We start from the raw sequence: 288,358 nt of genomic DNA, 5'->3' as shown, positions 1-288,358 counted from the left end.
GATAAGAACAGATTTTCCATACATACTAATGACAGTAAAAAAATAATAATTCGACTGGCTGTTGGTTGGTTGTTGAACGGCTTTATGTCTGCAAGGCTGATTAACAGTGGTTCATGGTTCATCTTTCTGTCTTCAGCACCATTTCATATGGATATAGTGACACCTAGTGGGAAAAGACAAAAAGTACAATTAATAAGCCATTATGCCGTACAGTCACAGACACACACTTCTACACTCACACGTCAAAAAGATGCGGCTTTCTTATAAATTGGTTGTAACTGTAATTTATGTTATGTAACTGCTATTATACTACTACTGTAATAACCCTTTAATGCCTGCAATATTAAAGCAAAGGCAGCTAGTCAAACAAATGGTAGATGTCATTTTCGGACAAACTGGGTTACACTGATAAGATCCTGTCCTGTTTGAACTGAGGAGGTCATGTGAAGGAGCATTTAATTGCTTGTAAATTCAGATTTTGTTTGCCAGAGAGTTTGTTGTTTCTTCTTTGAAAACTTCAGTAGTGTGTCTTTAAAATGACACATATTAACCTGTTGAAATGTTGTTTAAGGTTGAAATTAGTGCTACATATGCTACAGCACCAGCAATGGCACTCACTTTTGTGCAGCTTTAGATAGTTGCATGCATGTCTGACACCTAATGTTTTAAATGTATAATGCATGATGCTAATTATTTCATTGTGAGCTTGCACATAATTAATTCATTACATGCATCATCATATTTTACATGTATGCCACTCTGTATTCTTTTATGCTTCCATTTTACAAACCTGTTTTCAAACAAACAGTCAATCTGAAAAAATTCTTTCAGTTATCGGTAAATATTTAAATCAAGGGCGTCTCATACACAGCCTAATTGTTGATATGACTGGATATAAAAAGAGAACTAGAGTGTGTAAAAGATTCTGTAAAACAATATGTGAGAAAATTTTCTATCAATAGCAAGATATTAACATAATATATAATAATAACAACAAGAGCCCTCAGAAAGTACAACTCCTCCACGAAGGGCAATTGCTATACTAAAGTTGTATGATGTTTTTATTACAATATGATGACATCCGTCTCTTATAGCATCATTGTGTCGTGATAGGGCATCATGGTGAAAAATAAAAAGTGTGTTGTACAACTCTCTTTTTGCCCTTTTATATGATATGTTACTCAATATGTTTTCTCAAATGTTTTTTCAAGGACAACATTGACCTCAGGTGCTAAAAATGATGGTCAAGGTAAAATGCTTAGCCAACCTAGGTACTCATTTCTCCTAGTATATTCCTGTGAAATTTGAAGACAATCCATAGATATTTTTTATTTTTTTTATTTTTTTTGCTAATATGAAGTTTTCAATGGTTTTCACATTTGCTGTGCCCATGACCAACTTGATCCAAATTTTATTAAAATTAAATCAGCTTGAGATGTCATTTAAATCCACCATCACACAAAATTTGAAAATTATATCTTGAAAACTGTGGTCAATAGACTGCCAACAAACAGACAGACAGACAAACCAACAGAACCAATAATATGCTCCCTTCCTTCCAGGGAGAAATTTTAACAAAAAAAAAAAGAGAGAGAGAGAGAGAGAAAATAAAGCAATCTCTGAATGCTAGTGGCAAAGACCATGACTAAATGGCTGTGATGTTCAGGCCTTCAGGTGCCACTTCATCCATAATACACAATATTGAGGTGGAAATCACTGCAAGGGTTTAGGAGCACTTCTGAAAACTGTTATTACTAAATCAAACTAAATTTTAAAGCAGAAAACCATGAAAAAAATCTTTTTTTAATTAAAAATGGATAGAAGTGAAGTCTTTCACTGTCTTGTGAGCAGAACAAGGAACGAGGTTCATATTCAGATAGGAAAAGGAAAAGTTTGGAAAATTATTTGCTTTTAGAAATGGCTGTCAGTGAGTTTTAGGATTACCTGAAATGCCAAAACTTGCCAGCTATGCATATTTTTCACTGCTTGGGTCAAATAGCCCTTGGACATCTGTTGGAGGAGTTTGTTAACTTTTGGAGGAAAGATCCACTCACAGGTTAGAACTCTACTCTGAAAGGCACTGGGACAACTGGGACAACAAGGGCTCAAACATTTATTGTGAACATGATACAACACCAGGTAAATGTCTGGGCACTGTGTGACAATGCACAGGCTTTGCTGAGGTCTAGCTTTCTATACCAGTTGTATTCTCAGCTGGATGATTAGAAGAATCCAAGTGTAATGCACTTCTGCATTGGCTTTCCCTCTAAGTTATATCTTTTACAATCTATCTCAACCTGAGTCTGAGTCTATAGATGGTGACAAAAGGTAAAAGGCTGTTGCTAAAGATGTGATTTATTTCTCTACAGGACAGGTTGTTCGCTACTGCAGGAACATCAGGAAGGCTCAGTGTTTCTATCACAGAGGAAGTGGAACTTCTTTTTCGAATGCTTTGGTTACGCCGGCCTTCTAAAACAAACATGGCAGGGACCTGAATACTTTCTAAAGTGACTTTGTGCCACAATGGTAATACACAGCACAGTGCAAAAGTCTTAAACCACCCATCATTTCTCTATATTTTGCTGGGAAAATGGGTGATGAGTGCACTGATTTATTGAAACATGCAAACTTGAATAGAAATATGGTATAAGTACTGTATAAGGTGATAAGTATTGTAGCAACTTCCACAGTTGCTAGAGGCCGGGGATGGAGCTTGCCTATTTGCCTGATGCGCTGTCAACTTTACGCAATAATGCGAGAGGTGGAATTGTTTGCTTGTTTATTAAAGTATTTACAGAGTAATGTCATCTCGCGATTTGGACTCTTACAACGCCACAGGCCTTGTTACTAATGTAACAAGGCGAAACATGTTGTGCAGCGGTCAACAAAAACTACGGCTACCCAGCCCTCCTCTCTGTCAAAATCAAAACCAGTGAATGGCAGACTGACAACGCCCTCTTAATGTCACCGCTAGCACCCACGTGACTCCCATTACACATCACCATAGCAACCAAACAAATGAAAACCCAGTGATCATCAAAAAATTCAATACATTTAATTATGGCTCCTACAAGTATAACTCAAAAACAGAGTGGTTATTCTTCAGCACAGCCTGAACTCTCTTGTAATTTCTTCAAGTAGTCTTCAGGAATAGGTCTCCAGGCTTCTTGGTTGACTTTCATATTCTCATGTTTCCTGCCTTTTGTTCCATTTTCTGGCAAGATGATCCCACACTGCTTTGATTTGAGGTCCAGGTTGGGCAGGTCAGTATGCCATTATGCGTTTTTCTATCCAGGTATCCTTTTATTGCATTTGTAGCATGGAGGGGATCATTATCATGCTGAAAAATGAAGCTGCTGCTAATTAGACATTTTTCAGATAACAATTTGTAAGACCTACAGCGACTGATTTTCAGTACATTTTTCCTCAGTGTCACACATTTCTACCTGTTTCCTTTCATGTTTCCTCATGGCCACTGGCAGCTTATTGGCCTTACTAGCATGTGACCCACATATGCAAGTCTAATGCAGTGGCCTGATTTAAATGTGCCCAAAGGTTATTCACTGTGTCCTCTCCATCTTATTCCCAGCTTTCCTGTCTTTGCCTGTCACAGTCTGGCGAGGGCAGACTGTATGAATTGACGAGAAGGACCCAAAACGCAGACGCCAAGGAACAGGGAATAAAACTTGAATGTTAATAAAAAGCGAGCCGTTTAATGAGGCTGGTAAAAGGTACAAATAAAAGGCTCCTCGGGCCCCCCAGCTGACGAGGCATGAGGCTGGTCGGGCTCCTCGGGCCTCCCAGCTGACGAGGCATGAGGCTGGACGGGCTCCTCGGGCCCCCCAGCTGAAGAGACAGGCACAGAGCCAGCGGGTACAGATCCAATTCTCCTGAGCTTCCTAAACATAAGGAAAAAGGCTGGACGGGCTCATTAGAGCCTCCAGCGGAAACAGGAAAGGGTGCAGGCACCTGCTGGACACTAGTTGATCCCACCCGGAGAGTAGGTACGGGTGCAGAGACGGGCTGTATCCTGGCTGACCTCACCCTGGGGACCGGCATGGGTGCAGGGGTGGACTGGTTCACAGCCCCCCTCACCCTGGAAGCCGGGACAGGCACCGGCAACGGCTGGGCAGCTGCCATTCTCACCTGAGAAGCTGATACGGGTGCAGGGGCTAGCACAACCTCAGCTGGCCTGGGAGCAGGGACAGGAGTCATGGATGCAGGCTCAGATAAAACAGTCTTTTGAGGTGTCACATAAACAGTTTCAGTGGATATAGACAAAAAATCATGGTGAGCTGATTCAAACATGAATGGCTGTGGAACACAAAACTTAACTTGATCCATTAGCTCTGGCAGTAAGTCCAAGTAGTTTAGCCAGTTTAAATATGGTGGATGGCACCTTGTTATCTGTAACGTTCTCACCAGTCACATCATACACATCCTTAGATAGTTCACTAGGGACAGATACAGAAACTAGGGAGTCCCTTAAAACATTGTCCTGTTCTGAGTCGATGGTGTCACTTGTGCTCACCTCCGGGGCTTTCTCAATTGTGGTCAAAGCAAAGTTCTTAGAGTCTACCAGCAAGTAGTCCATAAATCCTGGGTTGGCCATTGCTAACCGAGCTAGTGGGGCCCGAATGGAGTCCTTCTCTTCCTCCTGCTTCCCTGCGCAGGAAATAATCCAGAGTCCTCGAAGTTGCGTGACACAAATTTTAAATTCAACAAAGTCACTGAAGTAAATGTCTGCTGGGTCCAACATGGTCAGGTTGTTCTGTCACAGTCTGGCGAGGGCAGACTGTATGAATTGACGAGAAGGACCCAAAATGCAGACTCCAAGGAACAGGGGACAAAACTTGAATGTTAACAAAAAGCGAGACGTTTAATAAGGCTGGTAAAAGGTACAAACAAAAGGCAAGGCAAACTGAAGCAAAAATAACACAAACCTAAACTGGGGAATTTAAACCAACAATATGAAAAAACCTGGACATGAAACCTAGAAACCTGGTGTAAAGAACATGGCGTGAACAACAGACGACCTGACAAGGAATGACTGAAGACACACGGACTAAATACACGGGAGGATAATGAGGGAAACGGAAACACATGGGGAAACAGCTGACACACATGAACATAACAACGTCACAAGGGGAGAGTAAAACTAAAAACATTGAACATAGGAACACAGGACCCCCTTTAAAAATATATATCAAGAAATAGAATGGCATCTTCACAGTCACCTTCGCACTGAGGCCCATTCTGATGAGGATTCAGCAAACAGTAGATTAATCAACTGAAGGACAAGATGCATCTCACAGATTCTGTATCAGGTCTTTTGCAGTATTTTCTACATTTTTAAAAAAAAGACATGACTTCACATACTGTTCATCTGCTAAGGTAGTTTTAAAGCCATTCTTGTTTTGTTCTCCACATCTCAAGTTTTCTCCAGTTTTTAAAGGTCACACTGCACACCATGCAACAATATACCACCAGCTAACACATCTTCAGGAATGACCTAAAAATACTATTTTGGGGGGGTCAAACTTGCCTTTTGTCATAGATTAATCTAAAGAACACTGAAAAAATGATGTGCTTTTGTACCAGGCTGCTAATAACAAAATACCTAAAGATACAATTTAGTTTAAAATTGGTTCTCCTCATTGCTAAGTAGTCTGTTATGAATAGACCCAACGTTGGTTCATCCCTTGAGTTAGGTGCCTTTTTATGCTTAAATAATTCATCGGTCAGTGTTATGGGGTCAAATAAACAAAACAACATAAAAGCTTTCCTCTGAAAATGGACAGGGACTGGACTGAGATGAGCGAATCAACAACTAATTGTCAAAGAAGAAATTTCGAATGACCTTCAGAAAGCTTGGAAAACAACTGTTCAAAACCACTTATCCAAAATTACAAGAAAATCTGTCTCCTTGGAAGCAAATTCGAAAGAAATGAAGGGGGGGGGGGGGGGGGGGGGGGGCTTAAGACTTTTGCACAGTACTGTATGTAGTTTTCCATTAACAAATAACAACCTTGAATGACCAATTATTCAAAGCTTTACATCCAGACTTTTCTACATAGACCTTGTTTACAGATTTACAGAGCGGTATTTGTACTCTGAGAACACCAATGACATGTCGGCTTACGCTTTTAATGTGTGCCTGGTGGAATGTGGAAAACCACTACTAGATAGGTAAGAGAGATTGTGTGTAGGCAATGTGTGTCTATTAAATGTGGTTGCGTCAGTAGGTGGTGGGTAATGTTTGCCTCTCTGTTTTCTAACACTGTAATGGATAATGGGAGATTTGCCAGACTTGGTTCAGTGCCACTTGCTTATCACGTTAGATAAAGATGCTGAGACTCTGGGCCAATGGCTTCAAATCAAGATAGGAAGAAAGAAAATTACACGACATAATGAAAAGAAATGTTTTAATTAAATTTGGTTCCACAGAAACCAGCACCAAATCTGTAATCTTTGAACTCTTCTAATCTGCACATTTCTATGACTTACTTAGCACTGAGCTACATCCAGAGCAGGCCTTGAGTGCCGGTGTCCTGCAGGTTTTAGAGGTCCTTGATCCAACACAGCTGATTTAAATGGCTAAATTACCTCCTCGACATGTCTTGAAGTTCTCCAGAGGCCTGGTAATGAACTTATCATTTGATTCAGGTGTCTTGACCCAGGGTGAGATCTAAAACCTGCAGGATACCGGCACTCGAGGCCTGGAGTTGCCTACCCCTGATCCAGAGCAAACACCGATAACAGAGCCACTAAATGCATGAGCCTTTATGTCTCACAGAACAACAGACAGACCCCAAATTTCACCTGTTTACATCATCAAAATGTGCCACTCACTTTGTCTCTCATGCACATTTTCTTGCAGAGAGCTACAAATAGATTTGGCTTGCTTTCAACACAGGCCTTACAGTCATTTTTTTTAAACAATGGCAACTTTATCACAACCTTGGGCATACCATACAGAAAATGTATATATACGCTATGTATGCGTGTGCTATTCTTACTTACTCTGAGCTCAGTGCATTAGTTCAACTTCCCATGTCACAGTGCATGTGTGAGAACTTAACTATGCTTGCTTCCTGTGTTTATCTTTGCATAAACATTTATGTTTAAATTTTAAAAAATTATGTTATTATACAGCCTTGACCAGTCACTTATAGTAAACACATAATTTATTTAGCACAAGATGCAAAAGACCCACGTACATTTGTCTTTCATCGGTATTAAGTCACCAATAGTCTGTGTAAAAAAATCAAGTCAGTCAATGTCATTCACCTTAATGCTGGGAAACAAAATGTGATGATGTGTAAAAATGCAAAAAAAAAAAAAGATTTAAAAAAAAAAATCCCTCATTTAGACACTTTATTACTGACCATCTGTTTTCTTTCACAAACCACTCATTAGTTGTCCCTAATGGAAAGCAATGGTGAGTGCTACTGCAGCTGTAAGCACTGACACACTAACATGACTCAAAACATATGTCTTGGTAATGGATTTTGAGGACCGTAATGGATTGTAATGACTGCTGAGAATTTTGTTCTCCACGGGATATAAAAGGCTGCACTATCCTCAGAGGTTTCTTGCAAAACAACAGTTTAAAAAAAATGTTTTCAGGTGTTGAGGAAAAGGGCCGCATGGGTTTGTGGATATGTAAACAACACTTTAAGAGTTCATCCTGTGTTTAATAAGGTGACGCCTAGTATTTTGAGGACTTAAGAGAGATGAAATATAAAGTGATTAACTGTTAATTGCAGCAATATTTTCCTGTCTTTGTCTTCTCAGTGTAGGGAGATATAAATGAGCTGAAGAGGCTTCATCCTGTCTAACCCAGATCTTTCTTTACTCAGCAAGCGGTCTTGTGAAAAGAGTCCAATTTGGGTATAAGGATGAAAGGCAGGCAGAAAAGTACTTAGAACAGTGGCTCTTTACCAGACATGGTCTAAGCTCTGGGATGAGTAATGGAGTTATTTATCTCTCAGCTGGGACTCTCTGCCTAAATTGTGATATTCTCCAAATACCAAGTGTTCATCCTCTGACCTCTTTTTTTTTTTTTTTTTTTGCTCACCAGATGCGTCTTTTTAGAAATAAACCAATAATAAACGGATGCTCCTCATCATCCCAATAGGTAATCAAAGTAATCACATCTATTGTGATAAATGCAATGTAATGTCTTTTGAATATGTTTAGATTAATCTACCCTCTCAACTGACTCCAAAAGGTAATTTCACCCCCTGCTGAATTGCAAGGGGTGAGATTGCCTTTTCAGACTGCTTGCTACCGACTAGTCATGGATCCAAGGAATAACTCTAGCTATACATTCATTTATGTTTCAGGAAGTATGGCAATGGCCTGAGATTGTGCGCTGAATCAAATCTCTTGTTTTGCCGTGAATTCATGCATTTTTGTGTAACATATTTATTTGATTATGATTGGACAGCAGCTAAGTGGTTAAATTATTCAATGGCAAAAAGAAGATTAGACTGTACGGCAGCTGGTGCGATTCTGAAAACGTCTTTTTTTTTTCAACTATCATCAGATCAATAAACATTTGTCTAGTGCTAAAGAGGACTACTGATGTTGAAAGTAACTCGTGGATCATGTGCATATATTGTCCATTACAGAAACATAATACAATCAGGAATACAAATCTTTAATTCGTCTTAATACAGTTTAATTGGGTATCAAGTACTTGGCTCACTGACTTCCTCTGTTTTTGCAAAGCAATCTGTGGCTGTCTGTTTTGTTGTGAATGTGCGTGCATGTTTGTCTGTGTGTATGTGTTCACATTTGTCTTCCTGCTTGCCTTTGTTTCTGTCCTTTGGTCTGGGGTGCTTGGTAGGCTAGCTGTTGTGTATTCTAACCAGTGAAGGAAAGCTGTGGAATCCTGATGAAGCATGGAAATGAAACACACTGCGACAGACACGAGTGCAGACACAGGGGGATCAGACGCATAAAATATGCATAGACACTAACAGCATGCTTTGCTGTGGTACACGCGCGCACACACACACACACAAACACACAAATGCAAGTTTGGGTCACATGGGGGTGATTGATTGCACTCATTATGTCATATGTCATGCTTGACCTTACCAGATCACATGTTATCATTGCAGCCATATAGAGTCCTTTACAGAAGTAATGCTGTGTAATGTGGGCTAGACACACACAGACCAAATCTGCACACAACTGTTATCAGCTGGGATACAGCTGATACAGTTCATACAGTTACCAGCAGCACATTTGAAAGGGGACTTCTGAACTACTGAACAGCAAATAAGATGCGGTGACCATGTCATGACACTAAACCACATCCTCTTGCTATTCTTGTAACCGTTTCTCATTCTTTGCTCACTTAGGTGTAACATCCAGTTTGAGCTATGTATGTGGCGACCTTTATTTGAATAACTGCACATTTCAATTTTATATAGGCCAGCTTATGTCAGAGTTTGTATATCTTGCTTTAAATGTATGATATTGCATGTTTCTCAAAGAAACAGCAATGGTGTTTTAAAACAAAGTGGGTATCATTAGATGTGACTGCACAATGGCTGAAAGAGCATAGCTGGTCCTTCCTTAACTCCATAAAAATCAATGAAACCAGTGCAACAGTTAAAAGCCAGATTGTCTCAGTAATCTCTTATATACAAAGTGATTTACAACAAAATAATATTATTAGATATAGACAATATTAAATGCCTATAAATACCAAATGTAACCTTCTGGAAATCACTAATTTGAAAAAATAGAATCAGGAATTTAATTAATCTGATTTTAATTAGATTTTATTTCCCAATACTCCCACAGTTTAAGGGATAAAATTCTTATATTTTGTTTATCAGCAACTCCAGGAAGACTTTATGGATAATAGGACAATAGGACAATGCATAGTAATGTACATGCTAACAAGTACATGCTAATATGTAACGCAGACATATTTGTTATGTCTTGTTGTAATTTAAGTAGCCAAAAAAAGTCATAGCTACTCTGCCACCCTCTGTGCTGATCTACTTGCCTTTTTAGCCCTGCCTTTAAGGTTTTATAATAGAAATTCACACTGTTTTTATATATAAAATGGGAAGGGTAAAGTTAAAACACAGACCTTCAGTGTAAAAGAGAAATGATCACACAAAGAATAATCTCACTTCCTCATATTCAGAACTGATTACATGACCTCTTTGTATATTTGTCTTTGTGCCTAGTTCACATGTTCACATCAGGCTCAGAAGTGGCCCAGCTGAATTCTACACAGCAGCAAACCTCTGACATCTGACAATTTCTATTCATGACCACGTCACTGCCCTCATACGTACTGCTTCTATACATTTTTTTCTCCTCATCTTTGCATTTAAATGCAATAAACTATAAAGAAAATCTGATATCAGAACATAAAATGAGACTTAAATTGAATTTGTACTGACTGTGCTGTCAATTAAATACGGTTTCATCACCTATTTGACCAATCTTAAATGAATTTAACTTTTTTGTTTTTATTAATCAGCATTCTTGCTTGGCTGCTGAAAAGCACTCAAATAACACAGTGCAGATCAAATATTAACTCAAGCTTGATTATGCTGCCTGACTACAGCATTTGCCGTGTTTTCACACCTAGCTCATTTAAATTTGAAGACATATTAAACAGCAAGTATAAATTAGGAAACTATCACTCACCTCAGCGCTTCTTCTCTTCGTCTGTGATGACTGCCTTCGTTACACTGCTCTGCTCCCAGAGCGAACCACAGTCTTGCTCATGAAGTGTGTGCATTTCTGTGTGTAACGAGTGTGTAAGTGTGTGTGGGAAAGAGAAGAGAGAAAGAGGAAGGGAGTAGCAAGTCCTCGCACAGCTCCATTCCTCTCTCTCTCTCTTTTCCCCTTGCTCTCTGTGCGTCTCCTATTGTTGTCGGCTCATACTAATTCCATTAAGGCTGAATACAACAGGTTGCCTAATTTATTCAGGTAATATCGGCCAGTCTGTATCAAAGTGTTGAGGAGAATCTTCTTTGTTCTGGCATATGGCACATACAATTTATAAGATGTGACAAGAGAATGGCAGTGTCCATAAAATAATTTCAAAAGCAAATTACTCTTTTGTGCTTTCTCTTCTTGTTAGAGAGGCTCCCTCTGCCAGCTGCTTCTTTTTATTCCTTCAGCTGTACATCAGTTAATTTCTGTTGCGTCTCTTTTTTATTCCATGCTGTGCACCTTTAAGCCCTACCTTATTTTCCTCCTCCTTGAGTTCCAGTTTATTTCCACTACAAAACTATGAGATAAGACATATTTTGTCATCCATTGTCTCTCGCTCCTTCTCACTTCGTATATCTATTTTTCTCTCATTGCCCTTTTTTGTGTACACAAATGTTGTCAGTCATTTCTAGGTCCCAATTCCTAATATTTCACCTTTCTTTCAGTGTTATATCGATAGAATGTCTCAGTCTCACACCATGTTTCCATAACAACAAGATTTCTAGAGGACCTTCTATGTCAGTGCCTGACTGGCATTCCTAACTTGGAGTCAGTTCTGAGTTAGGACTGCCAATGGTTCTGTTTGTGATGCATATTAAAAATAAGACTGTGGATGGATGCCTCTTATTGGGCCTTTTAGCTCCAGTGCTTTTACAGCAAGTTAGAGAAATAAAATAAGAAAATAAACTATTTAAGCTTGCAGAAAGTATGCGAAAGGTAGTTGGCAGTGAAACCCCATACTCTCATTGGCTACTTTATTTGGTGCACCTGTGCAATTCCTCGCTGTCGCAAATATCTAATCATGTAGCAGCAATTTTAGGGATTTAGACATGGTCAGGATGACCCACTGAAGTTCAGAGCACGAGAATGAGAAAGAAAAGTGATTAAAGTGACACTGAACTTCGGATGGCTGCTGGTTTCTGAAATATCAGACTATCCAGATGAGGTGAAACAACAGATCTGCAGATGTACTAGGAATTTACCACACAACCAACACTATGATTTATAGGGTTTACAGATAATGACCCAAAATAGAGAAAATATCCAGTGAGCTGCAGTTTTCTGGATTTAAATGCCATGTTGACATCGGACAAGAATGGCCGGACTACTCAAGCTGATTTGGTGTAGCAGTGGAACGGGGAGAACATAATTACTTAATAAGTTACAGTTAGTTTCATGAAACTGTGATAAGATGACCCTGCAAGTACTGAAGCAGAAGCAAGAAGAGCCTTGATGTCCTCAAAGGCTTTTTGACAGTGATCTGACCACTAGAACTTAACTTTGGGAGTTACATTAGTTAGAGGAACCACAGAAGAGAAATTTTTAAAAACTCATGGTAAAACTCCATTCCAAGAAATCACTGACATTGTCTCTTAGTAGCGGTAGGAAGGAACTCAAGAGCCTCCACTTTGGCTCTGAAGGGATGTGCATTCTCTTGTTCAACCACCTTAACCAAATAGGTGGCCTTAGAAAACTCACATTTGGCAAGACTCATTCTAACATTTGCCTTAACTAGATGATCGAACAAAGCCTGGATGCACCTAAGATGATCTTGACAGGTGTTGCTATATAAAACTACATCATATCAATACAGCACACCCTTCCAAACCAGAAACGATGCAGTTCGTCTGGCACTGTAATGTGGCAGGAGCATTTCTCAACCCAAATGGCATAACTGTAACTGAAAATAACTCAGCTGGTGTGATAAAGGATGCAATTTCTCTAGCATGTGGTGTCAAAGTGGGTGGGGACATCGAACAACAATGCAGTGTAATAATTGAGCATAGCCCATCCTTTCTAGATTATTCTAGAAAGGAAGGGCTATGCTATTCTATATGTCCTAACATTAAAATCAAGATTATTCAAAGACACTTAAGACAACCCTGTTCGAAACCTTTAGAATTCTCTAAGACCTCTCCAACTACTCCCAACTGGATCTAAGCAGTTCCCTGGAGTAGAAATGATGTAGTTCAGTTCTACAAACTGGTGAAAATAGTAGGAGTACACATAGATATTTACAAAATATTTTACCTGGTTAATGTGTGTGGCGGGGCCTGTAGCGCCGCTGCAGGGGAGGCGGACGCACCTGAGCGGCACTCGCAATCACGCCTCGCCGCCTTGATGTCTGTGCTATCTATGCTGTTGTGTTGGTGTGTGTCGGGCTGTGAGCTTTAACACCGGCTGTATACGTACAGCAACCGTGTGTGAAACGTGCTCCAATAGGCGCTCCCTATTAGGGCTTTGGAGCGTGATGTCACGGGGTTGGGCGTGGAAAGGATTTTGGCCTGATCCGCCATTTTCGGGGTCAAAACAAAGCGCAAACGAAAAGGGAGCGAAGGCACACACAACAGCCACGGTTCATATTTGCTGTGTGGTCGGCTGCAATATTCGATCGCACGACCGACCGGTAAGAGAATAAGTTTGAAAATGAGATGATGAGATGAGATGATGAGATAGCCTTTATTTGTCAGTTGCAGGTCTTTTGCCCACAACTGAGATGACAGACCTTGCCGACCGTACATACAATACACAAACATCACATTGGGGAGACAGGTCAGGCTAGGTAGTGAGGAAAAAAAACATCGAAATGTGTAACACAAAAGGATTATACAGGAATGCACAGATATCAACACACCATAGCACAATAAACACAGACAAGCAACATGGGAAAGAGTTCCAGTGTGTACATCTGATCTGGGACCGCTGCAATCTTCGACTGCGCCTCCAGCTGACCCGATGTCCACATCAGAGGGGAGGTAAGCATTGGAGGTGGCGTTGGATCCGGGGTAGGGAGGATGATGCATCAGTGAGTGCTTATCAGTATCAGTATATGTATGTGTGTGCGTGTCCATAGTTCAGCTGAGACAGTGTCCTTCGTTTTCGCCCTAAGTAAACATTCTTTCAGCCAACCCAAGTGGCCTTGCATGTATTGGGAAGGAAGAGACTCAGTCACAACACAGTCGTTATCAGGGAGTTTTTGTTTGGCTCCAGCCTTGAGCCCACAGCTGGCACCGAAGAGCTAGCCAGATTATGATGGTAATTTTTCTTTTGCAACAACTCATGAGAATTTCAAAGCTGTTCTTTAACACTCCGACACTGGTCTCTCAATCTCCCGTTGGAGAACCGCGAGCTTCCCCATGATGGTATCAAACTTCCGTTCCGTGGTGTTGTCAGTCTTTTGCTCAGAGAGCCGATTCTGAGAACTCACAACTGCAGTGAGCTGTTCTACGATGTAATCCAACTTTCGCTCAAAGGTGTTATTTTGAGCAGGCCTCTCCTTGATGTAACCCAATATACGTTCAGAGGTGTTATTCTGAGTATCCACGGCAGCTGTAAGCGTCTCCAAGGTCTTAACCATGCTGCTTTCAATGAGCCCGTTCTGAGAAGTCGCGCCTCGTCCCATCGTTTCAATCCCAGCGGTCAGCCTTGGGGGGGTTTGAACAGCTGGTTCTGCTCTCTTAATTCTCCGATAAGTCAGGGCCAAGCCAGCTCCGATCAGCAAGAACCCTGTTATCATGGTTCCAAATAGGTAGATATCTTCAACGTCCTCGATCAACAGTCCCGCCAGGCACACGACCCTCCATTCTTGCCACCCGTCCATCGTGTATCCGGCAGGGAAAGTCCCTCCAGGGCACTCGGGCTCTCCCGAGCCCAGACTTCTCGTTGAGAAAAGGGTGTCAATAGCATTCAGAGACCAGTTGATCAAATCCATAATTCTCTTTAGGTTTTAGAAACAGACTGTGAGAGAGTGTTCCAGGGAAAGTAATACAAAAAACACGAGACTAGACAAGGAAATAAGCAGGGAAGATAAGGGGGAGGAGAGGAGAAAAAGTGCGTCTGCCTCCTCCGAGAGCCAAAAGAGAAAAATGGTTTATCTTTTCATTCTTTCCCAACCTGGAAGCAACATGAGGCAGCTCGTGTATCGGATGTTACCAAACGAAGGCGTCTAGCCTGGATAGCAGCTGTGAGACGAGCTGATATCCAGTTCTCTTCCATCTCCAAATATCTGTTGGTGCTCCAGACATTTTCATTCCGGTAAGTTCTAAATATGTTCATATCACTCTTTATAGCCTATTAGTTTTATTTTCGATGCACTCTGAGCTCATAACAAATTAGAACAAACATCCTACTGAGTGATTTTGCAGAACTACCTTCTATTTATAGAGTTGCTAATTATTTGGCATTATTGCAGGCAAACCAGCCAATAAAATGGATGAAACACATCGTGACTGGGTCCCAGCACTACACAAGGGACCTGCTTCAAACATACCACCATGCCAATCAGATTACTTCTTCCATGTGAGGGTGACGAGGTGACCCTTCTGGATAAGATGGTGAAGGTTTGCTGTGTTTGGTGAACAGTGTGGTAGTAAAACCAGGGAAAATGAAACTTGCTCCTGTTAAATATTCTTAAGTCTTGTGCTGTATAAATAGCGGTCTTTTTTCAAAAGATACAGTAAATAAAGTAATGTTAGAAGTGGGTGATATCATGTAAACACTGTCATGATTTTGTGTAAACATTTTGTCATTTGTAAACTATAAATGTTATGGATTCTACACTGTAACTGATGTGATGTTCTATAAATTGGTTTTAATTTAAAAAAAAAAAAGAGGCAAAAATTTGTTTGTTTCTTTATTTAACTTTTGAACAGTGGTACTCAGTCAGTACATATTCAGTAAATGGAAATTATTTACATAGCAGTGCACTACAGGCATAAATCTAGACCCCTAGATAAAACATTATGGGTCATCCCGCAACCCACAGCTTTACTGTGTTCCAGCAAAGTATCCAATAGCAGTGACAACTCCTCCACATTAGCAGGTGGAATTTTTCTTTTTTGAGGACGGCTCCTTTTACCATTCTTTTATGACTGGTCTGTGTTTCTGCTTCAGACTGAAGGTCAGACGTATCAGACGTCACAGTGTTCATGTAGATATCTCTGGAGACTGCGTTCTGCTTCGTGAAATGTGTCCGGAAGTACAAACACAATGTATGGCCAGACAGAAATTAGGACACGAAAAACTTGTTATTGTTACATTTATACAACACCAATGGCTTATGAGAAGCCGGACTGGCGCATAGGTGAGCCATGTTGCACCAGGATGAACTCTCCTCTTTACTGCGGCATTGATCCTGAATGTGTCTCGCGGAGGATATGGAGGCCATGACAATTTCTCCCCATTTATCCATGAACTAGGGACTATTTCTGTACCACCAGTGCTGAACTGCACAATGCACCTCTTTCATTTTTATCTTTTTTTTAAAATTTGCCCTGTCTAGGATAAATATATCCTACCTTGCAAACGCAAGGTAGGTGAGCGTGCAACGTAAAGTTTGAATTGAGTGCGAATTGAAGCGGGTGCGCTCCAATCATTAAAAGTAACAAAGTCATTGAACACATTTATACAGTTACCTTTACATTTATCAATCATATATCACAGATTTACAATTTTTTGTAGTACTAGGCTAAAAAGCAAGTACAGAGCGAAAGTCTGGGTCAAGCGCCGAGGCGACGGCAAGAACAAAGGAACCCTCAAAGCGTTAAAGCTAGCTTTAACGGAAAAGTATGAAACGAAAATGTTTTCTTTGTTGATAGACTTTGTTCGCAGTGCAATTTATTTGTTGCCGGATTGTAAGATGAAAGTAGACACAATTTTGGGCTCCCATTATGTCCGAAGCTGTACATTAACGAGTTTTTTACTGTTATTCAAATGCAACAGTGGAAATAACGAATAGAAGAAAATTCATTCATTCTTACCTTATACTAATCGTGGTGCAGGCCAGTGCAGTGCCACTTTTACGCCAAATTTACCATTACTCCACTAACAGACCCAGGCCAAATAGAAACACCTCCAAAAGCAACCACCAACAGGTGGTGATCTCCCTCCAAACCTGCCTGCAACTTAGTCCTTAGTAGTTGGTATTTGCACCCACTTTGTTATAAGGGACTCTAGCGTGCGACAAAAGAGGGATTCTATACAAGTAGGATATGCATTACCTATTGTATTTACAGGAGATGGAAACAAAAAGAGGAGTAAATTAGTGCTGCAATATATGCTTTGCTGGGTGACTATAGGAGCTGAAGTGCGTAAGTCAGAGAGCCTCCTTACCATGTGAGGACAGAGAAAGAAACAAGGTTGGCTCTTCATATACGCTGAGTCACAAACAGCCCCTGATGACAGCCAGCTGGCAAGAATTCATATTTTCCACCCACGAGTCACATGACCCAACAAATCAGACTAAGGGTCATGTGCTGTAAATGGCACTTGCTGAGCACTGCTTACCTTTGAAAATAGTCTCTCATCTTCCTCTTCTGTACTCATTCTTTCTCCATCTCTCAGGCTTGCACATTGTTTGTTTGCTGACCCAAGGAAATACCTTTAGCTAGCTGACACACTTTATGTCAAACTACACAGAAACGTTTGTGTGCATTTGATTTGGATTTGTTGAGCTACTTGGAAAGAATTTGAAATCGCATTTGAAACCTCCTACTTTAAAAACAATTACTTTTTATCACATGTGCACCTTGAACGCATCACAGGGATGAGAAGAAAATAGGCATGTTTTGAGAGTGAATAACAACCTGTGGGATGTCTTTATTTTCCTACTACTGAGCAAGTATCTGCATGCCATCATATATTAACTAAGAGTAATATTAACAAAGAGTTCACTGTACTCAAATGGCCTCCATAGTCATTAGATCAGTCCAATAGGGCAGCTTTGAGATTTGCATCATGTAGATTTTCCTCATGCAAAAAGGTCTGCAGTAACTGTGTGATGCTATCGTGTCAATATGGATCAAAACTTCCAGCACATTGTTGAATCTATAGAGCCATGACAAAGCCAAAACTACTAGCAAGGTATAACTAATAAAGCGACCAGCGTGTGTAGTGTCTAGTCTATGTCAACACTATGTTCAGAAAACAATATATACTGATCAGCCAATCAATCAGCCAAATCTTTATTTCGAACATGTAAGTAACAAGTGTTAATACATACAAAAACAAATAAACACAAAATAGCTGGAAGCCTTTCTACTCACAAGGAAAACCAAAAAGCTGACCATTTCCCGTTCAAAAAGGAGCAAGAGGAAGCAAATACTTCTTACTGATAAGATATAAGGAAATATTTGAAAAAACCAAACAAACAAACCATTTAAGAGCTCTAGCCCCCTCTTCTGGATTTTCTTTTTGACCCATCCATACAGTTTTTTTTTTTCATGTTATTTCTTTCTATCGCTTTTATTCTTATAAATAACAGTTTTTGATATACTGCAAATGTTAACTTAGCTGGCTACTCCAATGCACCCAATTTATCTATATGTTTAACAGCTGAGGAGCTGTGGTAAATATGCATGAACGCCTTGCTGTGAAACTCTGTCATGTTATTATGATGAACCGCTACCAGGAATTTAGATTTACTTGTGATTGTGTTTTGTAATGATGTCCTGATTTGCAACTTCAAATGATGTTACTTGAGAGTCACAAGGAGTGGTACAAATGATCTCACCTACATTATAACACAGACTATATAAAATGTATACTTCAGGTCCTGAGAAGTGAAGCAAATGCAGAAGTGCCTCAAACCCGCATTGTTTTCTAAGGTTACCAGCAGGTGACTCTTATGACTTAAGGTTAGGTGACGTGGTCTATAAACCTCTGTGAACACTTTTACAGAGGTATACGGTGACTTAAATGACCATGATTTGAAATGTAAAAATCAAAAACTTAAAAAAATGGGTGGCCTATAAAGGGACATGTGATAAATATGTTAAAGTCACACTGCAAAAAACATTAATTTGGTAAATCCTGGTCCCCACTAGAGTCAAACAGGATGATATATTGACAAGCAGCCTATGAGTACCGGGTGATTTCTTGGTTAGTTCAATTCTTGCCACATTCAGTTTCATTAAGTTTCAAATTACCAAGTTGGTAAGGGCAAAAACTTTACACTTTGAAGCTTCTCAACACAACGCCCCAATGGAAAAAACAAGAGTAACTCTACCTTTCATTTACAGTATGGATTATACACATTTGCTATCACTTGTGAAGTACCCAAAATCCCTTTATGTCCTCACTTTAGTAAAGAATACTATTTCATTTTCAAGGATCATTTCAGACATGGCTAATTTTAAATGTGCGGCATGAGTAAGCCTCTAAAATCACCATCATAACAAAAGTAAAACACATCAAACAATAACAGTGATATGCTGATGATAGATCAGTTTTTGATGTGTCTGTAAGGTTTTGACAGCATCATTGGTTGAGGCTGTCAAAACCTGACAGCCATAGCCTTATTGGTTGAGACGCAACCTGCCAATCTGTCTTTTATATTGTGAGCTCTACATTGGCTGTCCAAAAAGTAATACTCACATAGAGTATTTTGATTGGTCCTTTGTCTTGTGAAGATGTCCAGATGAAACTAATCCCTGAGTCATCCATATTTCCCCTAATAGGGACTATAACAGAAGAAAAGCTGGAAGGATAATCATCAACCAGTTGAAAATGGTTTGAAGTTTTGAGTTTATATTTACAGGGTACTTTAAAAAAAAAAAAGGGGGGGGGGGGTTGATTGCTTTGGGAGTGTCATACTGGTGATGAAGTTCATAAAGACTGGAGGATGATTATTGGTTTATAAATGGATCATTTGGATATTAATTACTTCCCACTGGTTTCTGAAAAGTTACTATTTACTATTCTAAGAGTGTAGGTTATAATTAATGTCAAGAGAGCGATCAATAATATTAAAAAAGGTCTCATCAATTATGGATGCTTGTTGCCAATTGCTGTGTAAAGGATGCTGTCAGGAATGGAAAGCTAATGGTTACCAAGGCAACATAATCTGTGGGAGGTACAGGGTAAATACAGTTTATTTAAGGAGTGTTTTTTTCAGTCCACAACTGGAATATTAATTTTATATAAGATTCTTAAAACAAGCAATTCAGGACCCAGTTAACATCTGCGTCACTTCACATCTCTCGCTGAGGTAATAGTGCAGTTTCAGTTTAGAAAGTATATAGAGCTGCAGGAATGTTCCCGATTAAAGAGACAAAATTGCTGCGGTTGCTGTACATGCAGTCTTTTATGTGTCTTTCAGCTAACATTGCAAACATTACAAAGTTTTTTAGTGACTGCCAAAGTCAGTATAATTTTTGCTTCATGCTGCTGGAATGTGATCATTAGCTCCTTTTCACTGTATCCACATGCATATTAAATTAACCATTAATGAGGTATGGAGAGCTAGCCAGACAGGGCTTGATGACGTGGCCTCTGGGTTATTACAGACATTTTTTAGTCTTTTCAGATCAATTTTAATGAGCAGCAAAACTCATATAAAAAAACAAAGTGTGGTTTGATGTCTCATGCAAGAAAAAACCCAGGAAGCTTTTAACACATCGTCCCTATGCAACATAAAATTGTTAAAGATTAGCATTAGTATTGTAGTGCTTGCCTAGCCATTCGGATTGTTATAGCATTTGCTCCACTTTTACCTTTCTGGTTGTAGATCGAGGAGGAGGGGGGCATCAAGCATCAAGCCATATTCTCTGATGCTTTGCCTTCTACAACATTTGATTTCACAAGCTCAAATGGTGATCCACAAAGGGAAAAGTCAGAGTATGTTATGTGCAAGATGGCTGAATAATGGTTTAAGTCATCAACGGTTCAACAGCTAGATGCTACTGTGAGAAAGCAGACAACCTGCGTTTTTCAGATATGAAAACATGAAAAGATCTTAAAAAAAATAGCAACAAAAATTGTGCACGTATAGGCCCAGTTGGACACTCAGACATCCTCTCAACTCTAACACTTCTGTAACTGTCATCATGTGTAACTGACGCTTTACTTTGAATAATGACGGCACGCCGAGTCTAAATGAGGAAAATAAGAGACATCGCACGCTGCAAAAGCCTGCGGGTGCTGTAGGACTCCACCTTGTTGTACTCACCCACTTCCTCTTAACCGCCTGAAGGCAGGAAGAGAGAAGAGACAGAAGGGGAAGAGAGGCAAAGGGGGATGGGCTTATTGCTTTCATTTAACATTAACAAAATGCAGAAATGAGAAGTTAAGGTGGACGGACAAACTAGGAGATTTCTAAAGACAAAAGTATAAAGTAGGTAAAGGATTACACACAATCATGGCTCCTTGGATGAAAACCACAAGAGAGCGGTATGGTGTAGGTAAGTCAACATGTGCTTGTTTGTATGTATCTTTGTGTGAGTATGTGCAGGCACATCCAGTTTTTATAGTGCCTTTCTGTTATGGTATGATGCTAGCCTATACAGTGAATGAATAGAAATGAGAAAAATAGATTCCCATCACTTCCTGCTTGGCGGATGTAGGCAGGTGCCAAAGGCCTCAAAGAGCTTTAGGAGGTAGACATCAGCTTTAATCCCTCCAAAGAACTGAGATCCTGAAATCTTATTCATCATTTAACTTCAGTGCAACTACGCTAATTATAGTTTATTTGCACTGAAGTGGTTCTGCAGTGGTTTGTGAGGGATAAAATCATAAGCAAAAATGGAGAAATAAGCAGCTGCAAGTAGGCAATCTCTACAAATTGCATAGCATGCAGCACATAAATACGGAAGCTAAAAGATAAACAATCCTTAAAAATTTTCATTTTTGAAAGTGAAAGCCTGGTTTTGGCTAGGAGCAAATCCTAGAATGGGCAAGTGCAGTGTGCAGTTTATCTGTTATGTATGTGGGTTTAATATGGCGGAGCTAATCAGTGTGTGTTGCCATTAGATATGCAGTGCAGTCACACACTTGGAAAAGACACAGATTTCTGCCTCCTAATACAGACTTTATTAACTGAGGTTCACTGGTCTGTTGCAGCCACTGCATTGATTTATCATTTAACCTACTTGCAAAAAGATAGACCATGTAGGGTTCTTTCACCTGAGTAGTTCATCTACTTATAGCACGAGACTGATGCTGATGGTGGGTGTGGGTTAAAAAGTCATTTTAAAGCACTTTCTAATATACTTACTCAAAGAAAATATTGTTTATTGTATCTAGTATAAATATCTTCCTGGTCTGTGTAAGACTACAACACAGGAAGTGGGGGAAGAAGGAAGTCTCAAGTTTGAATACAGTAGAAAAGTCTGATGCAAAAAAAAAAAAATGTTGACAATTTAGTCTCACGAAGTGCGCACAAATAAGCTTCATTTTCCTTTTCTATCAGTTTAAGTATCGGTCTAGAAATAGTCTGACTTTTTTTGCTTGTTTTTTGCACAGTCAGAATTTCATTAGCAGGCATTTTGTAGCAGCAGTTCTTCTTGAGGGCAAACCATCTTTAAGCTCAAATGGAGGAGAGCAAACCTCTGAACTGTTGCACAAAGAGGAATGATAGACTCTGTAGCTGTCGGTGCTCTGCACACTTTTCCTCTGCCGTGCAACTGGTCTTTGGCTGCAACCCATGTCGCTACTCACAACTGCTTTCACTGTTTCCTAAATCCGATCATTTTGACTGATACAGTCATTAAAGAAAAGACAGAAAGCAGAAAAAAAGAGCCTACTAAGGTCTTTAAATTGCTCCAGATCTCCGGATTATCAACAGCCCAAAACCTAAAGAAATGCTGTTTACTGTCGCATAAACCCAACCTGAGGCCCACTGAAGAAAGGCGTTGCTCCTTAACCTGTTCCGTTGCCTGCCTACTCGTGTGTGCCACCGTTTGCAGCTGGCCAGCATTTGGATACACCAACTTATTTGGACTACCTATGTATATTTACCTTAAGCTACTTAGTCGTCATCTACTATTGTGTTTTACTGCTACTTGTTTTTGTTTTACTGGTTAGCCTTTTTTTTAAACCTTATAACGTGTGACGTCACGAATCAAGCTAGCTTACCGTGTGTACTAAAATCTTCCTGTAACCGAGGCTTGCCATTGCATACCTAGCATTTGTTTTCAAGTTTATTTTTCCATTGTAACAATAACCTTATTTATATATTCAATATATTTATGTATATATTTATTTTATTCACTTATTTTTTTTCTTCTTTTTTAGTAAAGTGGAACTTTGTTGGCCAAAATGAGAAGCACCTTTCCCTGGAAGTGGGCGAAACTGTCCACATCCAAGAGGTTTGCGAAGGTAAAATGTTGTTAAATAAGCCGGTTATCCGGTTTGTCAGTGTGGTTCAGATACTTTATACAAAGATGTGTAAACCTTTGAAATTATTTGTTATTGGAAAAACTGCATGTTAGTAAGCATATTTTGTTCGTGTTTTTGTAAATGTTACATTTTTGACAGTTGGACGTTTATCTGTATCTCATGTTTTATGGAGTATAAACATGATAAATACATTTAAAATACAATTATATGTACGCTCAACTGATACTTTTTAGGTACACCTTTGTACTGGGTTTAAGCCCCGTTTAGCCTTCAGCATTGCCTTAATTCTTCCTGGCAGAGATGCAACAAGGTGCTGGAAACATTCGTCAGAAAGTTTAGTCCATGTTCACATGATAGCATAACACAGTTGGTGCAGAGTGAATCTTCTTGATGCAAATCTCAAAGGCTGGATGGAGATTTGGTGTCTATGGAATTAGCCAGATGATTTGGGCTTTGTCACACAGACACAGCCATTAGAGGCCATCAGAAGATGGGTACACTCTGGCTATAAAAGGATGAGCATGGTCGGGAGCAATATTCAGATAAAAAATGCTAAACTGGTACTTAGGAGTCCAAACTGTGCCAACACGATACCGCCAACACCATTACACCACCACCTGTCTGAACTGTTTATACAAGGCCGGATGGTTCCATGCTTACATGTTGTTTACACCAAAGTCAGACCCTACTATTTGAATATTGCAGCAGAAATCAAGACTAATCAGACTGGGCAATGTTTTTTCCAGTTTTCTACCATCCAATTTTGGCGTGCTCAACCACATTATAGCCTTAGTTCTTAGCTGGCAGACCAGCGAGCCTGGCTGTAACAACAGTGCCTCATTCAGAGTCCCTTCAGTCGCCTTTCCTCGCCCAGTCTGAAACTCTGTTTGAACTTCTTAAGGTTGTCTTGAACATGTAAAGGCACTGAGTTGCTGATATGTGATTGGCTGATTAAATATTTGCGGTAACAAGCAATTGAACTGGTGTACTTAACAAAGTGACCAGTGACTATAACTATTACATTGCTGTAACTTCCAGAATCCGAGTACTTTATTCATCCTTTGGGAAATTATGTGGTTACAGTTGATCCAAGACAATAACAGTAAGAGACTAAATTAAGAACTAAATTAAATAATACAATATATCACAAATTTTACTCCAATATGTACAAATAGCTCAATTATAAATATCCAGAATATTGCAGAGGTGAAATATATATGATTAACATTTTACTCTAAACTGCAAAACTTGTTATTTGTTATTTTCACTGTAGAGCATGTACAAAACGGTGTAATTATTGCACTGTGTACTGTGCATTAGATGGAGGACTTGTACAGGGAGATGGCCACGGGTAGGAATGATTTCCTGTGTCGTTCCGTGGTGCATGTGGGAAATCTCAGTCTCTCACAGAACATCCTCTTGTGACTGGCCAGCACGTCATGGAGTGGGTCCTCTCTGATACTATTTTACGGGAGTCCAGCTCCATCGCCACAAAATTATGGAGCTGGACTCCCTTAAGGTGGTGATGTTGTTCCAACTAGAGAGTCTACGCTATCCTGATTTCCTGTCTTGATAGTAAGATGCCACTTTGTCTTTCAGGTTGGTACAGAGGCTTCTTGTCTAGGAACAAAGCGCAACAGGTAAGAGCCTACACAAGCATAATATCAGTGAAAATTTACATTAACAGAAATCTTTAAAGCACATTTAAGCGGTCAGCCAGATTTATTCATGTGAGAGTTTTACTTTTCTTATTCTTTCTTGTGGAAAAGAATATTCCAAGCTATCATCACTTATCGTTTCCTCATTCATCTCCTCTACATGTATTCCAGGGAATGTTTCCAGTCAGTTTTGTTCAAGTTAAGGAAGTCATAATTGAAAAACGAGGGTATGTAAAAAAAAAAAAAAATAATAACAGTACCAAAAATAAGGCATCTTTAACTGTCTGTAAAAGTTTTTTTTTAATTTGTTCTGTTTTCCATTACTTATGCTATGACAGAGATGAGGAAGTGGTGTTGTCTGCAGAGATGCCCTTGGTGAAGGAGGTGACCACTACGTTGAGGGAGTGGGGAAGCATATGGAAGCAGCTATTTGTGGTATGAATTAAACAGTGAGCCACTTTTTGTATTTGTGTGTGTGTGTGTGTGTTTGTGCGCCTGAATCTAACATCATTTATTTACTTCTCCAGGCCAATAAAGAGGCACGTGTCAAACAGGTCCAGAGGCTGATGTGGGAACTGATGGAGTGGCGTTCTCAGCTCCTGTCTGGCACCCTGCCTAGTGATGAATTCAAGGAGCTAAAGCAGAAAGTTACTTCCAAGATTGACTATGGCAACAAGTATGCCTGCATTAATATTTAAACATGTTTATACTTTCTCATTGTTTAAAGCTTAATCAACCAACCAGATTTTTGTCAGACTGACTGTATAATTCATGTTAGTTTGATCTCCTTTGAACATCTTTCTGTTCTTTTCCTGATAACTTTGTCTTACGATCTCTATTCCTTTGCCTCCCAGTCCATACCCCTTGCTGTGTTCCTGTGTTGCTCTTCCCTCATCCTTGTTCCCCTTGTATCAATCTTCCCTCTATTACTCTCCACACCAGGATCCTTGAATTGGACCAGGTTGTTCGAGATGACGACGGGAACATCTTGGACCCGGAGCGAGCCAATGTCATCAGTCTATTTCGGGCCCATGAGGAGGCCACAGCCAAGATCAATGAACGCATCAAAGAGGAGCAGGTATATAACAAACTGTAGGAAGGAGAGGGCCATATAGAAAATGTTTTCCAAGGGTGAATGTGATGTCACAGTCACAACAGGAAGCAACAACCAGGGAGTTTTTTTTCTGGAGTAACTTCTACCCCATTATTGGGGTAATACAAGTACACGTAAAAGTTACCCTGAACTACACACGAGTAGAAAAACGACTTTATTACTAAAAAAAAAAAAAATAGTAAAATAAAACTTAACCCTTATGAAAAAGTCCTTAAAGAATACATTTTACTTCCCAGTCATGTGTGCTAGCTTGGACTAATTAAGAATTCACTTCCTTACAAATTGGCTTAACTTGACTTCAACTCCATCCAGCCAATTTTTCATTTCAGCCTCGACTCAGTTCATTGACAGAATGGATTTCTGATGATTTTCTTACTCAGTGATTTCCATTTCCCGCACAAACCCACAATCTGCAGCTGCAGCTGGTGCATTTTAGAATAAGTAACCACTAATTATAAAACATTAGAACAGCCAAACACATTTATCAGACCCTTGCCAAAATGAACACTTTTGTTTGGAATTTTATCCTGTTAAATCATCATCAGTAGTTATCTCCTAAAATTAATTTCCTCTCACGCAGTCCAACATCCAGACAGACCACAGCGGGATCTCAGCACGGATCCAGTCCTCCCCCACCCACAGCCTCTACGTCTTTGTGAGGAACTTTGTCTGTCGCATTGGAGAGGACTCGGAGCTCTTCATGTCCCTCTATGATCCCAATAAGCAAACCATCATCAGGTGTCACTTCTCTTTCCTTACCCTATTCCCCTAAGGTGTTTCAGACATCTGTTCCTGTCAGGTGGATTAGACGCTCAGGAAGTTTTGGCTTCACATTGTGAAGGAAAGTTATTGCGGGTTATATATTTTTCAGTGTCACTGAAAGGAAGTGACTTTTTATTTTGTGTTAAATCACAAACATACAGACTGAAAGATAAGGCGATTTTTTTTCTTATGTAATTGATTCTTCTTTGGAAATTAACATCATAGTTCCAGCTAAAAAATTACATCCCTTGTTTGTTTAGATGTCGTTGTTGTTGTTGTTTTTTAACCTTACCTCAATCGCTCTGCTGTATAAAACATATATGCAAAACCTTTTTTCTATTTCTTCTTGTGTCTGTATACCTCTCCATTGTTTCTCTTCTATTGCTAAGCCCTGTTAAATGTGAACAACAGCATGCCAAAAATAAATATACAGAAAGTACAAATTATAGGGCCGCACATACTGAGTGGCAGCACTGTGTGGTGCCTGACAGGGCTGACGTTAAGCCCTGTCACTCACTGTCATACTGGCTATATCTATGTCTCAGCCACAGAAGCTGAAAGTATTAAGATAGACCCAAGTCTCTCATCTTATTCTTATAACATATATTATCCACAGCTACTCTTTTGTATTTTCTTGCATTGGCTGTGATCTCTGATTCACTTCTGTCTCATCTGTGCTTATGTGCTTAAATAATTTACTATTTTCTTTGATAACCTTTTTTTTTTCGCAGAGGTATGTTTATCCACATCTCCCTGAAAAAAAGTGAAGAACAGTAGGGTTCAAAATTTTAGAAAGATATGAGGTTTTTCTATTTTTTTTTTTAACATTACTGCACCCACAGGTTTTCTTGGGGTCCGCTTTTCTATTCTTCTCCCTTAAAGTGTCTCTTACATGTTTATGTAGCTACACAGGGTAGATTTAGTAGTTACAGCTGTTTGCAAGGGGATCAAAGGTTTGAGCTTAAGTTTCACTGAAACTGTTTTCATTGTGAATCATGTGCATCCGTCAGGCACAGTTTCATTTTGGCTAGTAGAGTATGTCTGAAAATTTAATTATGAATGATCAGGTAATCTTTATGTGGTTGCTTGCTAAAATGTAAAATTAATTTAAAAATGTTTATTTATTTGTGTATTTATTTGTAACTCTTTACCCTTCTTTGTACAGTGAGAACTACTTAGTACGCTGGGGCAGCAAAGGTTTTCCTAAAGAGATTGACATGCTCAACAACCTGAAGGTTGTCTTTACAGTAAGTGACCACACGAGGGCAATGGCACACTGTTCTTAGCTGTGGAGAGATGAAATAGGTGACCTATTTCTTTTCAGAAGATTACATAGCATTTTTTTGTTTGTTTGTTTGTTTATTCCTGATTTCTGAATTTATTTCATACACAATTTTTTTTGTCTTTGTTCAACAGGACTTGGGAAACAAAGACCTGAGCAGAGAGAAGATTTATTTGATCTGTCAGATTGTAAGAGTAGGCAGGATGGACCTGAAAGAAGCAAACAACAAGAAGTTTACTCAGGGCCTGAGGAGGCCTTTTGGGGTTGCAGGTAAGTCATGAAGAGACAATGCAGAGGTATTTTTTTCCAATGTGCTACTAAATTTTTAGCCCTAGTGATCAAGGAGTGGAAAAAGTACATTGGCAATCTTCATTGTCAGTGTTTGCTAGTTCAGCGATAAGCAATGTTTATTTTACAGTTTTGTTACATATATGTGACTTCAAATTATGACACACTTTTGCACTAATGAACAGATATATTGAACACTAATCATCGGATATAGTGAACAGGAAACACACTATTGCATAATTTGAAGGCAGTGAAGAAGACTGCAAGTCTGTGAATTTAAAAAGTGCAGGGTTAAAACCCTTTTTAAAAAAAAAAAAAAAAAAAGTAGCTTTGTAAATGCTTTGTGAGCATACTGGTGACCTCGAGGTAACTGAACGTGTCTTTTTGATTAATGTTGAGGGTCAACAGAAGCTTTCATCCGATTCACAGGAGAAAAGGCTAACACGTCTCATTTCAGTACCAAATTCCACCAGTTTTACCATCAATAATGACTTTTGTTAGGTGCTTCAATCATCTAAAGCAGATGTCCCCAACCTTTTTTGCGCCACGGACCGGTTTATGCCCGACAATATTTTCACGGACCGGCCTTTAAGGTGTCGTGGATAAATACAACAAAATAAAACTAGTTAGTTAGTTAACGATAAAAACGATAACAAAATAACGCTGAAAACTGATAAAAACCCTGAAAACTATAAATTTCAGACCTGAGCCTCAACTCTCACGGACCGGTACTAAACGACTCACGGACCGGTACCGGTCCGAGGCCCGGGGGTTGGGGACCGCTGCTCTAAAGGTCAACATTGTTTTGCTTTACCTCTCAGCTTCTGCTTGTGCTGTTGCAGGTATTATTGAACATATTTACACCTGGGAGCTATCCTTTGTACAAAGCTAAAATGTTGATGGTGCCTGTAAATATATCCTCATGTAACTTCACAACGAGCAATGAGGAGGCCAGTCTTTCTAATGTGGTGTTTTGCTAATGTGAAACCTCAGTACGGATTACAACCTAGTACTTGTTTGATTCTGTGATCACAGACACATTTGTTTTCTCTTCTTGGCAGTGATGGACATCAGTGATATCATCAAAGGGAAGATTGAATGCGATGAAGAGAAGCAGTATTTCATCCCCTTTTTCCCGTATGTCCTGTTTCTTGTTTCTTTTTTTTTTCCACTCCACCTCTCTCTGACCTTTTCTTAGCAATTAAAAACTTGAAAATCTATTACCTATAAAATTAAGAAAACAGTACTGTTATTTTCTGCATATGAATGTTTTCTTTGTGTTTGTATGTTTGACTCCAGGGTAGTTGCAGAAAATGACTTTCTCCACACCTTACTGAACAAAGTGACAACATCACGAGGAGACAGTGGTGGCCAAGGTACAGTTTTGCAATCCCAGGCTTTGTTCTTTGTTCCTAGTTATGTGGCAGCTCTTGCAAAAGTCCTGCACGCACTGAAGGTTCCCACTGGACTGTATATGCTCCAGTCATTTGTGGTTAGATAAAATGGCAGTTCTTCATTGCATCCTCGCCTCTTTTCTCTGCACTAGGGTGGAGAATGAAGGACATTATCCTGATGTATGGCACCCACCCTTGAGCTGGTGTTTTCATATTACTTAACCTCCATTTCTCCCTGACCAGACTCCAGTCTTGCTGCTCACTACCTCATGTTTATGGCTGACTTTGACAACCCCTATGGGTGACACTGTCTTGTTCCACATAGAGTAACCCCGCATATCCGACTGCACTATCATATCGCTCAGCTTTTATCCTCCTCTCGCTCCTGAAGGCCCTGGGCATAACCTGGAAAATGAAAGAAGCACTTGAACAAGCAGATATGGAAGGAACACTTGAGGCCACCAGATGCCTGCTCTTAACATTACTCACCCCTAATCTCTCCTTCCTCTCTTTTAGGTGCTTTTGCTGCTGTCCAGACACACACACACACACACAAAACACATTGAGTGTTTTCCCTGTAGGTCTGTGGTTAGCCTTGAAAATGTAGGTTTGTAACACCGTCTAGTCTAACCACCTATGTATTTCCCTAAAATAGCTCACCTCTTTTTTTTCCCTTTTGATTCCCAATTCCTTTTCTTTGCTTTTTCACCTAATTTCTCTGAAACCCTCTGAGAGAAGTAAATTCTGTCGATAATAATAATACCTCCATCTTTTCTTTTCCTCCTTTGCTCCCATTTCCTAAATGGGACACAGCAATTTTCCAGCATCTATTGCAGTCTTGTCTGCAATGCCAGCACATCCTCAGTTCATTTTAATATTATGTTTCCCATAAATAAACAGTAACCTTTTACATAAAATAAAGCATCCATTAAGTTCAGCCCTCAGGCCTCATGTTTCAGGGTTTCTGTTGGTCCTGAAAACATCTTAAAGTTTTTTTTAAATTCAGTTTTAATACTACAGGTCCTTGAAGTTATTTTCATTTATTTGGCTTCCATTTGAATTTACATTCCCACAGAGAAATAAATGAACACTCGTTTTGCCATCCCTCGTTTAAAGAAGACTTGAGTGGTGCCTGTATTTACATGTAAACACTCTTAAATTTGCTAAGGTTTGGTCTTGCAAAGTTCTTTAAAATATTCAGTTTATGCTCGTGCCCATTAAAATACACTGTTTTTACACAGGTTGTTTTATATGATAGAGGGTCCTGCAGGTCAAATCTTATCTGTGCATCTTTCTCTTTCTGGTCTGTTGCATTTTACAGAAACGCATGCATGCTTGAAGAATAAGCATAAAAAGTTTTATGATACCATAAACTGACTGGTATATAGTGCGTACCCTTACTCTAACTGTGTGCTCAAACCACTTTTTGCTACAGTGCTCATTCACATACATTTATAGAACTTTTTTCCTATACCACTTTCACACAAACTCACACTCTGATGCATCAGAGGCAACTCTGGGTTCAGTGTCTTGATCAAACATACTTCAGCATGCAGACTGGAGAAGCTGGCGAATCCACTGATCTTCTAGCCACAGCTGCCACAAAGTTGGGCTTGGAGCTGGGTTTGGGTTTGAGCCTGGGCCCGGTCTTGCAGTAGAGAATGGAGCCAGCGAAAGAAGTGAGGCAACTGAGGACGGGGCTGGTCACCTGAGACCTGCTCAGATTTACCGGCGTTAAGATTTCCAAAGCCAGAATAGGAAGATTTCATATGTGCTTCAGGGTTCCCAACAAAGCATACCCATGGCAGCTCTACACAAAATATAAATCTCATGGCTTTAATTAGAAATGTGACCAGATATAAGCTTGAAAAGCCTCTTCCTAGCTTCTTTTAACCAACACAGCCACAACTCTGCATCACGCTTTATGTAGTGCAGAAGAATAATATGTATAAGGAAAAAACATATATAAAGTCTGTATTGCATCTTTTTTTTTCAGTAGTACATTCTTTTTCTCCATCTCTAATACATTCTTCTTCATTCTCTTATCCATAGGGCTGTGGGTCACCATGAAGGCTCTGGTGGGGGACATTGTGCAGATTCGGAAGGAATACCCTCACCTCGTGGACCGCAGCACCGTGGTAGCCCGGAAGCTTGGCTTCCCAGAGATCATTATGCCTGGAGATGTTCGCAATGACATCTACCTCACCTTACAGGGTGGAGACTTCGACAAGTACAACAAGACAACCCAGAAAAACGTGGAGGTCATCATGTGGGTCTGTGATGAGGAGGGCAAAGTCATACAGGTGAGGAAATGTGAAATAACAGGGACAGAGCATATCAATGGGTTCAAAGAGGAGAGGGATTTCTATGAACTGTGGTTGGTTTGTGTGTGTCTAGGGTATAGATAAAGTGTGCGGGTGCAAAAGTATATGTTGTGTATTAAGTGATTGAGGTGGTGTAGGTCATTGAGCAAGCACAGCACTGATGAAACACTTACTCACCCTCTCATAGTCAGGGCAAATGGATACGGATTTATCCCAGAAGGCAAATCCATCTTAGGCATACATGGATGCACACACAAACATAAATTCTTCACAGTCACTGTGAGGCGTATTTTTCTTTACCTCTCTTTTTCCTAGAACTCCATCTGTCTGGGAGCAGGGGATAAGGCAGTCAGTGAGTACAGATCTGTCATCTACTACCAAGTCAAACAGCCCCGCTGGATGGAGACGTTTAAGGTGTGTGTGTGTTTTATTTCCTTATCTACTAGTCTCTTCGTTCCGTTGTCTTGATAGAATGCATTTGCATTCGTGATTTCTAATGTTCAAGGCAAGAAATCACATCATACTGTCAGTATGTCTTTAGGATATCAGTTTTATTATATTCTACAATAACGTGAGATATCCTCCAGGTGGCAGTCCCCCTGGAAGAAATGCACAGAATTCATTTACGCTTTATGTTCAGACATCGCTCTTCCCAGGAGTGTAAGTATCACCCTCTGTCTCTCTCTACTTGTCTGCATTCTTCATTAGATCATCACTCTTAACTCCTCCTCTCTGATCCCCTGAGTATAATGTGACACTGAAAGGACAGAATGAGTCTAACCTATTTGGAAAATGAGCCAAGGCATCATTACACATACTTGATTAAACAAATGAGCACTTTTTCTTTCTTCTGCGTGTGCATTTGTGTGGCGTGTGAACTCCTTCCGCCCCTTCTCTATTTCCCTGATGTGTTTTTCCCCTGGCCATTTCTAGTTTTGTTTACTTATCGTTCTCCTTCATTTGCAGCCAAGGATAAGAGTGAGAAGAACTTCGCTATGGCTTTTGTGCGTCTAATGAAGGATGATGGGACTGTTCTGCAGGATGGACTGCATGAACTTGTGGTCTTCAAGGTCAGAACCAGCGGCAGAACTTTTGGATAAAGAAAGACGAACTAATAAATGGACTCAGTATCCTCTCAAAAGGAAATACCATCATCCTCGTTTTCCAGTTTAGAGAATAGCGCATATAGACCTACGAACACATAATAACAAACAAAGAATGATCTTTTCATGATTAATTTATGCTTACAATATGAAGGTCAAACGAAAGTGGTGAAAATGTGCACAGCTACTTGTCGAAAATACTGTATGGTAGATAATCTACAAATAAGTTTGAAAGATGATTGCACCGGGGAAAACGTCTAACAATGTATGTTTAAATGCAACAATCATCAAAACTGACCTAAACATGTAGCGAGTATAGATAAGAGGTTATGGCCACCCAGACAGGTTGAGTGAAGCCAAATAGATTTCCTGCCAAATGAGCCCAAGCTAAGATTGAATCCCCATATTGATTAAATGCCAAACCCAATGAAGATTAATTACTCGTGATTCACTCAAAGGCCAAATGGATGGTCCCTCTGTGCCCTCTTTCTCGATTATCTCTCGTTATCCCTGCATTCCTCTCGATCTCTGCGCCGCTCATGGCTTCACTCTCTTACTTTCCAATTTTTCCAGCCACTCACTCATTATTTACTGATGTGGCATTAATGAGGACAGAGTTGAGGGTGCTGAGTTGAAAATATGACATTCACTGATGCCCTCACTTCTGCCGTGCCAGAGCTGTCCCACTGCTACCACTACCTACTACCTGCCACCCTGAAGCAATCAACCTAGAAGAACCGTTGATGTTGATGTGACAAATTAACGGTGTTTCTGTTTTTGTCAAAGCTTCTATCTTTCTAACTTGTCTGACACAGCTGTATCCAAAACTATGAGTTCACAAAAATTAAGGCAGAAGTAAATAAGGCTTAGGCATAACATAGGATTACTCTTTACAAATCTTACAAATGTATCAAATCGATCAGTTGTTCATTTACATCACGACGTCTTGTAAGCTGAGACAATTTCTATACATCTATGCCATCTTTAACAATTTTGTCGCACTAATGGTATCCACAGCATTTTGTTAAAAATGACTTTGTGCTTTTAGGGTGACAGCAAGCGCATGGAAGACGTGAACTCCTACTTGCCTTTGCCCTCAACCCGCAACCATCACAGTGACCCCCACAAGATGTCCACACTGAGCCGCAGCTCAAGCAGCGTGTCTGGGGGAGGAGGAGGCCTGTCTGTGAGCTCTAGAGACAGCTTCACCATCTCCACCCTGGTCTGCTCCACTAAACTCACCCAAAACGGTACGTGCAAGCCTGATATTGTGGCGACGTTAGCACGCTAGAGGCTTGGCAGGGCAAACGATTTTTACACAGAAACGGTCATGAAACACAATAGATGACAAAAGGTCAAAAGCAGACCTTTATGTGGAGGAGGGTGCTTGAAATCAAGCCTGACACATCCCCCGAAAAAACTCCATTAATTAACAACTTCTTTCAACAGATTAATAAGGCCAGGCAAAGACAATGAATCATCGGTTGGCTGTGAAATTAGTAGAGGACAAATCCACTCCTTACAAGTCTGTAGGAAATACTGGTCGGATGTGGCCTCATGTATTGAGCTGGATTCAAATGTTTCCCTAGAAAACAACAAACTTGTGGTGAAATGCAATCAACATTTTACTAACGTGCTAAGACTGTGTTATTTTTAGGTTTAGGGTTAAAAGTTGAGGTGAGGTCAAATTAGAGGAAAGACAACCTCTAACCAATTAATGGTGAGTCAACAGAATCTTAATTAGACTATATGTTTTGTGGTCATGGAATAATAAGCAAGGGATGGAGGGCAGGCTGTGTATATACATGGATTTTATTAGCAGGGAATGTCATCATTTTGTCCTACACACTCAGGCAGCCCCACAGGCCAGACACACACACACACACACACACACACACACAGTGAAATGCACATCTACATCTAATGCAAAAAGCACGTACACCCCAGACAGTAAGGTGCATCAGAGACAGGTGGAGTTCAACAGCTGTTACTGAGGAAGCCAGTCCATCACTATAATGAACATTATCCTGCTGTATTAATCACCTGTACCACGTGCACACAGACACACACATGCACACACTTACACACACAAAGGCTTTTAAGCTTGCATGCACACAATGTTGTTCAGGGCCACCCACCAGATGTGCGGCTTGGCCCGGTGAGTCAGAAATTACCGGACAGGGAAAGCAGTGAGCCTTACGTGGGCAGCACTACAGAGACATGGAAATCTGCCCCGTTTCAAACTGAAGCAGAATTAATGACACAGACTGTGGATTTGAAAGTCCCAGAGGGGTGGACACTGTCCATATAACAATCATTACTTGACAAATCTCCACTTTATTGGCAGATGGAGATGAACTTGAGACTCTAGAATTAAATGTATATTGCCCAGGAAGCATAAACTTTATATTTATTAATGTATATTTAAAACCCAGTTGATTTACATTTACAGTGGTTTAAAACAGGGAAAACAGCAAATTGCTGAACTTCAATGCTGTCAGTTAATTAGTGTAACTAATTAAATCACAGTGCAGAAAAAATCAGCTTACTATATTTCACATGAAATTAAAACTGAATTCTGCGCAATACCAAGGAGAATCTCTCTCCTTTTTAATTATGCTGTTCATTGAGATGGCATTTACATTATAGTTGAGTAACCTCAACTTGCACCTGAACATCAAAAATCCTTTGTTTTCTCGTCTGTGTAGTGGGGCTTTTGGGTCTGCTCAAGTGGAGGACTCGACCTGAGCTCCTCAAAGAAAACTTGGAGAAGCTAAAAATCATTGATGGAGAGGAGGTGGTCAAGGTCAGTGGTGTGAATACAAGTGTCCCATTTAATAAGTGTGTAGACTAGCGTGTGTGTACTTTAACTGCTTCTCTCTTTTTTTTCCTGTACATGCGTATGTAGTTTCTGCAGGACACTCTGGATGCCTTGTTCAACATTATGATGGAACACTCTCAGACTGATGACTATGACATTCTTGTGTTTGATGCCTTGGTGAGTGTGTGGTTTTTGCATGCTTGCGTTGTCAACACATGTAGCAGATATCTTGACAGGCTATCTCTGCGTTCAACGGGTCTTGACATCTTTGTATCTACCCGTTCATCTTTTCCCCAATAAACACGACTGTCAGATGATCATACAAAAATTCTCATCTGCCTTTTAAATGTTTTACTGCTATGTAAGCGTTTAACAAACTCTCATAGTCTCTCTTCTCTTACCATGTCTGGCAGATACACATCATCGGGCTCATCGCTGACAGAAAATTCCAGCACTTCAACACAGTGCTGGAGGCCTATATCAAGCAACATTTCAGTGCTACGCTGGCTTACAAGTAGGTTATTTCCATTATCTTTCCATTATTTCCTCTTACTGTCATGTCACACCAGAAAGAGTAAGATACACCTTTTAACAGCACATCCCATTTACTGGAGCAGCAAAGGAAGTTGCTGAATGATTCGGTGAATTGATTCTAAACCGCATGGTGCAGTGATTAATAACTTCACTCTTGGTTAGTCAGATCCCTGGTCTCAACAGCTCACAGTGACACATGACAACAAGAGCTCAGTAAATAGAGACGGGCTTCTCCAGGAAATGTGAGCTTTTGTCTGAACGGTGCTGAGTGACAGGATGCAGCCAGAGGCCGATGGTGTGGGTTTTTGTTTACTTGTATAATGACAATAGAAATAAATGTGGTGATGAAAACCCCTTATGTAATCACATTAATCTGAGGTAAATGAGTTTATATTTCACATAATCACTGTAAAATGTCACGCATTTAAGAATAAAATAGGAAATGCCACTCTTATTGAAAAGATGCTGTAAATGAGGCAGCGACATGTAGGACTGATGAGAATATCACATTGCAGCATGTCCCGCATGGCCGGCAAAATATCACGTTATAATGAAGTGGTCTTATACATGGTGTATTCATTGAGTTTATTTTGCAGTACACAAACACAAAAACTGTACACTCATAATAGATGAAAATAGACTAATTATCAGCATTATCAGCAGACAAAGAAAACGTCCTTAGTGTTTCTGGGCAGAGGCCCTGGCAATCCCTCTGATCGTCCAATCCCTGCTTGACAAATCTGGCTATAGGGTCATGGAACATCACCTGTATGGAGGGGAAGGAGCCCATATTAGTCTGTGAGGTCGAGAAACAGGGTCCCCTAGCTGAGGCTCTGAAATCAGTTTCCCCTTGATAAGGGATGGAAGACTGATTTCCACTCTGGATTTCTGAGGCAGTAGACAGGGATGCTATACTTGTATTTCCCTGGTGCCTGTACACTGGGTTCACCTTGGTGGACAAGATGGTTATTTCCCTCACCTCTAATTTCATCGTTTCATATGTGCTCTATCATAACTCCATCCCTCTCCCGTTAGTATGTTGGTATTCACCCTCTAAGAGGGTCACTGCAGCTTATTGCCTGTCAGCCCAGAGGCTATTATGTAAAACTGTCTAACTTGCTCTCACCATATTTTAAACTGCTCTCAGATGGAATAAATCCTCCTGTACTTGCCTTTAAGCTACTGTACCAAAACAAAACTAGGGATCACTGACTAGTAATTACATTGGAAATATTTTCAAGTCCACTCTAATGGCAGTGAGGCCAGATTGGAGTCAAGTTTTAAAAGGACTTTTATTGTTTAAGAGGATTGTGTAGTTTTAAAGTGATCGTTCTTAGCGAGCGATCCCCTGTTGCTACTTCATGGAAATTGAGCTATCACAAAACCAAAAGGCTATATAGCTACTGTACAAATCTTCTAGTGTTGTATAATATTGCGACACAGGAAGGTTAAAGAGGAAGATTCTGGTAGGTTGTAAACTTAGACTGAACTTTGTGCTACCCAAACCTCTCTCCAACTGCGTTGGCACAGCAGAATATTTATGTGTGTGTCTAAAGACGCCTGCAGGGTGTGCATGTGTTGGAGAAGGATTTCTTCACCATGCATCTGAGGGCAAATAAAAATGTCTGTGAGCTGTGTGAAAGGTACATCTGTTCAGGTGTGAAATACTATTTTGCTATTTTTCCACAGCCACCTCTCTGACAGTTTTTCTCTCTGGTTCTTTTGCTCTCACTCTATTGCACTCTGTCTTTCTGCTCTATGGAAGTGAAAAATGGAGTTGGTGATTAACTTTCCAACCTGTGCAACATCAGAAAGGGAATGACAATTTTGTCTGAATGATTTTGATTGTCTCCTTTCTCCCCATCCTGCACCTCCTTCCTGATTCCTCCCCGTATCTTTCTTCCCCAGAAAGCTGATGTCGGTGTTGAAGAGGTATCTAGATGTGTCCAGTCGAGGAGAACAGTGTGAGCCCATACTCCGAACCCTCAAAGCCCTCGAGTATATCTTCAAGTTTATTGTTCGTTCACGCATGCTCTACTCGCAGTGAGTACTTTTTTTTCTGTTTTGTTTTTGGATCCTCGACAATGCAAATAGAGATTCTTGAACACACACAGAACCCAGTGACTCTGCATTGCCAAAGTAATTGTTTTTGACAGCTCTGTGAGAAACGCCTGCTGATTACAGCACTAAAGGTGCTAATAAGCATTGATGATGAAGTGCAGCAACCAAATGATCTAGCTAATGTCAGGGCAGGACTGCTGAATGGGCAGCCAACATGGCCAGAAAAGTTCCAGCAAGAGAGACACCCACTGTGCTGAGCCCAGGGCTGCACCATATGACGAGTGTAAACACCATTTATAACTAGTGAAAAAGTTGTTGCTGAGAGATCAGACAGATGATCCAGAAACATGATGTTCCCTGCCTGTGGGTGACTTGAATGACTGTTGATGTGTTGATGCCATTAGATGTAGGTACATAGGACACAACCCTGTAGAATTCTGTATGAATGTTTATAGAAATTAGTTTTGAGGGGATGTGTGGTGTGTGTGTGTGCGCGCGTGTGCCACCTGGTCAGTGACAGTCTGTCTTTTTAATCTTCTAAAGGGCATCAGGGGCTTTTGATTGTTATTTGATGAGAAACTGGAAATGGGAAGAGATATATAAATTTGGGTAATAAATTGATTATACTGAGTTTACTCTGCCAGTTGGGGACAAGGGCAACTCCATCAAACTTTTAAGGTCAGATTTTGTTTGTTCCAGCATTCTCATGAAATTATATTGGTATTATTGGTATACCCTGCCCATTCTGATCTGGATGCCCATGTTTTTAGAAGATGGAAATCTAAGTTTGTGAATGTGAGAGCTTGAGAATGAGGCAACAATGAGACCTTAAAATGAAGTGGAACTAGTAAATCTTGGATAAGTTTGAATCTTAGTAACCACAACTTTAAGGTCAGAGGTCACTGAGAGTCACAACAATGTCACAACAATGACATTGACCTCAAAGTCAAGGTCAGAGGTCAGGTTTTCTGAAAATCTTGTGAACGTGATAACTTGAAAACGAGGCGACATAGGATTTTGGATACCATTGGTGTGTGTACTAGGAAGCTGACGGTCAGCACTGGCGGTCACGAGTATTTTTAGAACCTGAAACTATGCCCATTTTAATATACAGTCTACAAATAAAAATGGAGATACATATGCCTATTTAGCAAGGTGTTACAAAATGCTATTATAACAAATGGCACGATCCACTGTCTCAGAATGATAGAATTAGAAAATGGCAGGTTTCTCTGTCAGTGAGTTCAGATTTTTCTGCAGGTTTGTCTTTTTGTGCTTTTCTTTGTGTTTATGTATGTGCATGTGTGTTCACACAGACATTTTAAGCAGACATTTAAGCATTCTTCTAAGTAGATGCTTTTGTGTGTGCATGACATTATCTCATCACTGGTCCTAGACTGACTGAGCTTCAGTCACCAGCATCCCCTGGGTGTTTCTAAAGCGATAAGTCTCACTCTTCTTCTCGGCTTCTCTTTCTCCTTTTTTGTCTCTTTGTCTCCCAACTACCTGCTGCTGACAGTTTCAGCTTCCTCTGCATCTAAAGTTTTCACATCAGATTTCTCCTCTACTCTAAGGCCTTGTCACGCAGAGAGAAAATCACATATTCAGGGGAGCCACTGTGCTGTAGATGCATCTGTAGGGCTTCATCACCGTCACCATGAAGACTAGCAGTCATTAATAGTTAAATAGGTGGCATTGAAGATTTATTAGATTGTCAAACCAGCTTCGTGTTCAAAATCTATTATGAATGTGTAATGTGTACTTCAGAAATATGTAAGGCAAGCAATTCTAAATTTTGCTTCTTTTTGTCCTTCAAGCTTCAAGCTTTTAATTTCTCTGGTGTCTAGTTAATCGCGCTCACAGTCCTCTTTAATATGTTCACCTCAAGTACACTGCATGTAATTATATCACATGAAAAATGTTTTCTAATATGAAGACTTATTCTTATTAATGTGATAAAAAAAATTATTAGATAATCATTTTATTATGAGCTCAGTGTTTTCTAGTTATGACAATAGATTTGTTTCACAGCAGCCATTTTTATATTACAAAGAAGGTAAACACAGGTGTTACTAATCACATTAATCCTCTGCATCCAAATTAAATAGAACTTTAATGTCATTAGTAACACCTGTGTTTACTTAGCAGTTCACCTGAAAATGGATGCTGTGAAACAAGTCTGTGTCTGAGCTTTTGAATTTTGTTATCTTATTGTTAACACATCTTATTATTTAATATAAAAGCAGACGAAAAGGGATAGTACTTTGACAGTAAAAGACTAATTACAGAAAAAATAGTTCCCAACTAAAATTCAGGGTCACATTGATGCGTACCTTGGGACCTTGTTTCATCGATCAGAATTTCAAGCGTTACAGACCAAACAATAATCCGAGGATTTTTCACAGTTACGCTCACTGATGATGCATCTTAGAGGTTTTGGTTATTCTCATTTCAGTCAAAATATTGCAGCATTGAGCACTTCGACTCCAGGGAAGCCGATTAAAATTATGAATCAGAACAGGGAGATATTTATGACTACAAATTCATATGTCATGTTTACTGGTGCCTTGAAGACATTATTTTTACAACTACAGTATCTGCAGCTGAGTTGCTCTTCAGCCCCTCTTTTAATCAGACTTTAATCTCTGCCGCTCACTCCTTTTTTAAGTTTACATAATTTTGTGTTAGTGTACGCTTCGTGAGCAAATAAAATTTAGGTTAAGAGTAAAGTGATCATCTATTGTGTAAAATGCAGGAGAAGTGCATATTTGTGGTATGAGTGCACAATCCAGTCTTGGCATAGCAGCACTAATACATCAACTGTAGATAACACCCACGCAGGTGTGCACAGACACACACAGAAACACTCACGCACAGACAGGGCTGGTGGATTAGCAGGACAATGCGTGTGTAATCATAACTGTACTCTGCAAAGAGCCCAGTGATAATACCTCTGTGTGTTACTGCCTAATCCATCCCTCCACATGCTAAATTTGCTGTGTGCCACATGCTAATCCTTCCCCCCAGCGCTCATAACTTCCATTGTAATTAAAAACTGCACAGTGCAATTGAATCGCTCAAACACAGTGAGGAGAAGGAGGAAGGAAATGGGTGGAGAGATGGATGGCAATAAAGTTTGCTAATGCGCAAGGCTGTAGACCTGAGGGGATGTTAGAAGCAACACAGTCAGCCAGCCTTTTCTTGTGACAGGATGCTGTAGTTACAACAGTCAGTGCTTATCAGTGTTCAGTTGCAAAAACTGGCTTCATTTTGTTAGTGTAATGCTGCATTGTTTTTTCTCCATTGCTATAATTGAATATAGGACATTAAATCAAAGATATTGCTTTGCTGTGTAATTACCTAGGCAGTTTTCCGTGGGTTTTACAGCTTCGTATGCTAAAGAAAACATTGACTTAGGGTTTAAAGTGCACTCCTGTTACAGAAAGAAGATACGAGGAACTGTAGCCAGTTTAGTTGATACCCCATTTCTGGAAAATCACAAAAATTCAGATGCAGTGTCACTCTGTGCTAAGTGACTTTGATTTCATATAAAGAATGGCAGCACGGAAAAGATGAAGATAACTTAACAAACATTTCATTACAAGCCTGGAATCAGTTTAAACTGTGAAGAGAAACACTGGTTGTTTTTAGGAAAGCCAGTAAAACTTATCAGCGGTATAAAATTGGCTACTTAAGGACTAAGGTTGTTGTGGAGCTGCAATAACAGTAGATTTAGGATTTGAGGAGATGTGGACTTTTTTAACCCACTTAATTAATTTGGGCTGATTTTTTAGTTTGGCTTTGGCTCAGGAGGTAAAGCGGGTTGTCTACTGTTTAGAAGGTTGAAGGTCTGATTCCCAGTTCTTCCATTTTGCTTCTGGCCATCATACTGACCCCTGACTTTCCCTTATGCATTTACTGAAGAGTGTGTGTGAAGAGTGTGTGTGAATGTTGGATAAGGGGATTAGGTTTAGATAGTGTATGTGTGTGTGACTGGGTGAACAGGGCTCGCAAAATCGCTAGCCCGACGTCCCGGGGCTAGCGATTTTTCCAGTCGGGCTACCAAAATCTAACTCAGCCCTGCCCGTCGGGCTATCATATGAAGGAAAATATATGTCTATGCTTTTGCATTCTTTCGCCAATGTAGCTGAGTAATTATGTCATTGGCATCGGTGAGCCACTGTCAATATGTGACATATTGAAATCGCGTTTGAATTTGCGCTTGCTTTTTGCTTTCACTTTCATTTTGCGATCGCGCGAACGGTGTGTAGAGAGCAGCAGCACTGTGACATCGTCTTATCATTCATTAGCTTACTATTCAAACGCGACAAGTGAAATCTCTCGCAGCAAGCTTAAACATGTGAGAGGTTGAGTGCGCAAAGAATCGCTGACCGTTATGTAAGTACGTGTGTAAAAGCAGCAGGATTTACGCAGGTATTTTAGTTCTGCTCAGCCAAATAAGACAGGTCAGGGTGAAGAAGGGGCAGCCAAAGAAAAGCTTACCACAAAACGGAAAAGTTATGACAAATCAGGCTATGAGGCAAAAAGAAAGTGCAGCTTTATGGTTTCATGGACAAAATAATTTCTGTGGCTGGAATACGACGAGCTATATAACATGATGTTCTGCCAGGTGTGTTGTGAGTTTCATTTGATTTCTGAGTTGACAAGCGCCTTTGTTACTGGGACCAGTCATTTTAAGAAAGGCCCCCATTAGAACCCATGAGAAATGCAAGAAATGCATTATTGCCCAGTCTGCAGTATCTTTCCCAGAACAAACAGCAATTGCAAAAAACATACTAAAAATAAACCAAGCACAACAAGAACTCCTGAAAAAGCTGTTTAGAACAGCATGCTATAAGAGTGAACTATATTGGCAAAATTTAGCAGTCTTTGCAAACTTCAAAAAGCAAATGGCCTAGATCTTGGTTCCACTTACTTCTTACCCGTGACTTCAGTGGAAATTTCAGATTCAGGATCTGACACAGACTGATTCATGTCCTACACAGTTCTTACAAGTTCATAGAAATTTCTGTTCAATTTGAACCAAGTATTTGAGTTGATGTTTGTAATTTTTATACAGTTGCTGTGATTTGTATTTTAACAAATTTTTTTGATTAATTTTGGAGGTGAGAGATTAATTTTGTTTCTCTTGTAACAATATTTCGTCACAATATTATACTTTAATGTATAATATTGCAACGGAAACAAAACATAAAAAAAATGCTTTATTTTTTATTCGGGCTACTTAAATTTATTTTGGGCTACCAAAAATGGAAGAATGCCTGCCCGAAGGGCTACCAGAGATTTTAAAATTTTGCGAGCCCTGGTGAATGAGGCTTTGAGTGCTCATTCAGAGTAGAAAAGTACTCCAGTCCATTTACAGAAAAATCATTCAAGTACAGCAGGCATTATTTAGTAGAGGACAACATTCCTCTTTGAAGTGTCTGACTATGGCACGCATCCTTATGAATGACCTATGAATGAGCTACACATGACCTGACCTCTTGTGATCATATTACTTCTAGAAGTGCGTGTCTCAGCTGCTTATGCAAGGGGATCTATTGGTTTGCAAAGAGAAAGAAAATAGAATAACATAAAATATTGTGAATAAAACCTTGAAATAATTATCCATCAGTCTCTGTTTGTCGAATTAATCATTTATAGTACAAACTGATATATATGTATCAGTATTCATATGTATCAATTATAGATGAGACTCATTGCGTCTTTTTTTGCCCTTTTTGCCCTTTCTCACTCTCATTGATTACTTACTACACTTGTTTATTTTCTGCTGTTTTAATCCATATTGTTTCTTTTATAGCCTGTTCACTATTAATATTCCTCTGTAATTACTGACACTGTCTCCCGTCTTCTCTTTTCACATTTTTCTGCGCTTCTAGGCTGTACGAGGGGAAGGAGCAGGAAGAGTTCGAGGAGTCACTGAGGAGGCTTTTTGAGTCAATCAACAATCTGATGAGAACAGACTACACCACCACACTGTTGCTCAGGGTAATCACATACACTCACCCTGCAGCCACGCTTCACAACCTAGTGCACCTCATTACATTGTTTTTATATACTTTTCATCTTTACCCGAACCCTTTTTCCGCTTCTTCTGTTTTGCTAGATGTCCTGTCTCACTATGTCTCACCTTCGCCTCATGCTCCCACTTCTCAAAGTCTGTTTTTGACTGCATCAGTATTCTGCTGCTTAGTGTTTTCCTCTTATTCTCTGTGCCTACACGTACACAGACATACAAACAGAAAACATCAGTAAAAGTTAGATAGAAAGACAAGAGCCCAGTGAAAAATGAAACACCCCCTTTAAATACATGTGGAGAATGCCTGTTTGATGGCAAAGTCACCTTGCACAGGGTTTCAAGACAGTAATTTAACACTATTTACTTGTTGCGTGTTGTGTGTGTGTATGTGTGTGTTGTTAGGTTGCTGCTCTGAAGTACCTGCCAACAGTCCTGCAAGATGTGGAGAAAGTATTTGATGCCAAGCTTCTCAGGTAAGCTTATCCTTAAACTCACAAACAGAGAGACATGCACACACTAGCACTTTATCTTTGGTCTTATTCGTTCACACCTACAGAGAGAATATATGAGCGTTTTCACCTCAAGTTTTCCACTTGGCTTTATTCAGTGACCCTTATTCTTCTATTTCCTCCCATATTCCATCGTGGTTAAACCTTACCTCCTTTATCAGGTGATAAAAATCCCATCAAACTGACGTGGACACAAGGACAAACACTCCAACACACTCTGCTTCTCCTCTATGTGCCCCTGTGTGAAATGACAATTTTACCAGAACCATCAAACAAAAGCCATTTGAACCCCTTCTCTTTTATTCTCAGAGTCCTGAAGAACAAAATGACTTAGAAAGACTGGCATAACCTTTCCTTGACCCAACTGAAACATACATTCAGTGTGCATACTTCACCAGTTAGTATGTTTTCTTGTCTTGCCACATTCCGTTTTTAAACCTTCCCATCCTCATATATTGTCTTTTCACCTTTCTGTTACCTGTGGGGTTTTGTGTGTCCGTGTCTGAGCTCGTGGACTGTCTGCATTTGCCAGTTCAGTCCCTCTAGTGGCTCGATGTCAACACAGTGTCACAGAGGTGCTACCTTAAACACCTGCCTCACACACAAAGAGTGTTGAGGCAGAGTTAAAAGTCAGGGCATATATTATCATATTCTGACTTTTGTCATTCGTTTCCTTTTTTTATCTCCCAATCCCAAACCTCTTCACTCACCCTTTATATTCTGTCTTGTGCACTTCTTTACACACATATCCACAAATATATCGCAGCCATCTGAACTTGAAAGTAAAGTCCCCTTTGCATTCTTGATCAGGATCGCCTCGAGCAGAGTTTCCACAAGCAGGCCATGTGAATTACAATTACGCTGCTCGAGGTGGACATCAAAGCTTTGTATCGTGTCCTGTATAGTTACATTTCTACACCTTGTAAACTCACCTGTAGTGTGATCTGTGCAGTGATACTAGTGAAGACATTGTCTGCTAAGGATGTGTTTGGTCACTCAGGGTATCTGCAGCATGTCCACAGAGTATGTAGTGACATTTTGGATTTTAATTAGATTCAGCCCAGATGATTAGTGGACTTCAATGATCCTATGTACTCGAGCCTGCTCCTGTGCCAGCTTGGGGGACATCAAAAGTCACACGGACCTTTGTGTTATGTTTAGTTTGGGAGCAGAAGGTTTGCATTTTCTTCTTTTATGCCATTATTGAAAGTGCTGCAGCAGCCTGTGTGGCATAATTCAAGGAGACAGAGACAAAGTGAGATACAGACAAAAAATTGAGACCGAGGGTTTGCCATGTTCTGAGCGTTCAATCTTTCTAAGTGGCGTCAGGGCTTGCAACCAGCCCATTTAATTATTCCAAAATTGAATTTGGGGCAGAGGATAAGTCAAACCCATGTCTTCATTAAGATGTGTGCAGACTTTAGCTCATTTGTTTTCCACGCGGCATACACTGCTCTTCCCTGTGATACAACTGCTGCTTCTAGTGGTTGCATATTTTATATGTTAAAGGTGATGTGTCTAAACCAGGGATAGTTTTGCTTTTGATCTTTGAAGCAGTTACATTGTGTGAATTAGTAATGCTTGGTGAGATGTATAAAATGTGGAAAAATATAATTTCTGAATATTTCGTGTGTCCAGTTGCTGTTCCCCATGTGATAATCTTTTATGATTATTCATTTTCCTCTGTGTCATTTTCTCTCCGCAGTCAGTTGCTGCATGACTTTTACTCCTGCATTCCTCCTGAGAAACTCCAGAAACAGAAGGTGGCCTCTATGACTGAAATTGTCAGCAGCCAGCTCTTCCAGAGACAAGGTGCATCATTTTTTCCATTAACAGTTTTCAGCACTGAGTTACAAACAAACAGCAGATTTCATGCTGTGTAAAGAGCGAATCCCAAATACACATATACATTCTGAGTGAAATCCTTCAAAATCCTATAAAGCATTCGTTGCTTCTTACTTAACAGTAGTGATCAAGTTAAAAGGTCTATTATACAGTAAGTAAATCTAGCTCAGCAACTGTACTGGACTGCTTCTACTGTACTTTATGGACAGTGAGGGTGCTCTTTGCACTAAAGGTTTGAGCACAGTAATACAGAAAGGGTAATGTTCCATCTCCTCTGGGACAATCCAGTAAAGCACTTAGATTAAAAGCATTAGCCAAACGGTAAAGGACATAATGGGTTTGTGAGCATTTATTCGGTTTACTGCAATAAAGACACATGTTCTGATGAAGCCATCTTTTAGTTACATCAAACTGACAGTTTAATGAATTTTTCATAGTTGCCCGATTCTCTTGTGAATTTCTTTGTCAATAGATTTCAAAATGAAAGAATAAGCCTAACTTAAAATTGTCAGCTGCCTTAGTTAGGGATTTATTTTTGTGTTTAGCTTGTCAGGTAGTCTTCTCTGTGGGGCCTATTTTCTGTTGAGATCAAAGAAACGACGTAGCTGTTTGATGCTGATATTATAACATATGATTTTAGTCCTGCTAAGCTCACCTACACTAACATTGCAATCAGTGCAATGGACACGAGTCAGATACCATCTTATTACAATCAGCACAAGTGGCACCGATTTTTGTATTTATACACTGATGGTAAAGGTCACTTCAAGTCAGTCTCACAGAGATTAAAATGTCTTGAGGCTGGTGTGCGATGTGAGGAGATTTTGGTTTTGACATTCCAATGAACATCCCCTGTCCAAAAGCTATAGTGCAAACTGAAATGAGTTGACTGTTCACAGCTCACTAGGTGTTGGTGCTGAATAGAGAGAAAGATGAGTCCTAGACATATTAATGTCACGGACGATGTCAGCTGTCTGCTAAAGGAAAAGTGATATTGTATGTTTGTAGCTGATAAAACTGGAAGCCCTTGCAGAACTCTGCAGTGTCACTGTCATTAATGTGTCACTTTTTACCCAAGTCCTTCTCTATTCGTAAATGATTTTCACCAGATTTTAAATGCCTACCGGGGACACATCATTTTATCAGTATTGTTCCTTTAAAGTGCACCACACATCGATGATCGCATACTGTGCACCAGCCTCATTCAACCCCCTGCCTCTGCTCAGCCCTATTATGTCTGTCTAATTCGCTTGTAGTGGGCTGATAAGTGGTAAATTCCCCTACAGAGGTCTGCTCGATGATGGATAGAGTGATCCTATGTTGTGCTGCCGTATAATATAGACTCAGTAAATGGGTCCATAATCAAACCTCTGCAGTAAAAACTGATTAATTGGAGGCAGACAGTGAGTGAGTGAGTTTGAAACTGATATCAGTCTTAGTGACACTGAGAAAAGCTAGATGACATGCTGGGAAAGACGTATTTGAATCACGAACATTGCTCCCTGTGTGCTATGAAGCATTCTCATACACAACCTGCAAATATATTTGTATGCATTGGTTTCAGAGTAGCTGAGACTGAGTGTGAGTGTGTTTGCGAATCTGTGTTTGTGCAGTGGTGTATGCTAAGTGGTTGTGTGGACTGCTTTGAATGTTGTTTTTGAATAGTCCGTTGCTGTCAGCTGAGTCGGTATTCAGTTGAGGATATGGTTCTTTGGTATTGATCCTGGGTTAGATGATTGATTCCACAGGGGATGATGTGACAGGTTTGGCCCTCTGGCTTGCTGTCAACATGCTCAGAGTCACACAAGCGATCAAAGTGAAAGCAAAGGCAGTGTAGGGGCATGATGGGGAGGAAAACAGAAAGTGTGATACAGAGAAAAAGAGCTAAGTTTTTGAGGGACAAAATACTGTCAATTGTGCCATACAAAGTTCTGTAATTACTGCCGTGTTTTCTAAACTGCAAATGTCTGTTTAGCTGGACGACGTTGAATTGGACTTAGGCAGAGGTAGTGGAGAGGCTAGTTAAAAGGAAAGGTCGAGGAAGAGATTTTTCAAGGAGCAGGGCTGAAAGAGGAGCATTTAACAAGCTGACTAGAAAGAAAGGATAGAGGGTGACATGATTATTGCTAAAGGATGGTCAGGCAGAGAAGGATAGCTAAAGAATGGTAAAGATGGATGACAGAGGAATAGGGAGGAGATATAGCTTGTTGAAAAAAAAGAGTTAAGCGCACCGTTGAATGGTAGTGTCAAGAGGAGAAAAAAATGGGTTTAGGAGAGTATAAAAATGAAAAAAGAGTTAGTGAGACCAGTAACTTCACTTGCGTTGCTATTAAACAGTCCAGAAATGATTAAAGTTTAAGCCCAGCTCGCAATCAATCTATCAGCAAATCTGCAAACTGTTGGTCACTTTTTCCTCTGCTGCTTTCTTTTCCTCCATATTTTGGCACAACGCTTTCATTTATTCTGTCATTTATACACTGGCCCTTTCCATCTCGATCCCTGCCTCACCAAATGAGACCTGACACTCAGTCTAATTGAGATGCATTTTAGCATTGGGATGCTAATAAGGAGGCTTGTATGCTAGTGTTCCATTTATCCAGGACGCTGAAATATGTAGCTGAGCTGAATTATATATTTATAATACCTAATGGCCTGTGGTGTCCTATCACTGTGCTGCAATACATATTTAATAATCCCAACTGTCTGAGCAAACCTACCTACCTCACTCTCCAGGGAAAAATGTCACACTGCTGACACCACTTCAGTGTAAGAGTGGTCAGATGATGGGAAAGGATGGTGGGTGTGTGAGTGTATGAATGTGACAGGAGATCAGTTCTTGTTCATGTTTGACAGGTTTATTTTTTTATTATTATTATTATTATTTTTTTACTTAGTCCTTATTTGACTATAAAACATCAAATCTGGAATGCAAGTATTCTTTAAATTTAGCACAAAAAGAAAGGAAATTTGTTTTTGGTCAATGATTTATTTGCTAATGTTTCTTGGTAATAAGTCTTATACTGTTGTTTATTTTCCCTTAAATGGTCCCACCCTGGTAAGAAAAATGCATTTGTGGGTTGAGCAGCAGACCCACCAGACAGGAGGTGGTGGTGTTGTTTATTCAGTCGGATGATTGAAGTCTGAAGAAACAATATTGAAAATGTAACAGTTTATTAATTTAACAAACGGGGGCTCCCAATAGCCCTTGGAAGAAGCATAGATGGTAACAACAGCCTGGCACTTCTCCATCATGCTGGTCACCAGTGCACACTGCAGTGGGATGGTATCCCATTCTTCATCTGTCGCAAGTCAGCCAATGCGCTTGTGCTGGTCACAGAATAAGCTGTTTGGCATTGGCAAGGAAGATTTGGCAAGTTTATCATGGGCACAACCCACATTCTCTACTCTGCTGTTCAACCCACAAATGGATTCTTCTTACAAACGTGGGAGCACTTCATGGAAAAAACACAAGCTTTACACAAGTAGAAGATTTATTATGAAGAATCATTGTTATAACAGAGAAACAATTGATCTGCACTATTTGTATTCTGCACTTATTCTGCTAAATGCAGAAATAAAGCATCCAGCAGAGTGCATTATTTATGATGAAGACCAGTCAGATGGTCACATGTATTAATTTTTCTCCAGTCCTGGTTGTAAATGACCACGCATACTTGTGTGTAGATCTAGTTGTGCGATTGTGTTCAACTTGCTGATGTTGTCTGTCCATGTGTGCTTAACTCTTTGAATCTATGGGCAGTGTTTGAAGGGATCGGGATTTTTTTTCTCCCACTCAGAAATACTCCTCTGATTTATTCAGCATACGCTCCTGGGATTAAGGGTCTTGGCAAGCACATAGTGTATCCACACACAAACATGCACAATGCGCACATACCCGTGCTGGCAGACGCGCATAGATAGACATGTGCATCCTGTCATATGGGTTAATCTGGTTTTGAGACAAAATTAAATTTACAAGGCGCATTATGGCTCAATTTAGTCAAATTATTATGCCATGAGGCAATCGCTGTGACAGATTGAGAGCATCAGCACTGATAAAGGAAAAAAAAAAACAATGAGAGATCAGGGAGAGCAAAGAGCAGAGGGACAGGGGGATGAGTCTGTCATTTTGTTTGCCCACTCATTTCCCAAAGCTGGTCAAAGTCCTTTATTCCGTCCACTAACCTTCATGTTTTTTCTCAGCCAAACCTTCATTTCCATCTTCTGTCTGCACAGCTTGAAACAAGTTATGTCATTCATATTGTAGTATATATTAAACAGATTAAATTAAGCCCATATATTTGAATGTAATGGCTATCTGCGAAGAACAGTTACAGCTGGGTGTAAAAATAACCCATAGTGCAAAAAATCAGAAAGCTGTCTGTGCTATGGTGCCTAAAATGATACATTCTTTAATTTTAATGTAGCAATCTCTACAAATGGCAGGGATCTCATTACATAAATTGCTTGTATTATACTGCCATGCATTATACAGTATTGTTGGCAATGTTCACACCCGTGTCTATATTTCTCCCGCTGTGATTACTTAACGGATGCATGTCAGAGCTTGATGAATATGGAAGACTGATGTACTGTACAGTTATTATCGTCAGGGTTTAATCAGTGCTGAGTGATCTCACTTGTTCCTACACTCTCTGTCAATCAGCATTAAGGACAGGTCACATTAGGCCTCAGTTATAACTGAATGTGGTTTCATACTTCTGGTTTCTAAGAGAGGTTTGAGTGACAAAGTTGTCAGGGGACCAAGAAGGATCTGGCTACAACTCTGTCTTATTTAAAAGCAGTAGTGAAAAGATTATATAAGATATACGTAACAGGATTAACCTGCGAGTGAGCCGGTGTTTGAATGCACCAGAAAAAGCTGTGTTTCTTTCATTATCAAAACAGCTGTTTGAGCTTAAATGTTTAAATTTCACAGGCTTACAGCAGCTTAAGGTGTGTGAGTACACTGATTTTTTTTTTAAACCGTTTGCTTGGTGGTCCAGTAATCCCCAATGATTCCATATGCTTTATCTGTAGTTACATAGATATATTAAGACATGCCAACATTAAAAAAACATAATAGTCATATTGCCGTCCCCTCAGGCTGTCTCTAAGCACTGTTCTCAGTTCTGCTTCTTATGAGATGAAGTGTTTGTTTGCAGCATTTCTCTTCTCTTCTCTTCTCTTCTCTTCTCTTCTCTTCTCTTCTCTTCTCCTGTATCATGCTCTAACGCATTATTTTATGCTGCGTTACGTTAAATTAGCTTTTGCTACATCACATTAAGTCTCGTGTCACGGCTTACTTTAAATGCAATGCGATAATGCCCGCAACCAAGCAGCGAAGACTGACGGTCAAGCCTGTAGAGAATTAGCAATGTAAACTGGATTTGTAAACTGAAGGAGTGGCCTGCGTGTGGATAAATATGTGTGTTGGGCTTTTTGAGAGCAGGAGCCATCTGCCAAGCCATTTTTGACTGTTGTTATACACGCTGACCCAGAATAGCTGTGGTCATTGTAGAGCCTTGGGTCGATGGTTCAAAAGGTTAATGACAGGGAAAGAGGTAGCTGCTGTCGGTTGGTAATTTGTGAATGAGACGCATGGAAAAAAGGGATGGATGACATTTAATGGAGCAAAATGAAAGGAGTTCAATCATTTTGGGAAATGCCTCTGTCTCAAGGGCTCCCTCTGCCTCATTTATATTCTGATGCTTATGTCTGTGGGATAATCTCAGTGGAAACTGAATGCATACAAGGGCAGGAGAGGGACACACTCTGTGAACACTAATAATTCATTGTGTGAGCATGCGTTACTGTTAACTACAGATGAGAACCTGACAGAGCAGTATTGTATTGTAAATCATTGGGTTTCCACTTTACTGCTAACCTTCCAAATTTCAAAGGTTTCGGGGAGTATTTAAGACTGAATGATCCCTATTGAAGTTGTGGGCTATTGTATAGCATATAGTGATAACTGCAGAAGTGGATGCCATTGAAGATACTATGACAAAGAATTGCAACGTTAGAGTAAATTGGATAAACTATAATATAATCTGAACAAATACAAAGCAGGATTTAAAAACCAAGATCAGATATAGGCTTAGCTCGAGCCAGCAGCTTTGTGATGTATTACTCTCTGATTAGAGGGCACTGGGAATAAATCTGCCCATCAGTCAAAGCAGTGAGGTGGTTGACCACAAGGCATTCATCTACATTGAGCTGTTTTGGTTAAATTGATCAAAATGGTGTAGCAACTAATGCTACCAAGAGAGTAATTGGTCAGTCAATTTTGTAGTCACATCGAACATGGAACAGAGGAGGAAGGCAGAGTTGAGTGGTGGCAATTAGTCTGTGACTCATAGAGGGTGACTAAGACAGGTGGAAAGAACAAGAAAAATAACAGACTGTGTGAAATAGAGGGATAAATAAATAAAAGCAGCAACCCAAAACAGCACGCAAAGCATTAATTGATAATATCTAGTATATGGTATCCTTGTACTTGGTGCCAGTTTTTGTTTTTCAGGTAAACATGATAAAAATGGCCATTTCTTTTTGGACAAATCAGCAAATACCAACATATACTTGGTGTAATAAGGCTTTTTTGCTATAGTGGGATATCTTTATGTGTATATGTTCTGTATAATTGGAGAAAACCCTGAAGAATAGTCATTATATTCCAGAAAACCCCTTTTACTGAGAGATTGTGCACTTTGGTTTTTCTGACAGCATTTTTTCTGGGGCGATTTATATCAACCTCATAGCACAAATCACAGTAAAAAATTGTAGTTGCAGGCATGTTCACCACTGTGTATCACCATCACTCACTAGTGTGCTTCATCATCTGTAACTTATTGGCCTGTAATTTTGGGAGAGCAGTCATTCACACAGTCAAGGCAATCTTAAGCACCTCTTTTTTTTAATTCTGTCCTACTAAACCATTTTGAGATAGATTTTTTTAAATCATGCACGTCAAATATATTTTACTAACGCAGTGTATTGAAGCAGTAATTAAAAACAGGGAAGTGTGGACAGACAGGCACAGCGTAAATACGCTCAACGAAAATGTACAGCTGTAAATTCAAAATGGGGTTTAAAGACGGAGTAGAAGAAAAGTGATGAAGGGGGGTGGAATACAAATGAAGGATGGAGGGAGAGTGGATGAGAGGAAACACCCATAGTGACACGAGAGAGACATTTAGTCATCACCAAGCGAGAACACAGTTGGCCGCGTCCCAGCCCCCTATCAGCTCGCAAGATTTACTTGTCGTTGGGCCCCCAAACCTCATTATCGTCTTTTCTATCGCTCTGTCTTCCTGCAAGCACAGTACAACAACCAGAGGAGGAAAGAAAAAGAGGATCGAGAGTAGGAGAAGGGAAATTCTGATTTACATGCCTCTTGGAAACTTATACGGCATCTCATTATCATGTGCGATAGTTTATTGTGTTTGACTGTCAAATGAGAAAAATGGAAAAGAGAAAGGATGAGCTGGCTGCTGAGCCATCAAAGCTGCTTTCCGTGTGGTGGCATGCCAGCACTGGTGCTTGTATGCTCTCACGAACTTGGTAATGCGAACACATAACCACCCTTTCACACAGGCACAAAGACATTCAAGCGCTTACACATCAAATAGTGGTGAAGGACCAAACCATACATACAAAGGACAATTCACACTTGGGCACACAGGCATCCATTGGTATTAAATAATCAAAGCCTGAGATTACAGCTAGAATAAATAGAAATATTGAATTGAATATAGATGAGTACTTGAAGCTGTGCTGGTGTGTGCTTGGAATATGTTGCGTGTCGTGCTGCAGCACCTGTGTGTATGGGTTTGTGTGATGGCTAAAAAAAGGTTAAAATTCATGTCAATGTTTGCTGCAAGACCTTGATTTCCATTTGTTTGTCAGTGTCTGCTGGCGAGACTCTCGTCCACAGCATGGTGGAACTGATTTATTGCATTGTTGCACTGTAGGCTACAACTTACAACATGCAGGAAATCATACAGGAAACAGGAATGAATAAGCTAGAAAAAGGTTAAAATTCATCTCCGTGTTTGCCGCAAGACCCTGATTTCCATTTGTTTGTCAGTGCCTGTTGGCAAAGTTCTCTTTCACAGCATGGCTGAATTGATTTATTGCGTTGTTGGACTGTAGGCTACAACATGCGACTAAATCATACAGGACACTTGAATGTAAAATAACAGGTGTGTTTTTAAAGTGCAAGCATTGTTGCATTTACCAATGTTAGTTTTAGTCATTGTAGTCTCGCTGATTCAGTACGAAATCAACATTTTTTTCTCTCTTTCTCTTTTGCCTTTTCTTCCTCATTCCTAACATATTTTTTTATTTACTTCCACCAGCTTTCCCAAGTTGGACACAGTTTTTTAGGTAGCAAGTAGTTTGTTTCAAGAAAACCCACCGCTGTTGGTCTGTGGGTTTGAGTTGTCTTATATGCTTTTGTATTGCGTAATCCAAGACTGACTACATGTTGCTGAGATGAGGCATAGCATCTGTTACGGAACTCATTGTCCTTCTTGTGTGTTTGAGGACAGTTCCCATCAGCTTCGGCAATATGTTTAGAGTTGTTGTCATGCAGCAAAATGGATTTGGGAGTAGTTAAACGCATTGTGATAGCTACAAAGATGTAACGATGTACTTACAGTCCCTAAAGGCTCAGAATTGCACAGTACTGTATTTCTATTGATTAAATGAAATACAGAGCTGGCAACGAGACAGGCTGGATGATTGGTTTATAATTAATTGATTACAGTAGTGACAGAGCTACAGTTTGAAGTGGAATAAACTGAATTAAGACACTTTGCATTAGAAACTGTATTATGGTAGAAAAGTACTCTAAGACCAATGATAATAGAAGACAAATGACAAAAAAGGAAAAGTCATAGTCATAGACTCTTGAGGCCTTTGGGGTTTTTTTTCCAAGAAACTTTATCCACTAAAAATATCGGTTAGCTTAAATAAAACTTAGAAGAAAGACAGGAATGTTCCATGATGTTTGATTGTACCACCAATCTGAGCCTCATTAGCATAAAAGGAAGGTTTTGTAGGTATGAAGACAAACGTTTTCCTTCAGGGTCAGAGTGTAAGGTCAGAAACCTAGACAAAGTGTCTTTTTTTAACAGTAAATAGCCATTATTTTAAATGCCCTGTTAAAGAATGGCCTAGACCTGGAGCTGCACCCCATGGTCACTGATGTTCTTACAAGACTGGAGGCCCCGAGGACCAAAATGTAGTTCAAAGAAGTCTCTGAGAGAGCTGCCGTTCAGATAGAGGCAGCAGATATTAACATTCCTGATGTTATTCCAGGCCAAGCAAGGTAAAAAAGAAATACCTGCAAAGTTAAAGGCACTGCTCTGCATCGCTGATTGAAGACCATCAGGCACACAGTCTGAAGGACCATAACTAAGGCAGCGTGTACTTCATTTATATGCTTGCATTAAAAAGTTCTATACGTGATTTGAAAAGAAAGTAAAATAAAAACAGACAATTGTAACTCACAGATCTATCAAAGGATGCCACAGAAGAGCAAGCTATTATGGTACTCTTATTTATCACCTTTATGAATTTTAAGATGGGACATAGCTGCTGACTGAAATGGCTCTACATACACGAGCTCAGCATAGGTTTTGCAGATTTTGTTCAGGGTTCAAATAAGATGGTTCAAAAGAACCATCTTATTTCACAAGGCTATATTTCTTTTCAGCTTGGGGTAAATTTTAAAATACTTGGCTGAATATAAAGTGTTATATACAGAACTTAAGATGTTCACAAGTGCTTAGTAGTAGTAGTAGTTATAGACTGAACTGAACTTAAGAATAGTGATTTTCAGTCTAACTTTTTCAAATTTGTGAAGCGTTTCAGCCTGACTCTGTCTTTTACTCCTTTTTTTTCCTTCTCCTTTTTTCCAGCTTTTGTATTTGCTTTAAACTACACTGAAAATGGACTGTGCAGTGCTTTTATGTTCTTATTGGCCACTCAGTTCAATTCAATACAATTTAATTTTATTTATATAGCGCCAAAACACAACAACAGTCGTCTCTAGGTACTTTATATTGTACAGTATATCCTATAATAATAGATACAATCCAAGCACTCTACACTAAAAACAACACTTACCACTTTATCTACATCACATCACATCCAAGACTGTTAACTTGGAATCAACAGTTAACCGAGCTTGCATTGCATGTCTTTGGACTCTGAGAGGAAACCAGACCACCCAGACAAACCACAGGGAGAGCATGCAAACTCCAAGATTTGAACCCAGAACCTTTTTCCTGGGTGACAGTATTAATCACTGCACCATCTTTTTTTTTGGCTGCAAGTATGTTGTTTAAACAGAGATAGACTTTATTAGTTACGCACTGCTCAAATTCTGGGTAAATTACTGCAGCACAAGGTCCAGGTTAATTAATTATTTAGAACAGAATAAATTACAGATATATTAGAATAATAAAAATAGAAAAATATATAATGTACAAATAAAAAGCCAGCATACTATACAAAACTACTCAGTGTGCACTAAATCGAGTTAGTCACTTCCTTTGTCCTTCACAGCACTGGGTCAGGGTTGGCTTACGCCTCAAAACTTGCTGTGTTGGTTGTGTTTCCATAATGGGACATGTCAAAGTAAAACAAAAAGAAAATGATGTAATGCAACACAGGTTACTCTATGAACGCCTCCCACCTCATCTTCTCGCCATTTCACGTTCTCTCCTGAGAACATGTTTCACCCAAAATATCAACTTGGTTCATTTGTTAGATCAATAAAGCAGCAGGTGGCTTTGGGGTTATTTCACCAGGGAGTAAAGTGCACAGGTCCACTGGTTTAATGTTAGATCCAAGCCAGAAGGCAGATGGATTAATTCCCAAGCCAGATCACACAACCTTTCTGCTATAAAACACAACTCATTGTTTTCGCTGTCTGAAAGGACAAAGATGATGAGTTTCTGCTTTGATGGATTAAACAGATTTAGCAGGGTTGCTAAAATGCAATGCTCACAGAATCTAAACCACCATCCTCCACCTTTCTAAAAGCCAACACAAGCCGTTAGGCCATCCTGTTTCATTTTTTGTGACACAAGCTTTTTCTGAACTCTTTTAGCCACAAACAGACTGATTTGTAACTGCAAAACTCTGCTCTGCATCTCCAAACCTATATGCAGATTGTCTTAATACACTCACACACTGGAAATTATTTGTGCAAATGTTATTCATTTATTCATTAAATGCTTTACACAGCTGCAGATCTCCTTTCAGATTCAAAAATTAAATCTATTTGTTCAGATATTTTTACATATTCACTGATTTAAATATTAAATGTTTGGCACATTTGAATATAGGGATGCACAGCAACAATGCTCTTGGCTGGAGTCTCCTCCCTCCATCTTTGAGTCATTGAGGGCATTCAGTGATGCATGCATTTTCCCTTTTTGATTCCCCTTCCTCTCTTCATGTTTGTGTGATAAAGTGAGTGTTGGGATGAGGATCCACTCAGCAGGCCTATAAGGCTTAGCTCAGTTATTAATGGAACTAACGAGCATCAGCCCAAATGAGCTTTTAATGGGCTCTGTCTACCTGCAGCTACAAAGAGAGGGATGGAGTGGAGGTGGTGGGGGGCAAAGAGATGGATGCAGAAAAGACAAGAAAGGGTGAGGTCAAAGTATTTAAGCAGAAAAATAGATAGGATCAGTTAATGTTAGATTCCTGTAGGGTGGCAGTTTTCTTAAATACCGGCAATTGATGGTTAAACATTTATTTAACTCTGACTACAAGGTGGTTTGCCTAACTTTTACTGGCTTCAAAAAGTATTAGAGGTGAATTCCTGAAGGATGCCCTCCTTAGAGGAACCTTTCCAGTCATTTCTGCTGATGACCTATGTGGGTCCAGCTTCTATTATGGACAGGCATTTCATTATCACCTTAACTCTTGCTTTTTGCCCTTTGTCAGCTGAGATAGGATCAGCCCCCCTCGTGACCCTATGCAGAATAAGCAGGTAATAAAATGGATGGATTTCATTATTAATGGAAATGGTTCTTTTTTCATACCTGTGAAGGGATCATTGGTTTCAGTTCACTTTGGTACACTATCATATTCAACTTAGGAACTTGAGACTCATTACTTCCTCCTCATAGCTTTTGCATAATTGGGTTGGGTTGTTTTTTTTTTTTTTTTGCTTTTTCAAATTACTTCAGGTAAACTTGCCTCATGACCTCTAAATAATTTTAGGTCTGTCATTCATATGGTGAAGTAAAGCTCAGGCTACAGAACTTCTTCATTTAGGTACTAAATGCCAAGGGTCAGCAACATTGTCTCACAGTGAGAAAATCCCAAATTAAGTTCATTTTCCTGTTGCTTCACCCTTGACAATACAAAGGCTTAATGCTACAGTTGGTCTCTAGGCACTCCACAATAGCAGCTCTGGGAGCTTAAAAGAAGTTGAATGTAGACCATATATTTCCATACAAGGTTCTTATCTGCATACCTGTGTGTAGTAAAAGCAAGATTTCCAAGGAATAGCAATGAATTTAAGGTGAATCACCTTACTATTTAATTCAGTAAAATCTTTGCAAATTCATTGAAAAGCAGGAATTACATTTTAAAGTCTGTCTTCTATTAGTCTAAAAGAGGCTGTGCAGTCTGTAAAGAACATGGTCCAAATCCACACCAGAATTTCATGTCTTCTCACTTTGGCCTTTCTTCTTTCTTTCTGTCAGGTTTCAAAAAAGTTGGTCTTTTAGTTTCTGTGTAATCCTGATAGAAAAATGTGGCTGGTTGCTCATGGGAAATAACTGATTTGATCCTTTAATAGTCAGTACTTGTATTTATCTGGTACAGCATTCTTGGTCCTGCCATTGGCCTCACCATTAAAACATCAAAAGGCAGAAAATTTTCTAGCAGGACAAAAACCCACCAAGTTTACTGAAAAATTGTATCCTTGAATAATCTTAGACGAATAGATTTCAAGAAAATGTGTTGTTTACTGCTTTTTTAAGTGTAGTAAAAGCTTGTTTTATTTATTCACATTTCTTTTTGCTTCACTTTCCACTGCAATGCATTGCTACTTTCGTAGTTCCCTATAAATCCCAAAATGACTTTGGACAACTGCCAGAGAAGAGCTGCGAGAGATGTATGATTAGGCACAGATGTGAGTGCATACTGTTATAAGACTAGTGACTGTTTTAACGCTCTTGCTGCTCAAATGTTGGTAAATTTAATGTGTTTAATTCATTCCATTGTATTTGGAATCAAAGATTTGGATTCGTCAGAAAAATGGGAAAGAGAAAATAATAGTTCGGTGATTGATGTGTTGACTGTGTATCCAACAAAGCAGTGCATTGAACTGTAAATCGACACTTGATTGATATCACTCCACTGTTCAGTCTGGTGTGAGGTTTGAATTTCTTCTCCACGGTCCAGTGGCATCATTACTCATTGCTGTGTGGCTGCAGCAGTCTCCACAGGTGTTTGATTGGTTTTTCAGAGAGGAAAAACACTGAAGTAAATTTTTATGGTCTGTCTTTTGATATATATATATAAATGTAAACAGTTTAAAACCCCAAAGGACTAAATTTTAAACAATCTTCCTGCCATATCCTGCATTATGCTGATTTTCCTTAATGTTTTCTGTTGCTTTAAACTATCTGTCTTTGGCCACTGTGTTTAGTGTTGTGCTCTTACTTATAAAACGTATCCTCTTTGCCTTTTGTTCCTACAGAATGCCGTGATGTGTTGTTACCCCTGATGTTGCGGGAGCTGAGTGGGGCACTGATCACAATGGCTGACGGCCCACACGATGAGAGGAAAAACAGTTTGGAGCTCCTCAACAACATCCTCGAGGTCCTCAGCAGAAACAATGTGGTGAGACACAACGCAACCATTTATATAAAACGCTGATCTCATCTCTCACTTGTGGAGAGGATTATGGGTACAGTTCATGTAATCTTTATGCAGCTGGTCTTTTCCCACACTTGTTGTTCTGTGTGACTTCGTATACAGCCAAGTTCCACAGCCTCAAGCCATTACAGAGCTTTTTCTGTCCAATCTCTCTACGTTGCCACTCGCTTCCCTGTTTTCTTGTTTCTTTCATTTTGATGATTTCTGTGTAATTGTAGCAAATATGCTGTAGCAATAATTACCCTTCATAACAGCAGTCCCAGTTTCCCACAGATACAATCAAATGTCAGTGGGAAACAAAAATCAGATCCTCATTTCACTCAAGTGACTTGACCTAATCTTTGGAACCATCAATAACGCCAGAGTTTATGTAGAGACAATAAACATATATCGAAAGGTGAAAGGTCAGGTAGAAATGTGCAATCTTCATTTATAGTAAAGATTGTTTTAGGCCGAGCAGACCGTTCAGCAGAATCTGATGAGACACTGAACCTACGGGGTATCATTTTGTCGGAAAATTCGTCTATCTTACCTCCATCATCTTTGCAGAAATGTGAGTGTAAAAATGATCCAGTCCACAAATTAGACAAAATTTCCTTTGTCTCTTTTTACTGGATCTAATTGGATGAATTGAAACTAGCCCGGAGCTCTGTTTCATCCCAGTTGAATCTACAGAAAAACCGTAAGCTGTTTTGTCTCCAGTCATCCTCTCATGCAATGAAGCTAGCCTTGACTAGGGCTGGGCTATATCATACCGTTCACGGTAATACCGGTGTAATTTTGGGCAACGATAGGAAAATGACATATCGCGATAGAATATGGGTAAAACGCGCATGTGCAGTGCCTATGTTTACATACGCACATGGCAGCGACGCAGAATGAGAAGAGCGAAAGCGTATTGTTAAATGAAACGGATGAACCAGAATTGGTTTGTAAAAATGCTGCAACTTCAGTGGTGTGGAACTGGTTTGGCTTTCGTCCGTCAGATACACAACAAAGCACTATTTTTGGTAGAGCATGCTAGCGGGTCGTCGTTATTACCGTGTTGTTTGGAAAATACAGCATACTTAAAATCTATCCTTTGATTTTTCTGAAAATCGACAGTGCCCCTTATAATCCCGTGTGCCTTATGTATGAATTCTGGTTGTGTTTACTGACCTCAAAACGATTTTATGTGTTACACGGTGCTCGAAAATCTGTCAAATGTTTTAGTACGACTTTGCTAAGCTACGAAGCCGCACCGCTTGATGGATTGTCGGAGCATTACGGCTATCGTAGGCAGGCGCCTCGCGGAGTGATACGTACTGCGCTTCAACATAATATTACCGTATTGTGTGTGTATAACCTCTTTTTAAGTTTTGTGGATATTATACATGGTTATGCTGAGGTTATGTCGGCCAATTTCCACTGGAAATGCCTTTTGGTTAAACTGTCAGCAAGGAATTTGCACTGTTACGTTTTTATATAGCTTTAATGCACATAAAACAGCTGTTTGTTTAAGTGAAAATACATTGATGGGGTTTTTTGCACTAATAAAGTTGTGGAGTTGTAAAGTATTTTGTCTAGTGTCAATTATATCGTCAGTTATATCGTTATCGCAAATTTTCAAATGTATATCGTGATAAATATTTTTGGTCATATCGCCCTGCCCTAGCCTTGACCAATTAGAATTTATTTGATTTTGGTTCGCACATGTTGCTGCATGTTTGTATGTTGAAACAAAATGCAGTTAGCTCTTTAGTTCAACACCTAATACTGTATAAACACGCAGACGCACACACACATACACATACATAAATGTAAAACAAATAGATCACCAGCATCTAGCTCAAGGCCTTTTAATTGCTTCTGCAAGTTGCTGACAGCATGCTGAGTCTTTGAAGTGAAGGTATGCCTTTTTTGGCTCCATTTATTTGGATGCGCTAATGAAGCATGTGCCAGTGGAAGACAGATAGTGAGAGAAGAGAGCGAGTTAATGAATGAAGTGGAGTGGAGTGAATTTGATGAGATGAATTTGCGGTGGTTGAGATATGAAAACAAATGCAGGTGGTGACAGAGTGTTGAAAGGACATGACAAGTTGAAATTCGGTCTTGTCTGGATCACAAAGCCAGTGACGCACAGCCTCATAGCGTTTTTTCCATCAAACTACACAAGGACAAAAAAGTTTTCTATAGAATGACGTAATTGTTTGAGGCTGAGCACTGTTTATGGGCATGCTGAGAGGCTGAACAAACAATATGAAAACAGAGGATTAACAACTAAACACACAGTGATTTCATAGATAATGTGGCAACCGTGTTTTACAATGAAAAAATAGTCATAGGAGACAGAAAACAGGTGCAAGATATAAGACAAACAACAGAAGTAGAGGAGGAAGAGGTGATAGGAGATGGGTTTTGCCTCCTTCTCTCTACTTTTCTGCTCCTTGTCTCCTTTGTTTTTCACCCTTCTGTCTTCCTCGCTCTGGGTGGTACCTGATTAAATTGTCACACAACAGATGTCTTCGAACCAAAGAGAGGGGGAGAAATACAGGTTGAGGAGTGGAGCTAGAAGAGAAGATGTCACGATAGACATATGCTCATATCTCTGGAAGAGTTTGCATGGAATGTATTCACAAGTAACTTTTGTATATGATAATGTTGCTTTTTTTCTGTTCTATAACGGCAAATCAGTGTTTTCAGTTTATATCTAGTTGCTCGGGGAGAAGATAAACCAGCTGGCTACAGTTGGAGATAAACAGAAATGAAACTTTAGAAGAAGAAAGGAGCATTTGTGACTCTCATCTGTCAGCTTCCTGTTCTGAGAAACCCTTTCCAGGGGACCAAAATACCTACAGTGAGCTAAAAAGATTTAAGCTTATTTAGGATCCACAGCTGCGCCTCAGCTTTACTATATGAGTGTGTGTGAGGTAGATGGAAATAGTATGCAAGATGACATGCACACATTTAGACAGTTGTTTATTTTGTCTATGTCCTCTGGCTGTGAGTCAACGCATTTCATGTGATACAATCATATCTACCTGATTCTCATCAGACCCTGCTGCCATCAGGCCATTGCACATGCACACAGCTGCACTGATAAAACTTTGAACCTGACTTATTTAATTTTTTTACCTTCCTCTGTTATTTTTGTACCCTCCCTCTTCTTTTCATGCTTTGCTGAACGCCTCATACAGGAATATACACAAAATAAACACACACACACACATACACAAACAAACTGACACACACACACACACTGGGACTAACAAGGGCTCAAAAACACACACACACAGATGCACCCTGCAGTATTAGTACTAAAGTGTGTCTGAATGTAGCCGATGGTTCATTGGTGAGTTACTACCCCCAGGCAAGTCTGAGTCAGCGTCCATTGACCGCCTTTACTGTGGCAGAGTGTGCTTGTTTGTGTCCCTGTTTTTCTTTTTTCCCTGTGCACATGCACTGGATCCATAATGAGATTAGATATTTTACATATAAATATATGCTTTCAAGAGATGCCCTTTTTCCTGTTTGGATTGCATTTCTCTTAACTTGCAGTCTGAAGGTTTTTTCTGTACACAGTAATAGATGGGCATTGTTTATGCTTATGGGAGAATCTGGAAAGCACAGCAAGCTATACACGCATACACACACACACACACACACACACACACACACACACACACACACACACACACACACGTGAACTAGTGAATGAGACTTAGCAAATGCCATTCGACTCCATCTGCATGTGTCAGGAACGTCTGTCAATCAACACAACCGCGCCCCTAACTCAATTATCCAGCCAGGTGGATGAGTTTTTAAAAAATGACCCCACTCGGAGTTGGTGTGAAGGAGGAAATATCCACAGAGGCCGAAACGGATTTTTTTATGTTTTTTTCAGGCTGTAAATATTCTTTTTAATGCTGCAAAGTTTGACTGGGAGTCTATGGGGATTGACTCCCTTTTGGAGAAAGCCTCGAGTTGCACTGCAGTTTTTGCTACTTCATTTTTTTTTTTTAGCTGTAGCGGTTGCACTCATCATTAAAAATCACCCTCCAGAATGTATATATTTCATGAAGTGTATATAAAGTAAAATGTACACTGAGAGTTGAATAATTTGTGCTATCTGAAGTGCTTTTATGATAATATGTATAGATGGAAATCTTTCACTGTAAGGCTGTGTTTAAGTTAAGTAATATTATTTTTCAAGCTCAGAAATGACTCTGCAAGTCCAGCTGCAGTTAGTCCACTGAATAAAGTAGGAACAAGACCAATTAACGGAGAGCTGGCATTACTTTGACACTTTTAATCGAGTCAGTTTATTATTTAGGCTTTGAGCTTTTTGTTCTTTAAACCTGCAGACTTTCTCTAAGGTTTAAATAGTCATCTGACCTGAACAGGTCTCTGCACAGAGATCGACTCTTAAAAACATTTTATCCCCTTTGTTTAATTCTGGAAGGATAAAAGAAAAAGAAACATGGCAGGGGAGTGGCTTCAAAGGGAATGGAAATATAGGAATAGGAAAGTAGGTCTGCACTGAAAAACTCTACATTCATGTGTCAAAAATCCTTTTGCAGTTCATTCATCTACACTGAGGATGATTAAGTAAATGTCCTGGTGAGGCATTTCAGAAAAGTTAAAAGACTTTAAACTTTTATATTCAGAAAACTTATTTTCTCTTTCTTCAAGTGTTTGGTCCGCCGTGCATTCAGAACCATAGCCATGATTTGTACTCTGCAATTCTAGCTGTTTTCACGCTGAGCATAGTTAATTCAAGGGCAGAACACCTACACAGATAAAATGCTCAAGTAATCTTAAGTTTTGTAGAGAAGAAGTTCTGGGGTATCCCCACAAGTAGTACTAAAGTTATGCCTGAGTGAATAATGTTTGAAAAGGGCAGGAGCTGCTCTGCATCTGTCTGTGTATCTCTTTTTTTTTTTCTTTTTTGTTTTGATCTGAGAAAATCTAACAATCTCCTGTGTATCTCTGTGTTTTTCTCCATATCCCTCTCTCTGTGCTTCTCTTTCCCCTCCACCATACACCTATACTCTGACTTTCTATCAGGGGGACACCTTCCAACATATCCAAGACATTGTGGTATCTCTGCTACGGGTCATCAACCAGACAGTCATCACCATGGGTCGAGAGCACGCTCTGATTGTAAGTACTTTACAAGTAGGACATATGGTGGACTCTTTAAAACCTTCTGTCTTGCATCCTTCTCATATTTTCCCTGCTGATACCATGTTTATCAAAAAGGATTTGCAAGAAAGCACCTTAATTTACTCCGCTATGGTATTCAGTTTGTTTTTGAAACACAAAATATGTTGACAGCAGAGTATTTTGTTTAAAATACACAATTTTATTGCACATACAAGAGGGATCGTGAGGGCTCACACACTGTCATGGGAAAGCTTAAGAAAATGCAGGGACACGGCATTTTGCGCATAAACTGGTTAATTACTAAGTGTAGTATCATCCAGGATTGTATTTGGTGGCAACTGTACAGCCATAAGCAGTTGAAGGACGCCCTTGTGAGATCAGTTGTTAAGCTCTAAACTGCTGTGAACAAAGCAGTGTGTGAATGCTCTCTGTGTGTCTGTGTGTACAAAATTAATGTCCAGATGAATGCTGTTTGCAAAAATTTCTGTTTATCTACCAGTTGTGCTATGCTTTTACAAATATATTGTTTCCCTTTGGGAAAAAAAATCTTCAAAAATTCTTCACCCTTAGTGACTCATTTTGTATATTTTGTTAACCTAAAATTAAAGTTTTTAGCACTAATATTTGTTGATTAGGAGGGCAAGTGTGGCCTGAATGCTACAGAACACCTATATAGATATTGAAATGATTGTCTGATATATTTTACATAACTAAGTTGAAGTGTGCTGTTGGTATTAAGAAAGAGATTGAGCCTTTTCAGTTTTTTTTATAAATTTTTCTGGTTATCTTCCTGTTCTCACTCTAAAGCTTCACATGGTGTTGTACCAACACAGCACTCACCTGCACAATTTGTGCAATGGTAAATTTTGAAAAACAACAATTCATTGGTGCCTACTGTATACATTGTATATTGATACTCAACATTTAAACAGGCCAGTCATTAAAATGGATTGACAGGTCTGTTCTTAGTTTGCACTGGTTCACAAATGTATTGAGTGTTTACTGTGTGAGAGAGGAATCAGTTGTTTGTATTTCAGTGAGTATGCTGTATGTGTAAACTGATGCCCGCTTGTCAATGCCACTAAGTGCATGCATTCGAATGCACACGTGTGTAAAGATCCTTGAAACACAATTGAGACTGCAGCAACACACTTCCATTTTGGATGATAATAAAGGAGAGAATCGGTTACTCTGTCACTCAGGGTTGACAGAAATTTTAATTATCTGACAAAGGCTGTCAGTCTTCAATCAGCTGTGTATCACATTGTCTCTTAATGTATTCTTAATACAATCTGTACTTTCTCTGCGAAATCCTGATGACTCAGTGAGCAAGCTGTGTGTCCAGACAGTTCATCAGCTTGTTTTCCCATGATATCCTTCAAGTGCTTCAGTTGTTGCTACATTCAAATTATGTCTGTCCAGCCATCCAAAAACATAGCATTCAAATGAATTTTTATATTCCTTTGTTTTTCACATTCATTTCCATTCCCCTGCTTATTGCTGTAATTTATCCAAAACTGTTATAACGATTCATTCCCAGCTCGTACATCTGTCCATCTGTTGAAATAGCCACTCAGCCAAGTGACAAACTGTATGCTGTCTGTTATCCAGAGTGACAATGCTTCATCTGTCTGCAGCAGATTTGTTATTGAAAAACACTGTCCTCGCTGTCAGGCGAAACGTAATCTCAAATTAGCCAGCAAATACTGGTTTCTGCAAATTTCACCTTCTTCCTCCCAAGCAGTCAAGAAAGTTTAACAGCCTCTTTTGTCCTCTTCTCCCTCTTTATCACATTTCCCTTTTTTTTTCTACCTTGTCACCGGTGTACAGGGCTCAGGATTGGTTACTGTGGAAAATGTGCCATTCACAGGCCATGTTTTCTGCTCAGAAATGATCACCTTCGGAATTTAAACTTAAGCTCAGTGCACACCCACATGCTTTACTCCGCAACATCTTGGATCCCCTGAAATATAATCCGCTCCTGCACCTGCTGCCCAGAAGGCCAGTTGTGGCTTTTCCAACTCTTAGAGCTTAGAGCCACCAGAAACACTTCTTGCGTAGTTTCTTGACCCGTGCCTTGGTACTGGGGCGACTGGAGGATGTCGGGGCTGGCGTTGGCTTGGTCAGAGTTGGTGCAGGCACATCATATTCCCCCTCTAGGGCCTCTATAACCCCCTGGAAACGTCCCTCCTGCTGTCTAAAATCATGCTCCACACTGGAGGAGAGAGAGAAATAGAGAAGGCAGTTGAAGAGGAAGGAGACAAAGATGAGAGAGAAACATTATAAGCATGATTTAGAGACTGAGCTAATGTGAACCAAGCCAGGTGTTTTTTGTTTTTTTGTTTTTTTTTAATTCAGTTTCTTTCTCACAAAAAGAGACTACCGTAAATGTAGGGGTTAAAGGGAGATGGTGAACAGCTGTGTAAAACAAGAGGAAGTCTACTGGGCAGAAAGAGAGATTAGAAAGAGAGGGGTTTAGAGACAGCTAAGCTAAGGTGACCTAGTGACATCAAGAAATGCTGACAACACCTTAAATACTGTCCATAATGCAGTTTTTATGGAGGTTTAAACTCATATGCTCTTAATTTTGGGGTACGCACCGTCAGCCCACACACTCTTTCACACGGGTCTCAGCTCAGTACTCTTTTCACATCTATAGTATTCTTTTGCACTCATGCACCAGTAGATCACAGGCTGGTGAGATGAGAGGAGTGGGAGGAGAACGAAAAAGAGAGTAGGAAAGAAGAAGAGCATTTGCACAATGGAGGAGCTAAAAGAAGGAGCAATGGAGGAACTTTTTTACTCTTCTATGTTCAAAGCAGACCCTCGTGGCTTACTTTTTCTATGCTCCCATTCCCCCTCCACCCCTCATCTCGCTCGTGCTCTTTTTCCCTCACCATCTCTCTGAAGTGCCCATCGCTGCAGGTCATAGTGTAGCAGACTCTGAGTTTCTCCCTCCATTTGGTAACTGTGTGTGTGTGTGTGTGCGTGTGCATGTGTGTGTGTGCTGAGCTGGATTATATGGGTGGAGCTACATAGGGTCTGGCATCTGGAGTTAATGAGGCACATGATGAGGCAGGCAGATCGGAGACAACTACCAGTCCTTCCCTCTTTTTGTATGCCAGCAAACAGACACGCACACATGCGCGCGCGCGCACACACACACACACACACTCTCAAAAACATATAATATATAAACACAGACGTGCTCCCCTGCCATCTCCATACATCTTCCTCAAAAGCCCACGGCTGAGTGAGAGTAAAAGAGAAACATGCAGAGACTTATGAAAGAAGAAAGGAAAGAGACAGAATCTTCGGGGAGATCGAAGGATGGCTAAATGAAAGAAAGGCGACCTTTAATAAAACAGGGCAGAGAGGTCACTGCATAGTTAAAAAAAGGAAACAAAAAAAGACAGGGAAGTAAAGAAGGACAAGATGAGTGCCACTAGAGATATGAAGAGGGGAGGGCAGCAAGGTCTCGGCTATCCGAGAAAGTGCGCAGTGATGGAGGGAGAGATGGAATGAGTGAATATAGGAGAAAGTAAAAGCTTGGGTGGGCACAGAGGAATGGAGATGGCCGCATGAATAATTGATAAAGAAGATCTACCGAGACACATATACACAAACAAAGCCACACATCATACATATAAAGAAAAATAAAGGATGGCACCTGCCCCACATCCACTTACTGTACAGTCTGTCTTGTTTTAGAAACTAAAGCTTTTTCAATGTCAGGTCTCTCTATACGTCCCCTTGTCTCAAAACCTCAGTATAGCTCTCTACCTCTCTCTACCCATACCTACTTCACTCCCTCACTATTTTTCGTGGGATTACTGCACAGCTGGGAAAGCGGCTATTCTGAATTCGTTGTGTAAGCTGTCACCTTCAGCATCTTTTTACGTGCATGTATGACTGTGTGCTACGGCGTCTTTCATCCCTGGAGGCACAGCTAAACCCAAAACCTTTATTATGTTTTTAAAATGAGGTGTAACATGTGGAAATCAGGGCTAAAGTTTGGGGGTTTTTTGCTTAATACATCAGTTTAAATTTGAGACTTGTGTGTATATTAGAATACTTTTAGTTTCTAGGTGCGCATATGTGTTTTGCTCTGCTTGTTTCAGCTGTTTAAGCTTTGGGAGGAAAAACAGAGGAGCTGTCAGAAGTTCCTCTCCCTCTTGTCTCTCATTGTAAAGATTAATTAAAACAGACGATGGCAAAACATCTTCAGGCAATCAGCCCACGTCAAAAGCTCTTTTTTTCACCACAGATCATTAGGATGAATGTTTTAGTCCCACACGTAATTCATCCTCTGCCTGGGTGTCTCTTATGCCATCTCCACTCCTCTTTACCCAGAGTCCTCTGGGGTTTTGATAAGGCCATTATTGTCCAATCAAACAAACAGAGCTCGTGTAGTTGTGACTTCTCTGTGTGTATGGCACAATAAAGATGCTGATTTTCTTTTTTTCCACCCCTGTTTTTGAAACAAACTCATACTGACACGAGAAGAAATATGACTAGGCTGGAGAATCTGCCTTTCAGTCCAAGTCATTAACATATTTCAAAGCGCATGAAATATATTCTTTTTTCTTTTTTTTTTTGAAATGTGTACGCACATGAATCAAATAAAAGCTGATTTCCCTTTGTGCTGGATTAATTATCCTGTTTGTATTTGCATGTGTGCAATTAAGACAATAAGAAAGTAGAGCAGGAGAGAAAATCTTAGAAGCTGAGAAGAGAGAAAGGTGGACTATAATGATGTGAGAAGTGCATACACCAGAGACCAGGATTGTTCCAGGTCATGTCAAGTATCTCCCCAAAATATTATAATAAGCCTCACATTTTGAAGACTTCCATGTCCGGCTAATGTTAGACATTGTATGACTATGTAATGACACGTTTCTTTGTGCAATGTATGCTACTAGACTACTGAGGGGGTTTATTTGTAGTACAAGAAGATAATAGTACGTTTTGTTCTGTAAACACTAATTTTCTGCTAATTTCATAAACCGCTAATATCTAGGTTTAGCACGTTCAGTTGTTCTGCTTGTCTTCCATCAAGTTTTCACAGTCTGCGTGGAAATGCTTCTGTAAGTGCTTATTTAGTCAAACAGTTCAAAATCATTTTTGGAAGTGTTTATGTTTTTCTGCTTAAGTGAATTGTTGCATAATGCAGGTTGTCTTGTCATTAAAGCGTTTGCAGTAGTTAACCAGGCTGTTGTATAATTACTGTCAGTGTTTTGCAAGGCTAAAGTCAAATGCCTTGTTTTCTCTTAAAAGCAGTCCCCATTTAAGATATTCCACAACGTGGAAGATGATTCTTTACTGTGTGAACAAAGAAGCTTGCATATAAGTGCATTTGTCTCACTATGTAAAGTAGTGGTGGAAATCTATGTGTATATATGTGTGGATATGGATGAGCATGTTGCCATGTGGCAGCTTTCTCCCTTGCTGCTCATTGCTACTTACTGGGATAAGGATTTTGCTGTGTTAATTAGGATCAAGGGAACAAAAAATGAGATGAGGGGAAACAGAAAACTGGATGCAAAGAAGAGATTAACTGACAGAGAAATGGAAAGTTAAAACAAGAGCGAGATGCAGAGGTGGGGCTGCTTTGAGGCAAGTAGCTTTGAGAGTTAAAGAGAACTGAAGAGGTAAAGACCCCGCAAAACTTGTCTTTATCCCCTCGAGGCCTGCGAGGGAGATTTGTATGTGATTGTAAACAAGCAGAATTAACTTCAAGCCTAGCTTTGGTCTGTAAATACTTCTTTTCTTTTAGTTTTATCCATGAAGCTACATGCAACCTACATTTCCAGCTTATGTGAGCAGTGCAGAGAAAGAGTAGAGGGTGAAAGTGGGGCACACTGAGGTGATTAGAGCTTTGGCGATTGACAGACAGAATGAGGCACAGATGTAGACAGGAGTTTGTTTAAAAAAAGGAGGAATGACAGAGATTTTAGTGGCATGTAATGGAAATGTTTATGTGAACATTTGTGTGAGAGAGAAGGAATATGTGGAGCTAACAGGAGGATTAAACTACAGTATGTAATACGAGGCAGTGCAGTTCTGTAAGTTGCTGAGGATCTAAGAATGCAGTTAGTTATTTAGGTCAGTCAAGCATGAGATAACTGGACTGATCATTTAGATGTTGAATTAATATCCTTGTTTGCACAGAACACTCTTTTATGTGTAAATATCCTCCCTTGGTAGAGCATCTTTTACTAATCTGCAAAGTACAACAAGTATTCATTTTAATATTTATAAGCGCAATCACTCTTAGTCTCTTTTTCCTTATAATAGTGTATTGTATGAGTGGTACAATAATCAGAGTGGAAGAAAAGGGCAGCGACAGCAGGGTGTCAGGAAGAAAGGGTAATGAAACAAAAAAAGCTGAATAAGAGATAAAAACCTGGAAAGGCTGAAGAAATAACAATGGGAAATTGCATCCTTTGAGAGGCATGCAGTTTTACAGAAGTTTCATGGCTATTTCTAAAACTCCAGGTAAGAATTAGTTGTCATTGGTGTGTTATATAATACAGTAAGCTCATTATCTTTATTAGGTTACCTGTAGATGATGCAGGCTGTCTTTTGGCAGGTGGGGCAGTTGTTTATGTCCTGACCAGTTCTGTATGAGCTGCGACTGCAGAAACAACAAATGTAAGACATTTACACACATGAAAGCAGTTTGACTGAACAGAGCCGTGAATGCTGATGGCAGTTACACGTCTGGTTTTTAATTTTTGCTGTAGTGTTTTGATAGGTAATGATCTAAACAAAATTCTATGTAGGCATACAGTGCATGCGTTGTTTGTTATAATCCGCTTAAGAAAACCACTCTGATATATTTACGATTGCTTTAATCATTAGCATATGTGATTTTTAGATACGCTACTTCAACAAAAAAAGGAAAGAAATCCTGCCAAGCTTCAACAATATTCATTTTTGTAATAGTGAAAGAATATTTTGCACAAACAGCAGGCTGGGCTTTTCGTGGCGGTGTCAGAATTGTTATTTCCCTCTCCATGGACACGTACCCAGTGCAGCAACAACAGACATGCTGTCAACGTGTTGTCTAAGGGCACAAAATAGTTGTGATGTTTAGTGCATACAATGTGCCCCAGTAACACTATTCAGGACATTACCAGGATTGCCCCAATGGTTGAGTACCTGCCTGTTTACTATTCTATGCAGGAAGAAAAAAATTGCAGTAACTGTCTTGGTACATCAGGTTTTGAGCCACACGTCACATGGCACAGATATTATTACCTTAAATTAGAGGCATAGTGAAAGTGAGCTTATTGTCTTTAATTTTAGACGGCTAGTTAGAACAGCAGAGCGCACATGCCAACTGCATCAAGGCTGAACAAGACTAAAGAGACTACAGAGCCAAGGACACTGCTTACATGTTAGAAAATACACTGGAATTTAAAAATATCTGTTAGGCTTGTACTGCCTGCCTCCTAATTAAAACACTTTATTTTGCCAAGGTATTTTGGCTGGCCTTCAGTTGAACCATTTAGAGAAAAGAGTAACTGATTTATGTCAATAAAATTGACATTTTAATTACATGGAGTGAGACTGTGTAACTGGCATCATTTTTCTCCCCCACCGGTCTTTATCAAAGACGACAACAACAGCATGAGAAGACAAGTTTTTGCTTCAGGAGAGAAACGAGACAAGGAGCTGAGCACAGCGACAACCTTTTAGCTCAGCCGACACTTTTATCACAGCAGCCCACTTAGAGTTCTTTCATTTCTGGCACAGCACCAGATTCATGCAGTCCCTCTATTACTTGCTGCTTCTCTTAATGTTCATTCTTTTAATGTCTTCCTATCTTTCAATAGCTATCTTTCACCCTCTCTTCTGTCTGACTTTCAGTCTATCTGTTTTTCTTTCACTCTTAGCATGATACATGGGCATCCTCCCGAAAAAGCCTTTACACACAACAGAAGCATGAATGCATATTATACAGCAACAAAGATGGGGTAAGACAGCTGGAATACTGATTTTATGTGTCTTATTGTGCAGCTTAAAGATTAATTGCAAGGTAATCTGATAGGGATTAGACTGCAGCCAGAGACCTCTGTTAACGCTGGACAAAAATAAGGAGGGATGGGAGAGAATAAACCATGTACACAGGGAGTTTAGGTGATGATGGAGAATCATCAGTTTTAGGATAGTTGAGAGGTAATGGTTATGGGTGGGAAAAAAAGGTGCAGACTTTAACTTAATGGTGAGATGGAAGAGGGTGGTGAAGAGGTGAAGAATAGGAAGCAAAACAAAACAGTGTGACAGCAAAGATCTGACAGCAGGGAAGAGTGATGGACAGGTTGTTGGGAGAGGAGAAGGGGGGAGGATGAGAAGGCACAGGAGTGATTCACAGTTGTTAGTTAAAGATATGATTCATACTTTACGGTGAAGTGTGTAGCGAAAGATACGGAGTGGGAAGGTATTAATTAAAAATGCACCAAAGAAAGGTGTGAGGCTGAGGGTGAAGAGAGGGATAAATTACTAAAAGCGGGTTAGGAAGCAACGGAGAAGAGGGGGATTTTTGAAAGACCAGCTGTTATATGTAGAGGGAAGAGGAAGAACATGTGGCCAGGGAGGAGAAAATTAAGAATCAAAGATTTAGCAGGGGAGAGAAAGAGTAACTGATTAGTTCTGTTTGCTTAGAAGTAGTGTCTGTTTGGGGCTACATGCTCTCAAACTCAAAGAAAATGCAAGAAAGCCAACGCTGACCTCCTGCTGGTAGGTATCAACTCTCTCCAAACATGTGTACACACATTAGATCTCCACACCGGTGGCATTTAAAAATCTAATGTACTGTCTTGAAAGCCTGCCAGCTGTAAAAACTTAAAAATACTCTGTTATTAATCTCTTTCACTCATAGTACACCCTCTCTTCTACCCCTCTTTCTCATCTTTATCACCTGCCTCTTGCTTAAACATTTACTCACGCAGTGAATACCTCTACCACTCCTTTTACGTGTGTTATCTCTTTTTATCACTCCCTTTTTCATTCCGTCTTGACATCTGTTTCTTCTTTTCACACTTTATTCTCAGATTATCCTCTTCTTTTCCTTCTTACCTTCTTCCATTCCCCTATTTCCCCTTCTCTCTTCAAGTTATTTTCCTTCCTAAGTCCCTTCTCTCACCCTTCAGTGAAGGCTTTGCTCTTCTCCAAGTCTTGAATCACGTTGAGAAGCACCTTTATCTTCTCCTGATTGGACAGCAGGTTCTCCTCCACACTCTGCAGCTGCTTCTCCAATCCACGTGGTGCTTGTACTGCATGTCCGTCCAGAAGTCCTCCCGGTGCCCCATTGCATTGTGCTTTCATATGAGTCTTACAAGGCAGAGTGTGGTCATCAAATGATTTGCTCTTCTGATTTGTGTAGTCCTTGAGTTTGATCCGTTCTAAGGATCGTTTCGGTACATTTGTGGTCTCCTGGGTTTCGTTTTGCGCTACAGATGTGGCTGGTTTGGACTGAGTGGATAGAGGACAATTTTTTGGTGGAAGAGGTGGGGTGGTGCTAGATTTTGAGTTACTGTGACAGGAAGGAGCTGGAGACTTCAAAGCAATACGGGCTACTGTGTTCGGATGTGACTCTTCATCAGTGCGTTGGCCTTGAGCCACAACTTGACTGCGTTCGTCATTTGAGTGTGACTTTATCACCTCTAAAGTTGGCGTGTGTGTTTGTTGTGTATGCATGTCAGCTGTGGTCCTATCTGTGTTACTTTGTGTATCTGTTGTCTGCGTGGAGGAGTCCTTGTAAGAGGTAAATTCTGCAGAGTGCGGCCTCATGTGCTGCTGTGAATCTTTGGCTTTGTTCTGAGTGTGTGTTGCGTGGTTTGAGTGTGACCTGTGCGCTTTTGGTATAGTGTGCGACAGCTGTGATAGTTGAGTAGTCTTTACTGATGTGTGTTGCTGCGTGTTGGCTGTGTCTGTTTTTTTGGTGCAAGACTGGGAGTTCATAGCAGCAGAGTCTTTTCTTGACTGATTGGGAGCCACAGGCGGTTTCCGTGGCGGATTAGGTAAAGTCTGGCTAGCTGTTATTTGATTAACTGCCCTCCTGCGACATGCACCGGTGCACGGCGAAATCTGAGATCGTCTCCTCCCACATGTCCCACAAAGGCGAGGCGGAGAAGTCGTCATTAATCTGCAGGGCCGAGGTGGGGTGGCGTGCACAGTTGTACAAACGCTTACTGTCTTTAACACCGTGCGGTGACCCTCCCCTCGTAGAGACTGCACCCTTCTCCTCTCTTGGGCAGGCTCCTTACCTTCTGTGGCTTCACTGCAAACCCCTCCCACCACATCAGAGGCTACCACACTGCCATTTGTGTACCGAGCTGTCCTTTTACCTCTCGTGTCCTTTGGGTTTGTCCGTATGTTTTTGATCTGGCAGTAAACTCCACTGCCTGATCCCTGTGACCCCATGTCGTCCTGTGTCAGGCTGTTGATCTCGTTTTGAGATGTCTCTTTTGACACCGGCAGACTGTTGCTGTCACTTCTGATAACTCCCCCTGCCTCTGCTGTTGTTGTTGTTTTGTCTGTTGCCATGGTGAGGAGCCGAGGCGTGTTGGTTGGTTGGCTGCTGTGGCGTTTGATGGAGGGGAGAGTCCGAAGTCTGGGAGATGTCTGCACCCCGACACTGCAAAGTGGGCCCCATCGCCCCCCCGCCAGGGGAACTCCCAGTGCAGGGACTGGATTTGTTGGGTCAGCCACCCTCCTGCCCATACTCCTCTGGAGGCTTGCTCAGCCCCCTGAGGAGCTGAAAGGGATGGAGGCAAGCAGCCACATCAGCCGCCAGCAAGATTAGATCTAAGCGCAATCCAAGATGTTTCCAGCTCTTGTTTACCCAAATTAATTTATGTGAAAGAGTTTTTAGGGAGCTGGAGACAGGAATTCAATATCCAATAAAGCTGTAGACTCTTAACTTTCTTCCATTAATGATCTTATTACTTGAGCTACTTCCGATTGGATGAAACTGTCAAAGCTTTTCTCAGTTTCCAACCAGAGGCCCGCAGATGATGAGTTGGATTGCTTTTCTGGGCATTGCTGGTTTGTTCTGGAGAGAGAAAAGAAATAAAGGCAATGAATGATAGAAACAAAAGTAGAAACAAGAGAAACTGGCAAGAAATAGTCACACTGGCAAGAAGACATAGACATTAGGCACGTAAAGCACCGTGTAAAAGCTTCGACCTCGACTGAGAGCACACACTGACCAGATCAATATAGGTCTATCAAGTTCTTATTACCCTAGCAGGTGGGTGAGAGTAACAGTGGCAAAACGTTAAATCCCATCAAGGAGAATGAAAAGACTATAGAATATTTTCAGGGTAGGTTATGGGCAATTGCATGTTTCTCTATAGAGTTGGGAGTTGCATACAAATCACAGGAGCTATAGATCCTGTCAATTTAAAAATGCTGCTTAATTCTTTTATTAAATGATCTAAGGCGCTTGGATCACTTTTAAAATTAGTTTTTCTTTCTTTACATTCCATAATAGTTTGTAGACTTATAACTAATCATTTGATATCATTTGTCGTAAAAGGAGTTTGGAAATGTTTCAAATGAGTTAAGATAATTTAATAATTTTGTGATCAACTTTATAGCATTGTTCCATGTTTAACCTCTTAAGCCCCAAGCCTACCTGATCTCCTGCTTTTTGCCCCCGTATCAGGGGGCGTTGGGGCTTAAGAGGTTAATGTTTCTTTTGTGTCTAGTAATCTATACAGGCATTGTGCCCTTCGGTCTATTTTAAATGGGTTTTTTTACTTGATTTTTTTAAAGGCAGGAAATTTAATGTTAATCCATGACTAAATTATGTTAAGGTCTTATCTTTGTTTTGTCTTATTTTGCTTAGTCTAAAATTTTTGCATTGATTGGGTGAGAAGCAAAATTGGCCATTTAGCCTTAATCATTTCAGATCACTGACTCGGTGTAATTCAGTGGTGCACTGTGTCACTGCGATTAGCTGATGAAACTGGGCCAGAATTCTATTATATTTACTGTTTTTTTTCCATATCGGAATTTTGGGCTATTGCAGAAAATATGGGCAGGGTACATCAAAAAGAAAAAGACAGATAAGGAAGAAAAAAGAGCGCTATTTAAATAACTTACCCAACTGGTACTATATTTGAGAGCATGGAAAAGTGGATGCAGTCACATTTGTCTGGTATATTTCGTTTTAGCTAATGGAGCTATGCTAATTTGAGCTAATGTAATTACACACAGTTTGGCTCTTGAGGATAACTGGCAGTGCAGTGCATTTGCTGTCTGCACAGAACTCAAGCAACAATACATTTTAAACTTGTTGCAGATCCAGCTCATATATTGTAGAAAATTTCTTTTTGCCCGCCTGTGTTTAAAAAGTCAGTCACCGTCCACCTTTGATCCCTCACTGCTGCACACAAAGCTGGTCTGCAGCTGGTGCGAGGTAATTTGTCCATGAAATTAGGCTTGTGTGTGTATCTAGGCTGAAATCTTTGTGTCTTCGTTTTTTCTTCTATCTTCTATCTTCACAAACAACGTTGTCACTCTATTCAGCCAGTGTGGGGTGCAAAAGCTGGCTGCATACACACACACAGACACACACACATAATCAAACACACACAGGGAAGATGAATGGCTTAGTTTACACCAGCTGGTGCAACATGTCACACAGATGCTTGCTGTATACGGTCAAGTGTGGAAAAAACTAAAAGATATATAGAGAGAGAGAGAAAGAGGGAGAGAGAAATAAATCAGCTATAGCCATGTTCACCTAATAGTGTAAGAACCCATGAGATTACAAACAAAAAAATCTTCTATTGTTTCATTATTGTTCTTTCTCAGGGTTTTGAGAAGTTTTAAAACAGCTTGTCGGCTCTGGCACTGTAGCAAATAAAATTATGTGCTCACCAGTGGATAGGTAACACATCCTAACTGCGGTGAGCCTGACTGCTACTCTAATATTTCATATGTATTCAGAATGAGAGGCTTGTACCCATTCACTCATAGCAATGCCCTGTCATGACCTAAGCCTAATACCCCATGCTGTTTTGACTGCACAAGGAGAATAAAAATTGACATCTTAGCCTTTTCCCCCCTTTTTCCCTGACAGCAAGTGTAATTAAGGTTGTCAGACTCTTTTCAGTTTTCATTTAAAAAAAATTAAATATTTATACTGATGCTGGTGGGCTTGCCCATGAGCTGAAGTGCTGAACAAGGAACAGTTTAAATTTAGACTGTTCAGCCTGCATCCTGCGTCTGAAACTTTCTAGACATAGAAAACAATAAGTGTCACACAGTGCACTGCATTGCTTGAGAGCTTCAGCGACAGTGGTGCTTTGAAATGTAAAGTTTCTGCATAAGGCATTAAAGATCAAAGGATTTCTGTTTCAGTGACATATTGCTCCTACTTATATAAATATCTTGACAGTGTGTTTCGCTTGTGGAGTGTGACATTGCCAGGGAGGGGTCTCGCATTATTGACAGCCCAGACTGCTTATTATTGTTTACTGTGCTAACTGTGGTAATCACTGTCCTGGAGTGGACGACTGAAGCTTTAACTTCTATTTCATGCGTCCCTTTTTATACACAATGCAGGGCCCAGCGACTGGGTGAATGAGAAAAGGACTGAGATTCGTTGTTTGCACAAACAAATTGCAGATGACGATGGCATTTCTGTGGTGAGAAACAGATGGAGAGGGAAAGCAAGAAGGAGAGAGCTAGCCGGTGTTTGTGTGTGCAAAAAAAAGAGAGAAAGGATGCATATGTGCGTGCATATGTCCCCATTTGTGTTTGATTGTGTATAAGAGCTGTCAAGCAGCTTGTGTTGGGATTCAGACTGAGTGAACTAAAGGTAATTCCACTGCAGCTGACTTGCCTTTTCTATCAGCAGCCTCATCAGACAGCAGAGCACCTGCTGCAAGTTTTTTCTTTCTTTCTTACTTTCATCATTTTGTGTGTGTTCCTTTTTGAAGTCTGACTCTTCACCCCTGACCTGCATGATGTCAGGCAGAAAGTGACACCATATCCTCAGAAATCCAGCTCACACTCTGTCTGTCTATCTCAGACTCTCTACCCTTCTCTTTTTCTCAATCACTTCCCCCTCTTCTAAATCTTAAAGGATAGCACTAACCTCGCATCCCTCTTTCATCACTTGCTGTGTTTGTTGTCACACTTTCCCACTCAGCACCCTCCCTTCCATCTCTGTCATGCAACCTTTGATTTTCTCTGTGCTTCTCTCACCTCCTCCTTGTTCTTTATATATAAACGTAGTCTCTCACCAACATTTCACCTCTGGCTGTGCAAAATAAACGGGGAGGAGAAAGGGAGGAAACATTGTCAGCTGCAGGATAAAGGGGAGGCAACTGAAGAGGATAACAGGGTAGAAGCCGGCACAGGCAGGGCTGACAGGTGGCCAGGGGATGACAGCGAGAGAACAGATGTATTAGCAGAACTGTGGACAAGATGAAGGACTCGCGTGAGCATTTGTATGTGTGGGTCAGCGGAAGAGATGTGAAGGCCTAATTTTCTATAGTCGCTTTAAATCTCCAATCAGTTTCTCCTTTCATAATCTAAATGACTTTTTTAAAAGATCAAAGTAAAAACAGAAGACTGGGGGATAAGGAGGAGGATGTGTGAAGAGACAAACATTAAAGGAAAGGAAGAAAAAAGATCTGGGATGCCACACACATTGCTTGCCAGTAATCAATGAACACCGCAAGTGTGCTTGAGCATCTGTCATCACACACACAGACCATACAAGCCTTTCAACACCACAGGGAGTTTCTTGACAGGGTGCAGCCTTTTATGAAATCTGTTTATACATGCAATGAGTTTAATTTGCCAGTCGGTGGGTTTGAGCTTTTAAAGAATTGTCTACGACACAGGCAGACTCAGCGATGCCCTGCATGTTTTTTTACATGTGTCTGGGAATGAGTGCGCACCCACGCCTTTGCAGTGGTAACAGAGCGCTGAATGCTCCAGCGAATCGAGTCCCCTGTCGTTTCAAGGTGAGTCTCATTTTTCAACTGCCGATTGACGGGCCCTGTGTGTGTGTGTGTGTGTGTGTGTGTGTGTGTGTGTGTGTGAGTGTGTGTGCAAGCGTTTTTAGGGAGACTGAGAGTTGCTTTACTGCTCTGTAATCACACCACCCCTTTCAGTTACTATCTCTCACCCACTCACCACCAGAACAGAACAAACGCAGCACTTTATTGGCCCTTTGAGACGGGGCACACAGTGCATTTTGTGCAGTTCATTAGGCTTTTTTCCCTCCAGCCACCGTTGTTTGGGTTCAAGGCAACAAAAACATTTCTCTGTTATATATTGCCAAACCTTTCTAATCTTACACCTCTGATTTAACATGTCTTTGAAACTTAAATGGTAGGAAATGTGTTTTTGGTGCCACTGGAAGAAAAATCTATAATAACCTTTCAGCATATTGTAATTCAAAGTGTCTGAGAGGAAATGGACTCCTTCACTTTCTGTTAGCTTTGTTTTCAGGATTTTAACAAGTCTACTCCTCAGAGAGAGACTTTGGTTGATCACAGATCTGTTCAGACAAGAACCGGCGTAGGATAAAGTCGATTGTAAGATGTAGCTCCGCAGTGGGTTAAGCGCAAAACTTTCAGCTGGAAGAGTGGGTTCTAAATGTCACATGAAGCTTAAAAGTCAGCATTATCCTATTTCTATTCCATGTGAAATACCTGCTATTTAGTGTGGACGCCCTATGTCTGGTGGGAGGGACTTAGAACAGTGAGGTGAGAGCTGCATCTTCTTTCTTCTTCTTTTTCTGCCTCCTGCAAGTTTTATTCTATCTGAGACCTTTATGAGAAATAATTTCTGTCTATTTCTTACAACTGTTATATTGGATAGGAAGATATTTTTTAGACATGTATAAATCAAATAAAACACTGTGCGGAGGAATTTTTTATGGGATAACTGCGGGAGATTGCCACACCTGCCATTTAAATATTTGAGCACCTTGTAAGACCATCTCTCTGACTCTTTGCTACAATAAGCGGACAAGATACTAAGCTCCCCTCAAAGAATTGTAATATAAAAATATAAGTTTGTTCAGTATCTTGCATGGCTTTTATTACTTTGCCACAATATTCTTTTTTTTTCTGTTAACTTTCTTCAAAATGCAGGAGATGGGGAAAAAAACAATCAATATTTAGTATGAGCGCCCTTGTCTCTGAAACCACACCAGTTCTCATTGGTTCACATTTTTCAAAGCAGTTAGCGTGTTCCAAGCATCCTAGAGAATTTGCCACAGTTCATCTGTGGATTTGGGCTGTCTTACTGTGTTCTGTCTCCTCGTTTAATCCCAGGCTGACTCCATGATGCTGAGATCAGTGCTCTGTGGGGGGTGTCTGTTGCAGGACTTTGTGACAATACCGTTTGATGCACAGTACCCTATATGTACCCTATATATTTTCTGTTTATATATGCGTGTAATTCTATGTTGTTTGTCTGTAGTTTTCAAAATGTGAAGTCAGCCTCAAATTCAATATGCTAATATACATACTGTGTCTCTTTGTGTTCGTTTGCATTTTTAATTAGTGATTTTACCTTTGTTAAGTGTCCCAGTATAACACTTCTTCCGGTAACTCGTAGAAAAATTAATCCGGTATTAATCATCAAAATAAAAAAGGACATATACACAGCTGGTTCTGCAGCCGTTGTCATTCTGCATTTTTATTGAGAGCAGCTGTATTTTTTAGGAACAGTGCCCATAAATTAGCATCTCAACTGGAAAGAGGGAAGTCACAAAAGGCTAATGTTCATACACAAAAAGCCAAACATTTCACTAAGCCAGCAAGTAAGGGTCTAAGTGAAGAATTGTTTTGGGAAGATTGTGCGTAATATTAATGAGAGAGTAACTGAGATACTCAGGTTCCTCTTAAAGGTATGCAGTGCAAACTGTGGTCACTGTTGCTCTCCAAGCAACACAAAAAAGATGCAACAGAGGACTTAATTGGGGTTTTTATAGACACACTCAAATCCCAACCATTTCACAAACAACAGGAAAATGGAAAACGCTCTGCGGCGCCCTGTGTACTGAATGTTCATGAAAAATTTACGTCGGACAAACTCTGTGTATATGTACTTTGCGTTTGTGTGTGTGTTTTTGTTTCTGCATGTTTGGAATCAGAGATGCATAAATTAAGCAGAAGCAGAAAATAAATTAAACAGAGAACTGAGAGGCAGACTTCTCCATACGTCTGTCTAAGAAGAAACTCAGATAAGGCAAACAATGTCACTAATTGAAAGTAAATCTGAAGGGTTTTAGTCTGTTCAGTGCATGAACACTGTAAACAGACACTGTAAGTCAGTACAGTCTTTTTTTTTTCCTTCTCAGGGACTCCCTCCAGTAGAGGAAAGAAAGGGTTCGTATCGATGTTTAAACATGTCTACCTTCGGTCGTGGTGCAACCTCAATCAAAAGGCATGGCACGACGACACAAAGTGGGAAAAACAAAACTGATCTCATAACAATGGATTTTATTAAAAACTTGTAGCCCTTTCAGCCCCTACTCCTCGTGTATGTGGCAACAAATAGGAAATAATTCAAAGCAATGTTCTTCTCCAGTCAGAAAGACCCCAGAGGAAAAAAAAGTCAATTCGGTTTTAATGCTGTAAGCGTATTTATAACCTGTTAGGAACCTATAATAAGAAAAGGGCTGCAATACATTACAGGCCAAGAGCACATTATTGACAAATCCATCTGGCGATTTAATTCATTTGTTTTGTTGTTTGCTGGAGTAATGTTTGCTGGTTGAGCAGCGGGGCAGAGAAACCAAAGGAAAACGGCATATTTATGACATATTTAGCACCAAATACTTAATAATAGGAGATAAACACGATAGAGTGGAAAACTAGACTGAGTCAGCTAAGAGGGGAAAACAAAGTGTTTGAGTTAGAGGAGACGCCACAGATGCACTACTACATAAAAATCTTATCAGTGTAGCTAATAGGGTGTGATATCGTCAGAGGTTTACATTTTTGCTTTTACTGTGTACTCTCCTCTCTCTCTGAGCATTTTTTTCTCCAGTCACCTTTCTTTTCCCCTTGGTCACCTGTCGTCATCCTGATTACCACCTTTTGTCTTTGTACTCTTTTTATCATCTCATTGTTCTCTTCTCTTCGATATCACTCATCCTGCCTGCACATCCCATCCAATATCTCCATCATTAACCCCTAATCTATTCCTCCTCCTCTCATCTCTTCATCTTGTTGCCCCTGCTGCCCTCGCTCCCTTTCACACATCCATCTTCCCACCATTCTGACTTTTGTGTCCTTTTGTCTTTCACCGCATCTCATCTGTTTCTCATCACTTGTTCACATCGTGTCTGGTTAGCAGAGCGGCTAAAGTGTCACTGACATGCACGTGTGGATGCACTGACAGATGCACAGACACACACACATATAACTTCATGCATGCATGCCAGTACATACTTCTTTGGATTCCTCTTCCTGTCGACTGACTGAACCTTTATTTCTTTATTTCGTTCTTTTTATTTCTTCCTCCTTTTTTTATTTCTCATTTCTTTCTCTCCATTATTTGTGAGCCTGCAGACACTGAATGTGATAAAAGTCAATGTAGTTTAAAGCTACCTACTGATTAAGTTTTCCCAGTGTATAATTTTAGATGTAATTCCTGTACTAAAGTTGTTTCCAATATGTGAACCTGTATTTGTGCATTTACTACTAGACACATAAATTACTTTCTGTATAAGTCTACACAAGTTAGAAGTTATTACCAAATAAATGAAGTCCAACTCAGGAGTGTTACAAACAAATCAGGCCTAGACATATGCAAAGAAAACATGTTTATATGTAAATAAAGAATATGAATTCATAAAGCACATTGTTGAAAATATTCAAGAATCTTTGAGAAAGATTTCATTAGTCCTGAATCAAATTCCTGCCTTCACACATCAGCTATTCATTATTATTTTTCCCAGAACAAGAGCAGAGAAAAGCCTTAGCAACATTCTGGTGCATTCCTAATAACCACGACAGGCTCTTTGTAAAGTGGCATGCTAAAATTTGGACACTCCTGAAAATATTGCATATTATGTTAAAGTGAGAAGAACTGAGTGCAACCACTGCAGAAAACAGAGATAAAAATTGGGTTTTCTTCAAATAGGGATGTGGTTTTCAGGGGGTTTTATCTGCTTATTAACTTTAAACGAACTGATAAGATGCTGCTCTGTCATGTGTGCTTGGTCATCTTTGTGCTTTTAAGGTTTCATAGCATCAGCGGTTCATTAGACTTTAATTGACTCAATAGAAAGAATCATCATTGGGAGTTCAGAGCTTGATTCATTCTTGATTCATTGATCCTCTATTTCAGATTTCATGGTAACAGTGGGCTTGTTTAAGAAACTGACTGGTGATCTGAAAAATTACATTTTACTTTTACTTATGAGTTTGAATGCTGTTTAGAAACCCAATGCACCCCTTTCCTTTAAGCGGTGGCTTTTGGCCCTTCATAAAAGACCCAAAAGAGTCCCAGCTTGTCTTTGATATATTTATTATTTCATTTAGGTGAATAGGGCCTTTTTTTAGGATACGTTTTACTTAAGGTGTTTAACTTAGGTTAAACAAGTGCTTTCCAATGTCAGTGAGTAATGATGTTAGAATAGTAATACTTGTCCGAATATTGACAAAAACTCTTTTCTAAAAAAACAAAAAACAAGCTACCAGCTTGAAAATTCCACTTTCTGCAATAGTGGTAATGAAAATGCAAAATTTGTAAAAATCAAGAAAACTTTTTTATTTTATAAATCTGTACATGCTGGACAAAAAGGAAAAGCAAAACCAACACATAGCAACAAAAGGCCTACAGGAAGGTGCCGCAGTAGAAATGCACTGTTTCAATGTGCAGTAATGATGCACAAACAATATCCATGTAGAGAAGGCAAAACAGGAAAAACGTCCTTCAATCTCACCACAAATTCAGCATCGTAAGTGTGCAAAATAACATCTGAACAAGTCAGTCTCAATTTGGAAGGAAGTACCGAAGACAGATGAAGTTTAAATTGAGCTGTTTGGCTGCAGTTATCGAAGGCATGTGTGGAGAAAGAAAGGAGCACCATTTGATGAACAGAACACCTTGTTAGCTGCAATGACTCTTGTTCAGGGTCGTGCAGTAGCTTATGGCAGAGGAAACACAGCATACATAGAGGGAGGAGGAGTTCAAATATTGCGCAAGCAGTCAAGAAAGTCAAACTGAAAACAGATTCCCTTCTACAGCAACAATAATGACTCACAACAGAGTACAATTAACTGTTTTTGGCTAAACATCCCACACAGCAGTAAAAGCGAGTAATATAAATTTAATAAATTTATTCAACAAGTGCGGTTATTTTGCTGTAGCCCTGTAGACATGTCGCTGTAGGACTAGAAACAACATTATTTTCTTTTCATTTTTCAACTTGTTGATGCGTTTGTGCAAGTGAAAGACTGGACTGTGTGATAGTGTAACACATACACACACGCACAGACACACAGATAAGCACAGATTGTGATCCTGATTTATGTTCTAACTTATGAGGTTATATAAATTTTGCACACAGGTCACATAAATCCCCACTGTCTCAGTTTGAGATGTCTGTATACACATTTGATCGTTTTAATACAAACGCGCACATACACACAAACACAGATGCATGAGGTCAGCATTAGTGTATAAAGAGAAGGGTTATTGCTTTATAATCCCACATTAAAGCTACACTAGCTGTCCTGATGATTGGTTCAGAGGCTTTTAATATTAGTCGGGCAGCAAAGACACACGTATTCCCATAAACACACAGGAATGTTCGGAATCGTTGTTAAAGGAAAACTTGTAATTAATATTGCATTATGAAACACACTCACTTAAGCACACACAGACGTATTCATGTGAATCAAATCCTACTGTGACAGATGGATGGGATTACTCACCTGCCACACACACACACACACACACACACACAGCGTATCTGCTTTCGTTACTAATGCAGTGATCATACTACTTTTTTCTTCCTTTTTTGCGAAAATACACTTATAAGGTTTCCATAAAACAGATAGACCGTCTGATATATAAATACACTTTTAGCAGAGGACTGACTCTGTAAGGAATGAGACATCCACCAAGCCAAAATTTGTGTTTTTGGATTGTTTGTTTGTATGTTTATCTATGTAGCCCAGAGGTTTAACCTATGGATTTTTTTCCTGCACTCCAGTTAGCTCTCTGGTGCCTCCTTCCATTAAACCAGTTACCTTCATTCAAGACCTTTAAGTCTTAAATCTTGAATGAGCATCTTTGAAAAATAAAGTATTTGCCTTGGGCTATCAGACCAGAAACATTCCTCAGATGGCCATAACAGCGCGAGAAGAAAACATGTTAGGCTTTTATGCTATCACTCCCCTATACACACGCACACACACACACACTTAACTACATATACACTCAGTGTTATTTTTTAACAAATATCTTTGCTCTTGCTTTCTTATTCACTTACCTTTTCTTATCATCCCCTTTGGTCCGCATGCTTCTGTCCTGCCCTTGTTCTGTGTGTGTATCACTCGTGTGTGGTAGTCCTTTAGTGCTCAGTAGAGCTCTCCTCCGATTCTTTACCACTCTATCTCTCTCTCCGTCTCATTCTGTTGCTGCTGATCCTCGTATGCTCGCGGAGCCCAGTGATCCTCCCTCCCTCTCTCTCTCTCTCTTGCTCTCTCTCCCTCTCTTTTTCACACACACACACACACACACATACACTCCTCTCTCTCCCTCTTTCCCTGATCAATATTTCTACCTGCTTCTCTTTAGCTCTCATGTGCTTCTCAAATATTCTCACTCATTTATTAAGTCATCCAGACTCGCTTTTTTTTATATATTGGTGACAAATCTGATGCCATGCCCTGAATTTTGTGTCTATGTTTGTCTATGTGCCTACATTGACCCTGGCACAGTAGTAGACCCAGTGAAACTTTGGCAGTGTGCTCCCAGGAGTTGAGCCAGGACACAAACAAACACACATGCGTGAACACACAGAAGCACACACCCGTGCTTCTACCACTCACTTTATTTATATCTTTGCTTTTCTGTGAGAATAAAGTCTAGCATTGCCTTGCTAACTCGCTTTCTCTTTCTCTCTGTTTTGATTATCTTTCGTTTTCTCCTTGTAGTTTAACCTCACTCTTCTATTTAAGCTACAGTGTTTGGTCACTGTCCTCTCTCTTCTTTGCCCCACTTTCTCCTCTTCATGCCATTCTTTAGTGTTCTTTCATCCTCATTTTTCATACTCCCCTCATGCTCTGTATTTGGCTGTCCCACCACTCATCCTCCTTTAAGCTTATTGTCTTTCTTCCCGTGCTCCCATTCATATGAGCTGAGAATGACACTGCTTTCTTTCTTGTGGCAAATAAGGCAATTAGATAAAATGAAAAGAAAGTGAGATTAAACACCATATGACATCGGGTTTAAATTATGCTTAATGATGAATGCTTTGTCTTTTGAGCCTTCCAGGAATTGTGCGTGTGCGCGTGTGTGCATGTGTGTGTGTATAAATTAATTTCTTCTTTTGTCGTGCATCAAGGAAGACAAGAATGTTTTACCATTTTTCACATCTTTTACTGGCAGCTTTCAGATTTAGAATTCAGGTTTAGGGATTGATCTTGTACGGTTTCATTAGGATAAACATTTGTTAGGCTGTTAGCAGTTAAGAAATAAAGCTGCAGGGAATTTACAAATGTAATGCTTGTACAATAACACAATGCAATGTCGAGCTTGATTCTCCATTCTAAGCAGTGATTGTCAGTGAAATGTTTTGAATATTTCTTTAAAACGCTGCGAGTTTGTGTGTTCCCCGAGCGTCTGTTTGATGCAGTGTCCATATAAATGTCCCTCCTGACCCCTCCCCCATCTGAAAATAACTGGCGATGTATGCACCACTGCAAAGTGGTTGACTCACCTTGTGTTGTGTTTCAATTGACCTCTGGTGTGATGAGGTAAATGGTGTGTGTATGTGAGTGTGACAAATATAAATGTAATTATGCACATTGCATAAGCAGCAGTCACCGCAGTTCAACATATGAAGGCTTTTAAAAAATATTACACGTGTGCACGGAAACACGCGAGGGCCATAAATCATGAGATAGTTGTGCCAGAGCTTAGAGGTCGTGGTAATTTAATTTGGGAGAGGAAGATGAGAAGGGGTATGAGAGTGTATGGTGTGTGAGCTTGAGAAAACAAAAACCTGTCCTCTTTTTAAGCCTGTAAATGTTTTAGTTCACTGCATTTTTTTTCTGCTCTTCATTCATTTTCCCTTGACCTCCCCTCCTCTCACTCTTCCCTACTTGCGTTAACTGATTCTGTCTCTTTTTACATGAGTAGGAAATGGGCTGAGGACACATTGATCTGTTTTCTGAACAGTCAACAGGCGTGCAGGTTTGCATACGCTGTGTAATGCACACAGACAGACACCCATGCTACCTCTCTCTGTTGCTCTGAGTCAGACAAACATGCAACCAATCCATCCTTAAACACAACAGCTCTAATTACTGCTGCACACAATCCATCTCTTTTGTCACACACACCCTCCCCCCCTCCCTCTTCCCCAACCACCTCTAACAGTCTCCCCACCCACCACCTCTCTACATTTCACCTCAACCCACAGGTGTTGGAAAAAGTGTGTCTGCATGTATTTGTGTGTAACAAGGAGGTCAGTGTTGAGCATGTCGCTGTGAGGGAGTACAGTAAGGAGTGCTGCAATCGTCCAGTGAGAATGTGTTTTTTTAGATGTTCTATTTAACAAAAAAGGATGATGAAAAATCACACTTGAGAGCAACATAATGACTTCCCATTTAGGGGGATGTCACAAAAGGAACCACAGAGGAGGGTAAAGGGGGAGACTGGTGAGGAGAGCACAAACGGGATATAGACTGCTGTGCAAGGCATCATTGGACCTGATGTGGAGTCATTTGAATGGATTGTTCTTATCGTGTGCCCTGTTTTTTAAATTGAAACTTCAGATGACTTCCAGTGGATAGTCATCCACTAGTCTAGGCTAGTGTCTATATGTATATATCTTGGTTATTTGCACTGAAAACATGGACGTAGATCAGTGTGTACTTAGTGCACTACTTGATTCCCTGTTCCACACTATTGATTGGCAGTTCTGTCAATGTCAGAAACAGCTACTCGTGTAAAGATTAAACTCTAAAACCTTAAGCATTTAAATTGGGACTGTCACAGTTAATGCTTTAATTCTCTGTCTTAATTTAAAATTAATGATATGTTAATTATATTTAATTGCATCCATCGTCGTTCCACTGTTTATCCCGCTGGGCATCTCGTGGGCATAATGAACTTTAAACAAAATTCAAACTCACTGTCATAGAGTCAATGTAACATTTATAAGACAGAAAAGCCCAGGCTCAAAAAAATATGAGCAATTAATTTGGGATTGCCAACTTACAGCTACCACTATCATTGAGAATATTGAAAGGGGCAGATGGCAGGGGTTACTAATATAATAATATAGTTACTAGATAGTGCTGATCTAAAGATATAGATACAACAGTGTGCTCACTAGGGTGGCTGTGATGAAGGCTTAATTGAGTCAGTTTACAATTTCATGGTTATTTCCATACTTTTTTAGTTATAGTTTCCTGTGTTCCTATTTTCATTATTCTGTTTGATTCTAAGGCTTTAGGTAAGGTAAAGCAGTCCAACAGAAACTGGAAGAATATTTTAACTTTTTTTTTTTCTTCAAAATAAAGTTTGCTGCTAAATGCATTGCCTCAGTCTATTGAACAATCTGTCTTTCTTTTTGCCAGCTGTCTTCTGAGAGAGGACAGCTGGCCTTAGATTACTAGTTTATGATTTTGTCATCTGCCATCTACCACATAAAATATAACTTTAAGGACATTCAAATGTCATGCTAATGCATTTTGAGATTTTGCAATTATGGTGTTTTGTAGGCAATAACGTCAAATTAGCAACAGCACCAAATGATAACACTTTGGCAGCTGTGTCTTACTCGGTCTTCTTGCCTTAATCACAGGGTTGACGCTACAATCTGAGATGCTAGCTTCTCTATATGGCAAATGTCCAACACAAGTGCCAGTCTACCAGCTGAAGGGTAGAAAAGTATACTGTGTAGTTTTCCTTCCAGTGTAACAGTTCTGTCTCCATGTCAGAGGTAATTTGTCATTTGTAGTGATAAAGTTATGGTATGTCCATAAATGCACATATCTCTCCTGCTTTGGGGGCACTCATATGGATCTTGCTGATCTGTAAAATGAAAGTAGCAGGAATTTAGGCTCAGAGAAGAGACTTGTACAAATAGACCTAAGATACAAGCCTGGATTACATTTGTAAATGTGAATGTTGTGGCGAAATCCTGATATTCAAAATTTTTTGCTATGTTTAAGAAAAAATTGTCTCAGAAAAAAAGTTCCCTCTTTTTTGGTGTATTAGATTAGTTTGGTTAGCAATCATGGACGCGAAACAGACATCTCCATACATCTCTGCAAGCATAAATTAGTTACAAATAATAATAACATAAAACATATATCCATTAAATCCTACTTGTATTCTGTTTATATTTTGGCTTTACAATGGACCAACCAGGAATTCTGTCATTTGGTGGCTGGAATTTCATACGAAAATTTCATGTTTCACACTTTTTTCTGCTAATTATGGCTCAAGAAACAATAGAATTTCAGTTTGAATTTTAGTAACTATAAGCTGTAAGCAGGTGTAACATCTGGGTTCAATTACTATTTCAAACTAGTCATTTGAGAGTGTAAATCTTATCTTCTTGTTTTAGACGGCCTAATATCATCTGTTGTTGAGTGGATGAATGCTGACTGAGATCTATCGCTGCTATCACTATCAGTAAAAACATTTCGTTTGACGCTGTCACCACAGTAATGACAGCAACACATTATCAGCCAGCAGATGATATGCAGTGAAAGTTATCAGGATACAAACTGCTTTGTCAGGTAACTGTCATTTGGAAGCAACTCGGAAATTACAGCTGTGAATTTGTTACCAACAGCAGTGGCCAGAATGAGAGAATGGATAGACATATTATAGGAAAGCAAAGGATGGAGGAGGAAGGGAGTGAAATCTCAGACCTTGGCAAAGTCTGTGCCATGTTTTGCCAGTAATCTTTTAGCTGTTGTGTAAGGCCTTTGCCTCAACAAGCCCTGAGCTCTCTCTCTGTCATACACAGTGTGATTGTCTGCAGTTTTATTATTATACACAACAAAAATATACCTTCCGTGCGTCTTTGCATGCAACAATGTGTTGATGAAACACATTCATGCGTGAGGACGCAGGAGCATTTGATGGCTAGATATTTGGCCCTTTGAGCATTTGTGTCGTGTTTAGATGGCGTTAAAGGAGATTGAGAGCACTGCCCCTCAGAGAACACCAATTAGAGTGAAGTAGGGCAATATGACACGTGACCTACACTTCAAAACAGTAACATCCACATATACACCAGCACAGTGAACACTAAACCAAAAATGTATGAGCTGTTGAGTACTTTTCCTGAGTAAGTGTGTGTGTGTGTGTGTGTTCCTAATCCTATTACTGATCAGGCAGTGCACTCTAAGGAGGCAAAAAAGGAAGAGCGAGGGGTGAAAAAAAAATAGAGTTAATTGTGCTTCTTGATCCTGTCTGTTGGTTTTTACCACCATTGGGGAGAGTTTCCTGCTAAATTACATATATTAGTATATATGCATAATTTAAAGACTTGCCACTGCTGTCAATAACAGTGTTTTCTCATACTAAGGTTTACTTTCAATGACAGGAGTTAATTTTAGTGACAGATAAGTTGTTATTTAAGCACAAACTAATCATCGTTCCCTCATTTAAGTGTTTCTTCCAGCACTTACTCTGTACTTAAGTGTCACACTAAACTGATCTCCCAGCACTTTTAAGAGGGAGACATAAGAGGAAAGAGAAATGTGAAAGAAGGGAAGCGAGATTAGAGAAGGAAGTATGGTGATGGGGTCTCTGGTGTCACTATAGTGCAGACGGTTGGGTGGAGGATGGGGGTAGTTATACCCTGAGCACGAACACACAAAACCACACACACAGACACACACACACACACATTCAAGAACATACATTCTCAGTAAGATATTTATTAGCGACTAAGCTCTGTAGGCACCCATTATATGTATGCTTTTTATTTCATCATTCATTCCTTTCTTCTTCTTCTCCTCCTGCCTTTAGAGTATGCTGGCAACCCCAAGGACTGCATGTTAAAAGTTTAGAAATGTGGCACAGCGTTCAGGGACAGTCCCTGGATTCCGAGGGTGCTTTTAATTATGCTAACTTATGCATCCTCAAGTCCTCTCCCCTCCCAAGACCCTAAATTGTTTCTCCTTTGTCACAATGAACGATCTTTCAAGTCCTTAATTGCATCTTGAGGAGAGAGAGAGCTTTTAAAAGGGCTGAGAGTCAGGAAACACATGTGTAACCCGCAGAAGCCTTTTATCAAGAGCTGTGATGAATAAATGCTGCACCTCCTTATGGGACCACAAACTATGTGTACTGCTTTTTTACTCACACGACTTTGTGTCGTCATGTATAAGCATTAACAGATAATATAAAGGATGATATTGATTTACTGTAATCAAGTTGTGTATAAAAATCAATCCTATATATTCAAGAATAATTCACTTGCAAAGTGTTGTAGGATCACACAAAGCTGCAGATTTTTATTCATTTATTTTTTGTTTCTCTACTTTGATATTGAAATGTACGTGTTCTAGCACAGCTGTGTTGTATTTTACTGTTTAAGGAACAATGTTGCAAGTAAATAAAAAGGAGTACTGCATCATCTGAAATAGCATAAGATTATCATGTAGTCGGTTTGACAGGTGATCCAGTTTTGCAGCACATAACAGACTAACACAATTGAAGAATGGTTTGATCATTTGGCAGCTTCGGCGTCTCTGTCCTTGCATTTCTTACACATCTGTCACCAGCAATGCTGCTATCAGGAGCTGAAAAACAACCAGCTTAATAAAAAAAACATCCCTCGCGTTGTGTTTGAGGCTTGACCACGCCTGCACCGCCACTGGTTTAAAGTTGCAAAGTTTAAAACATGTGGATGACTTTTTAACAAATGAAGTACTGTTGAACTTTGTGGCTTGTGTTGAGACGTTTTGATTTTTATAAAAATGTTTTTGACGTTTTCCACAAAGTTGTCACTGATAAGCCCTAAACCCATGATAACCGAAGTTGACATATGTCTTGATGCATTCTCAATCATCCAGGAAGATAAATCTCCAAAAGTTGATTCTGTTCATCTGGACGTAGCGTTTTCTGGGAGAAACGTTTTGTCACTCATCCAAGTGACTTCTTCAGTCTCAGCTGACTGCAGGTTTCCCCAATCTTATAAACAGTACATTTGCATAATGACTGAAACCAGCCCACTGAAGGAACAATGGGCTGTGAGGTCAGTTCCATAATCATAATTATGCAAATTCTCATGACCATTGATCAACAACCACTGACCAAAATCAAGTGATCAGTGGGTTTTGGTCAGTGGTTGTGAATACGCTATGTCCAGATAAACAGAATCAACTTTTGGAGACAAAGTTGACATGTTTTTTTGATTTTTTTGATTATTATTTAAAGGCAATAATCGGTCACAGTCAACTGAAATCGGCAGCAAGCTTACAAATGTGGTAGTGAGGTCATATCTCAGCAATGCTCAGAGCTATTACATCCAAACATAATGCACAGACTCGGGACCCCATTGTGAAGACTGTCTGTTTCCTATGAGTGCTTGAAGTCACGTTTCTAACACGATCACATTAAGTTGCCATGGTGACTGTGCCCTGCTGAACCGCTTGCCCCCTTCGTTGCCGCTCGCAGCTATGTTTTAATGAAGTTTTAATGAAGTTTTAAGTTTTGTTTGCATACATGACTAAAAAAGTATCGTTGCTTATTAGAATGCAGGCAAGCACAAACACAAACCCTGCCACTTTTGATCAAATTAAAGTTGTCATCGCATTAGATGGCATTCATCTTTCATCTTCAATTACTCATCCATCATCCTTAATCTCTGTCTCGTCTCTCCTTTTCTGCCACCAACTCCGAAGGATAATTTCTCACAAATCCCGGTGGCAGAAATACCTGTTCTGAATGTTTACTGAACTCAGTGTAGCAGCAGAAGAATAGAGGATCATAACAAAAACTATATGTAGTGTAACAAACCAAGGGCATATAAGGTAAAACATATTAGTGTTTACCAGTGTTCTGGCCCTTTTGAGGCTCAGGGGTGTGATGATTATGTGGAGTGAGGATTTATTTACAGACAACTTGAAGAAGTAAAATTGAACCTGGCAAAAAGAGTCGATGAAATTAAGAACAAAAATGATTGAAAATGCAACAGTAGTCCAGCTGGTGGAGAACATGAAGGAGGAAGAGTGTAGATTGACAAAATTTGACTTAATCAGCAAAGATTTCAACACTTTTTAGGAACATATATAATATGCACAGACCTTAAAATAAATTCACATTTTCTTTCATGCCAGTAATTATTCATGTTTTCTTCAAGTTGATGCAGATCAGTTTCTGTATTTTTTTTTCTCTGTTTTCTCCACCTTCATTGACCATTACCATTCTCAGTGCCTTCCCCCTCTCAGCCTCTGGATGTGGAAAGATCTGCTCTAAATTTTCCATGAATTTTCTGCTCTAATCCAGCTCGAGAGAGTTTTTCCTCAGTACTTTTCACACAGATTTAAAGCTAACTTGGGTAAAACTTTTTTTCCTTTTTCATGCCTTGCCTCATCTTTCATGTCTGTCTTTCTCACAGAAGTCGCAGCTCCTTCTTCCACCTGCTCTGTCTCAGGACTCTTTCTATCTTCTATCGCTGACGCTTGCTAATACTAAACTCAGCGTGTGTCTATGTGTACTCAGCTTGGGCCATATTTCAAGTTAAGTGCATGAACTGATGAGTTTATTTAAAAAAACCCTCACAAACATGAAACATTCAAACTCTATTTCGTTTTTGCTTAACGATTTTTAGACAACATCACATGTTATCACACTATAAAGCACCTTTGTGGTGATATTAAGATTGACCACATCACTGAACTTTTGTCTGAACTGCTTTTTTTTTTCTTCTTGCATTTGTTGATGTTTGAAAGGTTTTTGTCTCTTTATCTTTTCAACAAGTAAATCAGATGAACTATGTCAAAATGAATTTTTTACTGAAGTTCATTGCATTTTTTCTCATTTGTTGTTATCAGAAAGTCTGAGCGGTTTAGTTCTGTATTTGTTATTTGGAGTGATCGAGTCATTCGGAAGGTATTTCTTTTTAATCTCACCTTGTGGCAGGGTGCCACGGCGTAAACTATAGAATGTAATTTAAAAACTACAGACACTGCCAGCCTTCCTGGCAACGATTGGGTTTGGTTATAGTGATTATGATAATCTGAAAATTCCATGGTAATAACGAGCTGTTGATGCACACAGTTTAATTTCTGTTTAGCTATGCCTCAGTCTTGGTGCAGTATGGATAACCTTAAGTGACTCAGAAGCACCCTGCAATAGATTGCTGACCTGTTCTGGGTGTACAATAACACACCCCTCACCTTATGAAACTGGAATAGTCTCCAGCCCCCAAGCAAAAGCTGAAATGGATAAGTGGTTTAGAAAATAGATGGATGTATGGATGGGTGATTCAGTTTTCGGCTTAAGATGTGTAGCTCTCAAGCTAAGAGTAATGGGTTATCTCTTTCTTTCTTTTTCTTTTTACACACTTTACCTCTGTAGTCGAGGGTTGTTGCCTGCATGACAGCTATTCTAAGTCAGATGGATGATCGACACTATTCTACATACATCGAAACCTTCAGTGGAACTACTGATCTAGTGGTAAGTGCCTCACACACATATCCGCAGATGGCAGAAAACTGAATTTTTTTAAAACTGGAGTGTTTATTGAACCTTCTGACAAATAATAAAAAAATAAATTAAGTACCTGTTTGGACATATAAGTTTTAATTTGTATCATTTTTGCTATATCTGTCATTTTTGTGCAGCAAAATGTCTCATTTTCCTATCAAAGTATAAATGAAGGGTGGCTCAAGACTTTGCATATTGCTGTTAGTACAGTTCTATATTCTCATTTGTTTCTTGTTCTTCTTGTCTTCTTCTACTGCAGGACTTCCTAATGGAGTCCTTCCTCCTTTTCAAGGACTTGATTGGGAAACATGTGTATCCGTCTGACTGGATGGCCATGATCATGGTACAGAACAGGTAACATATTGCAGATATGTACACACACATGCACAGAACCAGTTTGAAAGTCTTCTCTTGCATGGTTCTACATGTGTTTGCCCATGAGCTACGGCTTATGCATTTAAAAAGTCGACATCAACAGTCGACTGGTTCATCCACGTGAACCCACACAGGGATAAGTTAGCGATAGGAAAGCTGGGATCAAGGCTGCGATGATGAAAACGGCTGATGTGGCAAATATGACTGTGTGTGAGCCGATGGAGTGAAAGCTATCAGTGGTTTTTGTGATGTAAGCTAAAGGGAGGCTAAGGCTGTGTCAGACGAAAAGGCAAATAGGAAAAATTGAAAATGAGGTACAGGAAAAGGCAGTTTGATAAGGAGTCTGCAGACCGGGGTTAGAATGAAGATGTGCAGATATAGAAAGAAAAGCCTACTTAAAAGAAGATGAAAGAAGGAGGGGGAATGAGAAGGAATGGCATTTGGCTCTGTATAATGGTGATAGATAGACAGTGTTGAAGCAGAGGGAGCCTGAGAGTAGTTTTGCTACTTAACTTTAGAAAGCCATAAGGCCATATCGCGCCAATACACCTGCACACTTTGTTAACTTGCGATCATGATCTATCACTGTGACAGAAGATTTGAATTGAATGCGATATTGCATTTTTTTTGTCTGGAATAACAGTTTAAAGCTGTGGCTTTAAGCTCTAGAGCTGAATTCTTTGATAAACAAAAAAATAAGCTGCATTGTGGTTTTTTTAAAGAATCCCATCCTTTTATTCTTCTTTTACTCGTATTCTCCTTTTTTAACATTCAGCTTGATCAAACACAGCCACAGCAAATTTTACTTCATTGACATGTCTTTTTTATTTATTCATTTATATCTGTTCATTAGGGTGTTCCTAAGAGCCATCAATACATATGCTGACACTATGAAAGAAAAGTTCCTTAATAACGATGACTTTGAAGTCCAGGTAACGGTATTTTTATGTGCAATATATCCGAGCTTTGTCTCATATTGATGCCATCCTTCTTATTGTGTCTGAATCCCCTTTAACGCTATCTTTCTCTGCATCCCCTCCCTTCCTCACTCTTCCTCACTGACTAGTTGTGGAATAACTACTTCCACTTGGCAGTTGCGTTTATTACCCAGGAGTCCCTGCAGCTTCAGCATTTCTCACCAACCAAGAGGAACAAGATTCTGGCCAAGTGAGAGAAGAGCTATTTAATTTCCCAATTTACTACACCTACTCTCCCCACTGATTTGTGGTCTATTTAGGATTCTTCGTTTGCTGTATATACTTCAATACCTATTAAAAGTGTGTGTTACCTGTAGATAGGCATTTAATTTAGATCAAGTTGAGTAAGAGTAGGTGAGCATTATCTTTTCCACTCAGTAATAACAGTATTGATTTGGACACTGCTTCCAAACTAACACTCTAATGTCTTCTTTTTTCTCTTTCTGTGTATTTTTCCTTCCTTATTGTCCCACACTCTGAATTCCAGATATGGAGATATGAGAAGGCTTATTGGCTTTGCTATCCGTGACATCTGGTATAAACTAGGTAAGAACTGTACTGTAATGTGTAGTTTTTCTTCTTCATAAACTGTGGATAGAAAGGTTCATGAGTCAGCAGTGTTTCACACTGACAGACACCAATCTGAATATATCAGTGCACTAAAAATATCACAGTTTTCTGTGGTGTGTACAGAAGAGTAGGGTTATATCCTGCACAGAGCTAAAGCTCTTACTGTAGAAGAAAAATACTTTTATGTATTTGCCAGACAGAGACCTGTAGTGTTACCTGAGGGTGAGTAAAAAATGCTGTGTCTGCATATACGAGCAATTACGTGTGTTTATTTCTATGTGTGTGTTTTTTCAGGCAGTCATAAAATCTGTTTCATCCCCGGCATGGTGGGTCCCATCCTGGAGATGACTTTGATCCCTGAGGAAGAGCTGAGAAGGGCCACTATTCCCATCTTCTTTGACATGATCACCTGTGAACATGCACGTTTTGGAAACTTCAGCAAGGTACACACATATAGGAACACAAGCAATTAGTATTGCTGGGTGTACAATAACACACCCCTCACCTTATGAAACTGGTGAGGGGTGTGTACAAAACAGGACATGTAACATTTGATATTAATTGCAACCCATTCAAACTTCATTTTAATCAATTTGTAATATAAAACCAGAAGACTCAGGTCTCAAGCGAGCTGGTTTTATTTGGAGCTGAACTAAACTTAAGACAATCGAGCCATTTAAAAAGTAATCGTGATACAAAAAATACTTAAATAAATCTTATATATTGCAGACTTTGATGCATTTGTATCTGTGAATACATGCTAAAATTAAAAGAAGAGACAAGGAAAACAAATCAAATAGAAAATCTATAACTGTGGCACATACACATTGTGCTCCCGCATTGATTTCCTGTAATGCAGCAGATAAAAGTAAAAGAGACACCTTAATTATGCTTGCATGCATAATTGATTTCCACTTCTGTTGCTCCCGTCTTTTGCTTCTTCATCTACCTTTTGTCCCACGCTTTGCTTTCCCCATTTTCAGTGCTGTTCTTTATGCTATTAATAAAGCTCTGAGTGATAAATGTCCTTTTGTTCTGATACCGAAAATATTTTGCCCTGTTACTTGGACTGTATGCACATAGCACTATTGTGAGGTGTTACCCAAGCAAACACTTATTCTTTGTTTTAAATACAAAAGGACAAACAAAGATCACTCATTAGGTAGGCGGGGAGAGGGAATCTGATGACTCAGTAGATAGTGATGCAAAGTTGTTTGATGTTTACTCTGAAAGAGAAAGCCTGAAAAACAATTGATAAAAAGAATAAAAGATGTGACATGAGCATACGATGACGCTCCAGAGCTTTGTAATTTGTTATCTGTCTGTCTATAATAGTTACTTTAAAAAAATAATAATAAAATCTTCGGCAGTTTGAGAATGAGATCATTCTGAAGTTGGACCATGAGGTGGAGGGTGGTGGAGGAGATGAACGCTACATGCAGCTACTGGAGAGCATGTAAGTATTGTACCTTTTTTTCACTATACACAATCGATTTCCTGCTAACTCTCATGAGCAGCATTTCACACTTGGCTCTGTTCTTCTGCCAGTACATTAATAGACAAACTGAATAACCCTGAATAACAAGGTAAAACCCTCTCAGAGGTCTCTGATGATTAACTTGTGGAAGCATGTCTGCCAGATTGCTGGACTGTGCTGCTGAGAAACCCACGCTGAGGCCACAGGTGCAGCACTTTGTCTCCTTGGTGAAGGGGCTCCTCATTCGTCTCCTTGACTACCGCACTGTGATGAGCGATGACAGCCGCAACAACCGCATGAGCTGCACAGTCAATCTTCTGGTAAGAACCACCTTTGAAATCAGCTGGCAAAGTTGCCAGCGCTTGAAAGTCTTGTTAGCATCATCATCATTAGCTTTCTAGTGTCTAAGTGTGATATGTTTGTGTCATCATGGATTAGCATTTATTGCTACTTACCTTGTGATTCTTGTAATATACAGTGCCTTGTTGGTGTAGTGTCTCATAGCAAAGAGTTGCTGATCTTAGATGTACGCACATCAACACCAATAAATCCATTAGTAATTGAAAGACTAATATAATGTGAAACTTTGGCTGCTTTGGATTCTATATAAAACAATCTCATGAAGAGTTTATTATGAAACACAGATTTTATTTCTTGTCTTATGTGCCAAGGCCTTTCTTTTTCTTTTTCCCCATTTAATTTGGGTGCTGATTGATCTAAAGGCGAAGATTCATCTCCTTGTCTGGTCTCCTACATTTTGCATTGGGTTGCATCAGCTCCTGTCTGTTCCACGTCCTTTCTCTTATGTGATCTCCTAATCAGATTCTCCCCCACGGTATTCTTAGGTTTAGTAATGGATGCCATCTACCCACCATATGATCTTCTCCACGCCAGATTAAATCATATGATACCTCAGCAAAACTCTTTCTTTTCCTTTCATTTCCAAGATGCAAACATTTAAAAGATCATAATTCGACAGATGGATGCGTCTGTGTTTGAATAATAACGTATAATAACGCTTTATCCCCCATCCCCAAGGTGGAGGCTGCTGGTACATGGCAGGAGTGTTTAGTTTGTAGCCTGTGGCAGTTGCCCATTAGCTATTCTGTTTCATTCATGTGGCCAACTGAAAAAAATCCCCTCTGCCCACAAGCAGGCACTAGTGCACTCCCCTATCCGTACCCCCCAGGCTAACTTTACTAAGGAATTATACACACAGGCACAGTCACACACATATTTATTCTGCTCCTTCATGTAGATGAACTATCAAAACAAAACAAACTTATTTAAACATAATAAGAAGTACTCTCAAAAGGTTTGCACTATATCATTTTGGTTTCATTTTTCTTTTTCGTTGTTACAGATATTAACTCAGTACACATACTGTGCACTATATCTACAATATGCTAGGCATACATATGTGTAGTTTTTGTTTTTTAAACAACTCTCAGTTCCTGTATTGTTCTTTATAAAAGATAGAAAGTGATGCTGTAGTTCTACTGAAAGTTGTGTTGCTATAGATTTAAAAGACAGGTGGACTGCTGCAAATCTTTACTTGTCTTCTTGATGGGCACCCTATATAAACATGTTAGCTCCCTAAATTTAAAATTCATTGTCCAATAAATAATAAATCTTACCCTTGACAATATAAAATGGTTTGATGGTATACTGTGGAAAGATTGACTATAATTTGTCACATTTGTGATTCTGTGTATGTGTCTGTCGGTGCTGTTGTGTGTATTGGCCTGTGCTAGTGATGGGAGGTGAGGTTACATCAGTTCGTTCCACTCCTCTGTTCACTGTAGATATCATTAAACTTAATTAAACTGGGAGTTTGTGCAGTTTATCTAGCACACTTGAAAACACACGCGCTCCCACATTAAAGCACAAGCAATCAGTATTATAGTATAGTACTGTAGTGTAGTATAAAATAGGAGTGTAATGTGGTATGATGTGGTATAGTGTTGTGTTGTAGTGTAGTGTACAGTATAGTATACATATTATTGGATAGTATAGTGTGATACAGCATGTTATGGTGTATAATATAGTATAATATAAACGTAGAATTAATTAATAACATAGAGTTTCAAAACCTCTATCAGTTATATATGCATATGCATGCGAACACAGGCATACATACACACAGAAACGACACTAACCAACCCCTCCTTCTGTCTTTGCAGAACTTTTACAAGGACATCAATCGTGAAGCGATGTATATCAGGTATTTACTTGCTGGATTTGACTTAAATGGTGCATGTCTGTGTTGTACGCATGCTGTGCATGTCTGTGCATGCGTTTGTGTGTGTGTGTGTGGGGGGGGGCTCTATAATCTGACAAGGGATTATATGAGTTCCACTGAATTAATGTCAAAATCCACAGGATCAGCTCGGCCTGACTGGAGGGAGAGAGAGACATGATGAGTGTGAGGGAGGGAGAGGTGGAGAGACAGGGAGAGAGAGAACCATTTGTAAGAGAGCGAGAGAATGAGCGGGACAGACAGGAAAGAGAGGAGGAGAGGAAGTAGTCAGGTCCCGCAGTGCACTTCTGAGTATGGCTTTTAGACAAATTAGTTATCTGTATGTGTGAATGTGAGTGAAAGTCAGTGGTTGATCAACTGCCTTGTCAGCTCTGTGGATAATACAGTAACATTTAGCTGGCTGGTTTATTGGTGTCAGCCAACAAATGTATTTTAATGCAAACAGACAATTTATTTAGTGTGTCTTATATAATTAGTCACAATGTAATGGTGCGCTTACATAACGATGGATAATGAAACCCAAAACTAATTAAAATTCCCTTTGTGCTGCTGCGTACAACCCAAATCAGCTACAACGATGAAGCACATGATCAAGCTTCAGATTTAAACTCTGTCATCATTTCAGAATCCTATGAAAGAAAATATGAAAAATAAACTGCACTGGACTCACCTCGCTGTTTTGGTTTGCATCCCTGGTGCATATGATAATGTCTTTTTCTCTAAATGCAGTACGTTGAAAACTGAATCTGCTTCCTTCGCCAGGTTTCATTCTGCTATACATACACGTAGTGCTATTCGCCATATGTGCTACATACTAGTCACTGAAGCTTGTAGCTTTCTATAATTTCTTTTTCTTTGTGTAGCTGTCTCATAATAATGTGAGACAGCTAGACAATTCTACCACAGCATGAAGATACTGTTATACACTCATAACCTTCCATAACCTGTATTATGGAAATAGGACACTTCCTATATTGTTCTATTCCAGGTGCAAACAACAAAATGAAACTTACTTATTTGTATCAAACAAAACCGAGTATAGAAGAATAAACAAGATGCCTCCTGCTAAATTTGGCTCATCAAAACCCTTTCAGTTTTGAAACGTGCAGGTACAGTGAAGCTAGAGAAAGTGAAAAACAGGATGCCAGAGAACAAATGAGATGAACACACGACTCTAAAATAATAGTCAAACAGATTGAGTAATTAATGTAAGTTGCAAATGACTTGGGACTGAAACTTTTCTGTTTTTTTGTTCCCTTTTCTGTTTGATTTCACATCCAATGACTGGACTGTCATAAACAACTTACAGCCAGATACATTTCCAACCAGAAAATTGTTATATCTGAAAGTGTGAGGAAGGAAATAGCAGGTGTGACATAAAAAAAGAATAAAAAAAACAAGGAAAGTGAGACTGTCAACATTTAGGCAGACAAAATAAGCAGTTGTCCTGTGAGCCAACACCTTACTTTGCAAGCAGATATGGGACTGTTCATTTAAAAGCATTCAGAAAACATTTCTTTTCCTGCTTTGTCATCAGTGCTTTAGCAGCAAAGTCCAGCCTCTGGCCATGTGGAGAAGGTTTGTCTTGACAGATGAAAGATATAGATACAACAAAACAGATCAAAACTAAAAGCAGTAGCAGTAAAAGCCGGTCCTCCAGGTGACAAGAAGTAATCCCATTTTTCTCCTTGTCAGGCCTATAACACGTTATAGGCCTACAAGCATCTGTCAGACCATTATAAGACATATGGTAAATTGTGCTCTTTTGTGTGTGTGTGTGTGTGTGTGTGTGTGCGAGTGTTAAATGACCTTTTGCTAAGCTTAGTACATATTTCAGGGTATCTACCAGTGTGTTTGTGGGTGAGAGAGTGAGAGAAAAGAGAGAGAAAGAGGGGCTAATGCTTCCTTTGCAGGTCTTCAGGTTGCCCAACAGTGGCATCTAGTGGAATAAGGTTTAATTATCTTGTTTAAAGAGTGTGCCTTCTTTTTTTTCCTTTTTCTTGTACTTGTGTGTGCTCAGGTACCTTTACAAGTTGAGGGACCTTCACCTGGAGTGTGAAAACTACACAGAGGCGGCGTACACACTGCTGCTCCACTCTCGTCTGCTCAAGGTGGGGCAAACAGTCACATGCACGCATATGAAGACACATATTGTTGCTTAATGCTGGCCCCTGGTGTCTTGTTCTTCTTAATCACTTGCCACAACTGAGACAGTTTTGCAGTAGCTGATAAACAGTTGCTACGTCGCTGGCCTCCAAATGATGAAGCGCCGAGTTTAGTTTATGGCATTGCGTCGTCTACTGCAGCTACATCGCTATGGTGATTGATGCCGTGCACTTGCCCAGTGTGTGTGTGTGTGTGTGAGGATGTGCATGTATGAGTCTGAGTCTGTTTGACCTCTTATGTCGCTTCAACTCTTTTATAAGGCACATGAATTTGAGCATCTCCTGCTCGTCATCTCCTCTGTGCGTCTCATTACATCAAAGCAGTTGAACTCTATTTAACAATTTTTCTAATCTCCATTTATCTGCAGCGTCAGTCCTGTCATTCCGGTCACACTACTGGAAACAACAGGCTGGAACACACAGCATGCTATAATCTTTGCTATCCTAAGCAGATTAGACAGTTTTAAAATTCATGATGTACTGTTTTTTTTTTTTCTAAATTTAATTCTGTGTAATTTATGTAATAGAAGATAAACAGTTGTCTCATTTATATAATAAATGGGCACTCTGCTGCTGTTTTTGCACATGCTCCGCTTAGGACTAATATTGATTTATTACAACAATGAAACTGTAAGCTTTAAGTACTTTTTCTCCCTTTGTTCCTCTGTGATAAATGGCACAGCAGAAATTAGAGTAGTCCTGAAGGCAAAGTTTTTCTTTTGTTTCAGCAATATCAAGTTGGGCCTCCCTTCGGAAATATCTCATTTTGTTTTTATCTTTGTCTTTTCTTCCATATCTCTTTACTTCCTCTCTGTCTCTGTTGCAGTGGTCAGATGACATGTGCAGTCAGTTTGAGTTTCACGGCTCCCAAACACAGCGACAGCTCAAAGAAACTCTCTACGACACAATCATTGACTACTTTGACAAGGGCAAGGTCTGTATTGTTTCAGACGATGTCAAAATTTGCTTAGCTGTGCCGCTATTGAGTGATTAATTGAGCGCTAATTAGCGCTCAGTTGCATTAATGAAAATCCGTGTGTTGTTGTTCCGTTTTTGTCTTCTTTTTCTTATTTGCTTCACTCGAGGATATCGGAGATATCAAAACAGATATCCTTCAACCACACATGATCACTGTGCTGTGTGTTAGTGTCACATTCATTTTGTATTCTCCCCAAGTGTCTCATGTTCTCTGAAGCTGAGATAGAGACTTCCTTCCACTCCGCAGAGACTTGGACACAGACATTTTCATGATATGAATTCCCACCACGACAGCTGTGCCCGATTTATTAGCAGATGGTGTAATGAAGGACACTTCTGTTTCTTTCCTTTGTGTGCTTAGATGTGGGAAGAGGCCATCACTCTGTGTAAGGAGCTTGCAGAGCAGTATGAAAATGAGATCTTTGACTACGAGCTGCTCAGCAAGAGACTGGTAATACATTACAATCACAGGGGTTCATGTCTTCTGTGTAGCATTCACGATTGCATGTTTTTCCCCCTTTCCCTTTTAAAGATGTTTTAGATGTTTGGGGGGTTTAAGGTGGTGTTTGAAAAAAAGAAAGAGAATTCAGGCTATTTATCACGTCTTTGATTAAGGGAGTGCCATCCTATAATATCATAAATATGTACTGTCATCCAGTAATCAAAAATAGAGAGGGCATAGCCGAACATATGAAACAGGAAAATACCGCAGTGTAATCCCTTTATTTCAACAAAGTAACTGTATTCTAAATACCTTTTTAAACGGTAACTGTAACGGAATACAGTAACTCATATTTTGTGTTTTAAATACGTAACGGCGCGACATGTATTCCGTTACTCCCCAACACTGCCTCTGAATATATTGTTACATCATCTGCACCCTCAAACATTAACAGCATGTCAAATACTCCTTTAAATCAAGCTTTTTTTGAGCTTATGGCATGTCATAAATATATGACCCCAAAATTATGATTCTTCATTAGCAGTCTTCAGCTACTTCAAAGTCCTCCTGGCCCTCACTTTGTCATCTCAATCACACTTCCGCTTCTTTCATCTCTTGCCTCTGCACGACAGAAGAAGTGATTCTCCCATATACTAACTTTTGGTTTAGCACCACCTTCTCCTCTATCTCCCCTTCACTCAAATAACTCCTTCCACTCCTCGAAGAGAATCACAGATTTCCCAACAATGGAAAAATCTCTCCCTCTCTTTATATGACTGCAGCAGAAGCTCTCTCAGCTAATGCTGAATTTATGTGGTTATATAAATGACAGACATTGCCCTTGGGTGGGGTGTGCTTTTTTTTCACTACATCTATCACCCTCGCAGGCCCGGCATTCTGCTGAGCGTAGCTTTGTCATTGGCATGAGCTGATTAAACTGCCCAAAGTGCACATCTGAAAGTCTCCCTTGGACACATCCTCTGTTTCCTTCTGTCTCTCTACAGGAAAAACAAGCCAAGTTCTATGAAAATATTATGAAGATCTTGAGGCCTAAACCAGACTACTTTGCAGTGGGCTACTATGGACAGGGCTACCCTCCATTCCTCAGGGTTTGTATTTTGCTGTGTCACAGTTCAGTTAGAGAATACTTCAAATTGTTACCAGAAACATAAAGTAGATATTAAGGAATTCACACCATTTACAAAATCCTAACTGTCTTCCATTAAAAAACGTTATTGGCAGTTAAGCTTAGCTGTTTACAGTTTGTTTTTTAAACACACCAGCAGGTATCTAGCAGAGTGGGACATACGATACCCTCCGGAAACATTTTGGATGTGTTGATTGCAACAAGCTGCAGAAATATAATTTTGCAATGATTATTGCTTCTGCTATGATTATGTGTGTTAATCTGCTGTGGTAACGAGCAAGGCAAAGTCAGTATTCAGCTTATAAGAGGGCAGTCAAAGGTGATCAGGTACAACTTTTGAGTCTTTGAGAGAATTTCAGTGTCTGCCATTCCTAGGTGGACTCTGCCCTATTTAAAGAAGTTTAAATAGGCAAAGAACTTTCCTGTGAAGATAAGCTGGGTCTTAATCTTTATTATCAGTATTAACACTGGTTTATTCCCCCTGGCTTCAGAACAAGGTGTTTATCCACCGTGGTAAGGAGTATGAGCGCAGAGAGGACTTCCAGAACCAGCTGATGAGCCAGTTCCCCAGCGCTGTGCGTCTCAACACAACCACCATGCCAGGGGACGATATCAAGAACTCTCCACTTCAGTGTATCCTTCAAGCAGCATTACACACTTATTCATTTACAGTCATATGTAGATGCATATTGAACGAAGGAAATTTTAATATTCTGCATGGTCTACGGGGTTCACCAGCACACTAGCATAGAAGTCATAAAATATTCACATGCAGCACCTTCGGGATTATTAAGTATTTGGGTCAGTGAACACATTTGAAAGTACTAAATATCCAGGGACCTTTTAACCCAGAACCACTGTACATCTTAACCAACCATCAGATCTCTGTGTATTAAACTAAAATTTCATTTTAGTTTACTTGTCCTGTTCCTTTTGATGCACTTCTGTATGAACACATCCCTCCACTATGAGTTTGTACACTCACAGAGATACTGAGAATCTATCTCTTATGTTTATTTCTGAGCAGTCTAAAACAGATATCCAGTGTTTCACAGTGCAGCCAGTCCTCGAAATCCCTCCTCGCTTGAAGAACAAACCCGTTCCTGACCAGATCATCAAGTTAGTGCCATTCAAGCTAGTGCTTAAAAATGAACTGGAGGTTTTAAATATGTACACCTAATGTATATTGTGCCTCATTTTGCATGATTTTGTCTGTTGTCTTTGTTTGACTCATTTCTTTCCTCTTCAGCTTCTATAAGTCCAACTATGTGCAGCGCTTTCACTATTCCAGACCTGTGAGGAAAGGACCCGTGGACCCAAACAATGAGTTTGCTGTGAGTTATGTCTTTAAAATGAAATGTGTGACCACAGGGACCATGAAAGCATTTCAAGGACTTTTGTACTAGAACTGTTATCAGTCTGAAACTGTGAGTTACTAATATATAAAATAATAGGATTTTATTCAAAGGCAGGATTTTTCATATGCTGAGGCTTGTGTTTAAAGGTTTCAGATGAGCTCTTGAAATGCAGCATCAGATTCTGGTATTACTGTGGTGTATGATTAGATTAGAATAAATGAGATTGTGCAGCAAGCGTCTGTTAAGATTTCAGGCTTCAATGCAAGATATGATATCAGAGTATTCACAAGTGGTACAGATTTATCTGACAGCTTCTCTGTTTTTATACTTTTTTTTTTTGTTTTTTTTTAGTCCATGTGGATTGAGCGCACAACCTTTACCACTGTCTATAAGCTGCCTGGGATCCTGCGCTGGTTTGAGGCAACTGACATGAAGCATGTAAGTCTACAGGGCCATGTTTGTTCTCCATGTTTGACTTGTGTGTTTGCTGTAAGTTATTATCTCCAGTGCAATGCGTTTCACACTTCAACACCACTGGTTACAGGGTTTTTTTGTGTTTAATTTTTAAAAGTTTTATTATACGTCTCCCACATCTGATCTGAAAACTCTCCATCCATCCATCCACCTTCATTCCTTTTTCTTCTACTCTTTCTGTGTGTCTGCCTCCCTTTCCAGACTACCTTGTCTCCTTTGGAGAATGCCATAGAGACCATGGAGTCAACAAATGAGAAGATTTTAACGATGATTAACCAATACCAGTCTGACTGGAGCCTTCCTATCAACCCTCTCTCCATGCTGCTCAACGGCATCGTTGACCCAGCTGTCATGGGTGGCTTTGCAAAATATGAAAAGGTAAATTCTCAAAGATCATCACTAATATTACAAACCCAGTTCCAAAAAGGTTGGGATGCTGTATAACATAAAAAACAACAAATTGTGTGTAGTGGTTAACACCTTCACCTTACACACAGAAGATCCCAGCCTCAGGAGGTCACAAGCTAGTGTGGTCTTAGACCTAATTCCAACCCTGGCTACATTGGAAGGTTTCATCAGGAAGGACATCCAGCATAAAAACATGTGCCAAACATACAGATCCATCTGCTGTGGTAACCTTTTGGGGAAACAAAGTACTTTAGCTTAAACCGGGATTTCTAAAATGAGAAACTAGTACCTGCAGGAAACCTTGGAAAACTGGATGAGGTGCATGTGTTTGTTTAAAAAAAAAAAGAGAGAGAATCATTCCTGCATAATTATTATTATTATTTTAATACAAAATTTAAGTTCAGTAAATACTTTTGTGTTCAATATTTTGAAGTCACAATTAGCTATCATCAAAAGCCAACTGAAAGTAATAAGCACAGTCACATTTACTGTGAGCACGAAGCCAGATTGTGATATTTTGTGGCAGACTAAAGGAAATGGATATGTGTTCAAAGTGTAACAAAAGCGAACCACATGTTTGTTTGAGTCTTCTTTTTCTTTCATGACTCTGAAACAAAGCAGTCTTTAAAGACTTCGCCTGGAAAAGAGTTTGATCTCTACAGATGTTTCTTATTAAAAATTAAGTAAAGTTTTTTTATTGCTTTTAGTTCTTTTAGAAAACCTCGCTGTAATGCAACTTCAATGCTTAGCTTAGGATGTCGAAAAAAAAATAGGTTTTCTGTGAATTTTGTGATGTCTTTAAATATTTGAAATGTAGCAATTAAGTGCTTTTAGATACACATTGTTTTTCATTAAATCAGATTGAGAGAGAAAAAGTTTGAGAACCACTGCATGAAGCTGTTATATTGAATTTCTATTGCCATCTATTGTAACACATACCATATACAGCCAAATAAGGGTTGCAGAAAAGGACGGAGATTCACCGTAACAAAGTAAGTCCTTTAACAGATATCAGAGCTTAAGAGAGTGCTCTCATGCAAGACTCGTCTCTCATGATGAACTTAAATCCATTAAGAAGAAACTCTTTATCACCTCCTGAGGCTCACTGAATATAATCAAAGTCAGTTTCTGCCGTCCAAATGACATTAAATGAAATGTACTTATCTGACTATCATTTAAGTGCCTCCACACACACCATTCAGTATTATAATATTCCACATAGGATGGTAGTAAATTACCATTTTTGCTAGCTGGTGAAATAGTAATCGATTTTTATCATTTTTTAAATGAGTGTTATATAATATTTCCTCTGTATCAGGCCTTCTTTACTGAAGAGTACACCCAGCAGCACCAGGAGGACAGAGAGAAGCTGGTTCGCCTCAAGGACCTCATCGCATGGCAGGTACTTAATACATATTCTCAAATACATGTACACAACATATATAGTCATTATTTTTATATGTGTGTGTTTTTCTGCTGACACCATGACATTTTTATTTCCAGATCCCATTATTAGGTGGAGGAATCTCCCTCCATGGGAAGAGAGTGACAGAGGACTTGCGTCCTTTCCATGAGCGCATGGAGGAGTGTTTCAAACAGCTGAAAAAGAAAGTGGAGAAGGAGTACGGAGTGAGAGAGTTGGTAAGCTGAAAGAAAAATGTAGGAAAATCCTAACTTTTCTACTAAAATATGATGCTTCCGTAATCCAGAATATCTTTTTTTCTGCAAAGCTGGACATGGAGCTGCTGTGGTAGAGCAGTGTAGAGCTAATTAAGCTGCAAATTAGCTGACCCAAGCGAATTTAAAGATCAAAGTACTCAGAAAACGCTGTGAGAAGAGTGTTGATGTGGGATTTGTACCTTTTAAATTTCTCTGCAACCAGAACAGGGTTTGGATGGTTTTAACGGGGGCAAACGTGGTCATTAACTTGTAATTGGCACTGCCTTTCAGGAGAAATTAAACAAAACTGGAGTAGAGTGATTATACACCGTTTTAAAAGTGATTAGACTCAGTTTTACTTCTTTCTTGTTCTTCTTGTTTTTAGAGATGTCACTTTTTCTACGATATCTTTTTCGGCTAATCTACATATTGTTCACATTTGTTTTTCTCTCTTTCCAGCCGGACTTGGATGAGAGAAAGTCTACTCGTCCACGCTCCATGCTGCGATCATTTCGTCAGTCCGTCATCTCGATTTCGTCACTGCAGGGATCCGAGTGTGGGACGCCAACCAAGACACATGCAGACAGGTAACATGCACATTTTCGAACCCCTACTGTGTCACGAGAACCCCACGATAACACTCATTTTAAACTGTATACATGAACTCTTACGGAAAAAGCGTCACACAAATATGATAACAAGCTTGGATTTCCTTTGAATGTCTAATGTAAATCTTCCTGCCTCCTCCCAGGGACAATCCTCCTGAGTCTCCAATCTCCTGGAGCTCTGCCACCCTACCACGCTCCAGTGGCAGTGTTAGTATAGGTGAGGAGGGGAGTGTGATGACAGTGGGTGATGCAGAGGTCAAAATGAGGAAGAGTAAGAAGAAAAAGAAAAGGAGCAGCATGATCTTCATCACAGAGGAAAGAGAACGGACCAGTACACTGGAATGCAAACGGGTGAGAATTAGTGATGATGGATAGCAATGTGGGGAAAATGTGAGAAAAAGGTGCAAAGACAGAAAAATGGGGAAGGTTGCATGTAAAGACATGATTAAGTAATAAAACGCTCTGTTTCTGTGAAGTGTAGTCTGAGTTTTCTGTGATCTTTGTCTCCCTCTAGCTGTCCAAGAAACAGGAGTTCCGCAGTGACACCAACTTGTCTGAGCCAAATGAAGTAAATGTGGCGCTGACCAATGCCAACTCAAGATCGCTGCCTGCCATCACAGGTGACACACAAACCCACCTGGTGTTATGGAATTACTGTGACTGAGGGGCACAAAGCCCACAAAGTCAAAAAATCATGACCTAAGAGGAAGTGCTGCATTTTTCCTGCTCTGGAAAGCTGACTCAAAGAAAAAAGAGCACAAGCAAGGTCATGATAGGAGAAATACCTTGGCATGCTATGGTGTGCAATAGAAAAAGTGAATGCTGGGGAATGCACAGTAACAACTTGCCCTAAGACACACTCTGATATAAGGCAGCAAATCAGTTTGAATGTTTTCGCAGAAGTGTAATAGTTGCATCTGGTTTATATCTGATTGTTGTATTTACACATCCTTGCACTATGGTGAATCAGGCCACAATTTACTGATGCTTCGCTGGCCTCCTGCCTTCACTGAATCAGCTGAGACAGCACTCACTGCAGTGTTAATACACAACTACAAGCTGCACTGCCTCACTGAAGATACAGCACTCACAGGCCACCAGTGTTGCTAGGGCACACAGGTCATCGGCAGAACAGCTGCGGGAGCCCAATTAGTCACAAAGAATCACCTGGCTACAGTGCAAGATCTGCTGTAAAACTGTAATCACAAGGACACAAACACTACATTCGTTTTTTTCCCTCTCCCTCTTTCTCTCTAGGCCTGTCCTTGTCAGTGGCAGGAGGGGCTGAGGAGGTGGAGTCCTCCAGAGGCAAGAGGGACAGTAAGACCATGTCGGTGTGTGCAACCTCTGACCGAACAGCAGACAGACGCTCAAAGGGTGTCATCAACCTGTTATTCAAGTCCAAGGTAGAGTAATAGCCCAACCTGTTTAAGTTAACTGGGTTTAGATTCAAGAATAAGTGCTTCAGTTAAAAAGAACAGAAATACACCTATTTACTTATCTGTGTCAAGCTTTTGCCCAGGTTTGTCAAGGTAGGTTCACTGGCTGCTGTTTGGCTTCATGTTTAATGTCCAGGCATGAGTGATGTCAGCTGTATACTACCTCTTAGTAGGAATTCATGAATATATTTTTCAGAAGATCTCAGATCTTTTCTTTAACAGAAGTAGCACTGAAAATTTATCTCCAGCATGAGTCTCTTGAATTATTCCAAGCAGGAGCTCAAAACCCGCTGATATGTTTTATTTGAGCACATTTCAGGTCATTTTTACCATTAACAAAAATCCCTGTATTTACATTATGTGTGTTTGTTTCGGCAGAGCTCCAGAGCAGAGGAAGTGAAGCCCAGTGATGCACCCAAAGAAAGAAACAGCCATTTTTGAAATGTATTATTTTCATTTCTTGTCTTCTTTACTTATTTGTACTATGCTTTTTTTTAAAACCAAAGACCTGTAGCTAAATCCACAATTATACACTGACTCACACAGTCTACTTGTCTGTCTCAATGTTGCCTTAATATAATTGATTTTACCTATCAGTAAAGGCTATTTTTGTTGTGTGACCTTTTTCCTGGCAATTTAGGTGATTCCCAGTGAAGCTAAATGCCATCTTACAGCTTTTCAATCAATTCTGCTTCTACAAGAATGAGCAAACACAAACCATCCCTCCGACACACCTGATTAAAAGCTTCTCATTATACGGCTTTCAGCATTGTTGACACTGAAGTTAATGAGAAAATAATAATTCTATAAAGCACAAAGGTTACTGTGTCCTCCCAAAGGACTTTAAACTGGAACTTGTTGCCACGAAGCTTTGGCACTGATACAACAAATAGGAAAGTCTAATAAACTCAAATAGAGTCAACAAACTGTGAAACTCGTTGTACAACATCAAAGCTGTGTGTACCCCAATGTTGAGTTTGTGTTTCTGTATGAATTCTGTTGGGAGTTACTTTCTGCATGATTTGGTCACAATTTTTTATACCTTTCTTTAAAATATAAAAATAAATGTTTAAGTGTATTTCCAGTTTGGAATTTGCTTTGGGTTTTTTGCATCACCGGTTTTCACGGATCTACCTAAGGAATACTTTAGGTGCAGGCTAAATACCAAGTTTTATAAATGTTAGAGCCGCTTCTACTCTTTATGGTAAAAAGAGTTCATCTTGGCTTTAGCTTCATGAATGAACAGCTTTTTAATTTAAGAGAGATTTGACTGTAAAACAAATGAAGCCAATGCTTGAGTGCCAACAACTGTAGTTCTTTAAATGACCACTTGGGGCAGGCTGCAAAATTCAGTACCCATAGACTCTCATGCTAAAATGGTCATATTTCAGATTGGAAATAAACATGATTATAGCGTCTTATGAAAGACTGTTTTAGACCCTGTCCACACCTGCAAGAGTATTTTGGCAAATGCAGCCTTTTCCATGCATTTTGGTTTTTTGTAGATATGTAAACAGGATTTTAAGTTGGTCATTGTTTATGCAAATATAGGAAGGTTTTTGGTTTCAGGATTGTTTCCTTGTACCGCTTCCTCAGTTAGGTTACTGTTTGTAGATTTCTGATTTACGTCTAGTTTACTTGATGTTCTGTGTATACCAGTATTTATTCTAGTATTATCAGTTTCTTGATATTTTAGATTCTAGTTTTAGTCAGTATATTTACAGTTATTGTTATTGGATTCTTTATATTTTGATTTATTAGTCTTGCCTTCCCTTTGTCATCCTCTTTCTTGTCAAGTCTTATTCTGATTCCCTGTTTAGTGGTGTCCTGTTTTATTTTGATTGTCATTTATTTCTAGTGTCTTGTTTTTTGCAGTTTTTATTAGATGTGATTAGCCTACAAGTCTACAGTGAAGGAGACCGTTGATTGGTCAAAAGTCTAGCCATCATTGTATCGTTGTGTATATATAGGCCTGCCACCGCCCTTTGTCAGACTATTTGTGTATCTTTTATCTTGTGTTCCTCATGTTTTCCTACTACTTTTGCATTTCTGAAAATCTTGCGAATATGAAAACTCAAGAAGGAAGGCAGCTAGAATTTTTTAAAGTTATACCATAAGTGCATGTACTAAAAATCTGAGGTGAGTTCAAATTCTGTTGACCTTGACACCAAGGTCAGAGGTCAAGTTTTCTTAAAATTTTGTGAATGCAACAACTAGAGAACGAGGCGACCTAGGATTTTAAAATTCACACCATAGGTGTAACATCTAGGAGGCTGGGGGATAACACTGGTGGCTGCCAGTTTTTTTTAGAGTCTGCATTTTGGGTTGTAATTCAGAATACATGACAAGGTCATTGAGAATATCCTCCTGGGTAGATGTTTGCAGAGACTCGGTTTCTGTGTTTACATGTGGAAAATGGAGAGGTTGTCTTGTATCATCAAAGATTCACTGTATTGCATAAATCAATGCAATAATATTATGTTGGCAACATCCATCTTTAATGTACTATAAGCAGCAGGGGACCTAAGAGATGCAAACTTTGCTGGAAGGCACTTTTCAAAGTTAACGTTGAGTAATTTGTAGTCCGTATTGATATTCCAAGACACCAATCCAGGTGTTCCCCAAAGAATTTGTTCTCTGAGCTAGAGAGAGCATGGGTAATGAATGAACAGCCCCAGATCATCCATTCAGCTGGGACAGTGCGTGTACAGCATCCAGGTTCTGAAGAACTGTACTGGCCCAGAGGAAGAAAACAAAACAACATGCACCTAGGGTGGTGAGCAGATTTCCTCTGTTCTCCTACAGCAGAGAAAAACAAAACACGACAGCCTTCAGGCCTGTTGTAGCTCCGCTTTTTAATTTCTTTAACCCCTGGGATCTGCTTAACGTACTCTGAAACAACACAACTAAACCCTTCAAAATCCTGACAGATTATGAGTAAGTGAAGTCAGGAGGGAGCGCAAGTCTTCCTTTCTTCATTGACTGTAGTGACATTTTAATGAAAACATTAAGATTAATTGTTAAAAGGTGCAGACAGGGCAGCTGCATTTAATACAATACAATACATTACAATTTTATTTATATAGCACATTTAAAAACCCGAAGGCACACCAAAGTGCTTCACAGTAATATGGAGAGTCAACATAAGTTAATAACAGGGTACAAATCGGGCACAAGCACAGACAGGATAGAGGCACTAACAGACCAGGAGAGTTAGATAAATACAAAATAGCAGTAAAATTAATAAAAAATAATAAATTTGATAAAAATCTAATAAAAGATTTAAAAGTTTAAAAATTAAAAGATTTAAAAGGGTATTAAGTGGTCGGGAAAGCCAAGTCAAATAGATATGCTTTTAATCTTGATTTAAAGGACTGGATAGAGTCCAAGGCTCGAATAGAAGCTGGGAGGCTATTCCAAAGGTTGGGTGCAGCTGAAGGCACGATCGCCTCTGGTCTTCAGTCTAAACTTAGGTTGGGCCAGGAGTAATTGACCTGATGATCTTAATGCACGACAAGGAGTGTACAAATTGAGGAGGTCAGTGAGGTAGCTGGGCGCAATGTTATTCAGGATTTTAAAAGTGAGTAGCAAGATTTTAAACTCAATGTGATATTTGATTGGTAATCAGTGTAGATCAACAAGAGCCGGAGTAATAGGGTCAAATTTTCTAGTGCCAGTAAGAAGGCGAGCCGCAGCATTCTGAACGAGTTGCAGCCTTCGAAGAGAGAAGGCTTGGAGACCATAGCAGAGAGAATTACAATAATCTAACCTGGAGTTCACAAAAGCGTGGATAAGTTTTTCCTGGTCCCTTTGTGGTATATAATGCTTAGCTTTAGAAAGCTGGCGCAGTTGAAAAAAAACAGATTTAACTACAGATGATACTTGCTTATCGAGCTTAAAGGAGCTATCCAAATAGACACCCAGGTTACGCATAGAATCAGAGAGAGAGTTAGCTAGGGGCCCCAGCAGGGCAACAAGCTGGTCTCGAGGAATATGGCTGTCGAACGGATAGAATGAATAGAAATTAGTGGCAATTGTAGTCCTAAATAAACAGAAGGGCCTTATGTTAGAAAATATCATTTATAATTTGTTTTTTGTTTTTTTCCATTATTGGCAGATGTGGATGAATATCTCATATTGTATTTCCTCTTGGTTCTCTTTGAGCCCTATCTGCGGGAGTGCAGACTGTCAGTAGGTTGTAAAGCACAATGGAGATATTGCTCCTCTTCCTTATTAATACTGCCATTATCTGGTGACATACTGACCACCAGGTTTCTCTATGGCCAATTTAAAGTTGCAGAATAACCTTTTAAACTCAGTCCTGTACTCCTATACTTCAGTCTGGAGTGTGAATTTTCAGACAGAACCATAGCCCCGTGACCACAGAGTGATTTCAAACCGGAGTCATGTATCTCATTTATGCAAAAAAGGATGGATTGGGTTAGTGGTGAGGGTAAATGATATGCTGCGAATTCTCATAGGAACTAATAGGACAGCACTGCTTGACTGATTAACAGACTGCTTCACAGTGAAAAATGCTAAGACTTTTCTGGAACGTGTGTAAAGTTGCCAAATTACACGTTGGTAAAGTCAGGTGCACAAATGGAGAAGTGTTGCAAACATTGCATTTTGAAATAGAGAAGCCTCAGCAACCTGTTTGGAAATATGACTCATTAGTTACGCCCGTGGCAGCAAGAAACATGTCAAATTTATGATCCTCCACTGTGGCTCCTTTAGGTCTCCTGATGGACAAACCAATCAAAAGCACAAACACACAACTCCTGTTATAATAAGTGTTGCCTCTAAAGACACTTTAAGGGTGAAGGTTTTATTAGAGGTGTCGCAGTGGTTGGTACTATAACTTGGATGTCATATTAACTTATGTGCTTAGGAGACATATTTACATATTTATCTTGAACACTTGACATCAAAGCTTCAAGGCTGCATTTCCTTAGATGATACTTTGAATAACACACACTAACTATTGCAAAAGTCACAAAGTCTAAACACACATTTTCTAAAAGACATAAACAAACCGTAGCTCTTTAAATATTCCCCACAGAGCTAAATCCATCAAGGATAAGTATGGCTGAATTATTTTAAAGTGATTAGTTTCAGGGACAGCACAGTTGGACATAAAAGACTCTTTAGTTTATTTAGGATGGCGTAAAATAGGCGGTAAATTACAAATGCACTGTGGGCTTTTCAGTATCTCTCCACACTGGCTGCTGGTGTAGACAGCATCACTGGGCCTGAGATTGAGGGGCTGTTCAATGCTGTTGAAGCTCAGCTCTGTATCAGTCTGACTGCAGGATGATGGACATGGCTGAGCAGTTCAACCCTGTCAGAATACATAATGAATGAGCAGTTGATGGCAAAGTAATGAAGGTGATAATTGAAAAGTAGTAATTCTGACATCTATGGCAGTCTTGGCAAGCTCATTTGCAACTAATTTCAAGCAAATTAGAGATCAGACAATTCCTTCTTGAGCACTGTCATCGCTGTTGAAATTATGGCAGTGCAAAGATATACTAGCTACTGTGCTTATTGTCACTAGCAGAGGCTGACGGGCTGATGTGAGCGTCAAATGCGGTTATAATCCTAACCCACTAGGGGGCAGTAAAACATTGTTTTAAGGTGTAAACGGTTCAAGTCATATTAATCACTAACCACTAGCGTGGTTTTTGTTAATCCTTTGGGCATGTAAGACCAAACAAATTTTTAACTCTTAGAAATTTTTAGTTACAAAAGAAGAAGAAGAAGAAAGTCTTCTTCTGATATGGTGCAAGACTAGTGAGGTAAGTCGTCCCATTGGGAATACAGTACAAGTTTCTTGGTTTTCACTTGTACCTGTGATTTCAGCTTCCACGAAATGACAGAGACTTTCTGCACATTCCCAACATCTTTTATTTTTTACCCAAGAATGCAGCCATTCAGCTAAGTTATGACAGGTAAATAAACACTAGATAGAGTGATGTGAGGCACGCCGTTGTGCACGTATTTCTCTATATTAAGCACGATCACGACAAACACCTTTTAAATGACTGATAACAGAATGTAATATAACATAGTGATAAACTTCTATTTAGTAGAATAGTATTTATATACAAAATATCTTACTCTCTGTCTTGTGTTGAACCTTCAGTTAAATGGTTAAAATGAGGTCTGATGACTTTTTCCCACTACAAAATAAAACTTTGGCTCAAGGACAGTTTTTCCATTCCAGCAGTTTACCTTTGGTCAGCAGTGTTGCAAACTACTTTTCGCCTGTTCCAGTTAAGGTGTTTAAATTGAATCCAGAAGTATGCAGTAGTTGGGGTTAAGGTCAGCTGAGGTCAGTGAACACTATGAATATTTGTCACATTAAAGAGTTTGTCCTTGAGAGAGAGCTGTTGTAGAGCTGAATATTACTGCAGTATGCAAAATCCACTCATATTTCCCAGCTTTATATATGTGTGTGTATATATATATATATGTGTATATATATATATATATATATGCACCTTTCTTAAGATCCAGTAATATCAACTTCAAACTCCAGCCGGTAGAGGGCAGTGTTGAAATGTACCAGCGGTGAGACATTTACTGTATTTATTTAAGCTTAAAACGCAGAGTGCTGAAGAACCTACACAACTCTGTAAATCAAGGCTGATAACATGCTAGTTATCAGCAATCCTTCCCTCCTTTTTACTGCGATCTTTTACTATCGCTGCACTTTTGTCCTCCTGCCTCTTTGTAATTGCCTTGCTCTAACTCCCCCCCCCCCCCCCCCCCACTCGTATCAGCCCCCTTTTTTTGCCCTCTTTCTGATACTCTTGGTAGTCTCTCCATCTCTCTGACAGGTTTTGCAAAGAGCTGATAGGGGAGCAGAAAGTGGAACAGTGCTGTGAGTTTTAATGGGGCTCCCTGATAATCCCTAATCTGACAGCTCATCAAAGGCGACCGTGCTGTTCACATTCTGTCTTTCAGGGATCATTCGCCAGGTTGCATGTTAATGTAATGTAAAACAGTCATCTGTGCCTACAGCCTTGATAGTGTGTATTGCTTATATAGCACATTTACTGTATGATTCACTGCAGCACAGAGGGTTTGACTGAAATTGCAGAAGCTACAGTGGTGGAGTTTGATGCTGAAAAATGGGCAGGTGAAAGGTATTACAGTGTTCCAGTATTTGCAGAACAAATGACATATTTCAGACACAGTTTGGTCTCAGCATACTGTAATGATATTTCAGAAGGCATCTCCAGATAAGTAACAGACTAAGGGGAAACCCGAACTAAAGAGGGGAAGGGATACAGTGGTTATGCTGTGCTAAGTGGGTTTTTTTTTTTCTTTAATTTGTTACCACCTGTTTGCGTTTATATTTTACCCTTTTGCAGACATTTGTAACTACGTCAGGTTAATGTGATTCAGTTTCTCAACTCATTCACAGTACAGGAACATTAAGTGACAACAAGTAAAAGTAGGAAGTGGAAATATTGATTTTTTTTTTCTGTGCAATAGTTATTTCATCCAGTTCCCTGCTAAGGGGAAATTTTGTGTGAGCAAAAGTAAGACAAGAAATCAATGCAAACCACAAGTTACATTTAGCAAAGTGTCAGATGTTGAAAAAAGTAGAGTATGTGTAACAATGATTCAGGAAATTCATCATTACAAAACTTTTTGGATCTGGTGAGCAGCATTGGTTAAATGGGGCGGGAATGATCATGAGCTTGATTTAATGAGCAAGTTAAGCTGATGAATACATAATAAAACAAAGTAGGTTCATTTGGATGTGCTGGAGCTGAGTATTGCTTCCACCTGATTATACTATACTGCAAATAATAAAGTAAAAGCATCTGACTGTCCTGCTTTCTTTCGAATCACTGGCTTGCGTTCATGGTGCAGATATCAATAAAGCTTTGGTGGTGGAAGTTAATGGCATCTGTTAAATACCTCAAACCACTTTCTAATCTGTAAAGTGATGGATCTTGGAGGGTGAGAAAAATGAGTGATAAAGGACACAAAAACAGATATCATTAATAATTTAATAGAAGAAGCCCAATTAAATGAACTCCATACCCAGACATCATGAAAGTGTTATAATTACTGCACTGGTATCAGAGTTATTATGTAAAGACAGGGTGATGATGCTGTGTGAATGTTTTAAAAGTACATAAAATGAACAAACTAAAGCCTGTGTAGAAGAAGACTTGCGGTAGCTCCTGAGAACTGCTGTGATATGAACATCTCTGTTAGCAGTGAGCCGAAACATAGGTGCCCTTGTGAACAGGCAACAGCAGGGGACCAGACAGGAAGCAACCCCTCACTGAGACGAGCGACTTCTTGCCATCTTAGCTGGTTGCCTGGCAGCTTCGCAGTCCCAACAGTGTTTAAAGTGCTAATGAGTGAGCTTTAGTGATGGGTTCGATTTTTAGCTGTGCTAGTAGCGTGGTTCTGCAGGAGGTTCTTCAGCTTTTTTGGGTTTGGGGAACAAAAAGTGTTCCCACTCTTACTGACAACCCCCACTACAAGCTGCATTCATACACACAATATATGGACTGGGGGAGTCAGAGATCAAACCAACAAACCTTCCACACTACTTCCATCACAACATAAAAGGCAGAAAGGAACAAAAACGTACATCTGGCAAAGAGATCCTCTGCACATAAAATTAAATAAACAAGAAAAACAAGCTATTTAAGATATTACCTAACTAAAAAACGGGTATTTGAACACATCTTAAAAATTAGGGCCCGGGAGATGGTCATTTGTGCTGGTGTTATGACTAAAGAGCATAGCCTTCATGAAGCCTTGATCATACAAAATGTTTGAATGCTGAAAAGAGGTTTGGCAAACATACTGCTCTCCCATTGAGGTCTGCACAAGGCCCACGGGTCACTTTTTCTATGGAGCCTACAAACTGCTGGGCAGCGTTTGAGCCTTTGAAAACAAAAACAGTCATTAGGAGAACAAGGACAGCAGCAGAGATAGCTTTTAGATGGCAGTAGCTAAAGAGGGGTGCACTAATGCTGCCAAGGTGCTTGTTGGGGCTTAATAATCCTTGTCTAGGTTGCCTGGATCTGACATTGTGTTTCGCAAAACAGCAACTGACCTCTAAAACATCACTGGCAGTACATATAATGTATCTTTCATCTTTGCTGAAATGGCAGTACATCTGTGCACACCCTGGGTGCTGCAAGTTACCACAATGAGAAGCAAGAAAAACAAGCACTTCACATACATGCAAACACTTCAGTGTTCATACCAAGTAACTTATAGTAATTAATTCAGTACCTTAAAATGTGTCATTTCGATTTGGCTGATTCCCCTTCTAAGCAGAGGAAGCCGACTAGTATTTCCTTCAGCTGAACAGATCGCCATACTGCTATAACTGTTTTACTGCCAAGAAAATAACACAAGAGGAACCCAAAAAACAAATGTCCACACACCAGAATTCCTAATTAGGATGGTGTCGGTGGTAGGGGAGCGGATAAATGGTCAGTGCTGTTCACAACAAATCTTTGGAGCCGAGTGAGCAACCGCAGAGTTGCTGAAAATCACTGCTTTTGAGATAATGATGTCGGCTGATCAACGCTCCAGCTCTCAATGGATTAGCACCAAAAAAAGAAAAGAAAAAAGTAAGAAAAGAAAAAGAAAAAAACTTGTTCCCAGTGGTTTAGCGCTATTCTGATTTCACTCTTGACATTAACACCATCATTATCTTAGCTTTATGTTTACTGTACACACGCGAGATACTGTGAGATACCCTCATCTGATTGTAGGGAAGAGAGAAAATGAACATTTTCGCAACTGTTGAGCAAATAAGAGCCAGAGTTATAGAAATATATTTAATCTATCCTGTGCAACTGTGACCCCAAGTCTTTACATTCAAAGCTCCTTTTGTCTTGTCTTTGGTTGATAAAAATATTTGTCTCCCTGCCATCAATTTGGTTTCCATTTGCAACAAGCATACTTTAAAACAGCAAGAATAAATGCTTAATGCAGAGTAACATAGAAGAAATAGTTTCACCTCTATTTGAAAAATAAAGACAACATTTTTTGTTATAAATTATGTGGTTAAGAATTTATGGAAGGTATATATCAAGACTAAGGGCATAGATTTTAGCCCATCTCCCCACCCAAACGGTCAGAGCTGTGAGGCTGGCAGTTCCTTCTTAGTTTGATCGCACAGCTCACTGGTGGTTGAAATGAAAGTTTGGTATACGCTCAATCCATGTCCTGAAACACGCTTTAGAAAAGTTTGACTAACGAGCGTGACATTCACCACTAGCAACAGGGCAGGCAGCAGCAGAGTATAATGAGTGAGCTTGACATCGAGCACCTAATTGGTGATGCTGTGAGCTTATTGGATGCCACATGAGATGCCACATCGGTTGTGTGTGTTGTCTGTAGCACTAAATTTGCTATCAGATATCTACTAATGACGCACAATGTCGGAAAAGAGGAGACTGGGAAGGAAGCCGATGGCGGGAGACCGACAGGAGAAGATATATTATCAGAAGAAAGATGTAGCAGGTGGAAAGAGCCACGAGCTGCCTGCTGTTCTTCACATGTCTTTCTTATATATATATATATATATATATATATATATATATATATATATATATATATACACCTTCTGTATGCAAACATGCTCACATAGTGGTGCAAAACTGCATTTATTTTTTAGTGATGGATGTGATTGCATGTGTGTGTTTTGTGCTATCATTCAAGGGTTTGACCTCTGCCTCACCCCATGTCAGGGGAGAATCATTACAATAAGCAACAGCACTAAAAATCAGGATCTCACTTTACAAAATTAAAATCCCCGAAGGGCTAAGTGGTGCTAAAACTGAAAGCATCTGGGCTTAGTTACCCTTCGTGTTGCCACAACTGTTAGAATGGGGTTTTTTTGTCTTCATTTTAAAGAAGCACATCTAAATGTCTCTCTCTATGTAGCTGTGATGTCAGCTTTTATGGCCCCATCACAATCAAAAAGTTCTATTGACCTCCGACTTCTGCTCAGGAGATGATAGTGATTTCTAGTGGATGGCTCACTGGGGAATGTGGCGATGGTGGCTTTCACATCACAAAATGACACAGGCATCAGTAACACAAATGACTGTTGCTGCACAATAATGATGCTGCCTGTATGAGTTCACTTTTCAGATTAAAATGTAGCTTTAATGGTTTTCAACTGACCTCTGTTTTATGTACTGCTTTCATTTCCCACCCCACCCCATCTAGCATGAATAGCTATTAGTATAATTTATGAAGATCTTTAATTTAGTTATTTTTTTCCCATTATTTGTTTTATTGTGAACACAAGTGATGTAACGATCGAATAGAATTCAAAACTCATTAAAAGTAGTTTAATACTATTTAGTAGCCCATTCAACTAATATAGTTTTTTGTTGTTTGTTGTCAGAAACAGTAATGCTACATTTTTGTTAGATCATTTTGAAAAAAGATTAGTAAAATATGGAAGCAAACAAATAAATAAAAATTCCAAGCCAATGTTTATTTGCAACATAAATTCATTTTGAGCTCAGAGCACAACCACAGTGTTCCAACTAGGATAACCATCTGCATTTAGTATTCAGTTGTAGTTTTGTGGATATATATTGGACATTGGATATTTGCATCATTTGCATAAAATTGCATTTTTTTTGCCTGGTTAATAAATACCCACGCAAGATGCATAGTAAGGTATCTAAAGCAATGCAATGATGATAACAATTACAATAAACAAGCAAACAAACAAATAAATACTTTCAATAATATTAATAAAATTCAACCTCATCCCCAACATTGTGATCATCAACTTTTGTGCTTATTTGCTTGTCTGCTAATGATTTTTTGTTTGTATTGCATCTATTATTGTTACTATTATTTGACAATTATCCAGTTCCTCCTTTCTCCTGCCTCCTGTGGCTGTCTTCATCTTTAGCTTTAGTCTTCATCACATATAGTTACATATAGATTTTGGATTTTACTTGCTGTTTCTTCCCCTCCTTTGTCAATGCAATCTCGGACCTCACCAGTTTCACCTGTGTTCCCTTTCCACCTGTTTGTAATCACGTATACTGCTGGAGAAAGGTACATAACAAGTGGCGATGTTAAGGAACACAAAACTATTGTTGATTACTTCTTAGCTTCTGACTTTACATAGTTTCTAAAAATGCCCTGCGCACATATGTAGACATAGGTGTGCCATTCCACTATGAGCAAACTGTGTGATGTGGTGGTTGCAATGGTAACGTTTCAGAGGTGCAAACAAAATCTGAGCTATGACTCTAAAACATATCAAATGTCCCGTGTGTACTACATATCTACATCTTGCAATCCATTTAACAGCATTTCCTATCTACTAAATTTTAATTTAAACACATTCTTTCCCAGCAGTTTAAACAAAATATTATTTACAAAGTTATATGTTATTTTAAACTTTTATCCAGTGTCCAGTGTGTGAGTCAAAAGCCTCTGGGGTTCTTAAGGGATTTGGTAAAAAGTTATTATGAAATAACTGATCCACTGATCCGCTGGTAGAATGAGCATACATCTCAGGAGAATCACCATGTCCACCGACTGATTAGGCAGTTGTCACATGAGGCCCGGTTGCCAAGGTAACTGTCCTCTGACACCTCCCGTTCTGATTCGCTTCCTGCTGCTCTCCGCTCCCTGCTCGCTCCTGCTTTCACTCTCCTGAAGTCATTTTGGATTTTTTTACTCTTCTGAGGGCAAGAACTTGCAAACTTCTTGTGCGCTGTGTGTTTGTGTGTCTCCGTGCACGCAACTATCAATGAGTGTGTATGATTCTAAAGTTCGGTATGTCAGTGACAGGGTGTTTCTGTTATCAGTCACGCAGCGTGGCCACTGTCTCCCCTGGTGACGGACTGTGATACCAATCTGTTGCAACAACAAGTCTGTCAGTACTGAGCAGGACACTCAAAGGGAAAAAAAGAGCTGTTCTCAGATCATCCACCCTACCTCCAAGATCTTTACTTCACTTTCCTTTAGTCTTTTCTTCCAAGATATCACAATCCTTCCTTACATATTATTTTATTTCATATCGTCCTTCATTTCCTTTGCCTCTAAACTCTCCACCTCTGTTTTCTTCTCATATGTTAAAACTAGAATTAAAAGGGAAAAGGTCTGGAAATGGAGCTGATATAACAATTACAGTTTTTCCCCACCAGAGAAGGTTAAAAAAATAAATTATCTGGAAGAGGGCATAGAGAGATATCTGAACTGTATGTGGACATGAGAGGGAAGGAGACTACTTTTGATAAACTGACACACACTGTTGCAAATGACTGCAACCTGGAGGGAGATAAAGAACAGACAGAGAAAGAGAAGTCTGTGCCTTGGTGTGAGTTCCGAGTCACACCTCATAAAAAAGCTCCAGGGCATCTAGATCCAGGAGCGGCGGTCCCTCAGCCTCAGAGGGCCCCCCTCCCCTTCCATCTGTGTGTGCTTGGCTGCCAGATGGATGCTGAGCTCTGTCTGCCCTGTATCAGAGCAATACAGACCTTAACTCACGGCTAATCACCTGGAAGTGTGTGCATTGCACACTATATTTCTGCTCTCCAGCTTTTATTTGTTTAGATTATCACAATCTTAAAATGTTATTTGTAAACCTCGCAATAAAATGTGCTCGCAATATTACGACATTACAAATGCAACGACATGAATTTGCAAATGCAATGATATGGGGGAAATAATTCAGGATGTTGTGAATGCGCCCATAAAACTTATAATAGCCAGTCTTCCTGCTTTTAACGCGCTTGTTTCCTCTTCTGTTCTTTTCATTTGCATGTACTTCTCTCAAGCAGAATGATCATGAAGGACTGGCAGATCAACCAGGATGGCCACTCCTCTGTATGAGTCTAATTAAACACAGCTTTCTCATTGGTGCCCCTCCTTCTTCTCCTCCTCTAGCTTCTTTCTACTCTTCTCACTTCCCTGTGATGCACAGCGGGCTTATTAATTACTCAGGAGTTTACAGATCAGCAGGATCTGTCTTTTTGTCATCCAGTGTATTAACATACAGGTACACATGGTTATCCATTCTATACAGTGGTGCTGACCCTCTGTTTGTATTTGTATTAATGAAAGGCTGCCAAATGACCTTTTGGTTATGCTTTTATTTTTTTTCTAACCAGATGGTTCTCTCCTGTGTTTTCCCGTAAGCGAGAGTGTGGGTACTACTTTGATGTGGAGCGTGGAGCTCAAAGGTGCAGTCACTATCCCGGCTCTGTTAGATTGAGAGGCAAATACACACCCATCTCATATCTTCCACAACAGTCAGAAAGATAAAAGGAGGAAGATAGAGAACAAAAAAGAAAGGTGCTAACAGACAAAAGCATGAATAGAAAGCACTAAGTCATGGCTTCACATGTTGCAAGATAACATGAATGTTGTATAAAATTTCAGTCAATAGTAATCATGTTACATACACTCTTGAATAAAAGGCTAATATCCACTTGATGGATATTAAATTAGAATCACATTAGAAGTGAGAAAAGGGGAACTTCCACAGATTACACTACAGATGTCTCACAGTCCTTTCAGTTTAGATAAGATAAAGTAAGTCTCTGGGGTGCTGTCTGACCTTAGTATGCCTACTGAGATGAGATCATCAACCGCTTCTCATGTATGTTTGTTAAAACACTCCATGATTTCCTCTGAGCGCGTGCTGTGTATTTAAAGGATCTTCACAGCAATAATATGCATTATAAACAAAACACCCTTCACAAGAAAGTAGAAGAGTTACTTTATTAGTACTTTAGTTAGTTCATATATAACGTGAATCTCTTGTTCCACCACATCCCAAAGGTGCTCTATTGCAGTGGTTCTCAAACTTTTCACAATGACTATCACTTCATAAAATTTATGGCTCTTAAAGTACCATTCTTATGAGCGACATTAAAATAGGCCTATTTAACACCATATACAGTTTACACAAGACAATTTTATGTCTTTATGTGAATGTTATTTATTTTAACTGTCACAACCAGGATGTGACAAGTGATAATATTAACAACTGTACTGGATTAAAACATTCAGAGCAGGTGGGATATCCGGTCTTTAAGTAATGACATAGCTTCCGGGTCCAAACTAATCTGTGTTTATTAAGGCTGTTGTGTTTTTAACTTGTTTTAATGCTTTGTATCTTGTTCCATTTAATCTGAACAAGCCCCTAAAAACAGCCAGTGATCATTGACTCTATTCAACTTCAGCCTCTCTTGGCTTTTATTACCACTATTCATGAATAGCACATTTTAAAGCTCAGTTTTTCAAACCTTACGATGTAACTACAGTCCAGCCCATGCATTTTTCATTTTTCAGTTTTCATTAAAGTAGAGGCCTCTCCATGATTTTCCACCTTATCACAGTAGAGGGATTTGTGTATCCCAGTGATTCTAGGACCCATGTTGCCAGGGGCAATTTGCCCCTCCTGGGGTGTCCCATGGACCATATTGGTCCTGGGTGTGAGGCCAGACAAAGATTCACACAACCGTTGTGCAGCAGAACAATTCAAGGGTCCTGGAATAGGGTTACCAGGGTCCTACCCTGGAACCAGGCCCAGGGTAGAGTCCAAAGGGCGAGTTTCTGGGGGCCCACAACTCAGTGGTAGGGACATAAAGGCTTGGTGCTTAGTGAATCAGGTGGAAGTAGAAGGGAGAGGCCTGGAGCTCCAATCCCCAGCTTCCAAAACTGTCTTATGGTACATAGAATGTTACCTTGATGGTGGGGTAGGAGCTGAGGTGCTGCGTGAGGATGGGAAATACTGACTAGATATAGTCGGGCTCACCTCAACGCATAGTTTGGGCTTGCAGAGCCAGAGTCATTGAGGTGTGACTCTGCTCCACTCTGAAGTTGCCCTGAGTGAGAGGTGGAAGGCAGGGGTGGTTATAGCTGTAATCCCCCGGTTCACTGCCTGCAAGTTGGGGTTTTCTGCTTTGGAGAAGATGGTTGCTTCCCTGGAACTTTGGGTCGGGGACAGATCCTGACTGTTGTTTGTGCTTATATGCCAAATGACAGTTCAGAATACCTACCCTTCTTAGAGTTACTGGGTGGTCTGCTGGAGTCTTACCCTTTTTAAGGTTCTTTTCCTGTTTAAGAAGGGGGACCGGAGGGTGTGCTCCAACTATAGGTGTATTTTTGAGGGTGTATGGGCGTAAGCCCAACCAGTCTATATGAGCTTTGTGGACTTGGAGAAAGGATTCAACTGGGTCCCTGTGGAGGGTGCTCCGGGAGTACAGGGTGTCAGGCCAGTTGTTACAGGCCCTGTATAACGATAGCGTGAGCTTGGTTCATATAACTGGCAGTGAGTCAGAGTGTTGTTCATGAGTGAGGTGAGAGTAGAACATGAGATTGACAGACGATGTCAATCTCATGTGGGGTGGATGCTGTAACTGCTGAACTGTCACGCACTGGATATTTTCTTATTTTGAGTCCATTCTCTGTAAACCCTAGAGATGGTTGTGCCTGATTAAAGCTTAGAATGCATGTGAAATTGAATTCCCTTGATATGATTTATACATACATTTATCAAAACAAACAAATAAATAAATAAAAACCTAAACTCAGAAAGAACATTTTTTTGTTTTGCACACATTCCCATTGAAGTGATTTTACTTTAGAGTTTGGTTTGGACTTACATTTGCACACTTTAATTTAAATATTATAAATAATATTTGTAAGTAAAAAAAAATTACAGCACCTTGCTATTTTAATTATCTCTTCACGCTATCATAAAAGGAATTATTTTAAATGAGATCTTACTTAGCAAAATTAATTCCTCTAAATAAAACACTAAGAGCGGTAATAATTTAGAATAGCAGAATAACTCAGGGAGTTTAAAAAACATAAAAAGAAGTTGTTCATGTTGAGATCAGCGGGGGAGTCCTCACAGACATTGTCTGTTTTTTTCTTGTCTCTTGCTCGGTGATATTGTCTTGGAGCACTTAAAAAGCCGTGTTGAGTGGAGGTCGTAATAGAGCATAGGGCTCTTTTTACACTAACACAAGGAAAAATATGTGTTTGAGCCTAAATGTAATTTCTTGCACCATTTTGCTCCTATAACAATGCATACGAAATCTTCAACAATATTTTTTGTTACAAAAATCCAAATAGTTCTACGTGAATACCAACAGAATCAAAACCAAACTTTTCTGATGTAATATTTTATCATCTTTCAATCTCTTGGTTTGGTTTTTAAAGGAAAAAACTTGTAGTACTCAACACATATTTATTCAGCACTGTGTTTGCATTTACTTTTTTGTTGCTGTTGTTGTTGTTTCTCAAATGTAAAACAAAAAAAGTAACTTTTTCATTTTATTTGATGTATGCACAGCTTCAGATTTAAAAAAAAACAAAAAACAAAGCCAAGACTGAGAATGAGTCACTGCGATGTCTCACCTAGACACTTAGACCTGTATTAGTTACACCAGTCTCTTTCTCTCAGTGACAACTTGTTTGCCGTCCAAATTACTGCGACACATACACATTACGTTAAGGGGACCAAAGCGTGGATAAGGGAAGTCGTGTGTCAAATTAAGAAAGCTGAAGTAACAAGTTGAAGTGGTGAGGGAGAGGAGATGAGATGAAAATGTAAGTACCAGAAAGAAAGGAGGTAGGCAGAAAGACATGAGCTGGAGCTAAACAAAAATGTGTTCAAAGACAAATGACAGTGACAAATAAACAAAAAGCTACGTGTATGTTTACTTGGTAAACTGGTTGGTTGACAAAATCCTGCTGTGACTATAAGACTGAAATTGTGAGTGTCTGTGTGTGTGCGTGGGCTTTAAGTGTAGCAGGACACTGTTGTGTTTGAAAGCAATTATCTATGGAGCAGGTGTCGTCAGATTGGTGACAAGATTTTCAAGCCCTTGATATCACATTTCTGGAACAGGGGATCAAATTTCTGATCTGCAATGCCCTTCAATTTTAGGCCCCAATAAATAAAATAATAACAGTATGTCAAATAAAAAAATAAGATCAGTATAGAAGTAATGAGAGCAGGTGGTAGAGTGCCATGTGGTCATTCAAAAGAAATTCAGCAGAGCAGAACGCTTTCTAGCTGGTACTCAAGGTAGAATGAAAAATGAAAAGAAAAAGAAGAACAACAGACAGTGAAACTCTGAGGAAACAAAAATTTACTCGAGCAGATAGCATGGACAGATGTCCCAAAATCCCATTACTCTGCTGTGTGTGTGAATGTGTGTGTGAATGGGTGGATGACTGGTTGTGTAAAGCGCTTTGGGGTCCTTAGGGACTAGTAAAGCGCTATACAAATACAGGCCATTTACCATTACTCTGCTGTAAAACATTGAATTTTTTCACTAAATATTTTAAGACAATTTATGTTGATCAAATTATCCATTTCACTTTCTATTAATCCTATTTTACAGAAAGCACCTGTTCTTAGATTTATAGTGTAAATATTATTACTAATGAAGATTGCACCTCTCCCTTACATTCAATGTCAGTCTTACTTTTACTGTTTTTAGCTAACTTGATTTTTACTTTTCTTTGTTTTGTTTTCATATATATATACAGTGTTGGGAAGGTTACTTTTAAAATGTATTCCATTACAGAATACAGAATGCATGCCCCAAAATGTATTCTGTAACGTATTCCGTTACGTTACTCAATGAGAGTAACGTATTCTGAATACTTTGGATTACTTAATATATTATCATGCTGTTTACAACTACATGAATGTACTATTGCTGTGATTTATTACTGTTACTGAAGGTCCGCGGCTCCGAACCTTAGTAAAGTGACCTCTGGCTAATACGGTGGGTTCTGTGTCGGGCTTGTAGCCGAAAACTAGCTTTACTTTGTTGTCTGGGTCAACTTTGCTAGCGAGAGACAGAGAGAGGCGTTGAAAGACTGCTCCAACGGAACTTATTGTTTTTGGAGGAAAACACGAACAAAGCCTACAGTCCAGTCTTAATAGCTTACTTACAACTGGGCTCGTCAGGCACTCTTCTTGGCTGCAGTGGTTATTATTATATTTACATGCTTCCAGCTCCCGTTTTTGCTCGATGACAGCTGTACTTTTCCTTTTTCTCCCTCCCTCGCTCACAGACACATGACGTGTATGGCAGTCCATTCTCCCTGCAGCACGGACTACACTGCCTATGATGCTACATTCTTTAAAGCTATACCTGTAGCATTCTGCCTATTAGCTTAGCACAACAACAACAAAGAGGCCTCTCTCACCCAGGAAACACGCAGAGAGAGAGCGTCACCCTGTAACCATGGCAACCGTAACGCTGCCACCTGGAACAAAGAGAACGTAGCTGTCAAACAAAACCCAAACAGGCCTGACCCGCCACAATATGAAACAGGAAAGTACCGCCGTGTAATCCATTTATTTCAACAAAGTAACTGCATTCTAAATGCCACCTTTTTAAACGGTAACTGTAACGGAATACAGTTACTCATATTTTGTATTTTAAATACGTAACGGCGGTACATGTATTCCGTTACTCCCCAACACTGTATATATATGTATATATATATATATACAATAGACATACTCTAGATAGTGAACTGTTAAACTTATATGATTATGAATTCACCCATGTTAACATTTCCCCTTTTTCTATACTGAATACTTCAAAGTAGAAAGAGTGAGACCTTAGCATACACTGCTTGCCGACAAGTATCCCACTTATCGTTTCCACTTGCACTTGTAGCCAGTGTTGGGGAGTAACGGAATACATGTACCGCCGTTACGTATTTAAAATACAAAATATGAGTAACTGTATTCCGTTACAGTTACCGCTTAAAAAGATGGTATTTAGAATATAGTTACTTTGTTGAAATAAATGGATTACACTGCGGTACTTCCCTGTTTCATATTGTGGCGGGTCAGGACTGTTTGGGTTTTGTTTGACAGCTATGTTGTTGTTCCAGGCGGCAGCGTTACGGTTGCCATGGTTACAGGGTGACGCTCTCGCTCTGCGTGTTTCCTGGGTGAGAGAGAGGCCTTTTTGTTGTTGTTGTGCTAAGCTAATAGGCAGAATGCTACAGGTATAGCTCTAAAGAATGTAGCATCATAGGCAGTGTAGTCCGTGCTGCAGGGAGAATGGACTGCCATACACGTTATGTGTCTGTGAGCGAGGGAGGGAGAAAAAGGAAAAGTACGAGGAAAAGGAAAAAACAGGAGCTGGAAGCATGTAAATATAATAATTACCACTGCAGCCAAGAAGAGTGCCTGACGAGCCCAGTTGTAAGTAAGCTATTAAGACTCGACTGTACACTGTGTTCGTGTTTTCCTCTGAAACAATAAGTCCCGTTGGAGAAGCCTTTCAACGCCTCTCTCTGTCTCTCGCTAGCAAAGTTGACTCAGACAACAAAGTAAAGCTAGTTTTCGGCTACGAGCCGACACAGAACCCACCATATTAGCCAGAGGTCCCTTTACTACGGTTCGGAGCCGCGGACCTTCAGTAACAGTAATAAATCACAGCAATAGTACATTCATGTAGTTGTAAACATCATGATAATATATTAAGTAATCCAAAGTATTCAGAATACGTTACTCTCATTGAGTAACGTAACGGAATACGTTACAGAATACATTTTGGGACATGTATTCTGTATTCTGTAATGGAATACATTTTAAAAGTAACCTTCCCAACACTGCTTGTACTGCAGTCAGCTGATTTCAGTTTGTGTGCCGGAGGAGGAAAATAATGACGGAGTCTGTGGAAATATCTTCTATTTTTATTCTACAAAAAAAGTGGAAACTGCCTCCAGGACAGAAAAAACTACATTGTATTTCAAACATAACTTCGTTTTTTCGCAACCATCTGAAAAGACAGCATGCTAACGCTAAGCTAGCCAACAACGCAGAGTGATGTTAGCAGACCCCAGTGAATGCTAATCCCAGCACAGCAGCCAGGCCCTGAACTTCAACAGGTAACAAACTGATGAGCAGTCAGGCAGTTTATGTTTCTTCAGTAGAATCACTCCGGCGATCACTTTGAAGTCTCCCTGTGCTGGTTTTCACCTTTACTTTGTGCTGTCAGCTTTGTGTTCATAACTAAATACCAAGAGAAAGGGCGTGTGTCCTCATTAGGACAGGGATTTGTTTTGGTGTGGGGGACTGCAGCCTATAGGTTTATATTGCTAAATGGTAATCATGAAACATTAGAGAATGTTTTTCGGGTCATTTTACAGTGAAATGTACTTAATGCATTACTTTAAAGAAAGGTGTTCTATGGATTACATTACTTTTTTGAGTAACGACTCACTGATCACGACAAGGAGGGGAAATATCTCTAACGTGCACAAACATCTGTTAGATTTTAGACCAGGTCACACAAGTACTTTATGCCTTTCACTGGTAGAAATGAAGATATAGGCTTGCCATGCTCTAAAAGATCAGAAGCTGATGGCTAGCAAGCCAGGCACGTGTTATATTGTCCTGTTTAGCGTTTGCTCAGATGTTGTGCTCAGAGATGTGCACTATTTTTGTAAATAAAACATAACAAAGAATGTGCTCATAAGCTACTTCTTATTGTACCAGATTGAGGAAAGGTAAATGATGAGTAAAGAAGAAATGATTAATGTTAACCAGTCAAAATAAGTCAAATAAATGTTACACCTATAAAAAATAAGCAAGTAAAAATGCATTTTTTAAGATAGATATAACAGATTGCGTCACAACAAAATTCATAGGACATCAAAAGAAACCCAAGTTTTTTTTGGTAAATAGTCTTTTGGTGTTTTTTTTGTTTGTTTGTTTGTTTGTTTTAAAGAAACCACAGTCTAAAGATCTCAGACTCAGTGGGAAAAGTAAGGGAGCATTTAAGATTATTTAAAGCGTGTTTCTATATGCTTTACAGTATCTGGCTGTTTGTTTGTACTGTGTCTGCTAGAGCTGGACAAAGCCATAAGTGTTCAGCGCTAATTAAATTTATATGGTTCATGTTACTTGTTTTTCAGCTACACTAGAGATACGTTGATGAGGAGAGGTCCCAGCTTGTGTAAGCACATGTGTGCACGTATTGTGTAAGCAGTTTCATACAAAAAGTGTTTCTTTGAGATAAATGGCATTAATGCTTGAAAAGTAGCTGAATCTCTCAGCATACCACGATCGATAACTAATTTGGTTTGGAAATGCACATCCTTGCCTTTGGATGCCAACAGAGTATCTTGGGCAGACTTGGAGCAATAATAAATTAAGGTAAAATATCACATGGATTTGGGTTAGGTGTTACACACCCTGTAGATACAAGGTTAGCTCAAAATTATACATTTAAAAAAGGATAATTCAATAACCATTTAACCTATTAAACCCTTGAAAAAGTTTCGCCGACCAAGATTACCATAATCAAACTTTCTCTGTTAGAAATGGTTATGGAAGCAGTGAATGGTTAAGCAAGGGAGTAACATAAGTATGTGTCGATGAAAGACTGCGTCCGCTGGAGATCACAGATACCAGCCACGCTGCACTGCACATCAATAGAGCCGATGTTCCTATCCGCTAGTGGATCTGAACTGCTGTGACAGTGGGAGGAGATGGAGACAGATTGCATCGTTCCCTCTCCCAACTCCTTATCACAACAGCCACACTTATCTAGTCCCAGTGGAACAATGTTATTAGAAGCCTGAGTGAGCAGCAGAAAGAGAGACAAATGAGTGGAGATGCAGGGAAGGAAAACTATGAGAGGTGGATGGATAAAAGTTCATAGTCAAAGTCATGAATCAGGGATTAAGTGCTGGTAGCGAGAGAGAACACAGTGAACGAGTGTTACTATAAAAATCCATTGCCAGATCTTACAGCTTTACTATCTGCAAATACCTCTCAAAACAATTTCATGCAATTTCATGCAAAACAATTGATGCATACAGTAAACTGCAAATAAACCGCATTTTATTTTGACCCAAATTCTTTCCAGCGCCTTGAATATGAGGGGACCTCCGCCCAACTCAGCACAGCGACACAAGCTGAACACGTCAGCACATTTCTACTCATGACTTTCACTTTATTAAGTCTATCTTTCTACTTAACTGACACTATTAGTAAAGGCAGAAGCTGCAATAGACTATTTTTGTATTCAAAAATACTAAAACTGGGATAAAGGGGTATAAAAATGACCAGTAAGCATCCAGGGGCTTAAAGCATATGTGCAGTATTTATAAAATACCCCCAAAATGCTGCCAATCTAATTCCAGTAGAAAAAAAGGTAAAATTGTATCTTAATAAATATGTTACGTGGTGTGGTCATCAATCTTTAGCTCACATTATTTAAAAGCTTCCTGTTTTAATGAAATATCCAGTCTGGGGAATCACATTTTTCCCCGACCCTTGTAAGAACAACACATAGCCATCAAAAACAAGAAAGAACTATTAGCCATAGCAATGTACACTTCATGGGAAAGAAATTGTGGGTGTAGCCAAAGTCCACATTGTTTGGGGTGTTTTTGCAGTATTTTTGCTCTTTCAATATATCATGTGATGTCAAGGAAATAATTGTTATAATTTCCAATTTCTTTTGCAGTAGTTAGTTTCCCTCCGGGCTTTATTGAATTGTTTTGAAAGCTGCAGCGAGAGTTGTGGTTCTGTATGATTTTTCCAGCTGACTGTTATTCACGAGAGGATTGTTCTCAGCGGTCTAACAAACAAGCAAAACTTCTGCAGCTTTCCATAATTGGAATATAACTACAGCAGTGACAGAGCACATGTATTTTCTGTATTTTTAATGATTTTCCTCTAGTACCAAAAGGAGATTCAAATAATTTGTATTGCAATGCCCTTTGGCTTTCCCTCCCTTTATGTTTGCATGAGAGAAACTTTATAAATGTGAACCAAAGACCACAATATTTATGTCATTAATGCAAATGTAATTCATCCTCTATGCATGCCAAAGTGAAGAACGAATAAAGTGCCTTGAATTTCTGTAGTTCTGCTGATGCCCAAGGCTTGTCAGCCAAGTCAAGAGCCACTCAACAAAGTAGTGCACTCATTTTTTCCTACCTGTCAGTGGGAGGCTTGTGACAACAGAGGTCTGATCGAACTGAGGTAACACCCCCTTTTTTAATCTCATTTATCCCCACAAAGCACACCCACAAAGGGGTGTTGGTGTTTCAAGGAAAATCTTTAAGAAGTGAATATATGTCATTGTTTTTCACTTTTTAAAAAAAATTTGAAAGTTCTGTATCATTTCTTTTAGGATCAAATCCAGTGTGTCCTTCATTACTAGTAGCACAGCCCATATTGTTTATATTTGTGCATTCATAAAATGCATTTTTGTTCTACGAGCTTTGTGCTTCAGTACACTGAGGTTGAAAAAAAGGCTACTGCAAATAAGGAATACTTGTGCCAGATGTGTGCATGCATCAGTATAAAAGAAGTATGTGGGGGATGCTCAAAGTTTTGCTCTATGAGTAACTGGCCAGATAGACCTGACCTTAAACACTCATCGCACTGTGGAAAGGCTTTTGCAGTCATAAAGTGTTTGAATTCTATGACACAGAGACATCACATCACACTTCCATCAAGCCATCATTGCAGCTTGTTTTGGAGTCTTTAGTCTTGTCTTCAGCCAGTGGAATACGACTCAGTTGGTGGGGTGAGGTGATTAGTGAGACAGAAAAATTTCCAATTTCATCTGTTATGGCTCGGAAAGGTCTGTGGTAGACTTGTCTGCGTGTTAGTGATTCTTATCCTTGTTACTGAAGAAATTTTGTAAATCAGGAAAAATGCGACAGTCTGTATTTTCTGCATTTGTAGTGTTACTGTGAAGAGATGAAATCATCAGTAAATGGATGTGTGGAATTCATATCTGTACAAGCAATAGAGGTATAGTCAGTAGATAAGGTGGTTTTTTTTTTTGGTCATTATGTCCTCCTTTTTTTCTTGACACTTCTCTTTTTTCATCAGTTTCGCAGATTCCTTTCCACAGCTCTACATTAAAAAAAAATCTATCTATCTGCAGTGTCTCTGGGGATTGAAAGAGGTTTGCATTTTAGCTTGATCATGAAGTTTTCTCTTGATTGAAAAAGAAAGAGAAGAATACCTACGTCCTGGAAAATATGCCTTACTTTCTGTGAAATAATATTTTTTTTCCACAGTCTAAATTATTTTCTTTTCATTCACAAAGCTCGAATGAATAAAAGAAGCAGAATACTTCTCTCAAAAGCTGCCAAAATATGCGCTTGCACAGAAAATTGAGAAATTACAATCGCATGTGATATCTGATCAGAATCGTGCTGCTATAAAACAGGAGATCAGATATGATTCACACGTGTATATAAGTAACCCTGATCTGATTTGAAAAAGAATCTGATTTGTAGCATGTGACACATGTGTTGAAAGAGCTATATCTAGCACATAGTTGTTGTTTTTTTTATAAAATTGTCAGGCGAATAGTGCAGTCCTGGCCCTTGAGTGTAGAATCTGTTATTATATTAGAAACTGTGTCACTATGCATTATGTGAGTTTTCTGAATGTTATGATTTATAAATCTTGTTTTAAAGGTATATTTTTAGACTTTGTATCCTTTGTAAAACAAAGACACTAACATACTGAAGTATATTTTTGCTTTCGCCATCAAAGTTTTATTTATAACAGGAAGGTCTAGTGAACAATTGTTTGTTTATGTGTACAAGCAGTGTGTGTGTTTGTGTCTCTGCATGTGTGTATTGGCTACCTGACTGTGGTAATGGCTGTCATAAATTAGCAGTAGGTCTTCATAGGGCCTGATAGCTGGTTAATCAGCTGTTATATTCCTCCCCGGGGGGGTTATGAGCACTTACAAATGATTACTTCAGCTGAGTGTGTGTGCCTGTGTGTTTGTATACACAGACTTGTCTATACTGCATGGTGATAACTATGGTGTGTAAGTTCAAAATACCTGTTAACCTTTAGATCATGCATACAGAAGTAGTGTGTGATGTCTTGCTTTCTTAATTATTGCCCTGGTAATTACTTCCTGTTTATATTTCCCTGTGCTTTGCTGCTTTCTCTGCATTTTCATCTAAGTGAATAATGAGGTTGTCAGCTCAGTCATTCTGTCAAGTATGCATGCTTTTTTTCTAAATGTCATTTATTTATGAATAACCATCTGGAGCATGTAAATATACTATAACACGTCAGTATTATAATCTAGTCTTTTGTGTGCATAGAGCCATTGGCAAATCTGAACAGTCCAATGATGTATGCTGGTTGTCTGTTCACATGTGTGGATTTTCTTCCTTGCCTTACCCATTGTCAGTGGATGCCCGTAGGTAAGCTTTGTCTTTGAAAATATGTGTTTACAGCTTGCACTTCCCTAAGTTTGTTTAGAACATGTACGTTGGCATTCTTCCCTCTTGCACATCTGCATTTGTTCCTAATGAATGTTTTTTGTTTGTTTGCTTGTTTGGGTTTTTGGTTTTCGACTGGTAATCCATCTATGTAACAAGAAATGGAGAAAGAGAAGGAAACGGCTTCAGGTGCAGAAACATAAAGTAGCTTGATTTTTATTCTGCGTGTGTGAGTTTACGTTGCTGATTTTCACATATTTGTTTACACTGTGCACCCTGTGAGTCAGAGTGCTATGCAGGATTTATGCATTAGCAGGAAACTAATGAGCAGTCAACCTAAGAGCTGCTAAGGTTCCTTAACCACGAAGCTGATGTGACATTTACTTTGTTTGTGTTGTCTAATCAGATAGTTTGCCAATACATTGCTTTAGTAGTCTCTCGCATGGTTAATGAATAACTATGGGAGCATATGGGTGAAAGTGAAGCTTATAATTTACAATGAATACTATCATACTTGTTGTGTTATGTCAGTTAGACTGCTATACATGCAGGAGATTATCAAATATTTACTACGTACAGGGCACAAAGCCATATATCAGGTACGCTAGTAAACGCGGACAATATGATATTAACTTACAAATGTAGACATGATCGTTTTTGCATGTTATATAGAGATAATTTGTCAGAGTAAGTGCTTGGAAATACTCCTACTCGTTAAAGATAAAAGTGCGTGCCTGTACCCACACACATGCTACAGATACATCTTCATTAGAGTTGTTATTAAGAAATGAGGCCTGGGGGTGTTATTGGTATCACTGGTGCTGCTCTCTGATGTCTTTCACTTTTAAACCGGGAGATATACCCCTTTCATCCCTGCTAAACTATATCTGCTCCTTGTGTCTCATGTCTAAGTAATACTAAAATTACATTGACCCTAAGCTAACATCAGACCAGATAGAACACATCACTGACTTTCACTGTGGGAGGTGAATACGGCCTATTCATCTTAGGAAAGTTCCCATTCTGTTTTATGCTGGCTTGCATTTCAGCCAGCTAAAGCAGACAAATGTTACTGGCAGAAGGGTAATCAGGAGGACTGGGAAAACTCTGTAGTGCATCTGTCACATTTTGGCCTGATTACTGTGGGATAACTAACAATATTTCCAAGGCCTGGAGCCAGGAGCTTTATGCTGAGCTGCTGACTCTGGAATAGCTTAAAGACTGGAAACAACGTGCAGCTGGTGTGGTTATGGCCAAACATAAAAAAGCTCACAAATTAAGACATATCACATTAAACGGTTTCTCTTTTCTTAAATCTGTGCAAAATCCAAAGCATAAAAGGAAATAGATAGATAAATAAATAAATGTTTTAAAGAGTGCTAGCTGCTGGAGTTTTTCTTGGCCACCTTAATACACTGATTTTGAGGTGTGTTTAGAAAGTTCAGTAACTCAATGAATAAAAATGTACTTGATTTATGATTGTGATATTTTGTCAGCCTTTCACAGCAAGAATCTACCTTGTATGTACAGAGTAGATGTTTTGCATTTATATTCATAAATATATAAATGCAGTAACTTTAAGCCAGGAATACTGACAAATGAATTAAATGAAAATAAATAAGTGATAGTTAATCATCTTGTCACTATGACTGCTGCATTATAAACAAATTGGATGATTTACATAGGAGCAAATAGCTTTAAAATTGCTTGCAGCCAGCAGGGAAACAACTGACCAGGAGATAAGGTCCCCTTCAGTGAGAACCTGTTCTGAATGCTAAGATAAAAATGTTTAGATTGTTTCTAAACAATATAGCTCCTTCTTATCTGCTTACCCAGAATCCCTTTCTGTGGGTGCTAGATTATAATGTAGTGTGATTTTACTAAAATATTGGAGTGGTGTGAACAAACTGAACTCTAAGAAGTCTCAGAGCCAAAATGTCACTTTTATGAAAGTGATTTAAATTGTGTTTTTTAAATTATATAACTAACTGCGTTTGTGCACTGCAGTGGACACTTTAACTTCTCATTATATGTCCTTTCTGGCAAGGGCAAATTACGCAGTCACAGATGTATCCAAGTACTAACAAGTACAGACGGTAACGGTATTCTGTTATTGTTCCAAATATTTACATAAATGTATAAGCCAGCAATGGTGGGGACACAAGCCAGTGTACTCTTAGTTAGGGCTGCCACGATTAGTTGACTAGTCACGATTACGTCGACTATCAAAATCGTCGACGACTGATTTAATAGTCGACGCGTCGTTTGAAGCTTTGTAAGATCACAAAAGATGCAGGAATGAGTAGTAGGATTTAAGAGTGTAATAACGGACTGAAACAGAAGATGGCAGCACTGCATGTACAAGGATGCCAGCTGCCGTTAAACCCCGAAGAAGAAGAAGCTGTGTCCCAGAATTCATAGCGCAGCCCAGCTCAGTTTCAGAGCCGTGAGAACACCGGACACCCGGCAAATCGTTTTCAAACCCACCGCCGTCTTTCGCTACTCAGGTTAAACATATATAAGTCACTTAGATAACTTACAAATGTTATTGTTTGCCTTTTTTTTAGTATTTTATTTGTTCCTGAGTAAATCGGTTTGGCTGATATTAAAGTTATAGTTTTTACACAGCTGAATAAACATCAAGCAGACAACTGATTATCAGAAATGTGAGATGCTCGAGAATATACTTCGGTGTGCTGTTATATTTTAGATAGCAAGGAGTTTATTAAACTTCACCGAAACAATCTGCAAATTTCATTAAAATTTAATAAACTATCATCTTGTCTTTATTTTTAGTTAGCACATACCTTAAACACTTAAAGCTGTAAGCTAATGATAGTTATATAAGAGCAGAAGTAGATTCACATAGTATGTTATGGCTGTTGTGAGTAATTTTTATACTGTTAAGACAACAGAAAAGATGTTCTATTCTATTCTATAATTTTGTGACTTGTTGCATGGAGCTTTTTCACAGGTTATGATTGGAATGAGCACCATTGACTGACAATGGGCTGGTAGTTTCTTGATATTTAATATACAAATTGTCATGACCACTGATCATTGATCAAGGGCTATGAGTACCATTGACAAAGAGTTGGGGAATGGCTGAAATCACAGCATGGATGGTGAAAGATTATCTTTCTTAGGCTCCCTTCTCAATTCAGAAATGGTCTTTCCCCTCTCACATAAATGGCAGCGTAGGACTGGGTGTTTTTAAAAAAATATCGATATACTTTTATGGCCAAAATGGCACCTGTTAAGAGACATGCTTATGAAGCAGATTTCAAACTCAAAGCTATCAGTCATGCAGTAGAACATGGGAACAGAGCAGCTGTGAAATCTGTCTTTGTTATTATGCTCAGCATCTTTTTAGTACATTTTGACTGCACAATTGTGAGCTTTTTGTTATACACGAAAATAACATTATTTTATTTTATTCACGGAGCATTATTATGTAATAAATGCTGATTTTTTTTTTTATTTCTGAGTAATTTTTGATATATTAACATACATGTATATTAACATACATCTACGCTGTATGTTAATAAAAATGCCTGTGTGACATCCGGGACACAGCTTTGACTAAGAACTCTCTTTTTGTTCTTACTTTATGGGTTTAAAAAAATACTGAGATATATATGGTAGCCAGTTAAAGAATATCGAGATATGAATTTGGGGCCATATCACCCTGCCCTAGCGCAGCGTGTTCTGGGGTTTGAAAGCTACAGAGACGGTGTTTAGAGAAAGTACGTCTCAGCTGTTCTGATACTCCTGACACATAAGGGATCACTAAGGGTTTTTACTTAGGTAGCAGTTGTCTTTCTTCTCTCCTGGATCACCTGGAGCATGAAAAGAGCATTAAGACAAATCCAAAAGTGTAATTTTAATAATGTTTTGTTATCACTGTCTGTTTCTATGGTGGCAAGGTTACTCAAAGAAAATACAATTTGGGCTTATAATGGTACCCATGGAGATTTGAGAAACAGTGGGTTTTTTTTCTAAAACAATGTGTATTTTAATAAACTGTCAAGCATGCTTGTCTTTTATGAAGTTGATGAGAATCCACACACAGAGAAACACGCTAATAAACAGCGTGAACCAGTGTAACTATGGCCACTGGCTTTCCTGTACAAAGTGATTTCTGACCTCGTTAGTCTCCCTCTTTCTCTCCCTTTCGCCAGGCTGCTTTCCCGTTTATAAACATGTTAATATGAACACACTCGTGCTTTGTTTGTACAGCTCTGTCCAATTTCCCATTCATATTTGATGACTCTCCTTGCTTAAACGATAAAGGTAATTATGGCCGAATGCTAGCTTTGGCTCTGGTTCTGCAGTACAACTGGCGCTGCCTGCAGCAAACAATCGTCTATGAGAAATGCGAGATAAAAGCCCGTTCAAGCCATCGGCACAACACAGTCTTTAGTCTGTTCGCTTTAGAGTTTGTTTCGTCAAATAATCTTTGACGAAAATGAAATGGCCAGATTGATATGCTTGAACATGATTTTCACCTGCTGTCAACTCACACACAACCAGTGTCCTGTGCAGAGAAGTAAGGTTGTTCATGTTGCTGTTAGAACATTGTGTACGCTAATCATATGCATACTGTACCTGGAGAAATATGAACTTTAAATTCATAGACGATGTAGTGATCATATACAGCGCAGTGGGCTCAGTCGAAGTCTCAGCTAACCAAAGAGACATGAAAATATTTATATTTAATCGTTTTTATATCCTGCACTAAACTGAAAGTGAAGAAATGATAGTTAGATACCCATCTCCAAGCCACCATTCACTATTGATTATTTGTCCTATCGATCCCCTTGTTTTCCAGTGTCTCTGTGTATTTGCCCTTAAACATAAATTTTGTAGCTGCTGCAGGGGACTGACTGAGTGACAGTTAACTTCAGCAAGCATCATAAATAGAAACATGAGATGAGCTCTTAATGAGGAGGTGCAGGGGTTCAACACTGACAGATACTGGATACTTCCAAGCTTGGAGGTGTTGGATAACGCTATTATTGCACTCATGTAGTGCTATTTATCACCGTGGGAGGCTGTGATTGTGGTTATTGGTGTCTTCGCATCGCCTGTGTTTCCTGTCTATATTGTTTAGATGGTTTCCTAAACTACTTCTCCTTAGAGTGATGATGCTATATATAAAACTGAAGGCCTTGTTTCTTATCCCTTCTCACCTTATCATCTTTAGTGCAGTGGCTCCCACACAAGCTAGACACTGACACGTCTTTTTCTGAAGAGGCTATTTGTGTTTATTCTCCCATGAGAGAGATCGTACATCTCGTTAATTAAGATATGGGGAGCTTATGTGTGCATGTGTTGGAGTAGTTGAAATGTAGAAATGTGCAAAAGAGTGGAAATGAGGAAAGGACAGGTTGCCAGCGAATCATAAGTCTGTGATGAGGGCTAATGAAAAGTAATTCCAGCTTAAAATAAGATGGGACTATAGACAAGACAAAGCAAGCGCTTGTCTTATCCCCTACCTCTTTTGTCATTCCTCCCATGTTCCCTTCTTACTTCCTTCCTACCATTATCATAAAGTCCTTCCGTTTCTGTCTCTAGCTCTCTCTTTGAAGGCCAGAAGCAGATAATGGGGAAAGTAGCGGCAAGCACTGAGGGTTTCCTAATACCCCTGAATGTGTTATTATATTTATCAGGCTGGAGACCAAGCTTGACAAATTTAATTAACAGCGAGGAAAGACCCTTTCAGTGCTTAGTATAAATGCTGTTAATGCTATTTTTCTCTGCTTGCATTGAGGAACTGCACTTCACTTTCTCCTTTGATGTGGTTTTAAATCCCCTTTTTGTTTCTCAAAGAAGCATCTACATTATTACATAAGGTAACAATCATAATTCCTGCCTAAATTTCCCACAAGAACAATATAGTGCCTGCCTGCTTGCCTGCCTGCCTGCCTGAATGAAACTGCACACGAATGACTACTATTGAAGGTGAATAAATAAAGGGTGCGCAGCAGTGAATAGTAGCGATGGTATAAACTGCCAGAGACATAGATATATGTCTTTGGTCGCTTAGGTACAGTACTGTGAAATATTCTTGAGCTAACCTGTATTTCTTTGTATTATGCTACGAAATTGGGAAATGTGTGTGATTTATTGAAACATGCAAACATACATGGATGGACAAAAACAGAATCTGCACAATTTTAACAAGCTTGATGGTCAGTGTTTAGTATGACCACCTTTGTTCTTCAACACAAACTGAATTCTCAAGCTTTCTTTAAGCAGTCTTCAGAAATTGTTTTCCAGGCCTCTTAAAGGACATTCCAGAGCTCTTCTTTGGATGCTAGTTGCCTTTTAGTCTTTCCTCTGTCAAGATGATCCCACACTGCTTAGTAATGTCGAGGTCCAGAATGTGGGTCCAAACTTTCTCTGCATTGGCAACATCCATCCATCCATCCATCCAAAGTCCCGTTCCACCGACTTTCATTCCAGTTCTTCTGTAATTTGACATACTTTGACCTTTTTCCCCGTTTGCCTTCTTCAAGAATAACTTCTTGATGGCTACTCTTCCGCGGAGACCAATTCTGATGAGGCTGATGAACAGTAGATGGATCAACTGAAGAGTCAGATCCACGTCAAGTCTTTTCCCTTATTCCTTAAGGACATGGCTTTCAGATACTGCTCATGTCTTGCAGATGGTTTTTGATTGTTTTATTCTTTTTAGACATGGCACTTATAACACTTTCACCTGTCCAGTTTCCCTGCAAGTTTAAGGATACACACACAATGCTTTTTGACTCAATGCAATCAATGTCCAAAGAAGGCCTTTAGTGCTATTGCTCACACTTAAAAAAAATGGATAATTGAAAGCAAAATATAAAGAAATTAGAGGTGGCTCAAGACTTTTGCACACTACTCTATATATCTCAGAGCAGTCCTCCATAAGACTGATAGCTATATTCATATGACATTTTGCCCTAAATCAAGCTTTTCTTACTACCTGTCATCACCCAGACATATAAATGGACAATTGCTGTAAGAGAAATGCATGACTGATATTGCTGTCATTATTGTCATTAAATGTGCATGCTGACCCCCACAGGAGACAAAGTAGGATATTTTTTTTTACCCTGGTAACATGTCCACATGTTGTTTGTTATATGATAGATGACATGTCATATGGAAAATAAACAGTACCTCCAGGAAAGAACATTTCTGCTTTAGTCAAAGTCGTCAAAGTTAGTCTTTTGCTTGTTTGATAAACCTAATTGCTGTTCAGTAGTGTAGTGTGCAGCTCAGATAATTGGTTTCTTATACTATAGATAGCAACTAAAGAAAAAAAAAAGACCACCAGCATATTTCTTGGCAACCCTGTACAATTTTCAGTAATCTATGCTCTGGATTTGATGGTGTGGGGGGGCTTTCTAGTCTTTTTATACTAGTCTTTTTATACTTATCTAGTCAGTTAGCAGTAATTACAGATTACAGATGTAGGTAACTGCATCTCACTTAAAAAAAACCCAGGATGACAATTACCATAATTCAAAGCTCTGAGCTTAAAAATTAGAGTACACAGAATAATGGATGATACAGCCAACTCTCATATGTTTCAGGTTAAAATTGCAAAAAACCAAAACTTTTTAAATACAATTTTCCTTACGTGTGATAGAAAACAACCAACATAAGGACAAAAAAAATATGTCAACACAAATCATTAAGAACTTGTGCTGGACTCAAGCTTCGTGTCATAAATTTGAGTTTTGTGATTACTCTCGTTATATTTTGATTCTCAGGTTTTCTTGGTTCATGACTATTGTTTGCATTAATGTCTATTCCTGCCTCCCCTGTGTTTCCATGTCGTGTGTAGCTTTTATGTGTTAGGTTACATCCAGTTTTTATGTTGGTAATTATTTGTCTCTCCTGCTTTGTGTTTTAGTTTTACTTCCTTTTGAGTCATTATGTTTGGTGTCCTCAGCTAATTTCCCACCTGGGGTCCGTTCTTCGCACCTCGCTTACTACATCCAAGATCAAATGACACATCCAAGAGCAAATCATCGCGCCAACTTTGAGCTCGCTATTCCGGTTCTCCGAACACACCTGTTGTTGACGATTAGTACAGCTGGATGAAGTAATGTGAGATCACTGGGTGGCTTAAAAGGGGCTACGCATCGATAGTAGAAACATTGATCGGCAACCCTTTGATTGGTCGGCGAAAATGTCGAAGGTATTTTTCGGCAGCAGAGCAAGAACTCTTGATTGAGGGATTTTAGGAGTTTCAGAGTTTAATTAAAATGCAAGGGAACACTGCAAAGGCTGCAAAAGCAAGGAGAGAGGGCTGGCAGAAAGTTGCTGACAAATTAAACTCGTAAGTAATTTATTATATTATATTACATTATATCATATTATATTATATTATATCATATTATATTACATTACATTATATCCTCTTTCACATTAGAGCCACAACAGGACCCACTAGAACATGGGAACAAGTAAAAGTGAAATATAAGAATATTCTACAGAATGGTAATATTTATCACTTATATTGCTTTTAGTCTCTTGAAAAGAGACCCTGAAATAATCTGTTTGTTTGTTTATAACAGCAACCAAGAAAAGGGCAGAGCAAAAAAAGACAGGTGGTGGTCCTGCACCCCCTCGTCACACCCCGGCACAGGAGCTGGCCCTAGGGTTGAATGCTCTCCTTATCAATCTTGCACCTTCCGCAATGGGTTGCTCGCGTACAAACGGACAGGACATGGCTGCGACAGACTTCCCAAATCCACCTTCGCTTTTATAGCCGTGGTCTCTCATCTTGATTACACGAAGTAATTTACTATTACTACTCTAAAATATGAATTACATCTGAAATAATCAAATACATGAAATAGAATGATTAATAGTACATTTCCCTTTTTTTAGGAAATGACCTGTATGTGGAAGAATCAAATACTGCATTATCTTTAGTTACATTGATAATATTTATTTATGGAAAAACAGTGGAAAAATATCGCTGTTGCTTTCGTATAAATGAAGCGGACATACCTGAGTGGCCGCGATCTAATCCTGTTTACATAAAGTAAGCCTGCTCCCAAGCAGGTTTACGCTTATGGATCTGTTGCTATGACAGCAAGTCCTGGATGAGCTTCGGAGAACCGAACGATCCAAGATCACGCGAAATCCAGCTAACTTACTTAGCGAAGTACGAAGAACGGACCCCTGTTCCCCTTTTCACTTGTTATCTGGTGTGTCTATATTGTTTGAATATTCACAGGTACACATGATTGGCTAAATAATATATAATTTGGGTTTTTGCCTGTATATCATAAATTGAAACATGAGAGGATATTAGACTGAAGATCTAGAGGATCCTAGTTTGATCCATAAATGTGATACACATTAAATAAACAAACTGTGAAAGTGCATATCTGTATGCAGATGGCAGATGAGAGAGTCCTTGCCCTCCACCTTCTAATCTTTCCTTGTGTGTTGTAGATAAAAATGACTAATATATGCTAGTTGTCTTTCTGGCTATGAATGAGCTATCTTGGTTTTATTTTTGGATAGAACATCTCGCATGGATAGGACCGGTAATATTATGTCTCCAAACCAGATCTGGCTACAGATGACATCACTAGCTTGAGATGGAAGCACTCATCTGCCAGGAGAGTAAATCTAGAAATGCAACAAAAGGAAAGTCTTTCCTTGTGTAATGGAAAACTAAACATCACCTCATGTCACGAGCCAGAGTGGCAAGTCATTCAGTCTCTCACAAATCGATTGACCTCTCTGAAGGATTTTATTTAGCAACAGGCACCTGGGTCCACCAAGGGCCACTTAACAGCCAGGGTAGCATAGATTATAAAGCATCAGACATTAGGTTTGAGGGTTCAGGGTTAAAAACAAACAAACAACCAAAAAAACCCATTGAGGAATTAAAGCTCTTTTCCATAGTATTTAGAGAAATTATTCACTTTATAACATTCCTGCCATACAGATCCACCTGTGTCATTTCACTTGGTGGAGATAGAGATGGGACCAATTTACATATTTATAGCTCTGTGCATACCGAAGAAGGGAGTGTACCGTCTTATTAGAAAACATTACACTGGACTTTTTGTTATTGTAGCAGCACACACTGGATTCTTAGAAATATCAGTTTACAGCAGAGCCTGGAGCAAACACTCTTAAAGCCTAAACAGTGTTTGCAGCAAGGAAATGTTGCTAGATGATAAATTACTGTGATGGATATTTACCATTAAAGATAAATTGGGATAGATACCGAGTAGGAAGAATGAAGAGGTGGTTCATTATGCATTACCTACTCTTTATATTCTGGGTTACTTTGTTTAAATCCTATATGCCAACCATAACAATATCCAATAAGAAATTTGTAATTTTTACATATTGTGTCCTTACACTACCTTGCATTGACACCATAAAGATAAGGTACATTCTGCAAACTTCTGTGCTCTTTATTTGCCTCCTGGCCCTTGGTGTAACTGTAAACTCTATTAAATTCATTTATGTGACCACTTATGTGACAAGAGGCAGAGGATTAGCGGTAGTATTCATCCTCTATCTCATCCCTATGTTAAACAAGAACATTTGGAAATGTAATGTTTGAGCATTACTAAGAGGAGACAAAAGAGGAAGCAATGAAAAAGTTTAATTTCCCAGCTTGGCAGTGGCAAACCAAGTTAATTAAACTTTGCGTCCTGTGTAACATTTTAAATAATTTATTAAGGCTATTATAAAATGAGAGACAAATAGAGAGAGGGGCAAGAGGTGCTGCTTCACTTTATTATCCCAACGGTCATTTTCTGAGGGTGGGGGTGAGGGGATAGGTTTGTTGGCTCCAAAAAAGAGCAATTTCTACAAATGTAACAGGGAACAAGCGGTCTTTTGAGCTCAGACAATTCTAATATTGCTTAAAGATAATGACATGCATTATTTTGGGAGGTGTGCAAATAAAGCAGAAGGCCACTCATTTTGTTCGTGACTATATTTTACAATCAAATATCCTTTTTTGAGCAAAATTACCGTTTCAACAGTTCTTAACAGTGTAGAATGAAAGGAGTTGCTTTCAATATTTAATGGATGTGTAATTAAAATACCTTTTGGCATTTAAATATTGATCTCAAAATGAACACTTCATATCAAAGTTAAAAAAAAAATCTTTTTTGACTTACTGATTACTAAGTACATATTTTTTTCAAAAACCTTGGAGGTTTCCATTTGTCTATACTGTTGGCTTAGTTGTTATTTCTGGGAGGCAAGAAGATCGTTTCCCTTTTTAAATGCTGCTAAGTAATGCAGAGCGTTTAATAAAAGACTGAAAGCCTGAGCGCTTGTATTTTTGAACACACACTCTTTATCTGGGAACTAAGCTTTTTCTCTCTTAAAATGTCAGAAGTTTGATGTCCTACGGTGTCGGCCTCTGGAGTCATTACAGGTTAGCAGCTGCCCACTCTGTAAATCAATACATTTGAAAAGATCAGTGTGTGTGTGTGTGTGTGTGTGTGTGTGTGTGTGTGTGTGTGTGTGTGTGTGTGTGTGTGTGTGTGTAAATCAATACATTTGAAAAGATCACATTGTGTGTGTGTGTGTGTGTGTGTGTGTGGGGCTGTCATGCAGTGGATATATGTTTCATAACCCTAAATCATGCATTGCCCTCTCCTTACCGGCTTCTTTCACCTTCTCTGTCTCTTTGAGAGGGTGTCACTCTCGCTAACTATCTAAAGCGGTGAAAAATGAAGGTGAGCTGAAGGCCTGCTTGAGGTCAAAATGTGCAATTAATCATTTCTCCAGGAGAATTATGTCTACTTTAAGGTTTCGGTGCCATTCGTTTTCTTTGTGTCATAAAATAATTTCACATTTTTAACTGCTGTGTTTTGAGCTCTAGCTGTGGACACATGTGCTCAAGGTTGAATGACAAAGCCATGCTAAAAAGCCATGCTGGTGGTGGCCAAAATAATGCGCTTTGGTGATAACTGCTCAGTGCAACATCAAGCACTTACACACAAAACACATTCCTCACTTGAGTGCCACTGAAAGACAGCGATAAGAGACAGTTGGATTTATAAATGAGGAGACACTGTGACACTTGCAAAACAAAGACAGGCAGAGAAAGAGAAAATGTGACACAGGCAAGTGAGTGAACTGCACTATGATAGATAAACCATGTAATTCTTTGCCGCATCCCTGTATCTCCGCTTATGTCTGATTGTGGGAACAGAATAACCTTTCGGGAGTATCCACTCTTTCATTTCAGCCTTCAATCTAGACCTGAATACTGAATCTTGTAATACACTTGAGAGCTATTTGGATTTAATTCCTTGTGCCTTAGTCTAGTTTTTTGATGCTGCTCCCAATCAGCCTTTTTTCTTCTTATTGAATTTCTGACAAATGTGTTAAACTAAATCACGAACAACGTGTGAGGAGATCTTATTATCAAGGACCTTGGGGAGAAGCATTGTGGTTGAGGGATCAATGTGTTTGGGCAACTGAGAAAGAGGAGACCGAAATGAGATGATTATTGTAATTCATAGTGAAGTAATCTTCTCCCATTAGTAATTTGCTCTTCTCAAGTTCCTGAAAGTGAAAATAAGACTGAAGGAAGAGAATAATGAGAAAACTGTGAAAAATCTCAAGGCTGAAGATGGTTGAATGACTCAAATGTTTGTCAGCCAGGATGTCATGGCTTGTGTCCTGTGTGCTGTCATATTTGTGCTTTGCTTGGGTGAAGAATTCAAGTAAAACTGCTGTTAAATGGTCTACTGTTAAACAGTAGACCAGCGGTCCCCTGCGCCACGGACCAGTTTATGCCCGACAATATTTTCATGGACCGGCCTTTAAGGTGTCGCGGATAAATACAACAAAATAAAACTAGTACCGGTACCGAAAAAAAGACAATTTATTCATAACACCCATGAAAAGACCCAGGAAAACCGAGTAAACGATAAAAACGATAACAAAATAACGCTGAAAACTGATAAAAACCCTGAAAACTATACATTTCACACCTGAGCCTCAACTCTCTTGGCCCGGTACCAAACGACTCACGGAGGCCCGGGGTTTGGGGACCGCTGCAGTAGACCATTTATCAAAAGTCCCCAGCTATAAACATTCAGACAGACACACCAGAGTTTTTTTTCTGCATTAAATGAAGTTTTGTTTTCTATAGATTGCATACTTTAAACTTTAGGCCATTGTCAAGTCTGGTTGCCAGATCTTTAGCGTTGTTTGATTTGTGCAGGCTATTGGTAACTGTGAGCCACCAGTGAATTTAAAAAAATGGCTGATGAGATTTGCAAGTGGTTGCTAGCAGTCACTTTGAAATTAACTGCTAAAGACCTGTTCATGCAGGCCTAAACCCCAAATAAAAACCTGTTCCTGGGCAAAATGTACATTCTCGATAACCAATTGACACAAGGTTCCTTGCTGTCACTAGGTGAAATTGCTGTAGATTAAACACACAATGCTGCAGCAAAAACCTCCTTGTGATTTCTTTGATCACTAGCAAGTCTCACATATTTTGTGTGGAGCACACTAACTTGACTGCAAACACTCACCAATTATTTGCCATTATTTAGCTGAAATGGAAAACTGTTACCTTCAAAGTAAAAGGTGCACCTTTCGAAATGTGTTTGCTGTAGTAGTAAGGCACAGCTTTTACCTTGCAAGTAAACTTTCTCCAGTTCCAATTTGTGTCGCTAACCTTAAGTTGACAATTAGTGCATGATTGCAAAAAGACAACTTCCATTAAAACTATGGTCGACAGTGGCAATGTGCACTCAACCAAAGCAATGGCAAAGAGATTTGTTACTGTAAACTCTTGCAACCGATTTCACCAAATACCAGCCACCAAACACTCATCAACAGTTTAAAGAATGCCTACTTTTACTTAGCAACTGTCACTGATCGATCTCAAAATCTAATTTTATGCTCTGAAAAGGAAACTTTTCCAGAGATATATGTAAGAAGGTCAACCTCAACCGTCTTGCATATGTCCAACTGAGTCCAGCCTTTTAGTTGTGACATTTACACTGGGCCTCTTTAGTAAATGGGCAAAGGATCTTTTAATGCCAAAACAGGGTTTTGAGGTTAACACTTAGCGTAAATTTGGCTCTAAGCTCGCTGCCTACTGGATTTGAGATAGAGAGCGGTGAAAAGTTGATAGTTGACACCTTTCTTTGTTTTGGCCTGGAAATGCAAGTGGGCTGTCTGTTAACTATAAATGGTTAATTGCTATATGCATTTTCAAATGTGCTATATAAATAAACCTATTAATATTATGACAACGTGTAAGGGGAGATTCACATTTTTGTCATGTAAAAAAATATGCTTTTCCTTCTTTTCTCTTTCAACACTAATCATACAAACATTTAGAAAGCTTGTAAGTCTTTCTTTTTCCTATCCGTGCATCCTTTTTGTGGTTGAGCTTCCACTACCTAACTCTGATTCAGCCAAAAGGCTTCTGTAGATTATAGCAAGTATCACCTGGCTTAAGGAGTAAGTCTTACATTCTCAGGTTGTTATATTCTCTGTCTTTCTTTTCCTTTTAGCCTCCTCTGTGTTATATTGGAGCTCAGATAGACTCAACCTTCACAGCATGATCTCATCCATATTTTACAAAACCCCCTGCCTTTGTCCAGTGGTGTCTCGGTTCAAGGGCTCATTGAGGACAATGAGAAGGAGAAAGAACAGCATGGATGCTTTGTGAGTGTAATAGACACAGGAGGCTTAAGGGGAACCACAATAGAACCTGGAGGGAGAGGGAAGGTGCGGTAAAGATAAAAGGATTGAAAAGCACTGAAGGTTTGTATGTTTGTTGTTCCTTTGCCTTAAAGTATGTGAGAAAGGTGCTTCCCCATTGTACTTATGAGCACCTGAGCCCAATTACAGGCACCTCCTGTGATTTTTCCTGTTTGCTTGTGTGTACACACACACACACACACACACACAGAGCACTCTTTTTTTTAACTCTATGATCAGGTGATCATCAACATCAACGTGTTTAACCCCGTTGACTCCAGGAAGACAAAATAAAAACTATTAACTCAGGATATCTTTTGGAGTAACAATCACAGTAACAAACAATTTTTTCCCAGAGGCCTTCGAGTAATATTTTGGCAATTACAGGGATTAATGTCACTCTAAAAAGTAATTAAATGAATGAAAACAAAATGAATGTGCATCAGCTAGTCACATCAAATAAGCCATATGATCACTCAAAAAAAACACTGTGTTACACATTAGTCATCATATGTATTAATTATTTATTTTTACTTAATTTCTCCTTGTAGAAAGTCATTTGTTACACTATACATTACATTTCTTCTGTATTACAACATGACCTGGAATGCCATATTGTAATCACCTTAAATTGTCACCCGACAATGACAGTCAGTCTTTCATTTGTAACCAGAAGAGTTGCCTACTTCTAGCTATTATTAAAAGAAATACAGGTTTAAAGACCTTTCTCCGTGGCTTCATGTGATAAACTACATAGATTTTTATCCATGCAGTCTGTGTTTTTAATGCAACACTCAAGTAACACAGTAGAATCCTTTTTTTTTAATTTCACAAAAAGAAATGGACTTATTTCAGGCTGCCATACTAAAATGAGAATGAAGGTAAAGTTTAATTACTGTGCTGCTCCAATGGTTACAATACCATGGGGCATGTTTCCATGACTCAAGAAAGTCTGTCTTTTAAATGAGAGGTGAGCATAACTTTCCACTTGAGAGGCATATAGAGTGCTGTGAAAAAGTATTTCCTTTACATGCTTTTGCATATTTGTCACACATTTTTCAAGTAAACAAACTAAATTTCAATATGGTTTAATATGGTTGTGCCCTCCTTGACAGCACTTTAACTAGGCAACTTCAAAACCTTCAGTTTGTTTTGTGTCTTTTTCTTTGTTTCCTGCTATTCAGATGTGAACTTGCTGGTGTGTTTTAGGTTGTTGTTGTGCTGCAGAACTCATGGTTCCATCAAATATTGCAAATCCCCAGATCCTGAAGCAGCAAAGCATCCCTGGACCATCACACTACTACCATCATGCTTGACTCTTGGTATGATCTTTTTATGAAATGCTGTGTTAGTTTTATGTTATGTAACAGGATGTAGATGTTCCAAAAAGTTCAATTCTTGTCTCGTAGAATATTTTCAGAGTAGTCTTGGGGATAATCAAGATGTGTCAAAAGATTTTGAATTTTATTAATATTCAACAGTGATAAATGTTTATGTTTAGCTTATTTGAATTGCATAGAAATGCCTGTACATAGCGTGTCAGCAAATTCTTTAGCTGGAACAAAGTGATCACATGAGGAAGTTGCTCAAGTTTAGACAACACCCACATGTATTGTTTTAACCCACTACAAGATCGTTAATCAACTTGTCCATCTTTGTCTTGCAAGGCTGCATCCTGTGCAGCCTCGTATGCAATCACCAGATAAGAAGTTGTTTTTTCCTAACTTGTACTCCACCCATGAGTAAAGCAGTATATAATAAAGTTTGAGCAGATGCTTGGGGCGCATTTCTGCACTGACTCTGTAGTTGACAGATCGTGCACAGAAATCGTCCATGTACATGAATTAACTCTGGGCCCGTGATTCCTTGCCTTCCTGAGGTTTTGCTCCTTACAAGATGGTTTGTTTTTTTTTTGCAAATGCGACACAAGCCTTTATGTTCTTTGTGGTTAGCAGTGTTTTTTTTTCCTTGAAACTGTCCCATGGATGACATTTTTGCCCAGTCTCCTTCTTATTGTTGAATCATAGACTCTGACCTTAACTGAGCCAAGTGAGGCCTGCAGTTCTTTAGATGCTGTTCTGGGTTCTTTTGTGACCTCCGGGATGAGTTGTTGCTGCACTCTTGGAGTAATTTTGGTTAGACTCAGTCTCAAAGCCTTAGAAATGACTTTGTTAGCCTTTCCACACTTATAGATTTCACTGACATTGTTTTTTTAGATTGTAGCATGATGCCTTGCTTTTTGAGATTCTTTAGCTTGTTTTACTTTCTCTGACAAGTTCTGTTCAAGTTATTTGTTGACTCAACATACTTGGCAGTAATCAGGCCTGGATGTGACCGGTGGTCAAAGGTGGTCAATAGTATTTTTCACACAGGGTCAGGTAGGTTTGGAAAGTTTTTTATTTACCCTTAATAAATGGAATCATTGTTTTAAAACTGCACTTTGTATTTACTCGGGGCGTCTTTGTCCAATATTAAACTCGGTGTGATTATATTAAACATGTAGGTGTCAAAAATATGCAGAAAACTAAGAAATCAGATACATTTTCTCAGCACTGTAATAAGGCAGCAATTATAGTGATTGTTTCTTCAAATTAATCCTGACAGAGTTTAAGCAAGTCTTCTTTTAAAAGTTTTGTAAGAGTTGCCTTCTGACAGCTTGTAAGAGTCAGCTGCTGTCTTTTGCTCCACTGATAAACCTGCAGTGCAAACACGCACTCACAGTCATGTTTAACAAGCAGAAACAAGGCAGCAAGTTGGCAAGATGAACAATGCTGCTGTTTTATGGGGAGATGTTTACTTTGGTAAAACGCACTGTGCACAGTGTGTGTGGATATTCGTGCTTTTACTGCCTCAGACAAAGGAGTCTTCATTATGGATTTTTACACTGTGCTCATAATGTAAAATGGGTACACACATTACAAGCTGGCATATATGTTGTCAGGTATACAGAGTGGATTTCCACTCTTTCATATGTACCCTTAATGAGCTTTTTATTTATTTATTTTAATATAATTTTGCTGCCATTATTCCAGCTAGTGCTTCTATCCAGATATATTACAACTTTTCTATCAAACATCTGTCTACAACTGTGTTCAAAACATTCTTTGTTTTTCGTCTCGGGTCATTATATAATTTTTTTTATGCATGGTCTTCATTTGTGAAGAAACTTAAAAAACTGTCCAATAAAATGTATGCATCTTCAAACGATCAACACTTTACAAAAAGGAATGTGTGATGGCAGAGATACAGTTAAATATTTAACTACAATGTGCGATGAAATCCTGCCTGCATCTGCTGATGGAAATCAGCGTCTGAAAAGAACAAAAGCCCTTTTTGTCAAAACTTAGCGTATCAGCATTTTCTATCCTTCAAAAACAGAAGCATGTTACTTCAGTTGCACATTTTTGGACGAGGATGTGCAATTGTCCTGCGTCTGTACTTAAAGATATATTTTAGTCATGTTTGCAATACATTACAGACACATCTCCTCAAAAACTCAAACCTCTGAAGGATCCAGTAGGGATGGCCTTAGAGACTCTGCTGAAGTATTAAATCCTTATTGTTTTGGCAAGTAATCAGATAGATCCACATCAGGACATCAAATCATGATTGTGTCCTTGGGCAAGACACTTCACCCGTTGCCTACTGGTGGTGGCCAGAGGGCCCGGTGGCACCAGTGTTCGGCAGCCTCGCCTCTGTCAGTGCGCCCCAGGGTGGCTGTGGCTACATGTAGCTTGCCATCACCAGTGTGTGAATGTGTGCGTGAATGGGTGGATGACTGAGTGTGTAAAGCGCTTTGGGGTCCTTAGGGACTAGTAAAGTGCTATACAAATACAGGCCATTTACCATTTTTTTTAACATTTGTTTAAAGTGCAGAAATGTTTGAACTAAATACAATAAAAAGGACTTTATAATTTCAGAGATTCACACATCTCTTTGCTTTTTAAATAAAATTCAAAGGTTGCTTTTGACAGATTCAAATGTATTCAGTTGTTCTTGGTGTGCAACTTAAAGATTTAGTTGTGGTCAGAAGTTTGTAGACATTCATTACGAATGTCATGGAATTTTGAGTCTTTTGATGGTTTCATTGAGCTCTTCTTTTTTCATAGTGAAATGACTGAAGTTCTTTGCCAGCATAATACGGATTTATTTGACAGCACTTTGACGGGATTAACCGATACTCAGAACAATGGGAAAGTTCTAGGACCTCGGTGAAGAACTGTAGAGTTACACAAGTTGCAAAGGTCTCTTGGAGCCATTTCTGCTGATTCCGAAATCCTTGGTTCAAACAATTATATGCAAGTACAAGTTATCAGTCCTCAACATTCATCTAACTATCCAACTTTTGATAACACTGATTAACACATCTCATGGAGTATTAAAGTTTTTCACCTCATTTGATTGATAAATTGGTAACATTCGGTTAAGTGGCGACTCTCCCATTAATTTGCCCTCAAGCCAGACTGTGACAATATGTACTACTTAGTTATAAAGTATTAGCCTTCGCACTCTTTCATTAAATGCCTCGGGCTACTGATATTGCTATTAGCTGATGGCTTTTCATCTAATTTAAATGCCGGAGAAAAACATGACATCTCATTTGAATTTCAGTCGTCACCACAAAGCGGTTTCTTTCTGCCAGGTAGGCAGTGGAGCAGTGGCTCGTGTGTATATGAAATAATTACTCAAGCTTGACATAATAACGGGTCTTCTGCAGAGAATATTGACTCTGCAGACTTTTGTCACCATATTAATGTACATAAATTTGTGTGACCGTGTGTATGTGAGAGAATTAAAATGATATGGCTTTAATATTTCATCCACTCTTAACGTTTTATCAATTTAGATTGAATTGTCTGTGTTTTCATTGACATCCCTATCAGTTGTGGTAAAAGGAGACTTGCTTTATTTGTAATTAAAGGGCCTTAAATTCCAGATGGTCCATGCGTAGATCGTAGAATGATGAAAAACGCGACAATTTTTGCAAGCAAAACATAGCATTTATTTGTCTGTTACTTCTTTACTGATTAAAGAAAAAAATCTGTTATTGTGTCATAGCCAGGTGAGGCAACAATCCCTGCAGGACTATATAGAAGTAGACTCACAGCTTTTATTGACAAGGAGTCTCAGAAGACAACAGTCTTTGTTTGTATTTATTTGACCCTGACTTTCAGTTCTGCACAACACTTCCTATGTACCCAGACCTAGTATATGTGTGCAAATGGCAAATAAAAGGTTTTCGCCTTATCCTATTATAGGCCCGAACGCCACAAAGTGGGGAAGTGAGGGAAGCAGAATACTCCAACTAGAACCACATGAGACCTGGGCATCCCCTCCATAAAACAGTAAGTGAGCAAAATCAACTAAACAGAAAAATTAAACCTGGCCACCCCTGGACCATGGTATTTTGTGAAGCAGCAGTTAGTTCGATCTATGGACCTTGGTGACTGTGCAGCTGTCTTCTGGTGCAAGGCATGCTACGCCCTAGTCAGGACATCACTCCACACACACATCCACACAAACTGTCAATTTGGAATCTCCAAGCAACCCAGCAGGCATGTCTTTGGTCAGTGGCAGAACACCCACCAAGAGACACACACATCCTTCTTCCTGTGAGGTGACAGTGCTAACTACTGAACCACCATAACACCCATTCATACTCAGTTGCAGGATTCCCGCCCCCCCAGACTGTTGAAATGAAGAGACTATTACAACATCAACATTTTATTTTTACAGCATTTTTTATGAAATTTTGCTGAATGATAGCTTTTCATAAGCTCGCAGTTATCTAGTGATATTATCCCACTCATACTTGGGCAGGTAGAAACTATTACATTAGCTGCTTCCTGAAAGGTATACTGTATTTGCAGTTTGTAGCTCTCCATGCAAGCTGGAATGACCATTGTTACCTAGCTATACCCCACATGGCAAAGTTTAATGTAAAGCAAAAATCCACATGCCTCTGGAAACCTGCACTTAGAAATTATGCATGTGTTTCAGTTTGAGGATAATTCTGTCATCATTTTGTTTAAATATATTAGAAATTCCTTCCATCCCCTCTATGGAGGTATGGATAAAAAGTATGTTTATGTAACCACAGCCTGATGTAGTTTATGCTTCTCATCTGTACCTCAGAACCACATTGTTGTCTAAAACAAATGTAAAAGAAAAAAAAGCGCCAGTCTGCTGAGCTTTAAATATTCTTTTTTCTGAACCATCTCTGCAGCTACATAAAATGTCAGATAGTAGCTTAGTAGCTGACAGCATCTGTGCCTATCCTCATTAGTATGTTAAATGCAAAAGAAATGAATTGGTAATGTCAATCAGTTGGGTGGGAGGGACTCATATTTTTTCTTTGTGTGTGTGTTTTCTCTAATCTAATAAATGCATTTAGCGTGTAACTTTTTTTATCAATATAAATTATCATGAAAAAGCCCTCAGTCCTGTCACAGTTTTGTGTCACTTTTACGCTCTAAACAAAGAAGTTAAAGGGGGAAATCTAACCAGGCCCATCATTCCCTCAGGACCTTTTTCGATTTACAGCATGGATTTCCCATGGTTGTCAAAGCTGGGTGAGACTGAGGTGAAGGGGTTTGAGAAAGAAACCTGATGTGTAACAAGGCACTGGTGAGGCTTGTGTGGGTTCACCAGGGGGTTAGAGGTGGATGTACTGTGAAGTCATTTACAGTTCAGGGAGAGAGCAAGAGAACCGGCATGCTGCTGTAGGTGGGATATGTTGTGGGGAAACAGAGAATGTTGATGTGGGAAGTTTAAGTAATTCTGCACCCAAATCTATTCCTTTTGGGTCAATAACTCACCCTTCTAGTGCTTAGATTATATATGTTTGTGTGTTTGTAGGCGTACATACTGGTCTCCTGTGAGATTTTAAAACTATTACCCAAGTCATTTATTCCTTTTTTCGTTTCAGGGGAAATAGGCAAGTCTTGTAGCCATTTCACCTTGGTATAACTGTACATTTCTTTATATATGTATGGATATAGACAAATGGAAAATGGCCTCACATCAGAAAACTGCTGAATACTACCTCATTTGCTATTCTTGTTTAAGAAAAGCGGCATCTTTCAGTCTCACTTTTTATATCCTGTCATCAGTTTATGGATTTATGGAGGGTGTGTTTTCAGTTTTTGATGGCAGTATCATCTTTTTTTTTTTTTAAAGTGTTTTATTTATACTTTCATTTATTTAAAAAATGGATGATTTCAGCTGTATTTGCACTATCACAAGCATTAAGAATTAAAGAGGAGTTATGCTTTCTTCTGAACCTACTGTATTCAAGTGTTCCTCACAGGCTTTTAGCCTTACACTGGCCTTAACTCTTGCTGTGCAGCCAATAAAGATTTGGAAATTAGTTTTTTACCGAAGTAGACCTCAGAACATTTTCATTTAAGTTCAGCACAGGTGATTTGTTTACTTAGTAGGGGGGCTCCTCTCACTCAAGATGACACAGTGGGTGCATTCGGCTCTCCAGCTGTTAAGCAGAGGGAGCAGACCCAGTGCCAGAGACTGTGTTGATTGTCCCAGCACAGGTCACTGGTGGGGATAATTAATGGCAAGTTCCATGGATCTTCTCTGTATGAGGTAATGACTCTGCAGTCCCCACTTTATATGGATTGCTAGTTAGAGTTTGTTACAACTCACAACTTCAGAGGGACAAAAATCAGTCAGATCAAATGAGAATGTTTCTACTTGTCAGCACATTTACTTTAAAATGATATTTGTAGATAACCTTCATTATTGATTTTTGAACCAAGAAGACACCTTCAGAGGCTCAATTTACCGTAAAGAGCAAGGAAATTCAACTTCAATTGTGTCGGTTCAAATCATTGACTTTTTAGGTCCTTTGTCTTAGATAATGAGAAAGAGAAATGCCAGACTTTGGAGAATGCAGCAAGTATCTATTGACACCACCAGAGACCCAATGTCAGCACCCAGTTTGGCCATGAGAAGGCTCCATTTCCCTTGTCGCAGCTTAAATTAAGGTTTTTACTGCTCCCTTTCAGTTCCACCATCTGCTAAATTTGAACCTCCCAAGGCCAGATACTCACAAAAACACACGCACACATAGAAATTGTTGAACCACAAAATACTTGCTCCCACTATTCCATAACGACTTAGAGATGGGGATCAAGATGGAAATGTATTAAATGCACTGAAGCATTGAATACATTTCACACAAAGTAACAACCACAAGGTTGTAAATAAATGTATTTGTCAGCTAGTTCCATATCGCCTGCATTCTGGCATTACACTCTATGCAGGGAGTTTGGCTTGTTGGGAGCCATGAATATGATTGCTTTTAAAGGATAAATAGCCATGAGTACACACAGTATATAAAACTGAAAATTCAGAACATCTTGGTTAACAATAAGCGTATATTCACAGTGTGCAATAACAGGAGAAACAGACTAGGAGAAGAAATTATTCTTAGAGCATTTATTTGAATTAATTTGCATTGTTTTGCCTGTTTGTGTCCATGCGTGTGGTTTAGACAGCTGCATGCAACTACACAGCATCTGATGTCTTTAATAAAGGCTAGTTGGAAGCAGACTTTTAAACATTTCAGTGCCTTTCCAGCTGCTCTGTACCAATAAAATATGCATAGAGTATGCATTGACTCCATTATCTGCCAGCTATTAACAAACTCAACTGTGAAAGATCTCGCTGGTTGGAGGAGAGCAAGAGAAGCAAATATTCAAGTAAGATAAAGAAAAAGCTGTGTCTTTGCTAGAGTGCTGCTTCCATTGATGGAATGGTGGGTGATTGACTCAGTGACCAATAAAACTATCATGAGGTCAATGGAGGGTGTAAGCAGTTGCCTTTTGTGCACTTCCTCCTCTGACACATTAACACTGTCAGTTTTGCCCAGTGAATTCACAAAGACAGGAAGCCTCTGGCAGTCTGGCCTTGTTTACCTGTGACAGGCAGCACGATTGTACCACTTTTAGCCCCAATCAATCACATAGACAGCTCGAACAGTGAGGTCTGATTAGGGCTGATGACTTTTATTGGCAATTTCTTCCCTCTTTAACCCATAGATTCAATTTCCTACCACATAGAACAGAATGTTAAAACCAAAAATAAAGGACCTCGAAAAATGACTTTGAACTTTGTGCTTCTTACATTATCTTAAAGTAATTTATTGTGTCTTTCATGTTTTAATCACTTTTCACTCCACTCAACCCAAAGCACCTTCAGCAAATCTGAGAAGTCTAGATTCTAACCAAATGTGACCAAGTCTTATACCGAGATCAGAGTGGACAAAAAAAAGTGAACTAAGACAAAAAAAAAAACCCAAACAGCTGAGAGCGAGCGTGTTTGACAGTGAGGGAATGAGCAGATGACAGGGTGTGAAAAAAAGAGGTGACTGTTCAGTACACAGGGATGGGAAAAGACACTGGAACCCACTGAATGATTGATGTTTGTCATCGTTTACTCTTCTGTGTGTTTTTGATTTGGACTGTCTTATAACAAATACATTTACATGCAGCTAATTTGCATTAGCAAACATGTATAGGTTATGTTTGTAATCAACATGACAAGTTTATATTGAATATATCTTCAAACTGCCTTCCAATGCAAAATGTTCAGACAAACTGTCTCTGCTAAACAAATTGATGACATATTTAATTTGTATCATCTTCTGGCAGATTAGCATTTAGCTGGTTATGCCCAGGCATCAAAAAGCACTGCAAATGTGGGGGAAACGGCATTCTTTTGCATAAATATTGAGATATCCAGTGCCAACTTGGAAAATTAATTGAGAAATCTCTAATGTTCCTTTACAGGCTTAGAAACATTTGCAGCTGTAGGATGTAAATCATGCTCTCTAGCAGAGATGTCGGTACTTTCAAAAATAAGAAAAATTGCTGCTCTTTGCTGTCAAACGTTCTTTTTTTTTTTTTCTTTTTTTTTTTTTTGCCTGTCCCATTTGGTTCTTTAGCCGTCAGAATTGTTGTCTGAAGACCAACAAGGATACCCAATGGATTTATTTTGCCAAATGGATCATCATGGCATTGCCGTATTGGTCCATTTGATCGACCTTTGTTTTTATTATTTATTTTCTTTTCTTTTCAGTTGTTACAGACGGGACAGACATGAGTGAGGGATAGGAAAGGGAGAAAGAAAGAGGAAGGAAAAGAAAAACAGTCAAACGTTCTTAATAGCAAGCTCGTTCAGTAAATGCAAGTCTTTCTTTACTCAAAGATGCAGTGTAGAGGTGTCTACAAAGATAAAGACACTGTGAAACCAGTGGCTGTGTTATGAATTTGACATAAATCTGTGTATTTTATTGATTGTCGTGATTTTTTTATTTATGAATATTTTAATACAGTACTGATAACTGACCTTTTGCTCTGGCCAAAGCCTTTTTCCGAGGTGCCAAAAATGCCTCTATGCATTAAAATGCATAAAAGATGATGGATGGGTGAATGTATATTGTTCACCTGAATATATGTATGTGATGTTCTACCATTGTGTATGAACATATATGTTAAATGTGGACATGTGACATTTTTTTTCAGGATCAAATCTTGTGAATGTGCATGTCTAAACAGTATGGATTACCTTTCTATATTTTAGTTTGTGTGCTCTTCTAATTTATATTTATATAATCTATGGTTTTGCTATTTGTAAGTATACCCAAAGTAAAACATGCCAATAAATGAGAGCTTATGATTTTAAAATGTACAGACAGAAAACGGAGATCCTTAAAAATGTATTCAGACATTCTGAGTGGCAGAAATTAATGTGGTCTGCTACCTTCTAATTATCCGAAGAGGGAGGAAATAATGACCTGATGGGGCAGCAGGGTTGCAATTTACCTTCTTCAGCCAATGCTAGAAGCAGCTCAAGGTTTTGGAAACTATCAACTCTTTCCAGTGGACTTTCTCTCCAGATGCCACGGGTTTGCAGAGGTGAACAGCTGTCAGATGTGGAGCCCAGACTGAGAACATTTATTCTATAACTCAAACACAGTAAGAGATGCCTGGCATCATCAAACTGGCACATCTGCCATCCCCTGTCACAAGAGAATGGAGACCTCCTGACAGCTTGTCCAACAAACTGGACTGACTTGGCTGCTAGAAGTAGTATTTGTTAAAAGTGGAGCTTGTTAAAATTGGGCTGTTGTAACATTGCATCTTAGCTAAGGCGTGTTTGGATAGGTTTATTTCCAGTTTGGTCACTTGCACAATGTCAGATTTTATGAAGGAAGGAGTTGTAATTTTGCAACTGTGCAAAATGAAAGGAGAGTGTTTGGGCTGCTGGGAGGAACTGGATTGGTGTTTTAATATGATCATACTTGGCCTTTGTTCTGTTGCAAGATGTAATTCAATCAAACTTCTGTATTGCTGTCTGTTTGCCTTTCATCTTTGTCTTTGTCTGTTTATCTTGAACATGTGAGGAGATAATCTTAAATCTACGCACTGGAGTTTACATAAGCATTTAATATACTGTTAAACTCACTGTTAGCGAGTTGTGTCCTTTACTTTGAAATCGTAGTTTCACTCTGAATCAAATGGAACACCAAATCGCTCTTACACAGTTATGTGGCTTTTCTAAACACTCCCAATCAGTGATTTCACAGCAAGAGTTCTGCCTCTGACAGACAATAGAAACACCTGCAGTGACACAGTGATTGGGCTGAGGCCAGGCAATTTCAAACCCATGCAGAGGCATTACATCATGCCTCTTTTTTAAAACCAAAAAGATAATCTACTGTTTACGATACGTTAAAAGAGTGTTGCATATTTATGTGTTTGTGAAAAGCTGCAGCAGGTTATTTGAATAATCAGCTTTTCTACTTGTTACTTATATTTTTATGCTTGCTCATTCCTTTCTTGAGCATTTTTATATTACAGTAGTGCTTTTTACAATGTGTGTTTACAATGTGTGTTTTGGTAAATGTCAAAGCAAATGGAAAAAGCTGTTTACAATTGTAGCTTAATTTATCTTAAAATGATATGCACACATATTTCAGTGTCATCCCTGTCTAATTAAGCTTTTATTTAACTGCTGAATCAAAAAGTATAGGTTAAACAGGAGCTTTATCACTAATAATGAATTATCCATAAAATGTTCTTTCATTCAAGGTCATTGTGTTGATCATACAGACTACTTGGTAAAAAAAAAAACTAAAAATGTTTTGGTATTTCCAAGAGAGTGGCTTGTGCTGTAACAGTTCTACACTTTCATTAAAATCTGAATTTCTGTGTGTAATTACTCCCGCGTGGCTGCTTCACTGGCTTTTTTCATTTTAATCCCTTTACTCTAATGTGAAAAAGATGTGAAATCTGACATTACAATATTTATGAGTCACTTAGTTTCTTAATTTTGTAGAAAAGGAAGTTATGGGTATGTAACTTTTAATTTTCCCTATATGACTGTCATTAGGTTGATCGATCTCAACCTCTAAAAGAAGCCAGTTAACCCGTAGCATGTGCGAAAGTTAATGGTTATCAAAGGATAAACACATAAATCTCCAGCGTGTGTCTGCTTATCTTCTTGTAACTCACGCTTAAGGAATTCAATCATTAGGCAAATATTTTTATTATTTATAAGTATATATTTAAACTGGCATTGGTAAGTTACTGTTATTTGTATTCTTTAATTTGACAAAACTCAATAACACTTTTATGCAGGATAATTCACAGACTGTAGGTTAACTATTGTCCACCCAACACCAGAAAAGAGGGCTTGTTGTGTGTGGATGTGTTTGTTGCATGAATACAAGAATGATCTAAGATCAAAGTGCTGGGTTAGAACTGGTTAGTGTCTGTGTGGGTTTGCAGGAAGTCTCCATCGTGACTAATGTGTCTCTGCCACTAATTAGAAGACCGAACATGCACGCACAAATGGACACACAGTAACAGACTGTATATCCCTTATATCTGCCAAACCCTTGAGAAACTAATGGCTTTTTATATGAAAGTAAAGCTCCCACTGATACTACTTGTAAGCTAAGACTCGCTTGTTTGTTCTCTAAAGCAATAACAAGATGAGATTGTGCCAGTAATTGGTCAATAACAGGTGGGCATTCTCATTAACCCCTTCACATCCTAAACAAGCTCTCTCTCCTCCCTCTCTCTCTCTTGCCCGTCTACTCCTAAAATTAGATTTTTTTAAATTTTATTTTAATAAACAAATTTAAAAAGCAAAATTACAGCTTATTTGTACTTGCTAATTAGCAAATGCAACCCTGAGGTGTCGTCGTCTGTCTTGGCCGGTGTTATGTGTAAGTTAAGCTACTTTATGGTGTTGCCTCTTCTTCTTCTTTTCCTTCCATTTTGTAAAGGGTTGGCTTTTCCCTGCGCGCGCACTCGCTGCCTTCTAATTAGCGCGCGCACTCAGAGGCAAAGGTGGAGGCTTGGCTCGTCGCCACGGCGCTGCTCAGAAGAAACTTGTGCGGTGGCAACTTTGACAAACACTGTTAAATGTCTGTCACATAGCTTAAATATTTTAAAGTATATGGTGGACGGAAACTCTCCCAATGTGTGACGAGGGCGAGGAAAGCGACAGCGGCGAGAGGGGGCACCTCTCCGAGTCTCCCTCCTCGCCTCTCTCTCTCAGACTTCCCCGAGGATCTCCCTCCTCTCCGCGGCCCCTAGACCTGTTCTCCTCCGCCTCTCCGCTGCTTGGGGACACCGACCCACCTTACCTCGCCTCTCCGGAGTGTCTTCACCCGTCTCCAGAGTACCAGGAAACCGGGGGTTCCACACGCTTTACACCGCCAAAGTTCCCCCAGCGCACCGGGGACACCGGCTCGCCGTTTCTCTCGCGGCCAGGTATACACATAGATGCGGTCTACGACCAGTACGATGACCCGTTTCCCAAGTGGAGGGGACGTGGAGCGGCCAACGCTGAGCGCTTTCAGCACCGCGGACAGAGACTGCACCGGGCTCCGGAGCTCTCGGACTATGGGAACCACTACACTGTTGAGCACATAGACACCGAGTTCAACTCCGAAACCCGGCAAACGTGAGTCCTCCCCCTCACCTTATACAATTAAGCCAGAAAATTAATTCGCGTGCCCTGTGATCACTGGCCTTGTGCATAGTCCGTGGACTTATTTCTAAACTATAACCACAAACCTTAATCCACCTGGAATGTCAACAAGTAGAGGTCAGTTTTGAAAAGCGTGGAGGCAGGCAGGATTGACACAAAACCAGATGCACCTAGCTTGTGAGGCACAGACCGACACTGCATAGACAGCACATTAGCAGACTTTTCAAATAAATGCTTTGAATAATGTTATTGGTGACATATCTGAACTTACTGTGCTTTTAACATCACATGCTAAGATGTGCTGTTATCTGAAATATTAGTTCACTGTAAGTCAGTAAGTGGAATTTCTAAAGCTGCCACTTTCTCTTCCATCTCAACCTCCATTAAGCTGTGAAGTCATGTATGTGCAAAATGCATATGTGAGGAAGTGAAGCCCTTACTACCTCCTTGTGTTCAGAGATCGTTAAATAGGAAACGGGGGCAGATTAAGGCATGTGACACAGAGCTGGAGCAGGTTGCAGAGATTGATTTCCACAACACAGTGTACAGAATTATGTTTAGCTGTTTCCTGTATAACTACATATGTATTGAATTGTTTCAATAAAAACAAAGGAGCACAGTTTTGGTGCATGCAGCCCACTGCATCAATTTAGAAAATGTCCAGAGGAAAAAAGTGGGACATAAATGACAATACTTAATGGATATTAATGTTACACTGCCAGCTTAGCTATGACTATCAGATATTGAGAATAACAGGCCTCAGAGTTTGGACTTTGATCTTCCCTGGTCTGGCTTTTTGATACCAGTGTCCAGCTTAACAGGCCTAACATGGAAGAAGCTCTCTCTGATGGCTGACTAGGTGAAATGTTGGACACATGTGTGCTCAGGTTTTGTGTGAAAGAGCTGGTTAGACAGGCTGGACATGTCTGTTTCTCATTACCATTAAATTATGTTGAGTAACTCGACTTTGATCTTAAAAAAAATGGCAATTTACTGTTTGAACTCTGTGTGTGGTTGACAAAAGCAGAGACAGAGCCAAGAGTGTAACTTTTCTCAGATGTGTGTGTGTGTGTTTGTGTGTACGTGTGTGTGTTTGCCCACTGATAAAATACTAACTCATTAGTCATTTCTATAAAATTTGATTTCAAACCTGATTAATCTTTTCTTTCCTTCCTTCTCGCTAGTTCACCGGTAAATGACCTAACCTAATTGATTGCCTGCACAGATTATAAATGACTTAGTGCCTCAACCCTGGAAAGTTCAAGTGTGAAAAGAGGACAAGTAAAAACTGTTCATGCAGTTTACCTGGCTGAAAAGCTCATAGTGACAGTTATCTTATTGTATTTTCATTCTGTGCTAATGCTTCATTGTACATTTCCAACACATTTTTTTGCTGCTTTTTGAGTAAAAAGCGTAAAAACGCTTTACATTTGACACCTGTGAGTGGTTTTGCATATTTACTCCAGAAAGTAGCATTTACATTTGTTTTGTAGAGATACAGTCCAACCATGTATTTGATTTTTATTTTTATTTTTTTAATTTATGTTGTAGCTATTCACTTTGAGCTTGGCTTCTTGGCTTAGTTTTCCAATAATGCTTGTATAATATACATTTTTTAGCCACATATGATGTTTTTCTTTAAAAAAAAAACAAAAAACTGGTCTGTCCACCTGTGCATCACCCAAACTACGACTCAGGTTGAACTTTTACAATCCAGTGAGCTAGACTCAAGCCAATTAAGTGTCTGAGATCTCAAAAGAACTGTAGTTTGAGACGTTTTTTGTGAACAAGCACCACTGCTGTGCTAGAGATACTCGCGGCAATGGTGCAAGATTGCTTTTTTTCTCTTTTTCTGTCAGTTTTGTTGCTAGTACAAGAGGGAGCTGTGTGATTGGACAGCTGCTCTCAGTGATCTGCAGGAGGCTCATACTGGGATCCACCAGCAAATTGGGCAGACTCAGTAACAGCTGCAGTTTCAGGATTTTAAAAAAACAGTACTTACATTACTATAGTGAATAGTCTGATCACATTAAATTAAAATAAAATAGGTGCCATTACCACTGAATCTAAACTTCATGATTTTGAAGCCATGTCCACTTTACAAATGCAGAGTGTATACTTAGTATGAAACTGAGGCGGGTAGATTTAATAAAATAGTTTGAAACAACATTAAATTACACCAGTATAAAGTAAGTCATAGATGGATAAAATGCTTCTTAACCAAAGCTCTTGGATAAATATTGTACTCTCCAAGAGGACAATTGTAGTCAGATGTTGTTTGTTTTAAAAAGCAGTTTTTCTTCCCTTCTTCTTCTTTTGTTAAATGCAATAAGTCTTTTTTGTCTTTCTTTAGAATTACCACTCTATGACATAGGAATTTAGTCTCAGACCCTAGATATATAAGCCAAAACACATATGTACACATGCCATGCTTTGATAATTTCTCTTCTTGTTCTGTACCTACATGTAGACATGGCTTCTCTCTGCCTGTTTATCTCAATTGTGTCTGGCTCTTCTTGTCTGTGTGACTCTCGTTCCACATTAAAATGATGACGGTAAATTTTATTTCAGAGCCGAATCACAAACAGCCAAAGATGGATGGAGAGGGAGCTAGAGAGGGACAGATAATGGCGATTCATTACCTGACTATAAGGTTATCTAAATGGGCTGGCAGCCAGCCTCTTTCTTCATTTATGAGAAATCCTCCCAATGTTTACAAATATCTCTGTAAGAATATCCCCCTCTGTATGTGTTTGTGTAAAGGTGGAGAAGACATTAGACACAACTTACAGCGTAAAGGACTGAATCAACAAAACACACAATGACCAATGGGAAAAGATGCTTTTGTGCTGGAGTTAATAGATAGTACTTTCTTTAGAGCCACTGTATAATGTTAGCCTACATTACATGCTATTGTTAATTTAGGTTTTGTTCAAGTTCTGGTGCCCTAATGTGTAATTATTCATGTTTCTGTATGGGGGTGGGGGTTGCTTACTCCCACTGATTGGCAGTCAAGGACATGCACAACTGACTGTGTCACATTTGTCTCTCTCTCTCTCTCTCTCTGTCTCTCTCTGCCCCCCCCCCCCCCCCCCCCCGCCAAACCCATACACACACTCACATGTACACACAAGATTTGTCCTGGTGAGCTCTCTTCATCTTCTCAGTTCCACATCCTTTGACACCCCTGGGGTATATTTCTACCTTGAACAAGTTTCCATTTTCACCATTTCCTTCAATTCAATGTCCTGCATTCTGCCCATGCACGAGCGCACGCACGCACACAATTACAAATAACTCAAATTCAAAATAACCTCACATGGTATTTTTATTACTCTTTTTTTTTTCCATTTTGCTGGCAGGTCTAATGTGAATCTGAACCCCTAGTCATTTATAAGGTCACTGTATCATTTACAGCCATTTAACTCATAATAGCAGCATTATATTGAAAATCCTTTAACAGTCTTGTACATGGATAATACTACCCAATTATGGCTTTAAAAACGGTACCTCACCTCTGCTATCTCTCTCTCTCTCTGGGGAGTTTCAAGGTTTTTTCATTATCTGGGTTTCACCGACTGTCCAATCATACAGTAGACACAGATGCTACGGTGAATTTAATTGCAGTGGGTGGAGTACAATAGTGCTGATTTGGACAATTTGTAACAAAGTAGTTGGAGCACAATAGTCCTGATGAAAACTGTTTTGCACTAATGGACATGATTAAAAGCAGTTCTCTTCAATCTACTGGCACTGTGTTACTTCGCATGGTTGGACAAAGGCAGAAAAAGACACTGTAAAGAGCAGGATGTGCATTTTTAAATCCATATCCATGCAAATTTCCAAGTGACGAACTCTTATTCACCAGTGTTCAAATGGTCACTTTGGATGACACAGTATAAGTTTGTCATTCTAGAGCTAGTTAAGCTGACAGCTTCATCTCTGCTTTGGCAATCACAGCTGTTGACCTGCCCAACAAAGAGATTTGACCCATTATAGGGGTTTATTGATCTGTCTGGGGGCAGATAAATCACTAGCATCTTGGTGGTGCTTTCTGTACAGTCACTGGAGAAGTCTGTGTTAAGCACAGCTCTAATTTTCAGTCACTTACTTTTCATCACTTTGTTGCTTCTTTCTCTGAGTCTTGAATTCCTTTGTTGTGTTCTACCTGCATTGCCATCTCAATAATCATTGTGTTTTTTAATGATGTAGTGTGTTTAACTGTCTTTACTGTCTCCAGGGTGGAAGCCATGCAGCGCCGCCACACAACATTGAGGGAGAAGGGGCGTCGCCAGGCAGTGCGGGGCCCAGCCTATATGTTCAATGAGCGTGGCTCGGCCCTCACTGCAGAAGAGGAGCGTTTTCTGGATGCTGCTGAATACGGAAACATTCCTGTGGTCCGCAAGATGCTGGAAGAGTCCAAAACCCTTAACTTTAATTGTGTGGACTACATGGGCCAGAATGCTTTGCAGCTCGCAGTGGGTAACGAGCACCTAGAAGTGACTGAACTGCTGCTAAAGAAAGATGGTTTGGCTAGGATTGGTGATGGCCTCCTTTTGGCCATCTCAAAAGGTTATGTTAGAATCGTTGAAGCCATTCTCGCCCATCCTGCTTTTGGTGGAGGTCTGCGGCTGGCTTTGAGCACTTTGGAGCAAGAGATGCGTGATGATGACTTTTACGCCTACGACGAAGACGGAACGCGCTTCTCGCATGACATCACACCCATCGTCCTGGCTGCTCACTGCCAGGAATACGAGATTGTCCACATCCTCCTGACGAAGGGGGCTCGCATTGAAAGGCCCCATGACTATTTCTGTAAATGTTCAGAATGTGTGGAGAAACAGAAGAAAGACTCCTTCAGCCACTCACGCTCCAGGATGAATGCATATAAGGCCCTGGCCAGTGCAGCTTACCTGTCGCTCAGCAGTGAAGACCCTGTGCTCACCGCCCTCGAGCTCAGCAATGAACTGGCAAGACTGGCCAACATTGAGACAGAATTTAAGGTGAGGTGTCCTATTGGCTTTTCTTCATTCTTCTCTTTATTCATACTTTACTAGTTTAAAAATAAAGATTTGTTTTGTAGAGATACAGATGTCATACTGCAAATGTACACTAGTGTCTATAAGTTCAACCACCAGCTATGAACCTTATTCTACCCGCTGCTTAAATTTGAAAAGTGCTAAAAAGCATGTAAGTGGGTGGCAGGAAAGGGCTGAGGAGGATGAACCGATGTGTGAGCCAGGATTTGTTCAGTGATCCTCAGGCCAGAGAAGAAAAGTGACACAGAATCACAAGGGATCTCAAAGGGCTCTTTTGAAATGAGCGACTGCTCCCCTCCAGAATCTAAAAACTGACATTAGTGCAGTGGAGCACCATGGTGATTCCATGCCATATCAGTTTGAGCAGTTGGCACTAGCCCCAGTAATATTCCTCTCTCACTCTGTCTTTCTCTTGGTATCAAGGGATTGTCCTGCCATCTGCAGCTGTCAAGCCATATAAGGAATTAAAGGGAAAGAATGTAATCCAGTGTTTCTCCTAAAGTGCAACTACAAAAGTAAGAGTCAGACGCACTGCACCAAAACTCTAAAACTAAAGTAGATGGTGGTGTAAACCTTAACTGCTTTGTGGGGCCAAGGGAGAGTGGCCACCATCTAGTCATGAAACTGGGTTTTGCAAGCTTTAGCATACTTTAAATATTAGATAAGTATTTGAGATATTTTCAACTCATTAACTGCCAGTGTTTAAAGATGAGCTAGAAATGTCAACATTAACCTATTTCTGTATCCGTTTTATCACAGGACACAGCAGTTATTTCACAGCTCAGGTTTGTTTAAGCATCCATTAGCTCTTTAATCACCTTGAATATGCCCTCCACAGGTTTATTTAGTAGCATTTATCAACTCTAAATCAAGTGTGAGGTAAGTTGACAGTTTTAAATAGTTTAGAAAATATACCTATATTTTTGTTCCACTGAAAGTTTGTAAGCTCTTTATAATAAAATTTATAAACCCTGTCCTGAATTGTTTTTTTTTAGTTTTGCTCCAAGGGGAAGCTTCTTGTTGAATGCAGTTGCATCAGTGCAGACGCTTAAGTAAAAACAGCACATTGAACATTATTTTCAGGGATCTATCTTTTCTTGAGCCTGGTATTGTGATTGACTAAGGTATTTTTATTGGTCTATTTTTTTTAAAGCTATATAGATCAGGAATATGCTGCTTTAAGAAAATATATGCATCTGACTCTTCCCCGCATTCCTACCAGTGATCACATCTTGAATGTATTTCCTAGGGCACTGTAGATTTTTATTACCCTTGTGAACTACCTGTTAGTAATTCAATGTGCCCTCAAGTTGTTGGGAAAAAAAGAGTTTAAAATGGAGCATTTTGCAGTGTGAGAGAAAAATGATAATGAAACTGATGTAAAAATACTGACATGAATGTACGTTAGTATTTGTGTCACTGTCTTGGTGAGGAATAATTTTAATTTCAAAAGCTTGGAAGTAAATATCATATCTCCGAAGGGATATTTGAAGTTTAAAGATTGGACGTTAGGATCAGGGTTAGAGGTGAGTGACCTCTAAATGGATTATTTTGCTTGTGTAATATTTAATATTGTTTCTTAATAAATGTAAAGCCCATATCATTAATGCACTCCAACCCTGAACCTTTCTAAACATTACATGATGGAGATGCATGTGGAAACATCAATGTCTGACGCAGTTGGACGGGACAATAAACACCCTTTAAATCCCGAGATCAAAGTCCAAACTCAGAATAGAGCAGCTCATGCTCCTCCTGTGTACACTGCGCTGGCAGCTCCCTCATCTAAATCAAAAAGAGTATTTCCACAAGTGATAACATATCTAAAGAGGACTATTACCTTCTGGGTTAAATGTAAGAAAGGAGAACTTCAGACAGTGTGCCTAACTGATGTTCCCTTGTTTTCTGTAGCTTGTATGAAAATGATTTGAATTTTTTTTCATTCTTTTTTTAAACGAAAAAATCAAACCTGAATTTGTTTGCTGGCATCTCTGTCAAGGCAGGGTCATTGGTTTGTGCTCACTTTACACTATGTGGTCAGGTGGGCATGGTTTGGGTAGCAGCTTGAGGTAGAGAGGAAGCTTATTTCCCCCTACTGTGCCAGCTCGTGTACGAGTCCCAAATCAGTTAGCGTTGGATATAATGGGTAAGGCATTCACTGAAAAACCAGAGACACTCGTCCATTAGACTCGTACATTATATGTATACATTTATACTTGATAATTTAAAAAAAAAAAATTCTAACGATTTGCTTGTTTTTCCAAGTGAGACTCACTTATAAGTGAAAAAGTGTCTTCAAAGAAAAGCTGTGAGAACATTTTTTGCTGTGATATTGGATCTGTCTTGTCTGTAAGCTTGCTCAGACCTGTGCAAAGGAGCTAGAGGGTATGCAAGTGTCAGTCGACTGTCTTTCTTCAGAGACTGACTGCACGAGTGGCTTGTGCAAGCTATTAGTAATGGCCTATGGGTACATCTTAAAGAAATTCTAGCAGTACTGTGAATAAGTGCATGTAAAATGTGCACTGGTGTGATTACCATTAGATGGTACTGAAGCATCTGGTGAACTAGAAAATGGCATGCCTTTGTGCACCCATGTAGTGCTTCATTCTCTTACCCTCAACACTCTTGTTAAAAACTGTCATTGTTTCTCTGGTCCTTCTGCTTTCTACCCCCCATTTGTGTCTGATATTCAGCCTTTCTGCTTGTCAGTCTGTTCTGTCTCCAGACAAGTTAATGAGAAGGGCTCACCTGAGGGACCACAGTTGTGTTGGAGCTCATCTGTCTCATTACCATCTCATTATCACCCCTCTGTCTTTTTTCTCTTTATTTGTTTTCTTGTCCCTTATCGCATCATCTTCTCATTAATTTAAAATATCAAATAATGTTATGTGCCGATAGCCCTAAGTAAGCTGTGTGTTTTTATGGAGCGTTCAAATGTGGGCGGGAAAAGTTAGAGCATTTTGTTGCTAACACAAAATGTTACATATGAACTTTTCTATGCTATTAGGTGCAATTTTATGACTTCAGAGGTGTATTTATCCATTCATACAAATCTCAGTTAATATGCCCAGTCCTCACAGTCCTGAACAACTCTTTTCTCTGTATTTATATAAGATAACTTGGGCCAATGAATCAAAATGTCATTTTACCATTTCCTTGGTGAATTAATTTAGAATTTAGGCCATAAGTTTATATTTCTTTCATCTCACTTCTAATGCTAGTATCCTGAAAGGAGCTGAATAATCTAATCAACCTGCTTGAAGTGCTGTACAAGTATACGTAATGTGTTTTTGAGATTAAGGCAATGACCATGTTAGTGCTTTTGTGAGCCTCTATGACATATGGGAATCTCTAACATCTTTCTAAGCATAGGTCTGTGGATTTATTCATGTGTATTTTCAGAAAAGCATAATTGAAAGGTACGTGTTTGTCCAAGACTGAGAAATAAGCTGCCAATCAGCAGCCTATTTATTCAAGAAGCCTCTAAATTCACATTATTCAAATCATCAGACCCCATTTTCCTTATTGTTGGTTTTCTCTGTGTGTCTGTTTTCTTTGCACTTGTTTTACTTAAACAATATTCAGCAGCTATTATTAACAGCATTTTCAGTGGCTGTCGTTTTTCCCCCCGCTCACATAAGAGAATAAAATACATTCAGTCACCATCACAAACTGACTTAAAGATAAAAATGAAGTCAAGTGCTCCCCCTCTCCCTGCATTAGGTGTTAGGTTCAGGTATCACTTCTCCTAAAGAATAACAATTGCCTGGCTTTACAGCAACTGTCAGTGCTGTATATTGTCATTATCATTCTATTCGCCCACTACATAAGTGACAAACTGAAATTGAACTGTTTGACAGATTCAAATAAAAGCTTTTTGCTTTGTTGACATATTGATGTTATCTACTAGCTAGCCCCCTGACTGTACACATACATTTTGAATGTAGTGTAAGACACAAGTTCATTTGTTTAAATCAAACTGGATGTTCAGTGTGAGTTAGGTTAAAACTTCTCATCCACTGGAGAAGATGCACAACATGTCTCCATGCAGGAGCAATAGTGTTAAATTCGCCGCATATTCAATGCATATTGAATTGTTATGTGGGGACTGCTAAGGATCCATCAGAACTGTTTTACAAACCAAATATTTATATTTGAACCTTACTCCACAAGAAACCCATCAGTTTGTCATCTGAGCCTCTGTAGACACACACAGTAAAGCTCCAAAGACCTTTTAGAAAGTAAGTGAGCAGTAAGAGAGGATACAATCAGACAGTGCAAAGTGTCAATTAACTTTTATTTGAAATATAATTTTGCACGTTTTTTTAAATAATGAAATATTGAGCAAAACTGAGACAAAAGACAACAAGAAGGAGAGTGCCTCCATCTTACATTACATTACCTCCCTCTCTCTCTCTGATTGTGTCACATTTGACACTCTCTCACTCTCTCTCTCTCTCTCTCTTTTCGCGTACCCCTCAGTTCACTCATCTGTAACCATTCTCACTCGGTTTCACACCGCTCTGTCTCCAATTTCAATCTCACAACACTGTCCTCAGTCTCAGTTGTCAAGGTAAAAACCCACACAACATGATTGGATTTTCATGCATGCGTACTATCTTTGTGTGTGCATTTTTGATGTCTGTTAAGCAATAAAAATACCACTGTTTAAGAAAATATTTTTGTACTTCTTATAGCCTGAAGTCCTGTCTTTGAATAGGCTTGAGATAGTAATTGATTTCTTTCATCTAGCAGACTGGAAGAGGGAAAAAAATGCTTTTATTTCTTGTTGCCAAAGGGTTGGCTTCTTTTATTTTTTTAAATTATAAATGTAAGCAACATGGACCAAATTTGAAAATGTATTGATATTTTGTAGCTGAATGGGCTTTAAGAGTGTGAACACACGGATTCTACTGAAGGAAGGTCACAGTTTTATATTCAAGACTGACACTGTCCACTGTCCAAAAGACCAAACTGTGGAGGAATATAAATGATGTTCTTCATAAGTATATATATTAATAGAAGGCACAGACATACACATAAGTACTTTATGCTACCTGCTTAAAAAAGATGCACTGAAAGAAAGTTGAGAAAGGGGAGATGATAATTTCCCACTGTGTTTAATGCTAATTATTTTACTGAAAAGAACAATGTAAAAGCTTTTGCCTCAACATTGTGTAATAGTTTGCTTGAGCAGAGCACAAACATGGCGGTGAATGCATAATGATAATCATTCCTCAGGGACTCTAAATCTGCCAGAAGCTCCAGCCTGCTGACTGCTTCCTGTTCAACCAACTGTTGCTAAACAGAATCAAGTAAAAGTGGTTGATAGAAAGAAAGCTAAGAGAGCACAGTGAGAGCCACGGGGTAAGAGATTGAAACTTGAACTTTTATTGACTGAATCAATTGTGCTCATTTTAATGAAGCTTTTAATAAATTGTTTCAGTTTGTAATAAACTGCGACTGAAAGTCAAGAAAAATAAAACTAGCTACTTCAGAGTATTCATTTAGTGTAATTACACAGTTAATAGGGTTTAGCAGCTTTAGGAAATTCATGAATTCAGCTTTATCTGAGCTGAGTTCATAATTTTTGAAGTGACTTTTGAAAACACTGAAAAAAGACATCCATCCACAACTGCTAGTAAGAAAGTACAGTAATAACTTTTTTTTTATCATTGTGCCATATCTAGAGCATTCTGTTGTTGCTTCCCAGCTGGGGCAGCACAGTATGTTCACTGAAAGAACAGATTAAAGGAGTGGATTGGCCTACTTTATCCTCATTTATGCTATTATTATTCTTCTGTTCTGTTTTTATCTTCTCGAGCTCTTCTCTGAGCCCTTCATATTTCTCGATCTTCTCGTATTCCTTCTTCCTGATGTTGCTGTCATTCGGAACCGCTACATCGATCACTACAGCCGTTTTCTTCTGTTTGTCCGGTTGGTTAGCCACCACCATTTTCAATCTTTTATAATTGTATCTATTAATCTATTATAACAGCAAATGTTTTATGTTTTTTGTTTTTCTGTGTGAAAAGGTAGGAAAAGCCAGTTCAAGCCAAAAGACACAATGCTAACAAGCCATTGTTAAACATTGTAAAAGATTTCTAACTACCTGAGAGAACACAAAAAGAGGCAGGTGATTATTATGTAGGGACAGGGATGATTCTCAGGCTGTGAAGAATTGTACATTTTCTGCATCTATTTGTAACACCTGGTCAGAGGGCCCGGTGGCGCCAGTGTCCGGCAGCCTCGCCTCTGTCAGTGCACCCCAGGGTGGCTGTGGCTACAATGTAGCTGACATCACCAGTGTGAATATGTGTGTGAATGGGTGGATGACTGGTTGTGTAAAGCGCTTTGGGGTCCTTAGGGACTAGAAAAGCGCTATACAAATACAGGCCATTTACCATTTAACATCTATGTGAAAATTAAAATAAAATATTTTCTTTCTTTCCTCCCTTCTGAAATATATTCACATCATCCACTCTCATGCAGAATGACTACCGTAAGCTGTCCATGCAGTGTAAAGACTTTGTGGTGGGTGTGTTGGACCTTTGTCGGGACACAGAGGAAGTTGAGGCGATTTTAAATGGTGACGTGGATCAGTGCCCGCCGAGTCCCTACAACCGTCCCTGCCTCAGCCGTGTCAAACTGGCTATCAAGTATGAAGTCAAGAAGGTAAGACAAAAACCGATTAGCTTGTTAAAAATGTAACTAATTTTACAAATTGCATTAATTTGCAACATTAAAAATTAGTGTAAAAATTATTCAAAGAATTAGCAATGCAGTATGTAATGCCTTTTTTGTGGGAAGTTATTTTTGCAGGAACTGTGAAAACATTTTCTGTAAGTAATAACTAAACAAAATGTCAACATAATACTAAAGACTACGAGAAAAAACGGTAATTGTTTGTCTCAGCAGCTTTATAGGTCTCTAAAGGTGAAGAGGCTTGTCACACAGTGTGTTTGACTTTGACACCTAATACTGGTGTTCATGTACTATGTCAACTTCTTTTTCTTTAACCTTTTCAAAGGGCAGTACATCTGAGATATCATTGGAGTTCATTTTTTGGGTCTTTACAGTTCCAAAAATCCATACCCAACCCCCAAAACACATGGGACCACGCAAGAAAACATGACCAATAATCCTCTCGTCATTTCAACTTTAAGGTCCATTTGTTGTTTGGAAGAAGACAGTTTTGTTGTATAATAACTTTGACTGCTTTGTAACTTTGACCTTTTGGACCTGTACATTTCCATTAAGGTTATTACACACATAGGAATTCAAGTATTATCAGCACTGCCCATGTCTTTTCAGATCGACTTGGGTATTGCAAAAGAAAATTTCACAGAGACCTGGGACCAGAAGTAAAAAAAAAAATCAGACTCGCTACTTGTTAGTTGTTGTGTTAACATGGACACATTAATATAAGTGCAGATTTGTCAGTTCGGCTAAATCAAATTTTATTTATATAGTTCCAAATCACAACAACAGTTGCCTCAAAGCGCTTTATATTTTAAGTTACGGATCAAAGAAATAGTCAGACAACCCCCTATGAGCAAGCACTAGGAACTACAAGTAAGCCAGCAGTCTTAGAGCAAAGTGCGCTGTTGGCGTGATATTGTATTATGAGGGGCCTGAAGATTTAAGACCTTGTATGTGAGATCCAGGGAGCCAGTGAATAGAAGCCAATATGGGATAAATCTGCTTTCTTTTTCTAGTTCCTGTCAGTACTCTCACAGCAGCAATTTGGATAAACTGAAATTCAGGGAGGTTTTAGAACAGCCGATAATAATGAATTAGAATAGTCCAGAAATAATAAATGCATGAACTAGCTTTTCAGTACCACTCTAAGACAGGATGTTTCCAATTTTAGAGATATTTGTACAAATGCAAGAAAGTCCTGCATATTTGTTTAATATGGATATTTAAGAACAAATCCTGGTGAAAATATTGGTTTCAAGATTCCTCTTTCTGTTACTTAATGCCAAGGTAATTGTATCCAGAGTATCTGGTTATACACCACGTTTCTAAGATTTTTAGGGCCAAGTACAATAACCTCTGTTTTATCTGAATTTAGAAGCAGAAACTTCAGAGGTCATCAAGGTTTTCATGTCTTTAAGACATTGCTAACTAACTGGTGTGTGGCATCATATATCGATAAAGCTGGGTATCATCTGCATAGCATAAAAATGTATACTATGCCTTCTAATGATACTGCCTAAGGGACGTATGAGTAAAGTAAACAGAATTAGTCCTAGCAAGGAACCGTGTGGAAATCCATAATAAACGTTAGTGTGTGTAGTTGTGTAAAGAAGACTCCTTATTTACATGAGCAAAGTGGAGTCTATTAGACAGATATGATTCAAACCAATGCAACACACTACCTTTAATTCCTAAGGCATGGATAGAAATACATTATTTATTGCAGTTTAACATGTAACCAGACTTGTGTCTAACTAAGCTAGTGTCTCTGATCTGTTTGTGCAGTATATTTCCAGTACAGTATGCTTGAGTGTTGTTGTGAATGTGGACTCACAGGACCCTTTTGTAAACAACTCACTGGCTGGTGTGTAAAAGTTAATCCCTGCTGTGCAGAGGTGCTCAGGAAAATGTCAAACCAAATCCCTTTTCCCCATTTGCCCTGCCATTCTCTCTCACTCACACGTGTTCCTGTCTGATCCTAATGTGCCTCATGTTTTCTTTAATCAGGTAATTCTCTGGTGTAGTTGTGCATGCGCACAGGTGTATTTGTATATGTGTGTGTGTGCGCGCGTGTGTGTGTGTGTATGTGTGCGCACGTGTGTTTTGGGCATTAAACAGGCTGCTTTTTTGTATCCTGTACAAGAGAGCATGACCAATACCAGGCAGCTAATTACACCAGGCAAGAGGAGAGGGAGGGTGTGATTGCCATGGAAACCAGGTGGAGCGTGACTGCATGTAGAGCATGTAGATGGACACAGGAGGCTTTCATGTCAGGGGTTATTGGTTTGATGGACTGATCAGTGGTAAGCTATAGTAACTGGACAGGTGGTGGTGTATGTATTACTGTTTGAGGCTTTTCAGCCATATGAAAATTGTATATGTTTGTTTCTATCGGTGGAGGAAGCAGAAAATGCCAATTGTCAGCTCAGATAAATGATCCTCGAACGTGACGATCCAGGGTCACTGGTGAAGTGATGGATAGGCATTGATTGACTGGGTGAACCCAATAAAGTGAACAGAAATCAAGGGAGAGCACGCATGACCAGAAGTGAGGTGTTGCTGAAATCTTAGACGTGAATACAAAACACACAAACACAGCATTTGATTGTTCCACTAGCTGACTGCTGACTGAACATTGATTGCTTGGTTGTCCACATCCTTCCTCCAGCTGGAAGAAAAACATCCATCCTCTCCTTCATTGTAAGACCTTTGCTGGCTTTCATTTATCACTGCCTTACTTAGAATAAACTCTGTAATTAATGTGAAAATGCACCACTTCTTATTGCCTTCTTTCTTTTGCACTTTGTATATTAAATTGATTTTCCATCCTGCTTGTTCCCATTTTTCTTTTTAAATGAATTCAAGTGGAAACCATAAACACAAATGTATTAAAGTTTGCCACTTGACTTCATTTAGGTAGTAATATATTTAGATTTTTATGAATACACAATACTCAAGTACTATAAATAGATATTCAGAATGGACACTAAGCTACTTGAGATACTTGGAAAAGTAAATTAGCACCAGATGCACTTTCGCAAATACGTAATATTTAATCATGTCAATTTTACCCTCTTGGCATTTGTTAATTTGGTTGCATTGAAGTATCATGTATAGTATGCATACTTTTCATAATTAAAAACTGTAATTCGCCATAAAGGAAGTGCAGACCACTGCATCTGCTGAGGAGATCTTCCTGTTTGCTGTTGTTTATGTTTCCCTGTGGGTTATAACCCTGACGTTTTTGCTTAACATAATGGGAAACTTGAAGAAAGTTCTTAGAAGAAGAAAGTCCAATACCACCAGCATTTAGCCTTCTCTAAAACACTTTTTGGATTTGAGACATTTGATATTTATTGTGTCCTCTTTAATTTGGTAACCTGTCTCTTTACTATGTTTTTTTTACTTCTTTGTCTTTCCCACCTTCTCATTGGCTGTCCAGGCTTAAATATTTCCATCTCCCCCTGTGCAAGTATAGTCCCGTCATTCCATCTATCTTTGTTAATTCAATGTGCTAACCACCACCTGTTCCAATTTCTTTGCTGTCTTGTTTTGCATTTTTTAAATTTACCTGTCAGTTCATGTTATATCCTGTGATATACCCTCTTGTTAAATTAAACTTTGTCTGCATCCATTTTGACCTGCATTTAGATCAATTCTAGAACTTTAATAACAAATGAAAGGCTTAAAAACCATGAAAGCACAAAAGCTGAAATGGTGGAAGAATGAAATGTGTATAGCTTGACTAGAGCAATTTTGCTGATACAGTTCCGTCAGATTCTGTGTGGACATTAAATAAGCACTGAACTATTTGAAAGCGCATCATAATAAACTTGAATCTTGGACCTTCAAGCTATTCTTAATAACACAATTTCTTTTGGATAATTTGGGATTGGATAATTCACTGGAGTTGTGAAAAGGTCAAAAACATGGCTCTGCTTTCCACACCTGTGTCCACAGAGAGACACTGACCACAAAGATGTCAAGGAGAATTTTAGATGAAGCTTGAGAAGAATACGTTTTTGTCATCCACAGTAGTCATGGCTGTTTAACATATTATCCACGTGAGATAGAAAATGACCACCCTGCACACTGCATACTGAAATCTGACGGTTTTCATATTTCACGGTGCTCTATTGATGTTTTAAACCAGGCGAAGAAGTCAGGACATTTATTGTGGACTGTTAGATCAATACTCTGGCTTTAAGTTGCTTTTTAAGTTGACATATTTGGTGACATTGTCAACTATGTAAGGAACTCAAACTGTTCTTCCAAGGAAAAGCAGTGACTGTATTTTATGTCCACAGCAAGTCGGAAGCCACACTATGGAAGACACAGTGGGAGGCTTCAGAGCAGCTCTGAGTTCTTTGAAAATAGGTGTGAATTTCTCAGTAAAGAGGAGGGTTAAATCCTGAATTCCCTGACAGATGTCATCTGAGAAACCTGCAAACCCTGAGGGGCCAACTCCAGGAGGACTTCGCTGTGCTCAGTGTGCAATCCAACTTCATACAGAATCAATTTGCCCACCGTAATGGGCAAGTTTCCATTGTATGCAGCAGGACAGCCAGGTGGAATTGTTTTTGTGGTTCTGCTTTGAAATTGATATTTGTAACTTAAAACATACTGATCTGTCGTCAAGGTATTAATGTCTCTGTTACCTTTTACTACCACTGGATTTTCAGCATTTGTCAATTTAAAGACATAGTATGCGAATAATCGAAATGTTGGGCCTGATCTCGCTGATGTCCATTCTGTAATATAACACAAACCCTGTAAGTGATTTGTGTCCAGTGTACTGAGATACACTTTCTACAGGTGGTCTTTCAGAGACTAGAGTAAATCTTGTGTCAAAGGTAATATTTGGACTTTGGACTTTAATTGCCTTGTTTTATGGTTTTAAATGTCAGATATATGTGTTACACAGCAATTAGCCCAGCTGTGATAGATTGTAAATAGTGTATACAAATGCACGTGTCGAAAGTGCTAGTTCAAATGACGTTTTTGGGGTTTATATTAGCTTACATGTTGTAAAAATCTATACATAAAGATTTTTGACTTGGTGACTAAACGTTAAGCGCACAAAACACGTGGGCTATAGCGACTTCTTTTGACTCTCACTCAACTTTCTATTTATCATTATATCCTTTCTTTCACTAAGATAATAAGGATTAAATTTTTTTTGAAAGACACATAATTGCCATCAATTCATGATATTGAGGCAAAAAAACATTTCATGTCTTACAATGTTCCTACTTTATTTATTTTCAAGACCCATTGCTTGAAACCATCTTTTTATTCCATCCATTAAAGATGTAACATACCAAGAACACACACTGGCAGAGGAAATTTATTAAAAGCTTGAAAGACATTCACACAGGAATGCTTTGCTGCTGCTTTCTTGGGACTTTAACCGGCTGCTTTCTTAGATATTTACGAACACTTTGTTCACTCTTAGATATCCCTTTTCCCCAATGCATCTAAATTTGGGTTTTCCACTTTAACCAAAGGATCAGTGTTGGCCACCTGTGTGTGCCTGGGTAGCATATTTTTTATATTTGAAATATCGTTTTTAGTTATAGTCATCTTCTTTGTGTGCTAATAAAACAAACAAAACAAAACCCACATTTTATAAAATACATACATCACATCATTGATGTATCCTGCAGTCATTGAATGTTTAACGCCTATCCCAGGCGTGGTGAGTCAGGCCTTGGCTGAAACTGTGTCCTTCAACTGTATACCTTTGTTATTGCAGATGCCCATTTTGGATGAGAGGATTTTCATGAGTGGGACTTATAAGTAGATAACTAGAGCTACTGAGATTACAAGGGGTCCGTCCCAGTAGAGTCATGTCTAAAGTTGGAGAAAAATATTCAAGGTTTGTTTCTGGTTTAAATTAAAGACGACCTGCTTTAATGTAAAACTTCTATACTTCTATTCGGCCTCTCAGTAACAAAAATATAGTAGTATTTTCTATGCATATTCTTCAATAAAAAAGAGTAACCATGTAAGCAGCTTTTTGTCATATGAAGCTAGTGTGAGTTGTTCCTTGAAGATCCTGGCATCACTAGCTGTTTGCTTTTAGCACCACTCGCCCTTTCCTGTTTGTCTTTCTCATCCTTTAACCATCCTTGCCCTGTACCCAAACTGTCTCATCTTCCTTCGTTCTCCACTGATTTAAGTTTCTTGTTTATTTTCTTCTGTTTCAGTTTGTTGCTCATCCGAACTGCCAGCAGCAACTGCTGACTATCTGGTATGAGAATCTGCCTGGCCTGAGGCAGCAGTCCATTGGTGTGAAGTGCTGGACAGTCCTGGGAGTAACTGTAGGCCTCCCATTCCTGGCTATTGCCTACTGGATAATGCCATGTAGCAAGGTATGAACAGATAACTACATGTGCAAACACAATTGCAAACTACAGTTAAAATAAAACACACACATATAGTTTAGGGAACTTATTATTGCTGTATCTATGCACTATTGCTTCTCAGAAAAATATTATTTTCTATTCTTGTTCCATCTATTATTTGCAGCCAACTATAGTATTTCAAATTGCACTTGAAGTCTCATCATGCACCTTATAGGCTCATTACCCACCAGGAAACACAATTCCCACTTTTGTTCTTTGTTGCTCATATGACCTTACCACAAGTTGGGGAGAATCTAAAGTTTGCCCTGAGGTTGGAACGACGACTTGATATTAACTTAGCATTAGTTCATTTCAGGACATCTCAGACTCGCTTCTCAGCTCAACATTTAGGCTCAGCTTTTATTATTCTAATCTTAGCTTCATCATCTTCTACTCTCAGACTGAGCAGAACTTGAAGTGTGACACGAAACACATGAAAGACTGGACAGGAAACAAGACACATAACCAAAGAGACATAGCTGAAACAAAAACTAGAATAAAACTCAACTAAATCTTAGCAAACAGTAACACAAGAACTTACTATCATCAACTTAACATAAGAAACTCAAAAAAAACCCCAAAATAACTCAAAATAAACTCAAAATGCTGGGTCACAGACCCAGCCCCTGATAGAGTCATGTGAAAAAGAACGTACCTCTTTTAATTCTAAATGTTTTCAGGTATCAGAACTTTTAAAATCGTCCTTTGCCCAGCAGGTCTTTAAATCAAGGAAATTTTGGAAGTTTGTTTCATCTTGAGCATTGTTGTGTGTACACAGTGCCAAGGGGTAAAGACATAACCACTGATCTTAGAGATGCAATTGTTACTACCCGTGAAGCTAAGACCCCAAGCATGTTATAAGCTCATGCAGTATAAAAAAGGTTTTCTTAAATTGTGTATAACATTACAGACAGATTTTTTATAGTTCCCAATTATTAACTAACAACCTGTATTCTTATAATTATCCTGAATATAAAAATACAATCCTAGGTTATACAGAATCATCACAAATAAACAATAAGCACTTAATATAGGTTTTTCCAATTTCTTAAGCTGTAGTCATCTTGATTCCACCTCATCTCTGCAGTTGTAGCCTTTTTACAGACACTGTTGCTACAGACAATAATCCACTTTTTCCCTTAAATACTAAATATGGTTCTACTATAAATGACACAAACCGTATAACCTCGTTAGGGTAATTACAGGAATATATATGCACTAGACATTAAAGATATGGCCAAATTAAATGTCAAAACTTACAGATTTCCAGTTTCAGAACACAATATAGTAACTGTTTGATTATAGGGCATGTGGGACATTTTCTGACATTTTCTTCATTCTCATCAAGCAGATTGTATTTTCTAAAGTGACACAATATGACATCGGCCACACTCAGACACAGGAGCTGAGCAAGCGGTTATGCAAATCTTCTCATCAACCTGAATAATCCTGCACCTCATCATCACCAAGTGGTGTGTGTGACTGCACTCAGGTTTGAGGACCTTTGAGTAGTTCATGGTAGGCATGACTGATGAATTAGTCATTTGTAGACTAAGAGAGAGAGAGAGAGCACCGGATGTTAGCCGTACATGAGAAGCTGGAGAACCAACACTTAGAGGTTATGTCACGGTTCTGGGTCAGTTTGACCCAGTATTTTGAGGTGTGCTTTTTGCATTATGGATTGTTTTCTTATTCTCTTGTGGTGCTTGTGTTGGTGATGATGATTATTATTAGAGTTTCATGTTTCTGTTTATCAGTGTTTAAGGATTTGTTATCTCATGTATTGTTTGAGTTCCATGTGTTATATTCTGTCTGCCTCTCAGTGTCGAGTCTGCATCTTTGTGTGATGGTTTCTTGTTTCCTGTTTTATTGTGAAGGTCTGCGTCTCATGTGAGTGTGTTCAATTTTACTTCTCTTCTCTCGTCTCGTTTATTACTCCCAGCTGTGTCCCCCACCTGTGTGTAATCTCCCTGTGTTTCTCTGAGTGCATTTAAGTCATGTCTTCTGTTTTAGTAGTCGCTGGTCCGTCTGTGTACCTTCCATGTTCCATTCGTGTGTTCTCCCTGCTGTCATCATCATGTACCACCTTCCTTCAGGTTCGTGTTCTGGTTTATGTTCAGTAGTTAGTTGCTCCCAGTAGAGTTTAGTTCATTCTCCGGTTGCCGTTTGTCTATTTATATTTCGTGTTCAATAAACCACCTTCACACCTTCGCTACTGCCTGCAATTGGATCCTCCTTTATTATTTCCACATGGCTCATCTCACTCGCCGTGACAGGTTATCCACCAATCATGAAGCACTAGTCGCAAAAAACACTTGTGTTATGTTAATGTGTGTGTTTCTGTGTGCGTATTCACATGTGTGCATATGTGTGGATGCATGATTACATCTAATTATCAATCAATCAAATCATGACACTGCATGTGACAGCCTGACGTTTCGTGTCACATGAGAGACAGTTGAGAAAAAGAAGAAGGGCAGAGAAGCAAATATAGGATGCACAGCTTATAGTTGTGCTGTTACTGTGTCTGTTGCTGTGTCACGTTTATTTATTTTTTTAATGTGCATGTTGTTTTAAGAGACCGGGGACATGTGTGATGTTGATAAAGCAGAACTACAGAGGGTAGAATAATAAAAGCAGCCTAATCAAAAAAAATGACCAAGAGACAAAACAGATGTTTATGCACGCTTTGTGACCATGTGACCGCAGCTCATCAGAAACAAAAAGTAGAATGGATTTGAAATAATATCTATTAAATATCTATTTAATGAAATAGATAAAGACAGTGTAAATCAGAAAAAAAATACAGTTCGACAGGCAAACGCAGAGAGAAAGCTTTGATGTGTTCTGGTTGATTGTGTTTAGTGTAGCCTCCTGCACCTGCAGCTAATCATCTAGTTCTTCTCATCTCATCTCATCTCATCAATTGCTTGTTTTTTTACAGCCCATAATATGCCCCATTTTACAACACTACAACACACAATTATTAAAATCCCACATCATATTACATTTCATATCAGCCCGGGGCGATAAAGACAGTGTTTTTGTTCCTGTAACAGAAGTAGTAAGTCATTGAGAGCAGGCATAAAAAACATGGATACTGTAATTGCTTTGAAAATCCTCTTTGGGTGAAAAATAGCAGCGATATGCTTCAGAAGTGATGAAAAGCAGATGTGCGATCAGAGATAGAATGCTTCTTATTGATTGAAGAGGTTAAAATATGGTAAGTGATGTGACATTTTTCAGCCTTCCGCGAGTAACTGGAAATAGATAAAAAGTCAGAAAAAGAGAACAAGTGATGAAGAGGAAAATTGCCTTGGAGACTTGATGAACCAAGTTTCACATGTTAGTCAAGGATTCATTTGTATTACTAACGTTGCAGATTTATAGTGAAAAGGTAACAGTATGTGTAAGGAAAGCTTATGATTCTGAAACTATGGTAAACCTCGTCCTTATTTTCACAGAGTACTTCAGGCATGATGAGGCTCTTTATTAACGATAATTATACCGATGATGACAATCAATTTGGCAATGATACGCTGACATTTCCAAATGCTACATGTTGCGCTGATATTAAGTAATTATTTTTTCATTAATTACTTTTCTGCAGTCCATCATCTATTTAATTGGCTGAAATATATTTTTGCATGCTATCTCTGACACGGCTGCCTGCGGTTTTAAAATTTTGGACACACTTTGAGATTTTTTGTTTCCGTCCTAGCTTTTCTTGGCCTCTTTTCATCTCATGGGAGATTCAAATCGAAGCCAGTACCAAAAAAAATCCTTATCAGTATACAAAGGACAGGTTTCTTTTTTTTTACAGCTAATGTAGGTCAGGGTAAAGCAAGCAACATAGCAGACTTCATTTATTTTACCTCCAAGCACTGAGCATATTCTTTCAAATATTTACTATAGTCCAATATAACATGAGGAAGTTATTTGATTAATATTGTATATATTAAGGCTCCCTAACCAGAATGCAATGTAGTTTGCATTGCTGGAAATATCTCTTTAGTTTGAATTAAAGAGATAGCTGCAAAGAGAAACAGAGTATAGACGTGAAAATGTACACATTAGTAAAGGTCCTCTATATGATTATATAGTTAACCCAAAGCATGCAGTGTATTTAATATATTTTAGGAAAAAAATAAGATATTTTCATGTGGCTGTGGGTTCACTCCGGGCACTCCAGCTTCCTCCCACAGTCCAAAGACATGCAGTTAGTAAGGTTAGGTTAATTAGAGATTCTCAAGTGCCCATAGGTGTGAATGTGAGTGTGAATGGTTGTCTGTCTCTCTCTGTTAGCTCTGCGACAGGCTGATGACCTGTCCAGGGTGTAACCTTGCCTCTTTTCCTTTGGTTGCTGGGATAGGCTCTAGTCTATCTAGTGACCCTGAATTGATTAGATGGGTGTAAATTTATAAATTATTCATAGTCTTTCTTTACAAGAATTTCAAAAAGTTCCAGGAAATGTCCAGAAAAAAAAAACAAAAGCATTGCCATTTTTGCTTCAAGATCGTTTTCTCTTGCACCTCTAAGTGGATGCCATGGTGCTGTGAAAAAGGGTTAGGTGTTTTACAGAAGGTGTTTGCCCCCTTCCTGGTGTCTTTGTTTCTGTATATTACTGATATATAAATGTTTCAAATCATCAAATAATTTTGATGTTGGATAAAGAGACCCCAAATAAATAAAAAAATGTAGTTTGTAAATAATCATTTCATTTATTAGGCAAAAAAAATCTGTCCTTTTTAAATGATGAATTAACTGTGATTAACCATATTTTTTTGAAAGCTGAGTTCAATTTCACCAGTCTGTGCCTGATTACTGATTACTTAAGTGCTTTTTATCTAACATTCACACTCCAGTGAGTGCATCAGAGAGCAACTGTATTTTGCCTATGGATACTTTAACACACAGACTGGTGCAGCCAATCCTCTGATCATCTTCTGCTCTACCTCCTGAGCTACTGCGACCCCTGTCTGACAAAGTAAAACCGGACCAAAGATCTCAAAAAGCAACACATCATGCCACGATCTAAAAAAAACCCTCAAAAACTGATGAGAAGCAAAGTCATTGACATCTAGCAGTCTGGAAAGGGTTACAAAGCCACTTTTTAAAGCTTTGAGACTCCAGTGAATCACCATCTCCACAAATAGACACTTCATCTGTGACGCATCCAGGAGGTCAAAAAAGAACCCAGAACAGGACTTAAAGAACTGTTGACAGTGAGTAAAGATTATGTGGCTGTGGCCAAAAATCTTATTTGCATTTTCAGTGTGTTTTTAGTAGACGTTATAGTAAAGCTCCACATTGACAGCATCTCCCTGAGGGATCAGTTCACGGTGCAGAACCCTGTGAATGTTTGGGGGAGAAAAAGCATCCTTCAGATTTCTTTCCTCATCTAAAGCACTGAACCTTCAGCTAAAAACTGCTCTCAGCTGCTTGGTCATGGTAAGAGGTCCAGCTATCCAGATCAGCAGTGGACCTTCATGGGTAATACATATCAGTTTTAAAAAGAAGTTCTAGTTTGCTGTCTGTGCAGGTTTGAGATGAAATCACAAGTGATCTTTATTGACATCTTGGGAGCTTCTGCAGCACTGGAAGCTGTCTGCGTATGCCCAAAATGATTATCTTGAACAGGAAATTAGCCAAACTTAAATTGGGTAAGGTTTTTATGGGCTAAATTTTAGAACATTTTGATCACACTTAAGAAACATTATGTATTCTCCCAGGTAAAAAGACCTTATAATAAGAGAAAAAGAAGATCCATCCTGGCTTTAGATGATTTTCACACCAGGCTTCTACTTATTTAATCTGCACATACCTCCTGCTAGCAGCTGCCATTTTGTTGGAGGAGACAAGCTCTTGTCACCATCACACTAAAGAAACCCATGGAGTCTGCAGTCGCCACACAGCAGAAGGTCTGATCTGAGATGACCATCTTATTTAGCCTGAGGAGTGAAATGGATCGGCACAGATGCTGGGAGGGATGAAGGTGTCATGAAGAGGTTTAAAGGAGGTTTTGCAAGGTTAAAAATTACCAGACAACCTCTTCCCCCATGATTTAGCAGTGTGTGTGTGTGGCATGGGAAGAGCTACTGCATCTGATGTATCATTGTTCATGCAGAGAGTAGAGATATCCTGTGGGTAGTTAATATTGAACACAGCAGGTTCAGAGAGTAGCAAATGTTGGGATCTCAAATGCCCGTATGGGGTTAGAAGTGTGCGTGTGTCTAAGTGTGTAAGTGCATTTGTGTGACTTGGCACACTTTTGTGCAATTACAAAAATGCCCCTCTGTGTGGTGGCTTGTTAAATGCTATTTGTGCTGTACCGTCTTGCATTACTTTCGCTCGATGCAGTGCATTTCCACAGGCTCCGCTAATGGTTTGGCATCTAGTTACTCTGGCATTATGTGTGTGTGAGAGTGATCGGTGGTTACGCACATTCATGAATTACAACAGCTGCTGTTTGTCTGCTAAAATGGTGGTGTAGTGGTGCTTTGCAGCGTTTTTTGCTCTCTCTGAGGACCAAAATCTCAGGAACTCTGCAGAAAGCATGATTCATCTCAGTAAATAAAAGCAGATGTTGTGCTTGGCTGCAATTTCGTCTGCCCAAAAAGCACTCAAACATGTTTCTTTACTGTAAAACAGAATTTGTTGGCTATTGTAATCACAGACAGACGGTGAAATTTTGCTTAATGTGTCAATACCCCACTGTTTTTGTTTTTTACAATTTGTTTTCTGATCAGTAAATGCAAATTTAAATTGATATTGTTAATCTATATCTATATTACCATAATTGATTCTTAATATTTGACACATTGGAACATACATTGCGTTAGTTCATGAATCTTTTCACTTCCAGCTTGGTCAGATCCTGCGAAGCCCCTTCATGAAGTTTGTGGCTCACGCTGTCTCCTTCACCATCTTCCTGGGTCTCCTGGTCGTCAATGCTTCCGACCGCTTTGAAGGAGTAAAGAACCTTCCCAACGAGACCATCACAGACCATCCTCGACAGGTGTTCAGGGTCAAAACCACCCAGTTTTCCTGGACAGAGATGTTGATAATGAAGTGGGTATTGGGTAAGTCACCCTTTCAATCAAATCGTATACACACACAGTGTGGCTCTGCACAGTTACAGCCAATTAAAATGCACATCAGTTGATTAGATTAGAATAGATTGTCCCTGTCAAAGCAGATTGTCCAACGTGATAAAAAATAACCTTGATGTGCCGAGTAAGCAAGGCACAGCTAAGTGTGTTCTTTTTTGTAATGCATGCACTTTATTATGTTATTAACCATGAATATACTTTGTCCTAGGTTTGCACATTTTTCTATGCTAATCCAAAGTTTCTTTTCAAGTTTTTTTCTACATACACCTGCACCATAAATCAGTAAACAGTCTGGAAATAGTCAGAAAACTTTTTGCCCACCTTTGATATGAGGTGTAATTCAAGTTTAATAGAGTGCCAGGCAAGTGAATGAAAGCCAAGGTTACAGCAACACAACAAATCATGCTCTTTTATCCTCCGAAGATCAAAAAGAAATTTTCTGGTTGGTACAGCGCAGACAGTAGCCCCGCTGAGTCCTAACGATAACCTGGAGGGAAATTGAGAGGTTGACCTGGGAGGCTGTGCAGAGGAAATATAAGAGGGAGAAACGGAATGAAAGAAAAATGGAAGGAAAGTTGGGAGTAGTTGAGGGCAACAAAAGAAAGCAGAGTAGGGTGTGTGCGTGGAATACAGGAAGGCAGGCGTGAGGAATCGAAGGAGATAGAAGAGGGTGACAGACAGGCAGACAAAGACAAACTTGGTGGATAAATAGCCCACAGCAGTATCTGTCAGAGCTCAGCTGCTTCCCATCTGCTTCCGCTCATGCACACACTTATAACAATATTATGTGTGTGGTCTGTGTATGTTGGTGCACATGTGCCTCTGTTTTTATTTGTTTATATGTAATGGCATCATTTTTTTCCCCATCTACAGTAAATTTTTAGCAGCCGCTGCACATGTGACTGTTTATCTACATGAATCTGTGAGTGTATGTGTGTGCATTGAGTGGTGGCTTAGTTAGATGTGGTAATTGTAATTCCGGTAGCATGCTTTGAAGGCCCAGTAATTGTTAGAGAGATGATACTGATCAGGGCGCCTCCTCTCTAGGCAATTTTAACTGTTTTTTGGCTCCAAATAGAGGATGGAGTGTGTATGTGTTTGCATCCACCTGATCTGTAAGTGCCACACGTCTGAGTGGTTCATTTTCAATTACAAGCTTTGTTGTCGACATCTGTTTGTACGTGCTTCATTTATGCATCCCTATAAGTGCTGGCAACGGCCTCCTTATTTTTGTGTTATTTTTGTCTATATGTGTCTTTTATGTTCAGGCATGATTTGGTCAGAGTGCAAGGAGATCTGGAGTGACGGACCCAGGGAGTATATCATGCACCTTTGGAATGTTCTGGACTTTGGTATGTTATCCATCTTCGTGGCATCCTTCACGGCACGCTTCATGGCATTCCTGAAGGCATCCAAGGCCCAGCAATATGTGGACATGCATGTACCAGATGACGACCTCAGCAACGCCTCACTGCCTGATGAAGTGGCTTATTTCACTTATGGTGAGTAGTCAATAAAAAGAATCATATAAGTTAAATATAAGCTACATTTTTTAAAGATTGCTTGATCAGACTAAGATGTCATGTTTGCAAGAAAAGGCCAATATTATATAGAGGTGCTTGAATCAGTGTTGGGCTACATCAGTCACTGATAAGGAACAGCAAATTAGATGGGTGCAAAAACGCCATTAATTACAGAAACCCGAACTGCACATGATACTAGAAACTGAAAATGTATTTCTTTAGATCCGCAACCATTTTCCAAAACATATTGGCTCATTTTGAATTTGATGGGATCATCAAAAGAAGATTTGACAGGGGGTAACAAAAAGGCTGAAAAGGGAAGTGGTTGTAAAAAGAAACAGCTTGAGGAGCATTTTGCATCTAATTAGGGTAACTGGCGACAGGTCAGCAACATGAGTGGGTATAAACAGAGCATCTTAGAAAGGCAGAGTTTCTCAGAAGATGAGCAGAGGTTCACCAATCTGCAAAAACAAACAAACACATCTACAAATTGTAGAACAATTTCAGTATAAACTCCCCTGTGGAAAAATTGTGAAGATGTCGAATATCTAATCAAAGGAGTCAGAGAGTCTGGAAAAATCAGAGATAAGGCTGAAAATCAATATTGGAATGCCTGTGACCTTCAGCCCCTCAGGCAGCACTGCATTCAAACAAGGTGTGATTCTGCCATGGAAATCATGACATGCGTGAGCTCAATAGCCAAGTACAATACAGGTTAAAGGTCTGTCATGCAAAGAAGAAACAATATGTGAATAAATGTGCCATCTTGTCTGGACCAGAGTGAACTTAAAATGAACATCTCTGATGGTATGAGGTTGCTTTAGTTGTGGTACTGGCAACCTGCACATCTGGAAAGGCACCATCAGTCCTAAAAGGTATATACAGGTTTTAAATCAACATATGCTGCCATCCAGATGACATCTTTTTTCAGGGAAGGCCTTACATATTTATGAGAGAGAATATTAAAGCTATTACAACGTCATAGTAGACGAATCCAGATGCTAAACTCGACCCTCTGTAGTACAGACCTTTCAGGAACTGAAAAAACTTGGCACATTGTGGAACAGAAAACTGGTCTTTTCAGTTACCAGATGTTTACTTGTTGAAAGAAGAGTGGATGCAACACAGTGGTAAACATCACCCTGTCTCAGCTTTTTTGACCCATGTTTGTTGGCATCAAATTCAAAATGAGCTAATATTTTTTCTAAAACACTGCATTTTTTTCTCTCTCTCTCTTTGTTTGTTCTGTTGTGAATAAAATCTGGGTTAATTTTCTTTTTAATTACGTTTTATGCAGCATCACTACTCCTTCAGAATTGGGGTTGTCACCTGGAGATCTTCACAGTAATAAAACAATCCCTGCAATGCTTGATTTGCTGCTACACACATGCCTACTGCAGTCAGATGATCAGAATGAGTGAAAAAAAGAATGACAAAAAAATCAACATTATCCTTAATCCCTGAATGATAAGCATGCATTCAGTTAAACACCAGGACAAAAACATGCCTCCACCATAGCAAACCCTGCCACAGGCTGCAGCCCACTGCACTGTGCACTTAGCGGTCCACTAATAGAACCTTCATCAGTGCTGTCATCTGGTGGCCTGACTCTGTCATGACATATCAATAAATCAATAAAGCTTTCTATTACTGCACTCTCACATATAATCCTCATAAACCTTCCCCTAAATGTCCCAATATCTGTAAAGGTGTAAAAATGTTATACTAATAAACTATGATTTTGATAAAATAGTGACTCATCTCTCTTGTATCTTACATTGCCACCTAGCCACATCAGTCTCCTCTGATATCTCAGTTATTTCCTGATCTCCCTCTCTCTATGTGTCCTTACTTCTCCTTGGACACACTATCCCTTTATCCCTTCCCTTTGCCGTCCACACAGCTCAAACTAATTTCTTTCCCTCCTCTTGCTCCACTCGCTCTTCTCTTCAAACTTTAAGTCTGACTTTCGTTTTTCCATTCCTCACTTAATCCATCTTCTTACTGCACCGTCTCCTTCGTCGAAATCCGTGCTTCTTAAAGCTGAAATTATTCTTCATAGAAACATATCTTACAAACATTTGGATCGCACAACAACCAGAGGTTTACTCAGTGCGCTGTAACCAGAAAGACTTTGAATAGCAAGCAATGAGTGACAAACTGCATGTGCACAGTAGAGTTTAAGGTAACACCGCTTTAACCCCTTCTTATGTAATGTTTAATATTTGGTTTATAAAGTGCTAGTACATATTTAGCATCAGCAACAGTTTGAAACAGTTATTAGCAGATATTTAAATCTTGAATCCCTCCAAGCTGGCTTCTGAATTAAAATATGAATATCATTTCAGCACTAATTACAGAATTTGTTTAACATATCAGATTTTATTTAGTGTAGTTAATTAGGTGAAAAAAATGGCCAAAGATCCCTTTTAATGTCTGATTTGCTAATAAAATTATAATATTACAAAGCAACCATTCTGTGGCTTATTCTCCCTCCAGCCAGAAACAAGTGGCGCCCATCAGATCCTCAGATCATCTCAGAAGGCCTGTACGCCATCGCTGTCGTTCTGAGCTTCTCTCGCATCGCCTACATACTGCCAGCCAATGAGAGCTTCGGACCCCTGCAGATTTCACTGGGGCGCACAGTCAAGGACATCTTCAAGTTTATGGTCATTTTCATCATGGTGTTTGTGGCCTTCATGATCGGCATGTTCAACCTGTACTCATATTACCTCGGAGCAAAGTACAACCCTGCCTTCACCACGTGAGTTATACCTGGCTGTCGGAGTGGAGTAGTATGTGCTGGGAGAATGTGTGTGACTATGTGTGGTCTGACCATCTCTCTCCATTTCTGAAATTTTGTCCCTTTCACTTCTCCAAAACTTTTCAGAAATATGGTGCAGCATTTTAAAACGCAACCCCGCACTGATCATTTTACATAAGACGGCAAAAGGGAAAAAACAAATCTGTTAAAGTATTTGATTTGGACACCATGTTTTTATTACTGCAAGATGAAACCCCAAGGACAGTATAAGACATGCCCTTTTGACTGAGGTTGTTCATTAAATCTGTGGTCTTATCAGAAGCAGAGATCGAACTTTAATCTACCCTCAGGCAATCAGTCTATTTGGTTAAATATAATAAGGAGAAAGTGTATTGGATACGCTGTTACTAAAATCTCAAGACACTGGTGAACTGTGATTTGATTTCATAGCTTTAACAAAATTGTGGATATGACACCAGTCATTTCCCTATCACCATTTTGTGTTTACTGAGCAAACCACTCTGCTACCGTGACCAAAAGAAAAATGAAATGAAACTGACATGACAGTAAGAGATATCAATGTCAGATTCAATCTGAGCTCTGGGAATTGCATCAATATTGATATCATTTCAAGGCCAGTACTGTCTGGAAGGAAAATGATACGGCAACTGGTTAATTATGAGGCCAAGCATTTCGACCTACTACTAAGATTTGAGCATATCAAAGCAACAAAAGCAGCGAGGAGAGCCTGCTCCACATTTGTGCCAGGCAAGACGCAGTGGGCTCTATTAACCAGAAAGTAGACAGTGTTCTGTCTTTATCCTTGTTCTTTACACTATATTCTTCATGCAAAGTAAAATATTTTAAGCTTTTTTTATTTTTATTTTGATGATTATGGCTTATAGCTTCCTGTAAATCATAAATCCAGTATCTCAGATTATTAGAATATTTACTATGATTAATTAAAACTGGATTTACAGTACAAGAATATCCAACTTCTGTATACAGTCAATGCTCTGTTAAGGCTTCTTTACTAAGAGTTCTTGCATTAATGCAGCATGGCATGGAGGTGATCAGCTTGTGGCACTGTTACTGATGTTCAGGCTGCTTTGCTGGTTTTCAGCTTCTCTGTATTTGTAATTCAGCTGTTTCTCATCTTCCTCTTAATAGTGCCCAACAGATTATCTATGTGATGCAGGTCAGGTGACATAGCTAGCCAAACAAGCATAGTAATAACATGGCCAGGAAACCATGTGGAAATAGGTTTGGCACACTGGGCAGGTGCTAAGTCCTGCTGAAAACGTTAACGTGCATCTCCATACAGCTTGAAGTGAAATGCTCTAAAATCTCCTGGTAGCTGCATTGTCTTTGGACTGGCAGATGACAGGCATCACAAATCATCACAGACTGTGGAAAATTCACTCTAAACTTAAAACACATTGGATTCTGTGCCTCTCTAATCACCAGACTTTAGGACCTTGATTTCTGAATTAAATGCAAAATTGACTTTCATCTGAATAGAGGACTTCGCCAGCAATTCAGTTGTTTTCATCCTTAATCGACAGACATTTCTGGCTCAGGCTCTCATTCAGGACTGGCTTGATATGAATGCAACAGTTGTTGCCCCTCTCCTGAAGATGTCTGTGTATGGTGGCTCTTGTTGCACTGACATCAGCCTCATCCATCCCCATGAAGCTCTCCAACATTAATATTCTTCGACTGGGCACTCTCTGAACAGCCAGCCTTTTTTCAGCAATTACCCTCACATGGAGGCTGTCGATGATGATCATCATCATCTGGACAGGTATCAAATCAGCAGTCATCCCGATGATTGTGATATGTGGCGTCTACTGAACAAGACCAAGAGAAGTATAGTACTTACACCATCTGAATGAGTTATAAATCATCTAAAAATCTTTAAATGCTTGAATATTTCACTTTACATGTAATTCACGTATAACCATTTAGAAATGAACCTTTTTTAAAAAATATATACAGTATGTACATATCCTCTTGCACCCTCTTGCTATTAGTCCTCATTCTGCACACACAAACTAACCAGGATGAACTCTGATGTTCCATAATTAAAAATCATGCAGTTGAAATTCTGCTTTTTGAATGCACTTCACTTCATTCAAGTGCTGCCTTCATGGTATTATCAGGGTCATTCATTTCAAATATGGAAGTGCACTGTTTAGCTGAACAACTTGTACTAACTGTCTGGTGCCATAAACCACCTATACAATTTTTAAAGATTCACTTTCATACAAATCATTTGTTTTGCAGTATAAATCTGCTTATAAAGCAACTGGATGCATCAACAAATCATTCTCAATCTTAGTTATTCTGCCTTTTTTTCTTCATTTTAGCTTCTCCGTGTCTCTGCTCACCCATCCTTTCCTATCAGCTGCGATCAAAGTGGCAGCGGATGTTTCGCTGTCATTGTCGGATATTTGGAGGAAAGTTATCTGTCTTAGATTGCTGACAGAATCATTCTGTTTATCATCACTCATCTGAGAAAGAAAACACTCTCTGAGGTCTCGCTCTGTCACCTATCATTACTCATTTTCTAAGAGAAAGACATCTACAGATTTAAATAGCTCACATTACAATATATCTGCTCAATCCAGTAAAGCAAATTATGTGTTACAAGTTGGTTTGCAATTACTCTGGTATATACTGTTCTCTTATTTACTGAAAAGACAAGAAAATTCTTTCATTGCTTTTTTTTGTCTTGCTTTATTCACCCTCCTAGTTGAAAGAGAGCCTGGGATATTTGTTGAGTTTTGCTAACGGGCCCAAAAAATCTAATTTGTAGATTTAGTGCACCATGATTTTTGCCAGCTTGTGCTGTGATCTTATTTGCTGTTGCTTGTACAGCAGTTCATCACCGCAACACAACCACAGATGAAAAATTAGACTGCATATTGTTAGGATAACCTTAGCAGAGTATTATTACCTTTTTCGCTTTGGCCAGCTGTGCAGTGATTATAATTCAGTGTCCCTGGCAGAATCAACCATGTCAGACTGTTTGATATTCATCTGCCTGCCTGCCGTCTAATCTGCTTGTACACCTGTCAGTCCACCACCGTGCTTTTAGGTCTACATGTCCATTTGGTACAAAAGTATCAGTCTACAAAAACCAGAATGAACACTGCTAAGTGCCAAAAGCAGGTAAAATATCTGTTCAGGGAGTAAATCTGAATAGGCTACCCTCCTGCCTGCCAGATAAATGTTTTTGCCCAAATTGTACTGTAATAAAAGCTACGCTAAGAGCACAGTTCTGCCTTATTTTGATGTCATTTACTGACACTGTTTTCGTCCTCATTTTTCATTTTTTCCCTGCTCTTTGTCAGATTGGCTCTGAACCTGGCAAGACTGCATACAAAACCTGGCTTTAGCCACCATAAAACCCTCCATTGTTTTGTAAAGTCCCATTTGAAGCTCTAAACTGAACATTTTGGTCATCACCATTGTGTTTTTTAAATTGGACAAGATGAGCTACAGGTGATCTGACTGAGAAGCGTCATCTTATCTTAATGAAGCTCATAAAACAAGTGAAATTTAAGTTTTTTGTTTTGTTTTTTTGACATCTTTTAGTGGCCAGAGCTGCTGACCACTGGAAAGAAAACTATTAAATTCTTCTCAACAAAGTCACACAGTGTGATTAGTATTCACAGCTTAAAGCAACATACCCTACAATTTCATCTTTATGTATAGAGAACTTTAAAACAGCCACAGCTGACACAAAGTGCTGTACACTGGAACTAAATAATAAAAATGCATAAGCTATAGATAAAACCAAATAAAAAAGTCAAATATCTAAAAGAAAAACTAAAACTAGCTGGGGTCGAAACATAAAAACAGATGATATCAAATACCAGAAGCAGTGATAGGAATTGCCTGTTATTTGTTTACACCCTGTCCTCATATGTCCCTATCAGCCGTGATGTGTGTATACCCTGGAAGTAATTACCAACTTTATGGCCCACTGAGCATTTGCCTTAAATGCCTTACCTTAGAATCCCTGATGATGAAAGGTGTGTGTCCAGACTTCTAGTGTGCGGGCTCTGCCTCTCTATGCTGACTCGCTTTACACTTCTATGCTGTGCATATACAGTAACCCCTCTGCTGAGTCTCAGCATAGGATCTCATAAGGCTGTGAATTCTGCTTGGCTGCATGCATGGAGCCAGAGATTCAGGCAACGTGATGAGCAGGCAGACAGAGCAAAGAGTTAGCTGACAGAAAGGCGATTTCACCTGTAGAAACAGAGTCTAATGGGGTTGAAATGGTGAAAGATGGCTACAACCCGACATGCCGACATAATGAAGACTTCTCAAAAACCCAGGAACAAGTACAAAAAAAAACACAGTCATTTACTTTGCGAGTGTGTGATCCAGCTCTGTCCATTGTCCTCTTATCACTTCACTCCTCTGCTTTAAAGATCAACATCAAGGCTGATTTTAAAAAAATAAAAAATCTCAACTTCTGCTCATTTTATCAACCTCTGACTGCATTTGGGTGGGTGGGTGGATGGAAGGGAGCAAGGGGGAGGTTGTCCATGAATCCTGGACTCTTGATTGCATACTCTGGCTGGGGGAGCTGTATAAAGATGCTTTTCACATGGCAAAAATCTTAAATTCTGTTGTTGTCAGTTCAGCCACCAGAGGTCAGTCTCACATTCTCACCTAGTCCAAAGTTATGCCAGGACTAAACTGTGCAGAGAAACACTATTTGTTTTTGTTATTGTTATTATTTTTATATATATATAAATGCCATCTATCTGTGCATTATGTATTTTCTATGCCTTTCTCTCCCTTCAAAAGACACTGCCCCATCCATCTCTTTTGTTCCTCGCCATCCAGCAGAGAACTTGCTGTTTGCAGCAGCTTGTGGGTAGTTTACCTAAATTCATAACCTTTTTTTGGACTTTTTTGTGTTTTTAACAACCAAAACTACAAACAATTTGGGATCATAAAATGAAAGATTTAATTTTCCATTTCTTCTTTACCATTCTCGTTGTTCTCTCCCCTTCCTGTCATGTTTCTGACAGCTGTGAAGGCATGCCCAGGCAATGTATTTGTCAGAAAGCCACCATTGCACACTTGCGCAAAAGGGCAGGTGTTGCTTAGTGCTCACACACTAAGCATCGTCATGGATTAACAGTAGCTTGATTATAGTATGACCACCTAGAAGTAACTTAAAACTTTGCAGGGAATAGCATATGATCACCATACGACCAATAGGTGTGGGAAACATTTTAAGAACACAAACAAAACGAGTGTCTTGTGTCATATACTCCCACCATGTTATCTAATATCTATGATGATCATGTCAGTGGTATGGACCCAAATGCAGGAGGCGAAATCGCTTAAACAAAAGCAACCTTCAATCGCTTATAAGCGCTAAATAAACAAAGATCCAAAAAACACAAGGGTGTAAAAAGGGTGTAAAAAGGGCGTCAAAAGGAACACCTCTTAGCAGCACACAAGGGAGTGCACGCAGACACTTTGACAAAGACTAAAGGGGAAGATGGGGCTATTTATACAACAAGGGCTGATTTGAAACAAGAAACATGAGTGGGGCGAGGCACGGGTGAAAACAAAGGAGGGACTAAAACTAATGCAAGGCATGAAAGAAAACCGACCTTCAAAGTAAAACAGGAAATAACTAAAAACCCCACTCTAGACATGGTAACAGAGACAGGAAAAAGAGCCACTAACAGACAGAGAAGACAATGGGAGCCACCAAATTTACCACTAATAAAAATCAAGACGAGAACCAAAACATGAACCAAAACAGCCATCGCTAGAATAACCATACAGTAAAATCAGGAATCAAAGGCTCAGTTATAGCACAAGAAATAAGCTCACAATCTGCTAGAGTAAATATCAAAATAGGAATCACAAATATGACTATATTAATCAAAAATCCAAAACCCAAATGAACAGAACCCAAGACTTGTGACATTTTTAGAAATACAGTCACCGGCCACTTCTCATGTACAGCTTGTTTGTAGGGGTTGAGCCCTGTTTTGCTTATTTCTTCATGGCACAGATTCAACAAGGTGCCGGAAACATTCCTCAGAGATTTTGTAACATATTGACATGATAGCATTACATAGTTGCTGCAGATTTGGCAACTGTACTTTGAGAACATGAATCTCTCATTAGACTGAAATCTGGTGACTGTGTCTAAAAGTTCAGTGTATTGAGCTCATTCAAGGATTCAAGCAGCTTTATTGTCATTCACATCACATGTTTACATGAGGTGGAACGAAATGATGTACACACGGTCCGAGAGGGAAAAGAAACAGAATAACGAAGAACTTTTAAAAAGTAATAAAAAAAATACTTTTTTTTAAATGGATGGTCATGATTAGCAACAATGCTCAGGTGGGATGTGGTATTTAAATTCTTAAAATGTACTAAGGGCCCATAGTATGCCAAAAAAGCCCCCACATAGTTACACCACCACTGCCAGCCTGAATTGTTGATAAAAGCCAGAATCCAAGCGTCCAGGGTCCTTGCAACCAGGCAACATTTTTTCAATCTTCTGTTGCTGAATTTTAGTGAGTCAGTACAAATTGAAGCCTCAGTTTCCTGTTTTAGCTGGCAGAAGTGGCATGCAATGTGTTCTACTTATGTAGCCCATCTGCTTCAAGATTCAACATGCTGTGCACTCAATGCTCTTGTGCATATCTTGGTTGTAATAAGTAGTTATCTGAGTTATTATCTTATCAGCTCGAAGCAGTCTTTCCATCCTCCTCTGACCTCTAGCATCAACAAGGATGCCAAGAGAACTGTCACCCACTGGATATTTCTTTTTCATACCATTCTGTAAACCATAGAAATGGTTGTGCAGGAAAAATCCCAGTAGATCCGCAGTTTCTGAAATAGTCAGATTAAAAGTCACCTTTCTTCCCCTTTTAGATGCTCGGTTTGAACTTCAGCAGATTGTCCTGATCTTGTCTACATGCCTAAGTGGATTGAGTCGCTGCCACATGGCTGATAGACATTTGCATTAATGAGCAGCTAAGCAGGTATACCTGGAAAATGAATTTCTGAGGGCATCTGAGCATTTAGATAGTAGCAAGAACACACTTAATCTATGTTCATATTATTAAGAGATCTTTGGCAAAAATCTTCTCTCCTGTAACTCTACACTACTAAATAGCGAGTTGACAATGGCAGCATCTTCTCCACCACGTGATGAGTGACAAGGATCTCAATTGCCCTCAAAGTAACAGCATTAGCTTTCTAAAAGGGGAGCTGTTATACTCGATGGGCCTCTCCGCTTGTGTTGTGAAGCTGTACTTAGTTTACTGGTGCTTCTTAAAAATTAGAAATGGTTCTCTTTCAGCTCTCTCAGCTGGCAGACACTTATCACCTCGAGATAATTTACATTTCACTGTAAAGTTTCCACTCAAAAACTCTACATAAATGCTTTTATCTGTCCCATATCACTGGCTGAAGTACACATGTGCGCTGACACAAGCGCTTATATGGCACTATCTGCCACAAAAGAGACAGGAAAATGGGGGCAAATATTAACAGTAACAGATTTCTTTTTTGAAAAAGTATAAAACTGCTCACTTAAATTGTAAAAGTATTGTGTTAGTCGTTACAACGAAAAGGTAATTTAAGTAATCTGCTAGTCTCTGCGGCAAAAGGTGTACTACTCAAGCTGGGACGCAGTGGGAGGGATGTGAAAGGAAGAAGCAGCATATGTGAGAGGAGTGAAGCTGAGGATATCGTTTTTCCTCACACCTATATACTCAGTGACACTAGAGCAAAAACTGACTCACATATACACGTAAACACACAGCTTGATAAGGCTTAATGGGGACTGAGCTGTAATAGCCACACCCCGGACCCTATCTCCTGAGGTGTGAAGACACTTCTGACTCACACATTTTAAAAAAAAAAAACCAAAAAGCTCTTTGTTAAGTGCCCACACAGTTATTTTTTCACAAGTGCAAATACACTGTAACACACACACACACACATCCTTGCTGTGTTTGTGTTTACATACTGGGTGCTTATACAGACATGCAAACATTTATGTACAAATCAGTTTACACACACACACACACGCTTTTGATTTGGGCATTGGTGATGGAGCCCTGGACCTGTCTCTATTTTCCAGTTAGTCATGCATGACAACACCGCACAGACATGGAAGAAAACAGAGGCGAGAAGGACAGGGAAGGTAAAAGCTGGATAAAATGAGATGGATGGAGATGGGATTAAATCTTACGGGAAGACTAAAACAGAAAGACATAGCGGTGTGTCAAGGACCTTGAAAATCAAAATCAAAATGTCGCTTACAGTATACCAATGGTGAAGTAAAACAGTGGAATAAATGTAGCAGAATCACAGGGACGGCTAACAGCAGTGCAACAAAGTAAGTGAATGTAGAAGAGGAGGACAGAGGAAGATGGCAGGGATGAGGGATGAGAAGAGAACCATAGGGAACGTTGCAGAGGAGGGTGTTTTTGGCTTGGCTTGTTGTTCAGGCAAAACGCGGGAGACCAGCCAGAAGACGTAGACAAAGGAGGAAGAAGAAGAAGGGAGAGAGAGAACAGGAGAGAATGAGAGAAGGTCACGCAGACTGAGCAACCACACAGGTTTAGCAGAGACTCAGCATTATCGTTTGACAAGGTGGGAAGAAATCAGAATGCAAGTACTGTGAAATAAATCCTGTTACCTAATTTTTTTTTCAGCATTTGATCATTATTGCCAATTCACTTCAATTTTATATACCATAATGACCTTTAAAGGCATGTCACCATATTGAAGTTGCTTTTATAAGAGTGTGTATTTCATTTGTAACGCCACACATAAATACAAGATGAGAGGCATCCGAGACTAAACGTGTATATAAAGTGATAATGCATAAGTTATAATGCAGTGTGAACAGAGAAGAACCGGCAGTGATGAGAATCAGGTTAAAGAGGAGAGTAAAAAATAGCACTTAGATTTACATGCCTGAAGATGCAGGCAGGAGTTTGAAAACAAAGTGCAGACTGGGGGGATTTTTGGAGAGGAAGAGGAAAAAAACAAAGGAACCATGAAAGAAGGTCTGAGGTGATGTACGGGAGTGGAGGGGTAGAGAGGAGAGAGGGATCTTTGTGGAAGAAAGGGGATGTGTGTATAGAAGATAAGAGGTTGTGTGAGAGAAGTCAGAGTCAAAGTGAGAGCAAAAGGGAGAATTTATTAGCTCTGAAGGCGAGGCAGATGTGTCATGTTCAGCCTTTACCAGTCAAGCACATCTGAATGTCAAAATAAGAAGGGGAGACACAATTATAATTAAGGCGAGCCCGACAGAAAGAAGAGAGGCACAAAAGTAACAGAGAAAGAATTCATTCATGTGCTGTGACCAGTAAGGGATTTGAAATGTCGGTGGCAATGCTTTAGACTTTCTGGCAGTATTCAGTGTTTTTCAATAACGTCTTCCATTATCATGACAAATTATGTCAAGCATTCAATTTCCCTCTGGTGAGATTTAGTCCATCTGAAATTTTGATGTCTGACAATAATTGTGTGCAATGAAATTCATTTAATGAGCTACATTAAGAAGCTCCTGCTCAGGCAGATCACACTGCATATGATGATGGAAACACTAAATTTCATTAGGCTAACTCTCCGGTATAATTTCCAGACATTTGCTATTGATTTTTAAAGAAGAAGCCCTTTTGAATGATGAATGATGTGTCAGGCTGATTTTTTTAAAAGTGTCCAGCTGAAGTTTTTAAACAAATGTGCTGTAAATAGGATCTTAACATTTGATGGTCGCGTTCAATACATGGTGCTAAACAGCTTGAAAAAAGAAAACTTTTCAATAAGTTTTTGTTAAGGGTTTGATCCAGTAAATCCAGTAAAGAGCAGGGCAGATACACAAATGTTATCTAGTCTGTAATTTGCCTGCAGTGCATGTCTGCATGTGGGGGATGAGTTAGTTGTGGTTTTGTTTTACATTGCCTGTAAGCAAAGGATGTAATGATAGCAGAAATTTAATGGCCTATATCAATACCAGTAAATACTTGATTCTTTGTTATGACTTTTAAACCCCTAATTTAAAACAACACAACCAAAAGGATTATTTCATATACTTGTACTTGTAGGGTTTATACCTTACTACATAAAGTGCTTTGAGGTGACTGATGTTGTGATTTGGTGCATTATAAAAAATATTCAATTGAATTTGAACAGAAAATTGGACATAAACTCATTGATTTTAAAATCATTTTAAATCAGGTTGTTTATTTAAAATATTAACATTATATTTTATTTAGAAAACACAGACTAAAATGCTGGGATGGTTTCTGAGTAGCCTCCTAATGTTACAATAGGATTTAACATTGGTACTATTATTAGTACAAAGTACTTCCTTTCTCAACTCCACTACTGATTTTTTGATGGTGTAGGTGCTGTGGCGGCAGTTGCATTGGTCTCCATCTTCATTCTGTAGCTTTTGTTGTGCTGGTGGGTTCTCTTCTTTCTCAACAAGGACACATATTTTAATATATACAAATGTCCACACTGACTATGCTACTTAAACAAAAAGAAAGAAAGTACTGACCAACAAAAGTGGCAGGCTATTTTTTCTTATTAAGGTAATTAATTTGCTAGAGTTGTGATCATAATAAATAAAATTCTTTCTCCTAGACCTTTGTCTAATACACACTTATCTAACATGTGGAGAAACTCAAAGCTTGCCTTTTTTGCTACGCTATGACGAGATAATTGCAGCTCCAGGGAAAGAATTAACAAACGACCAGTTCACATTTTTACTGGTAAATGAAAAGTGCAAAGAAAGAACGTAACCAATATCACACATTTTCATAACCAAACAGTGCCAATGCTTATGAAATAGTATAAACCGCACACTGACACAGAGTGTCTGTGAAGGTTCTCAGTCATCCAGGTCATTGTAGTCAAAGGAGCTTGCAAAGAAAAGCGTCTGGACTTCTTTAAGTTGCTTGAAGACGTTTCACCTCTCATCTGAGAACCTTCTTCAGTTCTAAGGTCAAATGGTGGAGAGTCCCAGATTTAAACCTAGTGGGAGTATCTCCCCACAGAGGGACAAAAGGACCCCATGATGATCCTCTAATCGCCTGAGCCAAGGTGTGAAACTGGGTGTGGGTCCCAATCAGCCAGGGTTTCGGGTGAGCTCATTGTGAAACCTGGCCCCACCTTATCATGTGATTTCCTGAGGTCAGATGGCCCAGGGTGTGAGTGGGCGTTAAGGCGTCTGGGGAGGGAACTCAAAACTGGATTATAGATGGCAGAGAGTTGGTGTCGTAAACCACCGCCTCTGTTCAAAGATGGTCGCTCACAGTGGACATAGATGGCTTCTTTCACTCCTCTTTTAAACCATCTGTCCTCTCTGTCCAAAATGTGAACATTGGCATCCTCGAAAGAGTGACCTTTGTCCTTAAGATGCAGATGGACTGCTGAGTCTTGTCCTGTGGAGGTGGCTCTTCTGTGTTGTGCCATGCGCTTGTGAAGTGGCTGTTTGGTCTCTCCAATGTAGAGGTCTGGGCATTCCTCGCTGCACTGTACAGCATACACCACATTGTTAAGTCTGTGTTTTGGCGTTTTGTCTTTCGGGTGAACCAGTTTTTGTCTGAGCGTGTTGCTGGGTCTGAAATACTGTTCCCCTTTCTGTGATGTCATGCTTGGAGAAAACTCCCCTGAGTTTTTCTGATACACCGGCTACATAGGGGATGACAATGTTGTTGCGTCTTTCCTTCTTATCCTCCCTCACTGGTGTCTGATCTTCTTTTCCGTGCCTCTGACACAGAGGCAGAAAAACAGACAGACAGTGATGGAACAGGCAAATTAAAAAAGTTGATGTTGTGCTTGATTCACTAGCAAAAGCCTCTTAATTGCTCATCTTGTGGTGTTGTATTCCCTGCTTAATAAGATTTCTCTCACAGCTTGCCTGAAGATACACACCAGCACATCCCTGTTTTGCGTTGCTCACTTTCTGCCTCATTTTGTATCTCACTGTCAGTCACACCAGTGTAAACACACTCATAAGCAGACACACAAATTGTTTTTGTTCACTTCCCCATGCTTTTTTCCCCCACTGCTTTGTTGTTTGTGTATCAGAAACAGCAATAAACACACGTACACACAAGCAGGAATCTCTTAGGAGTGGCATTCATTCAGTCATTAAAACCTGAGGTGGGAAGTGCCCCACCCTTTTGTCACCATAGTGACAGCTCTTTTGGTGTAATAGGTAGAAAGTTTAACAGAATTTTCTATTTAAAGATGTTTAATCTGTATTTGTCTGAGTACTTATCTGTTTGCAGAACAAGAGAGGATAGGAGAGAAGAAGAGAGGAGAACTGAGGAGGGGAAAGAAGAGGAGACCTGAGGAGAGTAGAGGAGTAGTGATTGGGAAGGAGAATTTAATATCTTACTAATGACTGAAGGGCAGACAGAGAGAGAGAGAGAGAGTCAGAGAGATTCAGAGACACAGAAAGGGGAACATTTGGCTACATTTACATTTATTCATTTGGCCAGTGAAAGTATTGCTGCAGATTAAACAACGATGAGAAATACACGAGGAGAAAAATATTGAAAAAAGAAACGTATACATCAAAAGAATAGATTGAGTGACAGAAATAGCTAAAAGCTGTTGGGATGAAAGATGGAAATAGCGAGTGGGAGGGAGAGAGGGCGATGTGGAGAAAGATATAAAAGCAATGGCAATGGCAATATAATGAGAAAATAGGGGAGAGTGATAGAGCAGCTAAACAAGAGACAAAGATGATAGCAGGAGTCGAGGAGCAAAGACAACGAGAGTTCCAAGCATAACACAAGAGAGACAGAGAGAGAGACTGAGAGCATGTCTCTGGGGCAGAGAGGTTGATTTGGGCCTGCTGGTGATTGGGTTTGGGGCTGCTCCTGCAGAGCCGAGGTGACTCACCAGTCTCCCACACACATACCCAGGCAGCATGAGTGTGGTAAGGAGGGAGAGAGAAAGAGAGAGATTCAGTTCTTTTCTGTCAATGTCTTACAGGGTTAACCGTGTGTGTGCGTGTACTTTCACTGCTGATGTTGTGGGGACATAAATCTGATTACATAGTCACACTGCGGCAAATGAGCGTCTTTCTGGGGACAAAAACTCCCGAATTTTTAGATCGAAGACTTAATTTAAGGTTAGAGCACCTCTCCAGGATATGAATGTGGTTAAATGTTAATGTAATGTCTTTTAAAGTGATGGATACAAGTCAGAGAAGAGTGTCGGCTTGATGGAAACACTGTTGTGTGTTAGTGTCTGTATGTGTGGTGTAGTCGTCATGCTGCATGCAGCCTACAGGGAGCTGCCACTCTTAATAACAGATAATAACACACAATTCATAGCCATTTCCAGATGCCGACTGTCCCTGCTGATTCACTGCCTATTGTACAACCCTATTGTAAAACACACACGCACACACACACACACACATACAGACACACTGGTTTGAAATGAAATAATCTGATTCTTAGGTTGCTAAAAAATGTTCCATTATCCAGAGCACCAAGCATCTCATCCATCTCCATAACAGGGTATTAAATAATACACACATGACCGGAACCTTAGCTGACATTAGCGAAACACAAATTCAAATTTATCAGTCCCGTTGATCTCCAAGGATACATTTAAATTTTCCATAATTGCACTTTCTCCCTGAGAGGCATCTCACACAGATTTGAGTGAATTAAATAAGCTGAAAACAAAGCAAGCAAAACAAATGAGGATGCACAGCGACATTGGCTGCTCATGCATCAATATAATCCAGTATAAAAGAAATGCAGCTCGCTTAAATACTCTACATGCGACTCCATGTTCAATTCACATAAGGATTGATAGAAGTGAGGGGCATGTATGTAGCCTGATATTTTTACATAGTTGATATGACAGGAAGGGGTTCACTTTCACTGACACTGCCCACTTGTAAATATCACCCACATTTTTGGATGTTATATTAAACTCACAATCAGCCTACGCAAACAGATGAACATGGAATATAAATAGTCTACTGTGTAACTAGTGCTAGATTTTAATTGTGTGTGTTCCTGTGAATGTCTGGTATAATGGGGCCTTAATGTTAGCTGGAACAATGCCCTTCATCATTATCTGGACTTGAATTTTAGGGACATGAAAATCTAAATCGAGTGAGCATTTCACAGCGCCAGAAAGGAGACCTGGAAGAATAATTGGAAGAATAATTTGATTTCAAAGATAATTAGGGTACAATATGATCTAGAGAAGATAATTGTCCTCCTTTTTGTTTTCTTTCAAATTTCAAAGACAGGAAAGTCCGTGTGTGTGTGTGTGTGTGTGTGTGTGTGTTTTAATCTTGAAAGAGAGGCTTCAGATAAGTGACAAGCCATTATTAAAAGAGAGAAGGATCAAAATAACAGGTTTTCAAGGGAAGTCCACCAAAATCACCTTCCTCTCCTCTCCTGATTACACGATTGGCTTCTGGATGTATGTGACGTGAATAGTGAGTGAGGAGATGATACTGTTGAAAAGAGCCTTCCCCTCAGAGCAATTGCCTGTCTGATGCCTGGGGCCTCTATCGTGACAACACAAAGAAGAAAACCACCTAAGAACTGCTATAAATGCTTTTGAATGTGTTTCTCTTTACAGACACCTTCAGTCATTGATGCCACTGCAATATGTTGATGCTTATGCCAGTAATGTGTACCCCTCTGTACGATGCACATTTTTCCAAGTACTTATTAAGTATCCTGATGAGATGGGGGCAGATATTTGCATGTTTCCACGTTTTTCCTGATATGTATATTTACATTGAGGGTACAGAGGAAATTGCTTACTTGATGCATAGTGATATGTTCCTGAACCTGTTAAAATTTCCATTTGCTTGAATCATGACAACTCTAAAGTGTTGTCTGATTCAAGGTTTGACGTGTTGTGTGCTCAGAGACACTCTTCTGCATACCTTGGTATGCAGAGTGGTTATCTGAGTTATTGTTGCCCTCCTATCAGGTCGAAGCAGTCTGGTGATTCTCCTCCAACCTCTGACATCAACAAAGCATTTTAACCCAAAGCTTTACTGCTCACTGGATATTTACTCTTTTTTTGGATCATTCATAGTAAAGCCTAGAGATGGTTTTGTGGAAAAATCACAGTAGATCAGCAGTTTCTGAAATACTCACAGCAGCCATTCAGACACCAATAACCATGCCACATTCAAAGTCACTTAAATCACCTTTCTTCCCATCATTCTCATGCCCAGTTTGAACCTAAATATGTCATCTTGACCATGTCTACATGCCTAAATGCATTAAGCTGTTGCCATGTGGTTAGCTGCTCATATCTACACTATTCAGCTATCATCAGAGCAGCACAAAACAATAGTGACTGCATGCCAATATTTAGAGGCTGGCATGAAAAAACGAGTCATTAAAGAGGAGCATTTCTAATCAGCAGCAACAATGTGCAAGGTTGATCGACGCAAAACATGATGCAACAATGAGACTGTAACAGTTTCTCGTAGTATTTAAGTAATTCCAGAATGGTTTTCGGGTTATTTTTGCGCACTGGTTAATGTTTTCTGGAAGCTGTGTACTTTCAAGTAAGTATGGAGGGCAATGATAGAAGATATTCTTAGATATCTTCTATCTGAGTTTAAGAGATAGAGCACACAGACAAATTCACAGATCTGGTGTTGAAGGTTAAAGAGTATGTTTGGCTTTCTTCTTGAAAGGTTATTCCTGAGGTACCCAAAGGAGTCGGCTTTTTACGTGTGTGATAGAGAGGAGGAAAAAGTCTGTCTGTGTGTGTTTCTGTCTGCTTCTATCTTGGTATGCATGTGAGTGTCTTGTTTGCCACCAGCAGGTGCCATCACCTACCTTTCTGTCTGCCAATGAAACACTGTCTCTTTGAAAGAAGATAATTTGGATGGCATCCATAGCTCTCAACCAGGAACCTACAGATCTTCTATTCCACAGCCTCCTCCCACCACCAAACCCTCCAGCAATCCAACCAGGCGTCTCCCTCCTCCCCACTGAGCCCCCCTCTGTCAACTCAAGCCCATGCATAACACTCGTGGAATATTTAACAGCAGACATGTTCATGAATGTCAATATTCAGAGATCTCACAGCTTTTTACACCTTGTTTTCCTTTCTCAGCCCTCTGGCCCTTAAACACATATTGGGTCAGTGTGAGAGAATGATCCTCCAGGCAGAACTGAGAGTTTGAGTGTGGATCTCAGTAGAAACAGCAAAGCACTATACGCTTTAAATGAAACATTAGCCATGCTTCAGTTATCATACATAAATGTCAGAGGTAGAGTCAAGTGGAGTTAAGAATTATACATCAACCACAAGAGTGAGAAGTATAATTCAGTATGACATTTAACGTGAAAAAACTTATTTCACTTCCATTATTCCTAAAACTGTTGAATGCATTTGAATTTAAATGTTTTCTTTCTAGATATAACCTTGACACCCCCGAAAGGATCACATGCACATTCATCTTAAATCATATATTTTTTTTCTATTAAGCGCAGCGACGTTTCTCTTTTGAATAAAGGTCGATGAAGGACTAGGCTGAGAATTTAATGAACAGAGATTTATAAACCAATCTTTCAAACTGTGGAGCTGAACCTTTCCCTGCTTTTTCAATGTGTTGCTTTGTGTGGTACATACAGTGCTATATGGTTGTATTTATAGGTAATTGTGTTTGTGTGTGTTTGTGTGTGTGAGAGAGATCCAAATGGGGTAGCAATGTGTTCAAATTGGACATGACTCACCAGGTATTTCATCAGTGCCACCTCATAAATCCCGCAACATTAAAATGCATTTCATGTGTTTGCATGTGTGTGACTGAAACAGCAATTAGCTGGTAACGCGTTGGGCTTTTGTGTGTGTAGTCACTGGCATGTGCTGATTTCCTGACTGCTACAACATCTCTCTCTGTTCCTGCAGGGTAGAGGAGAGTTTCAAGACTCTTTTCTGGTCAATCTTCGGGCTCTCTGAAGTGATTTCGGTGGTGCTGAAGTATGACCATAAGTTCATAGAGAACATCGGCTACGTGCTGTACGGAGTCTATAATGTCACTATGGTGGTAGTTCTTCTCAACATGCTCATTGCCATGATCAACAGCTCTTACCAGGAGATAGAGGTACAAAAACAGGATAGTTGATCAATAGAAAAAGGGTGTAATATTGTAAACAAGTCAATAAGGTTCATTTGTATGAGTGTCTGATTGTGCCTGCAGGAGAATTGCACCAAAACAAAGAGATCAATACAGTGGCAACCAGTAACAACATCAAACGCATAATAAAATGAGTATCCCAGAAAAACCCAAAAGGTTTTAAAATAATTTTTACATTTCTGATTTTTGTCATGCTTGTTCTAAAAATGAACACTTACTTTCTTACCTGAGATAATTAAGCTGAACAATCATTCTTCACCTTCAATAAACATTAAGCAATAATTTTGAGTGAAGTGCAACTGGAATATATGAAATCAAAGTTTTATTTATTCAAATAGTCATTGTTCAGACAATTTGGGTTGTCTTTTTACAGTTAAACATTTCATCTGTTCTTGGAGAAAAAAGATTATTGGAATCCACTCGGATGCTTCATAACTTAAAGCCTTGTTGGAAGTTCTAGGATAGGATAGGATAGGTTCTAAGATTATTATTCATCTGTTTATTGCTAAACTTAGTCTCCTTTTGAGCATTTGGTCTTTTTGATGTTTCCTGCTTTTACTGTAGACCAGCTTGTTGCATGTGTTCGCACTTCAGTTTATACCCTTTATTTTTTTACACTGCAGTGTTGAAATGACACACATGCTACAAAGCAAGGTCGTAGACATGAAAGGCACTTAGGAGTGAGTTAATAAAGATTCTTTCTGGCAAGGGTATGCAGTCAACTCTCTTTGCCTTCTCTTTTAAAACATCTCAACTGCAGATATTAATAAACACTAAGCCCTAGCCTTTCTTTTATTGCCGTCTTTCTTACCTGAGATATTTAAGCTGAAAAAATCATTCTTCACCCTCAGTAAACATTAAGCAATAATTTTGAGTGAAATGCAACTGGAATATATGAAATCAAAGTTTTATTTATTCAAATAATCATTAACAAAAATGTGCTTGGTATATATTCCCATCGAAAATATTTCATTTGAACACATTACAAAAAAAATTAAATTGCAGTTATGTAAGTTACATAGTTAAAGTCAACATTTTGGGCAAATTTGATATTTAGGGGTATAACCAAACAAATTTTGATATTTAAAGGTTTTAAAGGTTTCTAACAATTTGAGATACTGGATATCTGATTTTGATTAGCTCTAAGCCATAAGGATCAAAATTAAATCAAAAATACTTGAAATATTTTGTTTTATACTGAAAATTTTTATTTTTGAATTAAATTACAAAAAACCTTGATAACATTTTCAAGATGTACCTGTTCAGTAAACAACAAGTTTAGCATGATAAGCTGTATTTTAATAGCTTTCGGTGTGTGGACTTCATTGTCCGTATTGATTGTATTTTAAAAAGCTACAGTACGACAAGTTAATTTATTGATTCTTCATGTAGTCTTCATCTATCACCAGATACACCCTTTGCTTCTTTCTGTCTGCCTCTGCAGGAGGATGCCGATGTGGAGTGGAAGTTTGCTCGAGCTAAGCTTTGGCTCTCCTACTTTGATGAGGGCCGCACCTTACCGGCCCCCTTTAACCTCGTTCCCAGCCCTAAGTCCTTCTACTACTTGGTCCTAAGGATCAAGTCCTGTCTGATTCACCTCTGCAAGGCCAACGGCCATCACCATAATGAGGTGGAGATGGGCATGCTCAACTCCCAGGCCAAGGTCAGTGTTTTTACTATATTTGATTATTTTACACATGTTTAGCGAACTGCTTATGACATTGTGATTCATGGTTAATTAATGATTTTCCAAACCTAGCTGCCAAAGCCATTTAATAATAGACTATTTCTTTTAATCTGATTGTTAGTGATACATTTTCTAAGCACCTTGTTTAAGCTTTTTTAACAACTGTAGTCAAGTTTTGGTTTGGTTTGGTTTCTAGTACTAAATTTAATATTTACTGCTACAAATGCAGTGCTTTCTTTGTCCATTTTTCTGCTGACAGGATCCTTTCTGGCTAAAGCGTAATTGTTATTTTCCTACATGGAAGTAGTTAAACTGCTAAAAATCAATGAAGGGGCAAAAAACGCTGATTACACCCACCACAATCCTCAGTGGAGTTGCCCATATGGGTCAGTTATTTGTATGATGATCATCAAATACTGAATCTTTAGCAACTGTAATTGGAGAATGCACACAGGCAAACCAGGAACCCCAGCGGAAATGTAGGATATTCCCACTGCAAGTCTAGAAATTACATCTAGTTCCGTTTTACACTTTGTTCCTCTTACGATTTGTGCTTCTAAATAAAAATCACTGCAATGACAAAAATGCCTCGTGTGACAAAAATATTATAGACCAGTTAATGCGCAATCAGTGTTGGTGCTGGTGTTTTCTGCAGGCATCTCTGCTGCCTGACCCCTAAGCTCAAATGGCTCACCTCAGCACCTCAGCTAGGCTATTAGGCAGGCCATTAGCTTTACCCGCGTCTGCTCAAATGCTCAGGCAGGACAAGATGGGTTACACCCCGGTGCTTCTGTGAGCGCCTAAAGTTTTCTGACAGTTTCACAGCCGAGCCAAGAAAGTACAGCAAGCGATCGATACACGAGCTTGCACCAGTCTACAGTACTGTGTAAAATGTCAGCTGAGATTAGGAAAAGGCAGCGTGCTCTTTCTGTGTCTGTATCTTCGTAGTGGATGGTGTATGTTTTGGTGGTGTTTAAGAAACATGAAGCTAATCACTTTAGATGCAAAAAGCATATGCTCATGAATTGTGTGTACTTATGTTCATTCGGTAAGTGTTTGTTTTGTGGTGGTGTTCATGTTCGTTCTTGTGCTCTTTGGTTAACTGCCTTTCACAGCAGTAGGGATAATTAATTTCAATATGAGGTAGCTGGAGGCAGCAAAAACCCACAAAGCAGGTTAGTGCATAGGGACTAGATCACAGAAAACACACCAAAGAGATTTCAGCTCAGTCAGTTGGCCTTTGGAAAACCTCTGCATAAAATATGTGTTTCTCACACTCACCAAGTCTGAAACAATAGTAGATGTCCGGGTGTATGGTACAATAAAGAAATGATAAAAAATAGATTAAAAAGATATTTATTTGCCTCACAATAGCGCACAAAAATGCTGTATGTGCTGTTCCTCCAGTTCACAAGATGAACTTCCCTGCAAAAAAAAAACATAAAGTCACTGAGAGCTCAAACTGACAACTGAAGTATCAAGCTTTTCATTTATAAAAGATAAATGCTCTCTCATAACGAACATTAGCTAAGGGGTTCTTCTGGTTTCATTTTAAAGGAAACCCATTTTTATTAAGTTAAAGTAGTTATTTGCATGGTCTTATTTTTAATCAGACAATTTGGGTTGTCTTTTTACAGTTAAACATTTCATCTGTTCTTGGAGAAAAAAGATTATTGGAATCCACTCGGATGCTTCATAACTTAAAGCCTTGTCGGAAGTTCTAGGATAGGATAGGATCGGTTCTAGGATTATTATTCATCTGTTTATTGCTAAACTTAGTCTCCTTTTGAGCATTTGGTCTTTTTGATGTTTCCTGCTTTTACTGTAGACCACCTTGTTGCATGTGTTCGCACTTCAGTTTATACCCTTTATTTCTTTTTACACTGCAGTGTTGAAGTGACACACATGCTACAAAGCAAGGTCGTAGACATGAAAGGCACTTAGGAGTGAGTTAATAAAGATTCTTTCTGGCAAGGGTATGCAGTCAACTCTCTTTGCCTTCTCTTTTAAAACATCTCAACCGCAGATATTAATAAACACTAAGCCCTAGCCTTTCTTTTATTGCCGTCTTGCCACTATGATGCCTCCGTTAACACCCTTTTCAAATGCTTCCGTCTGGCATGATCCATAGAACCTGAAATATGACATTAACACTCGACGACTTCTATCTGTTTCTTGCTCTTGTAGGATGAACGCTTCAAGTCTTATCCACGGCCTGGAGAAGAGTTCACCCAGAGAAAAGCTAGAAAGCACCCCACCAGATACCAGGTAAGATGGAGACCGAACTGGATACAGAGAGCACAGGATGTGTGGAGTGATAAGGAGACAATATTTAAAAATTTGATGGAGGCAAGAAAGGAATCAAATGGGAGACAAAGAGACAGCATAAGGAATATGTAAGAGAATAGTATTAGATGGGTGTAGAACTATAGCGAGAGCGAGGTTTGCTGCAGGGTGATGACAGTGAAGGAGAAAGGAGAGGGAAGCAATGAGGAAATTCTGACAAAGAAGAAAGAAGGTGTGAGGGAGACACACAGATAAGGTAGAGATGGTGGAGAGGAAGAAATCTCTCAAGTTTCAATGGAAGGGCACTGACTGAAAGGAAGAGGTAAAAAGAGAAGAGAGAGCAACAGGGTAAGGCTGAAAATTCCTCTAATGAGCTGTTTGAAAGAGATCGAAGGTAGGCACTCAGTAAATGAGCTCAAAGATGCTTTCCACCTTAGTCTGTTCTTCACTTCTCCCCTGAGGGAAATCTAGCTTCCTTGATAGGCTGACTCCACTTTTGTCTTAAGCCTCCTATTTTGTGTGTTTTTACTAGACAACACTACACACACCCACACACAAAAGTGATATGTCAGTTGGTGTGGTGTGCATGTATGCTACATGTGGGGTGACCAGTACTGACCCATGTTCACAGTCCCTACATGCAGAAATTGACAGCTTGAAGCTTGGAAACAGTTGCAGCAGCTCCCTGTTGGCCACAGATTTATTCTCAGTGTCTCACTTACTATCTCAAAGGCACAGTACTCACTCACTGTCCTCACCGCTTTGTGCTTATGTTTACACACAAGCGTGGATGGGTTTTGAAATATGCAATCAGAGAAGTTTACTGGGTAAATATAGCATCCGTCGTCACATCCCCTTGACACATCCTCTTTGTCTAATCTTCTTTTTCTTCTCTTTCTCATAGAACATCATGAAGCGCCTGATTAAGCGTTATGTGCTTAAGGCTCAAGTGGACAGAGAGAGTGATGAAGTTAATGAAGGTAAAAATTCCCTCTTCATTAAAGCCCACTTTCATTGTGTCATTATGTGCTTAAGGAACACTGTGTTCGGAAAGTTTGCAGACGCTTTCAACTTTTCTGCATATTGGTATGTATAAAAATGTCTTAATAGATTCAGTTCATTTAAAAAATATAAATGGAGTTGTAACACTTTAAAAAGACAGAGTAAAAATGCTTGTGCATTGTGTGTGTGTATAAATTAAAAAATAAAAGGCTAAAATATGCTTTTAACATAAGTATTCGGAGTGTGGAGAGGTTTGCACAAGGTTGGCATACCATTATTTTGGAAAATTTCCAACAAGGTTGGATGGGGGAGCCACTTTCAGGTGTCTCTGTACTCCTAAGTCTTTGTTGAAGTAAAGCATCCCCACAGTATGATGCTCCCCCATCATGTTTGGCTGTAGGGATGGTATTAATGAGGGAACACTCAGTGCCTGGTTTCCTATACACACTCCACTGGGAATTTCAGCCAGTAGTTTAATCATCCTGTCATTAGACCAGAGGAGTTTGCTTTGCATGGTCCGAAATACATCCAGGTGCCTTTTGGCAAACTCCTGCGGGCTGCTATGTGCCTTTTAGTGAGGAATGGCTTCTGTCTGACCAATCTACAACAAAAGCCTAATTGGTGGCTGCTGCATTGAATTTGTCTTGTAAAGTTATCCCATCTTTACAAAGGAGCTCTGGAACTCATTAATAGTGATCACCTGATTTCTGGTTACGTGTTGCATCGGGGCCCTTTCATCTCTGATTACTCTGTTTGGCTATGTGGCCGGATCTAAAGAGACTGTTCATACGTTTCAACTTTTCTCCATTAGAGAACAATGAACGCTTTGAATGCTGCAGAAAATTTCTTGGATCCTCCCCCAATTGTTACTTTAGACAGGCTTTTGTGATGATTGTGCAGACAGTTCTGTGAACATAGTGGGTTGGCTTTCACTTTCATACACACCATTAACTGTGAGACCTTATGTACTAATTATTTCAGGTGAATTAGGCGCAACTGTCTCCGTTTTAGTTGCAGCAACATTTGAAGCCCAAAGAAAAATTCAAAATTCAATATTCACCTCTTAGTTTTATTAAATTGAAAAATGGCTTTGTCACCGTGGAGTATTGTGTGTTTACTGAAGAAAGAAAAACGAGCCTAATAACTTTTTAGATGAAACTGAAGCTTTGAAAAGGTTTTTAAATTTTCTAAATGGACTGGGAGGGACAAGAGTTATGCGTTACTGCGTTTGAGACTGCACTGTGTGTACTTCAGTGTAAAATGATGTCATTGCTCACATGGATCAACAGTTTTTGTGTGATCCTGTAGGTTACTGCCTACCTGCATGCATGTCTTTGATCATTCGTACTAATGTGCCCTAATTCCTGTGCCATACCTCAGCTCTTCTTTTGTACCTGTGTCCGTGTGTGACTGTGTTGTAGGCGAGCTGAAGGAGATCAAGCAAGACATTTCCAGCCTCCGCTATGAACTCCTGGAGGAGAAGTCCCAGGCCGCAGGCGAGCTGGCTCTGCTCATCCAGCAACTTGGCGACAAGTTTGGCAAGAACACCATGAGACACTGACAGGACTTGCAAGAAGGGATGGGGAGAATGTGAGAAAGGGTGAAATCAGGAAGAGGTTGGGGGTGGGGAGCAGAAAGCTGGGTCAGCACAGGTATTTTTAAGGCCTTGATAGTACAAGAGGGAGAGAAAAGAGACAGGGGAAGCAGGATGTTTATGAGATAGACAGGATGAATGGAGGACAGTGGAAGAAAAACATGACATAAAGAAACTGGGCAGAGTGAAACAGCTGATTTAGTTATGCAGGGACACAATTAGGGAGGAATGTGAAAAGCAGATTGTGAACACAAGAGGGTCAGAGGTGAAGTAAAGCGAGTCAGAGGGGTATTGCGCTGACAGTAAATTCTAATTAAAGGCAAGGTCTTTCACGAGGCGCGAGAAAGGAGAGGAAGAAAGAGCCTCGCAGGCTGGGTGGGAGGCAGAGGGAGACGAATGAAGAGGAAAACACAACTTCCATGAGATATGACGAGGCACCACGGGGCATAAGACTGAGGCAGTAAAAGCCCCCACACCCACTGCCAAGATATATCAATGTATCACCAACTTGGAGAGGGAAACCCAGAAACGGGATGACACAGAGAGAGGGCTGGAGGGGGAGAGGAACAAGTGAGAAAAATATCTTTAAAAATAAAACTGCCACTGTTATTTACACCAGAAAGGCTGGCATTGCTTCTGAGTCCTCACTTTGTTGGGACAAGCATAGATGCCTGTGAGAATACTGCACACACCTTTATACAGCAGGCTGTCTAATTAATGCATATCCATTCATAGTGCACAACCTATGATCAGGACTCTATGGATTCAGGAAAAATGCACCTATTTAAAAGTCATTAAATAAACCACTGAAATATTAAACATTATCTTATTATCTTAATGTCATTTAGAATTCTGTCCTCGTAGCACAGACAGTGTTAGGTCCAGCAGATCCAGAAGATCCTTGCTAGAACAAAATGACTGTAATTTAAGAAAAAGAAATCCACTCAGACAGTTTCTTCTTTACCTCATTCATGCTGCCAGAAAATGACAGTTAGAATAAACAGAAACGAATCTGAGGCTTTCACAATACCTCTCTTCCATTCTTTAAAATCGAGAGGGCCATTCTTGTTTCAACAACTTTAAACCAGCGTGTTGAAGTATGGCTGAGATAATTGCTTTAGATATTCCCCTCTCCACTGTGTGTTTGGAGCACTAAGTGTCTCGTGTTTTCTAAAATGGTAACAGAAAAGTGACAGGTCCGCGAGGAATATGTTTACGGCTCTAAATCCAGAAGGTCAGCACTGAGGTTAAGCCCGTGAAGGTAGCAAAACCGAGTCTGCTCCAGGGCAGCCAGACATTTGTGAGGAGAGAAAATCTCCGAGATGCAGAGATATATTTATGTATGCAGTGATCTGGCAGTAAAACTGGAATTCAGCTGCAGAAGCTGTGCAGAGTTATTTTATGGTCTTTATTTTATTTTGGAGACATATTTGACATACAACAGCATAAACTAAAGTGTTGTGTTAGACATTGGTTATAGCTGAACAACAAACAAAATAAAAAGTATAAAACAGTTTGAGAAGTTATTAAATCTAGACATTATTGTAGTATATTATATAAATGGGGTGCTAAAATCTATGATGACCTGTGGGATCAGATACATCATCGTTCCCTTTTGTGACTGAGGCCCAGATTTTGATTTAAAGCAAATATGAACATACTAGGCATCCCAAAGCTGAAAGACACACCAGTAGCTCTAGTTAAGAAGCTCCTGTCCTTGATGCTTTTATTAATTAATCATTAAATTCAAGGTTCTTTCTTGAATCCTTGAAAATTATACTTCATTCAAAACATCAACATCCAGTGCTGGCAGTCACACCAATCTGCATATTTTTCCACGTTTAAGTTTAGAGACGCCATGTCATAATCGGTGGGTTAGACTGGTTCCTCCAAGGCATTTTCTACGAATTCAGAAAATTAGAATATACCGTTCACTTTCATCAACCCTTCTTGAAATTAATCAGATAAAATTTAAATATATTTAAGCTAAAGCAGAACTATATTACCATTATTTTATTGTGTGGCTGGTTACAGTAGTTATTTGCCCTCAGATGGAAGAGTCAAGATGGGCCTATGGCAGCCATCAGCAACAGTGTCATTAGGTGCTTTTGGACTCCTGAATTTTTTTCATGGTTCTAGTAATTGTCCTGGGTAGTATGCACTATTTCTCCTGCAAGTAGACATTGCAGGAGTTAGAGGGCTTTTTTAAGGATATTTTCTAATCTCCTGCTACAGAGTAAGTGTTTTTCCTGCTTAAGAACTATAATTGGTTCAGCAGTGTTTATTCACTAGTTCAACACATGAACGCAGCAACTGGCATTAAGAAAAAGAAAGTAAACACTGGTAAATATTAGCCTAGAAAATGTCTCTAGCCTCTATACGACCCATATGGAAAAGATATATATAAATCTTATAAAGTTTTTATCTGTCTTGTATGAAACTTGTATGAAAAGCATACAAGAGTGAAAACACATATAAGATCCCTTGAAAAATTATATAATGAAACTTGTATGTTTTGTATACTTACTAAAAAAATATATGAAAGTAATGAGAAAGTGGCCACTTTCATAAGTAAATCATGTAAGCCTTATGATTTATATATGATTTACTCATGAAAGTGGCCACTTTCATGAGTAAATCATATATGTTTTTACTATTTCTTTTCCATATGGGGAGAGAGGGAATACAGCATGTTTTTAAATTGTCAAAGAAAATTTGAAAAATCTTTTGTTAGCAGGTCCTCTTAAATTTCTACTTTGCATCCACCACAGAACAAAAGCCACGTAGACAGAAAAGAGGCTGAAACAGGATTGCAGGAAAATAAAAGACCACAGCAAGAGCTGATGATAAATTACCGACTTGCTGTTGCATCACTTTAGACTTCCTAATAGTGGTCCAAGTTAAACAAATGCTTGAACAAACAGCTTTGAAAGTGGGTACTTCCCAGGCAGAGCCCAGGTAGTTCCCAAAACCATCAAGTCATCTTTGACAGTAAAACCTAAAACCTGCACATATATGTATAATTAAAATGTACAGTAGTGCATGTATATATGCATACACTACTGTATAATTTCATTCTCACAGATAGGGCTTCATTCTTATAGATAGGGCTTAAACTCGCTAGTAGGCAAATATGGCCAAGTATATTTCTAATTCAAATAGATAGTAAGTATTTAATCAGAAGGCTTCAAACATAATTAAAATGCTGTTTTTACGGATATGATTTTTTAATTTGTTTCAGATACATAAAGGCTTTTCAGACATATTTTCATTTCAATTAAATGGACTCCACCTTATTTCTTTATTTATTTGTATTAGGTGTTAGAGCTGTTAATTAGTTTCCTTTTTGTAGAACCATGCAAATGATGAAAAGACCCACCACCAGAAAGAGAACATTTCCTCAAATACTGTATTTTTAACTTCTACACAAGAATTAATAATTAAATCAAAATCTTGTATGGTATATTGTCATATTTTTGATCCTTAAATTAAACAGAGTAAGCTCTATATTGACTGTTGTTGGGTTTTTTTTAAAATTTATTTACCTTGTATGTTTCTGCTTCTGGAATTTAATTATTCAGCATTTGTCTTTACCTTTACCCACTAGTGGATGAGAGGTGCTGGAGCAAGAAAATAAACATGTGGCTGCTGCGTTGTTTTGTGCTCCAACAACACTGTTCACAACACATTTGAACAGCTGGGAGTTCCCCGGACATAATGTACACTTTCACACAGTGTGACAAATGTATAATACACATAATATTTTTAATAAAACATTATATGTATAATGAAATATATCCATATACTTTGTGTTGTGTTGTACACATATATATGAGCACCTCAACATGATAGTCTGCTTCCATCATCCATTGTGTTGACCACTTATCCAACCAGGGTCACACTGAGGCTGGAGCCTTCCCAGCTGACACTGGGTGAAAGGCGGGGACAAGTGATGGACAGGTTGCCACTCTTTCACAGGGATAACATGGAGAGACAGACAACTACTGGCACCTGGACAGTGGTAGGAAGGGGTGACAGTGATGAGCACTAACAGTGTGCCACCCTTCTGTTTCCACAATTATCTGTATTTTATGCAGCTTAGCATGCAAACTCATCTAATACGTATTTAATAGTCTTTGCCCACAATTCTAGTTAATGATAATGTGATGTCATGGAAACACTAATAACATAACTCAAAATCCGTCAGTCAGGAATTAGAGCTTAGCTATAGTGCCAGATTGAGGACATCTTAGCCAGATTTCCACCCTCATGGTCCTACTGCCCTCAAACCTCTGTAAACACCCAAGTTGCTGTAATGTTTCTTTTGTGATAATGAGCTGCACCTCAGGAACAGTTTCTTAAAACCACAGCAAAGTCTTACTACTGTAACAGCGTTACACGAAGCTAATGCTGCCTTGATATAGACCATTTTAGACTGACTTTGAAGAGGGTTTAAAAGCCAAGGAGCCCCACTGTGACTGGGAAATTGGCTTTGCTCTAAGCTGGAGTGTGTGTGCGCTTGTGTTCCTGCACCTGTGTGCTGACCTCGCCAGCGCCGCCTGAAAGCTGCCCTCTAAAACGGCACAGCAAACACTCGGTTCCTACATACGTGCAGATGTTTATTAGGCTCCTGTCTGATATTCAGTCACCACTTTCTCTGCACTGTTTCAGGCTGTCACTTTAAAAAAAAAAAAAAAAAACTTTTACTGCCTCTACTGCGATAATAAAAACGCCAACAAACACCTTTAGTTTTCACTAAAACCTGCCTTAAATGGTCCACTTTTAGATGACAAACAGCAGATTTTGGTGTCCTTGTTTCCACTGAAATTTATTTTTGTGACTATTGAGACATGACAGGGTTATACAGAAGATGTCATTTCAGGAGAAGAAATATTTTGATTAAAAAGTCTTCCATTCATTTTGCCTTTTTCTGCCTGTCATGATTCTTGTAAAGATTTGTCCTAGACTCCCTTTGTTTTGGGTGATTTTTTTTGTTTGTTTTTTTTTTTGCTTCCTTTTGTGTTTTTGAAGGTTTTGCTCATTTTATGGGACTCCTGTGTTCCCTCTGTGTGTCTGCTTTACTCGGCTTTATTCTGAAGATTAGCTCCTTAAGACACCTTCTGTGTTTTTACTTCCCTCCTTTTGTTTTCCCATCTTCATTAGTGTCTGAGTGAGTTTTTGTGCACATGTGTTTTTCCTTCAGTCTTATGTCAGGCTGTCATTACTAACTTTTGTTGTTAAGCGTTCCCCGTTTTAATTTTCTCCAGCTGGCTCTCTGCATTTAGATGGCTTGTATCATTTTTACTCTTACCACACCAAGTTTTTTCCACAATCTGATTGCCTGCACACTGGGTCCTTTGCTGTCTTGACTACTGGCATTGATACCTTGGATTTTTCCTCGTCTTTGGGAGTCATGATGGTGTAGGCAGTGAAGGAAGTCTGTTATGTGCTCACGCTGGCTATGCAACAGTCCAAAAGAAAGTTTCTGACCCTGACAATACCCACTACTAAAAATCCCACCTCGTGTAATAGGATTTAATCATTTGGGCAAAATCTTTCTAGTAACAATTTTAAACATGCAGAAAAGAAGTAGTTACATAGGAGAATCCATTACCTTGAATTATAACCTCTGACAACTCCTCACTTTGTTTTCTCTGGTCTTTCACAGTCTCTGCCTCTTTATATATGCAGACCAATAAAGCCAAAATTCTTTAAAAAAAAAAGACTTCATTTAATCCTGCACAGAAATGCTGTAAAGCACATGAAAAACACAAACAGCAGCCAGGACCCTTACTGGACTATCTCCATAGCAACAAAGTCAGTTCAGAGGGATATGTGCTATTGGACATTCACGGGAAATTCTATTATCTGATTCCTTCAGTGCTCTCCCTGAGACTTTTGATATGTTTTGGGCCTTAAGGGTATTACTCAATAACACACCCTGTCAGGCTAGGTGTGTGTTTGTGTGTATCCATGTTTGTGTTTAAACCTGGAGGTAACATTTTATGGAAGTGCGTATGTTGATGCTTGTTTGTGTATGATCTGTAAGCTATCACTGGCCTATCAGCTTGCGTTAATGACAATGAGGACATTTGTGTGTGTGTGCATGCACACATGTGTGTCTTAGAGCAACGCAGTATAACTGACATCCCCTCTGTGGTGTAATTTGTCCCAGAAGCCCAGGGCCAGGAAGTGTTTGTTGTCTGTTTCCCTCTTAACGCCTTTTCTCCCTCACCCTCCATCCTTCTCACCTCCTTCATCAGTCCTTCTCTCTCTCCCGGCAAAGCAGTGAACAACGTGACCTCCTGCCTCCGAAAGACAGAGATTCCAGGGATTTTGGAGGAAACATTACACTCTCTCCCATGTTCCCCATCCTACTGCCTAAGCCGTTTTAGAAGACAGACTTAGCAGCATGCACAAACACACACAAAATGCTTGTATAAACACACGCTTATGTAGAAGCTTACTCTTCCTCATATGATATAATATTAGAAGCTTGAATACATACGTAGGCGGGCACTAACGCCATCTTTGCCAGAAATCTGCACACATTACACACACTGAAGTGTGAATACTCTCACATGCATACACACCAGACTGTCTGTTACAAACACTCGCGTTTAAACAGTAAATGCTAGCTTGCTTGTACACAAACAAAAGCTTGCACAAATATATTAATGGGACACCGAAGTGTTGTTGAACTCAAAAGTCACTCTTGCTTTCAAAGACAAGCATGTGTTGCTCATCATTTTTGCACGATAACGCACAAAAAACAGCTCCTGTCCAAGGCACCATTCACACCCATAGGCCCTCTCACTTTCCCATCACAATCCTCATTAGGGGAAAGCCCTCGGAAGAGAAGCTCATCAAGAAAAACCTTTTAAACAAACCAAAGGTCAGCTGTACAGCATGTAACCACAGCCTTAGAATCATACTCGTTTCTCAGATAAAAGACAGCATAAGAATGTTCTGTGCTTTTTCTCCTGTTTGCTGACATGAGAGTCTGTAAAAATCTGCAGTTTTGGGGGGAACCTTATTACGAATTCTCATCATTGGTGAAATCCAAATATGCAATTTCTAGATAAGTTGAGAGGTCTGACGCAGTGAGGGTGGGTGTGGTGTGTGGGGGTTTTAAAGGGAAAGATTCGCCAAGTCTTTACCAATTCTCTAAAGCAATGTTGCGCTGGTTCAAGATGGATGAGGGGACTCGTATGACAACTCCGAGGAGCTCTCCAGGTGGCTCAACAGGGCCTTAAGGCACGCGAGCTGCTGCACTGAGGAATGAGAGTGTCTGCAGCCATGAGTGCACTCATAATTGCAAAGTGAGAAGCATGAAATGCTCTCACACAAGATAAATGTGTCAGGTGTGCATCTCTGTAATAAGAAGATCTTTCCCCCAGAAAGAGCTCTTTCTGTCGACCACATTTGAAGCTCGGGGTAGAAATGGGTTGCGAGGGCTTTATTGGCCTGCTATTTAAAATAATCTGAAGGATAATTAAACTAATTTACCGTTCCTGCCCTGACCATCTGACAGAATTTCTCTTTAAGTGCCTACAGCCAGATACTTTACTGGGATTTTAATTATTCTGCCTCTTAGTTCAACTAAAGCACTAAATACCATTTAATTGCACCATTTTCAAAGTTTTTGTAGCATTAAAGCTAGAAATCAGTCCGTTTTCTAGGTTTATTATTAAAAATAAAAAGCTACATGTTTGAGAAGAGCCATGGTTTCTGTCCTGAAAAAAATATTGATCCTGAGAGATTAGCTTAATTCCTGAACACTAGTCACCGCCACCTGTTATGACCACCTTATAACAAATGCTCAACAATATTCTGTAGTTTCAAAATCTACAAGATTTTCCAGCGATCAGAGCGTTTGTTAACTTACTGGGTAAACATTCAACTATCAGAGTCAGCAAAAGGATGCAAAAATATCACTCGACAGTCCACCTGACTTGTATAAATGCTGAAAATCTGACAGCAGTCATATACAGCACTGAACAGTACTTTTCATGCATGACTCGGTATTTCGTTATCAACATCATCAGCATCAACAACTTAGTAGTAGTTGGCTCTTATCATTTATCCTCTTTGGAATCGTGACAGTGAACAACATCTATGGAATGACCACTAAGGAGTCTAGTGGACCCGGTGCTACATTTTCTGCATTGCAAACATTCTCCCATTCACTTTTCTATAAGAATCATTTTCCGTAAGAAAAATTAGTCTTCTGCAAGACTCATTTGTGAGTAAGAAAAGAGTCGTAGAGAGGAAGTTATGTTTATAAAAATCCCAGAGCTGCTGCAGCAACATTTCCCCTCAGTTTATTTATGTACCTACAGCATAGTTTCCCTTTTATGGGCTGGTCATAGCTTTTGCTCTATCATTCATCTTCTGACTCACTTTTCCTCTCCTTCCCGTTTGTCATTTTTTTGTTTGGATCCAGTTTTGTTTTTTTGTTCTTGTTTTCCGTACTTACTCACCTACCCTCGTGTTTTTACTTGTTTGCATTTTTCAATATGCTGTTTGTTTCGTCTGTTTCAGCATCTCTTTGTTTTTTCTCCATACAGAGGCTGTATTCCCAGAATGTGACTGTAAACAGCAGGAGTAATACTCAGCTACACAAACACGCTCATGGTGGGATCAAAGTTTATGTCCAGTAATGAGCACTGGTTCTGTTATTTTCCACTTGATCTGTTTGTTTCTTTTCCTGCTCCCTGTGACACTCTTCTCCACACCTTCATCCCTCTCCTCCGTCCAGATTATTTGTGTTTCAAGTGTGAGGAAGGTGAAACTCTGTTCTGTTGCACAGATATCAGACCAGGGAATAGCTTAACTCAGGTGCTCCCGCTCTTCTGTCCTAAAAGGATTTTTCACTGATCCTAAACACAACTTCCTGAGAATTACTCACATTTGAAATGCAGATGAAAAAGAATGAAACAGCGAGGCTATCTCCAAGTCAGCATCTTTGCATTCTTACATTTCCTAAGATTACACTTTGAAATGACCCGTAAAGGCTGAGTCTGCTTTCTTAGTGCAGCCCACTTGCCCTGGACTAGAATCTGAGTCCACATATAAAATGTTATTGTAATTTCACTGTGGACTTTTATTTTATTTCCTTCAGGCGAATGCTCTTCAGGATTGAACTATATTTTGACCTCACAAAGAGGACTGAATGCTAATGTGCTGGTTTTTAAATGCAGTGTTGGGAAGGTTACTTTTAAAATGTATTCCATTACAGAATACAGAATACATGTCCCAAAATGTATTCTGTAACGTATTCCGTTACGTTACTCAATGAGAGTAACGTATTCTGAATACTTTGGATTACTTAATATATTATCCTGCTGTTTACAACTACAGGAATGTACTATTGCTGTGATTTATTACTGTTACTGAAGGTCCGCGGCTCCGAACCGTAGTAAAGGGACCTCTGGCTAATACGGTGGGTTCTGTGTCGGGCTCATAGCCGAAAACTAGCTTTACTTTGTTGTCTGAGTCAACTTTGCTAGTGAGAGACAGAGAGAGGCGTTGAAAGGCTGCTCCAACGGGACTTATTGTTTCAGAGGAAAACACGAACACAGTGTGCAGTCGAGTCTTAATAGCTTACTTACAACTGGGCTCGTCAGGCACTCTTCTTGGCTGCAGTGGTTATTATTATATTTACATGCTTCCAGCTCCCGTTTTTTCCTTTTCCTCGTACTTTTCCTTTTTCTCCCTCCCTCGCTCACAGACACATAACGTGTATGACAGTCCATTCTCCCTGCAGCACGGACTACACTGCCTATGATGCTACATTCTTTAGAGCTATACCTGTAGCATTCTGCCTATTAGCTTAGCACAACACAACAAAAAGGCCTCTCTCACCCAGGAAACACGCAGAGCGAGAGCGTCACCCTGTAACCATGGCAACCGTAACGCTGCCGCCTGGAACAACAGAACGTAGCTGTCAAACAAAACCCAAACAGTCCTGACCCGCCACAATATGAAACAGGGAAGTACCGCTGTGTAATCCATTTATTTCAACAAAGTAACTGTATTCTAAATACCATCTTTTTAAACGGTAACTGTAACGGAATACAGTTACTCATATTTTGTATTTTAAATACGTAACGGCGGTACATGTATTCCGTTACTCCCCAACACTGATTTAAATGTATATATAGTTTAAAATGTTGCGATGTGAGAGCCTCTCCTCATATTGGGTATTTTTGCCCTTTTACTGTAAGACAAGTTAAAACCATCTCTTATAAATTCTCCCTGAAATGAGAAGCAGCATTTGGTGTGCTGGTGAGATAATCAAGTGACTAATTGTGCAGCATCTGATTTCTGCCAAAGGGGGGGCATTTTATCCGCTGGCAAAGAGAAATCCTATTTTGCCTGATGATTTTTCCCTCAGAGGATAAAGAGAAGATAGTTGGAAGAAAATGAGTACAATTAGAGCAAATAAAAGTGGGGAGATGTCTGTCTGTCATGTTTTTAGCTTGTTTTAGGTTCTTGTTGGCAATCAGTCCCACTGATAATGGAAGTGCATTGACATAAGAGAATAAAGACCCCTAACTACACGTGCACCCATCAGTGATCATCTCGTCTGTGCTGTGTTTTCCTTTCTCTGTCTGTGTTTATGTAAGTGTGTAGCTGGGTGTGTATTTTCCTCCTTGTGGTTTACACATGCCAGATGTCTCCTACACGTGTGTGTCAGTGTTCTTGTAATCCGTCTCGCTCTGTCATTTCTGTCTTGTAGTCTAGAGAGTGTGTCTGGGAACATCGCCGCTGTCAGGTGTCATGTGGATCTGCCTGTGCCTGTCTTAACTCACAAACGGATGGGGTTTTATTGTTCAGAAATATTGATCATTGATGATTTGGGGGGCTTTGCTAACATTGTTTTTATGTGTTAGTGTAGCAGAGATGGATGGCCTCTGCAGACAGTATGTTTGTATGGCTATTGGACTCCTGCCATTGCAGCAAATGACTGCACTGCAAATTGAAGCTCCTGCTGTGAAAGCAAGAAAACAATATTACTCTTTCATGAAGCAAAAAATAAACAAAACTCAGCGGAGTCTATTTAGCTGTTTAGCCTCAAAGGAATTAGCAGTAACAGTTGAGTAAAGCATCGCCAGGAGCACAGATTACCACCTCATTTGTTGGTGCCCTTTTCTTCACAATCGCTTGACATGGCAATAATTAATGGTGAGTGAGACTTACTGATGTAAAAGCTTTGAGGAAGGACTTTATAGAAGTTCATCTTTCCCGCTGAAAATCCAGAAAATAATAACAGCCCGTGAGCAGACCCAATTCTCCAGTTAGCTGACAGCGCAGAGGAGTGTGTATCATTGCGTGTTTTATCTGTGTGTGTTAATGAGAAAGAGAGAGTGCTGTGGCTGGACTGTGTAGGCTACACATACATAATCCCTGTTGACTTGATTGGCTTGCCATTTGCTTTTGGTTAGGTCCCCATCAATAGGAACATTAAGCTTCTTTTTAAGTGCTTTTCTCTCTTTTTTTTCCTTCTTCTTCTTGTAAAACAACATTATTAAAGTCAGAAAAATCCCCAAACTTTTAGTTTTCTTGTTTATCTCTATTCTGAGTTCACAGTGCTTCATGGATGAGTTGTCTTTCCTCTCTTTTTTGTGGATTAAAAGGATTAAGAAATAGAAAAAGATGGAGAAGGAGGGTGTAGAGAGGAAAGAAGTTGGACCACACAACAGAGAAATGGAAAAGAGACACGGGGGAATTAGTGAGGCAAAGATAACTCAAAGTGTGGGATGTAGAAATATGATGCACGCAGGGGCAGTGGCGTGTTATTTAGTGTTTGCGTGTGCATATATGGCTTAAAGGGGCACATGAACAAACACAAAGAAAAAGTTTCATATGCAAAGACACTTAATGAAGTTGATGGAGACTTTCAATTCAACATTCCTAATGAAAACTCTTTGTGACTCGGAGACTGATAATTATTATATTAGCCACAGAGTGAGACATAATTCAACATATATATTAGAGGATGTCACAACCTTTTTCTCCCCTTTCTTATCCTCCTTTCAATTAAACCACACCACCTGATTAAGTGGTGTTAGTAGGTCACTTGTCAACCTGATGCCTACTTGAAGAGACTCATGCAAAATGGGTCAAATTTCCTTTGTGCTTGCAGATTCACATGTGCATTTGTGTTATAATCTGTGATGGAGATGAGGTGGCTCATGGAGAGAAAATACAGCATGGATGCAGACTGCCATATATATTTAAAATGTGAAAAATAAACAGGAGTCTTCTGTCATAATTACTGCTGTCCCTCCACTATGTAAACAAGACTTTAGGCTGTATTTAGATTTCCCATATGACACTAACATTCCATCAAACTGTGGTTCACTGTAATCCGGTTTATCCATGAATACAAAGTTGATGTGGGGCACCAGGACACCTCTGGGTGTTTGTCTTTTATTTGTAGTTTGCCTCAAATGTATGAGTGTGGGTGTGCATGCAAGTTTGTGTCAATGCGGCATCAAAGTCATTTTCTAATTTGCTGTTTGCATACAGTGTGTGTGTGCATGTGTGTGTGCCCCTCTGTCCTTGCTCTCGATGCCTGCCAGCCATTCTGTTGTGACGGAACAGGTGCAGATGAATATGAAACAGGTCGGCACGGCTTTTAGGGGACTTTCGCTTTGTATGCACACCCATTTCAGAAACATCACGCAAGAGCAAACTGTCCTCCGATCACCATCTTTAGAACATCTTTTTAGTGTCGAGTACTAATGTCAAACATATTTTATACACACACACAGGTTTCAAAACAAATAAATCACATTTGAATAAATAGATCTTCTTCTTTTTTTTAAACTGCAATAGACCAGCAGTGTTATTTAAATGCATTTAATGTTTACCATTGTGGGTTACTCAGACGCTAAGACTGTAAGACAATTGTAGAATAGGTGGACCCATCCTACGATTAAATAACCCCGTTAGTTCTTACAGGCACTCTCCAACCTCACACCTTTTCCCTGTTCTCTCATCACCAGTGTGAGACATTCCCCACGCCGGGCCAGAAATGGCACTGAGTCAGATTTGTCTCACCATCGACTAAAATTATACGGAGGGACACTGACGATAGATAGACAGACAGATAGATAGATTTTTTTCAACACACGTCCTTGTCCGGTGACGTGTCTCTAGCTTTGTCCCTGCCCTCTCCTAATCTCTCTCGCGCACGCGCACGCACGTACACACACACTTCCACAAACACTTTCACACACACACACACTTGCAACCGAGGGAGGAGATGGGAAGCTGTGTGCTGTTGCATTTTGTCTCCCATTAATATCTCTTTTCATCTCATTTTAGTGGCACTGGATCGGAGCACCCGTAAGAGCAGACAGTTTGTAGTGTGAATTCAGCAAATATCGATCCTTTACTGGATAAAAGGAAAGCCAAATGGTTCGACAGCGGACATCGCTGATTCCTCTGCGCGCTGTACAAGCACTGGCTAAGTAGTTCTAGCCGACTGCGCGCAACGACGCACAAGCACACGTGTGCGCACCAGCGATCGTCGTTGAAGTTCAGCACCTCTGACAGAACCCAGAGTCACTTGGATACTGCTACAGTAACCAGTCTGTGCGCAACCACATGCGTAGCGAGTCGATTTGGATTTAAAAGCCAACAAGTGGAAACTCTCGTGTGTCGCTTTGCTGTAGATGTCTGATCCGCGCTCATACGGATTTAAACAGTTCGATTCGATGTGACGCGCTATAATCATACCCGGCGACATATGGTCTGTGGGGGTATATCTGAAACTATCGACCCACCGCTTTTTCACGGCGCGTCCTCGGTGGCGCTGGAGCAGACAGAGCTGGGGACGCTGAGGAATGCGGAGCCGAGATTTTGTCTTCTTCAGTTCACCTGCGGAACTCTTCGCAGCTCACACCAAAGTAAGTAACGTCGCTGTGGGATTCCGCAAAGAGCGAAATCACAATGTCAAGCAGTATTTCGAGAAATCTACAGTGTCACTCCGGGCTACTTTGTAGTGCTTTCGTGATGGCATCACCGTGTCCTGATCCTGTGTCCTGCGTTTTGTATCCGTGACCTTGTCAGACTAACAGAAGCGCACGTTGATATTCTTATCCTAAAACACTATTTTCAAATTGGCCGCAAAGTGACATCTGCTGATTCTTTGTATCGCTTTGTTGTATCATAAATAGAAAACTGGGCAGGCTGAATAAAGAAAGGGTCGGTAGACTCCATAACCTTATCCACATGTTTTCATTCACCAGAAGACCAACGCTGTCGGTGAGCTCGCAAGGCGCCATGCTGAGACAGATCCTCCTCAACTCCACCGACACCCCAGACTTTGACCTGGTGCTCGTGGCACAATCCACCACACACGCCCCCTCCTCCCTGAATGCCTCCCACGGTGGCTCTGTAAGCGTGGCTGCACTCCTGAGACCCACCACGGGAAGAGGGGGAGGAGGACTCCGGGACGGCGAGCTCCACAAACCGGACCTGATCACCTACATAGTCATGTGCCTGCTGCTTTTCCTGTTGGTGCTGCTTATTGTGTTCTTCATCAACTGTCAGCTCCGGAACTCTTTCTTCGCCTCCATGCCATATGACAGATCACTGAGAGAGGCTCGGACCTCCTACAAGTAGGCCAGATCCCAAAGGTCCAATTTCTTGGATTACTGGTATTTAGAGAGACTCGTGTCAGGGGGGTTAAGGACGACCCCTGAACTGCTGCTGCTGCACATACAGTATTGGACAAATGAAGTTGTTGCCTTTGTTAGTTGTCTTGGACAACCTAAGGCCTCAGTAACCTGGAATCTGTTCAGTCAAATACTTGTTTATGTTATATGATGCCATGTCTTTAGTTATAAGACTCATAATACCAAATCAAAAAGATGGCAAAGAGGAGTGCAGGTCTACGGCTGGTGGAAGGATAAGTGGCCAATCATTCCCGTTCTAATTAGAGACCCACAGCCTTGTATTTACTGATAAATAATTGCTGAAACCTTCTTGTACACAAAGCGTAATCAATACTATTCCTTTACAGCTATGCTCCCAAGCTTGTGTTACCTCATTTTATTGGCTTCACATTTTGGCACTGACTATGTGGAAGTGAACCTCTCTCTTTCTCTCCCCATCTCTCTCTCTTGATTTGATTTGTCTAATTAAAATATGTTTCCCTTTGCCAACATAGAAATGATCTATACAGTAGTCTGTATGTGAAATACTTTGTAAGACTGTAACTTAACTGTCTTGTCTTGTGAAACGAAACAGTCACCAGACGATTTCCAACCTTTTGTCCATTGTAAAATTATCAAATGCCAGATCGTTGACCTATATCGTCGCATAAAGATATTCAAATGTATTCTGAAGTGGCAATATTCTCGTCTGTACGCCTGTAAATGAATAGCAAAGCTGAAAACGATGCTGCAGCGGCCGATGTGAAGGGCCAACTGTTTATCATCCAAAGCGTCCGTAGAGGGGCTTTTACGAGTGCCACAGGGCTGCTATTCTTATCGTGCACCTTCACTTTTAATTAACCTTTCTCTCGCAATTTATAGCCCTAATATTCTGAAGAATGAAGACTCGAGGCTGAAAAGTATGGCGAGTCCTTTGCGATAAACCAAACGGTTGTCTGCTTCAGTGCCACTGGTAATGCGCAAATCCTCACCAATCCTGTTGTTGGAAAACATCTCTCACATACCAGGACAGCTAAAACGAGCCTATCTCTGTAATACTGTGCCCGCGCGCGTGTGAGTGCGGGACTTGTGCGCGTGTAATGTGCGCGTAGGTTTGTGCAAGTGCTGAAGTGTTGGGCTTTATATCTCAAAATAACCTAAGCCAGGGAAACTTAAATGTTTATCTTTAGGATATTCAGTCAGTGTTTACTGAATGCTTCGTTTGAGATGTGAAACTGCGCTGGAGAGCTAAACGTGGTGACTATTTTTGTCTGTGGTGCAGCCCTGAAATCACACCATGTAAGTGGGAGACAGAAGGCCAAATTTGCTCAGCGTTGTGCTTATTTGGAAGGTTCTGTGAAAAGAAAAGAAAAGAAAAAAGAGTAGGGCAATTATTTAGCACACTCAGAAAATTCCTTATGCAGTCATTCACTGCACATGCATTGTGTATCCATTTTCTAATCATTGCCCTGTGCCAATTGCATTTGTGTATGAAAAGAAATAAAAAATAAAAAACAGTACAGAGCAGGAAACACCACAATTGCTTTCTACTAGTCAATTAACTTTGTCTGACTAGCCACACACTACAGCGCCTGAAGTTGATATTTTTTACCGCTAGGTGGAGCTCCTAGTCTGGTTAGTTGTATGCACAATGTGGTTACGAAGCAAAAAAAAAAAAAAAAAAAGCAACAAGCAGAGGACCAAAAACGACGTCATTAACCAAATTCTGTTTTAGATCCAGCCTGTGGGAATAAGATGAGCTGCCTGCGATTAACAAAGAGTGTGCATCATTAAAAGAGTAAGTAACAGTTTTTAGGTCAGTCCTACACCTAGATTTTCAAAGATTTAGAATTATGATATAAATATAACCCCCTAAAAGAACACTGAGTTTTCAGGCTACATGAAATTCAGTAGATTTTACTGGAGAAAAAAAAAGTTATTTCATACCTCTCTTGAACCGATTTAGTGCTCGACTGTAACGCTACTTACACTTACAGGACACTTCATTCAGAACACCTTGTTAGTGCTGGTTTACATCCCCCTTTTGCTTTTAGAACTGACTGAGCCATTGGTACAAGGCACGATGGTTTAATTTCCTGTACACCAAACTGGGACTCGACCATCTTCTATAGCCTCGGTTGCCTAAAGCTTCAGTGTGGTACACAGTGTGGTCTTCTGTGCAGGTGTTTAAAGGTCCAGTGTGCTGTGCATTCAGAAATGTTCTTTTGAATACTTTGTTTGTAACAAGTGATTATTTGAATTTCTGTTGCCTTCCTATCAGCTTCAAGCAGCCTGACCATCCTCTGACCTCTAGCATCAACAAGGCATTTTCACCCAGAGAACTACCACTCTGACCACTCTCTGGCAATCATGGCGCATTCAAACTTCCTTAAATTACCTTTCTTCCAAATTCTGATGCTCAGTTTGAACTTCAGCAGGTCGTCTTCACTATAAATGCATTGAGCTACATTGTGTCACACACGCACATACACACAAACACTAATATATATAATTCCAAATAATTCCATTATATATCATTGTTCATATTCTGAGGTAGGCTTGGGCAGCATGGGGGCCTAGTGTTAGTGCTCATACAAGAGGGCCTCAGAGTATTAACTACTCCACCACATCGAAAGGAGCCAGTTGATGTGGTTCAGGCATCGGAGTAGCCCGCCTCTTGGATACCTTCCCCAGATGAAATGGAGAATAGGGTCTTGGCTTCTCTGCTTAGGTTTCTCCCCCCTGTGACACGGCAACAGATAAGCATAAGAAAATATATGTATAACGTCTTTATAGTTTGTTTCCAATAATTGAGGCTTTCTTGTAATGTTTTTTAAAGTGGTCATAAGCAATAATTCACCAGACATTTTTAATTTCTTTCCAAGATTTCCTTTCGACTTTTTGTATTTTTTTTATTATTAATTTTTAGTCCACATCATCACCAGACAATTTTTAAGCCACTTAAAGCTGACCTGTGAATCATTCAAGGGTAACAGGCAGCTAATCCAAGGGGTGAAACTGTGTTGTCTACACATAACAGATAACAGAGAAAATAACTTATTTTTAAATTGTATTGTTAGGCACTTTATTACTTGCAGCCTACTGCAAACATCTATAAGTTTGTTTTTAGCAACAAGGTGATTTTACCAAGAGCTATTAGTCAAAAACCTGCTGTGTCTAAGAATGGTGTGCAGTGTGTGCTTAAAAAAATTGAGGTAACTGAACAAGTGGAGAAAGAAGTTGCAAAAGAAGAAGTCATCAAAATGATCTCAGTGGAAAGGTGTCATTTTTAAGTAAGGAAAACACACATAAAAGGCTGAGGGATGTCAAATGTAGAAGTAGAAGAGTGAGTGTCCACATCCAAGTGTAAAAGACAGTGAAGGCTGTCACGGTTGGGGGATGCATTTCTGCCAGTGGTATTGAAAATTTTGTCAAAACATTTGTAATTTTAAATGCTTGATTGCGTGATTGCTTGATCATTACTTCAACATTTTTGAAGCAGTGTGGGATCATCTTGACAGACAATTGAACAAAAAGGCAGCCAATATCCAAACACAAGCTTTGGATAGCATCCTTTAACAAGCCTGGACAGAGACTAGATTTAATTTTAAAGAAATTACATAAAGAAAATAACTGTACAAAAGTTAAAGCTGTGTTGAAATATAAAGGTGGTCATACTAAGCATTGATTGTCAAGCTTGTTAGAATTGTACACATGATCGTGTTGCCTTATATACTGTACTTCCATCTACATTTGCACATATTTTAATAGATTTCTGCACATATTTTCCATTTTCCTAGCAAAACATTAAGAACTGACGGTTGGCTAAAGACTTTCGCACAACACTGTATAGAAAAGCCTGAACTTGCTTGCATTCTACAGTATACATAAAAAAAGCTAATTAAAGTAATCAGAAAAAAGTAAGGTTCCATTTATGACACAAACACAGCTGTGTCTGTTTCACTCGTCTTTGTCATGTAAATATTTCACCGGTTATTAGTCTCAACTTGCACGGCATGCCTGGAAACTGTCTAGCCGATCAGCTGCATGCGGTGGAGTTAGAGCTGTCAGATAAATCCTCTCAGGTGAAGCGGCAGAACATAGGCTCCTCCCCCCCTCCAACTACTGCGAAGCGGACTGTCAGAAGAACAGGAAGACGCCTTTATTGCTAAAGACGTACTTGTTTCCCCTCTGTCAACCAGGGGTTAAAAAGTTACTAACTTCTAACAGCCATGGAAACAAATTGGGGACACACCGTCGACCTAGGTCATTGATAACACCAACTTACCGCTCGCGCTGTGGTCGTCGAAACAACTTGTGGATAGCGGAAAGAGTTTTTTTGTTTTTTGTTTTCCTTTACCTAACTGTTACAAGCTAGCCTAGCTGAAGCTAAGGTTAGCTCAGATAGTACCGTATACATTCAGGACCTAAAATCCACGTTTCTAAAAACTTGGACTTGTGTTGCATGTGGGAAATAATAGAGTGGCGTCCTCACTTTGTATTTTATTAAGGCAACAGGTTGTTTTCGTACTTTTCGTCTCGAGGAGTTGTGTTGGGCTGTGCTTTGAATTTCCCTCCTCCAGTGATACCGAGAGGCGGCTTAAACAGGGGCTCGTTTTGTCTGTTGGCTTTCTACCAAATTATTAGCAGCACTGCGCTAATTGTAGCTAGTTAGCCTGGGCACTAGCCTAGGCCCCTGGGAATAAGGAGTTGGCATTTTCCATTGACGTTTAAAATCTAAAAAAAGGGATTACTGTTCCACTTGTTTATTTTGACATCCAATTCAAGGAAACGGATTAAAAGGTAGAAATATGGATAACCAGACGGGGAGTTCTGCCTCAGCTGCTGGTCCCAAGAAGGACAAGAAATCAAAGAAAAGCTACGATGATGGAGATGGAAAAAAGAAATTTGTGAGTATCCCACTGGTTCAACTTCCTGCACCTTTATCATGTAACCATCAGTGGGGGTGGGCACCAAACTGCTGCACTAAACCACTGATTGTCTTCTTCTAAAGTTTTAAGTAAAGCTACAAAGCGGCGAGCTGCCACCGTACCTGTAATTACTTTCGCCCTGGAGCTGGCTTCTCACCAGCTGTCAGTGCTTCACGACTGAGGTCAAAGTACTAGAAAGTCAGCATATGAGGAAGTAACTGGCACTTTAACTCCGAAGACATAAACTCTCCCATAAACCTTATATTTTGCAATCCCGACGAGCTCCCGGCAGCTCAAGCACCAAACCTTTCATTTGCACATGTGCAGTTAATAATTAGTGTTTTCTTCTGCAGAGTGGGTTTTATATATGGAGTTGCTATGTAAAGCAAAAGTATTTAAATAGAACTGTATAAGCGAATGAAATAACTTTCTGTGATAAGGTGGGGCTAAAATCTTCCCAAAGTGACTTAATCTAAATTACTTTAGGTGGTTTCTACTTGGCTTTGTCAGCATGTATGATTCAGCGTGGTGCGTGCCTGCCAGAGTTACTAGTAGTGATGTCTGTCATCAGCAAACTGTTGGTAATAGAATACTTGGTCATGTCTAGCAACAGGTGAAACCTGATAAGGTGAAAAACGGTAACCATAGAGAATGCACAGAACAAGTAAACGGTTAGTCTCAAAGAGTTTTCAGTCCATATTAGAGCCCACTTAATTAAATATTTTGTGCTTTAGAGCCAGGTGAAAGGAAAATGTTTCATAGAGCAGGTGTTTTTTTTTTTTTTTTTTCCCCCCCCATGTCTTTTCTTTAAGACGTGCGTGTGTGTGTGTGTGTGTGTGGAACCAGTTGGATATGTGCCCCGAGGTACAAACAGCAAGCATTTGAACTTTGAGGCCCTCTTTTTGTGACAAAGACCAGCATATTAGGGTATTTTACATTTCCTTGCAAAGTTGCATTCTCAAATAAGTGGTGTAGTGACAAACTGAAGATAATATAGAGCAAATGTTTGGTTTTGTGCCTATGCAACTTTGGGAAAAAATATGTTTCTGTTTGAAAGACAAATCAAATTAAGGAAACTGTTGTGGCCATTAACACCTAGTATTATAGCAGTGCTGATCTATACACAGGGTTAGGTAGGCTAGGCCTACCTAAAGTAAATATGAGTCACAGACAGAAACCAATTGTGCAATCACCTGAGATAACAGTACATAACTGAGTCTATTTTTTACTGAGTATGCCTGAAAGTGTAAGTTAGCTTCTGCATGCCTAGAATAATTTATGTCCTTGACTACAATGCACTTCTGTTTGTGAAATAGGAACCCTTTTTTGGAGAGGCAGAGAATTTGATTACACCGCTGTGAGAGTTTAGAATTCTTTGGTCTACCTGATCTACAGTGTGACATCAGCTTTCTCAACTCTTCCATCTTTCGCTTTGACTTGTCTATGACTTCATCATGTTCCTGTTTTTTCTCATTTTAGACATACCAGTGATACATGATGGAGTACGTTAGACTTATGACTAGGAATGAGAAATGAAAACCGGTTGCATTTAAAAACTGACTTCTGTTAGAATGCCACCAAACCTTTCAACTCTATTTAGGAATGCTGGCTTGTTTTTCTGGTATTTGGACTTTGAAAATTAAAATCTGACCTACAAAATAGTCAGCTGCATTTGTTTAAGTGAAATAATAGATCCTTTCTGGCCACTTTGTTAGGTACACCTTGCTAGTACCTTTCTGGCAACCTGCTGAAGTTCAGGTTCCTCTGACTAGGAAACTGTTTTTCAATCTGTTGTCCAATTTTGGTGAGCCCATGTGAATTGTAGCCTTAGTCTCCTATTCTTAGCTGACAGTTGCAGGAGTGGAACCATGGTGTGTTATTCTGCTGCTGTAGCCATTTGCTTCAAGGTTTGATTTCCCTGTAAACCTATCAGGTTGAATCGGCTGGCCATTTTCCTTTGGCATCAAGAATGCATTTTCACCCAGAGAATGGACACTCACTAGATAGAATTTTTTTTTTACCATTTTCTCTAAATACTTGAGATGGTTGTGTGTGGTAATCTCAGTAGATCAGCAGTTTCAACCATGCCACTTGCAAAGTCATTAAAAATCACTCTTCTTTCCCATTGTGACGCTTGGGTTGAACTTCAGCAGGTCATCTTGACCATGTCCTGTCCTTTGAGCTTGTTTTTTGGTATTCTTATAAATACTTATCTGTTTGTGAATATTTTTTTTGTGTGTCTTCTGGGACGCGATCTCTCAGTTTAATCATGATATAGTTTGCTAGACAGTGTCATGGTTTTTGGAAGAGTCTATATGAACTTTACAAACAACAGCGACTGTCAAAAGTGACATCACAACAACGGACACCCACCACACTTTGGTGTCATTTCCACTTGATTTGCGCCTCTTGATCTTTTTGTAACCCAGTGCAACTGGTTTGGAGACATAATTGTAAAAGAAGTTATGCCTTTACCATCAAGTGAGTGATATATTATTGCAGGACCGTGCAGATTACAGAGAGGGAGAAACTTTGAAAACAACTTCATTATCATATAAAAATAATAATGATGATAATAATAATGACAATAATACTGATGATGATAATGATGATAATAATAATAATAATAATAGTAGTAGTAACATAATTTGGATTATTAGTAATGCAAAGGTTTTCTTCTGAGATTTCAGGAGACTGCACCGTGTCTATCATGCTTCAGGTGTCAATATGAATGGTTATGGGGCCGTGGTGATGTCACAGACATCCACAATAACCAGTGCATGAGATGTATATATTTTTTTTCATGCAGTATGTTATTGGAATAGCTTCAGCTATATTTCACATCTATACAAAATCGGCTATTCAAGCTGTGACAGATGGTTATTTTTTTCATATCTTCAAAATAGACATCTTTCTATTGTACTCATCACAATAATTTCATTATTTAGATGTTTACTAACCTAGAGCTCAACTTGTGTAATGTTTACTACGGCTTGGCCCACAGATGCATGCTGTAGTGATATAAGGCTGTGTGTAGGCATGTCTGTAAGCTGAAACATGTGCGTGTGTTTCAGTGGATTTCACTTCACACAGACTGTGTTAGCCATATGTAGCCTGCAGTTAGGTTTATCATTAGTGTTAAAATATGAGTCAGTGTGCCTACAGTGAACTTATCCAAGGTGTTTTGTTTATAAAGCAGATCATTTTAGCTGTGCTCCCTAAAGAGCTATCTCTGTTCTTCAGGCCCAGAGTGACAGAAAAGAGCAGCATCCTTGCTGTTGACATAAACATGCTTATTCAACCCAGCAGGAAGGTACGGTGCGGATTAGCCAGGGATCACTGCATTTGGACAGCTGTTTGGAATACAAGGTGAATTCTAGATCAGAGTCTAGCTCTGGCCATTGAGTTTGGCAGTAACTTGCATTTTTTCCTGGGGCTCCAGAGATAACTCTCTGATTTTTTTTTTTTTTTTTTTTTTTCCTCATAAATTGTTTGTAGATAACTGGATGTTGGCATTTTGTAGGATCATTTTAGCTAGTTTGATATTGCAGTGGGTAAAGTGTTAAGACAGAATAATAGTGTTTCAATAATAATGTTTCAAGTTTCTGAAATTTGAAACTATGTGAGAGGATGTCTTATGCTATAATTTAAATGATTGTTTCCTATTTTGACTTTAATCATCATTGCAAACTATGTAATGTTTTATTAGGTTTCTTTAGTAATTTATAGCATAAAAGAGATGTAGATTTTATATTTTTCCTGAAAGTGGAAAAAGACAGACCTGTTGAATTTAAAACAAAAACGTACTATACTACCAAAATATACATTCACATCCAATTATTATGTCTATCTCATTTAAAGTTGTGTGGGCGTCTTTTGCCTTCGGAACTGCCTTAAGTCTTTACGGTATAGCTTTAACAAGGTGCTGAAAAATGTCTGTGAAGGTTCTCAGTCATCCAGCTCAGACAAAGATGTGTTTAGAGATGCTCTTCTACATACCTTGGTTATAACATGTGGTTATTTGAATTACCTTCCTATCAGTTCAAAGCAGTTTTACTATTTTTCCTTAAACTCTGGCATAAACAAGGCCTTTTCATCTACGGCCTGTCACTGGACACTTTCACTTTTTCTGATGATTCTCTGTAAACCCTTGAGGTGGTTATGTGGGATAATCCCACATAACCACCTCAGTAGATCAGCAGTTTCCAAAATCCTTAGACCAGTCCATCTGCTACAATCAACCATGCCATGTTTAAAGTTATTAAAACACCTTTCTTGCCTTAATGAATCGAGTCATTTCCACGCGATTAGACATCTGTGTTAATAAATCTAAGAATCTAAGAAAGTGGCTAGTTGGCTTATATTTCTCTCTTGAGTTGAGGAAGTTGGAGTTTTCCAATCTCAATTGGCCAGCTGATTTACTTGTCATGTAAATATTAGTAGTCATTAAACGTTTCACTTATGAGGAGAAATGTGTAGCAATAATGCCCTTAGTCTCTTATTACAAAAATCTATAGCCAATTACTGATTATTCTGTCCCTTTAACTATATTAACACACTTGTTTCCTATTCTGAGGACAACTGCAATACACTCAACCACTAAAATAATAAAGGACTATTCTCTTCTATTCTAGCAATAGAAAAGAATAGAACAATAGAATAGAACAACGAGGTAGTTGTTTGCCACACTGGACATGGGTTTGAAGAGTTGAATGCAAGTTGTTATTATTATTATTATAATTATTATTTTTAATCATTAAAAGTCTGATTAATAGCAAAGATAAGTGGATCTTTTTTTTAAGCATAACATCTCATGCCTGCTGGTGCCTTTGTGCACCAGTGCACCAACATCCTGGGGAAACCACCTCAGCAAATGTGTAATTTACCATAACTGCACAAATTAAGCAAGTCAGGTCATGACTCTTTAGTCACACATAAAGTCTGGCTCAGTGTCAAGTACAGTAGTTAAGACTGCTTTAGTTTACAGTGGGTCTGCTTTGCCCACACTTTCTTTCAGACATGTGTGTTTTTTTTTTTTTTTTTTAAAATCTCTCTGCATTTAAATGTGATGGATTCAGGTCTGAATGAATATCATGGTCAATTCAATGCAAAGGTCATGATCGCAATCTTAATAGGTTGATTCTACATTTGCATTATCCTGTTCACCAGAAAACGGTGTCAACTGTCTGCAGCTGATAAGCTGGAATGCACACGATTACACGTGTAGCTGTAGCTCAGGAGGTAGAGCAGGTCACCTACTGATCGGAAGTTTGGTGGTTCGATCCCTGGCTCCTCCAGTCTGCATGTCAAGTATCCTTGGATACTAACCCCAAGTTGCTCTCCGATGCATCCATCGGAGTATGAATGTGTCTGAATGTAGTTAGAAAGCACTACGTATAGAGAAAGTTGTATAGAGAATGGGTGTGATTGGGTGAATGTGGCATGTTGTATACAGCGCTTTGAGTACTCCGGGAGAATAGAAAAGCGCTATGTAAGAATCAGTCCATTTACCATTTCCATGTGAACGTCTCCTTGTAAGTAATTTGGTTTACTAAAACCTTTCTGTTTTGGAAGCTGCCCTTAACAGCAATAACATGTTGGGAAAAAAAACAGTTGATTGGAACATGCTCACATTTATTCAGCACAGTGTAGGATATGTTTGACCTCATGCATGTGTCCCCATGTTCCTATTGTCTAAAATCATACTTGTAGCAAATAATTGTGTGTAATACGTAGTGAATGAATGATTCTCCCACTTTAATGAATAAATTAAGCAATCAGTGTTGCTTATCCTATGTCTTAAAAGGGCTATAGGTACACCCAGACACATGGGTTCCATTTCCATGCATCTCAGGGGAAGAAGAGCCTACTGTGAGTTGAAGAATAGGATGACTGAGTGCCAGCATGAAACTGGAGTGGTTAATGGACTGGTAGTGGCAGGGGCCTCTTGGCTCAGCGTGAACAGCAGTATTTTACAGAGCAAGGCTGAGGAGGGAAAGCAAGTGAGCCATCAGTGAGTGAAGACTGGGGGAGGCAGAAGGAGAGAAAGACAGAGACTGAGAAGGAATGAAGGGAGGAGTGACAAAAACCAAAAGGAAGAAGCCAGAAAGGTGAATATATAGATAAGGAGATTAAGTAGGGCAGTAAATGTGCACTGGGTGTGCAGTCAGCGATAATAAGTTACAGGTGGTGTGAAGCTTAAATGAGTCAGTTGATTCTACAAACACAGTTGCAAGGTAAATGGGTGCTGAAAAACTAGGAGCAGAAAATCTCTGCAGCCCCTCTTTATGTGGTTGTAATGTCTGATCATGTTGCACCTGTGATCAAATGCTAAATTGGTGGTTTGTTTATAACTCAACTCAACACAACTCAGCTCACCCAGACAGACACCTCATGATACGATATAGAAATACTTCAATAACATTATGATATTTTTGTGATTTTTAAACATTAAACAATTTTTTGTGACATGCTTAGTTTTGGAATAATATGGTGCAATTTATCGCCTGTTTCAACTGCAAATTAAGTCCTCAAAGTTGTCGATATCTGTTTTATCCAATAAGACATCGGTCCCCAACCTTTTTTGCACCACGGACCGGTTTATGCCCGACAATATTTTCATGGACCGGCCTTTAAGGTGTCGCGGATAAATACAACAAAATAAAACTAGTACCGGTACCGAAAAAAAGATTTATTCATAACACACGTGAAAAGACCCAGGAAAACCGAGTTAATGATAAAAACGTTAACAAAACAACGCTGAAAACCGATTTAAAAACCCTGAAAACCATACATTTCACGCCTGAGCCTCAACTCTCGCGGCCCGGTACCAAACAACTGACGGACCGGTACCGGTCCGAGGCCCGGAGGTTGGGGACCGCTGCAATAAGATAATTAATTTTTTTTTTAAGTGCAGAATGAGATTGTCAAGCATACTATCACTAAAACTTGATATAAATGTTGCCATGAGATAGTCAGTTTCCTATTAGTGTGATAATCAGTATGCTTTTGAATGTATTTACTTGGTCAGTCAGATGCAATAGGTTTCTGATAATACAGCAGTTAATTGTAGTCAAAGGAGCTTGCAAAGAAAAGCGTCTGGACTTCTTGAAGTTGCTTGAAGTTGCTTGAAGACGTTTCACCTCTCATCTGAGAAGCTTCTTCAGTTCTAAGGTCATTTGAATGCCTGGACATGCCAGACTAGGGTTGTCAGAAAAAAACATTCTAAGGTACTAATCAATTCTAAAAATTACTCTATCAATACAAGCAGTGCTGTCTTCCCTGCCTTGAATGCGCACACAACTGCACACAGCACTGTTGCAGCCAGGCAAGCACACAACCTCAATCTTCACTAGCAGTAGTTGACTTTCACAACTCTGAACAACACTTTAAAGCGAATAATATTAAACAATTATCATAGCTGCTTATCTATTAGCAGTTATCCAATAACCACAAACCCAGCCACAGGTGGCCATAAGATGGTGTACTCCTGGTGTTCCAAGTCTGGATAATTGGGAAGGCTGCATCCGACATGAAGTCTTTGCCAAATAAAACGTGCTGGTCCATCCTATGGAGCAAAACCCGTGGAAATAAGGGAGCAGCTGAATGTACCTTTTATCTAACATCCACATTAGCCACATCACTAGAATGATCCTAAAGGGGTGAGCATATATACTGTAGTCCCTTTTTGCTCTGTTGCTGTTGCACTGCACAGATCAGAAAGCAGCTGCTTTCTCTGAAGCCTGTTCCGACTGGATGTGAGAGCTCAGTTGTGTAATAAAAATTCTTTGAAACGCACACACTGGAATGCAGAGCTGGTACACCACTGAAATACAAATACTTAGAACGTAATCTCATCTGGGTTGTTGGGTGTGTGTATTTTGGTTTTTGTTGTTGTTGTTTTTTTTTTTAAGTCTCAGTCTTCCACTATTATCTTTATTAGGCTTTTTTGATTAAAGGTCACTTTTGCAAAAGAGACTTTTCCTGTTAACATGTTTTTTGCCTTAGAAAATATAGGACATAATTAGAGTATGTTAACATAAAACTGCAAAGTAGAAGTGTTACGGATGCATGCATATGGCCGAGTGAGTTTGGTTCAGCATGAAAAGAGAACGGTCAACTGTCAGTCACAAGAAACAGAAACTGTCATTACAACTCCATCTTGATCTTGTCAGATGGAGTAGGTTTCATTTTTGGGTGTCAGTAGTGTGCATTGTCTGTACAGGAACACGCCTTCCGGTCTGCACTAGCTTAGAGGTGTGTCTGCTGGTTGCTTGTGTTTTGTAGTATGATCGAAAGAGCCAGTAGGACAAACTGAGCATTCTGTTTCTGTGTCATTCTTTGTCATGCTCATTTTTCCTCACTTATATCACTTCACCAAATGCCCATGTGCACATGCTGCTTACATCTGTTGAATATTTCCAACACTTTAATCCACTGCAACTTGAAGGCTGTTCAGTTGAAACTTATTAAACAGGCTCCACTGTTGCAAGGCTGTTCCGTTAAAACTTATTAAACAGGCTCCACTGTTGCAAGCTACTTAAATAGCCTCATCACAGTTGGTGTTCACGCTTATTTTGTCAGTTGTTACTTCTTACTTCTCCTATTTTTTTAAAAAATTTTTTATTTGATTACTTTTTTCACATTGTGTGCACACGCATGCATGCTCAGTCATATACACGCACACGGAAATGTCAGTGTTTCCACCCTGCTGTATTATTTCTCAAATTCTAAGGGCTGTGGCAGGAAGTTGTGCAAAATAGCGAACAGGATGCTTCCTTATTCGTCCCCATTATAACTTAACCTTATCTCTCTCTTTCCTCCCTTTCCATCAATTGTGCCTGGAGCTACCAGTGGGTTAGCACATATGTTAATGGTCTCTCTCAAAGGCTCTACTGATTTAAAAAAAAAAATGCAGGAAAGGGATTTATCTATGGAACCAAATTGACATGTTTTGCAGGTTTGAGATGGACGAGTAACTGTATGTCCTGAGAAAATTGTGATGCTTTTCTACTCTTGAGTTTCAAGGTCCAGACATTTTTAATATTCTGGTCTCTACAAAATATAATCCAGTTGAATTTGTTATGGTGTTTTGACTGAAGTCTACCCCAAAATGTGCCACATACATAGGAAGTGGCAGTCCCTAACCTTTAACTCTAACGAAATCTTAAATAGATTTCCAGCTGAAAATTACTTTTAAAAGTTGTTATAGTAATACAATAAATTTTCTATTCATTTTTAAATGATGAGGTTTCTGACACATTTTGTTTTGCACTTTGTATATGTGGCGTGTCTAATTAGCTGTTTCCTTTAGTGTTAGTGAAAGACAGAAGTGTGAAAATAGCATACTGTAGAGTTCTTAGATGCTACCACTTCTCATAATGCCTTTTTAAAGCTTGACACATTTTGCTCTTGGCTTTCTGACTTTCTCTCTTTTAATAAGCTTTTAAAAACTTGTTACTATATTAATGTTTAGCTGATTTTAAATCTTAAAATATTCTGGCTGTAGTTGTATTATTATAGGCCAGTGGGTCAATGAGCTATTTAATGATTATCATGAATGTATGTGTCAGTCAAAAGCTTATTGTTCTAGTTGTATGATAGGGTTGGGACTGGGAAAGATCTAGCTTCTTAAGCTGTCACTATACTACTTCTGAATTGCCTGTTGGATTGTTGAATAGCTTGCCAGAATTTTTAGAAGGTGTCACTAGATGGTCTTTTCTGGCATTTGTGACACATTGTGAACTACTACTGCTTCTCACTAGACAAATTTATTGGCAGTATGTCTCTTAGGGTTTTTTTTTCCCTTTGTACTATAGTAAGATGCTTTTTGAGTTTGTTGAGCTGAGGATATTGGGGTTGAAAACTCCGATCTCACTAGGACAGTTGTTGTTCTAGTGATCCTGATGAAAATAAAGACAATCCTCTTGAAATATAAGAAGAAATGTGTTTGCCTCATCACAGTACTGTTGTCTGTTAGGCTATGTTCACACTGCAGGTCTTAACCTCCTAAGACCCGAACTCTTCCACGACAGGCATTTTTAATTTCTCTTTGATATTTGGCCACATTGGGGCCCGATGAATGTAAAAACAAAGAACTACCAGATTTTTTTATTTATTTTTTTTGGTTTTTAAGAAAAATAAGAGCCACATATGAGGATATTCGTTTAAAATTTTGATGGAACAGTAGCAGTGTAATGTCCTCGTAAGTGGATATCTGGCCCTTGTAGAGCAAAATTCAATAACCCAAAATGTGATGTCCACATATGTGGACGCCAGGTCCTAGGAGGTTAATGCTCAATTCTGATATTTTGATCAAATACGATTTTTTTTTCTTTTTCTCCCCCATCTGGTTGTTCACACTACAAATGAAATGTGACAGCAAACGCGCTCTAGTGTGAACGGTTCACGGCCCTCAAAGCGGCCCGCATGCGCAAAAGAAGACATCACAAATAACGCGCTCTGTTTACGGAAGTAAAAATGGTGGCTACAGAGCTAGTAGGTGTTGTTGCAGCAGTCTATCATTTTCTGCACAGTTGTAACCGACTGAATTTTGACAAATTAATTAGTGAAAGAAGGACACTGAGGAAAAAAAAGAGCCTGTGCTTTAACAATGGCCGCAATGCTTTCTCGTTTGTCATCTCCGGCGCTGATAATTGGCGTCTGTCTTGTGTCAGTGATGTAAAAGACGGATTTAATGCGACATGACCATTCAAACAGCAGTCGCTTTCTAAAACATCAGATATGTATCTGATTCAGTACCACATACCAAAGTGACCTAGGTCAGATTTGAAAATATCGGATTTGTGCTGTTCAAACTGTCGTACCATGATCAGATATGGGTCGCATACGGTCAAAAAAGTCAGATTTGATGCGCTTTCACCTGCAATGTGAATGTAGCCTTAGTCATACAATGGTAAACATGATCTATGGATAATGTCATACACAGATATGAATCCTCCCAACTCTTATGTACGGGGGGCTTAGTCAGGATTACCATGTCAGTCCTCCTTGACTCTCCCCAGTCTTAACCTAGAGATTATAGCTAATCTCAGACTGCTCTGTGCATCACCATGACTGTAAACAGCATGGGCCTACATGTTGTTCTGACAAATGTTTGTGGAGGACAAAAATGTATACTAGTTTGAAGACACTGACCAAATAGAGATGATCTGTAAAAGCAGTTTTTCTTCTTGACACTCTGCCTCAGCACCAAGTCAGTTTTGCACTCATTGCCTTATTGGGTTGGGGGGGTGCACACCTGCCTTACCTTTTTATAAAACCCCAGTGCATACAAAGTTCCCCTCTCTTTGAAGCATCAGCAGCATGGGCCAAGGAGTGAGCCAGATGGGCTGCTTACTAGGGCTGCAATGATTCATCGCCATAATCAATGATGCAAAATATTATTGTTGACGCGTCATTTGTTGCTGCAGTAGACTAATGGAAGCTATGGGGGCAGTATTGCTGCTTATCATCTGCAAAGACAGCACTCGGTACTGAGTGCTGAAGAATGTTGAATCGTAAAACAGGATGACAGAAGAATATGGAGATTTAAAAAAAAAAAAAAAAAAAAAAGCATTTTCACAAAGTTGAATGCAGACTGTGCAAAGCGGCATTTTCCTTCAATGATAGCGCTACTGCAGCGCACAAGCATTTAAAACACTGGCACCCTGGAGCTGTGATGTCAACTCTGAAAGGGTTAGTTTTTGAGAGTAAAGTTATTGCGTTGCATTGTTTAAGTTATTGTTTGTACAGTAATGTTTGTTAATTTACCTGCCAGAAACTTATTATGAATGATGGTTACCAAAATCTCATATCCCGATATAAGACATCTATCGTCCCGATAATGATATAAATCACAAAAATTTAACATTTTCTGTAAATTCTGTGAATCTCGGGCAGCTGAAGTGTTTCCAGCTGGGCGTTGTGTACCTGGAGTTGAGTTTTTTAACCGATGCATTAAACTATACATTTTTAGACATAAGTTGTAACGGCCGCCGTTTTCTTTGTGAGTATTTATTACACGGTGTGCTGCAGGGAAAAGCCTGTTCTAACGTTTGAGTCTAAGGTTTATTTTTTTTAGCACCTAACGGCTCTTTTTTGCTTCTCATCCGTAAAAACTCTGCATACTCTTTCACATGATTCGGTTTATTTTGAAAAGTCTCAACAGGATCTTGAGCTTTACTGTGAAAGGGTTATGTGGAAAATAAACAAGCGGACATGCGATGGTTTGACCGTCGTTGTTGCTAACGACAACGCATAAAAACAGGCACTTGTCCGTCCATAGTGTGGTTATATTAAATATAAGAGAAAGAGAGAACTTTAAGAAATTAATATAGCCACTACAGTGACCATCAAAACGACGAAAAAATATTGCCGTAAACAGTTTATTTTGCGACACCACAAAACAAACGATAGGGTAAAATGAAACTGTAGATGTTTTTATATCGTCATCCGATATGAATCGTTATATCAAACAGCCCTAGCAAACACTATTTCAGTTTTTTTAGCTAGTGAGTGAATGTGACAGTAAACCATTAAACAGGAGTAGGTATGTCTGTGAAGGTAGATATGTCAGTCATCCAGGTCATCATAGTCTAAAGAGCTTGGAAAGAAAAGCGTCTGGACTTCTTTAAGTTAACTTAAAGAACTGATCTTAAGGAAGACCAGACGCTTTTCTTTCTAAGCTCTTTAGATTAAACAGACATAGCTACTCTGTCTCCTAGCTTTTGTTTTTGTTTTCTCACATTAATGTTAGCAGTTATTCAGAATAATAAACCTCTTCCACCTAATGTTAGGTAGTTAATCTGTGGGTTGGACCATCTGATATACAACCAAATTTAGTAATGGACTCTTCTAATTCGGTTTTGTTCTGTTTTTGTAGTATCAAGTAAAGGCATATAGAGGAGTTTGTCTTGAAAAGGGGTCATGCAACTCTCAAATGTCATGTCATGACAGTGAGCATCTTTAACATGGTTATCAGCAGTTGGAACATCTCAGTGATAAGCTCAGGCAAACTTTCATGGTCAACATCCTACAGATCTTGAAGATGAGGTCTTGGGATTTGTTTTTAGTGGCTAAGTAAGCAAGGGAGCTAATGTATTGGGGAATGCAGTGTGTGGTTGAGAACCCACTGATTATCAGGTGAGGTTTACCAATAGAGAAACTAAACTAACAGGAGACAAGCTAAAAATGAAAACAAAATCTTTTTGTCATACATGAAGAATGAAGTTTAATGAACCACAGTCTTGCAGAAATCAGAGAACGTGAACATTAAAGGAGTGACAAGTAGAATGTTTGGATATTTAGGTAGCTATTTGCAGAATATGACCCAATTTTAAATTGTGACAACGAGCAACATGGAAGAATGTCTGATAACACAGCACCCTGGGAAGCCAGGGGAACTGGAGTCCGAAGAACTACAGATAAGGCGAACGAGAATTACCTCTTTTTAGCCTCTGTTCTCCTCATCAGAGAGCTTACAGCTACCTGCCAACTGGTGATAACAGACAAATAACAGTTTCACAAGTTAACTTTATTCATTTTGTCTCTGAGCTTGATTATACTTGGGAAGAAAACGTATCACCTGTTGAGAATTCTGAATGTTTATTGGCTGTGTTTACATGTCCTGTAGTGTTGTGGTTATCAGGTGCCTTACACCCAATCCAATATACAACAATATGTGCTAGTGATGCTCCTGGTGACTAATTTGTTAGTGGACAACATGAGGGGGGAAAAACATTTTTACACTAGCCGACAAGTCTAAGACAAAGAAACTCTCCCATTAAATTTGAGAATGTGTAATGTCAAAAGCTCATTAAACAAAAGTATTTTAAAGCATTAGTCACATTTTCAACAATGAATCATGCTATTTAACTGTGTGGCAGCTTGCATCATGCATCATCAACACTGCAATTGGCAACAAAGAAGAAAAACACTTAAAATAAACCGATATAACCAGTTTTTTTTATACCATATTTAAACTATAAAAGATGTTAAAGTATTATTAAAATGTGACAAATTAACATCCAAAAAATGAATAAACTGTTGCGCAGCATGCCGTGCATTATGAACGATGCATGCTGTTGGAAAATTCATGACAGCCACTTCAATAAAAGTTGAAATCTAAAATAAAAGAAATGGTAAATCATCCATTCATTTTCTTCTGCTTATCTGAAGTCAAGTCACAGGGGCAGAAGCAGGGAAGCCCAGACCTCCCTCTCGCCAGCCACCGCCTCCGGCTTATCCGGGGAAACTTTGACACATTCCCTGGCTGGCTAAATGAAATAATCACACCAGCGGTCTGGGGCCTCCTCCCAGTAGGACATACCCAGTTAGAACAAGTTATACAGGAGGTGTCTGTCTCAGTTAGCTCTTTTCAATATGGAGAAACGGTATTCTACTTTGAGCCCCTATTGCTAGGGGAAAAGCCCATCCACTTTTTAGAGAAAGCGAATTTCTGCCACTTGTATCTGTAATCTTATTATTATTATTATTATTATTATTATTATTATTATTATTATTATTATTATTATCATCATTTATTTTTTATTTTATTTTTTTGTCTTTAAGAGAACTAGCAATAATTGAGTTAACAAGAAAATCAGGCCGAGAATAACAGATTTATGGCTTTTTCTCACTAATGATGCTCCATCTGGTGGCAGATAGCTGCATAACAATAGGACACAACTATTTACCAGCATTGGGTATCAATTAAAATAAAAAATGGAAAAAATAGATTAAACAACTAGTATGTGTGGTAGAGAGTAGTGACAGTAGCAATGATTAGTCAGTCGTGCACAACCCTATTTTACACGCTCTCATTTTTCCTAAAAAGTCCTTTATAAAACATCTGTCATAGGGGATCTTGGTTTGTTTCTGCAAGTGCCAGATGGTGGAGTTTATAAGGAACATCAAAAGTTCTAAATCAAAGCAAGGATGTTAATACGAAGAAAAAATTGAGTTCTTGCGTGGAGCATGATTAACCACCAGTGCAGACAATCCACCACTTAAAGAAAGCATAAAAGGAAACTCTTAGTTAAAACTGTTGCAAAAGCTAGCTGTCTTGGGAGTTCTGCTCAAGCTGAAATGAACAGCCCTAAGCACAAATATGCCATCTGTCTGGAGAAGTTGGCTAATGCTAACATTGTCAATGTGTCAATAGTGTCTTGTGAGCTAAAGGAGCACATGGAAATGGAAGCATCTTTTCTGGAGAAGAGAAAAACTCACTGGCCTACTTGAAAAAGTGTTGGTTGTGTTTTTTTTTTTTTTTTTTTTTTTTAAATTGGTCTGATAAGACAACAAAGTACATAATATATTCATCTAGTGATGACATGCTAGATCTAAATGTTGCAAATGGTCTCTGAAAAGGGCCTTCTGGCAATATAAGCAAATGAAAAACTGCAACATGATGTGAAATTTGAAATATTGTCTTCTCCTTTTGTTTTTTTTTTTGGGAACAAAAACTGTACAAACCACTCCTCGACTGAACCACAACTGCATTCTTACAGGGACATTGGAATGTACAGGCCTTTGCATACAGTGTAGTCAATTATAGGTTTGTCAGTTTGTGCATTTGACATTTGAATATAATTTGGATATCTAACATGATAAACTAATATCAAATGGGGTTATAGCACAGAATTATACAGAACAAAGAATTTCCAGAATATGCCCAGGCATATAAAAAAAGCATTGTATTTAAAATAGGATCTCAAAGATTAAATCAGTTGTTTGGAAATCACGTCCTATATCTCCAAGTAAGCTAATGTAATATAGGTAGGTTTAATAGGTTTTATAGATTTGACAGTTGTCTTCTTGTCATAAGATGAATATTATAGCTTGAGATTTGTAAACAATATGTGAATTAGGGTTTGTGTGTTAGCGGTGCTGTTGTGGGTGCCAATTGACATTCCTTTCTTGTTATGAGTTTAAATGTTCTGTGTGTCAGAGCATTACTTGAGACTTGGTCTGGATATAACTATTACTTGAAGCACTCGGATGGCCTAACATCTCACCAGAGGCTTTTTTTTTTTTTTTTTTTTGTCTGTGTTAAAATGTGGTAAGAAGTGTGCAGTCTGCTGAGGTCTTTGAAGCGTTCAGTCATGAAACAAATCAGCTTCCAAAGGTACTGCTCATTTGGAGGCATTATACCACCAGGCTAAGTGACTGAATTTCCAGTGAACCAGTGGAAATCTTAATTGGTACTTCAGGAGTTCATGGCTGTTACATATTGCATTTGTTCCATAACTTAAAAATAGGCTTAAAGACTAATAGCAATCAAATAATATCTTGAAAGTTTGAAATTTGCATATGAGTAGAAGAAGAATATAATTTTTGAAATATAAAATGTTAAACAATGGGAATATATGTATTATATATTAGAAATATGTTGACACTACAGTTTGGTCCTTTGAATAGTGAGGATAAAAAAGTGCCTCATTCAAGCTTCTTTGCTATAAGTGAGGACAGTGGGTGGGGGGTGGGGAAGTGGGGGTTGCTGCTAATATTGCAGGGTGTTCAAGATAAAGTTGGTATTTAGGGGCTGATTGTATCATGTTAGTGCTTTTGGTTTGTTTTTGTTTTGACCCATATGAATGTAGAGTGCCTACCTCCACCCTCCTCCCTCTGAGGTCATTGAATTGTGTGCTATTAGTATCTGTGACTCAGAGTTTCTGTCTTTAAATAACTTTTTATGTGAAACACATTTCTAAAACCTCTGTCCTTTTCTAAATTATAGGTTTAATCTTTTTTTGTAAATGTGAGTTGTTTATTCTCCCCTCCTCCCATTATACCCTACATAGAGCTTTGTATGGCTGCTGATGTGTGTTTTGTCTTTGTATTTCCTCATGTGCACTTGTTTGGCTTACCTTTGCAAGAGCACTCAAAGGCCAATGCTACTGCCCAGAAGTAATACTAGGGTTAATTATTGGGAATATTGACTTAAGAACAATGGGATTATATTTTCAGTTGTAACTGTATGAGTTTTATCACCAGTAGGGCAGGGCGATATGGCCAAAAATATTTATCACGAGATATATTTGAAAATTTGCAATAACGATATAACTGACGATATAATTTCTGCGAGACAAAATACAACTCCACAACTTTACTAGCGCAAAACCCCCCCCATCCATTTATTTGACTTAAACAAGCAGCTGTTTTTTATGTACATTAAAGCTATATAAACTTTTATTTATTTATTTTTTTTAACCTGTCCCGTTTGGCTCTTTTGCCATCAGAATTATTGTCTAAAGGCGAAGAAAGATGCCCAACGGATTTTCTTTCCCATATAGGGAAAGCTATATAAACTTTTAACAGTGCAAATGCAAATTCCCTGCTGAAAGTTTAACCAAAAGGCATTTCCAGTAGAAATGGGCTGACATATCCTGAGCATAACCATGTATAATATCCACTGAAGTTAAAAAGAGGTGCTTTGCTACATTAAACTGCAGTGTGCCAAATAAAAAAAGTCAAATATGTATTTTTTGGGATTATAAGGCAACAAAGCAGTCAGATAAATCAAACTTTATTCAACTCATTCTTCTTTCTTCCTCCACTTATGTACCATTGATTCGTTAATGCCGTATTCTATCACAGCTACTCTATTCCCGTGTTGTTGCAGTATATTAATGACTAACCTCATATTGTGGAGGGATTATCTCAGTTCTCCTGACTGAAGTTTGGTCCGTTTACAGCATCCTGCCATGCGATTGCATTTGTCGCTAACCATCAGAAACCTTCACGTTAACTTTTATCGAGTGGAAAAGTGTTAGCGTTCATCCTCCAGCTTCACTGTTTATGTTATGCTAACATAGCTGTGTCGCTAGCGATCACATAGCAGATCGTTAAATACCAGCTAGCCCAACTTCAGTAACCCTACAAATGTCACTGCTGTGTGGCTTCCTTTCTTCATTTATGTTGGAGGTGATAGCAGAGCTGTACGTTTGATTTTTTTTTTTTCAGAAATCTCTCAGTCAGAACATGCTGTATCATGCTTAGGTAACTAGCGAAACTAGCGAGCTAACTTCTAACTCAGTTAAATGTAATGAATTCTGTTTTCACGGATGCCTGGATGTTAAACATCATAGTTACACCTGGTAAAGCAGCAACGCTGATTGTTTTATTAAAGATGGAAGAATTTAGACAGTTTTTAACTCAGTGATGTTCGTTTGACTTTGGGACCTTAACGTACGGAGTTTAGGACCCAGATTACTCCCAGATTTACGAGCACCTTAGTCCGACAAATACGGCAATAACGATGGCCCGCTTGCATGTTCTACAAAAAAATGTGCTTTGTTGTATATCTGTATATCCAAGACCAGTTAAGTTGCACCATTTTTACAAACTAATTCTGGTTCATCCGTTTCACTCAACAATCTGCTTTCCCCATTTTCATTCTCCGTTACCGCTGTGCTTTTTCGGCACTGCGCATGCGCGTTTTACCCATATTCTATCGCGATATTTCATTTTCTTATCGTTGCCTAGCATTGTACCGGTATTACCGTGAACTGTATAATATGGCCCAGCCCTAATCACCAGGTATAGCCCAAATTATCAATTGATGTATGAAATGTTGCAGTTGTCTGTTGGAAAACTGTTGGTTGAGTGGGTTCCTCTTCAACCATCTGATGCTGTTTCATTGTATAAGGGCCTGAAGGTCATGTCCATATGTTTAATTTTCTTACTGCAAGGCATTTTGTGACCATCAAGCCTTTGACGCTTATACAAATACAACAGAAATAACTTTGATAGGGGAAAAAATGGCAAAGATACAACCCTGTGTATTAAAATTTATTAGAGAGGTAAACGGTTAGAACCAAGGAATACTGCAACAACAACAAAAAAAACCTATTCATATTTAAAAGTTGGTTAAAATTCTGTCTGGTGTTTGTCAGAGTAATTGCCGTTGAAGCAAGGAATGAGATAATTGTTGGTTTGGCAAATGCATGTCTCGTTAACAGCCCCATCTCACAGGCTATTTTCTGTATTTTTCTGTGTTGCAGTGTTAACTGTATCTAATTAAGTAGATGAAATTGTCCTGGCTGTTTTTAAACATTTATTAAAACGATGTTGAATAATACTTACATTCTTGTTACTTGCTGGGTGGAAAGTGGGTTAGGGTGGTTGGGTTTTGTGCCTCCATTAACACAGTGGGGCAGGGATGAGGAGCAGTCATGCAGTAAACATGCCCCACTTGAACTGACATACAATCATTATGTCTTCTGCGCATAGGCCATCAGTGCACTTAAATGCATCTTGAGTCTGTTGGTCAGTGAGGCGACTAGGAGCATTAAAAAAAAAAAAATGCCGCTTAGAGAAATTCAATTTGCTGACATCCAATTTGACAAGGTGCTGTAGACACTTAACTTCACATGTTTAGTAAAAATATTACATTTGGGGGCTCATATTTGCTTTTGCCCCCCCCCCCCCCCCCCCCCCCCCCCACACACACACACACACACACACACACACACACAAATCCGCTGTATCCATCTTAACATGCAGACTATTTCCTTTTTCTCTTTCTATAAAGCCATGAGACAGAAATGATTGCTGTGGTGTTAGTGAGTGCATTGTGCATTCAAAAGGCAGACGGCAATAAACGGGTGGTGACCATGTATGATAGAATTATGTTTTTGTGATTTCTTTGGTGTATTTATGTTATTTTGCAGTTCTTTCCCCACAGTTACTTAAGTATATTTATTTTTTTCCATTTTATTAGATGGAATATAGATACAGGCACATGATAAGTACCTGCCCTGTCCTGATTTCTTTTTGCACAGGGCAAGATGTTTTATGCAAAGCTATTTAGTTGGACTACATAAACTCAAAGACAAGCCCGAAACACAATCAGAAAAATCTAAATGTGATCCACTAATAGGCAGGGCTTGACAGTGATCCGTAGCTGGTGACCGCTGATAAGTAAATCATGCTGACAAAACAACAATTATGTAAATCCAGCTTAAGTTTCTGTTTAAGATCCTTCGGCTATTGATTTAAACATATTTAATTGCAAAAGCCTTCCCCCCAGTGCTTCAACGCTTCCAGAATACTGCACCAACTAGTGGCTATAATTCTAGTTTGATAAGAAAATATAAATGCCCCCAAATGTAACGTGCCTCACAGATTCTAATCAGTTTGCCTGAGTTCAGTTTGATCCATGCTGGCATCACGCCTACATGCGTAGATGTTGAATTAAAAATAACTTGCTGTTCAACTGATTTATTTAAACGGATTTATTTAAATGCGTATATGTGCATTACACAATGCACATATACGCAGAGAATTCATACCCTGCATTTTTGCACACTTTGTGTGCTACTAGATGGAAGCCATTCCTGAGTAGAAGTGGAATGATGTTTAATAGGTAAATTGTATGTAAAGTACAACATGAGCATGACACAGTTTCATCTTACCGAGTAGAACTTGTCAGATGGTCGGATGGAAGGTACTGCTGGTCTTTCAATTGCCACTTGGTTATCAAGATTATGGAAAATGTCTTGACCTCTGTAAACAACATGCTGAGCTTATGGCCTCAGTCACTGAGCCAATGAGCATGTGGTTTCACAGTCAGACTGACCCCTCCTTGTCACATTCATTTTCAAAAACATTTTTTTTGCAATTGACATGGCTACAGCAAAAATCTTGTATCTTCAGGATGGGACTTTAGAAACCAGTATGTGACGGCATGGTTGTTGCGTCCTTCTCATATACATGCCTATGTTCAGAATTGATAATTGATTAAGCCCAGTAAAGTTTTGATACGAATCTTCATAATGACCTGAATGGCATTCACCTTTGAGTGCAACTGATTCAAAGTACCTAGCTATGAGAAAATTGGTTTTGCTTCAGGACAAGTACAGTGGGGCAAAAAAGTATTTAGTCAGCCACCGATTGTGCAAGTTCCCCCACTTAAAATGATGACAGAGGTCAGTAATTTGCACCAGAGGTACACTTCAACTGTGAGAGACAGAATGTGAAAAAAAAAATCCATGAATTCACATGGTAGGATTTGTAAAGAATTTATTCGTAAATCAGGGTGGAAAATAAGTATTTGGTCAATAACAAAAATACAACTCAATACTTTGTAACATAACCTTTGTTGGCAATAACAGAGGTCAAACGTTTACTATAGGTCTTTACCAGGTTTGCACACACAGTAGCTGGTATTTTGGCCCATTCCTCCATGCAGATCTTCTCAAGAGCAGTGATGTTTTGGGGCTGTCGCCGAGCAACACGGACTTTCAACTCCCGCCACAGATTTTCTATGGGGTTGAGGTCTGGAGACTGGCTAGGCCACTCCAGGACTTTCAAATGCTTCTTACGGAGCCACTCCTTTGTTGCCCGGGCGGTGTGTTTTGGATCATTGTCATGTTGGAAGACCCAGCCTCGTTTCATCTTCAAAGTTCTCACTGATGGAAGGAGGTTTTGGCTCAAAATATCACGATACTTGGCCCCATTCATTCTGTCCTTAACACGGATCAGTCGTCCTGTCCCCTTGGCAGAAAAACAGCCCCATAGCATGATGTTTCCACCCCCATGCTTCACAGTAGGTTTGGTGTTCTTGGGATGCAACTCAGTATTCTTCTTCCTCCAAACACGACGAGTTGAGTTTATACCAAAAAGTTCTACTTTGGTTTCATCTGACCACATGACATTCTCCCAATCCTCTGCTGTATCATCCATGTGCTCTCTGGCAAACTTCAGACGGGCCTGGACATGCACTGGCTTCAGCAGCGGAACACGTCTGGCACTGCGGGATTTGATTCCCTGCCGTTGTAGTGTGTTACTGATGGTGACCTTTGTTACTTTGGTCCCAGCTCTCTGCAGGTCATTCACCAGGTCCCCCTGTGTGGTTCTGGGATCTTTGCTCACCGTTCTCATGATCATTTTGACCCCACGGGATGAGATCTTGCGTGGAGCCCCAGATCGAGGGAGATTATCAGTGGTCTTGTATGTCTTCCATTTTCTGATGATTGCTCCCACAGTTGATTTTTTCACACCAAGCTGCTTGCCTATTGTAGATTCACTCTTCCCAGTCTGGTGCAGGTCTACAATTCTTTTCCTGGTGTCCTTCGACAGCTCTTTGGTCTTGGCCATGGCGGAGTTTGGAGTCTGACTGGTTGAGGCTGTGGACAGGTGTCATTTATACAGATGATGAGGTCAAACAGGTGCCATTCATACAGGTAACGAGTGGGGGACAGAAAAGCTTCTTACAGAAGACGTTACAGGTCTGTGAGAGCCAGGGATTTTCCTTGTTTGAGGTGACCAAATACTTATTTTCCACCCTGATTTACGAATAAATTCTTTACAAATCCTACCATGTGAATTCATGGATTTTTTTTCACATTCTGTCTCTCACAGTTGAAGTGTACCTCTGGTGCAAATTACTGACCTCTGTCATCATTTTAAGTGGGGGAACTTGCACAATCGGTGGCTGACTAAATACTTTTTTGCCCCACTGTATCTGTTCTTGAACGGACCTGTCAAAGCTCACACTCAAAGAACTTCTTTTGAGAGACTTGAAAAAGGGCAAGTCCAAGGCCCTAAAATAACTTGATAACCTTAAGATTACTGTATTTTTTTCCGGTGACACAAGTACAATACAGGGTATTCTTATGCCCATATCACATTAGCAAAACCTATAAAAAAAAATCTATTTTTTTCCATATCATCTTGATCTTTTCAGTTAACAGTTCAGTTCAGTTCAGTTAACTGTCTTAATTCAGAGTGGCCATCTCACAGCACTCTTGTGTTCACTTATCAGTAAAAGTGTCCAGTCTGCTTTCCTTCATTCTGCATTTGCTTGGTTTTTGTTCTTCATCTGATTTACATAATCTTTCTCACCTCTCTCTGTGTCTCCTTAAATGTGCATGGGCAGGTACACACATACACAGAAATGGCAACAGTGTGTGACTGGCTCATTATTTTGCTGTCATAAGCCAAATACATCTGCTGATTTGATTCTCTCCAGCTGCTTGGTCTCTGAGACAGACACGCAGAAAAAGCTGTATGCCTTTATTTTTGCTACTGCCTTTAGGATTCTATAATATGCGCCCTTTACTATGTATATACTGTAAGCGGTTGTGTTGGCATTTTGTAAAGGGCATTTCATTGAGGGATCACAGAGTGTCTGTTCTGGACTTAAAATTGCAAATCAGCAATCAGTGCAGCTCTCTTGACGTCTTGCGTTTGTAAATCTCTCCTCACTTATAACTGTTGAGTTTTCGTTTTTGATTGCGCATGTAATCAGAAATGTAGACACCCATACACATTAAGTTTTCAAGTTTTTCCCTCTTTCAGCCTACTCCTTATAATTTATAGTTATTTATGTTCACACTAGTCGCCACTTAATCAGCTGAATTTGAGAAAACTTGCTGTTTTTGCTGCAGATTTTTGATGGGAGTTAACAACACTGGGGGAATTGGTATGGTCTACAGTTGTCAATATACTGGGAGAAGTATTACTTGACAGAATTTTACAATACAGTTCTAATAAATAATGAGCACTCTAGAGATTTTAAAATCATTAAAAAATGGAACACCCCTAAGTGAAAAGTGATCATTATGAGATCCGCTGCACGTGGTAGTTCGCTGGCAACGGTCATCACTGTTGATTAAACATAACTAACAGGATAGGTTGAATAAAGTGTCTTGAACAAAAGGACTTAATTGCCATGCTTTCTTTCATATTTTCTTTCCAAAGCATGTGTCCATGTTATGACAATTTACAAAAACTTGCTTAGGGATGTGTTGGCAGCTTAATGCTTTACCCAGACTACAAAAAGAGGAAACCCAAAATGTACTACTTCATCTAATGTGCTCACTGTAGGATGGTAAGATGAATCAGCTCATTTAACTAGCAGCCTGTGCTTAGGGGAGGTCTTTAAATTATAATTAAGCAGTTTGATTGAGTTTGCTTTTTGATTTACATTAGAGGAAAAACCTTTAGTGCCCTGTGAGAGGGAGTTCTCATTACATATTTTTCTGTTAATTCTTGATAATCTAATAATTTTTTTGTATGTTGCAAATTTGTAGAAAATGTCTGTCACAGTTTCCAACCAGATGCCATGCTTTGGTTGTTTTGTCTGGGCAGCAAGGTTAACCCACAGGTATTACAGTAACAATGCAATAAAAATAGCACAAAGTTGGTATATTAATATTTCCGTCATTTGGGTTGTTGATTTAAAATTTTGTTCAGCATCAGCAAACACTTGAGTCAGCGTTACTGTCTTAGTGATTATGTGTTTTGCTTTAATTGAATTGCCTTTTCTGTTTTTGTTTGTTTGTTAAACAGAGCCTAAGTGGATTAATTTGGTGTTATGTTAAGGATTAGTGAGGCACTAGTGGGGTTGTGTAAATAATTGAATCGTTTGCTCTATAATACGTCATGACTCAGATCCACTATTACTCCTAGTATGTCTTTGTCACTTAACACTTGCCTTGCTTATTAAAAGGCGTCCTATTGCTGTGACCTAGTGTGTGATGTTACTGTTACTCATTCATTAAACAGTTTAGCGTTTCCAACTTAGTGATGCTTTTGTTTATTTTGGTCCAGCCCCCCTCTTCATGACTCTTCTGGCTCAAAAAAATGTAGTTTGTTGTGTCTGTCATTGCATATTTTCCTAACTGTACGTGTGGTTTGTAAAGCGGACCTTACAGTTTGTCAAATTGAAGCTTGGTTTTTTGTGTCTCCCTCCCACATGTATCTTTGTTGCTTTCTTCCTGACTACTGTTCAGTTTCCCATGCAATTACCCAGAATCCACTGTGCCTCCTGTCAGCTGTATATTTCCGTTTTGTGGGCGGAATACTGTAGCACCACAACATTTGTTTGTATGTGTACGAGCTTTCTTTTATGGCATCTGCATGGTGTGTGCCTGTGTGCGTGAGCTGAGGGTCTGTTATTTAATGGCAGCTGTGAAAACGGAAGCATTTTTTTTCTTAACTGTCTTCCCCATAATCAATGTGCCTTCTTATTTGTCCTGCTTTGCTCTTTGTTTGTGCGTCTTAAACAAATTCATGAAGGTTAAGCTTTTCTGTGTTGGTCATTGTGACTCCTTTAGCTCAGAACAAAACTGAAAGTTAAGTAGGATTAGTCAGGCATAAGTAAGCGTTTATGTGTTGTAGGTTAGCAACATAACAATTGGAAGTCCATAATGCTTTTTGTTATTTGTAAAAGAACAAAAAAAGCCCAACATATTAAATCGGAAATTTGATATTAAGAGCTGAATATTGAAATTGTGTTACTTTGATACTGATGACATTCTGGAAAGCATCAATTTTCTATATGCCTTTTAGTGTTTGATATTTGATTTATTATACTGATGTCAATTCAGTTTTACTCATACATAGCGCTTGTCAGGGCTATATAGTCCACTTATTTTGATTTCCTACAGAAACATTAATGGGTATAGCCTGACCTCTAGTGGCAGAGACATGATGATACTTTCCCTTTCTTTCTAAAATACAAATGTGCTACTTTTTCTTATGTATGGTTTCATTGCCACGCTTCACCTTTGTTGATGATTGACTGCCTATCACCTGCATGTTTCTAAATGTCCTCCTTACCTTAGCTTAGACTGTCTTTAATTTAGATGCATTGGTCTTTGAGTAGATGCGAAAAGAGCTAATGATTAAGATTCTTTTTTTTTTTTCCTGGGTTTTTCTTAATTACTTGTGAATTCTGTAGATGATTTCCTGGAGCTGCTTCTTCCCATCATTGATTTCTATCTAATGGGTTCTTTATTTTTTTTTTTTCCTCCCTCCTCTTTTTCATTTCTTTTACCTGCCATCTGGTTGATTTTTCTTCCCCCTTTTTTGCCATTTTTCTCCCTCATTCATTCTTCTACAGACACTCAAACGGCTGATTCCTGATGAGGTAGGTTTATTACAGCTTGTCACTGTCAAACGTGTGCTTGACTTGTGTGTCAGATAAAACTGTTATGCATTTAATGTCACCTCACTGTCTGTCACAAGCCTAACCCACCATAACACACTTGTTTGGTATCTGTGTTTTGTCCTGTGCTATACTGAAGTTAAATGTGCATTTTCTCAAGATGCGCATTGACAACATGAAATGCTTGGCACATAAACTAGTGATGCCTTCATGTGCTGCAAGCACATGAAGAAAAATCTAGGATCCTAGAAAATCTGGCATCCTAGAAAAATCTAGGATGCCAGATTTTTCTTTGAGTCATTATGTAGGGTCACTGTATTATGTGCCAAGCGTACATGCATGATGAAGCTAATGTTCTTTGCTTCTTTTTTTTTTTTCTTTTTTTTCTTTTTTAATGTATTAAATAACACTCTGTGCTAATACTGAATGTTTACCACTCAAAGTCATTAAAGCCAGAAAGTGAGATATACCAGAATCTTGGAAAATTTGAGTATGCTCTGTTTACAGCATGGTGACTTTGTGCGGCAAAACCAGTTTTGAGCTCAAGTTTTAAAAAGGTTTCTGCTCTTGTAAAAAATTTTCCCTTTTCAGACATGGAATACGTAAGAGAAATGTCCCTTGAGTTTTTAACACTACATATGGTTTGATATCTAACATTAACATAAGAACAGTGGTTACTCTCTGTAGTTTTCCTCTCTTACCACTTTTCTCTCTGCCATGTTCCTCTGTCATGTTGTCTGCTAATCCAGTTGGAGCGTTTCACCAGCATGAGGAAAAAGGAGAAGGAGAAGCCTGGACCACCGCCAGGTCACCGACACTCTTCAGCTGCCAGCTATGAGATCAGTGCTCAGAGTGGCATGATGAATGATCATTCTGATGAATATGTCCTGGAACTGTTTGAACAGATGCTGGTGAGAAAGACAGTAAAAGAGCCTATACACACTTTTGTGTATAAATGATTTGGCTTTTGAGGTGTCATATAATATTCGTTACCTTGCCTGTGCAGCTACAGAAACTTGGTGTATTCCAATAAAAAGTACTGAATTTCTCACAATTTAAACACCCTTCATGTGGAGTTTAAGCCTTAAATTCCCTTTGCTGTAGTGTCAGTAGAACTGTGAAGTTGCATAAAAGTTTATTCTGTCTTGCTGCAAGTAGGATTTGACAGACAAAAAACAAATAACTGATCTCCTGGGACAAGCAAATGGCACTGATTGAAATCCTGAAAGGAAAATGTTTTTAAATAATCACATTCAGTGATTCTTTTAACAAGTAAGAAATTGTGTCTTACAGCTGACTCTTAATAGATGGTTATTTCCCCTAATGTAATTAATCAAATATATGGATTATATTTCTGCATTTTATTTAATTTTTTTTTATTGCTTGAGCACACAAATCGATTTTTATGCTAAATCTCTCAAAATGTTTATTTCTGTTCCATTTGATTATTTTTCTTTCCTCCTGTCTTTTACTCTAGGTGGATATGAACCTAAATGAGGAAAAGCAGCAGCCTCTGAGACAGAAAGACATTTTGATCAAACGAGAGATGGTCTCCCAGTACCTCCACACATCTAAAGCTGTCAGTACCTCAAATACCTAAAATAAATATAGCAAGTACAGGGTGCTAGAGCGAATGTGCTGGTGGTTTAAAGCAAGTCCTTATTTTTTTTTTTTCTCTTCGGCTAGAATGAATACATTTTCCAAAGCATTTTGGACATTACAGTCATTAATAAATAGTAAATTAATAACTAATCTAATATGTATTTACTGTTTACATACATTAAATTGATGGATGGTTATATGTTGCTGTTGTTGTTTAAACAAACTCAAACTCTGAAAAAAGGAGTGAACCTCCATTGACCATTAGCTGCTGATGTCACATTTACAACAAGAGCAAACAACTTCCAGAAAATGTATCTGGAAGTATGTAGTGGATTTATGAAAACCCAGACCTTTAGAAATGATTTAATAGTCTTTTCTTCCTTTTAAATCCTGGCAATTCCAAAGGGTTCACAAACTCAAAGTGCTCAAAGGCCCTACATAATCATACACAGATGGCTGCTAATACAGTTCATTTAACTGTAAAATAAGCCTATTAAGAGAAAAACCCTACACACAGTACCCTTTAATCCCACATATCAAAATTTCAAATTACTCTTGACTTTTGCCCTTGATGCTCTACTGTTGTGCTTTCATGTAGAAATAATAGCAATTATATCCTGTAACAAGAAATATGTAAATGCAGAACACTAAGTGATTTTGTGTTTACGTGCCTGCTGTGTTTGTTTGTGTTTGTCGATTAGGGTCAGAGCCAGAAGGAGAGTTCCAAGTCGGCCATGATGTACATCCAGGAGTTAAAGGCAGACTATCGAGATTCACAGCTGCTGAGCTGTCTTGAATCTCTAAGAGTTTCACTCAATAACAACCCTGTTAGGTAATATGCACGCACACACACACATTTCTGTTGCTCTGTGCTTCAGGTTAAAATAAATTATACTAACTACAATAATATAGCAAGGCTCAGTATAGAATCAGTGTAGGTTTACAGTGATATAATAAGAACTTTGTGGGTTGTGTCAGCGCCACTGTCAGCTATGCGTACTCAAGCCATAACAAAATTACCACCATGCTTGCAAGGTAGTTGATGCTTGGTTGATTTTTGCTTTAGTAGTCCATAAAACTTTGTTTTGTAACGCTACACTTTTTCATGTTTTTGTGAACTCCAACTTTAGCTTTTAGAATTTGAAGCTCACTAAGGTTTAAATCTTGCAGTAAATCTTCTGGAGTTATTCTTATGAAGTCTTATTTTGTGTTATTGACAAGCAAACATGTATGCCTACATCCAGAAGAGCATTTTTCACTCGCTGTGCAAGCATAAACATTATTTCTTCACCTCACAAGCAATTTTCTGTTATCTAAAACATTTGTGTGTATTTCAATTTCCCATTCTATCTATCTCTTGCTATTTTGGAAGCCACACAGCTGTGGGAAAGCAAATACTTGGGTTAATTAATTTTTTTTTTTTACCTTGCATTGTCAAATCTTTAGTCTTTGTACTGACGCACAACTTCACCTGAATCTAAATGCCAACCTTTAGTTAACTCTTAGCTATGGCCAGCTCCTTTTTTCATGGCCATTGAAAGACATTGTTACTTAAGAAACATTTTGTAGCATCTCTATAGAGTTTATCCTTGGCAATTTGGGGATTTGGTGTAAAGTATCAATATCATACTCAAACTCATATTAATTTTCACATAAATCTACTCAAATTACATCTGAGACTTTGCACTGGGTTTATTGATGCCTGTGGGTTAGCAAGGGGTTTTAAAGGATCTTTACATTCGATTGAAACTCATTCACCATTGAGGAAAATCATCTATAGTTTAGGTTACAAATAGTAAATGGTCTGTATTTGTATAGCGCTTTACTTGGTCCTAAGGACCCCAAAGCGCTTTACACTATACACAATCATCCACCCATTCACACACACATTCACACACTACCAATTCATCCAAGACTGGCTGCTCCAGAAATCCATTCAAACAGCAGTGTTTTTTGTTTGTTTGTCTGTTTGTTCGTCTGTTTGTTTTGCCTGTGCTGGGGAGCTTCTATATGCGCGCGCACACACACACACACACACACACACACACACACACACACACACACACACACACACACACACACACACACACACACACACACACACACACACACACACTCTCTCACTCTCTCTCTCTCTCTCTCTCTCTCTCTCTCTCTCTCTTACTGAAGAACCTATAAAGTTTTAGAAATGAAACCCCAGGCCTTTTGTAATATATGCTATCAATATATGCTGTCAGCTAGGATTTAAAGTGTACTGGACAGTGTACTGTGCTTTTTAGGGGGAAAAGCTCATATTCACTATGCACATAGATTTACCCTCTGGATTTGTTCTAACCATGAATTCATGCATGCTGTGACAGACAATTTTTCTTAATGTATGGGAAAATATCTTTCACTTTCAGTTGGGTACAGAACTTTGGAGATGAAGGGTTGGCTCTGCTTCTGAATCTGCTGAGAAAACTCCAGGAAGAGGAATGCACGTAAGTTACTTAAACCAAAAAACAACAACAACTGTATATTCTAGCAGTGTGTTTGAAATGTCTTTCTGGTCTTTCACCAACCAGGCCAATTGGAACGAAATGCCAACATGAGATAATTCGCTGTCTTAAAGCCTTTATGAACAACAAGGTAAGAAAACTTCTTACATCTAAATCCCTAATCCTTTGTTCCATATCAGAATTAATATAACTATAGATTAATTAATGGCCTGTTTTCTTTTGTCATTGTAGCAGAGGGCACTCTAAATTCAATACAGTGAAGGTTGAGAATGGTGTATCTATGGAGTTTACTAATGTATGTAATCCTAGGAAAAAAGAAATTTTATAGAAACTTCTCCAGATTCTGGAATATATTTTATATTTATCCACCTGCTAATAATACAAAGGTGAAGTCAAAACCAATTCTGGAGAAAACATAACATGTCAAATGGATATATATATATTTTAAATTTGGCTTAATTTGGTCAAACTAATTTGCGTTGTCTGGCTGAGGATCGATGAAGGTTTATTGAAGATTACTCAATAATAGAACAAAGCATAATTTAGTTCTAAATATGACATTATTGGTCTAAAATAATGTTTGAATGTATTAAAGGGTACCAACATAATAAATGTCATTGCCTGTGTGGTTGCTGTCCCTAATAACAGCCTGTAGTAATAATATCCAGATGGATAGCAATTCAGTAACTTGTACTTATTTTGCATGGCTTTCAAAGTGTCAGCTTTTGTCAGATTGTTCCACCCCTTTTGTCAAAGCAAAACGTTGGTATACAATTTCCATAGTTGTTGCAGTTGAGTACATTTCATCTGGACTAAATTCTGATATGAAGACTATAATCTGAAAAATGGAAGTTTTTACCTCAGTCTACTTTCTCTCTTTCCTTTTCTGCTTAGCATGGTCTGAAATCCATGTTGGAGTCACCTGAGGGAATTCCTCTGCTAACCAGAGCCATCAACCCAAAAGTGCCTCATATGATGGTGGATGCTGTCAAGCTTCTTTCTGCCATTTCCATTTTGGAGCATCCTGAAAACCTGTAGGTATTAGTGAAATGTAGATGCTGTTTCAAAAAAGTGGAATGCACAAAGATAATGGACTGTTATAGTTTGGATATTAGACTTGTATTAGACCAACTGACAGTGATGAACTGCTCTGCTGACATCAGTAATTGCTTATTTTTTTTTAAATTTTATTTCTCTTCATCTGTTTCAATGAAATGACATTCTCAGTCCCCATTCTTTTCTTTTAAGGATAAATGTTGTATTCATGTATTGATTTAAAATGTGCCATGTAGTGAAGCTTTATAATGATAACGTGTATCATTATCTGTTTTTTTTGGTTTGTTTTGCAGTCACGAGCGTGTTTTAGAGGCCATTACAGAGGAGGCAGAGAAACAGGACACTGAAAGGTTTCAGCCACTTCTTACTGGAATGAGGAGCTCCAGCATTGCACTTAAGGTACATATTCAAATGCGTACCCATATTTCACCACTTATAGGTTCTCACATGTGTTTTGTTTGGCAAATGACCCAGCCCGGGTGTCTTTGATCGACAGCACTTCTAAGTGGGTTATGCTGTATAAATACTCAATAAAACTGACTTGTGATGTGTTTTTGGCAGGGTGGCTGCATGCAGTTAATCAACGCCTTGATCAGCCGTGCAGAAGAACTGGACTTCAGAATCCATATTCGCTCTGAACTGCAAAGACTGGGTCTTAGAGATCAGCTGAAGGTACAGAAAACCCACTTGATTTCTTTCAACAGTGACTTTGCAATAACATACATTTTCACAGCTTTAATGTTTGTGTCTCCCTATATTGATGCCTCTGTCTCCTTGATGGGCTAACACACACATGCTGTAAAAACTTTTCCTACAAGCATTCAAACTAAAAATGTTTGACTGTCACTTTCCTCCTGCTATTCTCCATCATGATTTTTCATCTCTCCGCCTGCATCCTATTCCCTTCCCCGCAGGAGGTACGAAAGATAGAAAATGAAGAGCTGAAGGTGCAACTCATAGTGTTTGATGAGCAGGCTGAAGATGATTCTGAGGACCTCAAAGCACGTCTGGATGACATCCGAATGGAAATGGAATATCCTTCCAATGGGCGAAATTGTTCCTTTGTGCAGCTGTCATGTTTGCTTTTTGTCCTTCAAAACAAAGAGGATCAGCATGATAAAATCTGGGCCTCCTTGTAATTTTCAAGTTTAGTGTTTTATTAGTTTCATTGGAAAGTGAAAACCTTCACCTGCTTTCATTTTCTTAATTACATCCAGTCCACCAGTATATGTGTAAGCAATTGCATTTTTTTTAAAAAATTGTATTTTACACTTTTCTTTATTCAAAGAAATTCCTCTATTTGTCCTCACTAGGGCAGTTTGTAGGCACATCCCCTCTAATTTAAGGGGAAAAAAAAGGCAATCCTACCATCCTACCAACCTTGCTCTGTTGCTACTCTTTCTTTATAAATGACTAAGCACTTAGTTGGCTGCCTAAAAGGTACACCACAACAAGAAGTTGATTACCTATTCATTTCTATTAATGTATTTGAACTTGATGGTTAATGTTACTGCTCATGCATTAACAATGTGGGAACATTAGACCTAAGGATTTAGTGCTTGAAAATCGGCATTTTATTTTTTCAAAGTACAAAGTACACTGTACTTCTCCCTGCTGCTCTTGACATGCAGTTCTGAATTTCAACACCAGATGTCTCCCAGGGGTTACCATCGCAGTGCATACAGAATGTTCTAATGAAGGAAGTGTGCTGGGCTAAGTGTATGAATTAAACACAGGAATATTCCAGTACAGACATTTGAAAACATGAACAAACAAGTCAGAGAACTAAATGGGTGTTAAAATTAAATCCTATCTTATACACTAGTGTCATTAAGATTAGGGTGCTTTAGAAATGTCCGTTTCTGTTTTTGAAGGGGGAAAAATATCTTAAATAACATTAAATTGATCAGAAATGTTGGTACTGACAGTTAATGGAATCATTAAATGAATCGCGTATGAATTTTAATGGAATGGCTACGTAGGCGTACAGAGACCCATTTTCAGCATCCTTAACTGCTGCATTCCAATGGCACATTGTGTTCCCTAATGCAAGTTTATTAGAAAATTGCTTCTAATTGTCCATAAGAAAAAAAACCCATTTGCAATTATGTTGGTGCAGCTGAAAACTGTTGTGCTGATTAAAGAATCAAAAAATGTCTAATTGAGTGTCTGCAGCGACAGCCTTTGTAGGTTTGATTATAGTCTCAGAAAGGCCAAAAAAATGATTAGTAACACAATGTGCTTTTGGAATACAGCTGAAAATAGTGCTCTGTACGCTGATGTAGATATTCCATTTAAAATGATAAGTGATTAATGATTTGTTTCATTATTCATTGTTATTTACAGCATTTCTGATCAATTTGTTTTTAATTAAAATAACAAATGTGCTTTTCTTTCAAGGACATTTCTGTGCGCCTGAATGTTTTGCCTCAATAGCCTGGTGGAAATAAAATGTAGCTGATGTTGGTGCAGAAGAGTGCACAGTTGTTGACTGTCATCTCTTTAGATGTTGTGTATGTGACTCTCATATTTGTGTTAAATTCTTCTATTGATCGTGTCTGTTGGGCCTTAACTGTTTTTGCTTCAATGATGTGAGGGACATATTTGAAATCTTGGTCAACACTGTGAAGGACTCCAAGGCCGAGGGCCACTTCCTGTCCCTGATGCAGCATCTACTACTGATCCGTAATGATTACTTGGCCAGGTAGCACGCACTCACATATACACTCACACATTCTCTTGCTCAAACTTAAAATGCAAAACAAGTTAAGCTGTTTTTTTCTGGCACTTGCCTATTGATGCTCTTTTGTTATGAAAATAACTTGCCATTATGTTTAATGAAATATAAAACAAGGCTAACCCCCCCCCCCCCCCCCCCCCCCCCCCCCTAGAATGACTGAGAAATTGAATTTCTTAGTTTATTTTCACTCCCAACAAAGTCCATGGACTTTTTACCCAACATATAGGAAGCTATATAACACGTCTCAAAGTTAATAAATCAGTTTTCCCAGGTGGACAGTGAAAAGCTGTGAGCAAGAGAAACAAAGCTTCCAAAATGCCAGGAAAACAAAGAGCGAGAGGGAGCTTTCATTTCTGCTTTTCTCTCCTTTCACGAACGTCTTCCTCCCTTCAGCACCTTCCTCCGTTTCATGTTTGTTTTCTAGACCTCTCTTCTAAAACATGAAAATTAATACATATGCAAAGAAGAAGTCCAATTTCATTTTAATAGAAATAAGCACCATCAATTCTTATCACAAGAAATATGCTAATGCCTCTGTGTGTTTTCCAAAGCCCTTGGAGTTTTAGCTAAAGAAACTGAATAATTAAATGACAAGACTGGAGTAGAATATTGTTAAAGACGAGTCAGGAGTTGTGCTGCATTGTGTATGTCCATCTTAACACTTGGAACAAAAATGTGCAGAGATGTAACTATTTCAGTTGAGGTGGTGGTGTTTGTCTTGTGTTTTCCTTGATGCTATCAGATAGGCAGGAAATTGTAGTTTATTTTTAACACAGTTTGGGGGATACGTTGCAAAGATGGAAAAGGTAGGCCGGTCCAAACAAATAGTCCCAGCTGGAGTCTTTTCAGCTCCCCCACCATCTCTTCCATCCTACGTTTCTTTCCTATTCAGCTTTTTCCGTCCAGGTGATCTAGAGAAACACAATAGAGGTGGTCTCTAATGGACTCCGCAGAGAGACAGGAAGTGAGGGTGGGAGGGAGAGCTGTAGAGTGCCTGAAAATACAACTTGGTAATTATAGAGACGAAAAGAGGAGGAAGGTGGAGGTTGAGACGATAATCAAGAAGAAATTGAGAATTGAGGTAAAACGCTGCATAGAGAACCTGCTGCTTTGAAAAACCACCAAGAGTTTAAAATGGGTAGTTTCAAATGTAGCTGATTACACTCATAGTACTGAGAATACTGTGTATGCAGACTGTAGGGCTTAATATTTATTATTAGTTTATGCTCATTTGATTGTGATTTACCCAAATATAGGTTTGGAACAACCAAAACTGCCTTGTCTGATTAAACCCAATGTCTAAATGTAATAAATTTGACCTCATGAAGAATGACAGAATTCAGATTTAGCCAAATACAAATTTATTTCTTTTTGCTTAAACGCTTTTAAGAAATGACACTAGATGTCTCTCTTGCTCCACGGATAAATCTGAGCTTTAAGAAAAAAAAAATTCAAGTAAAGGAGTGGAATAAGTGTTAGACAAAGGCAGAATGACTAAGAGAGAGACCAGTGAGGGAAGGAGACAGAATAAATAAAGTATTGAGTTTTGACTCTGGCAGCATCTAATGGGGTCAGGGGATAAGACACCTCCAAAATTGAGTGTCTGTGTGAAGTTGGCTTCATCAGACATGGGGTGCTGGGCATAAACCAGCACACTCTTACGAAAACATTTGAACACAATCAATCTTTGTGACAAGAAACTCAAACTGTCATCCTCACACAGACAGCCAATCTCAGTTGCTAAGACAGAGTGACAAAGGATGTGTGTGCACACATTTGTCTGCACAGATGAACGTATTTGTTCTTTGTCAGTCCAGTCCTAAAACAAATATGTGCCAGATTTCTTATAGAGCAGTTGGTTTGACACTGGTATCATTAACCACATACATTTGTTGAAACTTATGAAATATGTGTATTCTGAGTGACAGTTTTGTTTTTTCCAAGTATCACACACGAGTTCAGATTCTCCCTGTCCTCTCATCAAATGTTATCCTCATATGGCTCTTTATTTCTTTCTCTCTCTCTCTCCTAATCCATTTGTCTGTAAACCCATCTCTCCCTGTTTCCCGCAGGCCTCAATACTACAAGTTGATAGATGAGTGTATCTCTCAGATCGTACTGCGCAGGAATGGAACAGACCCTGACTTCAAGTGCCGTAACCTCCGCTTCAACATCGAAGGCTTGATAGGTGGGTTGTTAAACAGAAACATACATGTTCATGCCCCCAGTGCCACAGTTGCTGTGTTGGTATCAATGGCAGTATACTTCAACCATTCATTTAGCACAAGTCTCAGAAACACCACAGGGTGGCGCCAGAGAGTGAGTGTGCATTAGTTTGGGGTAAATTGTGTTAGAGGTTTTAGCACAATTTTTCAAGTGACTTTTTTCACTCAGTTGTTCCAAAGTTTGAATTTGCTTACATGGTAACTTTTAGGTTTGATAGGTGTGGTTTTAAATGTATTAATACCATACATTTAACAAAAACCATTAAAATGCAGTAAAAAGTAAATTGGTGTTTGAAATGAATTTCAGTTTAGTTCTTTTGGAAAGTTAAGTGGTGAGCACTAGTATGTGTGCACTTGGATTTGCTGACTTGAGAGGTGGTTGTAAACAATGACTTTAGTAACCTAAACCACAACAAAATAAAGGTGTGGGCCATGTCTCAGGAGTTCAGTGCTCTTTATGGCAGGTTTCCTTTGCTCACCGCAGGAGGCTCTAATTGCACTGCTTCTAAATGTGTCCTGAGACACACACAGGCTGGCTGGCCTCCTTTAAGGCTGCCAGAGTTATTATTGGTGGAAAGCAGCCCAATTCTGCCCTGCATGCATTATTTAGTGTTTTTCTTTGAACTCTGAAATTCAGCACAGTTTGTTTTCCTACATTCTGTCTCCCTTAGTGCTCTCTATTCGAAGTTTGTCCCATTTAGCCTAGCCACCATTACACACTCACCCCCCTACCCCCCGCACACACAAATCCATTGCACAATAAACTCGTGCACAAATGCACACTGTAATTTTTATGTGGGTGAGTATATTATTGTGAGGTTCTTTCAACTGCGAAAATCATTCAGTTTAATTTTGCCTGCCTTGCTGCCTTGCTTGCTAGCTTATAGATATGCAGTATCTAGTATAAGATTCAGCTGCTTTTTCCGCAGCCCAATTTTCATTGCAGCTGAAGATTCACACTTCACATTTCCAGTCTGTAGGGTTCACGTTTCAGTTCACATAATTTCTTCAATTTCTATTTTAGCTTTTCACAGCCTTCTATCTTTTCTATCTCTCTGCTTGATCCTCTCCCTGCTGGGCATCATGATTAGCTTTCTTTGATCCTGTGACATTGTGGCATTCATCTTCATGTTAATTAGCTCTTTTACTGCACATGCTTGTTAAGCCCTTCAGCACTGAACCACCTGTAAACCCTGCAATTATTCTGTAAAAGTACCCTGTTGGTCAGGCTGTGTCCTTCTCACCCTGTCCCCTGCAAAATAGTCTGGAAGTAAGACATTATCTGTCTTTTATTTTATCAGTCTTGGTAACTGTAAGAATTCTAAGTAAAGCGTTGTGTTTCGCAGAGAGAAATTAATGGGCTCTGACCTTTTGTCAAACAAAGGTGTACTAAGGCTTAGCAGTTAATGTTGGGTAGAAGCAGCATGCATGCAACACAAAGCATCAGATTGTAATGAGATGCCTCCACAATCGTCTCAGATCTTAACTTTGAGTAGTGTGATACGGGGGAAAAAAATGGGGAGACAGATGGGGTGTGTGTGTGTGCATCTGTTTGTAAATTCATGTGAACACACAGCATGTGCCAGACTGAAAGGTACAATGTCTTCACGGTCACACACATGCAGGTGTGCTGTCAAGACCCTTATCTTATCTACCACCTCTTTTCCTCCTTATCTTCTCCTATCCTCTGTCCTTAATCTTTTTTGTTCCCAGACAATATGGTGGACAAGACCAAGGTGGAAACCAGCGAAGCAAAAGCCTCTGAACTGGAAAAGAAGGTGAAACACAAAGAGATTTATACACATAGATAGATGGGAATACCTTACACACGTGCATACACACTAACACATCAGCCCAGAGGCCTGCAAGCGATTACAGTCATATTAGACAGAAAAGAAAATCACACATTGTCAAAGTTAACATTTCCCCTTATACATGCAAACACAATGGGATTGAAATGAAATTCTGTGCAACCACTGTTTGTCTGACATGGGCTGACAAATGTTTAAAGAAAAAAAAAAAGGTGGGTGGTGGGGGTGCAGAAAGTGACTAAGAAAATAAGCATACATATGTCTAACAGCCACCTGACAGATAAGTATTCTTACAGGCAAGCAGAAAACATACACAGCACACATGCATTCACACAAGAGGGGTAAATGCCTTGATAGTGGTGTGCTGCTACCCTGATGTTTCTGTCTCAGTGACAGCATAATTGCAAAGAGAGAGCTCAAACTAGCCTTCATTCATGCACACATAAAGACGTGCAGTCTCACACGGGATCATATCAATTGAATGTGCAACATCCACAAAAGCATCCATTACTTCTACAACATTGGATTCATTTTCATTGACCACACACACACACACCACAGTTCTAGTTGTGCATGATGGGGTAATTGCAGGCAGTCTCTTTGGCAGGAATTAGGAAAAAGGATGACAGCGGGAGTAACGGATCTGCTGTCTGCAAATTAAACAGCCATGTGTGTCTGTGTGTTCATGTGTTCATCTCTTTAAATACTCTTATCCTGTTTGTCAAGTGTCCTGACTGTAAAATCTGTGCAAATTTATACATGGGAGATTTTTTTCTTCTTCTTAATGTAAGTAGTTTTTAAGTTCTCCCCCATGGAGGGGAATGGTTTGAAATATAAGTGAGAAGTGAGTTCATACAAATGCACTCAAGCATCCTAACTCAGTAATTGACACTAATTTGCAGTGTAAATTATACAATGAAACTGAAGGCTCTAGACTAAGAAATGGCTTCAACAGGTCTTTGAAATATGGAGACTGCTGCCTTTTTCATTTGCCACAAAATCCAGGGCATAAAAACGTGTTATGTTGGATGCTTTTTGTGGGTCCACATAAGTGTTAAGTATTCTCTTCTCTTAAGCACAAAAAAATATTCACATTAGAGTTTATGCTTAAGTATGCAACTATTAATTTTGTAATAATTGCAAACATATTAGGCCGAGAACTTTCACAGCAATAAAATGATGCAATCCAGGAACGAGTGAGACAAGTGTCTTCAGTGAAAATTGAGAAAAAAGATAAAGAACCTTGAAATTGACCACTACGTAAAAATTGTAAAGCCATTTATCCAGCGCTTTTTAGGTTAACTAAGACGGAGTCTGTTTCTAACTATGACCCTTTACATATGTATTAGCTGGATGCAGAATTGACGGCACGCCACGAGTTGCAGGTGGAGCTGAAGAAATTGGAGAGCGACTATGAACAGAAGTTGCAGGACCTGAGCCAAGAGAAGGAACAGCTTGCCACATCTAAGCAGGAGCGGGAAAAGGAAAACCAGGGACTACAGGAACAGCTAGGCAACTTGAAAACACAGGTACACACAATCTGTATAGAGGTGATTTTTAAGTATAAGATGTTTGGATTTTAGTGCATTAACTCCTCTCACATTCACATATGTATAATTGATGCACTGCACAGTGAAGTAAAGTCATGTAGAACCCAGTGTCAAACTTCTTTGTGACAGGTTGACTGGCACAAGCACCTCATATAATGTTAGCATCACTGTTTCTTGCCAGTTTTTTTGTAAAAGCAAACAAAACTTAAGGACAGGATAAATAAAGACTGAGTCAGATAATCGAATCAGTGCGCTTTAATGTGCTGGAAGGCCATACACACAAAATGACTGTTAAAGCTGTATGAAGTAAAATATTCAAGGCTTGGAGAAACACAGTATTGTAAGTCTAAGCACCACAAAGTATTGCAACATCTATGCACACCTACACAAACACAGAAGCCCCCTGGCCTTGAATTATTTTTCCAATTGGCATAAAAAAAAGGAAGGAACTAACAGTATATTGTAAGAGTAAGCCAAATCCTTTACAGATTGGGAATCTCAATGAAAAACATGGAAAGTAGGGGAATGAGACTATAAAGAGTAACTTTAAAAAAGAAAGCAGAAGAAAGGGAAACGATGGCGATGGGCAAAACAGAATTTTTAAGTCCAAGATAAACATGCTGTGTGTGTGTCTGTGTGTTTCTGTGTGCACGTACACACACACACATACAGTTGGGAGGCAAAGATGAGGATTGTTTGGCTGTCAGTGTCCTGCTGCCACACCAGCTGGACTCTGCCTCAGAGTGACACCCAAACTAACAAACACACCAAGTGACCCAGAACAGTCTGCCTCTGTGCATGTGTGCTCGTAACCACATGATGATGTTCCTGTGTTTGTGTGTGTGCGCCTGTGTTTATCTGTCGGTTAGAGACCAACACAACTTCCAAAATGAGCTTCATCCAGTGTGGCTGGTGCCAGCAGAGTCATCATCTCACTACACAAAAGCCCAAACATGCACACACAAACACACACATACACAGTTGTCCAAAGCATTAACAGCATCACGAGCCAGGCATCAAACAAGCTTCTCATACTAAGATGGCTCACTTTGTCTGTGTTTGAGGTACTGCCCATCGAAGATTTCTTCACATGTAGAGATCTCTCACTGTGCCTTCGTGTGATGCTGTGCCCAATTTTTCATCTGCTGCCTCACTAAGAAATCCTGCCTCAGAGCCTCTTTGTCTGTTACCGTCTTCCTTTCAAAGTCCAAGGGAGTGACATGGACAATTTGTTACACTGCATACAGACATTCTTTCACATACCCATACACATTATGTACACTTGATACACCTAAGAACCTATAAAGGAAATAAACTCCCCGATACTAAATCCATAGATTTCCATCAGAACCATTATCTGCTCTTATTAGCTGCCAACTTTAATAACTTGGGCAGTTTTCTCAAGAATTGTCATCTCACTGATGTAAATACTGTAGTCAGTATTTCAATGTTGAAATGAAAAATTGATTTCAGCTGACTTATAATTCAGAAGTTTGTCTTCCTTTTTAAAAGTTTTTCTTCTGAATTCTTCTGTGGACTTAATTCCCTCCTGCCATGGTTTTCTCTATGTGCCTCATTTGTCTCCATCTCTCATGAAACTTTATCAGACCCAGGCTCTGATCATAATTCCCTATTTTTGTTTCCTTTCTTCAGTTTTCATGTCTTTTATATTGGAAGAAAAACTTGCAAATTTGAAAATGGTCAATATTAAAATTAATGTAAATTCCAGGAACTTGTCATCAGGGATACTCGTAACATTCTGCAATGGGCCTACTTATGTAAACAGACAGACTAGGACCCAGTCAATAACAATCAATATTCATTAGGCAAGCAAACAAATATTTCAATGACTCGTTTTATTTTTCGAAATAGTAATAAATAATGTGTTAATGGCATTACTTTGGTAAAGTGTAATCTCAGCATTAAATAGTTGTAAAAACCTATATTATTATTTATGTTAAATCTGCTTATTTCCCTTTAGATTGAAAAGTTGTCTAAGGATTTGGAAGAGGCAAAAACTAAGGTGATCACTGTTACCGTTCCTGTGCCAACACCTGTATTTCCCCCTCCGCCACCTCCCCCTCCACTCCCAGGCCAAAATGCAGGTATACCTCCACCTCCACCACCTCTACCAAACGTAACATTTCCCCGAGCCGCGCAGGGTCCTCCTTTACCGGGTAATGCTGGTATTCCTCCACCTCCACCCCCTTTACCTGGCATGCCTGGACCCCCACCACCTCCACCCCTCCCTGGCATGCCAGGACCACCACCACCTCCACCCCTCCCTGGCATGCCAGGACCACCACCACCACCACCACCACCTGGAGGTCCGGGTATTCCTCCTCCACCCCCAGGTCCAGGGATGCCTCCACCTCCACTATTTGCCATGGGGGGCTGGGGTGCCCCTGCACCACCAGCACTGCCATTTGGGCTCAAGGCTAAGAAGGAGTACAAGCCTGAGGTTCAGTTGAAGAGAGCCAACTGGAGTAAGGTCAGTCTTACAGCAGTTCACTCTGTTTTTAATTTTAAATTTTCCATCACCTATGTCATACTGCAAATTTTGAGTAAAGGGCAATGCAGGTGCCTTTTCACACTTTTTTCATTGTAAATGAACCAAGATGACTCAAAATACAACTTAAAGCGTGGGTAATTTCTTCCACATATGTTTGAATATGGCCCAAAAAATGAAGCATAATTGAAGAAGTTGTCTTTGCTTTTGATCATCATCTTCTGTCTTGATGCCAAAAATCATGCCAATTTTCAAAATGTGTTGCTTGTCATCTAACATAACATGCTGTTATTCAGCTCCTCATTATCACACAAACTGCTTGAGTAAAAATGGGCAGGGAATCTAAATAATTCAGTTTGTATGTCACAGCGTGCAAAAAATGAAAAGTGGAGCTTAAACAGCAGGATCTTGACCTAAAGTGACTTTCATTCATACGTGTATCTCATGACTATGTGCCTCATGTTCTTCTCCTCCCTCTCATCTGTGATGGTTAAAACATCAAAACGGCCCTCTGTCTTTCTTTAGCCTAAAGCTACTGTTTAATGGCTTCAACAGACTTCATCAGCATTTAGCTTCTCTCTCTCTTCCTCGCTCTCTCTCCCTCGCTTTCTCTCTGGTGAGAGTGTTTGACGAGGATGTCACAGAAATTGCTTTTTAATAAGCCTTCTTCTTTTAACTGCACCACTGAAAGATAATTAAATTGCTGCTAGAAAGGACAGTATTCTTTTGTAATTTAAATTAACTTTTTTTTTTCCAGGCTTGGTCTCATCCTCCTTTTTGCATGCTCTCTTGCTTTCTTTCTTGCTCCTTAAGCTCATCCCCATATCACATTTCCTTTCCTTACTGTCTTTTCTGTCCTATACCCATCCTTGAGGCTTTGTCCATAATGAAAGGCCTGATATCTGTAAATTTACTACCACTTTTTCTCACTTGCTCTCCATTTCCCTTTTTCTCTTTCTCTTTTTTAATAAGAGCGTTTAGAAAGTGAAGAAAATGTATGCACAGTTAATTGTGAGAAAGCACCAAATGGGGGAGGGAAAAAGTAGAAGTCTTTGCATTTTGGTGCACAAGGCTCTGAAGCTATAGATGCTTTGTTGTCAAGACAGTGTGGGACGATTAACGAAAATGAGTACTTATTTGCCCTTTGTGTCTTTCTTCCTTTCTCCTCTTCTCCCTCTGTTTTCACACTACTGCCGCTTCCTTTTCTTCTAATGAGTTTCTTTATCTGCTCATTGTTCACAAGGTGCATAGATGACCAATTTCTGTGAAAATTGAGTCAATTTGTTATCATTATCTAACACAACTAATTTGTTACTCATTTAGTAGCTCTCTGTCTTTCACACCTTAAACATGACACCTTCCTCTTTTAGATCGGACCTGAGGACCTCTCAGAAAATAGCTTCTGGATCAACGCGAAAGAAGACCAATTTGAAAATAATGAACTCTTTGCCAAACTTACCTTAACGTTTTCTTCGCAGACAAAAAGTAAGTGTGTGACTTGTCTTTTTAACTGCTCACTTTTATCATATTGTGTTTCATAATAATGAACAATGCCTTACTTTGCTTCTCTCCCCTCCCACGTCTGCCCCCTATCTAATGGGCTTCATGTCTATTTTGATCTTCCTGCTCTGCTTCCATCAGCCACTAAAGGTAAGAATAACAGATGCACACTTCCATTTTTCTTTTAGTCCTTTCTTCATACATCTTGTCCAGTGTTTCTCACCTTTTCTTTTTCTCCTTGGAGGAAACACTGCACATATATTATTCATAAATGCCATGTCAAAACAGCATCTCACATTAGTTCATGAATAAACCAATCGCACGTTTATCTGTATATGTGTTCATCTCCCCAACGTGCCCGTGACTTGTTTTGTTGAGACTCACTACTGGGTGAGATGCATTGGTACTTGGAGTCATAGAGGGAGATGAACAAAGGGAGAAATAAGGAGAAGGTCACTGATGTCCTTTGACTTGCCACCTGCTGTCCTGGCACAAAGCGCTGACACATGGGTGTACACACACCTGTCCACTCCTATCACCTTGTCCCAGTGTCACAGAGCCTTCTGGTCCAACTCCTCCATATTCAAATCCTAACCAAGGCACCCAGAACTCCCAGACAGTATGTGCTGTGTGTTTAAGGCCATCTGACCTTCACATTCAGTCTGAGCACATGTCAAATACTCACACACACGCACATGCACATGCGCTTGCTCGCATCATATACATAAACAGGAGCGTCCTTGCACGCTTGGCTGATGCTAGCTCATGATGTGGCTTAAATGTCAGCGTTGGCAGCTGTCCCATCTGCATTCACCTGTATGGCAAGTTCTAACGCCTGCCTGTCACTCCATAATTTGACCCCTCCCCAACTCACTTTGGCCCATGCGCCCATGCCTCCTCTTTTTATTGGCCAAGACAGCCGCCTGTTCTGGATGATGTCTAATAACCTTTTCTGAGTGCTGTGTATAAAGACACCGTGGCCTTTACATAGCCACACACCTGTCTGTATGTCTGCCTGTGTGGGTGAGGGGTGGGGAGTTGTTGATTTCCTGGGCGTGTTTTGATAGTTGCGAATAGAACATTAATTGGCACTAAATTGGGAATTTGTGTGCCCTTTCAATCAATTTATTCTGTGCTGTTTCTTTTCCATATATGTTTGTGTATTTGTCATAGCACATGCCTATCAGTATCACACAACCAACTTAGTGGGCATGTAAATAATCTTGACTCCTTGTCCTTCTTTCGCTTGCTTAAATACACCCCTCAAGATCGACATTCCTTTTGACCTCACCCTTCTTACCCTTTACCTCTGAGACCGCAGATTCACTCTTCCTCATCTGCCTCTTCTTCCTCCTCCTGTGCCGTCCATTCCTCGTTAGCCACTAAAAACTGACTGACACTACACCGAGCCACCGCTGACCCTCTCTGACCCTTTTCTCCATCAGCTGCCCAGCAGCTGGATTTTGCAAGCACACAGACACCCACACAGGAAAAACAACACAGGGAGGCGGGTAGTGTGCTCAGGGCAGGGTCAGAGGTGTTGACCTCTGCTGCATGCTCGAAGAGCAGAGAGCTGATGGTGGGACACACGCCCACTGGCTACACACAGCTCTCATGGACAAAATGCAACACTCTCACACACTCGTGCTCTTTAACACAGTTGTGTATCCATGAGTTTAGAGGACATTACACAAACTAACATTTATTTCCTGGAGATTTACTCTATGCTTAAGCATTAGTGCTACTTGTCTAACCTTACCCAAAATCCTATTATACACCTAAACTCAACACGACTTCACCCTAAGATTTAATGCTTTAAAATATGGCAACTGGCTGCTTTTTTTTTTTTTTTTTTTGTACATCCATAACACATGAGAAAAGATTTAGCTCACCTATAAATTGTTTTGTCTGGACAGAGATATGAAAATGTATGGAAATGTAATTTAACTTTTGATGTTTTCCCTGTTTGTTCTCTATATATCTGTTTACTCGCATTGAAAACAGGGTGAGGTTCAGGAAATCGGCTTAGGACTGTTATCAGTCCTCTTTCTCTTTAGATACTGAATGTCAGAATTTAACTAAATATATGCCACAATGCTGCACAAATTTCAGAGATAAGCAAAAACTTCGTGGTCTAGATCAGGTGACGTGATCTTAATTGTCCACTTTAAGTGGATTCTGCTGCAGCAGTATCAGTTATGTTACAATTTATCTGCAGCTAAAGGTAGTTTCAGTGTTTGAGATGCTGCAGTGCCTGATATTATGGTTCGAGGTACATTTAAAGTAACTGGTGTCTTTGTTTCACTAAGAATGCATTCTGCACTTTATCATGTAACTGTGGAGTTTGGCTGATATTGGTACGAGACACTTCGCTGTTACATTGTACAGCTTTACAGCTTGACATTGATTTTTGTAAGCTTTATTTAGAATACTGACCAAAATGTACTTATAAGTAACTACCCACATTCTACTGATGTATTAATGGAGAACTAGTGCTATTATACTGCCAGATATGTGTAAGAAGAAAGCTTTTTTCCCTTATTGTTGTATGCAAGTGTAAAGGCTTGTACAAAGATCAGACTATGACCTATGTTTGGCTTTGAAGTTGTTTGAGTTTTGAGTTTTGGCAGGAGACTTTTTTGGCACATTCTCCCTTAAGCAAGATAAGCATTTCATTTTGTTTTTATTTCTTCTCTTAATTCGTTTTTTAAACAAATACTATTGGAGGATCAGAAAAAATGTTTCTTTTTTTTTAATGAATACTTTTTTGGAAAAGTACAGGTGGACAGTGACAATACCAGAGCTCAGACGCTGTTCATCTAGTATCAGTATATATAACCTGAACTGTCCTTTTTTTCACTTTTGCAGTCAGCGTGTTTGATAGCAGGTGCCTTTTGAAGTCGGCACCTCAGATAGCCCAATTAGCGAAAGAATGAGAGAGAGAGAGTGGGAGACAGAAAGGAGATGGTGGGTGAAATAAAAGAAGCTTGAGCAGAGGGAAAGGCTGGACTAGGGGGAGCGGTGGTGATTAATTTGATTCGGGAGAGAAAAGGGCCAGGAGCATATATAGTTATTAATCCTCATAATGGGAGGATCATTTTCATATCCCAATTCTCCAGCCTTTACACCCTTACCTCTTCTCTGTCTCAGTCTCGACTGCTGTGTTTCTGTGCTCTGTTGTGGTATGTCGTCCTCATTTGTCATTATGGTGGAGATTCTCCCACCCAAAGGAGGCCCATTGTCGTGCTATCCACTGTGTATCGCTGCATAACACACCTACACATGTAACTGCACCTTTATGTTTCGCATTCACTTTCTATAAATTACAAAAACGTTAATCGTGTATGTTTGTCAGCACAAGGGTCCCTGTATGCTGGTGTGCTCGACAGAGTGGGTGGGTGAGCTCAGCCACATTTACAGACCAATTATAATAAGCCTTTTGATCTCCCTGTGTTCTGACGAAATCAATTTCCTTCTCTGTAGGTGTGTGTGTGTGTGTTCTCTGTAGGTGTTTATGTGTGTCAATGCATGCACGTATTAGCTGAGTTTTAACTTGGGTCTACTCTGTTCACTTTTCACTTTAATGAGCCAGAAATCAGCAAGAAAGTGCATGCTGTGTGTGTCTGTGTGTGTGTCTGTTTGCATGCATGCCTGGGGCCCTCACCAGGGTTGTAGACCAATCAGTTAAAGGGATGAGAGATGTAATATATCAGCAATAAAAGACCAAGAGGCATAGAGAATGATGGTGCCATGTTGATTAGAGCATTACATCTTCTGCTAGACAGAGTTCACAACATTTGTTACTTGTTTGTGTTACAGTATACAGGCTCAAGGTCATTGCAAGTTGAAGAAATATTTCCATACTAATGAAGTGACTTAAGCAGACTCCTGCTCCTACAGCACAGTTGTTTACAACAG

General features: G+C 39.3%; 6 protein-coding genes across 8 annotated transcripts; 4 read left to right on the top strand and 2 right to left on the bottom strand.

Annotated features, from left to right (window-relative positions):
• Positions 1 to 14,059: 14,059 nt before the first annotated feature.
• On the bottom strand, positions 14,060 to 14,704 carry LOC148106191 (uncharacterized). Its single transcript, XM_087829571.1, has one exon. The coding sequence runs from the start codon at positions 14,687 to 14,689 to the stop codon at positions 14,060 to 14,062; it is 630 nt and encodes a 209-aa protein (XP_087685697.1). The 5' UTR covers positions 14,690 to 14,704.
• Positions 14,705 to 21,014: 6,310 nt separating this feature from the next.
• dock2 (dedicator of cytokinesis 2) lies at positions 21,015 to 114,245 on the top strand. Its single transcript, XM_035910894.2, has 51 exons — positions 21,015 to 21,155; positions 22,987 to 23,070; positions 24,691 to 24,731; positions 24,921 to 24,976; positions 25,088 to 25,184; positions 25,277 to 25,425; positions 25,692 to 25,827; positions 26,444 to 26,601; positions 27,791 to 27,872; positions 28,042 to 28,177; positions 29,257 to 29,332; positions 29,495 to 29,571; positions 31,642 to 31,892; positions 32,229 to 32,327; positions 32,501 to 32,573; positions 32,880 to 32,983; positions 34,065 to 34,266; positions 35,725 to 35,822; positions 35,925 to 36,014; positions 36,251 to 36,351; positions 38,280 to 38,414; positions 44,333 to 44,441; positions 44,875 to 44,945; positions 46,687 to 46,793; positions 60,562 to 60,704; positions 65,787 to 65,882; positions 96,672 to 96,770; positions 97,060 to 97,154; positions 98,029 to 98,107; positions 98,242 to 98,342; positions 98,640 to 98,698; positions 99,017 to 99,165; positions 100,093 to 100,178; positions 100,363 to 100,519; positions 102,383 to 102,423; positions 104,480 to 104,570; positions 105,451 to 105,558; positions 105,964 to 106,053; positions 107,049 to 107,153; positions 107,683 to 107,824; positions 108,229 to 108,310; positions 108,441 to 108,525; positions 108,901 to 108,987; positions 109,225 to 109,401; positions 110,750 to 110,833; positions 110,935 to 111,072; positions 111,550 to 111,677; positions 111,842 to 112,049; positions 112,213 to 112,318; positions 112,956 to 113,104; positions 113,516 to 114,245. The coding sequence occupies exons 1-51, from the start codon at positions 21,113 to 21,115 to the stop codon at positions 113,576 to 113,578; spliced, it is 5,523 nt and encodes a 1,840-aa protein (XP_035766787.2). The 5' UTR covers positions 21,015 to 21,112; the 3' UTR covers positions 113,579 to 114,245.
• insyn2b (inhibitory synaptic factor family member 2B) lies at positions 66,074 to 87,516 on the bottom strand. Its single transcript, XM_006781405.3, has 4 exons — positions 87,382 to 87,516; positions 75,037 to 76,947; positions 72,448 to 72,522; positions 66,074 to 68,100 (listed from the first exon to the last, which is right to left on the bottom strand). The coding sequence occupies exons 2-4, from the start codon at positions 76,614 to 76,616 to the stop codon at positions 67,917 to 67,919; spliced, it is 1,839 nt and encodes a 612-aa protein (XP_006781468.2). The 5' UTR covers positions 76,617 to 76,947; positions 87,382 to 87,516; the 3' UTR covers positions 66,074 to 67,916.
• Positions 114,246 to 167,511: 53,266 nt separating the features above from the next.
• On the top strand, positions 167,512 to 222,833 carry trpc7b (transient receptor potential cation channel, subfamily C, member 7b). Its single transcript, XM_006781406.3, has 12 exons — positions 167,512 to 168,118; positions 172,386 to 173,148; positions 179,677 to 179,859; positions 186,096 to 186,260; positions 193,159 to 193,375; positions 194,674 to 194,907; positions 197,428 to 197,692; positions 214,652 to 214,847; positions 216,325 to 216,543; positions 218,755 to 218,835; positions 219,758 to 219,833; positions 221,277 to 222,833. Exons 1-12 carry the CDS (start codon positions 167,631 to 167,633, stop codon positions 221,414 to 221,416), a joined length of 3,027 nt encoding a protein of 1,008 aa, XP_006781469.2. The 5' UTR covers positions 167,512 to 167,630; the 3' UTR covers positions 221,417 to 222,833.
• An 11,859-nt stretch (positions 222,834 to 234,692) lies between these two features.
• On the top strand, positions 234,693 to 237,648 carry smim32 (small integral membrane protein 32). 2 transcript variants are annotated; one of them, XM_035911913.2, is made up of 2 exons: positions 234,693 to 235,371; positions 235,714 to 237,648. In XM_035911913.2, the coding sequence occupies exon 2, from the start codon at positions 235,748 to 235,750 to the stop codon at positions 236,087 to 236,089; it is 342 nt and encodes a 113-aa protein (XP_035767806.2). In that variant the 5' UTR covers positions 234,693 to 235,371; positions 235,714 to 235,747; the 3' UTR covers positions 236,090 to 237,648. The 2 variants fall into 2 exon arrangements, with proteins under 2 accessions (XP_035767806.2, XP_035767811.2); XM_035911918.2 differs by having other exon boundaries at positions 235,361 to 235,371; positions 235,717 to 237,648.
• Positions 237,649 to 240,259: 2,611 nt separating this feature from the next.
• Positions 240,260 to 284,701, top strand: LOC102779020 (protein diaphanous homolog 1-like). 2 transcript variants are annotated; one of them, XM_087850074.1, is made up of 18 exons: positions 240,260 to 241,031; positions 266,905 to 266,931; positions 267,699 to 267,860; positions 268,427 to 268,528; positions 269,253 to 269,383; positions 270,954 to 271,031; positions 271,116 to 271,179; positions 271,944 to 272,083; positions 272,399 to 272,504; positions 272,667 to 272,777; positions 273,020 to 273,138; positions 274,693 to 274,809; positions 276,918 to 277,033; positions 278,784 to 278,848; positions 280,231 to 280,410; positions 282,413 to 282,922; positions 284,311 to 284,425; positions 284,582 to 284,701. In XM_087850074.1, the coding sequence occupies exons 1-18, from the start codon at positions 240,933 to 240,935 to the stop codon at positions 284,626 to 284,628; spliced, it is 2,289 nt and encodes a 762-aa protein (XP_087706200.1). In that variant the 5' UTR covers positions 240,260 to 240,932; the 3' UTR covers positions 284,629 to 284,701. The 2 variants fall into 2 exon arrangements, with proteins under 2 accessions (XP_087706200.1, XP_006781471.2); XM_006781408.3 differs by lacking the exon at positions 266,905 to 266,931 and having other exon boundaries at positions 284,582 to 284,688.
• The last annotated feature ends 3,657 nt before the right edge of the window (positions 284,702 to 288,358 follow it).

This window comes from Neolamprologus brichardi, chromosome 2 (assembly GCF_056152115.1).
Source record: "Neolamprologus brichardi isolate AB-2024 chromosome 2, ASM5615211v1, whole genome shotgun sequence".
NCBI classification, from domain to species: Eukaryota; Metazoa; Chordata; class Actinopteri; order Cichliformes; family Cichlidae; genus Neolamprologus; species Neolamprologus brichardi.
Note: the sequence above shows the minus strand (reverse complement) of the source record. Positions and strands in the feature narration are given on the sequence as shown.

Coding starts and splice junctions, on each gene's coding strand:
- insyn2b (XM_006781405.3), bottom strand. CDS start 76,616: ATGGGCAGGAGGGTGGCTGACCCAACAAATCCAGTCCCTGCACTGGGA. Junction 72,523..75,036: donor AGCAAAGCCTTCACTGAAGG/GTGAGAGAAGGG, acceptor TTGTTTCTGCAG/TCGCAGCTCATACAGAACTG. Junction 68,101..72,447: donor ACAGCCTGCATCATCTACAG/GTAACCTAATAA, acceptor TCTCTCCTCCAG/TGTGGAGCATGATTTTAGAC.
- smim32 (XM_035911913.2), top strand. CDS start 235,748: ATGCTGAGACAGATCCTCCTCAACTCCACCGACACCCCAGACTTTGAC.
- LOC102779020 (XM_087850074.1), top strand. CDS start 240,933: ATGGATAACCAGACGGGGAGTTCTGCCTCAGCTGCTGGTCCCAAGAAG. Junction 282,923..284,310: donor AGAGAGCCAACTGGAGTAAG/GTCAGTCTTACA, acceptor TTCCTCTTTTAG/ATCGGACCTGAGGACCTCTC. Junction 284,426..284,581: donor GTTTTCTTCGCAGACAAAAA/GTAAGTGTGTGA, acceptor TGCTTCCATCAG/CCACTAAAGGTAAGAATAAC.
- dock2 (XM_035910894.2), top strand. CDS start 21,113: ATGGCTCCTTGGATGAAAACCACAAGAGAGCGGTATGGTGTAG. Junction 25,185..25,276: donor TATGGAAGCAGCTATTTGTG/GTATGAATTAAA, acceptor TTACTTCTCCAG/GCCAATAAAGAGGCACGTGT. Junction 98,343..98,639: donor AGGAACAAGATTCTGGCCAA/GTGAGAGAAGAG, acceptor TCTGAATTCCAG/ATATGGAGATATGAGAAGGC.
- LOC148106191 (XM_087829571.1), bottom strand. CDS start 14,689: ATGGATTTGATCAACTGGTCTCTGAATGCTATTGACACCCTTTTCTCA.
- trpc7b (XM_006781406.3), top strand. CDS start 167,631: ATGTGTGACGAGGGCGAGGAAAGCGACAGCGGCGAGAGGGGGCACCTC. Junction 179,860..186,095: donor TCAAGTATGAAGTCAAGAAG/GTAAGACAAAAA, acceptor CTTCTGTTTCAG/TTTGTTGCTCATCCGAACTG. Junction 216,544..218,754: donor TGCTCAACTCCCAGGCCAAG/GTCAGTGTTTTT, acceptor TTGCTCTTGTAG/GATGAACGCTTCAAGTCTTA.